This window comes from Carcharhinus amblyrhynchos, chromosome 12, assembly GCF_965287045.1.
Source record: "Carcharhinus amblyrhynchos chromosome 12, sCarAmb.v2.hapA, whole genome shotgun sequence".
Taxonomy (NCBI): domain Eukaryota; kingdom Metazoa; phylum Chordata; class Chondrichthyes; order Carcharhiniformes; family Carcharhinidae; genus Carcharhinus; species Carcharhinus amblyrhynchos.
In genome coordinates this window covers 31,032,492-31,320,849 of record NC_137335.1, presented here as the reverse complement: position 1 = coordinate 31,320,849, position 288,358 = coordinate 31,032,492, and the positions used below count along the sequence as shown (strand labels likewise).

The 288,358-nt window shown below is 44.1% G+C and overlaps 2 protein-coding genes across 4 annotated transcripts; one reads left to right on the top strand and one right to left on the bottom strand.

The window, feature by feature from the left end:
• Positions 1 to 1,036: 1,036 nt before the first annotated feature.
• On the top strand, positions 1,037 to 29,763 carry LOC145350706 (dynein light chain Tctex-type 1-like). Its single transcript, XM_080199911.1, has 5 exons — positions 1,037 to 1,108; positions 2,042 to 2,083; positions 2,173 to 2,296; positions 23,293 to 23,370; positions 29,432 to 29,763. Exons 1-5 carry the CDS (start codon positions 1,037 to 1,039, stop codon positions 29,500 to 29,502), a joined length of 387 nt encoding a protein of 128 aa, XP_080056037.1. The 3' UTR covers positions 29,503 to 29,763.
• A 17,597-nt stretch (positions 29,764 to 47,360) lies between these two features.
• tmem181 (transmembrane protein 181) lies at positions 47,361 to 262,152 on the bottom strand. 3 transcript variants are annotated; one of them, XM_080200318.1, is made up of 18 exons: positions 261,810 to 261,897; positions 228,159 to 228,210; positions 213,822 to 213,925; positions 211,218 to 211,279; positions 208,617 to 208,707; positions 197,169 to 197,290; positions 182,659 to 182,781; positions 165,696 to 165,776; positions 159,047 to 159,146; positions 157,992 to 158,122; positions 148,880 to 148,971; positions 124,287 to 124,344; positions 120,065 to 120,167; positions 114,940 to 114,991; positions 106,566 to 106,648; positions 105,840 to 105,929; positions 65,090 to 65,156; positions 47,361 to 48,521 (listed from the first exon to the last, which is right to left on the bottom strand). In XM_080200318.1, exons 1-18 carry the CDS (start codon positions 261,823 to 261,825, stop codon positions 48,443 to 48,445), a joined length of 1,506 nt encoding a protein of 501 aa, XP_080056444.1. In that variant the 5' UTR covers positions 261,826 to 261,897; the 3' UTR covers positions 47,361 to 48,442. The 3 variants fall into 3 exon arrangements, with proteins under 3 accessions (XP_080056444.1, XP_080056443.1, XP_080056445.1); XM_080200317.1 differs by lacking the exon at positions 228,159 to 228,210 and having other exon boundaries at positions 261,810 to 262,152; XM_080200319.1 differs by lacking the exons at positions 228,159 to 228,210; positions 261,810 to 261,897 and adding an exon at positions 248,716 to 248,819.
• Between the last annotated feature and the right edge of the window lie 26,206 nt (positions 262,153 to 288,358).

The window sequence follows — 288,358 nt, the reverse complement described above, 5'->3', positions numbered from 1 at the left end:
GCTCTCTTAACTACAGAGGGACTGTGACAGGTTGTTGGTGATCTGGACACACTCCTCCACAACCGTCCTCAATACCGATGCCCCACAATACACCTATTCAAGTCACCCTATTATTGCTACCAAAGTAAATAAACTCACATTTATCCACATTATACTGTATCTTCCACTTTAGCCTGCACACTTTAGATGCACACTTAGCCTACCCAAATCACACTGAAGCATCTCTGCATCCTCCCCATAGTTCACCCAACTTGTATCATCTACAAATTTGGAGATAATACATTCAGTTCCCTCTTCCAAATCATTAATATATAATGTGAACAGTTAAAGTCATAGCACTAATCTCTGCAAAACCCCAGTAGTCACTGACTGTCAGTCAGAAGAAAATCCATTTATGGCAACTCTTTGCTTCCCATCTGCTAACCTGCTTTCTATTCATCTCAAGACATTACCTGCAATCTCATGTGCTTTAACTTTACATGGTCTGTTATGTGAGACCTTGTTGAAAGCCTTCATGAAGTCTAAATAAACCATATCCACTGGTTCTTCTTGGCTAATTCTACTAGTTACATCCTCAAAAAATTCCAATAGATTCATCAAGCTTGATTTCCCTTTTGTAAATCCATGCTGAATTTCTCTAATTGTACCACTGCCTTCCAAATGCTGAGTTATGAAATGCTTGATAATGGATTCTTGCAACTTCCCCAGTATGGGCGTTAAGCTCACTGGTCTATAGTTCCCTGTTGTCTCTCTACCTCCCTGTTGTCTCTCTACCTCCCTGTTTGAATAGCGGGCTTACATTAGTTAACCTCCAATCTGTAGGAGCTATGCCAGAGTCCAAAGAAATTTGGAGTGTTCCAATGGATCTATTATTTCCAGGACCATTTCCTTAAGCCCTTAAGGAGGGCCGAATGGCCTACTTCTGCTTCTGACTTCTATGTTTCTATGTGCGTGAGATGCAGCTTGGGGAAAAGATGCAGATAGGAGGGGGCCAAAGCTCCACCTGTATGTTAAAAGGTGCATGTGAAGGGCAAAGATGCACATGTGGACAGAGATGTGCTGGGGGGACAAAGATGCACTGGGGATATATGATGCACTCGAGGGTCAAGTATGCACATAAGGGAGGGGGCAGAGATGCACTTAGGAGGCAATGTTGCACTTGGGGGGGGGGGGCGGGGGGGAGACAAAGGAGAGGTGGTTGGGGGGAGCAGGAGCCCTCGAGGTTGTTTCCCACAGTCAGCCTCAGCGTTATTTGTGTGGGGGGGGCTCCCTGGTGGAAATTGAATGCCCCCCACTGCTTGACCACCACCATTCCCCCTGCCCCAGATGTCACTCGTCAATGGGCCAAAACAAGAAGGCAGCAGGAACAAGGGCACCAGGCGTCTACCAGGCTTGCAACATCCCCCACATTCTGCTAGCAGCTCTTACCTCCTCATACCAGTTCAAGCTTGCCATGCCAGGTTGTGATTCTTAAATACCTGTTCTGATTGACACCAAAATTACGTCACACCAAAGAGGTGGGATGCAGACGTGGGCAAAGATTGCCGTGTGGATTCCGCTAATGCTTTGCAAAGGTATGTAAACAACTGGAAGATACACTTGGGTCAAAAAAACCGGCAGGGACCCTGCGAAATGGCTGATACACGCATTTCCTGGCCAGACCTGCCGGAAAAGTGGCGGGCGCAGATGGGAGAATCGCGGCCGTAGTGTTTGAGAAGGAAGCCTGAATTGGGACAACTAATGTGAGATTGTTTTTCTGGGTGTATTTGTAAGATACTGCTGTGATTGTTCTGATTTGAACCACTTTTACATGTGTTGTAAAAATGGAAAAAGCTGATAGATATACAGGACAGAATGATTTTTCCTTTGCAAGTATTCTTCATTGTAAGTTAGCAGTCCATGCCTATACACTCCATTAGCTGCCATTATATTTATTGCCTGTCTCTTAGCAAGCTTTGCTGCAGTGAATAACTTTCTTATTGTGTAATAACATTTTAATAAGATATTAAGACAAAACTAACTTGTATTTTTACCTCTCAAGTCTGCTTTTATCGTTGATGAAGTTAGTGGCATTATTAAAGAGGTAAGATGCTACGCAGAATAATTCAAATCTGTTTAAGTTCTCAACCAGTGCTTAGCTGTTGAAACTCACCAACTTTCTATTATTTGAAGTCAATTGAGACTGCAATTGGTGGAAATGCATATCAGCCTAGCAGAGTTAATCAGTGGACAACAAGTGTGGTGGAACTGTGTCTGAGTCAGCTCACTAAGCTGGGAAAACCCTTCAAGTATATTGGTAAGTGTTGTAAAAGATTGAAATGACAAAGCGAGACTGATTGAATTTAATCATATTCAGTACTGTAACCAATATGGAATGTTGCATCTCTCCACTCTAGTTTCATAACTGATTCTCATCCCTGGAACAATTCTTGTAAATCTATTCAGCACAGTCTCCAATGTGATTCACATCTTTCCGATAGCGTCGTCCCCAGAACTGTACACCATACTCCAGCTGAGATCCAATTGGTATCTTGTATAAGTTCAGCATAACTTACTTGCTCCTATGCTCTGTACTCCTATTAATAAAGCTCAGAATGCTTTATTAATTGTGCTCTTTAAAAAGTACCTGGGTGAGTACTTGACATAGCATTCAAGGCTATGGGTCAAGTGCTGGCAAATGGGATTAGGTGGGCAGTTCAGGGCATTTCATGTCTCGGTGCAGACTTGATGGGCCAATCTGTGACACTGTGATCTGTGATTCTGTGGGTTTTTTTTGGTCTGTAGTAAAGTATATAATAAGTATCAATGACCTCATACTTGGGTTTACAAGGCACCTTTTCAAAATTCACAGATGACAGAACATCGAAGTATTGTGAACTTTGAGCAAAATAGTGATAGACTTCAAGAGGACGTGGAATCACGAATCACAGAATTGTCACAGCGCAGAAGAGGCCCATTTGGCTCATTGTGTCTGCACTGGCTCTGCAAACAAACATCATGACTTAGTGCCATTCCCCTAGCTTTTCCCCATACCCCTGCACGTTGTTTCTATTCGAGTAATCATCTAGTGCCCTTTTGAATGCCTCAATTGAGCCTACCTCCACCATACTTCCAGGTAGTGCATTCCAGACCGAAACAACTCATTGTGTGAAAAAGTTTTATCTCCCATCAGATTTGGTCCTTTTGCAAATTTCTTCCCCGTTCATTCTTGATTCTTTTACAAGTGGGAACAGTTTCTCCCTATCTGCAGCCCCTTAACGATTTTGAACATCTTCATCAAATCTCCTCTTAGCTTTTTTCCTCCATGGAGAACAGTCCCAATCTCTCTAGTCTATTCTCATAGCTGATTCTCATCCCTGGAACCATTCCGGTTAATCTCTTCTGGACGCTCCAATGTGGTTCACATCTTTCCGATAGTCCAGAACTGTACACAATACTCCAGCTGAGATCTAACTGTGTCTTGTATAAGTTCAGTATAACCTCCTTGCTCTTGTGCTCTGTACTCCTATTAATAAAGCCCAGCATGCTTTATTAGCTGTGCTCTTCACCTGTCCTGCCACCTTGAAGAATCTATGCACATACACTCTGAAGTCCCACTGCTCCTGTACATCTTTAAAAATGTCATCCCCTATTGTACATTCTCTCACCATGTTCTTCTTACCAAAATGTATCACCTCACACTTCTCCATGTTGAATTTCATAAGCCACCTATCTGCCTACTCCACCAACATGGCACAGTGATGGGCAGCACAGTGCTTAGCACTGTTGCCTCATAGTGCCAGGTATCTGGGTTCAATTCCGGCCTTGGGTGACTGCATGGCATTTATACATTCTGCATGGGTTTCCTCCAGATGCTCCAGTTTCCTCCCACACTTTGAAGGTGTGTGGATTAGGCTGATTGGCCATGATAAATCGCTGCTCAATGTCAGGGGATAGGGCTTGGCTGTGGTTGTTGTCGGTGCTGGCTCAATGGGCTGAATGGTCTTCTTCTGCACTTAGGGATTCTGTGTCTACATCCTTTTGAAATTCTACACTGTTTGCTTCGCAGTTTACAGTGTTTCCAAGTTTTGTGCCACCTGCAAACTTTGAAATTGTGTCTTTTACACCAAGATTTAAATCATTAATATATATCAGGTAAAGGAAGGGTTCCGGGGAACACCACTAACCTTCCTCCACCCCAAAAAATATTCATTGACTGTTACTCTCTGCTTTATTTTTGTATCATGTTGCTACTTTCCCTTTTATTCCATGAGTGTGTTTGTGTAGGACTGTATGAAATGCCTTCTGAAGGTCCATGTAGACTTTGGAGTTGGAGAGGAGAAGAGAACAAATCAAATGGGAGCAGTCTATAGGAAACAATGTTGCTTCAGTCTGGGGAGCTGCCAAATTTAAATGAGGTTCAGCATATAAAATCACAGATGCTTCTACAACACTAGCAAAATCAGCTAGCTTGTATATGTGAATATCAAAATGAAGCCCTATTACTAATTGGCTTTAAGCAGGCTTGTAAAGGCCTGGCATTTTCATTCAACTGGCCATGTCATTGAAGTCTACTATCCAAGATTTACTGGACAGAATTTTGAGTAATGCTCAAGAGATTGCTCATCCAATCACAGGCTAGTTTTCCCAAGCATTTGCTGTTAATAAAAACTAGGAGCAGGAATAGGCCATCTGGCCCCTCGAGCCTGCTCTGCCATTCCGTAAGATCATGGCTGATTTTTTTTATGGACTCAGCTCCACTTAACCCGCCCACTCACCATAACCCTTAATTCCTTTACTGTTCAAAAAATTATCTATCCTTGCCTTAAAAACATTCAATGAGGTAGCCTCAACTGCTTCACTGGGCAGGGAATTCCACAGATTCACAAACCTTTGTGTGAAAAAGTTCCTCCTGAACTCAGTCCTAAATCTGCTTCCCTTTAGTTTGAGGATATGCCCCCATTCTAATTTCACCTGCCAGTGGAAACAGCTTCCCTGCCTCTATCTTATCTATTCCCTTCATAATCTTTTATGTTTCTATAAGATCTCCCTTCATTCTTCTGAATTCCAATGAGCATAGCCCCAGTCTACTCAGTCTCTCCTCATAAGCCAACTCTCTCAACTCCAAAATCAACCTAGTGAATCTCCTCTGCACCCCCTCCAGTACCAATATATCCTTTCTCAAGTAAGGAGACCAAAACTGTACACAGTACTCCAGGTGTGGCCTCACTAGCGTCTTATACAGCTGCAACATAATCTCACTTTTTAAACTCCATCCCTCGAGCAATGAAGGCCAAAATTCCATTTGCCTTCTTAATTACCTGCTGCACCTGCAAACCAACTCCTTGAGATTCTTGCACAAGGACACCCTGGTCCCTCTGCACAGCAACATGCTGCAATTTTTTACCATTTAAATAATAATCCATTTTGCTGTTGTTTCTACCAAAATGAATGACCTCACATTTACCAATATTGTACTCCATGTGCCAGACCTTTGACCATTCACTTAGATTACCTATATCCTTTTGCAGACTTCCAGCGTCCCCTGCACACTTTTCTCTTCCACCCATCTTAGTGTCATCTGCAAATTTTGACACACTACACTTGGTCCCCAACTTCAAATCATCTAAATCGTAAACAATTGCGGTCCCAACACTGATCCTTGAGGCACACCACTATCATTGATCGCCAACCAGAAAAACACCCACTTACCCCCACTCTTTGTTTTCTGTTAGTTAACCAATCCTCTATCCATGCTAATACATTACTTGTAACACTATGCACCTTTATCTTACTTAGAGTCTTTGGTGCGGCACCTTGTTAAATTCCTTCTGGAAATCCAGATACAACACATCCACAGGTTCCCCATTGTCCACTGCACATGTAATGTTCTCAAAGAATTCCACCAGATCAGTCAAACGTGACCTGCCCTTCGTGAACCCATGCTGTGTCTTACCAATGGACAATTTATATCTAGATGGTTTACTTCATGTCCTCAAACGTGCACCTTTACCATGGATAATCCACCTAATCTACACAACTTTAGAAACTAAGAGGCAATTCAGCATGGACAATCCACCTAACTCACATATCTTTGGACTGTGGGAGGGAACTGGAGCACTTGGAGGAAATCCATGTAGACACAGGGAGAACATGCAAACTCCACACTCAGTCATCCAAAATAGGAATTAAACACAGATCCCAGCACTCCCACCGGACTGCCCATGCAATCCGTGCAGTGCATTTAGGGTATAATGGCACATATAGAAAGTCAAAATGCAGTACAATCGAGTCAGCATCATTTTTTGAAGAGCAAATTGTGTTTGCCTAATTTGCTTGAATTCTTTGAAGATGCACAAAGCAGTGTGGATGATGGTGATCCTGTAGATGTAGTATATCTGGACTTCCAGAAGGCATTTGATAAAGCTAATACACAGGGTTAGTTCACATCAGATTGGGGATAATTTATTAGCTTGGTTAGAAGATTGGGTAACCAACAGAAAGCAGAGAGTTGGGATAAATGGGTCTTTCTTAGGTTGTCAAGGTGTACCTAGTGGATTCATCACAGAGTTTAGTCTTCGGATCCCAACGTTTTGCAATCTACGTGAATGATGTGGATGCAGGGATGGTCAGTACCATAGCCAAATTTGCAGATGATACTAATACAGGTGGGATAGGAAATTGTGATAATGAAATTAATTTATAAATGGGTATAAGAACATAAGAACATAAGAAATAGGAGCAGGAGTAGGCCAACTAGCCCTTCGAGCCTGCCCCGCCATTCAGTAAGATCATGGCTGATCTGTCTTGGCTCAGTTCCACATTCCCGCCCTCTCCCCATAACCCTTAATCCCCTCTCTTATCAAAAACCCATCAACCCGCGTCTTAAAAATATTTAGCGAGGTAGCCTCCACCACTTCAACGGGCAGAGAATTCCAGAGATTCACCACTCTTTGAGTGAAGAAGTTCCTCCTCAACTCCGTTCTAAACCGCCCCCCCTTTATCTTGAGGCTGTGCCCCCTAGTCCTACTATCCTTTCTGAGCGGGAAGAGTCTCTCCACCTCTATCCTATCCATCCCATTCATCATCTTATACGCCTCAATGAGATCTCCCCTCATTCTTCTAAACTCTAACGAGTACAAGCCTAATTTATTCAGCCTCTCCTCATAGCTCAACCCCCTCAACTCCGGCACCAGCCTAGTAAACCTCCTCTGCATTCCCTCCGAGGCCAAAAATATCCTTGCGTAAGTACGGCGCCCAAAACTGCACACAGTACTCCAGCTGTGGCCTCACCAATGCCCTATACAGCCGCAGCAAGAACTCCCTACTTTTATATTCAATCCCCCTCGCGATGAAGGCCAGCATCCCATTCGCCTTCCTGACCACCTGCTGCACCTGCAAGCTGGGTTTTTGCGACTCATGCACATGGACCCCGAGGTCCCTCTGCACCGTTGCCTTCTGCAGTTTTTCTCCACGTAAGTAATAATCCTTCCTACCATTATTCCTACCAAAGTGGACCACCTCGCACTTGCCAACATTAAATTCCATCTGCCATTTCCTGGCCCATTCGCCCAGCCTATCTAGATCAGTTTGTATAGGTTAATTCAATTGGGCAAAATTTGGCAAATGGCTTTAACGTAAGTGAATGTGAGGTTAAGCATTTTGTTGGGAAAAATACAAAGGCAAATTATTATCTAAATGGAAAGAAACTTTGGAATGCTTTGGCACAGAAGAATCTGGGTGTCCTAGTGCATAAATTGCAGAAAACTAGTATGCAGGTCATAGTATCACAGAATCCTTCCTGAAAAGGAGGCCATTCAGCCCATCGAGTCTGCACCAACCACAACAATCCCACTGAAACCCTATTCCCGTAACCCCACAATTTACCCTGCTAAGTCCCATGATACTAGAGTCAATTTAGCATGGCCAATCCACCTAACCCACACATCTTTGGGAGAAAACCGGAGCTCCTGGAGGAAACATGCAGACGTGGAAAGTGCAAACTCCACACAGACAGTGACCGAGGCCAGAATTGAACCTGGGTTTCTGGAGCTCTGAGGCAGCCCAGCAGATAATAAGGAAAGCAAATGGAACCTTGGCATTTATTACTAAAAGAATAATATAAACGTAATGATGTGTACAGTCCCCCTACTTGAGGAGCGATGTAGTTGCATTGGCAATGGCCAAGAGGAGGTTCACTAGATTACTAAATTCACTAAGGTACAAAAGTCTGAGGTCATGTACCAACCAGCGAACAGCTTTCCCTGCTGCCATCAGACTTTTGAACAGACCTACCTTATGTTAGTTGAACTTTTTCTAAACCCGAACTATGACTGCAGCACTACATTCTGCACCCTCTCCTTTTCTTTTCTATGTATGGTATGCAAGAAATAATACTTTTCACTGTATGCTAATACATGTGACAATAATAAGTCAAATCACATTGATTCCAGAGATGAGGGATTTGTCTCATGAAAAGAGATTAGGCAGTTTAGGTCTATGCGCCTGGAGTTTAGAAGCATGGGAGGAGACCTTATTGAAGTGTACAAGATGTAGACGTAGAGAGGATGTTTCCTCTTGTAAAGCAATCTAGAACAAGAGGTCATAATTTTAGGATATGGGGTAATAGATTTGAACAGAGGAGAAATTACTTCTCTCGTAGGGTCATGAGTCTGTGAAATTTGCTACCCCAGAGCATGGTGAATGCTGGGGCTCTGAGTAAATTTAAGGAGGAGGTGGGCAGATCTTTTGATTAGTAAGGGTTTGAAGGGCTATGGTGAATAGACAGAAAAGTGGAGTTGAAGCTGAGATGAGATCAGTATGATCGTATTAAATGGCGAAGCAGTCTCAAAGGACTAAATTGCCTGCTCCTCGTTCTTATGGTTATGGCACTTAAAGAATGTTTACCATTGCCTATCCACCAGCATCCATTTAAGTAACATTTGCCAATCTATCCTGGCCATCTAGCAACTCATACAATGTCGTCTCATAGAGTAATAGTCATAGAAGTTTACAGCATTGAAACAGGCCATTTGGCCCAACTTGTCCATGCCTCTAGTTCCAATTGCCTATGTTTGGCCCATGTCCCTCTATATCCATCTTACTCTTTAATTGTGTAAATGCTTTTTAAAAGACAAAATTGTACCTGCCTCTACTGCTGCCTCTGACAGCTCTCCTTTATTAAGATTCTTAGAAACTAGAAGCAGGAGTAGACCATTCAGGCCTTCAAGCTTGCTCTGCTATTCATCTTGATCATGGCTGATCATTGAATTCAACATCCTGATTTCCTGCCCCCGTTTCCCCCCAATTCCCTTGATCCCTTTAGCCCTAGGAGCTATATCTAATTTCTTCTTGAAATCAGACAAATTTTTGGCCTTAACTACATTCTGTGGTAGTGAATTCCGCATATTCACCACCCTCTAGGTGAAGAAATTTCTGTCTAACCCTGTTAGAATTTTATAAGTTTCTATGAGATCCCCTCTCTCTCCTAAATTCCAGTAAATGTAATCCTAACCAGCTTAGTCTGTCCTCATATGACAGACCTGCCAGGAATCAGCCTGGTAAACCTTTGCTGTACTCCCTCGATATCAAGAACATCATTCCTCAGATAAGGATCTGCGCACAATACTCCAGTTGCAGCCTCACCAATGCCCCATACAATTGCAGCAAAACATCTCTATCCCTATACTTAAGTATTCCTGCTAGGAAAGCCAACATACCACTTGCCTTCTTTACTGTTTACTGTACCTACGTGTTAACTTCCAGTGACTGATGCACGAGGACTCCAAGGTCTTGTTGAGTATCCACCTCTCTCAATTTACATCTATTCAAGTAATAATCTGTCTTCCTATTATTGCTACTAAAGTGGATAATCTCACATTTATTCACATTATACTGCATTTGCCATGCAGATGCCCACACATTCAGCTTGTCCAAATCACACAAGGCATCTCTGCATCCTCCTCACAGCTCACTCTCCCATCCAACTTTGCATCATCTGCAAATCTGGAGATAATACATTCAGTTCCCTCTTCCAAGTTATTAATATATAATATGAACAGTTAGGATCCTGGCACAGATCCTTGCGGAACCCCACTTGTCACTGACTACCAATCAGAAAAAGACCATTTATGCCAACTCTTTGCTTCCTATCTGCTAACCAGCTTTCTATCCGTCACAAGATATTACCTGCAATCTTATGTGCTTTTAGTCTGATATGTGAGACTTTGTCGAACACCTTCTGAAAGTCTAAACTACATCTGTTGGTTCCACCTTGTCAACTCCACTAGCTACACCCTCAAAAAATACAAATAGATTTGTCGAGCATTGTGTAAATCCATATTGACTTTGTCTGACTATGCCACTGCCATCCAAATGCTGAGTTATGAAATCCTTGATAATAGACTCTAGCAACTTCCCGAGTGCCAACGTTAGGCTGACTGGTCTATAGTTCCCTGTTTTCTCTCTACCTCCCTTTTTGAATAGCGGGCTTACGTTAGCTACCCACCAATCTGTAGGAACTATTTCAGAGCCCAAAGAATTTTGGAAAATAACCACCAATGGATCTAGAATTTCCAAGGCCACTTCGTGAAATACTCAGGGATGAAGATTATCAGGACCTGGAGATTTATAAAGAACAAAAGAACAAAGAACAAAATCAACCCGGGAAACAGGCCCTTCGGCCCAACGAGCCCGCGCTGCCATCTCAATACCACCAGTCCACCTCTCTACTCATGACCCCTATCTAATGTTTTATGGCCATACAGGTTGAGGGAAACTGATTTAGGGACAATTTATTCCTGCCAATCAGCCTAACAGCACATCTTTGGGGTGTGGGAGGAAACCGGAGCACCCAGAGAAAACCCACGCAAGCACGGGGAGAATGCGCAAACTCCCACAGACACCGGCCCAAATCCATGTGTCTGCACAGCAATCAGTGATAGTCACTGAGCTGTCGTCTTGCCCAGTATCTTGTCCAGTTTAGGCACACACTGACGACATGAAGCACTAGGCCAATCTTGAACAACCAAGAGCAGCCCCAGTACGACCCATCGTCTGTATGCCCCTCGTTGGACATGAGGTGGACCGACTTAAAACCTGTGAATGAAAGAGAAAAAAAAACATTATCATCATACTATACCCACTTACATTACCAGGGACGCCCCAATGCTAATGACCCTTATTTAAAAGGTTCTCCTATATCCACCCATCTCCAACTCAGTCATATGCCTGCCTAAGTTACTCTTAAAGGACTCTAGCATGTTTGCCTCCACCACCTTACTTGGCAGAGCATTCCATACCCCCACTACCCTCTGTGTGAAAAACCTCCCTCTAATATCTGTGTTGTACCGCTGCCCCCTCACCTTAAGTCCATGGCCCCTTGTCCTACGTGTCTCTATTATAGGAAATAGCTTAACTCTGTTTACTCTATCTATACCCTTCATAATCTTATATACCTCTATTAGATCCCCCCTCAGTCGGCGTCTTTCAAGGGAAAAGAGCCCCAATTTCTTCAATCTTTCCTCATACCCCAGTCCTTCCATACCAGGCAACATCCTGGTAAACCTCCTCTGCACTATGTCCAGAGTCTCCACGTCCTTCCGGTAGTAAGGCGACCAGAACTGTACGCAGTACTCCAAATGCGGCCGAACCAATGTTCTGTACAACTGCAACATTAGACTCCAGCTCTTATATTCTATACCCCTTCCTATAAAGGCCAACATACCATAGGCTTTCTTCACCACACTCTCCACTTGCACTGCCACCTTCAAAGACTTGTGCACTTGCACCCCCAGGTCTCGCTGCGACTCTATACTCCTTACGGGCTTACCCTTTATCACATAACTTTCCCCTACGTTATTCCGGCCAAAATGCATCACCTCACATTCATCCGGATTAAACTCCATTTGCCATGTATCTGCCCAATCAACCAGCCTATCAATATCCCGCTGTGTTGCCAGACACTGCTCCTCACTGCCTGCCAATCCAGCCATCTTGGTGTCATCAGCAAATTTGCTGATCACACCACCTACTCCCTCTTCCAAATCATTTATATACACTACAAAGAGAAGAGGTCCCAGTACCGAGCCCTGCGGCACACCACTAGTGACAGACCTCCAGCTAGAAAAAGACCCCTCCACAACTACTCTGACTCCTCTTTGCAAGCCAGTTCTCTACCCACCTAGATACCTGACCACATATCCCATGAGCTTTAATCTTCTGTACCAACCTACCATGAGGGACTTTGTCAAACGCCTTACTGAAATCCATATAGACAACATCAACGGCTCGTCCTTCATCAACCATTTTTGTCACCTCCTCAAAGAATTCTACCAGATTCGTAAGGCAAGACTTCCCCTTGACAAAGCCATGCTGCGTATCCTTAATCAGATCGCAATGCTCCAAGTGCGCATACATCCTATCCCTAAGAATCCTCTCCATCAACTTACCTACCACTGACGTTAAGCTCACTGGCCTATAGTTACCTGGGCTATCCCTCCTACCCTTTTTAAACAACGGTACCACGTTCGCTATCCTCCAGTCCTCTGGGACCTCACCTGTGTCCAAAGAAGAGACAAAGATTTGCGTCAGAGGCCCAGCAATCTCATCCCTCGCCTCTCTAAGCAGCCTAGGATAAATGCAATCAGGCCCCGGAGATTTATCGGTTTTAATGCCCTCTAAGAGCCCTAACACTTCTTTCTTCGTAATCAATAGATCTTTCAATCGGTCTACCGCTCCCTCAATGACTGTACTAGACATCAAGCCCCTCTCCTTCGTGAATACCGACGCAAAGTATTCATTTAGGATCTCCCCCATTCCCTCTGCCTCTAAGCACAATTCCCCACGTTTGTCCCTGAGAGGACCAATTTTACCCCTAGCCACCCTTTTGTTCTTAAGATAGGAGTAAAACGCCTTTGGATTCTCCTTAACCCTACCTGCCAAAGCCATAACTCCCCGTTTGAGATCTCTCCTACTATCTCTGTATTCCTCCAACGCTCTCTCCGTTCCCAGCTGCTTAGACCTGACAAACGCCTCTCGTTTCTTCCTAACCAGACCTTCTATACCTCTAGTAATCCACGGTTCCCTAATCCTACCTTTCCCATCCTTTCTCCTAACTGGCACATGCCTTTCCTGCACCTTTTGCAGTTTTTCCTTGAAAGACTCCCACATGCCTAATGTGGTCTTGCCTTCCAATAGCCTATCCCAGTCTGTATCCCTAAGCTCCTGCCTAATCCGACTGTATCTAGCCTTCCCCCAATTTAGGACCCTCCCCTTAGGACAGCTCTCATCTTTTTCCATTCGTATCCTAAAGTAGATGGAGTTGTGGTCACTATTAGCCACATGTTCCCATACCGCAACTTCAACCACCTGACCCAGCTCATTTCCCAGAACTAAATCCAGTATCGCCCCCTCTCTAGTCGGGCTATCTACATACTGTTGCAAGGATCCTTCCAGTACACATCTTACGAATTCCTCCACGTCAGACCCCCCAGCTCTAGGCACCTTCCAATCCACCCCAGGGAGATTAAAATCTCCCACTACAACAATCCTACTCTTCCTACACTTATCCAAGATGTCCCTACATAGCCCGCGGGCAGTGGAAGAGGGTATATCGGGCAGCCTATAGTACACTCCTAGCACAATAATGGCCCCCTTCCTATTCCTCAACTCCACCCACAAAGACTCAATTCCCAACCCCCGCCATGTTATCCTCCCTCTGCACCGCTGTGATCTGCTCCCTAACTAAGAGTGCCACTCCCCCTCCTCTTTTCAACCCTCCTCTATCACGCCTAAAACACTTATACCCTGGAACATTTAGCTGCCAGTCCTGCCCCTCCTCTAACCACGTCTCTGTCACTGCCACCACATCTAAATTCCTCACGAACATCAAGGCCTTAAGTTCATCCGACTTTCCCGTCACACTCCTCGCATTAAAACAGATGCACCTAAGACCCTCAGTCCCTCTCGGATCCTCCTTCTCCTGGGGGATTTCCCTATCAACTAGACTTACCCTGACCTCCAACTCACTCCCAGTGCCTGAGCTGTCTCTCTCCTCCCCACCCCCCCTCCATACTAGTTTAAACCCTGCCTAAACACTCCAGCCAACCTCCCAGCTAAAATATGTGTCCCCTTCCCATTTAAGTGTTCCCTATCCCTCTTATACAAGTGCCCTTCCTTTGCAAAGACTTCCCAATGGTCAACAAAACTAAAACCCTCTGTCCTGCACCAATCCCTCAGCCACACATTCAGCTGCAGGATTTCATTATTCTTATCCCTGCTATTGCTGGGCACTGGCAGCAGCCCAGAGATCGCCACCCTGGAGGCCCTGCACTTCAGCCTGGCTCCCAACTCCCTGAACTGCGTACGTATTTCCCCCCTACTCTTTCTTCCTATGTCCCTCTCTCCTACATGTATAATTACATCCGCTTGGGTCCCTTTGCCCTTCAAGATTCCCTCTACCCTCTCCGACACATCCTGTACCCCAGCTCCAGGGAGGCAGACCACCATCCTGGAGTCCCGCTTTTGCCCACAGAACCGCCTATCAATTCCTCTAACCATCCCGTCCCCCACCACTATCTCACATCCAGCCCCTTTTCTTCCCTCTGAGGCATTTTCCTCTTCCCCTCGTGCCCTTTCCGCCTCAGTCGGTGCCTTACCCCTGCTATCTTGAGAGACTACCCCTGGGGTAGCCTTTGGAACATTACTCCTCTTCTTTTTCCCCTTCCTAACTGTAATCCACCCATCTCCCCTCCTTGACTCTGAGATCCCCTCTTGAATCTGGTTCCTATTCATTAATGCCTCATTCTCCCTCACTAAAAATAAATCCTCCAGCCTCAACTCCAGTTGCCTAACCCGGGCCCTCAAACGCTGCAACTCCAGACATTTGGTGCAGATGTGGACTCGCCGGAGATGCTGTGTCTCCAGGAACTCCCACATATTGCACCTTACACAGCTGTCACGTCTCCCCATGGTCCCTGCCATTTATTTGACTACCCTCAGACCTATGGACACACTTTGAAAAGCTTGACCAGTAACTCACCTTGCCTAAGCCTGCCTCGCCTAAGCCCTGTGAGCCAAAGCCCTGGCAGTACTCACTCAGCACCCGCCTCACTCCAATGCCTGCTCCTGACGCTGCCCGCTATCTACTGTGGCCTTGTTTTTATACTTCCTCACTCCCTTCCCAACAGCCCTTGCGCCTAAGACCCTCTATGGAAAGCACAAAGGGAAAAAACCCACAACCCAGCAATGTAATTTAAAAAAAACACAGAACACTCGCAGTTTACACTCCCCAGCCACCAGTACACTGCTCCAGAGAACAATCCACCTTCAATCCCATCAATTTCCTCAAAACCATTTCTCTACTGAAGCTGATTTCCTTGTTTCTCTCAGCACTTCTGTGTTATTCATGTCTTCCTTTGTGAAGACTGAAGCACAGTACGCATTTAATTCCTAAGCCATTTCTTTATTCCCCATTATGAATTCTCCTGTATCTGACCGTAAGGGGCCTACATTCATTTTTGTCAATTTTTTTTCTTTACGTATCCGTAGAAACTTACAGTCTGTTTTTATGTTCTCTGCTAGCTTACTTTCATACTCCATTTTTCCCTTCTTAACCAATTCCTTTGTCATCCTTTGCTGAATTTTAAACTGCTCCCAATCCTCAGGCCTATCGCTTTTTCTTGCCAATCTGTATGCTTCTTCTTTGAATCTGATATTCTCTCCAATTTCCCTTGTAAGCCATGGTTTGGCCTCAATTCCTTTACCACTCTCGTGCCAAACAAGAGTAAACAATTTATGTAGTTCACCCATTCATTCTTTAAATGCCTGCCATTGCCTGTCCACTGTCTTTCCTTTCAAAAGAACAAAATCAGCCCGGGAAACAGGCCCTTCGGCCCAACGAGCCCGCGCCGCCACCCCAACACCACCAGTTCACCTCTCTACCCATGACCCCTTTCAGTAATGTTTCCCAATCCATCATGGTCAATTCATGCCTCACACCATCACAGTTACCGTTATTGAAATTCAGGACCTTTTCAGGAACTTGTGTTGGAACAACGAGGTCACTCTGCACCTTGATGAAAAATTCCCTCATATTATAGTCGCTCATCTCCCAACGGGTCTCGCGCAACTAAATTGCCAATTATTCTTTTCTCATTGGACAATACCATGCCTAGGATGCCCTGTTCTCTAGTCGGTTCCTTAATGTATTGGTGCAGTAAACATCCCGTATACACTCCAAGAATTCCTCCTCCAGATTATTGTGACCAATTTAATTTGCTCGGTCTATCTACGGATTAAACTTACCCAATATTACCAATGTTCCTTGATCACATGGATCTCTAATTTCCTGAGCAGGGATCCCAGAAGTGGAGATGTTAGAAAGCAGGGCCTGGGCATCCGATGTGGAGCATGAGTGTGTGAACAGGACCAACTAGTGGCTAAATAGGTGAATGACTGGGTACATGGGGGAAGAAAGGGAGGGAGAGGATGTGAAGGGTGAGATAGAGAAAGGATGAGAGGCAGGAGGGAGCGAGGGTGTGAGATTGAATTCTTTGAGGAAGTGACAAGAAGAGTTCATGAACGTTGTGTAGTGGATGTTGTATACGTGGATTTTAGCAAGGCTTTTGACAAGATCACCACATCACAAATTGGTCAAAAAAGTAAAAGTCCGTGGGATGCAGGGTAAAGTGACAAACTGGATAAAAGATGGGCTTAGTAACAAGAAACAAGAGGGAATTGTGATGGGGAGACTGGGACGGAGGAGGTTAGCTCCCAGATAGGGGAGGACTGCAGGCAGTATGAGAGGGAGGTTAGACAGGGGATGGAGAAGGGAAATGCCCAGACTGAGGGGCTGATGTGTATATATTTTAATGCAAGGAGTGTAGTGAATAAGGTAGATGAGCTTAGGGCGTGGATTGCTGCTTGGGAATGTGATGTGGTGGCCATTACGGAGACTTGGATGTCTCAGGCACAGGACTGGGTACTTCAGGTGCCAGGTTTCAGATGCTTCAGGAAGGACAGGGAGGGTGGCAGAAGAGGTGGAGGAGTGGCACTGTTGATCAGGGACAGTGTCATGGCTGCAGAGAAGGAGGATGCCGTGGAGGGACTATCTACAGAGTCTCTGTAGGTGGAAGTTAGGAAGAGCAAAGGGTCGAAAACTTTGCTGGGTGTATTCTATAGGCCGCCCAATAGTGACAGGGAAGTTGAGGTGCAGATAGGGAAACAGATTCTGGAGAGATGTATTAATAACAGAGTTGTCATGATGGGAGACTTCAATTTCCCAAACACCGACTGGAATATCCCTAGGGTAAGGGGTTTGGATGGGGAGGAGTTTGTTTGGTGTGTTCAGGAAGGTTTCCTGACACAGTATGTGGATAAGCCTACGAGGGGAGAGGCTGTACTTGACCTGGTGCTGGCGAATGAACCAGGGCAGGTGATGGATCTCTCACTAGGAGAGCATCTTGGGAATGGTGACCATAATTCTATCTCCTTCACAATTGCATTGGAACGAGATAGGATCAGGCAGGCTAGGAAGGTGTTTGTCTGGAGTAAGGGGAGATACGAAGAAGTCAGGAAGTTACTTGGACAAATAAACTGGAAGGAGGCATTCTTAGGGAAAAGTACCGAAGGAAGGTGGCAGATATTCAAGGAATGTTTGTCTGGAGCTCTGCGTGACAACGTTCCGATGAGACAAGGGGGTTTTGGTAGGTTGCGGGAACCATGGTGCACGAAGGCTGTGTTGAACCTAGTCAGGAGGAAAAGGAAGGTGTACAAAAGGTTCAGGGAACTAGGAGATGTTAAGGATCTTGAGGAGTATAAGGACTGTAGAAAGGAGCTTAAAAGGGAAATTAGGAGAGCCAGAAGGGGTCATGAGAAGACCTTGGCGGGTAGGATTAAGGAGAATCCCAAGGTCTTCTATAAATATGTGAAAGGTAAAAGGATGAGAAGAGAAGGGATAGGACCTATGAAAGGTGAAGGGGGAAAGGTCTGTGTGGAACCAGAAGAAATGGCAGAGGTGCTTAATGAGTACTTTGCCTCAGTATTCACAGTGGAAACTGATCTGGGAGATTTTGCTACGGATTTGCAGCAGATGGAAAAGATTGAGTATGTGGATATTAAGGAGGAGGATGTGTTAGAACTTTTGAATTCTAGCAAGATAGATAAGTCGCCGGGACCAGATGAGATGTACCCCAGGATACTGTGGGAGGTGAGGGAAGTGATTGCAGAGCCCCTAGCGATGATCTTTGCGTTGTCAATGGAGATGGGAGAGGTTCCGGAAGATTGGAGGATTGCGGATGTGGTTCCTATTTTCAAGAAAGGGAACAGAGATAGCCCGGCAAATTACCGACCGGTGAGTCTGACCTCAGTGGTTGGTAAGCTGATGGAGAGGCTTCTGAGGGACAAGATTTACGAGCATTTGGAGAGGTTTGACATGATCAGAAATAGTCAGCATGGATTTGTCAAGGGCAGGTCGTGCCTTACGAGCCTAGTTGAGTTCTTCAATAATGTGACTGAACACATTGACGAAGGAAGTGCAGTGGACGTGGTGTACATGGACTTCAGCAAGGCGTTTGATAAGGTCCCCCATGCAAGACTCCTTGAGAAGGTGAGAGGGCATGGGATCCAAGGGCCTTTGGCCTTGTGGATCCAGAACTGGCTTGCCTGCAGAAGGCAGAGAGTGGTTGTGGATGGGTCTTTTTCGGCATGGAGGTCAGTCACCAGTGGAGTGCCCCAGGGATCTGTTCTAGGACCCTTGCTGTTTGTCATTTTCATAAATGACCTGGATGAGGAAGTGGAGGGATGGGTAAGTAAGTTCGCTGATGACACGAAGGTCGGTGGTGTTGTGGATGGTCTGGAAGGATGTCAAAAGTTGCAGCAGGACATAAATAGGATGCAGGACTGGGCGGAGAAGTGGCAGATGGACTTCAACGCGGATAAATGCGTAGTCGTCCATTTTGGCAGAACCAACGGGATGAACGAGTACACTATCAAGGGCAGGAGTCTTAGTAGTGTTGAAGAGCAGAAGGATCTTGGGGTCCGGGTCCAGAGGACTCTTAAATTGGCCTCGCAGGTGGAGGATGTGGTCAAGAAGGCGTATGGTGTACTGGCCTTCATTAATCGAGGGATTGAGTTTAGGAATCGGGAGGTAATGCTGCAACTTTATAAGACCCTTGTCAGGCCTCATTTGGAGTACTGTGCGCAGTTCTGGTCGCCTCACTATAGGAAAGACGTAGAAGCTATTGAAAGGGTACAGAGGAGATTTACAAGGATGTTGCCTGGACTGGGAGGCATGCCTTATGAAGTTAGGTTGAGGGAGCTGGGACTCTTCTCCCTGGAGGGACGAAGGTGGAGAGACGAAGGTTGAGAGGCGACCTGATAGAAGTTTATAAAATGTTGAGAGGAATAGATAGGGTGGATTCTCAAAGGCTATTTCCCCAGGTTGAAATGGTCGCTACGAGAGGACACAGATTTAAGGTGCGGGGAGGAAAGTACAGAAGTGATGTTAGGGGTAAGTTTTTCACTCAGAGGGTGGTGAGTGAATGGAATCGGCTGCCGTCAGTGGTGGTGGAGGCGAACTCGCTGGGGTCTTTTAAAAGACTTCTGGATGAGTATATGGGGTTTAATGGGATTGGGCGTTATAGATAGGTCTATAGATTGGTAGGTGTTGATGTGATCGGCGCAACTCATGGGCCGAAGGGCCTGTTTGTGCTGTAGTGTTCTGTGTTCTATGTTCTAAACAAAGAGTCAGGGTCAAGGTCAATGGATGCCCTTGTTAATGGAAAGTTATTCCAAGTGATGCTCCACAGGGCTCGGTGTTAAGACCCTTACTGTTTATGTTATATATTAACGATTTGGATGTGAACACGGAGGGAAGATTGGGAAATTTGCAGATGACATAAAAATTGGCTGAGTAGCGTAGGAAAGCTATGATCTCCAAAACAATATAGATGGGTTGGTGGAGTGAGCGATAAAATAACAGATTTTAACATAGAAAAGTGTGAGATGATGGATTTTGGGAGGTCAAACAGTTATATGGAATACACAATAAATGGGAATATACTTGGAGGGGTAGTTGAAGTGTGAGATCTTGGCATGCAAGTGCGCAGTCCCTCAAGGCAATAGTTCAAATAAACAAGGTTGTAAAGAAGGCATATGGAATGCTGCCCTTCATTGGCAGTGGTATAAAATACAATAGAACAGTGGCACAGGTGTTAGCATTGCTGTCTCACAGCTCTAGGGACCTAGGTACAGTTCCAACCTTGGGTGACTGTGTGGAGTTTGCACATTCTCCAGAACGTGCAGGCTCTATGGAGACTGATGCCGGGAATCGAATCCAGGTCGCTGGTGCTGATGGGCAGCCGTGCTAACCGCTGTCTCACCCCCAGTTGTCCTTAGGGTGGCATAGACAAAATGGAGTAGAATGGCCTCCATCTGTGATGTAACTTCTCTATAGTTCTGTAGTGTGAGGGGGAGAGAGAGGTGTGAGGGAAAGAGAGAGTGAGGATATGAGGCAGGACATAGCGAGGGAGTGAAGTGAGAGAAAGATGGTGTGAAGAGGAGAGAGAGCGTGTATTTGAATTTGTCCATGCTGCCTTTTTTTTTAAACCCCTAAGCTAATCTGAATTGCCTGCATTTGGCCCATATTCCCTCTATACCCATCTCCACTAGTACTTCTGGCAGCTTATTCCAGACACTCACCACCCTCTGTGTGAAACAGTTGCCCCTCTGGGGCACTTTTGTATCTCTCTCCTCTCACCTTAAACCTATGTCCTCTAGTTTTAGACTCTCCTACCTTTGGGAAAAGATTTTGACTATCTACCTTATCTACGCTCCTCGTTATTTTGTAGACCTCTATAAGGTTACCCCTCAGCCTTCTACGCCCCAGAGAAAAAAGTCCCAGTCTATCCAACCTCTCCTTATAACTCAAACCATCAAGTCCCAGTAGCATCCTAGTACATCTTTTCTGCATGTTTCCTAGTTTAATAATGTCCTTTCTATAATAGGGTGAAACTGTGCATGGTATTCCAAGTGTGGCCTTACCAACTTGTACAACTTCAACAAGATGTCCCAACTTCTGTATTCAATGTTCTGACCGATGAAACCAAGCATGCCGAATGCCTTCTTCACCATTCTATCCACCTGTGACTCCATTTTCAAGGACCTATGAATATGTGCCCTTAGATCTCTTTGTTCTGTAACTCTTCCCAATGCCCTACCATTAACTGAGTAAATCCTGCCCTGGTTCAGTCTACCAAAATGCATCATCTCGCATTTGTCTAAATTAAACTCCTTCTGCCATTCGTCAGACCCAATTGATCAAGATCCCGTTGCAATCGGAGATAACTTTATTCACTGTCCACTATGCCACCAATCTTGATGTCGTCTGCAAACTTGCTAACCGTGCCTCCTATACTCTCATCCAAATCATTAATATAAATAATAAATAACAGTGGACCCATCAGTGATCCCTGAGGCACACTGCTGGTCACAGGCCTCCAGTTTGAAAAACAACCCTCCACAACCATCCTCTGGCTTCTGTCAAGAAGCCAATTTTGTATCCATTTAGATACCTCACCCTGGATCCCATGAGATTTAACCTTGTACAACAACCCACCTTGTGGTACCTTGTCAAAGGCCTTGCCAAAGTCCAAGTAGACAGCATCAACTGCACTGCCCTCAACTACTTTCTCGGTTATCCCTTCAAAAAACTCGATCAAATTTGTGAGACATGATTTTCCACTCACAGAGCCATGCTGACTGTCCCTAATCAGTCCTTGCATCTCTTAAATGCCTGTAGATCTTGTCTCTCAAAATACCTTCCAACAACTTACCACAGGCTCACTGGCTTGTAGTTCCCAGGCTTTTCCCTGCAGCCCTTTTTAAACAAAGGCACAACACTTGCCACTCTCCAATCTTCAGGCCCCTCACCTGTGATTATCGATGATTCAGATATCTCTGCTAGGGGACCTGCAATTTCCTTCTTAGCCTCCCACAATGTCCTGGGATACACTTCATCAGGTCCCAGAGATTTATCTACTTTGATGCGCTTTATGACTGAAGAAAAATCATATTGGACTCAAAATGTTACCTATTTATCAATAGATGCTGCCAAACCCGCTGCATTTTTGTTTTTATTTTAGATCTCCAGCAGCTGGAGTATTTTGTCTTGATTATAGAAGTAACCTCTGTCCAATTATTACTTATGTTTACTTCCCCCAGAAGTTAGCATTTCTGGTGCTTGGGAAAGGCAGGGTACCACTTAACAATCTCATAGGTAGGGTAAGTATTGAGACAATTCGTATAAAAATATCTTAAATATCCACTTCTAGCTGGTTGGTTTTCTTTGTTTTCTCCACTCTGCAAACATATCAGCTTGCCATGACAGTTAATCAGCATGGTGAGCCTGTAAGATTGTGGGAGATGCTAAAAAAATGATTTGTGCTGGGCTAATGGCATGGTGGGGCAGTGCCCATTAGGCAGTGCCAGCCTGGCAGTATCCCACTGTCACCTTGGCAGTGTCTGGCACCTTGACAGTGTCTGAGCACCATAAGTGTGCCAGAGGGAGTGCTGAGGGTGGGATGGGCTGAATGTGAGTGGGGCCTGCGAGGAGTGGGGCTATGCACAAAGATAGGCAGTGTCTGTCGGGGAGACTGGCAGGAGGTCTAACAGTTCACTGTCAGATTGGAGTGCCCTGCACGATGGTGCCCTAAACAGTCTGGAGCCGTCTAAATTGCCTTACTCATTAGGCTCTGCTCCCCCTTATCGGCGCAAATCTCCCAGCTGTCAGAAAAACTGAAGATTGCAGTACCGAGCTCGCCCCAAAAAACCAGTATGGAACGCTCCCGTTTTCAGACTTTTATGACACTTTGAATTTTTTTGGAAAGATTGTCTGCAGAGTTGTTTTGTGACATCAAATCTACATTGGCAATGGCTGGAACTTGGCAAAGACTGCCATATCTTGAATGGTTTTCGCACAGAACATCAATTTAACATAAAACATCTGAAGTGGGTAATATTCAATTCTAAATGAGTGACCCCTAGAATCAGAAATTATGCTACAGGTGGCTGAGGACATGTAGTCAGTTCCATGCCAATACCTCGAATGCAGACATATCCAATTATTTTCCATTATTCTTTTGCAACAGTGGTAATTTTATTGCATGCCAATATGTTGCTTTGTCATGTGTTTTATTCAGCTGTTGTAAGTGTACAATAATTGGTAACTATAGTGCTGTGCTGGGCATTCTTCAATAACATGACCAAAATGGCTACCACTGAGATGTTGACCATTTAATTTGTATTTTGTTTTAGTAACTTCTGTGATAATGCAAAAGAATGGGGCTGGTCTGCACACAGCTAGTTCCTGTTACTGGGATAACAATGCTGATGGTGAGTCTGTAAATTTGTTAGTGGAACCTGTTGCCTGATGGTCATCTTTACATTCCAGAACACCTTTTTTTGTTAAGATGCTTTGAAATGTTTTAACATAATGTGTTGTATAAATGTCAGTATTGTGTGATTCCACATTCCTTCTGTTTTTCTCATCCAACACACAGAGAAGTCAGAAAGTTAGTTTGTTGAATTGTATTTGGAACATAAGAAATGGAAAAACAAGGTTCAGTTGGGTCGCTTGAGTGTTACAAGGTAGCTATGAACAAGTTAAAGAAAGGGCTTAGGAGAGGTTGGAGGGAGCATGAGAAGTCCTTGGCGGGTCAGATAAAAGAAAACCCCAAGGCTTTTTATTCTTATGTGAGAAATAAAAGAATGACCAGGGTGAGGTTAGGGCCAGTCAAGGATAGTGGTGGGAACTTGTGCATGGAGTCAGAAGAGGTAGGTGAGGCGTTGAATGAATACTTTTCTTCAGTATTCACTAAGGAGAGGGGCATGTTTTTGAGAAGGAGTGCGTGATACAGGCTGATAGGATGGAGGAGGTAGATGTTCTGAGGGAAGATGTATTAGCAATTTTGAAAAACCTGAGAGTAGATGGGCCAGATGGGATACATCCTAGGATACTTTGGGAGGCAAGGGATGAGATTGCGGAGCCTTTAACTCCTCACCGTCCACAGGGATGGTGCCAGAGGACTGGAGAGTGGCAAATGTTGTTCCTCTTTTCAAGAAAGGAAATAGGAATGACCCTGGTAATTATAGGCCAGTTAGTCTTTCTTTGGTTGTCGGTAAGTTAATGAAAGGGTCCTGAGGGATAGGATTTATGACCATTTGGAAAGATTCAGTTTAATCCAGGATAGTCAGCACGGATTCATGAGGGGTAAGTCCTGCCTCACAAATTTGATTGAATTCTTTGAGGAGTAACTAAGTGTGTGGACAAAGATAGAGCAGTTGATGTTGCATACATGGATTTTAGTAAGGTTTTTGATAAGGTTCCCCATGGTAGGCTCATGAAGAAGATAAGGAGGTGTGGGATAGAAGGAAATTTGGCCAATTGGATAAGTAACATAGAAGACAGAGGGTGGTGGTGGAGGAAAGATTTTCAGATTGGAGGCCAGTTACCAGTGGTGTACCACAGGGGTCGGTGCTTTTTGTGATTTTTATCAGTGACTTGGAAGAAGGGGCTAAAGGGTGGATTAGTAAATTTGCTGACGACACCAAGATTGGTGGAGTAGTGGATGAGGTGGAGGGCTCTTGCGGCTGCAAAGAGATACTGATAGGATGCAGATTTGGGCCAAAAAGTGGCAGATGGGGTTTAACCCTAATAAGTGTGAGGTGATTAATTTTGGTAGGACAAACTTAAATGCAGATTACAGGGTCAACAGCAGGGTTCTGAGGAATGTGGAGGAACAGAGAGATCTTGGGGTTCATATTCGCAGATCTCTGAAGGTTGCCACTCAAATGGATGGAGCCGTGAAGAAGACTTATAGTATGTTAGTATTTATGAACAGGGGATTTGAGTTTAAGAGCCATGGGGCTATGCAGCAACTATACCGGACATTGGTGAGACCACATTTGGAATATTGTGTTCAGTTCTGGTCACCTCATTATAAGAAGGATGTGAAAACATTGGAGAGAGTGCAGAGGAGATTTACCAGGATGCTGCCTGGTTTGGAGGGTAGGTCTTATGAGGAAAGGTTGAGGGAGCTGGGGCTTTTCTCTTTGGAGCGGAGGATGAGAGGTGACTTAACAGAGGTTTATAATATAATGAGAGGGATTGATAGAGTGGACGTGCAGAGACTTTCTCCTCGGGTGGATGTAGCTGTTATTAGGGGGCATAACTATAAGTTTCATGGTGGGACATATAGGAGGGATGTCCGAGGTAGATTCTTTACTCAGTGATTAGTTGGGGTGTGGAATAGACTGCCTGCTGTGATAGTGGAGTTGGACACTTTAGAAACTTTCAAGCGGTTATTGGATAGGCACATGGAGCACTCCAGAATTATAGGGAGGGGATAGCTTGATCTTGGGATTGGACATAGCTCAGCACAACATTGAGGGCCGAAGGACCTGGACTGTGCTGCAATGTTCTATGTTTCTATGTTTGAAACAGGAGAAGGCCGTTCAGACTTGAACCTTTTCTACCATTCAATAAGACCATGAATGACCTTTATGATAGTCTAAGTTCTACTTTAGTGTTTGCCTTTTCTTGATTTAATTCAACTTTGAATCTATGACCCAGCTTCCACTGCTCGCTGGAGGAGGCAAATTTCAAATATCAGCAACCCTTCAAAGAAGAAATTCCTCCTACTCTCTGATTTTAAATGGGAGATCTCTTATTCTGAAACTCTGTGACTCCTGGTTCTAGATTCCTCCATGATGGAAAACATCCTCTCAGCATCTACCCTGTTAAGATCCCTCCAAATCTGATATATGTTTTAATTATATCACCTCTCATTCTTCTAAACTCTGAGCATGGACAAAATCACTCAACTTTTTCTCATTAAATAACCTCTTCTTCAGAGGAATAAACCTTGTGAACTACCTCTGAACTGCTCCAATGCAATCTTACTTACTTAAATAAGGAGACCATACTGAACACTGTGGTCTAGGTATGGTGTCGCCAATGCCCTGTGTGATTGTGACAAGTGTCACACAGACAGAAGGTGGGGGATCAATTTAAATTGCCCTGATTTCTCTGCTCTCTACCTATTCATAAACAGGAAGTTGCTTTTTTATAAATGGTAGCATATTTTCCCCAACCCTTAATTTTGAATGTCTAAATCTTAATGACTTGCACAACAAACTCAAGATAAAATGGAATAAAAAGGATTTGTTTATTTTTACAGACACACTCCTGCGATAGCTGTTTCATGATGTTCACCTCTTTTGCGCTTTAATGGGGAATAAGGAAAAAGGAAGAGGGTTCGGGGCACAACCACATTAAAATACAAGTTGGGGTTTTACACGTGTCCAGAATCAGAAGCCAATTGAAATGTTCCTTCCGAGGGGAGATTGGCTGATTGTAGAGTGATACGTGTTTTCAGGTCGAGACTTCATGACAGGAGAGTGAGTTAGTCTAGAGGCAGAAGTTCCAAGGTTCAATCAGGTTTGAAGTGGGTCAGAGTGTTTCTGCTGCCAGTGGCTTGATAGTAGACATCACAAGCTGCCTGGAGTTCTGTTCACATTGGAAATCAAAACAGGAACTGCCTGAGTTCAGTTCTACTGGACACTATTACAGTGCAGCCTCGATGTTGGGACTAAGGATGGCCAGAATCTTGAGGTGTTTAATTGGAGTCAGGATTCCTTTTGTTCTTGGAGACACTGATTTTGGGTTAACTAAGTGAAGCCCTCTTGTCAAAACCATTGTGTTAGAACAGTCAATACCCAGGCCATTCAGACCATTATGGGAAATTAAACCCTGTAAAGGCTTGCCTTTGTTCGAAGTTGGCTGGAGCAGGTCGTTTGTGGGGTCATTGTGCTGGAATGTATATGCTGGTCCAGGAGTGCTACATTCCACAACATTTGAAGTGTTGCCTTTGTCAACTTTGAAACTACTGGATGCCAACATGTGACCAGCTGGAAGCATTTTGTCCGCTCAGCAATTTTTCATTTTGAAAAGCACAAAAATATTCCAAAATGTTCCCAATCTTCTGGGCTGCTATTAATCTTCACAGAATTGTATATCCTTTCTTTCAACTAGATATTGTTCTTAATATTTCTCGTTAGTCACTAATGATTCTTTCTTGACAGAGTCTTTATTTCTCAATGGAATGTTTCTTTGAGTGTTAGAAATATCTCCTTAAACGTCTGGCACTGCTAATCTATCATCTTACCTTTTAAACTATTTTCCCAGTTTAAGGCAGTTTCAGTCCCAAATTTATTCATTAGAATCTCTACACCATGTAGGAGGCCATTTGGCTCATCGAGTCTACACCAATAACAATCCCACCCAGGTCTACTCCCATAACCTCACATGTTTACCCTGCTAATCTCCTGAAACTAGGGTCAATTTAGTATGGCCAGTCAACCTAACCTGCCCTTTCTCCGGGAACACCCGGAGAAAACTCGTGCAAAGGGCAGCACAGTAGCACAATAGTTAGCACTGCTGCCTCAGCCCGGGTTCGATTCCCGGCTCTGGCCACTGTCTGTGGAGTTTGCAAGTTCACCCCGTATCTGCATGAGTTTCCTCCAGGTGCTCTGGCTTCTTCCCACAGTCCAAAGATGCGTGGGTTAGATGGATTGGCCATGCTAAATTGCCCTTTTAGTATCAGGTGGCTAGGTAGGGTAAATATGTGGGATTATGGGAATAAGGCCTGGGTGCAGTTGTGGTCAGTGCAGACTCAGTGGGCCAAATGGCGGCCTCCTGCACTGTAGGATTCTAAGGAGAGGAACACATGTAGAGGTTATGGAATATTACTTATCCCTAGAACATCAGTAGTCACTATCCATATGCCTCCCCCTTCAATTCCCTCAGCCACATGCTTCCCACAATCACAGCGCCCCCCCCCCCCCAATTCCCCCAGCCACATGCTCCCCACAATCTCAGTTCCTTGCAAAATTGAGAGGCTGCAGCAGTGCAATTTGCAAGGGCTTTGTGCACATCCTTCAGATGGAAGTGACTGAGTGCACTATGACCCAGCAGCACCGTAAGACCTGAGGTCAGTGAATAGGATGGGAATAGAGGGATATGATCCCGGAAGGGTAGGGGGTTTTAGTTAAGTTGGGCAGCATGGTCGATGCAGGCTTGGAGGGCCAAAGGGCCTGTTTCTGTGCTGTAATTTGCTTTGTTCTTCTTTCTTCTTTGTTCTATGTCTGGGTCGCACCGATTCGTGATTGGTGAACACGGAGGTAAAGGAGGAAGTGCTGGTAAAGTCGGGCATCCAGCCCATTCAATTTAAGTGTATTCAAATGCGCAGTCCCAATCGTGGCCATTTTTCGCACCCGAAAACGGACGCAACTTGATGGTAAAATCGGGCCCTGTGAGTCTAACATGCAAACTCCACACAGTCAGTGACCTGAGGCCAGAATTGAACTCCAGTCCCTGGCACTATGAGGCAATGGTGCTAACCCTCCGTTGTGCAACCATGCTGCCCTATTATTATCTTCAAACTGAACTCTATTGTTCAAAGAAACTATCCTAACAAAATTCCATAAACTCACCTTCAAGTCAATTTTATTTGTCCAATCTGTATGAAGACTAAAATTATTGCACGTATATTTCTTGCAGATTACCTTTATTTCTTGATTTTTATTTTGTCCAACTGTTGGGAGGCCCATACACTATTCTTGTTAGTTACATCATTAGCTACCTTTTTCTTATCTCCATGCAAACTGATTCTAAATCTTGACCTTCCAAGCCAAGAAAATTTCTCGTCACTGAACAGATCTTATTGAAGTGTCAGATACCCTTGTATATTCAGTTCCCAGCCTTGGTCAGTTTGTAACCATGCCTGTGTAATGCTCATCATTTCATACTCATTCATCTCTATTTGTGCCATCAGTTCAGCTATCTTATTATGAATGCTACAGGACGTCTTTCAGAAACCCACTAGGAAAATGTGCAAACTCTATACAGTGTCCCAAGACCGGAATTGAACTGGGTCCCTGGCGCTGAGAGGCAACGTTGCTAACCACACTTCGCTCCCCAATCATATCCAGTTTTGTATGAAAACCTCCAGATTGGCTTTAGCATATCCAACTTGTGATAAGCTTTGATATTCTTTATTGATATTCACTTCTTTAATCATTGAAATGTGGGTTGAAGTTACAGCACTTGGAAAAGAGTTCACTGCCAAAGTGCTAATGGATGAGAATCTGACCTAATACCAATTGCTTGCCTGTAGAATATGGAAGAAGAGCAAATCCAGAATTACTTCCCAATTACATGGTAATAAGGCCAAGAGCCAAATCTAGACAGACTCCGTTCTGAGATTGCTCTTGCTGAATTAGAACGATGAAAATACAAATTCTTCTACATGTCAAATTGACAAGTATGTGCAATTTAAAATAGAACTAATGTTCCTTATGTTGAAAGGATTTTTTACACCCTTACTGCTTTCAGGAAGCTGCACTGTGAGATGGGAGAATAAGACCATGTTTTGTACAGTCAGTGTCTTTGGGCTATGCATCTGAAGGTTATACTGCTGCCAAACTTCATCCTCAACTTACATGGCCTTCAAATGGAAGATGTACTTCAAATATAACACCTGATTCCTGCCTTTTATTGTTAAATGATATCCTCAGTCAACTTAAACTAGTCTGCACATGTTCCTTTATTATCTCAGCTTCAATATTGTGAAGTTTTATGATTTTAACATAACAGCATAGATTAAACTAATGCTAAAAAAAAATGCAACTTTGACTTATTTTCATGTAAAGTTGTTTTAGTGTTGATGTTTTTAAATAAATGCAAAATGTTTAATTCACACCTGTTCTATATTATTCATGTTTTGGTACAGTTGGACTACTTGCAGTCTGGGAATGTTGAAAATTGCTTTGTTTACTAACATAGCTAAGCTTATAAATCTTTGAATATAAAATTAAAGTTAATTCTCATGTAGTTACAATACGATATGTTCTTAACAAGAGAAATTGCTCATTTAAATTAGGTGTTGGATTGAATCACGATCTGCTGGTATAATTTAAAGTCTACAAATATCTGATGGAGCAGAGTTTAATACAAAAGGCAGGATCTGGCTAAGGTAGACTGGGAACTGCTACTAGTGGGAAAATCTATAGAAGAGCAGTGAGGGGCATTCAAAAAGAAAATGAAGAGGGTACAAGCCCAACATGTTCCTTCGAGGGTGATAGGAAGGAGTTACAAGCCCCGAGAACCATGGATGACCAGAGATATTCAGGATAAGATGAGAAGGAAGTGGCTCCAGAAATAGCGGATGCATTGATAGTCATCTTCCAGGATTCTAGAGGCACTGGAACAATCCCTGCAAATGGGGGGGGGGTAGCTAATGTCACTCCAATATTCTAAAAAGGAGGCAGAGAGAAAACAGGGAATTATAGACCAGTAAGCTTAACATCAGTAGTGGGGAAAATTCTCCAATCCACTTGATAGCAGAGCATTCAGAAAGCAGTGGCAGGATCAGACAGAGTCAGCATGGATTTATGAAGGGAAAATCATGCTTGACAAATCTATTGGAAATCTTTGAAGATGTAACTAGTAGGGTTGACAAAGAGGAAACCAGTCCTTTGGGTATATTTGGACTTTCAGAACAAAGCCCTGTGTAAGAGATTATTGTGCAAGATTATAGCGCATGGGATTGGGATAAGTATATTGAGATGGATAGAAAACTGGTTGGCCATGAGGAAAAAAAGAGTAGAAATTAATGGATGCTTTTCAGATTGGCGGGCAGTAACTAGCTTGATTGAACACGAGAAGCATTTTTATTGACTTTGGAATTGGTTTCAAACTGGTCCTAACAATATTTGTGTTTTTTTTGGGAAAAAAATGATTCCTTCGCAAAGTGCTCATCTCCTTAACAAGATAGGTGTTTTCATGGATGTAGCAGTTGTTTTCAAAGTGGTTCAAACAATGTTTGACTCATTTTTGAAAAAGTATTGATTTTGAAGAAAGTGGATCTTTCTGGCCATTCAGGTCGGCAGGATTTTCTGGTTTGATTATGTACCCACGTCATGGGGTTCCCGATTGCGTCGGGTGGAGTCAATGGGAAATCCTTTTGATAGTGGTTCTAAAACATAAATGGATTTTTTTTTTGATTGGCAGTCGGTGACAAGTGGGATTCTGTGAGAAACGCAGCTCACAGTCAAACAATTTAGTCGAGTCAAGTTCCGAAGGAGCAAGATATTTTATTTAACGTTCTTGCAAGACCGGGTGTCCAATAAAATACGCACACCTTACATCGAGTTTAAGCAGGCTTTTTATACTATTTTTACAAGCATGTTAATCAATTACACAATACATTGTTCTCCCCTAATTGGTGGTCCCTATCCCATTTATGTGTTGTCATTCCCCTATTGGCTCAAGGTGCCCCTAGCCACAGGCTGTGCTGTATGTTGGCTCATGTCCCAAGCCCCTCTGCTCCCCTCTAACCATATTTTCCTGTTATTGCAAGAGTGCATATCGTAGGGTTGTTTCAATATCCTTACTTGATTAGTTCTCATGAGATTCATCCGTCTTATCAATGTTCCCTGGAGAACTGTTAACAAGTCCAGTTCAGACCGACTGTATCCAGTCTTCTGCTAACTTAATCGCTGATGTCCCTACTATCTCAGTGACCTTTATCCCCCTGTAGTTAGAAAATATATTCAGTTGCAGAAACAACACATCTTGCTTACCATTTGTTTCACAATCTGGACATTTTACATTCCTACAAGATGCAATGTACATGTCTTACTTCACACTGCACGTCAGGTGTTATCCCTACACAATAGGCAGTTTCTTCACTGTCCTTGACTATAGTTCTGTCTAGCCTCAGCAACTTTCATACCCTGTATTAGTGATTAAAACCACAGTTGTTCCCATAATGTGGGTTGGCAATACGTAGGTTTCTGTCCTGCTTAGTTTGTTCTCATGAGAAAACATTCATTCCCCCTCATCCTTGCTCCATCCTGTGTTGTTTAAACTATGTCTGTTTGCTGTTGTATAGTTACAAGATCCTAGTTCTATTTCTTCAATCATAATTTTATGTTTACCAGATTTTATATTCATCTCTAACAATTCTCCCTATTCCTTTATACTAATTTGTGGTGAACATACTTCTTTATGCTTCGAATTCTTGGAGCATTTTCTCTATTTTCCCCTCTAACCCGTCCTTTTCGTTTCCAAATTCCAATAAGTTCATCTTTTCCCCGTGGTCTACAACTGACATTTTCTTGGTTAGTGTTGTCTCTATAAGTTGCTGGGCTAGACCTCTCACACAAGGAATTATGCAACATCCTACCGTTACCAGTACTCCTGCCACAATCGCCAAGGAAGTTAATATAGACATTACCATCCCTTTCCATTTTCCAAACCATGACTCCAACCAGTTAGTGAGCATGTTGTCTGCCCCAGAATTTTCTGCTATTTCGTCTGCCAGTGTTGTTAATCCCTGTAATGCTTGTGTTATTGAGCCATCAGGAGCCGTATTATTTGGGATGAATGTACAGCACCGTCCTCCCAACACACACTTTTTTCTGCTAATATCATGTCTAACGCCATTCGATTTCCCCATGCCATTCTACTAGTGGCGTCTAGTTGCTCAGCCAATTCCTGGATAGCATCTCTGGTATAATTAATGAACCTCTGTTGGTTATAATATATATAACTTATCCAATCCACATTCTTATTAATGGTTACCCACCAAGGCAGAGACTCAAATCCAGCTGCAATCTGACTCCTAGCTTTGAATTCATCAGGGATTCCTCTGGGTACTCCTATGGGATACAGGTATATTTTCTCATCAAAAGAGGTTCCCATTACAGACCTCTTGTTTTTTTTTAATTGTCTTGGATCTTTCAAATGCCAGGGTAAATGGTATAGCCAATTGGACAATTGCACATGTACCCTTCCACTGGGGGGGGGGCAGAGTTGGTCTCAGTACCCTTCCCCCACAATACCACCATAAATCTGCCCTAGGGACATTTAGTGATGAATAGTTCCCTCCCGTCCCATCTTCCGTGATGCTTCTGGTCTCTGGGCATGATTCTAACTCCCCCACGTTATGAGTTAACCCCACCCCTTGTTGGTTCACACATGAAGTGTGATTCACAACGGCGGCGAGAAACTGAGGAGGAGTTTTCAAGTTTTTTATTTCCACGGAAGGGAACATTAGGGATAAAGATGTGCAGTTGGGGTTGCCCCATGCTTCTTTTTCTTGATTATAGGGCCAACATACATTCCATACCCCCTCCGTCGTGTCTCCATTCTAGGGGAAAGGGTACTATTTGAGCCATCGGCCTTCCGGATGCACAGGCATAGCAATTGCTTTTATTTAAACTTTTTACAGTGTATTTAACCCATTCTACCCAGGCATTAGTATCCTCATATCCAGTCTCTATTCCCAGGGTTTGTTTCAGATCTTTTACCTCTACTATTTTTACCACCCCCGGGTCGAGGTGAGAAACCCCTTCCTCTTGGGTGGGTTGTTCCAGATTTTTATCCACATTGATTCGAAAACAACACCTCAGTATACTATTTTTCCCTTCACTCTTTGATTCCGAATACCGCCTGACGTAATTGTTGGTGAAGGATTCCCCCCCCCGCCCGCCCCCGACTCCTCCTAATATCCCAGTCTCATTTATCATATAACTTTTTAACGGTTCAATCCACTTGGTTCCCTTTATCGTTATATATATAGGGTTACATTTCTTGTCCAGGCATTCTGGTCCTGGTTTCATACGTTTCTGATGCAGGGATATTATGGGAGGGCGTTCACCCTTAGGCTATTTTCCTTTCACATAATATTGTAGAGATTCGATCGAGTACTGTCATTGACTTTCCACATCCCCACAAGGCACCAGGAAACATAGGTCAGTCTCTATTACTTGTGGTGTAGGGAGATCTGGGATTGTAATTGTAAATATAGGGGTACTGCTAGCCTCCATTATTTCATCAGGGGTATCTCCATATAAGCTCGTAAAGGCTCCCTGGATTATGAGGAGAGTTAGAAATACTGACCAATCTCTTCGACCCATTTTAACTTGTCAGGGGAGAACACAGTTATAAACAATTCTCTTTCCCGCGCTTGCGTCGCTACTAATCAGTTAATTATTTAAAGTCTCTTAAACTTCAGCTTCAAAAGTTCTTTAGTAGGCTCAACAGCCCACGTTGTAGAATTGTCCGGGGGTTTTACCGGTCCCTTGATTCTCGTGTGGTGCGTCCACTCCTTCTCAGCAGTCCTGATTGCTGTCTCAGTTGTTTGGAGTGCTTGATATGGTCCTTCCCGTTCTGGTTGCAGTTTGGTTTCTTTCCATAACTTTACCAGGACCCAATCTCCCGGTTGGATCGCATGCACCGTGAAGTTGAGGGGTGGAGTTTGTGATAACAGTCCTTGTTTCCTAAAGGAGGATATAGAGGAGGACAGGCCCAGTATATATTTCTTTACAAACTGATCATTCATTTCAGGAATCGGTAATTCCCCAGCTGTCCCCATATAAGGTAATCCAAACATCATTTCGTAGGCCGATAAACCCAAATCTTTTCGGGGTGCCAATAGCACAAGAGCGCTATTGGTAAGCACTTAGTCCAGGGGAGTTTCGTTTCCAATATCAATTTAGACAAGTGTTTCTTAAGGGCTTGGTTTATACGTTCCACACGCCTGGAGGACAGTGGATGCCAGGGTGTGTGAAAATTCCATGATATTCCTAATTCTTTCATTATCCCCGAAGTACCTTTGACGTGAAATGGCTTCCTTGATCAGAATCTACATTCTCTACTAAACCATATCGAGGCACTATCTGCTCAAGTGTAACTTTAGAGACTCCTCCTAAGGTTGCTGATGCCATGGGATATGCCTCCACCCATCCAGTTAAATGGTCAACTAGGACTAAGACGTATTTTAACCTCCCTATTTTAGGCAGTTCAGTAAAATCTACCTGGATACTCTGGAATGGTCTGAGGCCTGGTTCTCTTCCTCCCAACAGGGGTTTTCGCAATGCTTTTCTATTGATCTTTTTGCATATTATGCACCCCCCCACATACCTGTTTTGCTATAGTATAGATGCCTTTGCAGCCATACTTTCTCAATATTATATCGCACATGGCTTGAGCTCCCCAGTGACTTCCCTGGTGCAGACGAGCCATAATTTCCCTCATTATCTGTTTACCATTTCTCTCTCGTCTAGTAGTACCCATTTTCCTTCCTCAGTTTCCCTAGCTCCCATCTCAGTCAGCTCCTCTTTTTCCTTTTCTGTAAAGATTGGATTCACTCCACAGGGCATGAGGGGAATAAGGGCCTGCATCCTGATTGGTTGTGGGTTTAGGGCTGCCTCTCTTGCTATTTCATCGGCTAGCCTGTCCACGGGCATCTCCTTGATCCCTTGGGATATTAAATGTCCCAAATCTAACACCTGTGTCTTTCCTATTTGGACCTTTTCCAGATTTGCCTTTAACCCTTGACCTTCCAAGTGCTTCAAGATCGAGTATAATGCTGTCTAAAGTGAAGTTCCACTTGAGTTTTAGAGGCTATCAAAATATTGTCTATATACTGTAAGATTGTACTCCCTTTTGAGAGTTCCAACTGTTCTAGAAGTTACTCATTGCTTGGTGAAATATGGCCAGGCGATGATGGAATCTAGTCCATGTATATTGCTTATCGCCTACTGTGAAGAAAAACTTATCCTGTGAGTTAAAGTTCAAGGGGATGGACGAGAACTCGTTAGCTATATCTAATACTATAAATACTTTGTGGGACAATGATAATACCAAAATTTGGCATTTGAACTCCAGGGCTGGAGTTTTCCCAGTGACACTAGGATTTGATGTCTTTCCCTGGTGTGAAGGATTTAAATTGGTCAATGGATTATTTACTGTTCCTCTCCTCGTTACCGGAGCAAGGTTACAGACCTTCTCCTCAGCATCAAAGTCACCCCCAGACGCTGTGAGTTTCATGCCAGGGTAGGGAGGTAATGTCCCCCTGCAGTAGTCTTCTAACACTTGGTTTTGTTTCTCTAGTTCCCTTACTCTGAATTCTAATTCCTTAATCTTTTTTATCCTTACTCCACTTCTTAGTGGAAGTGACTACTTGTTCAATTAGTCCAGCTAACTGATGTATTAACAGTACTGCTATTTTCTTTGTTTGGTTTCTCTTTTCTAACTCTCTACTCTGTGATTCTGATGTTTTGATTCTCTCCTTGTCGTCAGCCCATTTTTTTTTTACCCAAGACTGAGATGTGTTCAATTAATCTGGTTTAAACCTGTTTAATTAATTCAAACTAAGAGAATTCCAATTTTCTTAGTTCTGTCTTCTTTTTTTCCAATCATTTCCATTGTTGATCTAGCGGGTGAAATGGATCCCACACCTAGGTCGCTCTTATCAGAGTCCGGTGATACCTGTCAGGGGTAATCAGTGCCCTCCATACCATCACTTACACCCGTGAGCTTACACCCTTAAGCTCACACTATTAAGCCGGCTTTTCCTTCTACTCCGGCGATCACTCAGACAGATTCTTTCTTACTCACATCTGAACATCACATCCCAGGCATCCTTCTCTAGCCTTTACACCCACTTCAAACTCCTGACCTTCGCATAGGGGGGCTACCCCTCTTAACAACTGGTCTAAGGCTGGGTGTAAAGACAGATGCCTCCTTGTCTGTATGTGTTCAGCTCAGACCTCTCACACACTCTCACACTCTTTCATCACAGATGAGCACCTACTGTACTTTGATTCACTCCCTTACATCCGGAGCTCCGGTTGTGGCCATTCAACCGGACCCGTAAACAGATCCCGGGTTTCGGCACCAATTGTTGTAGGTAAAGATACCTCTGAGACTAATTGTGAGTCAAAGTACAGCAGTTTATTTAACAAAAGCCTGATTCATAAAATCCAAAATAAGACTTATTTTTATCACCTTTAAATATCCCCACTAAATTAAGACCCTTGTACATTCTTACAATTCTGGTACAATAAAACAAAACATTCCACAAGAGCACACAACTGGATGTTATCACTTGGAGCACAGATGCACGAAGAAATACTGAAAGCATTCTAATGTGCAATCTACATGATTAATTATTTCTACAGCTCTGCCTTTGTAACCAACACAGGCAAATGCAAAATCAAATCTACTGTGTGCCTAAATGGTTAACTCTCCTTACAACTTTAAGATGCAATGTAATGCCACCTTTCTCACTTGGCAGAACTCAAATCTCTGTCCGATCCCTACGTAATTTATTAAACTTGAAGCAATTCACTTTGATTGGCTATACCTATTACATCATGAGGCTCTCGATTACACAGTTACGCCCTCTCGCTCTCTGTACCATACAGAGTCAGCCTGCGTGTCTCTTTTTAACCCTTTACTGATGGGAGCTCACTGGCCTCTAATAAATTTGACCATGTTTGATTCGGGTGCCTCATGTCATGGCAAATCCCTTTCTCCCTCAAAGTCATATAGTCATGCACAATTCCAAATACATAACCACTGTTAGCGTTCTCCCCGCACCTCAGTAAAAGCCTATGTCAGGGTTACCAGTTCCGCCACTTGTGCTGACATACTTCCCTCTACTCTTCCTGCTCAGACCAATTGTAGGTCCATCCCATTCATGGTGATCCATTGATATACTTCGTGACCCATCCACAAACTCCAGTGCCTCTAGGGGCACCTCCCTTATTCTACTTTCCTCTGCTCCCTCACCTTGTACTAGGTGTTGTTGGACCTCCCCCGCAGCCACTAAATTAACATCATTGTCCGGTGGATTCTGGTTATCCACCAAAGGGGGGTAAGGTGGAGGTAAGAGGTTCAGAACGTCCCATGATGGCGGAGGGGCAGTGGGAGGATCCTTTTCTTTCTCCTTGTTTATTATATCCATAGGATATAATCGATATTCTCCTCCTCCTACCCAGCAACTTGTATAGTCAATTTCTTTCAGGGACGCCGGCTGCTTCTGTCTCACATATATGTTAAAGGTCGGGCAGACCCAATCCTCATCCGAACCGTACTTTGGCCAGAAGGCGGACAGACTTTGGATTGGTTCCTTTACCCAAACAAAACAACAATATTTAATCATAGTTTTCCTATCTTTATCCCTAGTACTAGTGTTATAATCTCAATCTTCCAACATCCGTCCCAAGGGACTTTCTGGAGGGATGTTCCCTGGGGCCCCACCCTTTCTCTGCGGATTCCCGGCACCTTTCCCGGGGGACTTCTTCCTACTACCCCCACTTCCCATGGTTTACCTACCATGACCCGGTCGCCAAGGCAATACTTAAAAGTCAATTTTCTTACCTTGGTCCATGCACAGCGTTGCCCGACCACGACGGTGCCTATTGTCTCCCCCTTACTCGTTCGGAACGACCTTCCTAGGATTCTCAACAGTCAGCTGGCAGAGAGGCCCACCGACGAATACTTGGGACCGTTCAATGAGGAACGGGACGCGTCTTCCCAGTCGGGATGTTAGGATCCCGGACGAGCCCCCAGTTGTGAGAAACGCAGCTCACAGTCAAACAATTTAGTCGAGTCAAGTTCCGAAGGAGCAAGATACTTTATTTAACGTTCTTGCAAGACCGGGTGTCCAATAAAATACGCACACCTTACATCGAGTTTAAGCAGGCTTTTTATACTATTTTTACAAGCATGTTAATCAATTACACAATACATTGTTCTCCCCTAATTGGTGGTCCCTAACCCATTTATGTGTTGTCATTCCCCTATTGGCTCAAGGTGCCCCTAGCCACAGGCTGTGCTGTATGTTGGCTCATGTCCCAAGCCCCTCTGCTCCCCTCTAACCATATATTCATCTCTAACAGTGATCTGTGCTACGACCCCAACTGTTCACCATATATATTAGTGATTTGGAAAAGGGAACTGAATGTATTAACTTGTAGATGATGCAAAGTTGGGGTGGGAGGTAACTGTGAGGAGGATGCAGAGATGCTTCAGCATTTGGACAGGTTGAACGTGTGGGTATCTGCATGATAGACGCAGTATCATGTGGATAAATATGAGATTATCCACTTTGGGAGCAATAATAGGAAGACAGACTATTACTTGAATTGGTGTAAATTGAGAGAAATAGGTACTCAATGGGATCTTGGAGTCCTCGTGCATCAGTCACTGAAAGTCAGCGCACACTGTAAAGGCAGCAAATAGTGTGTTGGCCTTCATAGTGAGGATTTGAGTATAGGAATAGGGAGGTTTTGCTGCGGTTGTATAGGGCATTGGTGAGGCCACACCTAGAGTATTGTGTGCCGTTTTAGTGTCTTTATCTGAAAAAGGATGTCCAAGCTCCAGAGAGAGTACAGCAAAGGTTTACCAGGCTGTTTTCTGGGATGGCAGGTCTGTTGTATGAGAGGAAACTGAGTTGGTCAGGATTATATTCACTGGAATTTAGAAGAGGGAGAGGAGATCTCAAAAAAACTCATAAAATCCTAACAGGGTTTGACAAGGTAGATTCAGAAATATGTCCCAATGGTGGGGTAGTCCAGAGCTAGGGGGTGATAGTTTGAAGATAAGGGGCAAACCTTTTAGAACTGAGGTGAGGAGAAAACTGAGATGAGGTGAATGTGTGGAATTCATTACCATTGTCCTTCGTCACAATGACAAAGTGCACAGAAGGGTGTGTTGTCTGCCTGGTGCTCGGGTCCAGGATGTCGCATCTGGGCTGCAGAGGAACCTGGAGTGGGAGGGTGAGGACCCGGTCGTTGTGGTACATGTGGGTGCCAACGACGTAGGCAAAATGCGAACTGAGGATTTGGGGAGGGAGTATGAAAAGCTGGGAATGGAATTAAAAAGTAGAACCGACAAGGTGGTTATCTCTGGACTACTGCCTGAATCATGTGTAGACGGGCATAGGGTTGTTAAGATTAAGGAAGTGAATGGGTGGCTCAGGGATTGGTGTGGGAGGAATGGGTTTGAATTTATGGGACATTGGCACCAGTATTGGGGTAGGTGGGACCTGTTCAGGTGGGATGGGGTTGGTCTGAACCATGCTGGGACCAGAGTCCTGGCGAATCGTGTAGATAGGACTGTGGATAGGGCTTTAAACTAATTAGGGGGGGTGGAGGGTGCGAGGGTAGGTGACATTACAGGGTCTAAAGTAAAGGAGAGGGTACAGGTACGGGAAGAGGCCAAGGGTGTCCCAATAATAAAGGGAGTAGGGTGCGTGAGTAAGGTTGGTGGCGTTCCGGCAAATAGGGTACAGGTGAAGGCTGGGATGAAGGCACTTTATCTGAATGCACGAAGCATTCGGAATAAAGTGGATGAGCTGGTGGCGCAGATCAGCACAAATGGATATGATCTGGTGGCCATTACAGAGACGTGGCTGCAGGGTGACAGGGACTGGGAGCTGAATGTATAGGGGTATCAAGTGTTTAGGAAGGATAGGCGGGAGGAAAAGGGGGGGCGTAGCTCTGCTGATTAAGGATAGCATCAGGGTGGTAGTAAGGGAAGATATTGGAGCCAAAGAGCAGAAAGGGGAATCATTGTGGGTGGAGATTAGGAACAGCAAAGGGAGGAAGACGCCGGTGGGTGTCGTCTATAGGCCCCCAAATAATGATCTGGAGGTGGGGCAGGCTATTAACGCGCAAATAAATGCGGCGTGCAGGAATGGAACGGCAATAATTATGGGGGATTTCAATCTACATATTGATTGGTCAACCCATGTTGGACGCAGTGGGCTTGAGGAAGAGTTCTTGGAATGCTGCCAGGATAGTTTCCTTGAACAGTGTGTGCTGGAGCCGACGAGGGAGCGAGCTAGCTTGGATCTGGTGTTATGTAATGAGGCAGGTAGAATTAGGGACATTGTGGTGAAGGATCCTCTTGGGAAGAGTGACCATTGTATGGTGGAGTTTCTGCTGCAGATGGAGGAGGAGAAAGTGGGTTCCCGGACACGTGTCCTTTGTTTGAGCAGAGGGGAGTACGATAGGATGAGAGAGGAATTGGCGAATGTTGATTGGGGGAGCACATTGGAAGGTAGGTCTGCTGAGGAACAGTGGAGGATCTTTAAGGAGATCTTTCTTAGTGCTCAGCAGAAATTTATTCCGATGGTTAAAAAGGATCGTGGGAGGAGAGATAATCAGCCGTGGATAAGGAAGGAGGTAAAGGAAAGTATTAAATTAAAAGCGGATGCGTTTAGAGTAGCTAAGAGTAGTGGGCGAGAAGAGGATTGGGAGAGGTTTAAAGATCAACAAAGAATGACGAAGAAGTTGATAAAGAAGGGTAGGATAAACTATGAAGCTGGGCCAGCGCTTAATATAAAAAAGGGTAATAAGAGTTTTTATAAATATATAAAAAGGAAGAGGCTGGCTAGGGTGAATGTTGGACCCTTAGAGGATGAGAGGGGGGATTTAGTGGTAGGGGATGGGGAAATGGCTGAGGCCTTGAATAACTTTTTTGTTTCGGTCTTCACGGAGGAGGACATGAATAGTTTGCCGGGTGTTAGCGATGGAAAGATGGTAGGAGTGGAGGGCCTGAATGACATTATTGTTACTAGAGAGGCAGTGCTCGACAGACTGGAGGGACTGATTGTGGACAAGTCCCCAGGACCGGATGGAATGCATCCAAGGGTTCTGAAAGAAATGGCGGAGGTGATAGTGGATGCCTTGGTGATTATTTTCCAAACGTCACTGGATTCCGGGGAAGTGCCGGAAGATTGGAAAACGGCTAATGTTACGCCGTTGTTTAAGAAGGGTGGCAGGCAAAAGGCAGGGAATTATAGGCCAGTTAGTTTAACGTCTGTTGTAGGTAAAATGTTAGAATCCGTAATCAAGGCGAAAACAGCGAGGCATCTTGAGGAGAATTGTTTGATAGAGCAGACGCAGCACGGTTTCGTTAAGGGGAAGTCGTGTCTGACAAATTTATTGGAGTTCTATGAGGATGTGTCTAGGGCGGTGGATAGAGGAGAGCCGGTGGAGGTGGTGTTTCTTGATTTTCAGAAGGCGTTTGATAAGGTGCCGCACAAGAGACTGTTACAGAAGGTTAGGGGGCATGGAGTTGGGGGTAGGGTGTTAGCGTGGATAGGGGATTGGCTGTCAAATAGGAGGCAGAGAGTGGGGGTCAATGGGTGCTATTCTGATTGGCGGTTGGTGACTAGTGGAGTGCCCCAGGGGTCGGTGCTGGGGCCTCAGCTATTTACCATTTATATAGATGATCTGGAGAAGGGAACCAAGTGTATGGTGTCGAAATTTGCTGATGACACCAAGATTGGTGGAATGGCAAATTGTGCGGAGGGTGTGGAAAGTCTGCAGAAGGATCTAGATAGGCTGGGCGAATGGGCCAGGAACTGGCAAATGGAATTTAATGTTGGCAAGTGTGAAGTTGTCCACTTTGGTAGGAATAATGGTAGGAAGGACTATTACTTACATGATGAAAAACTGCAGCATGCAATGGTGCAGAGGGACCTCGGGGTCCTTGTGCATGAGTCACAAAAACCCAGCCTGCAGGTGCAGCAGGTGGTCAGGAAGGCAAATGGGATGCTGGCCTTCATAGTGAGGGGGATTGAATGTAAAAGTAGGGAGGTCTTGCTGCAACTGTACAGGGCACTGGTGAGGCCGCAGCTGGAGTACTGTGTGCAGTTTTGGTCGCCGCACTTATGCAAGGATATTTTGGCCTTGGAGGGAGTGCAGAGGAGGTTTACTAGGCTGATACCGGAGTTGAGGGGGTTGAGCTATGAGGAGAGGCTGAATAAACTAGGCTTGTACTCGTTAGAGTTTAGAAGAATGAGGGGAGATCTCATTGAGACATATAAGATGATGAATGGGATGGATAGGATAAAGGTGGAGAGGCTCTTCCTGCTCAGAAAGGACAGTAGGACTAGAGGGCACAGCCTCAAGATAAAGGGGGGGGGGGTTGGTTTAGAACAGAGTTGAGGAGGAACTTCTTCACTCAAAGGGTGGTGAATCTCTGGAATTCTCTGCCCGTTGAAGTGGTGGAGGCTGCCTCGCTAAATATATTTAAGACGCGGGTTGATGGGTTTTTGATAAGCGAGGGGATTAAGGGTTATGGGGAGAAGACGGGAATGTGGAACTGAGCCACAACAGATCAGCCATGATCTTATTGAATGGTGGGGCAGGCTCGAAGGGCTAGATGGCCTACTCCTGCTCTTATTTCTTATGTTCTTACTTGAGGCCAAAGTGTCTGATTTCAAGAAATAAGATATAGCTCTTGAGGCTAAAGGGATCAAGGTATATAGGAAGATTCAGGATATTGAATTTGACAGAAACATAGAAAAAAGGAGCAGGAGGCCATTTGGCCCAATGAGCCTGCTTTGCTATTCATTACAACCATGACTGATCATACAACTCAGTAGCCTAATCCTGCTTTTTCCCCATAACCTTTGATCCTATTTGCCCCAAGTGCTATATCCAGCCACCTCTTCAATATATTCAATGTTTTGACGTCAACTACTTCCTGAGGTAATGAATTCCACAAGCTCAACACTCTTTTGGTGACGAAATGTCTCCTCACCTCCGTCCGACATGATCTACCCTGAATTCTCATATTGTGAGCCCTGGTTCTGGCCTCCCCCACTGGCAGGAATAGCCTCCCTGCATCTACTATGTCTAATCCTGTTAGAATGTTATAGGTCTCTGTGAGATATTTCCCCCTTCATTCGCCTAAATTCCAGCAAAAACAATCCTAACCTAGTCAAGCGCTCCTCATACATCACTCCGCCATCCCGGAAATCAGCCTGGTAAACATTCGCTTGCCATCTTTCGAGAGCAAGAGCATCCTTCCTCATAAAAGGAGACCAAAACTGCAAACAATACTCCAGACGTGGCCTCACCAAGGCCCTGTATAATTGCAACAACACATCCCTACTCCTGTACTTGAAACCTCTTGCAAATAAAGCCAACATGCCATTTGACTTCTTTACTACCTGCTGCACCTGCATGCTTACCTTCAGTGACTGGAGCACAAGGACACCCATGTCCCACTGCACACTCCCCTCTCCTAATTTACAGCCATACAGGTAATAATCTGCCTTCTTGTTTTTCCTTCCAAAGTGAATAACCTCACATTTATCCAAATTATACTGCATCTGCCATTGATTTGCCCCCTCACCCAACCTGTCCAAATGAAGGATCTCTGCATTTGCATCTGCATCACAGTTCACCCTCCCACCCAACTTGGTATCATCTACAAACTTTGTGATGTTATATCTTGTTCTCTCATCCAAATCATTTATGTTGTGAACAACTGGGGTCCCTGTGGCACCCTGCCTGCCAATTTGAAAAGGACCCATTAATTCTACTCTTTGTTTCCTCTCTGCCAACCAATTTTCTATCCATCTCAATACACTTGCCCCAATCCCCTGCGCTTTAACCTTGCATATAATCTTTGTGTGGGACCTGCTTTCTGAAAGTCCAAATATACCATATTGACTGGCTCCCCCTTGTCAACTCTACTAGCTACATCTTCAAAGAATTCCAAAAGATTTGTTAAGCATGATTTTCCCTTCATAAATCCATGCTATGTCTGATCCCACCACTGCTTTCTGAATGCTCTGCTATAAAGTCCTTGATAATGGATTTGAGAATTTTCCCCACTACCGATTTTAAGCTTACTGGTCTACAATTCCCTGTTTTCTTTCTACTCCCTTTTTGAATATTGGAGTGACATTAGCTACCCTCCAATCTGCAGGGACTGTTCCAGAGACTCTAGAATCCTGAAAGATGACCACTGATGCATCCACAATTTCTAGAGCCACTTCCTTAAGTACTCTCGATGTATCCTGGGGATTTATTCATCTTCAATCCCATCAATTTTCCCAGCACCATTTTGCTACTAATATTGATCTCCCTCAGTTTTCCCTCTTACTAAATCTTGCATTCTCCAACATTTCTGATGATCAGTCAAGATCAAGACGAATGGTGGAATAGGCTTGAAGGGCCAGATGGCTTCCTCCTGCTTCAAGTTTCTGTGACCAGAGTATCCTGTCAGCAGCCAATAATTGATTGCCTCCTGCTTTCAAGAGAAATTCCATTGTGAAGTCTGTCGACCCCATCCCAAATCTCAAAACAAGAAGCATTTTAAATGCGGGTGGTTTCAAAGTGGATGTGATATTTCACTACCCCTTGCAAAATATTAATTTGGCAGCCAAAGCGCTTATCTCAATGAGCTAAGTACTATTAATGAGGAATTACTTGTTTTCAGTGCATTGCCAAGAATATTTTACACTTGTTTCAAAACTTCTGATGGTCAAAGAGCTCAATTCAACATGAGAAGCATTTTTAGTGATTTTGGAGTTGTATTCAAATCAGTTCTAACAATCTGAGTCATTTTTGCAAAAAGATGTTTTCCTGAGAAATTCCCGACTTCAACAAAGTATTTTTATAGAATCTCGACAGTGCAGAAAGAGACCATTCAACCCATCAAGCTTGCCCAACAATAATTTTGTAACCATAGTACTTAACTCAATGAGCTTATTTTTAGCACAATTTTGAGTATATTTTACTGTTGTTAGCAAACTATTTTGCTTTATGGGTCAAAGTGCTTATGTCAACATAAGAAGCATTTTTTAGATTTTTCAGTTGTGTTCACAGTGATTTTAATATTCGAGTCTTTTTTGGAAAAACATTTGTTCCTGCCGAGTGCTTATCTCAATGAGTTAAGTAATTTAAGTAATCTTGCAATTGTTTTCAGGCTATGTTTTAACAATGTTTCTGTCATTTTGGAAAAATATTGTTTTCATGGCAAAGTGCTTATCCCAATAAGGTTATTCTGTTTCCAAAGTTGTTGTAATATTTTGTTATAGCTTGCCAAATATTAATTTTGTAGACAAAATGCTATCTCACAGAGGTATGCATTTTAAAACATTTTGCAAATGTTTTCAAAGTGGTTGTAATAAACTACCTCAAATACTAGCACCAGAAAACATTAGAAATGCTCAAAAGGTCAGGCAATATCTATGTAGACAAAGAGCTAATGGCCACATTTAGAATAAGTTGGGTTAAGGGTGCAGGCAGCCCATCTATGTGCAAAATCCTTGCTGGCTTGTGTAGGAGGCAGGCAATTTAAACCCCCACTGCACAATTTTAGTGGAGTCAGGCCCCTTCGATAAGCAGATGTGGTCCACAGCCTCTGAGAGGAGTTGCACACCATATTGCCAAGTGGGAAACCAAAAGAAAGTAATCTGCTCCTGGAATTCTTTAATGACAGGCTTCCAAATACAAAAAAACACTTTATTTCAGTTTCAATACATAGATGTTCTATTTTAAGTTATATGTGGTCTTACTACAATATATGATTTTGGGCTCTGTTCTTCAAAATAAGGGGGGCAATTCTGCCAGCCCACTGCACTACTCGAGCAGTGCAAGCGGGCTGGGGGACATTAATGGTGGCTATTTCACAGGCTTCCTGTTGGGTGTCATGTCCTCCGTGCATCTCTGGCACTAAGTTTATTCACGTAATTAGGTCCACCCCAGAAATCGGCACAGAGCTGATTACAATATGAAAATCTTCATTTCTACACCATTACCGGGCCTGGAGACCTCAGGCCCAGGCCTGCTACCATCTCCCCCCAGGGCTCATATCCCTGTAAGTGGAGGTGGGCATTCTAGTTTGCCAGCCTTGCCATCTATCTGTCTCCTTTGCAGTCTTGTGCTTGTCTTTGGAGGCAGTGGGTCTTGACTTCATCCTATCCCCGCCATAAAAATATAGCATGAGGACCATTTTAAAAGGAAACAGCTTCCTGAGCTGACATTCCACTTCCTCCCCAAAAATCCAGCCCAAAGTCATTGATCCTTCATCAGAATCAGTTCTGAAACTTTAATTCTATTTCTCTCTGAATGCTGCCTGACCTGCTGGGTACTTTCAGCATTTTCTGTTTTTATTTTAGATTTCCAGCATCTGCACTACTTTGCTTTTGTGTTGGTGTTCATTTATCATTTAAAAGTTTAAGAGTGTTGCCATATTTGTATCATAAGTGTTGCTGCTTCCAAGATACTTGATTGATTGCGAAGTGTTTTTGGATGTCCTAAAGAGGGAAAAGGTGCTTTATAAATGTAAACCTTTTCTTTCTGAGGACATAGATCAAGAATCATTAAATTCATATCATTTGCATTGCACGTCTTAATTCCCATGATTGTACTATACCAACATTAGGGGACACTCAATATCTCACATTTAAATATAATGTTGTCATCATGTTGAAATGAACTATTTTTGCTTTGTTAAGCTGGAACTTTAAATATATGAATAGGATGGGAATGGAGGGATATGGTCCCCGGAAGGATAGGGGGTTTTAGTTCAGTCGGGCAGCATTGTCGGTGCAGGCTTGGAAGGCCGGAGGGCCTGCTCCTGTGCTGTAATTTTCTTTGTTCTTTAAAGAAAACCAGCAAATGTAGTTTCCAATAGAAGCAAAAGTTTAATAAATATAGAATTAGTTAGGATAAAATATCAATAAACATTAAGATATACAGGGAGAAGAGAAACAAGGTACTCACAATTTGAATTGTCCATATTTAATTTTGTAATTTACAGTTAATATTGCAGAAAAATACTTCCCAAAGTTTAATATTAAGTACTACATCAAAACAAATAAGTCAGCCAACCTAAGGATACAGAATCTTCCCAAGATTTGTTAAGAGTCAAAAAATTACTATTATGGAGCAGCAGTTGATTTTTACTAGTGTTGTGAAAAAAACAAACCCCCAAAACCGTAATTTGCTGCAATGACATGATCAGAGCAAATGAACTTCTGCAGATTCCTTGCAGATATCAGCTCCAAAACTGTATAAATTTCATTTAACAAAGGTACAATTTACAGCCTCATTAAAAGCAGCATCAACTAAAATTGAAGTTGAAATTCCAGGCTTCAACAATCTAAAAAATGAAATCCCACTTTGTAAAGTAGAATATTTTATATTCAGATTTGCTTTTTGTACTAATGTTGATAGGAAAAAGAATTTCATCCCCTAGTCTACTGCTGAACGTATTTCCTGTAAGACTTATTTGATATTAAAAATGCAACAAATAAATTTATTCACAAGCAGCATTTTATGTTTTGCTTTAAAAACATTACACCCAAACCCTGCTGCACAGCCATGAAAATCTTGTAAGTTAGCGTCTAGCCTAAAAACACAAACATTCATGACACTATATTCGTTCACAAGGTACAAATGATTCTAGACACTTAATGGGTTGGTTTCAAATTTAAAAAAACTATACCCCCTTTAGAAAAAAAAAACTCATTTTTAACATGCACAGTTGCTCCATTGTTCACAAGTCAGAAGGCATTAAATGAAAATAGAACAGCAAGATGACACGACTGGTAAGTCAAATTTAAGTCACATTTACTTGTGAAGTCATGATGGGATGATTTTAATTCCAGGAATTGGGCTAGACAAGAGGATGATGGCATGAAAAATATTTCTAAGAAAATTCAGTTCCATTCATTTTCAGCATTCAGCATACTGTATGCATTCTTGGTAACGATTAGTCGTCTGAAGATGTACTTCAGTCACTGTCAGACTCGTCCTTATACTTAGATTTAATGGCACGGCCATTTTGTAGAGGCATTTCTTCATAATCACTCCTAGCACGGAAAAGGTTCAAAGTTATTAAAGAAATACCTGCTGCACTATTTCAATTTTCTTTTATTCATTCATAGTCAGTGGCAAGGCCAGCACTTATTGTCCTTGAGAAGGTCATGATGAGCCTCCTCTTCAATATACCAGTAATTGCTAGGCTATTTAAAATGCAGTTTATGATCAGTCGTATTGCTGTGGCTCTGGAATTACACTGGGTAAGGATAGTACATTTCCCTCCCTTAAAGATATTAGTGAGTGAACTAGATGGACTTTTTTTTTACAATTTAGTAGCTTCGTGGTCACAATTACTAATGCTTCTGTTTTAGTTTAGATTTATTTAGTTAACTGAATTTAAATTTCCCCAGCTGCTGTGGTGTGACTTTGTCTCCATTTCATAACTCCAGGCTCTGGGCGACATGGTGGCTAGCATTATTGCCTCAACACCAAGGACCGAGGTTTGATTCCACCTTGGGTGACTGTGTGTGGAGGTTGCATGTTCTACCCGTGTCTGCACAGGTTTTTGTTTCCTCCCACAGTCCAAAAATGTGCAGGTTAGGTGTATTGGCCATGCTAACTGTCCTTAGTATCCAGGAATGTGTAATTTACGTGGATTAGCCATGGTAAATGCACATGGCTTTGGGGATGGGATGAGTAAGGTGCTCTTTCGGACAGTTGATGCAGACTTAATGGACTGAATGGCTTCCTTCCATACTTTATGGATTCTATGCAGTAATATATTGACTATACTGTCATATCCTGATAAACATAGAACATAAAACAATACAGCACAGTACAGTACAGGCCTTTTGGCCCTTGATCTTGTGCTGAGCTATGTCCGAACTCAAGATCAAGCTATCCCAATCCCTTTCATTCTTATGTGCTCCATGTGCCTATCCAATAACCGCTTGAAAGTTCCACTATCACAGCAGGCAGTGCATTCCAAATACCAATCACTCTCTGAGTAAAGAATCTACCTCGGACATCCCTCCTATATCTCCCATCATGAACCTTATAGTTATGCCCCCTAATAACATCTACATCCACCTGAGGAAACAGTCTCTGAACGTCCACTCTATCTATCCCCCTCATCATCTTATAAACTCCTCTCATCCTCCTCTGCTCTAAAGAGAAAAGCCCCAGATCTCTGAACCTTTACTCATAAGGCCTACCCTCCATACCAGGGAGCATTCTGGGTAAATCTTCTCTGCACTCTCTCCAATGCTTCCACATCCTTCTTATAGTCAGGTGACCACAACAGTGCACAATATTCCAAATGTGGTCTCACCAAGGTCCGGTATAGTTGCAGCATAACCCCATGTCTCTCAAACTCAAACCCTCTGTTAATAAATGCTAACACACTATAAGCCTTCTTCATGGCTCTATCCACTTGAGTGACAACCTTCAAAGATCTGTGGACATGAACCCCAAGATCTCTCTGTTCCTCCACATTCCTCAGAACCCTGCTGTTGACCCTGTAATCAGCATTCAAGTTTGTCCTACCAAAATTAATCATATCGCACTTATCAGGATTAAACTCCATCTGCCACTTTTCAGCCCAGCTTTGCATCCTATCAATGTCTCTGTGCAGCCTACAACAGCCCTCCACCTCATCCACTACTCCACCAATCTTGGTGTCATCAGCAAATTTAGTAACCCTTCAGCCCCCTCGTCCAAGTCATTGATAAAAATCACTAATAGCAGAGGACCCAGCATGATCCCTGTGGTAGACCACTGGTCTTCAGTCTGAAAATTTTCCCTCTGTCTTCTATGAGATAGCCAGTTACTTATCCAATCAGCCAAGTTTCTTCTATCCCATACATCCGGGTCAGGTGGTTGAGGTTGCAGTAGGCGAACATGTGGCTAACAGTGACCACAAATCTGTCTACTTTAGGATAAAAATGGGTGCTGTCCGAAGGGGAGGGTGCTGAACTGGGGGAAGGTGAGCTATAGCCGGATTAGGAAGGAGCTGAAGGACACTGATTGGGAGAGGTTGTTAGCGGGTAAGTCCATGGTTGGCAAGTGGGAGGCTTTCAAGGGCAAACTGAAAAGGTTGCAGGAAAGACATGTGCCAGTAAAGAGGAAGGATGGGAAAGGCAGGATTAGAGAGCCATGGATTACAGGGGATATTGAGGACTTGGTCAGGAAGAAGAGAGAGGCATTTGTTGGGTCTAAGCACTGAGAACGGAGAGAGCGCTGGAGGAATATAGAGAGCAGGAGGGAGCTCAAAAGGGAAGTTAGAAGGGCGAAAAGGGGGCATGAAATTGCTTTGGCTGACAGGATTAAGGAAAATCCAAAGGCATTTTACTCATTAGGAACAAGAGGGTGGTTGGAGGGAAAATAGGTCCTCTTAGGGACAAAGGAGGGGAACTATGCATTGAGTCTGAGGGAATGGGGGAGGTCCTAAATGAATACGTTGCGTCGGTATTCACGAAGGAGAGGGGCTTGGTGTCTTGTAATGTCTTGGAAGGAGCTGTAGACCAATTGAAGGAAATATCCATTATGAGGGAGGAAGTGTTAGGATTTTTAGGTAGCATAAAAACTGATAAAGCTCTGGGGCCTGATGGCATTTATCCCAGGCTGCTCAGGGAGGTGAGAGATGAAATTGCTAGGCCTCTGACGCAAATCTTTGTCTCTTCTTTGGACACAGGTGAGGTCCCAGAGGACTGGAGGATAGCTAATGTGGTAGCGCTGTTTAAAAAGAGCAGTAGGGATAACCCTGGTAATTATAGGCCAGTGAGTTTGACTTCAGTGGTAGGAAAGTTGTTGGAAAAAATTCTTAGGGATAGGATGTATAAGCATTTGGAGCGTTGCGATCTGAATAGGGATACGCAGCATGGCTTTGTTCAGGGGAGGTCTTGCCTTACGAATCTGGTAGAGTTTTTTGAGGAGGTAACAAAAACAGTTGACGAAGGACAAGCCGTTGATGTCATCCATATGGATTTCAGTAAGGCGTTTGACAAAGTCCCTCATGGTAGGCTGGTAGAAAAGGTTAAGGCTCATGGGATACAGGGACAGGTATCCAAATGGATTGAAAACTGGCTAGGCAACAGGAGACAGAGAGTAGTAGTGGAAGGGTCCTTTTCTAGCTGGAGGTCTGTCACCAGTGGTGTGCCGCAGGGCTCAGTACTGGGACCTCTTCTCTTCGTAATATATATAAATGACTTGGAAGAGGGTGTACATGGTGTGATCAGCAAGTTTGCAGATGACACCAAGATGGCAGGATTGGCGGATAGCGAGGAGGAGTGTCAGGTGACACAGCAGGATATAGATAGGCTGGTATATTGGGCAGATAGATAGCAGATGGAATTTAATCCTGATAAATGCGAGGTGATGCATTTTGGAAGGAATAATGCAGGGAGGAGTTACATGATAAAGGATAGACCAATTAAGAGTATAGAAATGCAGAGGGACTTGGGAGTGCAAGTGCACAAGTCTCAGAAGGTGGAAACCCAGGTGGAGAAGGTTGTGAAGAAAGCTTACGGAATGCTAGCCTTTATAGGAAGGGGTATAGAGTATAAGAGCTGGCATCTAATGCTACAGTTGTACAGAACGTTGGTTAGACCGCATTTGGAGTACTGCGTCCAGTTCTGGTCACCTTACTACCGGAAGGACGTGGAGACCCTGGAGAGAGTGCAGAGGAGGTTTACCAGGATGCTGCCTGGTACGGAAGGACTGGGTTATGAGGAAAGATTGGGTAAACTGGGGCTCTTTTCCTTAGAAAGACGGAGATTAAGGGGGGATCTGATAGAGGTCTATAAAATAATGAAGGGTACAGATAGAGTAAACTGTGGCAGGCTTTTTCCTAGATTGGAGACAAATATCACGAGGGGTCACGAGCTAAGGGTGAGGGGGGAGAAGTATAATTTGGATACTAGAGGGAGGTTTTTCACACAGAGGATCTTGGGGGTATGGAATGCACTACCAAGTAAGGTGGTGGAGGCAGGCACGCTGGACTTGTTTAAGGTTTACTTAGATACGCACGTGAGTGAAACAGGGATAGAGGGTTATAGGACACGGTTTTAAATAAGGGTCAGAGCCTCGGGACGTTACTAGAAATCTAATGCTACATGTGTTGATGTTTTGTCTCTTTTACTCTGCAGGTGCATCGGTCCACCTTGTTGTCTAACGAGGGGCATGCACACGGTGGGTCGTGCGTGGGCTGCTCTTGGATGTTTCGAGAGTGGCCTAGTACTTCGTGTTGTTGTGTGTGCTTAAACCTGGACCAGCAGATGGGCACCACAACAGCTCAGTGACTATCACTGCTAGCTGTGCAGATACATGGATTTGGGCCAGTGTCTGTGGGAGTTTGCGCATTCTCCCTGTGGTTGTGTGGGTTTCCTCCGGGTGCTCCGGTTTCCTCCCACACCCCAAAGATGTGCTCTTAGGCTGACTGGTGTAACAAATTGTCCCCAAATTATTCTCCCCTGAATCTGGTTTCCAATGGAAGTACCATATGCATACACACGGGTTAAGGTAGGTGTAGGAAAATGCTTTGTTAAGATGGCGGCACAGGCTCGTTGGGCCGAAGGGCCTGTTTCCTGTGCTGTGTTGCTTTTTGTTCTTTGTTCTACCCTCACTTTCTTCATTAGCCTACCATGGGGAACCTTATCAAATGCCTTACTAAAAAATCCATGTATACGACATCAACTACTCTACCTTCATCTATACACTTAGTTACCTCCTCAAAGAATTCAATCAAATTTGTGAGGCAAGACTTTCCCCTCACGAATCCGTGCTAACTATCCCGGATTAAGCTGCATATTTCCAAATGGTCATAAATCCTATCCCTCAGGACCTTTTCTATTAACTTATCGACAACCAAAGTAAGACTAACTGGCCTATAATTACCAGGGTCATTCCAATTTCCTTTCTTGAAGAGAAGAACAACATTCAGCACTCTCCAGTCCTCTGGCACAATACCTGTGGACAGTGAGGACCCAAAGATCAAAGCTAAAGACTCCGCAATCTCATCTCTTGCCTCCCAAAGTATCCTAGGATATATCCCACCTGGCCCAGGGGACTTACAGAACATAGAACATAACAGCGCAGTACAGGCCCTTCAGCCCTCGATGTTGCGCCGACCAGTGGAACCAATCTAATGACCCTCTAACCTAAACTATTCCAATGTTATCCATATGCCTATCCACTGACCATCTGAACGCCCTTAAAGTTGGCAAGTCCACAACTTGCTGTTGTGTTCTTTGTTTGTTCTATTCCACACCCTTACTACCCTCTGAGTAAAGAACCTACCTTTGACATCCGTCCTATAATTATCACTCCTCAATTTAAAGCTGTGTCCCCTCGTGTTAGCCATCACCATCCGAGGAAAAAGGCTCTCACTGTCCACTCTATCTAACCCTCTGATCATCTTGTATGCCTCAATTAGGTCACCTCTTAACCTTCTTCTCTCTAACAAAAACAACCTCAAGTCCCTCAGCCTTTCCTCATAAGACCTTCCGACCATACCAGGCAACATCCTGGTAAACCTCCCTTGCACCCTTTCCAATGCTTCCAAATCTTTCTTATAATGTGGCGACCAGAACTGCATGCAATACTCCAAGTGCGGCCGCACCAGAGTTTTGTACAGTTGCAACATGATCTCATGGCTCCGAAATTCAATGTCTCTACCAATAAAAGCTAACACACTGTATGCCTTCTTAACAACCTCATCAACCTGGGTGCCAACCCTCAGGTTTTTCAAAATTACTAATACATCTTCCCTCAGAACATCTACCTCCTCCATCCTATCAGCCTGTATCACACACACATCCTCAAAAACATAGCCCCTCTCCGTGGTAAACACTGAAGAAAAGTATTCATTCAATGCCTCACCTACCTCTTTGGAATCCATGCACAAGGTCCCACTACTATCCCTGACCGGCTCCAACCTCACCCTGGTCATTCTTTTATTTCTCATACAAGAGTAAAAGCCTTGGGGTTTTCCTTTATCCAACCCGCCAAGGACTTCTCATGCCCTTCTACCTCTCCTAAGCCCTTTTCTTAACTCGTTCCTTGCTACCTTGTAACCCTCAAGCGACCCAACTAAACCTTGTTTTCTCATCCTTACGTACGCTTCCTTGTCCCTCTCGACAAGCCATTCAACCTCCTTTGTGAACCATGGTTCCCTCACACGGCCATTTCCTCCCTGCCTGACAGGGTCATACCTATCAAGGACACGCAGTATTTGTTCCTTGAACAAGCACCACTTTTCAGTTGTGCCTTTACCTGACAGTTTCTGTTCCCATCTTTTGCTCCCTAATTCTTTATTATAATGGATTATTATATGGTCTATTATAATGGATGTAATAACAGGATACTTTGTTTACTCTGGTTGATATTTTCTAAGTATCCTATTAACAGAGTAAACAAAGCCAACGTGGGCTTTTGAAAGGAAATCATGCTTGACAAACCTACTGGATTTATTTGAGGACATAACTAGAATAGACAAGGTGTATTTTGGAATTTCAGAAGGCTTTTGATAAAGTCCCAACATTAATTAATACATAATATAAAAACACATAGGATTGGGGGGTAACATTGGCATGGATTGAGAATTGGTTAGCAGACAGGACATAAGAATTGGGAATAAATAGGTCTTCTTTGAAGTGGCAGACAGTGACTTGCGGGGTCCCACAAGAATCAGTTCTTGGGCCCCAGAAATTCACAATTTCTGTCCTTGATTTGGATAAGGGAAACTGAAGTAATATTTCCAAGTTTGATGACATGAAACTTGGTGGGAATGTGGGTGATGAGGGGGAAGTTTGGTGATCAACGTGACCAAGACAAGTTGAGTTATTTTAGCCATGGTAAATGCGCAGGGCTACAGGGATAGGGTAGGGGTACGGCCTGGGTAAGATTTTTTTCAGAGAGTCAGTGCAGACTCCATGGGCAGAATGGCTGCCTTCTGCACTGTAGCAATTCTATGAATAGGCAAACATATGGCAGATGCAGTATTATGTGGATAAATGGGAAGCTATCCATTTCAGATGAAGAAACAGAAAGGCAGAGTATTATGTAAATAGTGATAGAAGGCTGTGGAGGCCAAGTCATTGAATACATATATTTCTAGACGCTAAAGGTGTTAAGGGGTATTTAGAACACAGAACATAACAGCGCAGTACAGGTCCTTCAGCCCTCGATGTTGCGCCGACCAGTGGAACCAATCTAATGGCCCTCTAACCTAAACTATTCCAATGTTATCCATATGCCTATCCACTGACCATTTGAACGCCCTTAAAGTTGACGAGTCCACAACTGCTGCAGGCAAGGCATTCCACACCCTTACTACCCTCTGAGTAAAGAACCTACCTCTGACATCCGTCCTACAATTACCACCCCTTAATTTAGAGCTACGTCCCCTCGTGTTAGCCATCACCATCCGAGGAAAAAGGCTCTCACTGTCCACCCTATCTAACCCTCTGATCATCTTGTATGCCTCAATTAGGTCACCTCTCAACCTTCTTCTTTCTATCAAAAACAGCCTCAGGTCCCTCAGCCTTTCCTCATAAGGCCTTCCCACCATACCAGGCAACATCCTGGTAAACCTCCCCTGCACCCTTTCCAATGTCTCCACATCCTTCTTATAATGCGGCGACCAGAACTGTATGCAATACTCCAAGTGCAGCCGCACCAGAGTTTTGTACAGTTGCAACATGACCTCACGGCTCCGAAATTCAATGCCTCTACCAATAAAAGCTAACACATCATACGCCTTCTTAACAACCTTATCAACCTGGGTGCCAACTTTCAGGGATCTATGCACACGTACACCAAGATCTCTCTGCTCGTATATTCTGTACTCTTACCAAAGTGAATCACCTCACACTTTTCCCCATTAAACTCCATTTGCCACCTCTCAGCCCAGCTCTGCAGCTTATCTATGTCCCTCTGCAAACTGTAACATCCATCCTCACTGTCTACAACTCCTCCGACTTTGGTGTTGTCAGCAAATTTACTAACCCATCCTTCTACACCCTCATCTAGGTCATTTATAAAAATGACAAACAGCAGTGACCCCAAAACAGATCCCTGAGGTACACCACTTGTAACTAAACTCCAGGTTGAATATTTCCCATCAACCACCACCCTCTGTCTTCTATCAGCTAGCCAATGCCTGATCCAAACCGCTAAATCACCCTCAACCCCATGCATCTGCATTTTCTGCAATAGCCTACCATGGGGAACCTTATCAAACGCTTTGCTAAATTCCACATACACCACATCAAGTGCCTTACCCTTATCCACTTCTTTGGTCACCTTTTCAAAAAACTTGATAAGGTTTGTGAGGCACGACCTACTCTTCACAAAACCATGCTGACTATCCCTAATCAATAATCAATTTATTTGGAGATTGCAGGTGTATGGTGTTGAGATGGAGAATGAGCCAGGATTGTATTGAATTGCACAGCAGGTTTGAAGGGTCCGACAGCCTATTCCTGGTCTATTATCTATATTTCTATGTCAATCATCAGAATGGCAAGGTGGCATAGTGGTTAGCACTGCTGCCTCATAGCACCAGGGACCCGGATTCGATTGCTGGCTTGTGTCACTGTCTGTGTAGAGTTTGCACATTCTCCCCCATAGGCGAGATGGGTGTTTCTGTTGCTGTCTTTTTTTCTGTTCCCTTTTTGTGTTTTGATCTCCAAAAGGTGAAATGGCAGGTTCAACTGGGAGACGATTTTACTGCATTCGGTGTCATATGTGGGAGTTTCTGGAGACAACTCGTATCCCGAAAGTCTACATCTGTGTTAAGTGTTTGGAGCTGCAGTGTCTGAGGGACCGAGTCAGGGAACTAGAGCTGTGGCTTGAGGATGTACTTTTAGTAAGGGAGAACGAAGCAACAATGGATAGGAACCATAGTCAAGTGCAGACACCAGGGCCTAAGGGGGAGGACAGGTGGGTAACCGTCAGGAAGGGGAAAAAGCAGAAGGGTCATGTTCCAAAGAGGACCCCAGTGGTAGTCTCCCGAAACATCAAGAGAAAGGCAACAAATGAGGGAGGTGATCTTCCAGAGGTAAGACAGGAGGACCAGATCGCCTTAGAGGGAAGGAAGGGGACTAGAAGTGAGATAGTGGTGGGGGATGGGAGGGTTAAAGGAATAGATAGACGGTTCTGTGGAAAAAAGCGAGACTCCAGGATGGTAGTCTGCCTCCCTGGAGCAGGGGTACATGATGTTTCAGAGAGGGTAGAAGGAATATTGAAGGACAAAGGGAATCAAGCAGATGTAATTGTGCATACAGGTGAGAAGGACATAGGAAGGAAGAGTAGGGGGGAAATACGTAGGCAGTTTAGGGAGTTGGGTGCCAGAATGAAGAGCAGGGCCTCCAGGGTGGCAATCTCTGGGCTGCTACCAGTGCCTGGTAACAGTGGGGCTAGGAATACTGAAATCCTTAAACTGAATGCGTGGCTGAAGGATTGGTGCAAGACGGAGGGTTTTACATTTGTTAATCATTGGGAAGTTTTCGTGAGAGAAGGGCACCTGTATAGGAGGGATGGGGAACGTTTAAATGGGAGGGGCACAAATATCTTAGTTGGGAGGTTAGCTGGAGCGTTTTGGCAGGGTTTAAACTAATGTGGAGGGGGGGGGGTGGGGATGAAACCAATAGCTCAGTAGGCACTGGGATTGGGAGCGAGTTGGGTGCCGGGGTAAGGTTAGACGAGAGGAAAATCATCCTGGAGGAGGACGACTCGAGTGGGCCTGGAGGTCTGGAGTGCGTCTGTTTTAACACGAGGAGCGTAACGGGTAAGACGGATGAACTTAAGGCCTTAATGTTTACAAGGAATTTAGATGTGGAAGGAATTTAGATGTGGTTGCAGTGACAGAGATGTGGTTAAAAGGGCAGGACTGGCAGCTAAATATTCCTGGGTATAAGTGTTTCAGGTGTGACAGAGTAGGGTCAAAAAGAGGTGGAGAGTGATGTTGTTAGTTAGGGAGCACATTACAGTGGTGCAGAGGGAGGATTATTTAGAGGAGTCAGGAGATGAGTCGCTGTGGGTGGAGTTCAGGAGTAGGAAGGGAGCAATCACTATGCTGGGGTTATACTATAGGCCACCCAATAGCCCGTGGGAAGTGGAAGAAAGTATATATAAGGAAATTCTGGATAGGTGCAGAAAAAATAGGGTTGTTGTAGTGGGAGACTTTAATCTCCGTGGTGTGGATTGGAAGGTGCCTAGGGCTGGGGGTCTGGACAGGGAGGAATTTGTAAAATGTGTACTAGAAGGCTCTTTGGAGCAGTATGTAGCTAGCCCAACTAGAGAGGGGGCTATATATTGGATTTAGTTCTGGGAAATGAGCCTGGTCAGGTGGTTGAGGTTTCAGTAGGGGAACATGTGGCAAATAGTGACCACAATTCTGTCTACTTCAGGATACTAATGGAAAAGGATGAGTGCTGTCCAAAGGGGAGGATGCTAAATTGGGGGAAGGCTAGCTACAGCCGGATTAGGCAGGAACTTATAGCCACTGATTAGAACATAGAACATAACAGCGCAGAACAGGCCCTTCGGCCCACGATGTTGCGCCAACCAGTTAAAAAACAATGACCCACTAACCTAAACCAATCCCTTTTCGTCCATAAACCTATCCACGGATCTCTTAAACGCCCCCAAACTAGGCACATTTACAACTGCAGCAGGCAGAGCATTCCAATCCCTCACCACCCTCTGGGTAAAGAACCTACCCCTGACATCCGTCCTATAACTACCCCCCCTTAATTTAAAGCCATGCCCCCTCGTGCTAGATTTCTCCATCAGAGGAAAAAGGCTATCACTATCCACCCTATCTAAACCTCTAATCATCTTATCTGTTTCAATAAGATCCCCTCTTAGCCGCCTTCTTTCCAGCGAAAACAACCCCAAATCCCTCAGCCTTTCCTCATAGGACCTCCCCTCCATACCAGGCAACATCCTGGTAAACCTCCTCTGCACCCTCTCCAAAGCCTCCACATCCTTCCTGTAATGTGGGGACCAGAACTGCACACAGTACTCCAAGTGCGGCCGCACCAGAGTTGTGTACAGTTGCAACATGACGCTGCGACTCCTAAATTCAATCCCCCTACCAATAAACGCCAAGACACCGTATGCCTTCTTAACAACCTTATCTACTTGATTCCCAACTTTCAGGGATCTATGTACACATACACCTAGATCCCTCTGCTCCTCCACTCTATTCAAAGTCCTCCCGTTAGCCCTATACTCGACACATCTGTTATTCCTACCAAAGTGAATTACCTCACACTTCTCCGCATTAAATTCCATCCGCCACCTCTTGGCCCAGCTCTGCAACCTGTCTAAGTCTTCCTGCAAACTATGACACCCTTCCTCACTATCTACCACACCTCCGACTTTGATTGGGAGAGGTTGTTTGAGGTTAAGTCCACGTTCGGCATGTGGGAGTCTTTTAAGGGACAATTGATAAGGTTGCAGGACAGACATGTGCCTGTTAAGAGGAAGGATGGGAAAGGTAGGATTAGAGAGCCATGGATAACTAGGGATATTGAGGACTTGGTGAGGAAGAAAAGAGATAGACTATGTTAGGTCCAAGCAACTGGGAACGGAGAGAACTTTGGAGGAAACTCAAACGGGGAGTTAGAAGGGCGAAAAGGGGGCACGAAATGCTCTTGGCAGACAGGATTAAGGAACATCCAAAGGCATTCTACTCATACGTTAGGAACAAAAGGGTGGTTAGAGAAAAAAAAAAATTGGACCTCTCAGGGACAGAGGAGGGGAACTATGCTTAGAGCCCGAGGGAATGGGAGAGATCCTGAATGAATACTTTGCGTCAGTATTCACGAAGGAGAGGGGCTTGTTGTCTGGTAGTGTTTTGGAGGGAGCTGTAGACCCGTTGGAGGAAATATCCATTACGAAGGAGGAAGCGTTAGGGTCTTTAGGTAGTATTAAAACTGATAAATCTCCGGGACCTGATGGTATTTATCCTAGGCTGCTTAGGGAGACGAGAGATGAAATTGCTGGGCCTCTGACGCAAATCTTTGTCTCTTCTTTGGACACAGGTGAGGTCCCAGAGGACAGCAAACGTGGTACTGTTGTTTAAAAAAGGTAGGAGGGATAACCCGGGTAATTATAGGCTGGTGAGCTTGACATCAGTGGTAGGGAAGTTGCTGGAGAGGATTCTTAGAGATAGGATGTATGCGCATTTACAGCATGGCAATCTGATTAGTGATAGGCAACATGGCTTTATAAAGGGGAGGTTGTGCCTTATGAACCTGGTAGAATTTTTTGAGGAGGTGACAAAAACTGTCGACGAAGGACGAGCCGTGGATGCCGTCTATATGGATTTCAGTAAGGCGTTTGACAAAGTCCCTCATGATAGGTTGGTGGAAAAGGTTAAGGCTCATGGGATACAAGGACAGGTGTCTAGATGGATTGAGAGCTGGCTTGGTAACAGGAGACAGAGAGTAGTAGTGGAAGGGTCTTTTTCCAGCTGGAGGTCTGTGACTAGCGGTTGCTAAAACCTGGTGTTGTCAGACTTTTTACTGTGTTTACGCCAGTCCAACGCCGGCATACCCACATCATGACTAGCGGTGTGAACATAGAACATAGAACCCTACAGTGCAGAAACAGGCCCTTCGGCCCATCGAGTCTGCACCGACCACAATCCCACCCAGGCCCTATCTTCTCTCCCTCCCCATATCCCTACATATTTACTCGCTAATCCCTCTAACCTACACAACCCAGGACACTAAGGGGCAATTTTAGCATGACCAATCAACCTAACCCGCGCATCTTTGGACTGTGGGAGGAAACCGGAGCACCTGGAGAAAACCCATGCAGACACAAGGAGAATGTGCAAACTCCACAGTACGAGGGGCCAGAGACTTAGGGTGAGGGGCGAGAGGTATAACACAGATATTAGAGGGAGGTTTTTCACACAGAGGGTAGTGGGGGTATGGAATGCTCTGCCAAGTAAGGTGGTGGAGGCAGGCACGCTGGAATTGTTTAAGAGTTACTTAGAGAGGCACATGAGTGGGTTGGAGATGGGAGGATATAGGAGATTGTTTTAAATAAGGTTCATTAGCATTGGGACGTCCCTGGTAATGTAAAAGGATGTGGTATGATACTAATGTTTTTCTCTTTTAATTCACAGGTTTTAAGTTGGTCCGCCTTGTTGTCCAACGAGGGGCATACACGTGATGGGTTGTACTAGGGCTGCTCTTGAATGTTCGAGAGTAGCCTAGTGCTTCATGTCGTTAGTGTGTGCTTAAACTGGACCAGATGCTGGGCAACACGTCAGCTCAGTGACTATCACTGTTTGCTGTGCAGACACATGGATTTGGGCCAGTGTCTGTGGGAGTTTGCGCATTCTCCCCATGCTTGCGTGGGTTTTCCCCGGGTGCTCCGGTTTCCTCCCACACCCCAAAGATGTGCTATTAGTCTGATTGGAGGTAATAAATTGTCCCTAAATTAGTTTCCCTCAATGTGGAATGCCATAAACAATAGATAAGGGTCATGGGTGGAGGGGGGGACTGGTAATGTTAAAATGGCGGCGCGGGCTTGTTGGGCCGAAGGGCCTGTTTCCCGGGCTGTTTTTGTTCTTTGTTCCACACAGACAGTGACCCGAGCCGGGAATTGAACCCAGGTCCCTGGAGTTGTGAAGCAGCAGTGTCGCAGGGCTCAGTACTGGGGCCTTTGCTATTTGTAATATACATAAATGACTCGGAAGAGGGAGTAACTAGTATGATCAGCAAGTTTGCAGATGACATGAAGATGGCTGGACTTGCTGGTAGTGATGAGCAGTGTCAGGCAACATAGCAGGATATAGATAGGCTGGTATATTGGGCAGCGAAACGGCAGATGGAATTTAATCCAGATAAATGCGAGGTGATGCATTTTGGAAGAAATAATGTAGGGGGGAATTATACGATAAATGGTAGGACTATTAAGAGTATAGAAACGCAGAGGGACCTAAGGGTGCAAGTACACAAGTCCTTGAAGGTGGAGAAGGTGGCAAAGAAGGCTTATGGTATGCTTGCCTTTATAGGAAGGGTTGTAGAGTATAAAGGCTGGCGTCTAATGTTGCAGTTGTATAGAACGTTGGTTAGACTGCATTTGGAGTACTGCACCCAGTTCTGGTTGCCTTACTACCGGAAGGACATGCAGAGGAGGTTTACCAGGATGCTGCCTGGTATGGATGGACTGAGCTAATGAGGAGAGATTGGGCAAACTGGGGCTGTTCTCCTTAGAAAGACGGAGAATGAGGGGAGATCTAATAGAGGTGTATAAGATTATGAAGAATATAGATAGAGTGAACAGTGGTAAGCTTTTTCCCAGATTGGATACAAAAATTACGAGGGGTCACGGGCTTAGGGTGAGAGGGGTGAGGTATAATTTGGATGTTAGAGGGAGGTTTTTCCACACAGAGGGTTGTGGGGGCCTGGAATGCACTGCCAAGTAAGGTGGAGGCAGGCACGCTAGAGTTGTTTAAGGCTTACTTACATAGGCACATCAGCGGACTAGAGATGGAGGGATACAAAGGATTGTTCTAAATAAGGATCAAGAGCCTTAGGACGTTCCTGGGAATCAATTGATTCCTGTGGATCGTCCAATATATTTTATGGCTCACTTGTCTTACGTTTGAGCTTCTGGGGATTCCGTGAATGTCTGTATAAGTTGTGCATGTTGACTGATGTCTCTTTTTAAATCCACAGGCGATTCGGTCTGCCTTGTTGTCCAACAAGGGGCATACACGCGGTGGGTCGTGCGAGAGCTGCCCTTGGGTGTTGCTTTGAGAGTTGCCTAGTGCTTCATGTCATTAGTGTATGCTTAAACTGGAGCAGCTGACAGGCAACATGACAGCTCATGAACTATCACTGTTTGCTGTGCAGATACATGGATTTGGGCCAGTGTCTGTGGGAGTTTGCACATTCTCCCTGTGCTTGCGTGGGTTTTCTCTGGGTGCTTCGGTTTCCTCCTACACCCCAAAAACATGCTCTTAGGCTGACTGGTGTTTGCAAATTGTCCCTAAATTAGGCGTTCCTCAACCTGGTTGTAATTCCTTTATTGTGGAGTCCAATAGGCGTGGTCAAAGGTCATAGGTAGAAGAGGGCACTCAATGTTAAAATAGCGGTGTGGGCTTGTTGGGCTGAAGGGCCTGTTTCCTGTGCTGTGTTGTTCTTTGTTTGTTTGTCTGCCTGAGTTTCCTCTGGGTGCTCCGGTTTTCTTCCACACTCCAAAAGGCGTGCTTGTTAGATGTATTGTCCATGCTAAATTCTCCCCTAGTGTACCCAAACAGGCGCTGGTGTGTGGCAAGTAGGGGATTTTCATAGAACCCTACAGTGCAGAAAGAGGCCCTTCAGCCCATTGAGTCTGCACAAAACACAATCCCACCCAGGCCCTACCCCCATATCCCTAAATATCCCTCTAACCTACGCATCCCTGGACACTAAGGGGCAATTCCTTAGCATGGCCAATCAACCTAACCTGCACATCTTTGGACTGTGGGAGGAAACCGGAGCACCGGGAGGAAACCCACGCAGACGCGAGGAGAATGTGCAAACTCCACAGAGTGACCCAAGCCAGGAATCGAACCCAGGACTCTGGAGCTGTGAAGCAGCACTGCTAACCACTGTGCTACCATGCCGCCCACAGTACCTTTCATAGTAACTTCGTTGCAGTGTTAATGTAAGCCTACTTGTGACTAATAAATAAATTATAAGTTGTCCCTGCCTAGCTAAGCTAGGTCTTGAATGTTTAATGTAGAACAAATGAAACACTCTTCTTTGAACTTTTAGATCATGATACATCTTACACTCCCAAAAAGTGAAGATACACAACTATTTTATTTATTATTGTCACAAGCAGGTTTACATTAGCACCGCAATTAAGGTACTGTGAAAATCTCCTAGTCGCCACACTCTGGCGCTTGCTCGGGTTAATTGTGGGAGAATTGAGCATAGCCAATGTACCTAGCCAACATGTCTTTCAGATTGTGGGAGGAAACTGGAGCACTCGGTGGAAACCGACGCAGAGAACATGCAGACTCACGGACAGACAGTGACCCAAACCAGGGATTGAACCCGGGTCCCTGACACCGTGAGGCAGCAGTGCTAACCACCATGCCACTGCGCTGCATTATTGGAAAAAAAACAAAATCAACCAATGCAGCTTTCACCTTTTCTCAGTGTAAACCCGAGAATTATGTCCAAGCAGGGGACCAGAATAGGTATGCACCAGAAATGGTGGTAATACAAACCAAAAATTGAGCATTTTCCTTTATATCTTCTAATCAATACCTTTCATTTGCTTGAGTGGTGCAGAATCAAAATACTGTTCTTTTCTTTTTCCACAAGCTAGCCCATAATCCCCAGGCCAGTTGGTCAGCATCACATTTACAAAAAAAACACCGCCTGGGAAACAGTCTCTCAGAGGCATTGTGCAATTTTTATTACAATGTTTGAGGAGGCTGAACGAGAAATTAATAATCTTACAATCAGCCATTGAAAGCTTGCAGAACTAAAATGTTACATTCCTAAAAAGGAATAAAATTTTCTGGAACAACTGATGCTTAAATTGTCAAAAATGTCCAAGTTATGATCATAAACTATGTCAGAATGTAACTCACCCATAAATCACATCATCATCAGAATCATTTAACATGGAAAAGGCTGGGTTATCCTTTAGCTGGGATTCTAAAGAGAGACAATATTAGTAAAATAACTTTCTCTACAAACGCTTATCTGAAAATAAATTTCACAGCTCTTCAATCTAGAGAGATTAGCATTTCCAATATGGTGCTTTGTGAATTTGCAGCTTCTTGCAATATTGTGACATGAAAACAGCAACATTTCCACAACATACCAGAATAACTAATGGTAACAACTGAAATAAAGTCAGATGTCTGAAACATCCATATTCCTCCTTTCGGGAGACAGTGGCATAGTGGTATTGTCGCTGGACTAGTAATCTATAGGCCCAGGGAAATGTTCTGGGAATCCCACCATGGCTGTTGGTGAAATTTCAATAAGAATCTGGAAATAAAAGTCTAATGATTGTCGTAAAAGCCCATCTGGTTCATTAATGAACTTTAAGGAAGGAAACTTTCAGCCTTACCTGGTCTGGCTTACTTGTGACTCCAGATCCAGGTTGCTCTTAATTGCCCTCAGGGATGGGCAGTAAGTGCTGGCCCAGCCAGCGATTTCAACATCCCATGATCGAACAAAAAAAAATCCAGATGGCTGCTTTGACTTTTACACCTGGTTTGATTGAAGTACTGTCTCAAATATTAGGACCAGTTGGAACTGTGCTAGGACGCCAAATGTTCACATTATATATTAACGATTTGGACAAGGGAATTAAGTGTATTATCTCCAAATTTGCAGACGATACAAAGTTGGAATGAGAGTGTGAACTGTGAAGAGGATGCAAAGATGCTTCATTGTGATTTGGACAGACTAAGTTAGTGGCCATATGCATGATAGATGCAGTATAATGTGGATAAATGTGAGATATTCACTTCAGTAGCAATTATTTGAATGTGTGTAAATTGAGAGATGGATACTCAGCAAAAGCTTGGTGTCCTTGTGCATCAGTTGCTGAAAGCAAGCAGGTAGTAAAGAAGATAAATGGTATGCTGGCCTTTTAGTGAGAGGATTTGAGTACAGGAATAGGATGTTTTACTGCAATTATTTGGGGCATTGGTGAGGTTACACCAGGAGTATTGTGTGCAGTTTTGGTATCCTTATCTGAGGAAGGATGTTCTTGCTTTAGAGGTAGTGCAATGTAGGTTTACCAGGCTGAACCTTGAGATGGCAGAACTGTCATACAAGGTGAGACTAACTTGGACAGGATTATATTCATTACAGTTCAGAAGAGTGAGGGGGGATTCTCATGGAAACATAAAATTTGAGCAGAATTAGACAGGGTAGATTCAGAAAGAATACTCCCAATGGTAGGGAAGTCCAGAACTATAGGTCATAGTTTGAGAATAAGGGGTAAACCTTTAAAGTAAGGAGAAATTTCTTCACCTAGAGAGTGGTGAATTATGGAATTCATTACCAGAGAAAGTAGGTGATACCAAAACATCGTGTGGTTTCAAAATGGAATTAGATACAATTCTTGGGCTAAAAGGATCAAGGGATATTGGGGGAAGGGTATTGAATTCGCTGATAACCGTGATTGTAATAAATGGCCTACTCCTACTTTCTATGTATATAGATAGGTATGTGTGTATGCATGTAAATATACAAGAGATGACGTACAGCAAGCTTATGTACTTAAAGATTCACTAATCTTTGATGTGTCGAGAGAAAAATTACATTTAATGCCTTTGCTCAAAGTTAGTTGCTAATTCATAAAGGGCTATTTGGTCCATTGTGCCTTTGCTCACTCTTTAAAAAAAGCTAACAGGAATAGGCCATTTACTCTCTCATAACCAAAAGAGAAAATGCTGGAAAATCTCAAAGGGTCATTTGGACTCAAAATGTCAATGTCCGCTCATTTCTCTCCTTACAGATGCTGCCAGACCTGCAGAAATTTTCCAGCATTCTCTCTTTTGGTTTCACATTCCAGCATCCGCAGTAATTTGCTTTACTTACTCTCTCACGTTTGTCTACAATCTAATGTGCTCACAGTTGATCCATGAGTTTTGGAAGAAGTTTTTCTAGTTTTATTCTTGAAAGATCTGGTTCTAATTTTTCGACTGTGTGACCTAACATGAGACCCCAACCTATGGGAACAGTTTCCCTCACTACCCAATCTGTTCTACTTAATGCCTTGAAAGTTCGATCAAATCAGTTCTTAACTTTTCAAATTCCCTGGGAAAACAATTCTAGTTTATGTAATTTCTCCTCCTAATTTATCCAGGTACAATAATTTCCTGCTAAACATCGTAGCTGTGTTCCTGAAAAGTGCAACTTTAAAGAAACAACATGAAACAAATTATATTTTCCATTAAATGTAAAACCGTGTATAAGACCTTTCTTCTCAGAAAACATTATGTTGAAATTCTGAATTCCTAAATTCAGGAATGAAATTACTTCTAGAAAATAAATTTTGAAATATAAGCAAAATATAACATTTTCTACTTAACACCACTTCACTTATTCCCTAACATTCCCACTTGTTGGATCCTTCCCTGACTCTTCTTCACTGCCTCTCTCACGAACAGCATTTATTGCTCACCCCAAGAACTTCTAACAGCCAAGCAGATGCGTTTTTGCAAGTCGACATTTGGTCATTAGACTTTCATTCCAGGTTTTTATTGAATTTGAATTTCACCATCCACCATGGGTGGGATTTGATCCTGGATCCCCGGATCATTCCCTTGGATCTCTGGATTGTCCAATGACAATATCATATATCAATGCCTCTAACTTGGATCAATCTTGAATATAATTTGAAATGTAACAAGATTTTTAAAATAACTCCAGTCCATGTACTCACTCCATTAGACAGCATTGAAAGCATAGTGCAATTTTAACTCCAATTCTAAAACTAAACTGGGCATTACTTGGTACACATGCACCTTCAGACATAAATTGCAACGAAAGAAACACTAGCAACCATTTTAGAGTGCAATTGGGCACGTGGATGCAATACCATGTAGCCTGTAATTTTTGCTTTGAACCTTGAAACCCCAGTTTGTTCATACCCACTATAATGTGATAGCTGAACTTAATGTCATCCTTGCATGTGGTGAAAGTTGACAAACAGCAGTGTTTTATTATCATGAAGGTCATATGATTGGCTACAAAACATGAAAACATAGAAAATAGGTGCATGAGTACGCCATTTGGCCATTCGAGCCTGCACCACCATTAAATATGATCATGGCCGATCATACATTTTCAGTGTCCCACTCCTGTTTTCTCTCCATAACCCTTGATCGCTTTAGCCACAAGGGCGATGTCCAGTTCCCTCTTGAACGTATCTAATGAACTGGCCCCAACAGCTTTCTGTCGTAGAGAATTCCACAGGTTCACAGCTGTTTGAGTGAAGAAGTTCTTCCTTATCTCAGTCTGAGATGGCTCACCCCTTATTCTTAGACTGTGGCCCCCTAATTTTGGACTTCCCCAACATTAGGAACATTCTTCCTGCATCAAGTCTGTCCAGTCCCATCAAGATTTTATATATTTCTATGAGATCCCCTCTCATTTAGGCCATACGGCAGGGCAAGGTTTATAATTGGGGGAGGGGTAATTATGATGCAATTAGGCAAGAATTAGGAAGCATAAGATGGAAACAGAAACTGTCAAGGAAAGGCACAAATGAAAAGTGGAGCTTGTTCAAGAAATAAATACTGTGTGTCCTTGATAGGTATGCCCCCATTAGGCAGGGAGGAAATGGCCAAGTGAGGGAACCGTGGTTCACAGAAGAGGAAAAAGGAAGCGTATGTGAGGATGAGAAAACAAGGTTCAGCTGGGTCGCTTGAGGGTTACAAGGTAGCAAGGAATGAGCTAAAAAAGGGCTTAGGAGGGGGCATGAGAAATCCTTGGTGGGTTGGATCAAGGAAAACCGCAAGGCTTTTTACTCTCAGGAGAGAAATAAAAGAATGACTAGGGTGAGGTTGGGGCCAGTCAAGGATAGTAATTATGAACTTGTGCATGGAGTCAGAAAAAAATAGGAGGCAATGAATGAATACTTTTCTTCAGTGTTTACCAAGAGAGGAGCCATGTTTTTGAGGATGAGTGTGTGATACAGGCTGAGAAGCTGGAGGAGGTAGATGTTCTGAGGGAAGGTGTATTAACAATTTTGAAAAACCTGAGGGTCGACAGGGAGGCAAGGGCCAAGATTGCAAAGCCTTTGGCTTTGATCTTTGGGTCCTCACTATCCATAGGGATAGTGCCAGAGGACTGGACAGTGGCGAACGTTGTTCCTCTTTTCAACAAAGGAAATGGGAATGACCTTGGTAATTGTAGTTAGTCTTACTTCGGTGGTCGATAAGTTAATGGAAAAGGTCTTGAGGGATAGGATTTATGACCATTTGGAAAGATGTAGCTTAATCCGGGATACTCAACACGGATTTGTAAAGGGTAAGTCTTGCCTCAAAAATCTGATAGAATTCTTTGAGGAGGTAACAAAGTGTGTAGATGAAGGTAGAGCAGTTGATGTCGTATATCTGGATTTTAGTAAGGTGTTTGATAAGGTTCTCCATGATAGGCTAATGAAGAAAGTAAGGAGGTGTGGGAGAGGGGGAAATTTGGCCGATTGGATAAGTAATTGGTTATCTCACAGAAGACAGAAGGTGGTGCTGGATGGAAAATTTTCAGACTGGAGACCAGTTATCAGTGGTGTACCACAGATATCAGTGCTGGGTCCTCTGCTATTTGTGATTTTTATCAATGACTTGGAAGAAGGGGCTGAAGGGTGGGTCAGTAAATTTACTGATGACACCAAGCTTGGTGGAATAGTGGATGAGGTGGAGGGCTGCTGTAGGCTGCAAAGAGACATTGATAGGATGCAGAGCTGGGCTGAAACGTGGCACATGGATTTACCCCTGATAAGCGCGAGATGATTCATTTTAGTAGGACAAACTTGAATGGAATTACAGGGTCAACGGCAGGGTTCTGAGGAATGTGGAGGAACAGAGACATCTTGGCGTTCACATCCATAGATCTCTGAAGGTCGCCACTCAAGTGGATAGAGCCGTGAAGAAGGCTTATAGTGTTTTTGCATTTATTAACGGGGGTTTGAGTTTAAGAGCCGTGGGGCTATACTGCAACTGCACAGGACCTTGGTGAGACCACATTTGGAATAGTGTGTGTAGTTTTGGTCACCTCACTATAAGAAGGATGTGGAAGCATTGGAGAGAGAGTGCAGAAGGGATTTACCAGGATGCTGCCTGGTTTGGAGGGTAGGTCTTATGAGGAAAGGTTGAGGGAGCTAGGGCTTTTCTCTTTAGAGCAGAGAGGATGAAAGGCAACTTAATAGAGGTTTATAAGATGATGAGGGGGATAGATAGAGTGGACGTTCAGAGACTCAGGTGGATGCAGCTGTTACTCGAGGGCATAACTATAAGGTTCATGGTGGGAGACATAGGAGGGATGTCCAAGGTAGGTTCTTTACTCAGAGTGTGACTGGGGTGTGGAATGCACTGCCTGCTGTGATAGTGGAGTTGAACACTTCAGGAACTTTCAAGCGGTTATTAGATAGGCACATGGAGCACACCAGAATGATAGGGAGTGGGACAGCTTGATCTGAGTGGCACAGTGGTTAGCACTGCTGCTTCACTGCTCCAGGGACCTGGGTTCAATTCCCATCTCAGGTCACTGTGTGTGGAGTTTGCATATTCTCCTCGTATCTGCGTGGGTTTACTCTGGGCACTCTGGTTTCCTCCCACAGTCCAAAGATGTGCAGGTTAGGTTGATTGGCCTTGCTAGAAAAATTGCCCCTTAGTGTCCTGGGATGCATAGGTTAGAGGGATTAGTGGGTAAAATATGTAGGGATATGGAGGTAGGGCCTGGGTGGGATTGTGTTTGGTGGAGACTTGATGGGCTGAAGGGCCTCTTTCTGCACTGTAGGGTTCTATGATCTATGATCTTGGTTTCGGACAAAGCTTGGCATAACATCGAGGGCCGAAGGGCCTGTACTGTGCTGTACTGTTCTATGTTCTACGTCATTCTTCTAAATTCCAGTGAGTACAAGCCCTGTCAATCCAGTCTCTCTTCATATGTCAGTTCTGCCATTCCAAGAATCAGTCTAGTGAAATGTTGCTAGATTCTCTCATTAGCAAGAACATCCTTCCTCAAACTAGGAGATCAAGACTCTAAACAATACTCGTCAAGGACCTGTATAACTGCAGCAAGACATCCGTACTTCTATACTCAAATCCTCTTGCTATGAAGGCCAGCATGCCATTAGCTTTCCTCACTGTCTGCTGTACCTGTATGCCAACCTTCAGCAATTCTTCCACCATGACACCCAGGTCATATTGCACTTCCTCTTTTCCGAAACTGTCACCATTCAGATAATAATTTTCTTTCCTGTTTTTGCCACCGAAGTGGATAGCCTCACATTTATTCACATTATATTCCATTTGCCAAGAATTTGCCCACTCAGTCAGCCTGTCCAAGTTTCTCTGCAGCCTCTTAGCACCCTCCGCACAGCACACGCTGCCACCCAGTTTAGTGTCATCTGCAAATTTGGAGATATTGCATTCAATTCCTTCGTTCAAATCATTAATATATAGTGTGAATAGCAGGGGTCCCAGCACTGAACCTTGCAGTGGCCCACTGGCCACTGCCTGCCATTCTCTGCTTTCTACCCAACCAGTTCTGTGTCCACATGAATACATTACCTGCAATACCACGAGCTTTAATTTTGCTTGCTAATCTCTTGCATGGGACCTTGTCAAAAGCCTTTTAAAAGTCCAGATACACAACTTCCATTGGTTCACCTTGTCTACTCAACTGGTCACATCCTCAAAAACATTTCAGAAGATTTGTCAAGCATGATTTCCCTTTAGTGAATCCATGCTAACTTGGATCCTGTCACCACTTTCCAAATGCTCAGTTATTGCATCCTTATTATTTGACTCCAGTATTTTCCCTGCCACCGATGTCAGGCGAATCGGTCTACAAACAGTGGTTCTCTCTCCCCCTTTTTTAAAAAGTGGGATTAAATGAGCTATTCTCCAATCCATCGGAACTCCTCCAGAGCCTACAGAATGTTGGAAAATGATCATCAATGCGTCCGCTATTTCTATGGTCATTTCCTTGAGTACTTTGGGATGCAGAACATCAGGTCCTAGGAACTTATCGGGTTTTAATCCCAGCAACTTCCCCAATTCAATTTCCTAATAAGGATTCCTTTCAGTTCCTTCTCCATGCAAGACCCTCTGTCTCCTAGCATTTTTGGAAGATTATTTGTGTCCTCCTTAGTGAAGACAGATCCAAATATTTGTTCAGCGGATCTCTTTGTTGCCCATTGTGAATTCACATGATTCTAACTGAAAAGGGACCTACATTTGTCGTCACCAATCTTTTTCTCTTCACATATCTATAGAAGCTTTTGCAGTTAGTTTTTGCGTTTCCTACAAGCCTACTCTCGTATTCTATTTTCCCTTTCCAAATGAAACCCTTTGCCCTCCTCTGCTGGATTTTAAATTTCTCCCAGTGCTCAGGTTTGCTGCTTTCTCTGGCCAATTGGATACTGGCTCAGTCATGGAAGACAGAGGGTAGCAGTGGAAGGGTGTGTTTCTGAATGAAGGGCTGTACGAGTGGTGTTCCTCAGGGATCAGTGTTGGGACCTTTGCTGTTTGTAATATACATAAATGATTTGGAGGAAAACATACCTGGATTGATTAGTAAGTTTGCAGATGACACAAAGGTTGGTGGATTTGCGGGTAGCGATGAGGAACATCAGAGGATACAGCAGGAGATAGATCAGTTGGAAACTTGGGCAGAGAGATGGCAGATGGAGTTTAATCCAAACAAATGTGAGGTAATGCATTTTGGAAGGTCTAATACAGATAGGAAATATACAGTAAATGGAAGAACCCTTAGGAGTATTGATAGGCAATGGGATCTGGGTGTACAGGTACACAGTCACTGAAAGTGGCAGTGCAAGTGGAGAAGGTAGTCAAGAAGGCATTCGGCATGCTTGGCTTCATCGCCTGGGAAGTTGTGTTTAAAAATTAGCAAGACATGTTGCAGCTTTATAGAACCTTCGTGAGGCTGCACTTGGAATATAGTGTTCAGTTCTGGTCACCACACTATCAGAAAGATATGGAGGCTTTGGAGAGGGTACAGAAAAGATTTACCAGGATATTCCCTGGTATGGAGGGCATTAGCTATGAACAAGAATGGCGGAGGTTGAGGGGGGACCTGATAGAAGTCGACATGATTATGAAGGGCATGGATAGAGTGGATAGTCAGAAGCTTTCTCCACAGGGTCGGGTCAATTGTCTGGGGGTGTAGGTTTAAGGTGTGAGGGGCAAGGTTTAAAGTAGATGTACGAGGCAAGTTTTTACAGACGGTGGTGGGTGCCTGGAACTTGCTGCTGGGAAGCGAGGTAGTGGAAGCAGATACAATAGTGAGTTTTAAGGGGCACCTAGACAAATGCATGAATAGGATGGGAATAGAGGGATATGGTCCCCGGGAGGGTAGGGGATTTTAGTTCAGTCAGGCAGCATGGTCGGTGCAGGCTTGGAGGGCTGAAGGGCCTGTTCTGGTGCTGTAATTTTAATTTAATTTATATGCCTTCTCCTTTTCTTTAAACATGATCCCTGATTTCCCTTGTTAGCTATGGATGAGCCACCTTCCCCATTTCACTCTTACGCCAGGCAGGGAGGTACGGTTGTTGAAATTCATCCATGTGTTCTTTAAATGTCTGCCATTGCTTATCCACTGTCAACCCTCAAAAATGGTACACTAGGGAGACCATGCAGATGCTACGACAACGGACGAATGAACATCGCTCGACAATCACCACGCAAGACTGTTCCCTTCCTGTTGGTGAACACTTCAGTGGTCATGGGCATTCGGCCTCCAACCTTCAGGTAAGCATTCTCCAAGGTGGCCTTCATGACACATGACAGCGCAGAGTCGCTGAGCAGAGACTGACAGCCAAGTTCCGCATACGTGAAGACGGTATCAACAGGGATCTTGGGTTCATGTCGCACTATCTGTAACCCCCATGACTTGCCTGGGTTGGCAAAACCTCACTTACTGTACTGTCTAGAGACAATACACATCTCTTTAACCTGTGCTCAGTGCTCCTTCCACTCACATTGTTAGCCACTTTAAGACTTGAATAGCAGGTTAGGTGTAAAGATTCGCATTCTAATCAGTAATCTGTAAACTGCCTGTGCTGTTATATGCTCTGTCTGAGGCCAGAACTCTTCATTCACCTGATGAAGAGGGGAACCTCGAAAGCTTGTGAGTTTACTATCAAATAAATCCGTTGGACTTAAACCTGGTGTTGTCAGACTTCTTACTGTGTTAACCCTCAAATACCCTTTGCCAACTTATCCCAGTCAATGCACGTCTCATAACATCACAGTTAGCTTTTCTCAAGTTCAGGACTCTAGTTTCAGACTTAACTGTGTCACTCTCCAACTTAATGAAGAATTCTACTATACTATAATCACTCTTCCCCTAAAGGATCTCGCACCACAAGATTGCTAATTAATCCTCTCTCATTATGCAAAACCCACTCTAGGGCATGCTTCCGAGTTGGTTGAGAAAATCATCCCTTATAAAGTTAGACAATCAATTTTGTTCTGAATTAAACCCACAAAAGAACAGTTAGCCCCTAAAAAACTACTTCAAGAAAATAGATTTACAGGGATATTTTGTCTAGATTGGAGAATTTTAGTCATGAGGAAACATGAGGGTCGTTTTCTTGTAAGGGGAGATTAAACTGATGTATATAAAATCATGAGATCCTGACTGGATAGAAAGGCCCTATTTCCCTTTTAACAGATTCATAACAAGGGGCATAGACTTGAAATAAGAAGGTTAGAAGGAATTCAAGGAACAAACTTTTTACCCAGAGGGTAGCGCAAATCTTGAATTCACAACCTGAACCTGGGCGGCATGGTAGGACAGTGGTTAGCACTGCTGCTTCACAGCAAAAAGTCTGACAACACCAGGTTTTAGTCCAACCGATTTATTTGATAATAGACTCACAAGCTCTTGGGTTCGTCCCTTCGTCAGGTGAATGGAGAGTTCTGGCCTCAGACAGAGCATATAAAGCACAGACTGTTTACAGATTACTGATTAGAATGCGAATCTTTACACCTAACCTGCTGTTCAAGACCTGAAGTGGCTGACAATGTGAGTGGAAGGAGCACTGATCACAGGTTACAGAGATGTGTATTGTCTCCAGACAGTACAGTAAGTGAGGTTTTGCAAACGCAGGCACTATCTGTGTCATGTCGCACTATCTGTAACCCTCGTGACTTGCCTGGATTTGCAAAACCTCACTTACTGTACTGTCTGGAGACAATACACATCTCTGTAACCTGTGATCAGTGCTCCTTCCACTCACATTGTCAGCCACTTCAGGTCTTGAACAGCAGGTTAGGTGTAAAGATTCGCATTCTAATCAGTAATCTGTAAACAGTCTGTGCTTTATATGCTCTGTCTGAGGCCAGAACTCTCCATTCACCTGACGAAGGGACTAACCCAAAAGCTTGTGAGTCTATTATCAAATAAATCGGTTGGACTAAAACCTGGTGTTGTCAGACTTTTTACTGTGTTTACGCCAGTCCAACACCGGCATACCCACATCATGACTACTATCGGCTTCAATTCCTGGCTCGGGTCACTATCTGTGTGGAGTTTGCACATTCTCCTCGTGTCTGTGTGGGTTTCCTCCCACAGTCCAAAGATGTGGGGTTAGGTTGATTGGCCATGTTAAAATTGCCCCTTAGTGTCCCAGGATGTGTAGGTTAGAGGGATTAGTGGGTAAAATATGCAGTGATATGGGGGTAGGGCCTGGGTGGGATTGTGGTCGGTGCAGACTTGATGGGCCAAAGGGTCTCTTTCTGCATTGCAGGGTTCTATGATTCTATGAACAGGCGGTAGAAGTTGAAATCCTCATAACATTTAAAAAGCACTTGGATTTTTGAAATGCCATAACCTACAAAGAAACAGGCCAAGAATGGGGAAGTGGGATTAGAATAGATGGCCACTTGTCAACCAACACAGGCACAATGGATCAACTGAGGCTGCAAATGTTTAAAATTCCATGACCTAGGCCTCCGCTGATACTTCCTTAGTATAGTCACATTCTTCATATAATGTGATCTGAACTGTACACAGTAGTGTAGCTGTGACCTAAGCAATTTTTTTTAAGTGTAACAGCATAACTCACATTCTATGCCTCCACTAAAAAGAAGTAGCCAATATACTTTCTGAATCACATTATCCATCTGCCCCACCATCTTAAGGGTTCTGTAGACATGCACTCAAAGGTTCCCATGTCCCTTTTTACATCTCATCATACCAATTATTCTGTATTTCCCTCCATAAGGGAGCCTGACATTTCTCAAATGAATGTGGCTGTCACTGCTGAGGCTAGCATTTGTTCTTCGTGTCTAATTGCCTTTAAGATGATGGTGGTGAGTCACCTGCTGCCACTCCTTCACTCTTTCCTCAAAAGGTACATAGAACATAGAACATTACGTACGTTCTTTCTTTTCAAATAATAATCTAATTCCCTCTTGACTGCCTCGATCGAACCTGTTTCCAGCACATATATAAGAACGTAAGAACATAAGAAATAGGAGCAGGAGTAGGCCATCTAGCCCTTCAAGCCTGCCCCGCCATTCAATAAGATCATGGCTAATCTGTCGTGGCTCAGTTCCACTTTCCCGCCCTCTCCCCATAACCCTTAATCCCCTCTCTTATCAAAAACCCATCAACCCGCGTCTTAAAAATATTTAGCGAGGCAGCCTCCACCACTTCAACGGGCAGAGAATTCCAGAGATTCACCATCCTTTGAGTGAAGAAGTTCCTCCTCAACTCCGTTCTAAACCGCCCCCCCTTTATCTTGAGGCTGTGCCCCCTAGTCCTACTATCTTTTTTGAGCGGGAAGAGTCTCTCCACCTCTATCCTATCCATCCCATTCATCATCTTATACGTCTCAATGAGATCTCCCCTCATTCTTCTAAACTCTAACGAGTACAAGCCTAGTTTATTCAGCCTCTCCTCATAGCTCAACCCCCTCAACTCCGGTATCAGCCTAGTAAACCTCCTCTGCACTCCCTCCAAGGCCAAAATATCTTTGCGCAGGTGCGGCGCCCAAAACTGCACACAGTACTCCAGCTGCGGCCTCACCAATGCCCTATACAGCTGCAGCAAGACCTCCCTACTTTTATATTCAATCCCCCTCGCTATGAAGGCCAGCATCCCATTCGCCTTCCTGACCACATGCTGCACCTGCAAGCTGGGTTTTTGCGACTCGTGCACAAGGACCCCGAGGTCCCTCTGCACCGTCGCCTGCTGCAGTTTTTCGCCACGTAAGTAATAGTTCTTCCTACCATTATTCCTACCAAAGTGGACCACCTCACACTTGCCAACATTAAATTCCATTTGCCATTTCCTGGCCCATTCGCCCAGCCTATCTAGATCCTTCTGCAGACTCTCCACACCCTCCACACAATTTGCCGTTCCCCCAATCTTGGTGTCATCAGCAAATTTCGACACCCTACACTCGGTTCCCTCCTTTACCATCTATATAAATGGTAAAAAGCTGAGGCCCCAGCACCGACCCCTGGGGCACTCCACTAGTCACCATCTGCCAATCCGAATAGCACCCGTTGACCCCCACTCTCTGCCTCCTATTTGACAACCAATCCTCTATCCACGCTAACACCCTACCCCCAACTCCATGTCCCTCGACCTTCTGCAATAACCTCTTGTGAGGTACTTTGTCAAACGCCTTCTGAAAATCCAGAAAGACCACATCCACCGGCTCTCCTCTATCCACCGCCCTAGACACATCCTCATAGAACTCCAGTAAATTTGTCAGACACGACTTCCCTTTAATGAAACCGTGCTGCGTCTGCTCTATCAAGCAATTCCCTTCAAGATGCCTCGCAATTTCATCCTTAATGACGGATTCTAACATTTTACCTACCAGAGACGTTAAACTAACCGGCCTATAATTCCCCGCCTTTTGCCTGGCACCCTTCTTAAACAATGGCGTAACATTAGCCGTTTTCCGATCCTCCCGCACTTCCCCGGAATCCAGCGACGTCTGGAAAATAACCACCAAGGCATCCACTATCACCTCCGCCATTTCTTTCAGAACCCTCGGATGCATTCCATCCGGTCCTGGGAACTTGTCCACAATCAGCCCCTCCAGTCTGTCGAGCACCGCCTCTCTAGTAACAGTAATGTCATTAAGACCCTCCAGTCCTACCACCTTTCCATCACTAACACCCGGCAAATTATTCACGTCCTCCTCCGTGAAGACAGAAACAAAAAAGTTATTCAATACCTTAGCCATATCCCCATCCCCTACCACTAGGTCCCCTTTCTCATCCTCTAAAGGACCAACGTTCACCCTAGCCAGCCTCTTCCTTTTTATATATTTATAAAAACTCTTGCTATCCTTTTTTATATTAAGCGCTAGCCCAGCTTCATAGTTTCTCCTACCCTTCTTTATCAACTTTTTTGTCAATCTTTGTTGACATTTAAACCTCTCCCAATCCTCTTCTCGCCCACTACTCTTAGCTACTCTAAATTCCTCCGCTTTTAATTTAACACTTTCCTTCACCTCCTTCGTTATCCACGGCTTATTACCTCTCCTCCTACTGTCCTTTTTGACCATCGGAATAAATTTCCGCTGAGCACCAAGAAAGATCTCCTTAAGATCCTCCACTGCTAGATATATGATGCAGTCCATTCTATTAAGAACCAGAAGAAATATATCCCAGGGCATTGTGAGAGGCTAGAAAGGAAATTGCAGGTCCGCTAGCAGTTTTTATTTGAATTGACAGCCACAGGTGAGCTGCCTGAAGATTGGAGGGTGACAAATGTTGCGCTTTGTTTAAGAAGGGCTGCATGGAAAAGCCTGGGAACTACAGGCCAGAGTGCCTAACATCTGTAGTGGGTAGGTTGTTAGAAGGTACTCTGAGAAACAGGATCTATAGGCATTTAGAGAGGCAAGGACTGATTAATGTTCATCAGCATGGCTTTGTGAGTGGAAAATCATGTCTCATGGATTTAAATGAGTTTTTTGAAGGTGTAACCAAGAAGGCAGATGAGGCCAGTGCAGTTGCCATTGTCTACATGGACTTTGGCAAGGTAGGTTGTTGCACAAAGGTTAAATCTCACATGATCCAGGGTGAGGTAGCCAATTGAACACAAAATTGGCTTGATGACAGAAGATAGAGGGCAGGTACAGTGGGTTGTTTTTCAAACTAGAGTCCTGTGATCAGCGGTGTGCCTCAGGGGTCGGTGCTGGGTTCACTGTTATTTGTCATTTATATTAATGGTTTGGATGGGAATTTAGGAGGCACAGTGAAGAAAGTTATCTAGGATTGCAACAGGATCTTGATCAATTGGGTAAGTAGCTGATGAATGGCAGATGGAGTTTAATTTAGATAAATGCAAGGTGATGCATTTTGGTAGATTGAACCAGGGCAGGGCCTAATGGTAGGGCATTGGGGAGAGTTACAGAACAAAGATCTAGGGGTACATGTTCATAGCTCCTTGAAAGTGGAGTCACAGGGGGACAGAGTGGTGAAAAAGGCATTCAGCATGCTTGGTTTCATTGGTCAGAACATTGAATAAAGGAGTTGGGATGTCTTGTTGAAGTTGTACAAGACATTGGTAAGGCCATACTTGGAATACTGTGTACAGTTCTGGTCACCCTATTATAAAAAGAATATTATTAAACTAGAAAGAGTACAGAAAAGAAGTACTAAGATGCTATCGGGACTTATTGAGTTATAAGGAGAGGCTGGATAGACTGGGACATTTTTTCTCTGGAGCGGAGGCAGCTTACGGATGATCTTATAGAGATCTATAAAATAATGAGGGGCATAGATGAGGTAGATAGACAACATCTTTTCCCAAAGGTAGGGGAATTTAAAACTAGAGGTCACAGAACAAGAACAAAGAAAAGTACAGCACAGCATCAGGCCCTTCTGCCCTCCAAGTCTGTGCCAATCATGATGCCTGCCTAAATTGAAACCTTATAGGGAGAGGATAACTTGATCTTGGGATTGGACATAGCATGGCACAATACTGAGGGCCGAAGGGCCTGTACTGTGCTGTAATGTTCTATGTATGCACTTACGGAGTCTGCATCCTTCCATTCCCATCCTAATCATGTATTCATCCAGTTGTTCCTTAAATGCCACTATCGTACCTGCTCCCACCACCTCCCTGGGCAGTGCGTTCCAGATATTCACCACCCTCTATGTAAACAACATGTCTTGCACATCTCCTCTAAACTTTTCCCCACGTACTTTAAATCTATGTCCCCTAGTACTTGACTTTTCTAACCTTAGGAAAGAACATCTGACTATCTACTCTGTCCATGCCAGTCATAACCTTGTAAGCTTCTATCAGGTCACCCCTCTACCCCTGTCATTCCAGTGAGGACAAACCACGTTCATCCAATCTCTCTTCATAGCTAATACCCTCCAGACCAAGCAACATCCTGGTAAACCTCTCTGTACCCTCTCCAAAGCATTCACATTCTTCTGGTAGTCTGGCGACCAGAATTGTACATAATATTCTAAATAAGGCCTAACTAAAGTTTGTACAACTGTAGCAAGACCTGCCAATTTTTATACTCAATGCCCCAAACGATGAAGGCAAGCATGCCATATGCCTTCTTAACTATCTTATTCACCCGCATTGCCACTTTCAGTGATCGATGGACATGAACACCCAGATCTCTCTGCCTGTCACTACTCTGAAGGGTTCTATCATTTACTGTATAATTCCTACATGCATTGGACCTTCCAAAATGCATTATCTCACATTGCCTGGATTAAACGCCATCTGCCATTTCTCCGCCCAAGTTTCCAACCAGTCTATATTTTGCTGTATCCTCTGACAATCCTCTTCACTATCCGCAATCCACCAATTTTTGTCTCATCTGTGATCTTACTAATCAGACCAGCTACATTTTCCTCCAAATTATTCATATACACTATGGATAATAATGGTCCCAGAACTGATCCCTGTGGAACAACACTAGTTACAGCCTTCCATTCAGAAAGGTGCCCCTCCACTGCTATCCTCTGTCTTCTATGGCCAAGATGTGGATATGCCGGTGTTGGACTGGGGTAAACACAGTAAAAAGTCTGACAACACCAGGTTTAAGTCCAACCGATTTATTTGATAGTAAACTCACTAGCTTTCGAGGGGTTTCCCTCCTCTCCATTCACCTGAAGAGGGAAACCCCTCAAAAGCTAGTGAGTTTACTATCAAATAAATCGGTTGGACTTAAACCTGGTGTTGTCAGACTTTTTCTATGGCCAAGCCAGCTCAGTATCCATCTTAGAACATAGAACATAGAACACTACAGCACAAACAGGCCATTTGGTCCACAAGTTGCACCGATCACATCTGTACCTACCAAGCTACAGAACTATCTGTAACTCCCAATGCCATTAGATCCCATACACTCATCCAGAAGTCTTTTAAAAGACCCCAGCGAGTTCGTCTCTATCACCACTGACGGCAGCCGGTTCCACTCACTCACCACCCTCTGAGTGAAAAGCTTTCCCCTAACATCTGCTCTGTACTTGCTTCCCAGCACCTTAAACCTGTGTCCTCTCGTAGCAACCATTTCAGCCCTGGGAAATAGCCTCCGAGAATCCACCCTCTATCTATTCTCAACATTTTATAAACCTCTATCAGGTCGCCTCTCAACCTTCATCTCTCCAGGAAGAAGAGACCTAACTCCCTCAGCCTATCTTCATAAGGCATGCCTCCCAATCCAGGCAACATCCTTGTAAATCTCCTCTGCACCCTCTCAACAGCTTCCACATCCTTCCTGTAGTGAGGCGACCAGAACTGTGCACAGTACTCCAAGTGGGGTCTGACAAGGGTCTTATAAAGTTGCAACATTACCTCTCGACTCCTAAACTCAATCCCTCGATTAATGAAGGCCAGTACACCATACGCCTTCTTGACCACATTCTCCACCTGTGAGGCCGATTTAAGTGTCCTATGGACCCGGACCCCAAGATCCTTCTGCTCTTCAACACAGCTAAGACTCCTACCCTTGATATTGTACTCCTGCATCCCATTGGTCCTGCCAAAATGGACCACTACACATTTATCCACGTTGAAGTCCATCTGCCACTTCTCCACCCAGTCTTGCATCCTATCTATGTCATGCTGCAACTTCTGACATCCCTCCAGACTGTCCACAACACCACCGACCTTCGTATCGTTGGCGAACTTACTAACCCATCCCTCCACTTCCTCATCCAGGTCATTTATGAAAATGACAAACAGCAAGGGTCCCAGAACAGATCCCTGGGGCACTCCACTGGTGACCAACCTCCACACAGAAAAAGACCCATCCACAACCACTCTCTGCCTTCTGCAGGCAAGTCAGTTCTGGATCCACAAGGCCAAAGCCCCTTGGATCCCATGCCCTCTTGAGAAGGTGAGAAGTCTTGCATGGGGGACCTTATCAAACGCCCTGCTGAAGTCCACGTAGACCACGTCCACCGCTCTTCCTTCGTCAATGTGTTCAGTCACATTTTCAAAGAACTCAACTAGGCCCGTAAGGCATGACCTGCCCTTGACAAAGCCGTGCTGACTATTCCTGATCATTCTAAACTTCTCTAAATGCTCATAAATCTTGTCCCTCAGAAGCCTCTCCATCAACTTACCAACCACTGAGGTCAGACTCACCGGTCGGTAATTTCCCGGGCTATCCCTGTTCCCCTTCTTGAAAATAGGAACCACATCTGCAATCCTCCGGAACCTCTCCCGTCTCCATTGACGATGCAAAGATCATCGCCAGGGGCTCTGCAATCACTTCCCTCACCTCCCACAGTAACCTGGGGTACATCCCATCTGGTCTCGGCAACTTATCTATCTTGATAGAATTTAAAAGTTCCGACACATCCTCTTTCTTAATATCCACGTACTCAATCTTTTCAGTCTGCCGCAAACCTGTAGTACAACCTCCCAGATCACTTTCCACCATGAATACCGAGGCAAAGTACTCATTAAGCACCTCTGCCATTTCTTCCGGTTCCACACAGACTTTTCCCCCTTCATCTTTTATAGGTCCTATCCCTTCTTTTCTCTTCCTTTTACTCTTCACATATTTGTAGAACACCTTGGGATCCTCCTTAATTTTACCCGCCAAGGCCTTCTCACGTCCCCTTCTGGCTCTCCTAATTTCCTTTTTAAGCTCCTTTCTAAGCCTTACACTCCTCTAGATCCTTAACATCTCTTAGCTCTCTGAACCTTTTATACGCCTTTCTTTTCTTCCTGACCAGGTTCACCACAACCTTCGTGCACCACAGCTCCCGTGACCTACCAAAACCTCCTTGTCTCATCGGAACGTTGTCGTGCAGAGCTCCAGTCAAACATTCCTTGAAAATCCGCCACGTTCCTTCAGTACTTTTCCCCAAGAACACCTCCTTCCAGTTTACTCATCCAATTGTCTGCCTGATGTCTTCTTATTTCCCCTTACTCCCAGACAAACACCTTCCTAGCCTGCCTGATCCTATCTCTTTCCAATGCTATCATGAAGGGGGTAGAATTGTGATCTCCATCCCCGAGATGCTCTCCCACCGCGAGATCTGTCACCTGTCCTGGTTCATTAGCCAGCACCAGGTCAAGTATAGCCTCTCCTCTCGTAGGCTTATCCACGTGTTGTGTCAGGGAACCCTCCTGAACACACCTAACAAACTCCTCCCCATCCAAACCCCTTACCCTTGGGATATTCCAATCGATGTTAGGGAAATTAAAGTCTCCCATCACGACAACTCTGTTATTACTACATCTCTCTAGGATCTGTTTCCCCATCTGCACCTCAACTTCCCTGTCACTATTGGGCAGCCTATAGAAAACACCCAACAAAGTTATCGACCCTTTGCTGTTCCTAACTTCCACCCACAGAGACTCTGTAGACAGTCCCTCCACGGCATCCACCTTCTCTGCAGCCATGACACTGTCCCTGATCAACAGTGCCACTCCGCCACCTCTTTTGCCTCCCTCCCTGAAGCATCTGAATCCCGGCACCTGAAGTACCCAGTCCTGTCCCTGAGACATCCAAGTCTCTGTAATGGCCACCACATCACATTCCCAAGCAGCAATCCACGCCCTAAGCGCATCTACTTTGTTCACTACACTCCTGGCGTTAAAATAGACACACCTCAGACCCTCGGTCTGGGCACTTCCCTTCTCCATTACCCGTCTAACCTCCCTCTCATACTGTCTACAGTCCTCCTCTACCTGGGAGCTAACCTCCTTGCTCTGTCTCCTCACCTCTATTCCCTACCCCCAACCTTTCTAGTTTAAAGCCCCCCCAGTAGCCCTAGCCAATCTTCCCACCAAGATATTGGTCCCCCTGGGATTCAAGTGCCACCTGTCTTTACTGTACACGTCACACCTGCCCCTAAAGAACATAAGAACATAAGAACATAAGAAATAGGAGCAGGAGTAGGCTATCTAGCCCTTCGAGCCTGCCCCGCCATTCAATAAGATCATGGCTGATCTGTTGTGGCTCAGTTCCACTTTCCCGCCCTCTCCCCATAACCCTTAATCCCCTCTCTTATCAAGAACCCATCAACCCGCTTCTTAAAAATATTTAGCGAGGCAGCCTCCACCACTTCAACGGGCAGAGAATTCCAGAGATTCACCACCCTTTGAGTGAAGAAGTTCCTCCTCAACTCCGTTCTAAACCGCCTCCCCTTTATCTTGAGGCTGTGCCCCCGAGTCCTACTGTCTTTTTTGAGCGGGAAGAGTCTCTCCACCTCTACCCTATCCATCCCATTCATCATCTTATACGTCTCAATGAGATCTCCCCTCATTCTTCTAAACTCTAACGAGTACAAGCCTAGTTTATTCAGCCTCTCCTCATAGCTCAACCCCCTCAACTCCGGTATCAGCCTAGTAAACCTCCTCTGCACTCCCTCCAGGGCCAAAATATCCTTGCGCAGGTGCGGCGCCCAAAACTGCACACAGTACTCCAGCTGCGGCCTCACCAATGCCCTATACAGCTGCAGCAAGACCTCCCTACTTTTATATTCAATCCCCCTCGCTATGAAGGCCCAATGAGGTCCCAATGATCCAGGAACCGGAATCCCTACCGCCTGCTCCAGTCCCTCAGCCACGCATTCACCCTCCACCTCATTCCATTCCTGCTCTCACTCTCCCGCGGCACAGGCAGCAATCCTGAGATTACTACCTTCACGTTCCTCTTTCTCAGCTATCTACCTAATTCCCTATAATCCCTTTTCATGACCCCTTCCCTCTTCCTGCCTATGTCAGCAGTACCTATATGAACCACAACCTCCGGCTCCTCACCCTCCCCTTTCAGGATGTCTGGGACACGTCCAGAGACATCCCGGATCCCAGCTCCAGGGAGGCAAACCACCATCCGCGACTCCTGTCTGCGTCCGCAAAAACGCCTGTCTGATCCCCTCACTACACAGTCCCCTACTGACGCTGCCTTGCTGCTCTTTTTCTTACTTTTTTGAAGTACTGGGTCAGGCTCAGCTCCAGAGACCTGGTCACCGCTTCCTCCCCCAAGTGAGCTCTACAACTATATTCTATACAACTGCATCATGATTGCTCTGCTTTTATGATCTATATCCCTATTGATAAAGGCAAATGAGCCATATGGATGAATGTGCCACCTGTGAATGTGGTGTATCTGGATTTCCAGAAGGTGCTGCACCAAAGACTAATACACAATATAAAGGTGCACAGTGTTTTGGGTAATGTATTAGCATGGATAGAGGATTGGTTAACTAACAGAAAGCAAAGAGTGAGGGCAAATAGATGTTTTTCTGGTTGGCAATCAGTGACTAGTGGTGTGTCTCAGGGATCAGTGTTGGGACCGCAATTGTTTACAATTTACATAGATGATTTGGAGTTCGGGACCAAGTGTAGTATGTCAAAATTCGCAGATGATATTAAGATGAGTGGAAGAGCAAAGTGTGCAGAGGACGCTGAAAGTCTGCAAAGGGAAAGAGATAATCTGAGTGGTGAGAAAACGGCAGATGGAGTAAAATGTTGGTAAATGTGAGGTCATCCATTTTGGTAAAAATAACAGCATAATGGACTATTATTTAAATGGTAAAAAGTTGCAGCATGCTGCTGAGCAGAGGGACCTGGGTGTCTTTGTGCGGGAATCTCAAGGAGTTGGTTTGCAGGTGTAGCATGTAATTAAGAAGGCAAATGGAATTTTGTCCTTCATTGCTAAAGGGATGGAGTTTAAAAACAACAAGATTATATTGCAGCTGCATAAGGTGCAGGTGAGGCCACGCCTGGAGTACTGTGTACAGTTTTGGTCTCTGGATATACTGACACTGGGGGGAGGTGCAGAGGAGATTCACTAGATTGATTCCAGAGTTGAGAGGGTTGGTTTATGAGGAGAGACTGAGTAGACTGGATCTATACTTATTGGAATTCAGAAGAATGAGGGGAGATCTTCTAGAAACATATAAGATTATGAAGGGAATAGATAAGATAGAAGCAGGGAAATTGTTTCCAGTGGCAGGTGAAACTAGAACTAGGGGGTATAGCCTCAAAATAAGGGGAAGCCCATTTAGGACTGAGTTGAGGAGGAACTTCTTCACACAAAGGGCTGTGAATCTTTGGAATTTGCTGCCCAGTGAAGCAGTTGAGACTACCTCATTGAATGTTTTTAAGGCAAGGATAGACAAATTTTTGAACAGTAAAGGAATTAAGGGTTATGGTGAGCGGGCAGATAAGTGGAGCAGAGTCCACAAGAAGATCAGCCATGATCTTATTGAATGGTGGAGCAGGCCTGAGGGGCCAGATGACCTACTCCTGCTCCTAGTTCTTATGTTCTTTATGTTCTTATATGCCTTTTTCACCACCCTATTTACCTGCCTTTCCATCTTGAACTCTATGGACAAGCACACCAAAGTCTCTTTGCTCTTCAGAACTTTCATAGTATACTTCCTTGTCAAATTACTCCTTCCAAAGTGCATCACCTCACTCTTTTCAGGTTAAATTGTATCTGTACTTATCCGCCCATTTGACTACTTTGTCTGTATCTTCCTGTAATCCAAGACACTCAACCTCACTGTTAACCACCGGGTAATCTTTGTGTCATCAGCAAACTTACTGATTCTACTCCCCCACACAGGTCATTTATATAAATAAGGGGTCGGCACGGATCCTTGTGGTACGTCACTGGCCTCCAGTCACTAAAGCAGCCATCTGTCACTACCCTCCGTCTCCTATCGCTAAGCCAGTTATGAATCCACCTTGTCAGATCACCCAGCATAATTAAGAACTCCATGCACCTCAGACATTCTCTCTTCCAGCTTCTTCCTTCGGGAAAAAAATACAGAAGTCTGAACATAGAACATAGAACATTACAGCGCAGAACAGGCCCTATACCCTCATCCAGATCATTAATAAAAATTACAAACAGCCCCAAAACAGATCCCTGAGGTACACCACTCGTAACCGAACTCCATGATGAATATTTACCATCAACCACCACCCTCTGTCTCCTATCCGCTAGCCAATTCCTGATCCAATTCCCCAGATCACCCCCAATCCCATACATCTGCATTTTCTGCAGAAGCCTACCATGGTGAACCTTATCACGTACCAACTGAATCAAGTACAGCGCCTTCCCTGCTGTAGTCAAACTTTTGAACGGGTTTACCTTACATTAAGTTGATCTTTCTCTACACTTTACCTATGACTGTAACACTACATTCTGCACTCTCTTGTTTTCTTCTCTATGAACAGTATGTTTTGTCTGTATAGCACGCAAGAAACAATACTTTTCATAGTATGTTAATACACGTGACAATAATAAATCAAACCAAATCTTTTTCTGCAACTTGCCAATTTCTTTGTCCGTAACAAATTTGAATCGAACCATGTTGTGGTCACTATCACCAAAACACTCCCCCACCTCTACATATTGACCTAAGTTTTCCTGTATACATTTTAAGAAGTTTACTCCATCTAAGCCCTTAACATAATGGCTATCCCAATTAATGTTGGGAAAGTTGAAATCATCTAAGATAATTACCTATTATTTTTACACCCCTCTGTGAATTGCGCACATATTTGTTCTTCAATTTCCTGCCAACTATCTAGGGATCTATAATAAACATCTAGCAATGTAGCTGTCCCTTTTTTATTCCTAAGCTCTACCAACAAAACTTCATTTGATGCCCCCTCCAAAAGAGCAAGAGGGTAGCCAGGGAGAGGGGTTGGCCCACTCAAGGACAATGGATAGGGTAGAGGTGGAGAGGTTCTTCCCGCTCAGAAAGGACATCAGGACTAGAGGGCACAGCCTCAAGATGGGGGGGGGGGGTGCAGTTTAGAACGGAGTTGAGGAGGAACTTCTTCACTCAAAGGGTGGTGAATCTCTGGAATTCTCTGCCCGTTGAAGTGGTGGAGGCTACCTCACTAAATATTTTTAAGACACGGGTAGATAGGTTTTTGGTAGGCAAGGGAATTAAAGGTTATGGGGAGAAAGCGGGAAAGTGGAACTGAGCCACTTCAGATCAGCCATGATCTTATTGAATGGCGGGGCAGGCTCGAAGGGCTAGATGGCCTACTCCTGCTCCTATTTCTTATGTTCTTATGTTCTAAGGACAAGGGAAGGAATCTATGCATGGAGCCAGAGGAAATGGGCGAGGTATTAAATGAATACTTTGCATCAGTGTTCACCAAAGAGAAGGACTTGATGGATGATGAGTCTGGGAAAGGATTGTAGACAGTTTGAGTCATGGTGAGATCAAAAAGGTAGTGGTATTGGGAATCTTGAGAAACATTAAGGTAGACAAGTCCCCAGGGCTGTAACAGGCATTTGGCCTCTGATATTCGGGTATGCGCTCTCCAAGGTGATCTTCACAACACGTGACAGCGCGGTCACTGAGCAGAGGCCGATAGCCAAGTTCCGAGCACATGAGGACTCAACCAGGATCTTGGGCTCACATCACACTATCTGTAATCCTCACAACTTGCCTGGGCTTGCAAAATCTCACTAACTGTCCTGGCTGGAGACAATACACATCTCTGTAACCTGTGCTTAACCCTCTCTCCATTCACATTGTCTGTATCTTTAAGACTTGATGACCTGTAGAGACTTGCATTCCAACCATTATTTTGTAAATTGATGGTGTGTCTTTATATGCCCTGTTTGTGAACTGAAATCCCACTCACCTGATGAAGGAGCAGCACTTCAAAAGCTAGTGGCTTTTACTACCAAACAAACCTGTTGGGCTTTAACCTGCTGTTGTGAGACTTCTTATTGTGTTTACCCCAGTCCAATGATGGTATCTCCACATACAGGGGAGGTCCCAGGCGATTGGAGAATAGCTAATGTTGTTCCTTTATTTAAGAAGGGTAGCAAGAATAATCCAGATAATTACAAGCCAGTGAGCCTTACATCAGTGGTAGTGAAATTACTGGAGAGGATTCTTTGAGACAGGATTTATTCCCACTTGGAAATAAGGGGACTTATTAGAGAGGTAACATGATTTTGTGAAAGGGAGGTCATGTGTCACGAACTTGATCGAGTTTTTCAAGGAACTGAAGATAATGACTTGGAAGAGGGCGTACGTGGTGTGATCAGCAAGTTTGCAGGTGACACAAAGATGGCAGGATTGGCAGACAGTGAGGAGGAGTGTCAGGCAACACAGCAGGATATAGATAGGCTGGTATATTGGGCAGATAAACAGCAGATGGAATTTAATCCTGATAAATGCGAGGTGATGCACTTTGGAAGGAATAACGTAGAGGGGAGTTACATGACAAAGGGTAGACCTATTAAGAGTATAGAAACGCAGAGGGACCTGGGAGTGCAAGTGCACAAGTCTTTGAAGGTGGCAACACAGGCGGAGAAGGTTGTGAAGAAAGCTTATGGTATGCTAGCCTTTATAGGAAGGGGTATAGAGTACAAGAGCTGGCGTCTAATGCTGCAGTTGTACAGAACGTTGGTTAGACCGCATTTGGAGTACTGCATCCAGTTCTGATCACCTTACTACTGGAAGGACGTGGAGACTCTGGAGAGAGTGCAGAGGTGGTTTACCAGGATGCTGCCTGGTATGGAAGGACTGGGTTATGAGGAAAGGTTGGGTAAATTGGGGCTGTTTTCCTTAGAAAGACGGAAATTGAGGTGTATAAGATAATGAAGGATATATTAGAGTAAACAGTGGCAGGCTTTTTCCTAGATTGGAGACAAATATCACAAGGGGCCACGGCCTTAAGGTGAGGGGGGAAGAGGTATAATTTGGATGCTAGAGGGAGGTTTTTCACACAGAGGATTGTGGGGGTATGGAATGCACTGCCAAGTAAGGTGATGGAGGCAGGCATGCTGGACTTGTTTAAGGTTTACTTAGCTAGACACATGAGCGAAATAGGGATGGAGGGTTATAGGAGACTGTTTTAAATAAGGATCAGAGCCTCAGGACATTCCTGGAAATCAACTGCTACACGTGTTGATGTTTTTCTCTTTTACTCCACAGGTGTGTTGGTCCATCTTGTTGTCTAACGAGGGGCATACACATGGTGGGTCGTGCGTGGGCTGCTCTTGGATGTTTTGAGAGTAGCCTAGTACTTCGCATCGTTAGCGTGCGCTTAAAACTGGACCAGCAGATGGGCACCATGACAGCTCAGTGACTATCACTGTTTGCTGTGCAGATACACAGATTTGGGCCAGTGTCTGTGGGAGTTTGTGCATTCTCCCTGTGGTTGCAATGGGTTTCCTCCGGGTGCTCCGGTTTCCTCCCACACCCCAATGATGTGCTCTTAGGCTGACTGGTGTAACAAATTGTCCCTAAATTACTCTCCCCTTAATCTGGTTTCCAATGAGGGTACCATAAGCATAGACATGGGTCAAGGGTGGAGGAGGAAAAGCACATTGTTAAGATGGCGGCGTGGGCTCATTGGGCTGAAGGGCCTGTTTCCCGTGCTGTGTTGTTCTTTGTTCTTTGAAAATAGGGCAGTGAATGTTGTTTACATGGACTTCAGTAAGGCTTTTGACAAGGTTCCTCATGGCAGGCTGGTGTAGAAGGTGAAGTCGCATGGGATCAGAGGTGAGCTGGCAAGGTGTATATAAAACTGGCTCAGTCAAAGAAGACAGAGGGTAGCAGTGGAAGGGTGTGTTTCTGAATGGAGGGCTATGACAAGTGGCGTTCCTCACGGATCAGTGCTGAGACCTTTGCTGTTTGTAATATATATAAATGATTTGGAGGAAAATGTAACTGGATTGATTAGTAAGTTTGCAGATGACACAAAGGTTGGTGGATTTGCGGGTAGCGATGAGGAACATCAGAGGATACAGCAGGAGATAGATCAATTGGGAACTTGAGCAGAGAGATGGCAGATGGAGTTTAATCCAAACAAATGTGAGGTCATGCATTTTGAAAGGTCTAATACAGATAGGAAATATACAGTAAACGGCAGAACCCTTAGGTGTATTGATAGGCAAAGGGATCTGGGTGTACAGATACACAGGTCACTGAAAGTGGCAATGCAGGTGGAGAAGGTAGTCAAGAAGGCATACGGCATGCTTGCCTTCATAGACTGGGGCATTGAGTTTAAAAATTGGTGTAAGTTGCAGCTTTATAGAACTTTAGTTAGGCCGTACATGGAATATAATGTTTAATTCTGGTCGCCACACTACCAGAAGGATGTGGAGGTTTTAGAGAGGGTACAGAAAAGATTTACCAGGATGTTACCTGGTATGGAGGGCATTAGCTATGAGAAAAGGTTGGAGAAAACAAACCAAGGTTTGTTCTCACTGGAACAACAGAGATTGAGGGGCAACTTGATAGAAGTCTACAAGATTATGAGAGGCATGGACAGACTGGATAGTCAGAGGCTTTTTCCCAGGGTGGAAGAGTCCATTACACAGGTTTAAGGTGTGAGGGGAAGTTTTAAATGAGATGTAACACAGAGAGTAGTGGGGCAGGTAGTGGAAGCGGATACGGTAGTGACGTTTAAAGGGCGTCTTTACAAATACATAAATAGGATTGGAAAAGAGGGATACGGTCCCCGGAAGGATAGAGGGTCTTAGTTCAATTGGGCAGCATAGCTCGGAGGGCCAAAGGGCCTGTTCCTGTGTTTAAAATTTCTTGTTCTTTGTATCATCTCTCTTTATTGCAATAACTGCCTCCTTAACTAATAATGCAATGCCTCCTCTTCTGCCTCACCTGAAGATTCTTTATCCTGGGACATCGAGCAGCCAATCCTGCCCCTCACTCAAGCACGTCTCTGTGATGGCTATTACATCATAATTACACGTGTCAATCCTTGCCCTTAACAGATCCGTTTTACCTTTAATACACCTGGCATTAAAGTAGAGGCCGTCTAGCCTCATCTTACTCCCCTGAAACTTACTACCGCTGTATTCCTTCTGACCTGATTGCTTTTTTACATTATACTGGTAACAGTCTGGATCCCCTCCCCCTGCCAAACTAATTTAAACTCCTCCCAATAGCACCAGCAAACCCACCAACAAGAATGTTAGTCTCGCTCTGGTTCAGATGTAGACCATCCTGCTTGTACAAGCCCCATCTTCCCTAAAAACGGTCCCAGTGGTTCGGCGTGGCTTTCCTCCGGGTGCTCGGTTTCCTCCCACAGTACAAAGATGTGCGGGTTAGGCTGATTGGCCATGCTAAAATTGCCCCTTAGTGTCCTGGGATGTGTAGGTTAGAGGGATTAGCGGGTAAATGTATAGGGATAGTGCCTGGGTGGGATTGTGGTTGGTGCAGACTCGATGGGTCAAAGGGCCTGTTTCTGCACTATGTTCTATGAATCTAAAACCCTCCCTCCTGCATCAACTCTTAAACCACACATTCATCTGTGCTATTCTCCCATTCTGTATTCACTAGCTTGTGGCACTGGGAGTAATCCAGAGATTACAACCCAAGAGGTCTAAGTCCATTGTCTATTGCCCAACTCCCACAGATATTAAAGGTAGAAGGGTGGTAGGAGATGAGGTCCTAAATGAGATTACTATCACTAGAGAGGTAGTGCTTGATAGACTAATGGGACTGAAGGTGGACAAGTCCCCAGGACCGGATGGAATGCATCCCAGGGTTCTGAAAGAAATGGCAGAGGTGCCTTAGTAATTATTTATCAAAATTCGCTGGACTCCGGGGAAGTGCCGGAAGATTGGAAAACAGCTAATGTTACGCCGCTGTTTAAAAAAGGTAGCAGACAAAAGGCAGGGAATTATAGGCCGGTTAGTTTAACGTCTGTAGCTGGAAAAATGCTTCATTTTGATAGATGGAAGAATCCGTCAAAGAAGAAATAGCGAGGCACCTAGAAAAGAATGGTTTGATCGAGCAGACGCAGCACGGATTCATTAAGGGGAAGTCGTGTTTGACGAATTTATTGGATTTCTATGAGGATGTGACTAGTGCGGTAGACTAAGGAGAACCGGTGGATGTGGTGTTTTTAGATTCCCAAAAGGCGTTTGATAAGGTGCCTCACAAAAGGTTGCTACAGAAGGTTAGGATGCACGGAGTTGGAGGTAAGGTGTTGGCATGGATAGAGGATTGGCTGTCTAATAGGAAGCAAAGAGTTGGTATCAATGAGTGCTAATATAATATAATATAACATAATGAGGCTAAGAGGGGATCTTATTGAAACATATAAGATGACTAGAGGTTTAGATAGGGTGGATAGTGATAGCCTTTTTCCTCGGATGGAGAAAGCTAGCACGAGGGGGCATGGCTTTAAATTAAGGGGGGGTAGTTATAGGACGGATGTCAGGGGTAGGTTCTTTACCCAGAGGGTGGTGAGGGATTGGAATGCCCTGCCTGCTGCAGTTGTAAATGCGCCTAGTTTGGGGGCGTTTAAGAGATCCGTGGATAGGTTTATGGATGAAAAGGGATTGGTTTAGGTTAGTGGGTCACTGTTTTTTAACTGGTCGGCGCAACATCGTGGGCCAAAGGGCCTGTTCTGCGCTGTAATGTTCTATGTTCTATTCTGGTTGGTGGTTGGTGACTAGTGGAGTGCCGCAGGGATCGGTGCTGGGGCCTCAACTGTTTACCATTTATATAGATGATCTGAAGGAGGGGGCTGAGTGTAGGGTGACAAAATTTGCTGATGACACGAAGGTGAGTGGAAAAGCAAATTGCATGGAGGGTGTGGAAAGTCTGCAGAGAGATCTGGATAGGCTGAGCGAGTGGGCAAGGACCTGGCAGATGGAATATAATGTTTTCAAGTGTGAGGTTGTCCACTTTGGCAGAAATAATGGTAGGAGGGATTATTATTTAAAAGGCAAAAAAGCTGCAACGTGCTACGGTGCAGAGGGACCTGGGGGTCCTTGTGCACGAACCGCAAAAACCCAGTCTGCAGGTGCAGCAGGTGATCAAGAAGGCGAATGGAATGCTGGCCTTTATAGCGAGGGGGATAGAATATAAAAGTAGGGAGGTCTTGCTGCAACTGTACAGGGTACTGGTGAGGCCGCAGCTGGAGTACTGTGTGCAGTTTTGGTCGCCGCACTTGCGGAAGGATATATTGGCCTTGGAGGGAGTGCAGAGGAGGTTCACTAGGCTGATACCAGAGATGAGGGGGTTGGTCTACGAAGGGAGACTAAATAGACTGGGTCTGTACTCGTTGGAGTTTAGAAGGATGGGCGGGGGGGAAGAGGATCTTATAGAGACGTATAAGATAATGAAGGGGATGGATAGGGTAGAGGTAGAGACATTCTTCCCACTTAGAAAGGATAGCAGGACTAAAGGACACAGCCTCAAGATAAGGTGGGGGGCAGTTTAGATCAGAGTTGAGGAGGAACTTCTTCACTCAAAGGGTGGTGAATCTCTGGAATTCTCTGCCCGTTGAAGTGGTGGAGGTTACCTCACTAAATATATTTAAGTCGCGGGTTTCTGATAGACAGGGGAATTAAGGGTTATGGGGAGAAAGTGGGAAAGTGGAACTGATCCACTTCAGATCAGCCATGATATTATTGAATGGCGGGGTAGGCTCGAAGGGCTAGATGGCCTACTCCTGCTCCTATTTCTTATGTTCTTATGAGTTGGACAATAGACTATGGAGCTAGATCTCTTGGGTTGTATGCTTGGTGCAAGACCTCATCCCTCTTTCTACCTATGTCATTGGTACCAACAAGTACCATGACCTCTGCCCCATCACCCTTATCCTTCAGGATGCCCCACAACTATTCAGCGACATCCCAGACCCTGGCACCAGAGAGGCAACACACCATCCTGGAGTCTCTTTCACTACCACAGAAGTGCTTATCTGTGTCCCTGACTATGGAGTCCCCTATGACTTTACTCTTTTGCACTCCTCCCCGCTGAACACCAGAACCAGCCATAGAATCATAGAACCCTACAGTGCAGAAAGGGGCCCTTCGGCTATCGAGTCTGCACCAAACACAATCCCAGTCAGGCCCTACCCCCATATCCCTACATATTATACCCACTAATCCCTCTAACCTTCGCATCCCTGGATACTAAGGGGTAATTTCTTAGCCTGGCCAATCAACCTAACCTGCACATCTCTGGACTGTGGGAGAAAACCGGAGTACCCGGAGGAAACCCACACAGACATGAGGAGAATGTGCAAACTCCACACAGTGACCCAAGCCGGGAATCAAACCCAGGTCCCTGGAGCTGTGAAGCAGCAGTGCTAACCACTGTGCTACCGTGCCGCCCATAACTGGCTGTTATGCACTGGCTGTTGCTGTTGTTTTCCCCGATAGGCCATCTCTCCCAACAGTATCCAAAGTGGTATACCTGTTAGAGAGGGGGACAGCCACAGGGTATTCCTGCACTGACTGCCTGCCCTTTCTGGCAGTGATTCATCCATCTGCCTGCACCTTAGGTGTGACCATGTTTCTATAACTCCTGTCCATGACGCTTTCAGCCACCTGCATGCTCTTAAGTGCATCCAACTGTTGCTCCAACCAAACTGCATAATCTGTGAAGAGCTGCCATTCGATGCACTTCCGGAAGATGTAGCCATCCAGAATGCTGGAAGCATCATGGAACTCCCACATTTGACAGAGCACTACATCCCACTGACTGAGATTTCTATTGTTAATCAATCACTTCAAAATAAATAGTTACTAAATTTAGCGCTAATTAAACCCTTCTTTCCTCATCTTCATCCAACCAATTCCAGCCCTTACTGATTTAAACTACAATATGTAGTTTCCAACCATAAAAAGTGATAAAAGTTGTACAGACTTACCAACCTGACCCGCTACTTACCAATCAGCACTCTCCCTTGTAGCCTCTGCTCCCTGTTCCCACACAACTCAAAAAGTGCTCTCAATTAGTCAAGCAGCAGTCACAGTGCAGACAGAGCAACACTTACTGATCTCTGTTTTTATAGATTTCTACTTCCAATGCCCTGGAACTGGTTTGAACCAGTTGTACAATTAATCAGCCAGAGTTTCAGCTGTGAACTGACTCAGCTGGCTCCTGTTTCAGGACCTGTTTTTGTTGATGGTGACGTTCGATCTTTGAAGCCTCTGACGACACAATAAGAAATAGCATGATCTCACTTTCACCAAGTACAGTAAATTCCTCGGTTGCTTGTGAGCTGTTCTTTAGGTCAGATGTTCTTTTGCTGTCTGTGTAACTTTGCTGGGCTCCTGTTTCAGGAATGCATTAACTAAAATGCAGCTTTAAATTTTCCAATTAAATAACTAATTAAGTTAAGCATGAAAGCAAGTTTAATGGCTACTCATCTCCTTTTAACTTACGACCTACAACTTAAACTCCCTGTTTCCACCCAACTCCAAAATCACACTCAATTAGCTAAGCAGCACTCAGTTTCAGATGTGAACTCCCTGTTTCCGCACCAAACCTTCGTCCAACACCACGCAACCTTCACCCCACACTGTAACTTCAACTGCACACTTTCCCTCATTTATCATCATAGGTTTAAGGGAAGAAATACAAAAGGTTCTAAAGGGGCATTTTTTTTCATACAGAGTGTGGTGAGTTTCTGGAATGAGTTGCTAGAGGTTGTAGTGGAGGCGGGTGAAATTTTGTCTTTTATAAAGCATTTAGATAGTTACATGGGTAAAATTGGTATAGAAAGATATGAGCCAAACGTGGGCAATTAGGACTAGCTTATTGATAAAAACTGGGCAGCATGGAAAGTTGGACTGAAGGGCTTGTTTCCATGATGTAAACCTCTATGACTCTATTCACTGGTTCAAAAGGTTTTCCTTACCATTGTGTTGGCATTGTTGGTTATAGCAATTATCCTAAATTTTTGTCCTCTGATTCTCAATCCTTCCACTAATCATAGAATCCCTACAGTGCCATTCGGCTCATCAAGTGTTATCCAGGCTTATACCATAACCCCATTTAGATGGGCAGCACGGTGACACAGTGGTTAGAACTGCTGCCTCACAGCGCCGGGGATCCAGATTCAATTCCCAGCTTGGGTCACTGTCTGTGCGGAGTCTACACATTTAGATGGGCAGCACGGTGACACAGTGGTTAGAACTGCTGCCTCACAGCGCCAGGGATCCAGATTCAATTCCCAGCTTGGGTCACTGTCTGTGCGGAGTCTACACATTCTTCCTGTTTTTGAGTGGGTTTCTTCTGGGTGATTCCGTTTCCTTCCGCAGTCCAGAAGACGTACTGGTTAGATGCACTGGCCATGCTAACTCCTCCCTCAGTACATCCGAACAGGCACTGGAGTGTGGCAACTAGGGGATTTTCACGGTAATTTCATTGCAATATTAATGTAAGCCTACTTGCGACAATAATAAACAAACTTTAAACTTACTTACCCCACAAATCCCGCTAATCTTGAGACATGAAGGGGCACATTAGCATGGACAAGCCACCTAATCTGCACATCTTTACACTGTGGGGGGAAACAGGAGTACCAGAGGAAATCCACGCCGACATGGAGAGAATATGCTAATCCCACAGAGACAGTGACCCAAGTCTGGAATTGAACCAGAGTCCTTGGCATTGTGAGGCAACAGTGCTAACCACTGTGTCACTGTAGCATGGCAACAGTCTCTGCCTCTATTATATCCAAAACCTTGTGGTTTTGAATACCTCTATCAAATAGTTTCTTGATCTTCTCTTCTCCAACCTATGCAACTGAAGTTCCTCGCCCCGGAACCATTTTCATAAATCTTTTTTGTATCCTCTCTAATTCCTTCATGTGTTTACTAAAATGTGGTGCACTACTGTTTTATAACAGTTTACCATAACAGCCATGCTTTCGTACCCTATGCCCCTACCGATGGAGCCCAGAGCTACATGCTTCATTAACTCTCCCCTCTTTGAATTTGGTAAATTGGTGCAATGCCAATAATCTCTCCCTCAATGTCAACAAAATTAAGGAGATAGTAATTGTCTTCAGGAAGCGTAGTGGAGAACATGCCCCTGACTACATCAATGGGGATGAAGTAGAAATGGTCGACAGTGTAGCCAAACAGGCCATCTAAAATGGCGTTTTGTAAAGCACTCTGGGATAACTGGGCAAGAAACTAAACCGACAGGCTGCAGTTTAAAGACAGAGACAAACAGGCTGCAACCCTGATGAGTGAATACACAGGATATGGGCCATCTCCAGGATGAAAGAGACTTTCTGGTCACACTGGGTTGTGTGCCAGACGCAAAGGCACCGTGAATCCTTATTTAGGAGGAAGGTATGTGACCTATGTGCCTACAACACATACAGGCATGGCTGCCAGGGACACACCCAGAGATCGGTGTGGTAGCACCCGATTGGACTCTTATCGATCAGGGTGATCAAGTCCTGATCGATTGATTGGCAATGGCCAAAAAAAGGGCGTGAAACCAAACGGGGCATAAAGGATGCTGCACAACCAGGAATCTCTCTCTCTCTCTCGGACCCCCACGAACAAGCTACAACGATGGAGAGCCACCACACCTGAGAAGGGAGGAAAGAAAGAAGATCAGAGCCAGGGTACCACACCAGACTAAAGGACCAGACTACGCAGACAACTACCAAGACCAGCACACAGATAAAGGCCAGTATCTGTTTGGGTATTTGTCAGTCACACACAGTTAAGTCAAGGTCTTGTATTGTACTTGAATTCTAGCATTTCTGTAAGATAACTTATTGTTGGTCGGGTGGGTGATTATTGATTGTGGGGGTTTAAATAAATATTGTTTGTACTAATAAGACGTCTACTCAAAGTTATTTGTCCACCGTATAAGGGTTAAAACAGGCTGATTTTTACAACAACAGCTTCATGTTTTTAGGCATCCAGGTCACTAACAACCTGTCCTGGTCCCCCCATGCCAATACTATAGTCAAGAAAGCCCACCGATGCCTCTACTCTCTCAGAAGACTAAGGAAATTTGGCATGTCCACTACAGCTCTCATCAACTTTTACAGATGCACCATAGAAAGTATCCTTTCTGTTGTATCACAGCTTGGTATGGCTCGTGCTCTGCCCAAAACCGCAAGAAACTACAAAAGGTCGTGAATGGTTTGCCCATCACGCAAACCAGCCTCCCATCCACTGACTCTGTCTATACTTTCCGCGGCCTTGGAAAAGCAGTCAGCATACTTAAGGACTCACGCACCCCAGACTACTCTCTTCCATCTTCTTCTGTTGGGAGAAAGACACAGAAGTCTGATGTCACGTACAAACCAACTCAAAAACAGCTTCTTCCCAGTGTAGCCAAATAGGCCATCTAAAATGGCATTTTGTAAAGCACTCTGGGACAATTGGGCAAGAAACTATACCAACAGGCTGCAGTTTAAAGACAGACAAACAGGCTGCAACCCTGATGAGTGAATACACAGGATATAGGCCATCTCCAGGATGAAAGAGACTTTCTGATCACACTGGGTTGTGTGCCAGACGTAAAGGCACCTTGAATCCTTATTTAGGAGGAAAGTATGTGACATATGTGCCTCTAACACCTACAGACATGGCCGCTGGGGACACACCCAGAGATCAGTGTTGTAGCACCTGATTGGACTCTTATCGATCAGGGTGATCAAGTCCTGATTGATTATTGGCAATGGCCAAAAAGGGGCTTGAAACAAAACGGGGTATAAAGAGTGCTGCATAACCAGGAATCTCTCTCTCTCGGACTACACGAACGAGCTGCAACAATGGTGAACATCGCCAGCAAGAGGAGAGCCACCACACCTGAGAAGGAAGGAAGGAAGACCACAGCCAGAATGCCAGACCGGACCAAAGGACCAAACTACGCAGAAAACTACCAAGACCAGCGCAGAGATAAAGGCCAATATCTGTTTGGGTACTTGTCAGTCACGCAAAGTTAAGTCAAGGTCTTGTATTGTACTCGAATTCTAGTATTTTCTGTAAGATAACTTATTGTTGGTCGGGTGGGTGATTATTGATTGTGTGGGTTTAAATAAATATTGTTTGTACTAATAAGACGTCCACTCAAAGTTATTTGTCCACCGTATAAGGGTTAAAACAGACTGATTTTTACAACACCTGTTGCCATCAGACCTTTGAATGGACAATTCTCGCACTAAGTCGATCTTTCTCTACACCCTAGATATGACTATATTCTGCACTTTCTCCTTTCCTTCTCTATAAATGGTGTGCTTTGTATAGCATACAAGAAACAAATCATTTCACTGTATATTAATACATGTCACGATGTGGAGATGCCAGCATTGGACTGGGGTAAATATAGTAAGAAGTCTCTCAACACCAGGTTAAAGTTCAACAGGTTTATTGGGTAGCAAAAGCCACCAGCTTTCGGAGCGCTGGTCCTTCGTCAGTATGTCCCTGTCAGTCCATTCCATCAACATGTATATGGCCTTTTGAAGTTCTACACTGTCCTCATGGTTCAGGGCATTTAAAACTATTAGAAGAGGTATTCATTTCTGCCCTTTGTAATCCATATTTCAGTAATAACTGTGATATTACCCCAGAAGTATTATCTGTATCCTCAGCCTATTAGACTTCTTGCATCGAAGTATATACCATTAAGTACCTTTGTGGTTTATTTCCAAACCTTTGTTTCATCTGCCTTAAATATTTACCAAATAATCTGCCTTCCATTTCCATTTTTATTTCTCTCCCTCTTAATCCACACTCAGATTCTCATACCCCGCCAAGCCTGTTTAAATTTTCCCAACAACAGAAGCAAACCTCTCGACAATATTGGTTCTGGTTCTGATGATGTGCAAGTTATTATGGTTTCTACAAGACCCACTTTTCCCGGTGCCTTATTTATTTGGCCAGGAACCTAAAGTACTGCTTCTGCACCATTATTTCTGCCATGCAATCACCTGCAGTATCCTCTTGCTTCTTTATTCACTACAGTGCCTCACACTAAGTGTAATGTAGAGGTCCTTTGAGGTTAAGAACATAAGTAGTAGGAGCAGGAGTAGGCCATCTAGCCCTTTGAGCCTGCCCTGCCATTCAATAAGATCATGGCTGATCTGAAGTGGCTCAGTTCCACTTTCCCACTTTCTCCCCATAACCCTTAATTCCCTTGCCTACCAAAAACCTATCTACCCATGTCTTAAATATATTTAGCGAGGTAGCCTCCACCACTTCAACTGGCAGAGAACTGTTCCTCCTCAACTCTGTTCTAAACTGCACCCCCCTTATCTTGAGGCTGTGCCCTGTAGTCCTGTTGTCCTCTCTGAGCGGGAAGAATCTCTCTACCTCTACCCTATCCATCCCCTTCATTATCTCATACATCTTTATAAGATCCCCCCTCATCCTTCTAAACTCCAACGAGTACAGACCCAGTCTATTTAGTCTCTCTTCATAGTCTAACCCCCTCATCTCTGGATCTACAAATCAACAGCATGGTGAGACAGCATTCAAGCCTGGAACTACAGTTGCAGAAACCCCTGATCTATTGAATCACATTATTATTTATTTTCTAACCTCCCTCTATCCTCCTGCATACCTGAGTCTTCCATGGCTCTGCCAACTGGGCACTGGCTGCTCTCCACAGAGGGACCATCATGCTCACCAGTACTAGAACTGAACACTGGTCTGTTGATCACCCAGTCCTTCTCTGTCTACACATTTTGAAGCCAGGGTGGGGGATGGATGACAACTTCTTGCAAAATGCAATCCACAGAACTCACGGATGCACTGCTGAGTCACTAGCTGCTGCTTAAGATCCAAAATTGAACCTCAAGCCCCTCCAACAGACAACACTTTCTGCACAGTGGTTATCCAGAACACGAACATGGATTACCACATTGGTGTACAACATGCATTTAACAGAAGTGAAGCCTTCTTTGGTAGATTACTATCTAAAACTACTAGAAATAAACTGAAGACTTGTTTCTGACCAGGTCCAAAAAATTCTCACCAGCATTCATCAATCAACTTCCCTTTGTGGATGTCACCTTACGTAAGAACGAGGAGCAGGAGTAGGAAATCTGGCCCCTCAAGCCTGTCCCGCTATTCAATAAGATCATGGCTGATCTTTTTGTGGACTCAGCTCCACTTACCTGCCCGCTCACCATAACCCTTAATTTCTTTACTTTCAAAATATCTATCTTTGCTTTAAAAACATTCAATGAAGTGGCCTCAACAGCTTCACTGGGCAGGAAATTCCACAGTTTCACAATCCTTTGGGAGAAGAAGTTCCTCCTCAATTCAGTCTTAAATCTACTCCCCTTATTTTGAGGCCGTGCCCCTAGTTCTAGTTTCACCCACCAGTGGACGTAATCTCCCTACTTCTATCTTATCTATCGCCTTCATAATTTTATATAAGATCTCCCCTCATTCTTCTGCATTCCAAAGAGCATAGTCCCAGTCTACTCAGTCTCTCCTCATAAGCCAACCCTCTCAACTCCAGAATTAACCTAGTGAATTTTCTCTGCACGCCCTCCAGTGCTAGTATATCCTTTCTCAATTAAGGAGATCAAAACTGTCCTGTACTGTGCCTCATCAGCACTTTATTCAGCTGCAGCATAACCTCCCTCTAGCAATGAAGGACAAAATTCCATTTGCCTTCTTAATTACCTGCTGGAAATTCAGATAAACCACATCCACAGGTTTCCCATCATCCAGCACGCTCATAATGTCCTCAAAGAATTCCAGTAAATTAGTTAAACATGATCTGCCTTTTATGAACCCATGCTGCATCTTCCTAATAGGACAATTTCAATCCAGATATCTTGCTATTTCTTCCTTGATGATAAATTCAAGATTTTCCCTACTACAGAAGTTAAGCTAACCAGCCAATAGTAACCTGCCTTTTGTCTATCTCCTTTTTTAAACAGTGACATCACATTTGCTGTTTTCCATTCTGTGGAGCCACCCCAGAATGCAGCAAATTTTGGTAAATTACCACTGGTGCATTTGCTATTTCACTCACCATCTTTTTTAGTACCCTGGGCTGCATTCCATCAGGGCCAGGAAACTTGTCTACCTTTAGTTCTATTAGTTTGACCAGCAATACCTCTTCACTGATAATGATTATTTCTAGGTCCTCACCTGTCATAGCCTCCTTGTCATCAATTTTTGGCATGTTATTTGTGGGTCTTCCACTGTGAAGACACAAATGGCCAGCATTTATTGCCCATCCTAGTTGTCCTTGAGAAGATATCACTCTCATAATCTATCTTTTCTTTATTGCTTGCTCATGGCTTTCTGCTGACCATTAAAGATTCCCCAATCCCCTAGTTTCCCACTAACCTTTGCTTGATACCCTCCTTTGTTTCCACAGACATCCATGGCTGATTATCCCTTTTTCTATAGTCCTTCCTTATCACTGGTGTATAGTTTTGCTGAGCACTCTGAAAAATCGCTTTGAAAGTCCTCCACTGTCCCACTGTCTTCCCTGGAGAGACGTAGGTTGAGAGGCAACCTGATAGAGGTTTATAAAATGTTGAGAGGAATAGATAGGGTGGATTCTCAGAGGCTATTTCCCCGGGTTGAAATGGTCGCTACGAGAGGACACAGGTTTAAGGTGCGGGGAGGAAAGTACAGAAGTGATGTTAGGGGTAAGTTTTTCACACAGAGGGTGGTGAGTGAATGGAATCGGCTGCCGTCAGTGGTGGTGGAGGCGAACTCGCTGGGGTCTTCTGGATGAGTATATGGGGTTTTATGGGATTGGGGGTTATAGATAGGAGTTGATGTGATCGGCGCAACTCGTGGGCCGAAGGGCCTGTTTGTGCTGTAGTGTTCTATGTTCTATAAAGTTTTTGCTCCCAATCTACCTTTGCCAACTCCTCTCTCATCTCATTGTAGTCTCCTTTATTTAAGCACAAGATGCTGATATTAGATTTTACCTTCTCCCGCTCCATCTGTATTTTAAATTCAACCATACTGTGATCACTCCTTCTGAGAGGATTCCTAACTGTGAGATCATTAATTATTCCTGTCTCATTACACAGGTCTAAGATAGTTTACTCCATAGTAGGTTCCATTACATACTGTTCGAGGAAACTATCACAGATACAATCTATGAACTCCTCACGGCTGCCTTGACTGACCTGGTTTGACCAATCAACATATAGTTTAAAATCCTCCATGACAATTGTTATACCATCTTTACGTGCATCAGTTATTTCTTTGTTAATTGCTCACCTCACTATGATTTTATTACCAGGTGACCTGTAGACTATACCTATCAGTGACTTCTCCTTACTATTTCTAATTTCCACCCAAATGGATTCAACGCTTTTCTCCTTAGAACTTATATCATCTTTCACTACCACCCTGATGTCATCATTAAATATTAAAGCTACAACACCTCCCTTACCTTCCTGTCTGTACTTCCAAATAGTCTGATACCCATGGATATTTAACTCCCAAAAGTGAGCATCCTGCAACTATTTCTCAGTAATGGCCATTAAATCATACTCATTTGCAATAATATTTGCTGTCAACTCATTTACTTTATTTCGAATGCTATGAACATTCAGAAAAAAGTGCCCTTATGCTAGCTTTTGTACTTTCTTTTCTAATCCTAACATCTCTATTAATAACATCTCCTGAGTACTCCTCCGTTTTAACTTTTTTCCTAACTTTTGATGTAGTTAAAACCTCCTCCTCACATGCTTTGCTTCCCATTAATTGTTATACTTCCCGTAGTTTTACTCTTTCTCCCCCCACCCCCGCCACCCAATTGCTAGTTTAAAGTCCTTGTGACTACCCTATTTATCCTTTTCTCACCTGGAGAAAACCCACACAGACACTGGATGAACATGCAACCTCCACACAGACTGTCACTCAAGGCTGTTTTTGAACCTGGGTCCCTGGCGCTGTGAGGCAGCAGTGCTAATCACAGTGCCACCATGTCCCCCACAAATACCTAACTGTAATATTATGCTGTTACCTATATATTCCCCATCAGAAAAACTGTATTTATCTACTGATAAATTATTTTAAACATCTCAATTAGTTCACTGTCTAAACTTAAAGGAAATACAAGCCAAGTTTTTTCTTACTATTAATTTCATAAGGTACACTGGTCTCTTTCCCTAAATTATAATGGTGATTACACTTCAAATGCACCGACTTCACAGTCCATTTATGTGCATTATTGAACTGTACAAAATGCAAGTGCTTTTCTTTTATTAAAGGCAGAAATTTAATCATTGTCCCAAATAGCCATTATCAATACAACGAAAGTCTGTTCATTCAACCAATCCAATCAATTGTTAATTTCAACCGAAAGATACCTATTTGCTTTTGGATTTTTTTTGGACATAATATAGCAGTTTGAAAAATTCTCAGCATCATATCTGTAACAACGTTTATTCAAAAATTAACCAAACACCAACGCACACATAAAAAGTTTCACATACCATACACAGCATTCTTCGAAGGTGAATAAACATACGCCAATGTATACAGGTAGTAGTTCAACAGGCCATAGAAAGATAAAAATTCAGCTGGTAGCCTTAGTAAAGGAAGTGAATCAAACACACTGTACTACAATATTAAAAATAATTCATTAAAATGTAAAACACACCATGTGACAATAGGCATTGACTCAACACAAGAAAACAGACAGAAGGCACTTTTAGGAACAAGGAAATATTCATAAATATATCTGAAAAGTTAAAAATGCAGCTTTCTTGACTTATCCAAAATACCAGGGGGTGGTAATTGAATTTACATACAAGTGCGTCCTGTCAAACTATCCTTCTGCAAGAGATTTCTTACAGATGGTTAATGATTTGTCTGAGCTTAGACTGACCACTGTGCCCGTACTGCACTGTCCCAACAATGACCCCCCCACACCACCCCCCCTCCTCACTCCCACCGTACATCATTGGATCCTAGTTTCCAGGTTCCACTGCAAATCTTTGTCCTTTAGGAATTTTTTCTCTGTTCAATTAAGAGCAAATAAATATAATCTTATTCCACTGACTCTTTCTAAATGGAATTACTCAAATTACATACTAAACTTGTAGAGGCTTGGTATCTTTATGCAGCCACATTAGCTAGTGTTACATCATAATCCTTTTTTTAGTGTAGTCTAAGCATTAACCACTGCCAGAAGCAAGCTGAAATACATTAAAGGATATAGTTCTGATAATGAGTTGAAAGCTCAGCTACAAAGTTATCTTGCAGCACCTTTGCTCCAAACCTCAGGTATAATATTACAATGCTGAAAAAAAAAGAGACAATCATGGCAGCCAAATCATTCAAACACATTGAAGAACACTCTTGAAATAGTTCTCCCTTTACTGCAGAAGAGATTGGCGCGTAACAGCCAGCAGCAGCAATGGACTAAAGGAGCATAAGTGTCCCTCAGAATTTTAGCCCTCAGTAAGGAGACAATGTCAGCTATCGTTGAAAAGGGCATCACTGAAGCTATGGGACTGAAACAATTGATGGTTGTAAGAAGTGGTGCAAATTTTTATTACTTTAACCATCCTTTTCTTTAATCCCTCAGTTTCTTAGTGGGGATGGGAGGAACTAATCTGTGAAGTGGGAAGAGATTTGGCGGCATGGTGGCACAGTGATTAGCTGTTGCCTCACAGAGCCAAGGATTCAATTGCTCGGGTGACTGTGTGGGGTTTGCACATTTTCCCTTTGTTAGTTCCGGGTGCTTCAGTCCAAAGATGTGCAGGTTAAGTGGATTGCTCATGGTAAACGTGTGGGCCTGGGTGAAGTACTCTGTCAGCGCAGGCTCAATGGGCCAAATGGACTCCTTCTGCACTGTAGAGTTTCTATGACTTGTCTGTTAAGATGGGGGGAATATTCATCTGTGAAGTGCGGGAGACTTGTCTGTGAAGGGGATGGAGGCTGTCGCAGTGAAGTGGGCAGAGGGTGGAAGAACTTGCCTGTGGAGGAGAGGATTTGCTTGTTATTTGGTGGGGATGAAGTAGGGTGGGAAGCGATGGTGACCTGCCAGTGAAGAGGTAGGGACTAGCCTGTGGAGCTGAGAGAGAGAGAAAAACATGCCTGTGCAGTGGGGAGGGGAATTGCCTGTGGAGAGGGAAGCAGGAGGGGATTTGTCTGTGGAGATGGGGAAGTGGGTGACTTGCATGTGAATCTAGGGGGATTTGCCTGTGGAGAGGAGGGTGGTGACATGCCAGAGCATGGGAGGGAGAATTGCCTGTGAGGGGGTGTGGTGGCGGTGGGGGCGGGGAGGAAGGAAGGAGACGTGGCTGTGAAGGGAAGTGGGGGGGACTTGCCTGTGAAGGGGGAAGTCCTGCCTGAGGATGGGAGGGAGAATTGCCTGAGAGGGGTGAAGGGTGTTGGGGGGGCTGGGGAAGAGATTTGACAGTAAAGGAGGAGAATTGAGGGGGGGGGGGAGAGAATGGGGAAGAGAGAAGCTTACAAGGTAAAGGAGACATATGAGATGGAAGGGGGGAAGAGACATAGCCATGAGGGGGGAGTGACTTGCCTGTTAAGTGGTGGAGTTAAGAGGCTTGCCCGTGAAAGAGGAGGAGGATGAGGCTTGACCGTGAAAGGGGGGGAGGATGACGCTTGCCCGCGAAAGGGGGGGAGGATGAGGCTTGCCCGCAAAAGGGAGGGGGGGAGGATGAGGCTTGCCCGCGAAAAGGGAGGAGGATGAGGCTTGACCGCGAAAGGGGGGGGGAGGATGAGGCTTGCCCACGAAAAGGGAGGAGGATGAGGCTTGACCGCGAAGGCGGGGGGAGGATGAGGCTTGACCGCGGAAGTGGGGGGGAGGATGAGGCTTGACCGTGGAAGTGGGGGGGAGGGTGAGGCTTGCCCGCGAAGGGGTGAGGGGGAGGGGGAGGCTTGCCTGCAAAGGGGGGAGGGGGAGGGTGAGGCTTGCCCACAAAGGGAGGGTGAGGCTTGCCCATGAAAAGGGGGGTGGTGAGGCTTGCCCACGAAGGGGGGAGGGGGAGGCTTGCCCGTGAAGGGGGGGAGGGGGAGGAGGCTTGCTCGCGAAGGGGGGTTGCCTGCAAGGCGGGGGAGGAGACTTACCCGAAGGTGGGGAGAGGGGAATTACATGGGGGGGAGGAGTGGGGAGGGGCGGAACTTACCTATGTAGGGGTTAGGGGACCTGCCCATGAACAGCCTCTGGTGATGATCTTTGCGTCATCGATGGAGATGGGAGAGGTTCGGAGGATTGCGGATGTGTTTCCTATATTCAAGAAAGGGAATAGGGATAGCCCAGGAAATTATCGATTGGTGAGTCTAACCTCAGTGGTTGGTAAGTTGATGGAGAAGATCCTGAGGGACACGATTTATGAACATTTAGAGAAGTTTAGTCTGATCAAAAGTCAGCACGGCTTTGTCAAAGGCAGATCATGCCTTACGAGCCTGGTTGAGTATTTTGAAGATGTGACTAAACACATTGACAAACGAAGAGCAGTAGATGTGGTTTATATGGACTTCAGAAAGGCATTTGATAAGGTCCCCCATGCAAGGCTTATTGAGAAAGTGAGGGGGGATTGGGATCCAAGGGGATGTCACTTTGTGGATCCAGAACTGACTTGCCACAGAAGGCAGAGAGTGGTTGTAGATGGATCTTTTTCTGCATGGAGGTCGGTCACCAGTGGAGTGCCCCAGGGATCTGTTCTGGGAACCATGCTGTTTGTGATTTTTATAAATGATCTGGATGAGGAAGTGGAGGGATGGGTTGATAAGTTTGCCGATGACACGAAGGTTGGAGGTGTTGTGGATGGATTGGAGGGATGTCAGAAGTTGCAGCGTGACATTGATAGGATGCAAGACTGGGTGGAGAAGTGGCAGATGGACTTCAACCCGGATAAGTGTGTGGTGGTTCATTTTGGTAGGTCAAGTGGGATGAAAGAATATAATATTAAGGGTAAGACTCTTAGCAGTGTGGAAGATCAGAAGGATCTTAGGGTCCAGATTCATAGGACTCTCAAATTGGCTTCACAGGTAGAGGATGTGGTTAAGAAGGTGTATGGTGTACTGGCCTTCATCAACCGAGGAATTGAGTTTTGGAGTCGGGAGATAATGCTGCAGCTGTATAGGACCTGGTCAGACCCCACTTGGAGTACTGTGCTTAGTTCTGGTCGCCTCATTATAGGAAGGATGTTGAAAGGGATGTTGAAAAGCCATTGAAAGGGTGCAGAGGACATTTACAAGAATGTTGCCTGGATTGGGTGGCATGCTTTATGAGGATAGGTTGAGAAAGCTTGGTCTTTTCTCCCTGCAGAGACGAAGGATGAGAGGTGACCTGATAGAGGTGTATAAGATGTTGAGAGGGTGGATTCTCAGAGGCTTTTTCCCAGGGCTGAAACTGCTGCCACAAGAGGACACAGGTTTAGGGTGCTGGGGAGTAGGTACAGAGGTGATGTTAAGGGTAAGTTTTTCACTCAGAGGGTGGTGGGTGCGTGGAATCGGCTGCCATCGGTGGTGGTGGAGGAGGCAGATTTTTAAAGAGACTTCTGGATGAGTACATGGGACTTAGTAGGATTGAGGGTTATAGGTAAGCCTAGTAGGTAGAGATATGTTCGGTGCAACTTGTGGGCCAAAGGGCCAGTTTGTGCTGTAGTTTTTCTATGTTCTACGTTCTAAGTGGGAGGGGGAGGGCACTTGCCCATGAAAAGGGGGGAGGTTTTTGGGGGGAGGGGAAGAGACTTGACAGTAAAGGGGAGAATGGGGGGAGGGAGGTGTGTCATGTAAGGGAGGATGTGGGAGATGGTGGTGGGGAAAATACAAAGCTGTGAAAGGGGAGTAACATGGCTGAAAGTCGGGGAGGGGGAGACTTGCCAATGAAGCGGGAGGTGTAAGGGATTCGCCCCTTTGAAGTGAGAAATGGGGGCGCGCCCGCAAAGCTGGGGAGCAGAGGACTCGCCCGCAAAGCGGGGGAGGAGAGGACTCGCCTGTGAGGGGGGAGGGAGCGGACTTGCCTGTGAAGGGGAGGTGGGGGAGAGGTCTTGCCTGTGAAGGAGAGGTGGGGGAGAGGTCTTGCCTGTGAAGGGGAGGTGGGGGAGAGGTCTTGCCTGTGAAGGGGAGGTGGGGGAGAGGTCTTGCCTGTGAAGGGGAGGTGGGGGAGAGGTCTTGCCTGTGAAGGGGAGGTGGGGGAGAGGTCTTGCCTGTGAAGTGGGGGGGAGGGCAAGGACCTGCCTGTGAAGCGGGTGTAGCATATGCCTGTGAAGGGGGAATGGTTTTGCCTGTGAAAGGGTTTACTTATCAAAGGCCTTACTGAAGTCCATGTAGACAACATCCACGGCCCTACCCTCATCAATCATCTTTGTCATTTCCTTGAAAAACTCGATCAAGTTCATGAGGCACAAACTCCACTTCACAATACCATGTTGCCTCTCACTAATACGTCTGTGGATGGGGGGGTGAGCTTGCCTACGAAGGGGGAGTGGGAAGTGATGTGGCTATGAAGGGGAAGGTGGCCTTGCCTGTGAATAGAGGTAAAACTTGCCTCTATAGGATGGGGAACATTTGCCTGGGAGGGGAAGAGTGCACATAATATAACTGTTAGGGATGGGGGCAGTCGGGTAGAAAAGCCCCTAATAACTCCATGATGGGAGGTGTCGCTCTGATGGTTCGGGGAGGTGGGGGGGGCCTCCTCCCTGTCTGTAGAGGTGGTGGGGGGGTTGATGACAGTGGTTAGTTTTATTTTGCAGACAGAATGCATGAGCGAGTACAGTCTCTGATTGAAGAGATACATCTTTTGGTGCTCAAAAGGCTGGATGATCTAGTCTGACAAGACGAGGAGAAGAAATCACTAGAGTGGGCTGAGGATTCAGAAATTCTTCGAAAACCAAGGGAAGTGCCTTTCAACAGTCACTCAACAGCTGGGATCCTAGCACCAATCGCTGTGGTATCACGAAGTCACTGCCTGTCATACAGAAAAAGATCTGTTTATTCCTAATAAACACTGTAATTTGATAGGGATTCAGGACTGACACATTCCTGTAAGGATGAAGAATAAGTATGGCAAGTTTTGGGAACCTTGGATAACAAGAAATATTGTGAGCCTAGTCAAAGAGAAAAAGGAAGAAATTGTCAAAGCTGGGAGGCTGGGAACACACGAAGCAAGTGTGGAATACAAGGAAAGTCGAAAGAAACTTAAGCAAGGAGTAAGGAGGGCTAAAAGGGGTCTGAGAAAAGATTGGCCAGCAGGGTTAAGGAAAATCCCAAGGGTTTTTATACATATATAAAGAACAAGAGGGTAACCAGGGAGAGGGTTGGCCTATTCAAGGACAAGGGAATCTACGTATGGAGCTAGAGGGAATGGGCAAAGTATTAAATGTGTACTTTGTGTCAATATTCACTAAACAGAAGGACTTGGCAAATGAGTCTGGGAATGGATGTATAGATAGTTTGAGACATGTTGAGCTCAAAAAGGAGGTATAATTGGGGTTCTTCAGAAACATTAAGATAGACAAGTCCCTAGGGCCTGAAGGAATATATCCCAGAATACTGAGAGAGGCAAGGGAGGAAATTGCTGGGGCCTTGAGAGAAATCTTTGTATCCTCACTGGCTACAGGGAGGTCCTATAAGATTGGAGAATAGCCAATATTGTTCCTTTGTTTAAGAGGAGTAGCAAAAATAATCCAGGTAATACAGGCCATTGAGCCTTAGATCAGTGGTAGAGAAATTATGGGAGAGGATTCTTCCAGACAGGATTTATTCCCACTTGGAAATAAGTGGACGTATTATGAGAGGCAACATGGATATGTGAAGGTTGGTTTCTCACGAACTTGATTGAGTTTTTCAAAGAAATGACAAAGATGATTGATGAGGGTAGGGCAGTGGATGTTGCCTACATGGACTTCAGTAAGGCCTTTGACAAGGTCCCTCATGGTGCAGAAGGTGAAGTCGTGTGGGATCAGAGGTGAGCTGGCAAGTTGGACCAAAACTGGCTCAGACAAAAAAACAAGAGGGTAGCAGTGGAAAGGTGCATTTCTGAATGGAAGGCTGTGACAAGTGGCGTTCCTCAGGGATCAGTGCTGGGACCTTTGCTATTATATATAAATGATTTGGAGGAAAATGTAACTGGTTTGATTAGTAAGTTTGCAGATGACACAAAGGTTGGTGGATTTGCGGATAGCGATGAGAACCATCAGAGGATACGGCAGGATATACATCGGTTGGAGACTTGGGCGGAGAGATGGCAGATGGAGTTTAATCCAGACAAATGTGAGATAATGTGAGGAAATATACAATAAATGGCAGAACCCTTAGGAGTATTGATGGGCAAAGAGATCTGGGTATACAGGTACACAGGTTACTGAAAGTGGCAATGCAGGCAGAGAAGATGGTCAAGAAGGCATATGGCATGCTTGCCTTCATCGGCCAGGGCACTGAGTTTAAAAATTGGCAATTCATGCTGCTGTTTTATAGAATCTTAGTTAGGCCACACTCGGAATATAGTGTTCAATTCTGGTCGCTATACTACCAGAAGAATGTTGAGACTTTGGAGAGGATCCAGAAAAAATTTACCAGGATGTTGTCTGGTATGACGGGCATTAGCTACGAGGAGAGACTGAAGAAACTTGGTTTGTTCTCACTGGAATGGCGGAGTTGAGGGACAACCTGATAGAAGTCTACAAGACTATGAGGGGCAGGGACAGAGTGGATAGTCAGAAGCTTTTTCCCAGGGTGGACAAGTCAACTACTAGGAAGCATAGGTGTAAGGTGCGAGGGGCAAGATTTAAAGGAGATGTACAAGGCAGGTTTTTTTTTACAGAGGGTGGTGGATGCCTGGAAGTCATTGCTGGGGTAGGCAGCGGAAGCGGATACGGTAGTGACTTTTAAGGGGCGTCTTGACAAATACATATATAGGATGGGCATAAAGGGATATGGTTTCTGGAAGGTTAGGGGGTTTTAGTTAAGTCGGGCAGCATGGTTGGTGCAGGCTTGGAGGGCCGAAGGGCCTGTTCCTTTCTTTGTAATTTTCTTTGTTCTTTAATCCTTGTTTCCTGCCTGTCTACCAGTTTTCTCTCTAGTTCAACACACTTTCCCCAGCCAATACCCTTTAACTTCACATGCTAATCTCTTATATGGGATTTTGTTTCAGGCAGTCCAAATAAACCACATTCTCTGGCTTCCTCCCATCAAGTTACATCCTTGAAGAATTCCAGTAGATTTTTCAACAATGATTTGCCTTTTGTAGATCCATGTTGAATCTGTCCGATTTTACCACTGTTTTCCAAGCACTCTGCTGCAAAAGCTTTGATAACAGAGTCCAGATTTTTGCTCACTACCAATCTCAGGATGTATGGTCTATAATTCCCCGCTTTCTCTCTACCACCCTTTTGAAATAATGGAGTTAAATCAGCTACCTTTCAAACTATAAGAACTGTTCCAGAGTCTATAGAATCTTCAAAGATGACTACTATTTCTAGGGGCACATCCATAATTAATCTGGGATGTAGATTATCAGGCCCTGGCGATTTATCAGCCTTCAATCTCATCAATTTCTCTAACAGCATGTCCCTGTTAATAGTGATTTTGTTCAGTTCCACTCTCTCGCTAAACCCTGTTCCCCAACATTTCTGTAATGTTATTTATGTCCTCCTTTGTGAAGACAGAACCAAATAATGTATTTAGTTGGTCAACCATTTCTTTGTTCCCCATTATAAATTCCCCTGTTTCTGGTTATAAGGGACCTACATTTGTTTTCATCAATCTTTTTCTCATCACATAGTTGCAGAAGCTTTTACAGTCAGTTTTTACAAAGTCTATTTTTCCCATTCTTAATCAATCCCTGGATGCTCCTTTGCTGAATTCTAAGCTGCTCCCAATCTTCACGTCTGCTGTTTTTCCTGGCAAATTTATATCCTCTCCAATTTCCCTTGTAAGCCAAGGTTTGGTTACCTTTCCCGTTTTTCTTTTGTGCCAGATAGAAATGAACAATAGTTGCAATTCATCCAATGCCATTGCATTCAATGGCAACGTTTGCCATTGCCTGTCCACCATTATCCCTTTAAGTAACATTTCCCAATCCATCACAGCCAACTCGTGCCTCATACCATCGTGGTCTCCTTTATTAAGGTTCAGGACTGGGTCTCAGAATGAATTATGTCACTCTCCAGCTTGAGGAAAAATCCTATCATATTATAGCCGTCCATTAGACAATACCCAGACTAGGAGACTTGTTCTCTAATTGGTTACTCAATATATTGGTCCAGAAAATCATTCCATATGCACGCCAGGAATTCCTCCTCCACAGTATAGTTTCTTCATGTGTTTAACTTGTGTACAGCATTGTTAATTCATAGCATAAACTGGAGCATAGTATTCCTAGAGGGCAGTGCTGGCATCAGTTCACCACTGCACATTGACTGATATTTGCATGTGCCAGCAGTTATTAATTGCAAACATGTAAGCCCTTTCCAGAGCAATTGCACCACATCACCGACGCAATTTCAAGAATTAGACAGCCATCTGAAAAATGGACCTTACATGGTCCAATACGCTCCAACAATTTCTTTATCATTTAACTGAGATACTGGCTTACTTCCATCCAGACTTCTCTCCTACCTTATTACCAGCACAATAAATGTTAGCCCTGTCAAAAATTTCAGTCGGAGATCTGAAACAAAAAGCATATATAAAGAAAATGTCACCTGAAGTATAAAGAATGAGATTTGTATTTTATTGAAAGAGAAGTGAAACTTGGAAAGATAATTTAATAAAAGACTCAATTAAGCCACAAAACTTTCATAAAAGTATTTCATTTTCTGAACTTAAGTAGAGTTAAAATATATTGAAGCCATGCTTAAAATCATCATTACATGCCATCTTAAATCAGTGACACCATACACTGTACCAGGTATTGGAGGCTCTGACAGGCTTAAAAATGGACAAATTCCCTGGCCTGGATAAATTGCATCCCAAGCTGCTATGGGAAGCGAAGCAAGAAATTGCAGGGGCTCTGAAACAAATTTTTACTTCCTCTCTATCCACGGGGGAAGGGCCAGAGGATTGGAGGATCAAAAAAGACGGTAGAGATGAACCAAGAAATTATAGACCAGTGAGTTTCACATCAGTGGAAGGAAAACTATTGGAGAAAATTATGAAGGAGAGGATTAGTATCCACTTGGAAAGGCATGGATTAATCAGGAATAGTCAGCATAGCTTTTTCAGAGGGAGTTCATGCATAATAAATTTGTTAAAATTTTTCACAAATGTGATCAAGTGTGTGGATGAGGGAAGTTCAGTTCATGTAGTTTATATGGATTATAGAAAAGCTTTTGACATATGGGAGTCTGATTGAGACGGTTAAAGCGTATGGAAGTCAGGGAAACTTGGTAAAATGAATCAGAAACCAGCTTAACAATAGGACTCAAAGGGTAGTGCTAGAAGGCTGTTCAATTGACTGGATGCCAGTGTGAAACAGTGTACCATAAGGATCAGTACTGGTGCCCTTATTGTTTGTTATATACAATATAGATGAAAATGTGCAAGGAATGATGAACAAGTTTGCAGATGACACTGCTTCAGAAGAGACAGGGAGGGAGGCAAAAGAGGTGGGGGAGTGGCACTGTTGATCAGGGATAGTGTCACGGCTGTACAGAAGCAGAACGCTGTGGAGGGACTGTCTACGGAGTCTCTGTGGGTGGAACTTCGGAACAGGAAGAGGTCAATAACTTTACTGGGTGTTTTCTACAGGCCGCCCAATAGTAACAGGGATGTTGAGGAGCAGATAGGGAAAGATCCTGGAGAGATGTAGTAATAACAGAGTTGTCATGATGGGAGACTTTAATTTCCCAAACATCGATTGGAATATTCCTAGGGTAAGGGGTTTGGATGGGGAGGAGTTTGTTAGGTGTGTTCAGGAGGATTTCCTGACACAGTATGTGTATAAGCCTACAAGACGAGAGGCTGTACTCAATCTGGTATTGGCTAATGAACCTGGACAGGCATCAGATCTCTCAGTGGGACAGCATCTTGGGGATAGTGATCATAACTCTATCTCCTTTACACTAGCATTGGAAAGAGATAGGATCAGGCAAGCTTGGAAAATGTTTATCTGGAGTAAGGGGAAATATGAAGCCATCAGGCAGGAAATTAGATGAGTAAATTGGAAGGAGGTATTCTCAGGGAAAAGTACCGAAGTAAGGTGGCAGATTTTCAAACAATGTTGGTCTGGAGTTCTGCACGACAACGTTCTGATGAGACAGGGAGGGTTTGGTAGGTTACGGGAACCGTGGTGCACGAAAGTTGTAACGAACCTAGTCAAAAAGAAAAGAAAAGCATACAGTAGGTTCAGAGAGCTAGGCGATATTAGGGATCTAGAGGAGTATACGGCTTGTAGGAAGGAACTTAAGAAGGAAATTAGGAGAGCCAGAAGGGGTCACGAGAAGGCCTTGGCAGGTAGAATTAAGTAGAACCCTAAGGCGTTCTACAAATATGTGAAGAATAAAAGGATGAGATGTGAAGGAATAGGACCTATAAAATGTGAAGGTGGGAAAGTTTGTTCAGAACTGGTAGAAATAGCAGAGGTGTTTAATGAATACTTTACCTCGGTATTCACGGTGGAAAAAGATCTGTGTGGTTGTATTGCAAGATTGCGGCGGACTGAAAAGATTGAGTATGTGGACATTAAGAAAGAGGATGTGTTGGAACTTTTGAATAGCATCAAGATAGATAAGTCGCTGGGACCGGATGGGATATACCCCAGATTACTGTGGGAGGCGAGGGAAGAGATTGCAAATCCTCTGGTGATGATCTTTACGTCATCAATGGAGTCAGCAGAGGTTCCGAAGGATTGCGTATGTGGTTCCTATATTCAAGAAAGAGAATAGGGATAGCCCAGGGAATTACCAACCGGTGAATCTAACCTCAGTGGTTGGTAAGTTGATGGAGAAGATCCTGAGGGACAGGATTTATGAACATTTAGAGAAGTTTAGTACACTCAAAAGTAGTCAGCACGGCTTTGTCAAAGGTAGATGGTGCCTTATGAGCCTGGTTGAGCTCTTTGAAAATGTGACTAAACACATTGACGAAGGAAGAGCAGTAGATGTGGTTTATATGGACTTCAGCAAGGCGTTCGATAAGGTGCCCCATGCAAAACTTCTTGAGAATGTGAGAGGGCATGGGATCCAAGGGGCTGTTGCCTTGTGGATCCAGAATTGGCTTGCCCGCAGAAGACAGAGAGTGGTGGTAAATGGGTCTTTTTCTGCATGGAGATCGGTCACCAGTGGAGTGCCTCAGGGATCTGTTCTGGGACCCTTGCTGTTTGTCGTTTTCATAAATGACCTGGATGAGGAAGTGGAGGGATGGGTTAGTAAGTCTGCCGACGACACAAAGGTTGGTGGTGTTGTGGATAGTTTGGAGTCGCAGCATCATGTTGCAACTGTAATGTTCTATGTTATAAGTCAGAAGTTGCAGCATGACATAGATAGGATGCAAGACTGGGCGGAGAACTGGCAGATGGACTTCAACCCAGATAAATGTGTAATGGTCCATTTTAGCAGGTCAAATGGGATGAAGGAGTATAATATCAAGGGTAAGACTCTTAGCAGTGTAGAGGATCAGAAGGACTTTGGAGTCTGGGTTCATAGGACTCTTAAATCGGCCTTGCAGGCAGAGGATGTGGTTAAGAAGGCGTATGGTGTACTGGCCTTCATCAATCGAGGGATTGAGTTTAGGAGTCAGGAGATAATGTTGCAGCTTTATAAGACCCTAGTCAGATCCCACTTGGGGTACTGTGCTCAGTTCTGGTTGCCTCATTATAGAAAGGATGTGGAAGCTATTGAAAGTGTGCAAAGGAGATTTACAAGGATGTTGCCTGGATTGGGTGGCATGCCTTATGAGGATAAGTTGAGGGAGATCGGTCTTTTCTCCTTGGAGAGACGAAGGGTGAGAGGTGACCTGATAGAGGTGTATAAGATGTTGAGACGTATTGATCAGGTGGATTCTCAGAGGCTTTATCCCTGGGCTGAAATGGTTGCTACGAGAGGACACAGGTTTACAGTGATGGTGAGTAGATACAGAGGAGATGTCAGGGGTAAGTTTTTCACTCAGAGGGTGGTGGGTGAGTGGAATCGGCTGCCATCGGTGGTGGTGGAGGCAAATTCGATGGGGTCTTTTAAGGATGGGTACATGGGACTTAATAGGATTGAGGGTTATAGGTAATCCTAGTAGGTAGCGATGTGATCGGCGCAACTTGTGGACCGAAGGGCTTGTTTGTGCTGTAGTTTTTCTATGTTCTAAGATTGGTTGGGTAGTTAATAGTGAAGATGGTTATAGGTTACAGGAAGATATAGATGGGTTGGCCAGATGGGCAGAGCAGTGGCAGATTAACGCTGATGCGTGCACTTCAGAAGAAGAAACAAGATGAGACAGTATTTAATGAATAGCAGGACACTGGGGAGCTCAGGGGAACAGAGGGATCTTGGAATAATTATTTACAGATTCCTAAAGGCGGCAGATCATGTGAGTGAGATAGTTAAGATGACATTGGGAACACTTGTTTTCATCAGTGTTGGTATAGAGTACATAAGAGCAAGGAGGTAATGTTGGAGCTGTACAGAGCATTGGTTAGCCCACAACTGGAGTACTGTGTGCAGTTCTGGTCATCTCACTACTGGAAAGAAACAATTGCACTAGGGTGGATACAGATGCGTGTTCACCAGGATGTTGTCAAGAATGGAGCATTTGAGTTATAAGGAAAGACTAGATGGGCTTGGATTGCTTTCTTTAGAGCAGTGAAGGCTAAGGGGGATAGGGTAAGTAGGGAGCAACTATTCCCCTTGGTTGAGGGGTCAATCATGAGGGGGCATAGTTTTAGGGTAAGGGGCAGGAGATTCAGAGGAGATTTGAGAAAAAACTTTTTCACTCAGAGTTGTGAAAATCTGGGATGCACTGCCTGGGAAGGTAATCGAGGCTGGAAACCTTACAACCTTTAAAAATATCTAGATGAGCACTTGAAATATAATCTTCAAGGATATGGGACAAGTGTAAGAAAATGGGATTAACACACCTTTAGTGGTAGATATCGTCAGTGCAGATTCAGTGGGCCGTAGGGCCTTTTCTGCACTGTTTGGCTCTGTGTCTCCATGACCAGGAAGTCTTTTGCACTCCTCCCTCTCCCAGATGTGCCAATACCTCCTCACCCTGGTGTACACTGAGAGTTGTGGAAAAGGTGTTGATGAAGTGGGAAAGGTGCAGGGAGGAGCACTACAGCATTTTCTACAAAACTTGTTGCAGTGGGACCCCCAATAACTGAGTAGTAATAATATGGTAAATGGAAGTTGTGCCGAGAATTAGAGCCACTGGTAATGGGATGAACAAAATCAGAGGATGTTACTGTCAGTAAACAGTCAAAAATTGTTTCCACTAATGTGCAAATGGAAAAGAAGGAAATATCCAATTAACTGGAGGAAAATTCAAACCAACTTCTACTTCATTGGTGTCCAAATAGCTATTGCTGAATGTACCCCATATCAGTGCCAGGATACTAAATTAGGACCACTATCTCGCCCCTGCAATTGCAGATCGGAAGACGGGGAGTACAAAGTTCAGGCCGTATAGGTTAACATGAACTTGGTTTATGTTTAACATAAAGCTGTAATAATCCCTTTTGCAACCAGGACTATTCTCAGTCATTTCAAATAAGACAATATTTTAGGAGTTTCATGCAGCATTAAATTACACGTACCAAAGTATGGCATATTTTTCAGCTCAGAGCAGGCCCTCACAATCAGGAAAACAAGGTATAATATATACAAGGAACCCACTATCAAGAAGAAAATCTTCATTCCCTATAGAACAGTAGCAAAAATGAAATGAAATGTAAAGACATTTTCTTCTTATAACAAAGCAAGTTTATATTTTTTTTAATAGAACACTTAAATCCTACAAAACACTTGCATTTATACAGTCCACAGAGATGTCCTCAGAATGTCCCAAAGCATTTGATAACCAATTATTTCCTGATTTAGACACTAATGTTAATTAGTCAACATGCCAATTGCCTAAAACACAACAAAATCTATAAACGGTAAATGAATAACTAGTTAACCTGTTTCTGATGATGATTGGACATGGAATTAGTACTAGATCCGAGCAAGCGGCATACAAATTGGTCAGAACAAACAACAGGCCTAAGGATTGGGAGCAGTTTCGAATTCAGCCAAGGGAACCAAGGGATTGATTAAGAAGGGGAAAAGAGAGTACAAGAGTAAGCTTGCTTACTATGTGGTGAGAAAAGATTTGTGAAAATTTCCCAGTTTATAACAGGGAACAAAGAAATGGCTGACCAACTAAATACATACTTTGGTTCTGTCTTCACAAAGAGGACACAAATGACATACCAGAAATACTGGAGAACACAGGAGTTATCGAAAGAGAGGAACTGAAGGAAATTATTATTGGTAGGGAAATGCCATTAGAGAAATTGATAGGATTGAACACCGCCCCCCCCCAGCCATATCCTGTGATCCCTTCATCCCAAGAGCGATATCTAACTCCTTCTTGGAAACATAGAATTATAATACAATTATTATCATCACACAAATTGGGATACAGTGAAAAATATTGTTTCTTGTGCACTATGCAGACGAAGATGCATAGGGGAGAAGGAAAGGAGAGGGTGTAGAATGCATTGTTACAGGCATTATTGTAAGGATTGGGTGTACTGTAATGAGAAAATATTCGGAAGACAGGAAACAAAGAGTAGGAATAAACATGTCTATTTCCAAATGGTAGGCAATAACTAGTGGGGTATCGTTGGGACCAGTGCTAGGACTCCAGCTATTCACAATAAATATCAATGATTTAGATGAGGGAACTAAAAGCAATTTCTCCAAATTTGCAGCTAAGTGAGTGGACAGCGGTATGATGTAGGTAAATGTGAGGTTATTCACTGAGGTAGCAAAAACAGGAAGGCAGATTATTATCTAGAATCTATGATTCTATGAGAGGGTGAAGTGGGGAAAATAAAGAAAAGGTTACCTGGCACACAAAATGGTTACCTGGCACACAAAATGGTTACCTGGGAAAGACATCAAACAGGCACGAGCTTTTAGCACAGTCACTTAAAGTTAAAACATGCAGTAACTGAAATGCTGCAGGAAGCTAGTCAGAGCTTGGGGCACTTTAAAGATAAGGGCAGACCCAGGACAAAAGAGACTGATAATAGGATCAGTCTTAGATGGGAACATAAATCAAACAACAAAAACATACAACAAAAACCAATCACTGAATGTATTGATCAAAACCAGTCATTGGTAGAGGAAATGTATCCATTCTATGAACAATGATATGTTCACTGTCCACGTCTGTACCTGTTTGACTGTAACGATGTGTTAACTATCGATCACCACGATCTGTCTACTAAACTATAACGACGTGTGAAACAGCCAATGTCTGGACTGCTTATTGTCTGAAAGGTATAAAAATGATCAACTGCCATTGTATGATTGAGAAGGTAGCTGCCAAGTACTGCAGAGTACCAGTGCTTTCTCCCGAAGCTTTGTGTCCGAAATAAAACTGTCTTATTGAACCTCCAAGTCTGGGTCCGGTGGTAAATTTCCCACAACAGAGGGGAATGTGAAATGAGATTGCGATGTTTTCGTACACTGAACGTAAGCATGCAGGTGCAGCATGCGATAAAACAAATGGTATAGAAATGGAATAGAACACAGAACTGTACAGCAGAGGAACAGTCCCTTCCGCCCACAATGTTGTGCCAAACATGACGCCAAATTAAACTAATCCCTTCTGCTGCCCTTAGACCATATTCCTCTATTCCTTGCATATTCAGCTGCTTATCTAAAAGTCCCCATCATACCTGCCTGCACCACTACTACCCCCAGCAGTACCTACCACTCTCTGTGTTAAAAAAAATTACCCCTCACATCTCCTTTGGACTTATCCTCTCTCACCTTAAGGGCATATATTTGACATTTCAACTCTGGGAAAAAGATTTTGAGTCCCAACCTTATCTATTCCTCTCATAAGTTCTATCAGGTTTCCCCTCAGCCTTCACCATTCCAGAGAAAACAACCTAGTTTGTCCAGCCTCTCCTTATAGCTCCTACTCTCTAATCCAGGCAGCATCTTGGTAAACCACTTCCGCATTCTCTCCAAAGCCTCCGCACCCTTCCTGTAATGTGGTGACTAGGATTGAATGCAATACTTTAAGTGCGGCCTAACCAAAGTTTTATAAAGCTGCAACATGATATCCTGACTCTTGTACTCAATGCCCCAACCAATAAAGGTAAGCATGATATATACTTTCTTTACCACCCTATCTACTTGTGTGGCCACTTTCAGGGAGTTATGGATTTGAAACCCAAGATCCCTCAATGCTGTCAGGGTCCTGCCATTAATTGTATACTTAGCCTAACACTTGATTTCCCAAAATGCAATACCTTACACTTCCTGGATTAAATTCCATCTGCCATTTCTCTGCCCATAGCTGATTTATATCTCGCTTTGACAACCTTCTACACTATCCACAACCATCTATCTTTGTAATGTCTGCAAACTTAATAGCCCACCCACTACATTTTCATCCAAGTCACTTATAGATATCAAAAACAGCAGAGGTCCCAGTATGGATCTTCCAGCTAGGAAAGCACCCTTCCATCACTATGCTCTGACAACTAAGGGCAAGCCAGTTCTGAATCCAAGGCCAAGTCACCATGGATCGCGTGCGTTTTAATCTTCTGGATGCGCCTACCATGAGGGACCTTGCCAAAAGGTATGTTGACTTTCTTAGCAAGAGGATGAGTACAGGAGCAGGGATATCTTGCTGCAATTATATGGGGTTTGGGTGTGGCTACACTTAGAAGATTGAGTGCAGTTTTGGTCCCCTTATCTGAGGAAGGACATTCTTGCCACAGAGGGAGTGCAGTGAATGTTTACCAGATTGATTCCTGGGATGGCGGGCTCACGTACTGAGAGAGATTGAATTAGGTAGGATTATAAAAGCTGGAGTTCAGGATAATGAGGGGGGGTTTCTTAGAAACCAATAAAGTTCTAACAGGATTAGACATGGTAGCTGCAGAAAGAATGTTCCCAATGGTGGAGGAGTCAGGAATCAGAGGTCATAATCTAAGAATAAGGAGTAAACCTTTTAGGATGAGGAGAAATGTCTTTACCCAGCTAATGGTAAGCCTGTGGAATTTGTTTCTACAGAAAGCAGTAGAGGCCAAAACACTGTTTTCAAGAAGGAAATAGATACAGCTCTTGGGGTGAAAGCATATCGGGGGCCGGGGGGGGAGGTTAGACCAAATGCAATTTGTCCAAATTCTTTCAGCAGACACTGATCAGCATAAATTGGCAGACTCATTCCCTTGTGAGTCAGTCCCATGAACTTTAAAAATTATCACCGTAATAGATCGAAGTTCACTTTCCCATACAGCAGTTTGTATGCCTATATGACCCTTTAATTGTGCACCTGAATCGGAACTCAAGCTAAAATTTCAAAGATAATTTTAATACCATGTCCAAATGCAGCTTTTTATTTGCATAGTCTATTAACTATTATAGAATCAAATTACCAGCAAACCCTTACTGTTATACGTACATCCAAAGATGTGTGGGTTAGGTTGATTGGCCATGCTAAAATTGCCCCAAGTGTCCTGAGATGTGTAGGTTAGAGGGATTAGTGGGTAAAATACGTAGGGATATGCAGGTAGGGCCTTGGTGGGATTGTGGTCAGTACAGACTCGATAGGCCGAAGGGCCTCTTTCTGCACTGTAGGGGTTTATGATTCTATGGTATTTCAGTCTGTAGCAGTCACTATAATGTAAATTAATGTAATTAATGTACACACTATAATGTAAAAACTAATTGCTGAAAAACATCTTCCATATATTCATGAAGTTTATCTGAGCTGTATTTATGAGCTATTAAGAATGGAAAACTGGTCACCTGGAAGTTGCTTGTGTCCACTCGGTATTGATATGACGGGTCACGTAACTCATTAACTCTGAAAAATTTCCAAAAAGATTTTATAATGAAAGGGAAAAGTCTCAATAGAAATTGAAATGAAACAAAAAAAAAGTCAGCATCCAATTTGGATGTGTAAGTTCGATCAGAATACTGACCGATATAATGGGCATTTCAAAAGAAATGGAGATTAATAACAATAATACGCTTGGAAATCTTTGTTAGGCATTGACATATTTCTGAAGTGAAACAATTTGTGCAATAACTTTAATGATTGGCTCCAACAATTAACTTAGAAAACGCAACGAGTCATTACAACTATAAACAACAGTGCTTTAAAAGGTCTTTCTGTGGTCAGTTCCAGGATCCAAATGATGGGACAAAGTCCAATATGTCCCAGTGAATTCCCAACTCCTTTCCAGATTGGACCTGTGGGTCACATGACTCTCCCTGAGAGGACACTTCTTAAAAGGGCTTGTCCTTAAAGGGGTTAACTACTACTTCCTTGCCCCTTTAAGTCCCTTATTACACACTGGATTAATTAAATTATACAATTGTTAAAGCTGCATGGTGACACAAAGAAACAAAGAACAAAATCACACGGTGGTGAGCACTGCTGCTTCACAGTGCCAGGGATCCGGGTTCGATTCCAGCCTTGGTGAGTGACTGTGTGGAGTTGCACATTCTCCCGTGTCTACATGGATTTCCTTCAGGTGCTCCAACAAAGGACAAAGAAAATTGCAGCACAGGAACTGGCCCTTCCGCTCTCCAAGCCTGCACCGACCATGCTGCCCGACTGAACTAAAACCCCCTACCCTTCCAGGGACCTCTATTCCCATCCTATTCATATATTTGTCAAGACGCCCCTTCGAAGTCACTACCATATCCGCTTCCATTATCTCCCCCGGCAGAGAGTTCCAAGCACCCACCATCCTCTGTGTAAAAAACTTGCCTCATACATCTCCTTTAAATCTTACCCCTTGCACTTTAAACCTATGCCCCCTAGTAGTTGACTCTTCCACCCTTGGAAAAAGCTTCTGACTATCCACTCTGTCCATACCCCTCGTAATCTTGTAGACTTCTATCAGGTTGCCCCTCAACCTCCGTCATTCCAGTGAGAACAAACCAAGTTTCTTCAACGTTTCCTCATTGCTAATCCCTCCATGCCAGGCAACATCCTGATAAATCTTTTCTGTACCCTCTCCAAAGCCTCCACATTCTTCTGGTATTGTGGCAACCAGAATTGAAGACTATATTCCAAGTGCAGCCTAACTAAGTTTCCTCCTACAATCCAAAGACGTGCAGGACAAGTGCACCGATCATGCTAAATTGCCCTGTAGTGCCCAAAGAGGTGTAAGTTAGATCAATAGACCATGGTAAATAGGCAGGGTTGGGGATAGGGCAGGTGTTGGGCCTGGGTAAGATGTTCTTTCGGAAAGTTGGTGTAGATTCGATAGATTGAATGGCCTCATTCTGCACTCTAGGGATTCTATTCTATTAGTGATAATGAATTATTTTACATTAGTCCATCAATAATTCAGAGTGTCCGGTGATGGTTTATTCCTTGTGGAGCAAAGTAACTCAGGTAACCGAGATTCTTACCGTTGCCAAATCGTAAACAACTGCAGTCCCAACACTGATCTCTGAGGCACACTACTAGTCACAGATCGTCAACCAGAAAAACACCCATTTACCCCACTCTTTGGTTAACTAACAGAAAGTGTCCTCTCAGGGAGAGTCATGTGACCCACAGTTGGCAATGGGGAACCTGTGGATGTGGTGTATCTGGATTTCCAGAAGGCATTTGACAAGGTGCCTCACCGAAGACTGCTATATAAGATAAAGGTGCATAGTGTTACAGGTAACATATTAGCATGGTAGAGGATTGCTTTCTGTTAGTTAACCAAAGAGTGGGGTAAATGGGTGTTTATCTGGTTGACAATTTGAAGCCTCAAATGCTTCACTGGGCAGGGAATTCCACAGATTCACAATCCTTTGTGTGAAGAAGTTCCTCCTCAACTCAGTCCTAAATCTGCTTCCACTTATTTTGAGGCTATGCACACTAGTTCTAGTTTCACCTGCCAGTGGAAACAACATCCCGCTTTTTATCTTATCTATTCCCTTCATTATCATATGTAGTTCTATAAGATCTCCCCTCACTCTTCCGAATTCCAATGAGTATAGCCCTGGTCTACTCAGTCTCTCCTCATAAGTCAACCCTCTCATCTCCGGAATCAACCTAGTGAATCTCCTCTGCACCCTCTCCAGTGCTAGCATATCCTTTCTCAAGTAAGGAGACCAAAACTGTACACAATACTCCAGGTGTGGCCACACCAGCAGCTTATATAGCTGCAATATAACCTCCCTGTTTTAACTTCCATCCCTCTAGCAATGAAGGACAAAATTCCATTTGCCTTCTTAATTACTTGCTGCACCTGCAAACCAACTCTTTGAGATTCTTGCACAAGGACACCCAGGTCCCTCTGCACAGCAGCGTGCTGCGATTTTTTACTATTTAAATAACAGTCCATTTTGCTGTTATTCCTACCAAAATGGATGACCTCACATTTACCAACATTGTACTCCATCTGCCAGACCATCACCCACTCACTTAGACTATTTCTATCCCTTTGCAGACTTTCAGCATCCTCTGCTCACTTTGTTCTGCCACCCATCTGACTGTCATCTGCGAATTTTGACACACTACACTTGGTCCCGAACTCCAAATCATCTATGTAAATCGTAAACAACTGCAGTCCCAACACTGATCTCTGAGGCACACTACTAGTCACAGATCGTCAACCAGAAAAACACCCATTTACCCCACTCTTTGGTTAACTAACAGAAAGCAATCCTCTACCATGCGAATACGTTACCTGTAACACTATGCACCTTTATCTTATATAGCAGTCTTCGGTGAGGCACCTGGTCAAATGCCTTCTGGAAATCCAGATACACCACATCCACAGGTTCCCCATTGCCAACTGTACATGTAATGTTCTCAAAGAATTCCACCAAATTAGTTAAACATGACCTTCCCTTCATGAACCCATGCTGTGTCTTCCCAATGGTACAATTTCTATCCAGATGTCTTGCTATTTCTTCCTTGATAATAGATTCAAGCATTTTCCCTACTACAGAAGTTAAGCTAACCGGCCTATAGTTATTCGCCTTTTGTCTACCTCCTTTTTCAAACAGTGGCGTCACATTTGCTGTTTTCCAATCAGTAGGAACAACTGCGAATCCAGGGAATTTTAGTAACTTACCACTAGTGCATTTGCTATTTCTCCCATTATCTCTTTTAGTACCTTGGGATGCATTCCATCAGGACCAGGAGGCTTATCTACCTTTAGCCCCATTAACTTGCCCAACACTACCTCTTTCATGATAATGATAATTTCTAGGTCACCACATATTCAACATGGGCAGACCCAGGTGAGTACTATGTAATTCTCTTCCTGGCCTGGAATGACCACTCACAATCCCCAGAGAATTATGCTATCGTCACAACTAAGCTCGTCTTTCCTAATTTGATACGGCATCTTTCCTCTGAAGCTCTCTCATTCTGCCATCAGATAATATCACTTGTTTCATCTTCGACAACAATGGGTTTCTGTTAGTCCAGTACTCAATCTGTTGAACAGACAGTGGCAAAATGCCCAGAAAATCTTATCTCTTCTGGTAGTGTTGGGGGGTCCACCCAGCTCTGGTGAAGGAATATGACTCAAGGCATCTGCATTGGCTTGGTGTACCCTTGGAGTAGTGCTGGATCTCCTGAAAGCATTAAGGCAAATAATTCCCTAGGACCTGATTTGATCTACACCAGGTCTTTGAAAGAGGCAACAGAGGAGATTGCTGGGGCCCTGACAAAGATTTTTGTATCCTTGCTAGCCACTGGAGAGGTCCCGGAGGACTGGCGAGTGGCTAATGTTGTTCTTCTGTTCAAGAAAGGAGAAAGGGATAATCCAGATAATTATAGACCTGGTGAGTTTCGCATCAATTTTTGTGAAACTATTGGCGAGGATTCTTAAGGGCAGGATTTATGTGCATTTGGAAAAGCATTAGGGAAAGTCAGCATTGGCTTTATGCAGGGCAGGTCATGTATTACTAACAATTAATTTTTTCGAGGAGGCAACAAAGGTGATCGATGAGGGTAGAGCAGTGGATATTATCTATATTTTAGTAAGGCTTTCGACAAGGTCCCTCATAGTAGGCTGATCCAGAAGATTAAGATGCATGGAATCCATGGTGACTTGGCCACTTGGATTCAGAATTGCCCTGTCCGTGGAAGTCAGACAGTAGTGGTGAAAAGATTTTTTTCCTGGCTGGAGGTCCGTGAGAAATGGCAACGGTGTTTGGTGAGGTGCACTTTGGGACATCAAGACTGGAATTTTACTGTCCCGCCCGCTACAGGAATCGGAATGAGTGAAGGGCTGATCATGGAAAGGTCTGCCAACTTTGGGTCCCGCCCACTTCAGGAATTGGAATGAGTGAGGGGCTGACCATGGAAAGGTCCACCGACTTTGGCTGGGATTTTACGGTTTCAGGACAAGCAAGGCTGTAAAATTCTGCCCCAAATATTAAGGGTAAGTACACAGTTAATGACATGACCCTAAACAGCACTGAGGTAGAAGGATCTTGGGGTTCATAGATCCCTGAAAGTGACCACACCAGTAGATAGCTTGGTAAAGAAGTCTTATGGCATGCTTGCCTTAGTACAAGTGTCAGGATGTCATATTTATAAAACTTTGGTTAGGCTGCACTTGAAGTATTGCGTTCAATTCTGGTTGCCACATTACAGGATGGATGTGGAGACTTTGGAGAGGGTGCAGAAGAGATTTATCAGGGTGTTGCCTGAATTTGATGGTATGAGCCAAAAGGAGAGGCTGGACAAACTAGGGTTGTTTGTCTTGAGCAGTTCAGGCTGAGGGAATACCTGACAGAAGTCCATAAAATTAGGAGAGGCACAGATAGGGTTGACAGTCAAATCTTTTTCCCAGAGTTGAAATGTCAAATACTAGGGGCATGCGCTTAAGGTGCAAGGGGGAAGTTCAAAGGAGATGTGAGAGGCAAGTTTTTTTTACACAGATAAGTACATGAATATGCCAGGAAAAGAGGATATGGACCAAGGGCAGGCAGAAGGGATTAGTTTAACTTGGCGATATATTCGACACAACATCGTGGGGGAAAACACTGTTCCTCTGTTGTATTGTTCTACGTTCCACGATGGTTTGTTGACTCCCTGTGCAAGGGTTAAGAATGTCTCAGAGTGACTAAAAGACATTCTGGAGAGGGAGAACGAACAGCCAGTGATTGTAGAATACATTGATACCAATGACACAGATACAAATACAGATTAGATCCTAAAATCCAAATACTGTAGGGAAGAGTATAAATCACCAAATAATAAGAACATGTAAAAAGAATAGAGCAATAATTATGGGTGATTTTATAGTTCATGTTGATTAACTTTATCAAGTTGGAAAGGATAACTACAACAAAGAATCTATAAAATGCACTATGGATAGTTTCCCGGAGTAATATGTCATGAAGCTAACAAGGGAAACAGGCTTTCTTAGATCTGGTAATGGTAATGAGGCAGGTTTAATAAATGACGTCAGGATAAAATATCCCCTAGGAAGTAATGATCAGAATATAACAGAATTTAATATTCAGTTTGAGACTGGGAAACTGGGGTCAGAAACAACTATGTTTAACTTAACTTAAAACAGTGAAATGAGGATACAGTTAGCTAAAGTGGATTGGGTGGATAGATTAGCAGGAAAGACAGTAAGCAAGCAGTAGCAGTCATTTAAGGAGGTAATTCATACTCCCAGCAAAAATGTATCCAAGGAGGAAAGTTTCTAGGAAAGGACTCAACCAATCAGAGCTAACCAAGGAAATTAAGGAGAGTATTAAATTGAAAGAAAAAGCATATGAGAAGGCAAAAGTCAGTGATAGCCAGAATCCAGAAAAGGAGAACTATAAAGGTAATAAAGAAAGAGGAAATTGTGGCCATGTGGCCAAAGGCCTGAACAGCCAGGCCAGAAATAGAATTGGACAATCTAAATTAAACACAGCCAACAGCTTGAGCAACTAGACCTGATGGGAATTCGGACAGGCAAAGTTTAAACACACAGAGGCATGCAAGGGCTACTCTGGACTTGTTCTGAGAGCTGAGACTGGAGGTGCTCGACCCTGACCAAATAAGGACATTGTTATATATATTTTGCAATATCAACCAGATTCACTGGCACCTCAGTTACCATATTTGGAAAGGGCTATGTGTACTTAGTGCACCTGAGGACATCTAGGGTGTTACTGGCATCTTCCTCACATGGAATAGGGAACCCCACTGGATGCCGCGACCCTACCCAGTAGCCATAGAACCTTCCACAAGGATGGAAAAGAGACACCTGGAGGTCATTCCCAACAAAGACTTGAACACCTAGAGACAGTGATGATGGAACCTCTTCCGTGCAAGTCCAATCTTCGCAACAAAGACCCTGAGTTCAGAGGCAAGTTCATCAGAATTGGTGGAGTTCAGCAAAGACAAAGAGTTGTACTCAGTGGAGCAGCCTGACCATGTTCAACTGCATGGGTAGTAGCAAAGTCTCAGATAGACAGTGTTATTTTAATGGAGTTTTGATACTGTGCTTCTTTAATAAAATTGAATTAATAGAATTGCAAATGACTCTCAACTTTTGTTCATCTCATGATTTACAGAATCTGGGTAATCGAGTTTTAGTATCAACTGGTCGAAGTGCCTAATGTTCTAGACAACAAAATAAACTGAGGGCTAACTAGTGAGGAATATAAAACTGACAATAAGAGCTTATTTAAATATATAAAAAGAAGAGAGGGGTCAAAGTGAACATAAGCACATTAGAAAATGAATCTGGGGAGCTTGTTATGGAGAACAAGGAAATGGTAGGAGTTAGGTATTTTGCATCAGTCTTTATGGTGAAAGATATTTTGAATATTCCATCAGTACTAAAGAATACAGGAGAGAAATTAAATACCATTGCATCACTGGAGAAGTGGCATCAAACAAACTAATGCGACTAAAGTAATGTAATGTAATGCAGTTTGGAAGGTATAATACAGATAGGAAATATACAGTAAATGGCAGAAGAGTATTGACAGGCAAAAGGATCTGGGTGTACAGGCACACATCACTGAAAGTGGCAATGCAGATGGAGAAGTTAGTCAAGAAGGCATACGGCATGCTTGCCTTCATCGGCCAGGGCATTGAATTTAAAAATTGGCAAGTCATGTTGCAGCTTTATAGAACCTTAGTTAGGCCACACTTGGAATATAGTGTTCAATTCTGGTCACCACACTACCAGAAGGATGTGGAGCCTTTGGAGAGGATACAGAAAAGATTTACCAGCATATTGCCTGGTATGAAGGGCATTAGCTATGAGGAGAGGTTGGAGAAACTTGGTTTGTTCTCACTGGAACGACAGAGGTTGAGGGGCAACCTGATAGAAGTCTACAAGATGATGAGGGGCACGGACAGAGTGATAGTCAGAAGCTTTTTCCCAGGGTGGAAGAGTCAATTACTAGGGGACACAGGTTTAAGGGGCAAGGTTTAAAGGAGATGTATGAGGCAGATTTTTTACACAGAGAGTAGTAGGTGCCTGGAACTCGTTGCAGGGGTAGGTAGTGGAAGCGGGAACGGTAGTGACTTTTAAGGGGTGTCTTGACAAATACATGACTGAGATAGGAACAGAGGGATATGGTCCATGAAAGGGTAGGGGGTTTTAGTTAAGTCGAGCAGCATGGTTGGTGCAGGCTTGGAGGGCCAAAGGACCTGTTCCTGTGCTGTTATTTTCTTTGTTCTTCAAAGGCAGGTAAGTCCCCTGGCCCTCCCTGATGGCTTGCATTGGAGGATCCTAAAAGAAGTAGCTACAGAGATAGTGAATGCATTGGTTGTAATTTTCCAAAAATCCTTGGATTTTGGAGAAGTCCTGATGTATTGGAAAACTGCCAATGTGACACCCCTATTCAAAATGTGTGGAAGGCAAAAAGCTCCTATAGACTGATTGGCCTGTTATCGGACAACAAATTTTATGAAATTGGGCGCACAAAATGGAAGCAAACTAAAGCTATCCTCAGAGGGAGGACTGGTGTTGTGGAACAAGGGAGAAATTGTGTATGACAACGTGAGACACAAAATCGTGCCTGTTCTGATCGATATCTCAGGGATCCAGGTGCCAGGATACTGTTCAGAACAGACACGAGATATGCACCAAATGCTGGGCAGAGAAACTACAAAGCGCGCTATCGATGCAACGGGAGCAACACACTACAGAGACAACACACACACACACACACAGAAGCAAAACGGGTATAGTCAATGACATCCTCACAGGGATAAACACCGCATCCAGCGTGGTTAACTCAATTGACATCCAGAGCCTTAATAATAAGATAGAACAGTTAAAGGGAGTGATGAAAGATATCCTGCAACGGTCACTAGCCCAACAAGACAAGCAGGCTCTTTTAGGAGAGAGGGGTGCCCATACTCAACTAGAAGGAGTCACAATATTAGAAACACACGCCCGTACCATTAACCGCCTTATAGATAGAGAGAGAGAAAACACTGCCCGGATACAACAGGGCAGTGCCATGTGTACAGTCAGTGGATGATAGGTCAATCGAGGCATAATTTGGACCAGGTACATGGGGGAGGTGCCCGATTGGATTGGCAGCACCCGGCTAGCACAACTCGCAGATCAGAAGGGGGCGCTGGATAGCCGAACCTTGAAAGGAATGACACAGGTATATCCAGTGATCCCCGACTGCGAGGTTAGCGAGAGTACGGGAGTAGGGATGGTCCTATTGATTCCAATAGTTACACCAGACTCGGGACCATTCCCTATCTTCCAGATTGAAAACATCGGTGTTGTTAGAGGCAATACCTCCCTCCGCTACCATATAACCAAAGTAACCGAAGTAACCGAAGGCACGGCCATCTCAAGGCATGGTGTGACGTTCAGTACCTCCCTCTTGGGATGCAAAGGGGAGAGATAACCATCTGCCCTCACCCACTGAGGCAAGGAGAGGCAGCGGAATGCGGGTTTAACAAAACACAGGGCTGTACCCTAGAAATTACACCCACCGATCCACACTTTGCCCGGGCAGGATATGGAGGACGAGGCAGGTATTGTGTAGCCACAACAAGAACATCCTTCGTATACAACGGGCTGGCATGCCCGATCCCCAGCCCAAACTTCTGCTTCACTCCTCGCCGACCGGTCACTATTGGCCAGGTCCACATCAATAACAACCGAAGTAGACAGACCCTGACACTTAATGCCACGGACCCATTGAGAGACGACCTCAAATATCACCGAGAGCCAGAACAGGCTCCAATCCCACACTTAGCAGAAGTACTGAGAGAGCTCCGTCTCAAAGTGGGACACTCTGTTCGATTATACCACCAGCTACAATCACATATCAAAACCCTAGAGCATGACACAGAGTCAGCCTTGCAGAGCCAGACGTGGGTTCAGAGGGTGTGGGACTGGGGTCTAAGTGTAGACATTCACCACTGGATCTGGATAATCTCGCACATACTGGTTGCCATCCAACTCATACTGGCAATATCCTGGGGGGTCATAATGTGCTATACATACCGCCAGCGCAAGAAAACCAAAACTAGGAGGGAACTAATTAGAATGATTGGCAATGTGGGACAATTAACAAATCGGGAAGACTTCTCCCGCATACACCTAATTTGACAAACCCGGGGCTCCCCTAAACTGTACGACTGCAGCGTGCAAATGCAGGGAGCACCAGACATAAAACTTGTTAAGAAAATCGGTCTGAGGGAGGCGGAACAAGCCTGCTCCTGATCGACAGGGGGGAACTGTTATCGGACAACAAATTTTATGAAATTGGGCACACAAGATGGAAGCAAACTAAAGCTATCCTCAGAGCCCTCCACTAAAATCACAAAGTAACAGACACCGATCAGTAGGCAAGAGCATGCTTTTAGAATGCAAATGAGGGCTAGCACATAAGGGAAATTGGACAGGATGGCACCTACAGGAACTAAATTAAAGAACACACCCCCACCCCATCAAAATCAGCACTTCTAAACCAGTCAAACAACCCATGGAGACATCTAAAATTAACACAGTTAAGGAAGCGTCCCTGGCCCCTCAAGATCAATAACACACCTATGGTTCAAACCCCAGAGATTCTAGACCATTGATAACCAACCAGACAAAAACGATTAACACACGCTTAAAACAATTGCTCCAACACTCGAAAACATCGAAACAGGATGGCTGAAGTCAAATAAGGTAAATAAAGGATTAGCATTTGAAACGTGAAGTTCAGGTATAACTGTAGCCCCTTGTGGGGGAGTCTTTAGAGCACTTTCGGGACAGTCCGATTGTACGTCCTGACTGTGCTTCTCCGTTGACGTAAAAAGAAAATAAAGCTGTGCTGTTATTGAATTTCACCCTGAGTCCGTAGTGGTCGTTTCGCCCACTCGCGCTAACAGGCCTAACATTTGAATGTTGGAAAATGTTGAAACAATATTAAGGACATAACTGCAGCCAATTTGGAAAATCATAATCTAATCAAGTAGAGTCAACATGACTTCATGAAAGGGAAATTGTATCTGACTAATTAGAATCACAGAGGTTTACAGACCATTCGGCCCAACTTGTCCATGCCTCCTTTGTTTTTAAACCCCTAAGCTACTCACAATTCCCTGCATTTGGCCATTATCCCCCTATACCCATCTTACCCATGTAACTGTCTAAATGCTTTTTAAAAGGCAAATTTGTATCCACATCTACTACCACCTTTGGTAGCTTGTTCCACACACTGACCACTGTGTGTGTGGAAAAATTGCCCTGCTGGACATTTGGGTATCTCTTCCCTCTCACCTTAAACCTATGCCCTCTAGTTTCAGACTCCCCTACCTTTGGGAAAAGAAATTCGGTATGTAGCTGATCTATGCCCCTCATTATTTTGTAGACCTCTGAAAGATCAGCCCTTAGCCTCCTACGCTCCAGAGAAAAAAGTCCCAGTACATCCAGCCTCTCCTTATAACTCAAACCATCAAGTCCGGTAGCATCCTAATAAATCTTTTCTACACTCTTTCTAGTCTAATAATATCCTTTCTATAATAGAGTGACCAGAACTGTACAGAGTATTCCAAGTGTGGCCTTACCAACGTCTTGTACGACTTCAACAAGACACCCCAACTCGTGTATTCAATGTTCTGGCCAATGAAACCAAGCATGCTGAATGCCTTCTTCAACCTGTGTCACCACTTTCAAGGAGTTGTTCCTTTGTTTAAGAAGGGTAGCAAGAATAATCCAGGTAATTACAGGCTGATGAACCTTACATCAGTGGTAGGGAAATTATTGGAGAGGATTCTTCGAGACAGGGTTTATTCCCACTTGGAAATAAGTGAACGTATTAGTGAGAGGCAACACAGTTTTGTGAAGGAGAGCTCACGTCTCACTAACTTGATCGAATTTTTCGAGGAAGTGACAAAGATGATTGATGAGGGTAGGGCAGTGGATGTTGTCTACATGAACTTCAGTAAGGCCTTTGACAAAATCTCTCATGGCAGACTGGTGCAGAAGGTGAGGTCGCACAGGATCAGAGGTGAGCTGGCAAGGTGGATACAAAACTGGCTCGGTCAAAGAAAACAGAGAGTAGCAATGGAAGGGTGCGTTTCTGAATGGAGGGCTGTGACAAATGGCATTCCTCAGGGATCAGTGCTGTAATATATATAAATGATTTTGAGGAAAATGTAACTGGTTTGATTAGTAAGTTTGCGGACGACACAAAGGTTGGCGGATTTGCGGATAGCGATGAGGACCATCACAGGATACAGATTAGTTAGAGACTTGGGCAGAGAAATGGCAGATGGAGTTTAATCTGGACAAATGTGAGGTAATGCATTTTGGCAGGTCTAATACAAATAGGAAATATACAGTAAATGGCCGAACCCTTAGGAGTATTGATAGGCAAAGGGATCTGGGTGTACAGGTACACATGTCACTGAAAGTGTAATGCAACCGTATGCCAAAAAGGCATACAGCGTGCTTGCCTTCATTGGCTGGGGCATTGAGTTTAAAAATTGGTGTAAAGTAGCAGCTTTATAGAACCTTAGTTAGGCCGCACTTAGAATATAGTGTTCAATTCTAGTCACCACACTACCAGAAGGATGTGGAGGCTTTGGAGAGGGTGCAGTAAAGATTTACCAAGATGTTGCCTAGTATGGAGGGCATTAGCTATGAGGAGAGGTTGGAGAAACTTGGTTTGTTCTCACTGAAACGAAGGTTGAGGGGTGACCTGATAGAAGTCTACAAGGTTATGAGAGGCGTGGATGGAATGGATAGTCAGAAGCTTTTTCCCCATGGTGGAAGAGTCAATTACTAGAGGGCACAGGTATAAAGTGCGAGGGACAAGGTTTAAAGGAGATATACAAGGCAGATTTTTTTTTTTTTTACACAGATGGTGGTGGGTGCCTGGAACTCGTTGCCAGGGAGGTGTTGGAAGTGGATACGGTAGTGACTTTTAAGGGGCATCTGGACAAATACATGAATAGGATGAGATGAGAGAGATATGGTTCCCGGAAGGGTAGGGGGTTTTACTTAAGTCAGGCAGCATGGTCAGTGCAGGCTTGGAGGACCGAGGGGCCTGTTCCTGCATAGTAATTTTCTTTGTTCTTTATTTTTTGATCGCTTTGCTCTGTAACTCTCCACTGTTGTGAAGCAGCAGTGCTAACCACTGTGCTACCGTGCTGCCCAGATATTGGCTACGCCCCTCATTATTTTATAGACCACTATAAGATCCCCCTCAGCCTCCTACGCTCCAGAGAAAAAAGTCCCAGTCTATCCAGCCTCTTCTCATAAATCAAACCAACAAGTCCCGGTAGCATCCTAGCAAACCTTTTCTGCACTCTTTCTAGTCTAATAATGCCCTTTCTATAATAGGGTGACCAGAACTGTACGCAGTATTCCAACGTCTTGTACAACTTCAGCAAGACATCTCAACTCCTGTATTCAATGTTCTGACCAATGAAACCAAGGATGCTGAATGCCTTCTTCGCCACTCTGTCCACCTGTAACTCCACTTTCAAGGAGCTATGAACATGTACCCCATGATCTCTTTGTTCTGTAACTCTCCCAATGCCCTACCACTAACTGAGTAAGTCCTGCCCTGGTTCAATCTACCAAAATGCATCACCTCGCATTTATCTAAATGAAATGTGTAGGTTAGGTGGATTAACCATGGTAAATGCATGGGGATACAGGAATAGAGTTGGAGGGGGGTTGCACAGGATTAACAATGGTAAATGCACGGGGACATGGGAATAGAGTTGGGGGGGGGGTGCGCATAGGTAAAATGCAATGTCGGAAAGTCGGTGCAGACTCGATGGCCCAGATAGTCTCCTTCTGTACTTTAGGGATTCTATGGATATTACCCCTCCCTCAGAAAAAAGAGAATTAGGTAAATCACAAGTTGCAAAAATGTGACGTACAATGCAAACATAGACATGTTCTCTATCGTAATGTTGCTCATGATGTGCATCAACAATGCCTAGAAACATATTACCCATGAAAGCCCCTGCAAAGTCCACATGAAGTCAAGACCACAGATGATCAGGCCACTCCCACAAATGCAGAGGTGTTGGCAGCAGAATCTTTTAGTTAGTCCAACACTCAGAACAGGATTTCACTCTGTTTGTCAAATCATGATCCATATTAGGCAACTAAACATATAACCTAGCTAACTTTTTATTTCGGGAGACACTTGGGTGAGCTGCATGAATTTCATCCAAAACTTGTGAATGACCAGGGGCTGGATGACCACTCCAGGCTCTCGAAAGTTACAAACATCTTGCACACTCAGCTCATCTTTCCACTTTATATATGGTCTCAATTCATCATCCCCTATAACCGTAGGCTATGCCTGCATAAAGAATCTCTTCACCTGGGATACAGCAGTGTGCTAGTCTGTCCACTGCCTTTCTGTTTAGCATTCACTAGAGAATGCAAAAGTTTCTCATAAAGTTGTCTCGAAGAAAAAATATCTTGGTTGGCAAGTTTGGTAAAGGAAGATGACTTAACATGTCTGCATTTGCATTGTCTTTCTCTGCCCAACACACTATGTTATACTGGTAGGTTTACAATGTGAGAACCAGTGATGTATCCTCACTGAGACCATGGGAGGAATGCACTTAGATTCATTGAAAAAAATGTGGTTGTACATCAGTAAATGAACGGCCATAAAGTTAATGATGAAACCTTGTCTAACCGTGAATATTCCTTCTCAGCCATTGTCAGCTTATGTGGTGCAAAACCAATGGGTTTTTCTAATCTGTCCTTCATCACATGAAAAAGAGTACTGCCCAAGTGCTATACGGTGAGGCATCATATTAGAGAATGAGTTCTCTCTCTTGATCAAAATGAAACAGCAGATTAGCTGATTGTAGCAGCGCTTTCACATACCTGAAAGCTTTCCATTGTGCTGGCCCCCACTTCGATTTTGTTTCTTTATGAAGTAGTAGATACAGTGGCACCAATACTGTTGAAAAGTCTGACAAAAACTTCCTGTAGTATTTTATCATGCCCAGAAATGATCTAAGCTCAAACAAACTTCTGGGGTTTGGAGCTTCTTTTATTGAGTTTTTTGAAGAGGTGACAAAGAAAATTGATGAGGAAAGGGCTGTGGATGTATTTTATATGGACTTTAGTAAGGTGTTTGATAAGGTCCCTCATGGCAGACTGGCACAAAACCTAAAATTACATGGGATTTGGGATGGACTGGCCAAATGGACACAGAACTTCCTTGGTTATAAAAGACAGAGTTAATTGTAGCAGATATAAATCATCTGAAGAAAAATGTGGGTGATCTGATTAGCAAGTTTGTGGATGACATGAAGATCGCTGGAATTGCTGATGGTGCCAAGGATTGTCAGATGATTCAACAGGATATAGATAGATTGGAGACTTGGACACAGAAATGGCAGATGGCATTTAATCCGGACATGGATGCATTTTGGAGGATCCAGTTTAGGTATGAAATACACTGCAAATGGCAGAATCCTTAGGAACATTAACATACAGAGGAATCTGGGTGTGAAGGTCCACAGTTCTCTCTACGTGGCAACACAGGTGGCCAAAGAGATTAAGAAGGCATATGGTATGCTTGCCTTCATCAGCCTGGCACTGAGAACAGGAGTTGGGAAATCATGTTACAACTATATAAAACCTTGGTTAGGCCACATTTGGAGTATTGCATGCAGTTCTGGTCACCACATTATCAGATGGACGTGGAAGCTTTGGAGAGAGTGAAATGGAGGTTCATCAGGGTGCTCCCTGGTCTTGACAGTGTTGGCTCTGAGTAGGGGTTGAATGAACTAGGATTGTTTTCACTTTTGTAGACTACCTGATGAAAGTCTATAAAATTATGAGAGGCATAGACAGGGTGGATAGTCAGAGGCTTTTTCCAAGGATGAAAGTGTCAATTACAAGGAGGCACAGATTCAAGGTGAGAGGGAGAAAGTTTAAGGCACATGCCCAGGGGAAGTTTTTCACGCAGAGTGGTGAGTGCCTGGAACATACTGCCAGAGGTGGTGATGGAAACAGGCACATTTAAGAGGCAACTAAGATGGGTATGTAATTAGGGAGGGAATAGAAGGATATGGTCCAAGTAAGGACAGAAGAGTTTTTCCTAGTTTATAAAGAGAACAAAGAAAATCACAGCACAGGAACAGGCCCTTTGGCCCTCCAAACCTGTACCAACAATGCTGCCCGACTTAACTCAAACACCCTATCCTTCCAGGGCCCTTCATCCCCATCCTATTCAAGTATTTGTCAAGATGCCCTTTAGAGTCACTATTGTATCTGCTTCCTCCCCTGGCAGCAAGTTCCAAGCACCCAGCACTCTCTGTGCAAAAAACTTGCCTCGTACTTCTCCTTTATATATTGCCCCTCGCGCTTTAAACCTGTGCCCCATAGTAATTGACTCTTTAGTTAGGGCATCATGATCAGCACAGGCTTGGAGGGCTGAAGGGCCTGTTCCTGTGCTGATCTTTGTACTTCTGATTTAGTCTTCCCCCAGGGACAAACCCTGTACTGTGACTTTGTGACCCAAATATTCCACATTCTGTTCCTTCTACATTTCAGGCACAGCAGCGTCTCTCAAACACTTCGAATCATAGAAGAATAATCACAGAATCCCTACAGTGCAGAAGGAGGCCATTTGGCCCATTGAGCCTGCACTGACAACAGTCCTACACAGGCCCTATCCCCATAATTAAACGTATTTACGCTGCCAGTCCCCCTGACACAAGTTTTGAAAACATTTTGCCTCCTGCAAGGATTGAAACAGATTTTCCACTCACAGCAACAGGTAAGCATCCATCTTGGAGGCCCAATTAATGATAAGTTTGAAATCTACACATATGTGCACAATACGATTACTTTTAAGAACAGGAATGGTTGGAGCTGTACAACAAGAATTGAATGAAGTCAATGATTCCAAGTCTCTTCAATTTCATAAGAACATAAGAAATAGGAGCAGGAGTAGGCCGTCTAGCCCTTCGAGCCTGCCCCGCCATTCAATAAGATCATGGCTGATCTGTCGTGGCTCAGTTCCACTTTCCCGCCCTCTCCCCATAACCCTTAATCCCCTCTCTTATCAAGAACCCATCAACCCGCTTCTTAAAAATATTTAGCGAGGCAGCCTCCACCACTTCAATGGGCAGAGAATTCCAGAGATTCACCACCCTTTGAGTGGTGAATCAACTCCGTTCTAAACCGCCTCCCCTTTATCTTGAGGCTGTGCCCCCTAGTCCTACTGTCTTTTTTCAGCGGGAAGAGTCTCTCCACCTCTATCCTATTCATCCCATTCATCATCTTATACGTCTCAACGAGATCTCCCCTCATTCTTCTAAACTCTAACGAGTACAAGCCTAGTTTATTCTGCCGCTTTGCCTTTCACATCATAGGGTGCTGTCCTGGGATTGAAAAAGCCTGAAAATCTACAAGCGACTTAACTGTAGTGGCAAACAATATACCCAGTACATCTTTGAAAATCTCAGAATATTTCTGAATGACATTCTGGATGTGCATTATCTCACTCAAGTTAAATGGAATTTTACGAAGCCAGTCACTCCTGAAGTAGGGCAAATCATAAAGATGGGTACCTGACACATAAAATGGCTGCCTGGCAGATAAAAAGGTTACCTGGGAGAGAGACATTAAGGAGGCACTGACTTTTAGCGCAGACAGCTACTTGAAATTAAAACATGCAGGAATCAGATACTCTTGGAAGCCAGTAAAGAGCCTGAGGCATTTTAAAGATAAGGATAGGCCTAGGACAATAAGGACTGATGAAGAGATTAGCCATAAATGGGAATGAGAATACATGAATGCAGGAAAACCAATTATTCTATGTACAGACCAAAACAAAGTCATTGACAATCACTGAAGGAGGAATGTAATCATTCTATGAAACAATGCGATGTTAAAAGCCAATGTCTGTATATGTCTAGCTGTAATGATGTGTTAAACTATCGATCCTGCTCTATTATAACGATGTGTTAAATGGCTAATGTCTAGACTATTCTTTGTCTGAAAAGTATAAAAATGAACCACTCCTATTGTATTATTGAGAAGGTAGTTGCCAAGTACTGCGGAGCACCAGTGCTTTCTCCCCGAAGCTTCATGTCCGAAATAAAGCCGTACTTTTGAACCTCCAGTCTGACTCTGGTGGTAATTTCCCACAACAATTGGCGTAGTCGGCTAGGATCCTATTACTGGTAAGTTTTGATCGATTGGCCGCGATCGGAAAGCTGGGATAGAGATCACTGAATCTGTGGGAGTCAGACAAGGTCAAGAATACAGTTTGAAAAGGGTTAAACTTAAGGGGTATTTGTAATAATAAGTATTGTTGTATACGGTATAGTGATAAGTGCTAACTTCTCATAGTGACAATTTCCCACAACATTCCCTAGTAGACTAGGCCCTTTCTCTTTCATGATCAAGAGCCATGCTTTTGTTTCTAGGATGTTGTATGTAATGTCTGCTTCTAATGCCCCAAGCTATAACAGAGCCTCTCTGGTGTACATTCGGAGTTGGATCTCCGCCTAAGTAAAAGCTAGAGCCTGCTTATAACACTAAGTCTTCCTACAAGTCTCCTCACTAATTACAGATGAAGAGGCTCCTGTGTCCACCTCCATCTGATTTGTTTTCCAACAACCTCCACTGCAGCTCCCGCATCCTCAATCACATAAAATGTATTGTCTGCATTACCCTGTCTGCATTGGGCTTTCCAGGTGATGTGTAGCTGACTGAGGCTTTTTCAAATTTGAACTTCCCTGCTCAGCCTTTGACTTGTTCTTTGCACTGCTGCATTTCTCAGATGAATGATCTTTTTTGTTGCACCAGTAACAAACAACATCCATAAATTTGCAATGATTTGCATAGTGTGTCCCTCCAAGCCTGTAACATTCTATTGCCTTCACCCTTTTGCTTGCAGCCTCTTTCTTGACTTAGTGCACTGCACCCGCCTGCACACTGTCATTGGCGTTTTAAATATCTTTTGCATTGCTGACAGTCATTTCCATGTCCTGAGAAATTTCTAGAGCCTTCTTGAAAGTCAATGCGGTTTCTCCCAACAAACAATGCCGAATGCTATCCTCATTAATGCAACAGACTAGTCAGTCCCAGAGCATATCCTACAACAGTATTCCAAACTCACAATGATCAGAGATCTGGCATAGTTCATCAAAGTTAGCTGCAGACTGTCCTGTCTTCCAAAAATGACTGTGTGATTTGAACCACTGGACAATCACTTAGCACTTAGAATTGTGGTGTTTCTGAATGAGTGCAACTAAATCCATAAATGAAATGACCCTCCCCTGGTTTCCATGGTGTTGCGAAATGCTTCACTAGCTTGTAAGTCTCAGGAGAAATCAGGGCTCTTTAGCCTCATCAGTAATTCCATTTGCCAAGAAAAAGTGTTCCAACCTTTCCACATATTCAGTAGTCCCCATTCTCTTCCACAAAACTGACTGATAGCCCCAAACATAGCAATGGAACTTCTTCACTCAAAGGGTGGTGAATCTCTGGAATTCTCTGCCCGTTGAAGTGGTGGAGGCTGCCTCGCTAAATATTTTTAAGACGCGGGTTGATGGGTTTTTGATAAGAGAGGGGATTAAGGGTTATGGGGAGAGGGCGGGAAGTGGAACTGAGCAGCGACAGATCAGCCATGATCTTATTGAATGGCGGGGCAGGCTCGAAGGGCTAGATGGCCTACTCCTGCTCCTATTTCTTATGTTCTAATGGTGCAGCTAACCTGTTTTTCATCAGTAAATCCATAAGCCCACTGATCAGAGCCCTTGACTGCTACTTACATTGCAAACTAGCTAGTCACTGTGCAGATCTTTGTAGTGCCTCAAATTGTTATTTTCCTTCTTTTTTGTTGTTTTCTCCTCATCAAAAAGGCATGGTAACTTGAATAGCTGAACATGCTGTGATATTCCTATTTCTTTACTTACAGAAACATCAAAATGCTGCACAGCATGAAGTCAGAACTGGAGGCAACTAGTTACACAGGTCCCTCGTGATAAGACTAGACCCATGAAAGCCCATGCTACTGATGTCATCACTCGCACATGCTCATACTTGCTAAAGACATCAGTATGTACATTCAAATATAATACTCTGTAACATAGGCTTATGGATATCGTGGCTTGTTACACAGTTGTTGATATCAAGCAAAAAAGTTTCACCAATTATCACCTTGGCTGATTTTCATCACATCAGATAATAATTTGGGCCATGGTGTTGAACATCATTGGTGCGGCTCAGGAGTCCTACTTTGGCATGGCAGTCTCTGCTGCATTTGCTGCAGAGGAAGACAGTGAGCTGAGAAGGTTCAGAATTCTCCTGTCTCTTTTTTCCAGGCCCTCATCTCAACCAGCTGAGCTTTGCATTTCTGTTAAGCTCTTCCAGCACCTTCTCCATACACTCAACTTTTAAAGGTTATGGTCATTACTAACAGTCTTGTGGCTGTCAGCATCAATGTCTACCAACTTCATAGCTCACCAGCAGACATACTTGTAGTGGAGATATGGATGCCAAGCAAGTCAGATACCAGTGACTAGCTGATAGTGTAGATGATCTTTGGGCGCACGGCTGTCATCCACCTGGTGAATTTGGCCAAGCCAGCGACATTTGTTGATGTGTTAATGGAATTAGCATGCTCCAGGATCTCTGAGGTGGTGACCCTGCCCTACCAAGAGATGCTGTGCATACTTCAGAGACAGTGAAGTACAAACCATTCAGCCTTTTCTCCTGCCTAGGGGTTTCCTGACTATAGGGGAATGCACTGAGGATGCAGGTTTGGTTGACTTTCAGTTTTGTGCTCTGAAGTCAGGTTTCTGTAAGAGAAATGCCACAACAAAGGAGAATACTACATATTCTCTGGTCTCACCAAAGGCATTTGACCAAACGAGCAGTGACATTTTATTTAAGTGCTTGAGAAAATCAGCTTCCCTCTGAAGCTACTTAGTGTGATCCTCTTCACATGACAAACTGATGGACAAGGTTAGCAATCACATGGCAACATGAGAGACCCCTAATATTTCTAGTAGGGTTGTGTTCAGGTTCCAACACTCCTTTGCATATTCTTCTCTTTGCTGTTGTCATACATCTTCAGCTCATCAACACAGCATGCCTACTTACATAACAGAAGTGATGGAATATTGCTCAGATTTGCCGCACAAAAGGTTGTTACAGGAGGTTAGGGGGCATGGAGTTGGGGGTAGGGTGTTAGCGTGGATAGGGGATTGGCTGTCAAACAGGAGGCAGAGAGTGGGGGTCAATGGGTGCTATTCGGATTGGCGGTTGGTGACTAGTGGAGTGCCCCAGGGGTCGGTGCTGGGGCCTCAGCTATTTACCATTTATATAGATGATCTGGAGGAGGGAACCGAGTGTATGGTGTCGAAATTTGCTGATGACACCAAGATTGGTGGAACAGCAAATTGTGCGGAGGGTGTGGAAAGTCTGCAGAGGGATCTAGATAGGCTGGGCGAATGGGCCAGGAACTGGCAAATGGAATTTAAATGTTGGCAAGTGTGAAGTTGTCCACTTTAGAACATAGAACATAATAGCGCAGAACAGGCCCTTCGGCCCACGATGTTGCGCCGGCCAGTTAAAAAACAATGACCCTCTAACCTAAACCAATCCCTTTTCATCCATAAACCTATCCATGGATCTCTTAAACGCCCCCAAACTAGGCGCATTTACAACTGCAGCAGGCAGGGCATTCCAATCCCTCACCACCCTCTGGGTAAAGAACTTACCCCTGACATCCGTCCTATAACTACCCCCCCTTAATTTAAAGCCATGCCCCCTCGTGCTAGCTTTCTCCAACCGAGGAAAAAGGCTATCACTATCCAGCCTATCTAAACCTCTAATCATCTTATATGTTTCAATAAGATCCCCTCTTAGCCGCCTTCTTCCCAACGAAAACAACCCCAAATCCCTCAGTCTCTCCTCATAGGACCTCCCCTCCATACCAGGCAACATCCTGGTAAACCTCCTCTGCACCCTCTCCAAAGCCTCCACATCCTTCCTATAATGTGGGGACCAGAACTGCACACAATACTCCAAGTGCAGCCGTACCAGAATTGTGTACAGTTGCAACACGACGCTGCGACTCCTAAATTCAATCCCCCTACCAATAAACGCCAAGACACCGTACGCCTTCTTAACAACCTTATCTACTTGATTCCCTACTTTCAGGGATCTATGTACACATACACCTAGATCCCTCTGTTCATCCACACTATTCAGAGTCCTCCCATTAGCCCTATACTCAACACATCTGTTATTCCTACCAAAGTGAATTACCTCACACTTCTCCACATTAAACTCCATCCGCCACCTCTCGGCCCAGCTCTGCAACCTGTCTAAGTCACCCTGCAAACTACGACACCCTTCCTCACAATCTACCACACCTCCGACTTTGATGTCATCAGCAAATTTCCTAATCCACCCAACTATACCCTCATCCATATCATTAATAAAAATTACAAACAGCAGTGGCCCCAAAACAGATCCCTGAGGCACACCACTCGTAACTGAACTCCATGACGAATATTTACCATCAACCACCACCCTGTCTCCTATCTGCTAGCTAATTCCTGATACAATTTCCTAGATTACCCTCAATCCCATACATCTGCATTTTCTGCAGAAGCCTACCATGGTGAACCTTATCAAACGCCTTACTAAAATCCATATATACCACGTCAACTGCCTTTCCCCCATCCACCTCTTTGGTCACTTTCTCAAAAAGCAAATTATTACCAAAAAGCAAATAATTACCATTATTCCTACTTTGGTAGGAATAATGGTAGGAAGGACTATTACTTACGGGGCAAAAAACTGCAGCATGCTACGGTGCAGAGGGACCTCGGGGTCCTTGTGCATGAGTCGCAAAAACCCAGCCTGCAGGTGCAGCAGGTGATCAGGAAGGCGATTGGGATGCCAGCCTTCATAGCGAGGGGGATTGAATATAAAAGTAGGGAGGTCTTGCTGCAACTGTACAGGGCACTGGTGAGGCCGCAGCTGGAGTACTGTGTGCAGTTTTGGTTGCCGCACTTACGCAAGGATATTTTGGCCTTGGAGGGAGTGCAGAGGAGGTTTACTAGGCTGATACCAGAGTTGAGGGGGTTGAACTATGAGGAGAGGCTGAATAAACTAGGCTTGTACTCGTTAGAGTTTAGAAGAATGAGGGAAGATCCCATTGAGACATATAAGATGATGAATGGGATGGGTAGGGTAGAGGTGAAGAGGCTCTTCCCGCTCAGAAAGGACAGTAGGACTAGAGGGCACAGCCTCAAGATAAGTGGGGGGGCAGTTTAGAATGGAGTTGAGGAGCAACTTCTTCACTCAAAGGGTGGTGAATCTCTGGAATTCTCTGCCCGTTGAAGTGGTGGAGGCTGCCTCGCTAAATATATTTAAGACGCGGGTAGATAGGTTTTTGATAGGCAAGGGGATTAAGGGTTATGGGGAGAAGGCGGGAAAGTGGAACTGAGCCACGACAGATCAGCCATGATCTTATTGAATGGCGGGGCAGGCTCAAAGGGCTAGATGGCCTACTCCTGCTCCTATTTCTTATGTTCTTATGTTCTTATTTGGCCACCTGAAATTCAAGATAAAAGTGCACTGCCCTTGTTACAAGAATTGATGCCAATTAAAACTGATGATGCCACGTTAGCATTCTATACTGAGGAACACCTTCAATTACAAATGGATAGACTATTTCATGCCTGTAAATAGTTTGGTTTGATAAAATGCATTAGAAAGTAAAATGTCATGGTCCAGTACCACCATCTTTCAGCACAGACAATCTGATGCTCAAGGGTGCTGATACCTTCAAATATCTACGCTGTTGATGATTTATATAAATGATTTAGGCTTAAATATAGGAGGATTGATCAGTATGATATTAAAATTGGTAGGGTGACAAATAGTGAGGAGGATAGTCTTAGATTACAGGAGGATATAGATGGGCTGGTCAGATGGGCTGATCCGTGGCAAATGGAATTCAATCCGGATAACTGTGAGGAGATGCACTTGGGCAGGACAAACAAGATAAATCAATATATGATGAACGGCAGGACCTTGGATATACGAAGAATCAGAACGACCTGGGCATGCCTGTATTTTGGTCCCTTAAGCTAGCAGGACATGTGGATAAAGTGGTTAAGAAGACCTATGGTATACTTGCCCTTATTAGTTAAGGTATAGCATTTATGAGCAGGGAGGTTATGCTGAAACTATATAAAACATTGGATAGACTGGATAGACCACAGCTAGAGTATTGTGTGCGGTGCTGGATTCCAAGGGATGTGATGGCAATGGAAAGGGTGCAGAAGAGATTTACAAGAATTTACTGGGCTGGAGAGTTTTAGCTACGAAGAGAGATTGGATAGACTGGGGTTGTTTTCCTTGGAGCAAGGAGACTGAGGGGAGCATGATTGAGATGTACAAAATTATCAGGGGCAAGATATGGGTAAACAGGAAGAAACTTCTCCCGTTGGTGGAGGGATCAATGACCAGGGTATTTAAGGTAAGATTTAGAGGGAATATAAGAAATATCTTTTTCACCCATAAGATGGTGGGAGTTTGGAACTCATTGCTTTAAGAACGGTGGAGGCAAGAACCCTCATAACATTTATGAAGTAATTAGATGTGCAATTGCGATGCCAAGGCATGCAAGGCTATGGAGTAAGTGAAGGAAAATGGAATTACAATAGTTAAATGGTTTGTCTTTGACCTGTGCAGTCAAAATGGACCAAAGGGCCTTTTTCTTTGCTGTAGACCTCCATGACTGTGATATGACTATAATTACCAGCAATCCATCACCTCATGCTGAAAATATCACAAAAGCTATTACGTTCAAGCTGGGTAACAGAGCGTGGAACTAGAATCATATAAAATGTTAATCTGCAAATTAATTTCAACAGTTTTCAGTTAAACAGTCTAAGTAAAATTGCTGCTACTTACGTCTGCCAAATTCCCAGTGTCACTGCAGCCAACCAAAGGAGGCCAACAATAAACAGTTTGGGCAAATAGAAAGTCATAAATTTCTTTTCTCCCTGAATGGGAAATAAAAATATACACAGTTGATTAGACTTGAACAAATACATAACATCAAGTGCTAGTCAGAAAGCCATTAACCTGAGTTATTTCTGGATTGTTTTGCTGCCTTCCAACCCTGTCATCATTTTCCTACACTTCAACTGACTCCCTCCTATGATAACTCTTCTGTCAGAGCATCCTCTGAGACACTACCCTCAAACAGCTTCTAAATTTCGCTCACTGTACTGGTTTCGGAATTAGTACAACAATTCATTGATGCTCCAAACTGATTCCACCCTACCTAAATCACCATTCTTCTTCCTTGGGCCTTTAACTCTGAGCCCCTTCCTATTATGTCCACCGTGGCACAGTGATTAACACAGCACCAGGGACCCAGGTACAATTCTGGCCTCAGATGACTGTGTGGAGTTTGCACATTCTCCCCATGTCTACATGGGTTTCCTCTTGGTGCTCCGGTTTCCTCCCACACTCAAAAGGTGTGCAGGTTAGGTTGGTTGGCCGTGCTAAATTGACCCATAGTGTCAGGGGGATTAGCAGAGTAAACATAAGGGGTTAAGGGCCTGGGTGGAATTGTGATTGGTGCAGATTCGGTGGGCCAAAGGCGTCCTTCTGCATTAGATTCTATGATTCTATTTCCTGTTTACCATTATGCAGTTATGAACTAATTTTTAATGAGATCCATTTAACTAAAACTTTCCAAATACCCTTGCACACACATTGGCTTTGTCGCTTTGGACCTGAGCTCATTAAACAATTTCTACTTTCTCTCTTTCTTTTTAACATTTTTCTATAGAATCCCTACAATGCAGAAGGAGCCCACTCAGCCCATCTGCACTGACTCACTGAAGGAGCATCTTATCCAGGCCCAACCCCTGTCCCATTCCTATAACCCAACACATGGCTAATATATCTAATCTACACATCTGTGGACACTAAGGCCAACTTAGCATGGCCAATTCACCTAACCTGCAGATTTTTTAACTGTGGGAGGAAACCGGAGCACCTGAAGGAAACTGACACAGACAAGAGGTGAACAGGTGGCACAGTGGAAAACAAAACTGCTCCAGGGACCCAAATTCAATTCTGGCCTTGATGATTGTTAGAAATTTTCTGATTTCTGACTAGAGTTTACATGTTCTCCCCGTGATTGCATGGGTATCCTCCAGATGCTCTGGTTTGCTTCCATAGTCCAAAGATGTGCAGGTTAAAGTGGATAAGCCACGCTAAATTGCCTCTTAGTGTTCCAAGGTGTGTAGGTTAGATGGATTAGGCATGGGAAATGTGTAGTGTTATGTGGGTAAGGCAGGTAAGAGGGTCTGCATAAAATATTCTGACAGAGAGTCAGTACAGACCCAAAGGGCTGAATGGTTTCTTCTGCAGTGTGGGGATTCTATGAACATGCAAACTCCACACAGACAGTCAGCTAAGACCAGAATCAAACCGTGGTTCCTGGCACTGTGAGGCAGCAGTGGTCACCTCTGTACTCACTTTAGATGTATCCCTCTTAGATTTTCTATTATCACGTCTCTTTTCAGTTTTGTACTCAGGTACTCGGCCTTCCCAACTGTCTTCCCCAACCCTCCAATACTCCTCCACCTTCCTGTTCTCATGCTATCAAACTAGGCTTGACTCCCTATCAGAGAAGCCTACAGTTTCTGTCTATGCCTTTATTGGCCTCCTCCCACACGCTCCTTGAGGTGCTGGAAAATTAAACAACTCACTGGAGTAGGACGTTCCACAAATATTCCTTCTCTCAATGTTGGGCAGGACATCATTGCAAAACATAAGGCTGTTATTTGCAACAATCCGCAACCAGAAGTGTCAAATGGATGATCTACCTTGTCCTCATTGGAGGTCATCAGCATCACAGATCTCCAGCCAATTCGATTCACTCCGCATGATATCAAGAAATGGTTGAAGGCACTATGTACTGCATAGGCTATGGGCCTGGATAACATTTCAGCATGAACATGATTGAGCTTGATCATGAACTTGATCGAGTTTTTTTGAGGAATTGACGAAGATGATTGATGAAGGTAGGGCAGTGGATGTTGTCTACATGGATTTCAGCAAGGCCTTTGACAAGGTCCCTCATGGCAGACTGGTGCAGGTGAGGTTGCATGGGATCAGTGGTGAGCTGGCAAGGTGGATACAAAACTGACTCGGTCAAAGAAGACAGAGGGTAGCAGTGGAAGGGTGCATTTCTGAATGGAGGGCTGTGACAAGTGGTGTTCACTGTAAGAAGTCTCACAACACCAGGTTAAAGTCCAACCAGTTTATTTGATAGTAATCCCACAAGCTTTCGGAAACGGTGTTCCTTCGTCAGGTGTGTGGAGGAACACCATTTCCAAAAGCTTGTGGGATTACTACCAAATGAACTGGTTGGACTTTAACCTGGTGTTGTGAGACTTCTTACTGTGCTGACCCCAGCCCAACGCCAGCATCTCTACATCACAACTACAAGTGGTGTTCCTCACGGATTAATGCTGGGATCTTTGCTGTTTGTAAAATATATAAATGACTTGGAGGAAAATGTAACTGGGTTGATTAGTAAATTTGCGGACGACACAAAGGTTGGTGGATTTGCGGATAGCAATGAGGACCATCACAGGATACAGCAGGATATAAATCAGTTGAAGACTTGGGCGGAGAAATGGCAGATGGAGTTTCATCCGGACAAATGTGAGGTAATGCATTTTGGAAGGTCTAATACAGATAGGAAATATACAGTAAATGGCAGAACCCTTAGGAGTATTGATAGGCAAAGGGATCTGGGTGTACAGGAACACGGGTCATTGAAAGTGGCAATGCAGGTGGAGAAGAAGGCATACGGCATGCTTGCCTTCATCGGCCAGGGCACTGAGTTTAAAAACTGGTTGCTTCATGTTGATGTTTTATAGAACCTTAGCAAGGCTGCACTTGGAATTGTTGAATTCTGGTCGCCACACTACCAGAAGGATGTGAAATCTTTGGAGAGGGTACAGAAAAGATTTACCAGGATGTATGGAGGTATGGAGGGCATTAGCTGTGAGGAGAGGTTGGAGAAACTTGGTTTATTCTCATTGGAGCGACGGAGGTTGAGGGGAGACCTGATAGAAGTCTACAAGATTATGAGAGGCATGGATAGAGTGGATAGTCAGAAGCTTTTCTCTGGGGTGGAAGAGTCAATCACTAGGGGGCATAGGTTTAAGGTGCAAACGACAAGTTTTAAAAGAGATGTACGAGGCAGATTTTTTACACAGTGGTGGGTGCCTGGAACTCGCTGCCGGAGGAAGTAGTGGAAGCAGATACAGTAGTGACTTTTAAGGGGCATCTCGAAAAGTACATGAATGAGATGGGAATAGAAGGATATGGTCCCTGAAAGCGTAGGGGGTTTTAGTTAAGTCAGGCAGTATGGTTGGTGTAGGCTTGGAGAGTCAAAAGGCCTGTTACTGTGCTGTAATTTTCTTTATTCTTTATTCATTAGTACTGAAAACCTGTGCTCCAGGACTTACCACGCCTCTGGCCAAGCTGTTTCAGTACAGCTACAACACTGGCATCTACCCAGCAATGTGGAAAATTGCCCAGGCCTGACCTGTGCACAAAAACTAGGACAAATCCAATCAGGCAAATTAACAACCCATGAGCTTACTCTTGATCATGGGATGGAATGGGGCATCAACAGTGCTATCAAGTGGTGTTTGCTTAGCAATAACTAGCTCACGGATACTCAGTTTGGGTTTCGCCAGGGCCATTCAACTCCTGAGCTCATTACAGCTTGTTTCAAATATAGACAAAAGAGCTGAACTCCAGAGATGAGGCCATTGATATCCAGGTAGCATTTGACTGAGTGTGGCATCAAGGAGCTCTAGCAAAACTGGAGTCAGTGGAAATCCAAGAGAAAAATCTCTGCTGGTTGGAGTTATACCTAGCGTAAAAAAGATGGTTGTTGTGGTTGAAGTCAGTCATCTCAGCTCCAGGAATTCCTCAGTGTAGTGTCCTAGACCCAACTATTTTCAGCTGCTTCACCAATGACATTGCTTCCATCATAAGATCAGAAGTGGGGATGTCTGCTGATCATTGTACAATGTTCAACACCATTCACAACTCCTCAGACACTGAATTAGACCATGTCAAAAAGCAGTAACACCTGGGCAATATCCAGGCTTGGGCTGATGTTGTAAGTAACATGCACATCACCCAAATGCCAGACAGTGACCATCTCCAACAAGAGAGAATCAAACCATTGCCCCATGACATTCTATGGCATTACCGTTGCTGAATCATTGTGATCAATATCTTAGCAGTTGCCACTGACCAAAAACTGAACTGGACTAGCCATATAAATACTGTGGCTACCAGGGCGAGGGCGGTTAGGGTTAGGGTTAAGGTTGCATGCAACTCACCTCCTGACTCCCAAAGCTTGTCAGGAGTGTGATGGAATACTTTCCACTTGCCTGCATGATTGCAGCTCCAACAATACTTAAGAAGCTTGGCACCATCCAGGACAAAGCATGCAATCTGCTTTACAAGCATTCATTTCCTCCACAAAAGACACACAGTGGCAGCAGTGTGTATGATTTGACAAGATGGACCGCAGAAACTCACCAAGACAACATCTCCAAAAACCATGATCACTATCATTTAGAAAGACCAGGGCAACAGAAACATTGAAATACAACCCAGAAGTGCCTCTCCAGGTTATCCACTGTCCTGACTAATATATCACCGTTCTTCACTGTTGCTGGGTAAAAATTTTGGAATTCCCTCCCCAGCAACATTGTGGGTGTACTTGCACCTCAGGGATTGCAGAAGGAGGCAGCTCACCACCAGCTTTTCAAGAGCAGCGAAGTCCAAATCTCATGAATGGGCACTGTCTCCTTATGAGCAGCAACACCACTTGCTCCACCCCACTCTCTTGTCAATCTTCTCACCCATTACACCTTAAGACGCCAATCTACTTTCTACTCAACTCAGCTCTCCCATTGCTGATCCTGCAGACTCTGGCAGATGAGCTCTCAACTCCCTCTGTGCATCTCCCTCCAGAACATCAGTTCACTTGTGAATAGAATTTTTTTTAGAATTTAGAATCCCTACAGCACAGAAGTAGGCCATTCAGCCTATTAAATCTGCACCAACCCTCCAACAGAGCATCTTATCCAGACCCTACCCCCATAACTTCACGTATTTATGCCGCTAATCCCCCTAACCTACACATCTTGGGGCACTAAGTGGCAATTTAGCATGACCATTTAACCTAACCTGCATATCTTTGGATTGTGGAAGGAAACCAGAGCACCCAGAGGGAACCCTCACAGACACGGGGACAACGTGCAAACTCCACACAGGCAGTTACCCAAGGCTAGAATTGAAGTCAGGTCCCTGGCGCTGCAAGGCAGCAGTGCTAACCACTGCGCCACCCTGCTGCCCTAATAATAATACTAATCAGCGATGATCATATTGAATGGTGGTGCAGGCTCGAAAGGCAAAACGGCCTACTCCTGCACCTATTTTCTGTTCCTATAAGCTGTTGTCATTCATGAATCTATTGTGAATGTCTGTATTGACATCATGGCCTTAATAGAAATCTGGCTGAGCATCATCACACCTTTGCATTTAATCAAGTTTTCCCAGTTAGGTAGCTCTCCACTGCAATTCTTTACAAGCCAAGACTAGCAATGGCAGAGTGGCTCTTATCACCAGATAATAAGGTTTTCCTCCTGTGAGCAACTCATTGTGTTCCATTCCTCACACCTCTTTCCAAACCATCATTTGCTACTGCCCTCCGAAGTACGATAAAAATCAAGATACCTTCTTCCCTCAGCCTCTGCACTGAGTGACTTCTTGTCCGTGGTGATTTCAACCTCCACCTAAACCCATCATGCTCTCTTTCCCATGTTTAGTGCCATCTTATCATCCCAAAATCTCTCCCTCTATGTAAATTCCTCAATTCATTTAAACTCCTAGATCTAGCCATTCTCTTGAACTTGACATCTCTTACGGTCTTATTAGTCCCATTGTATCAACTGCAAATAAGGCCATCACTGATCATTTCCTTTGTATCACTCACCGCCCATATCTCTTCCTACACTCTAGCTCGACTATATCTGTCTCTGGAAGAAACTATTACCCAATTCACTAATAATCACACTCTCAAAATCTTACCTAGCCTCTGTGCGCCACAAGATTTTATCAAACTGATGACCACATCCTTAGCTCTCTCTGCTTTTGTATCATAGTCCTAATAAAACAATCATTTCTTACCCTAACCATTCAACATGGTATGGAGCTCATCTGTACTTCCAGCACCCAAGAACGTAGCATTGATTTCCCCCCTTATTTCTCATCCACATACTGCCCTTTAGTGACCTCATTTAAAAACACAGCATTAGCTTTTACATGTATAAAGAACGAAGAACAGTACAGCATAGGAACAGGCCTTTTGACCCTGCAAGTCTGCGCTGATCGTGCTGTCCTATCTAGACCAACCGCCTGTATCCCTCCATTTCCTGTCTGTTCGTACGTCTATCAGGATAAGTCTTAAATGTCGCTAATGTGTCTGCCTCAACCGCCTCACTTAGCAGTGCATTCCAGGCCCCCACCACACTCTGTGTAAAAAAAAACTTCTCCACACACCTCCACTGAACATTTCCCTCCCCTTACGTTAAACTTGTGCCCCCTTGTAATCATCATTTCTGACCTGGGTAAAAGCTTCTAACTGTTCACTCTATTTATACCCCTCATAATTTTATAAACTACTATCAGGTCATCCCTCAGTCTCTGCCTTTCCAGGGATAACAATCGCAGTTTATTCAATCTCCCCTCATAGCTCCATGCCAGGCAACATCCTGGTAAACCTTAGAATCACAGAAAAACTACAGCACCAACAGGCCCTTCGGCCCACAAGTTGCGCCAATTTTATCTCTACCTACTGGGCTTACCTATAACCCTCAATCCTATTAAGTCCCATGTACTCATCCAGAAGTCTTTTAAAAGACCCTAACGAGTTTGCCTCCACCACCACTGACGGCAGCCGATTCCACAAGCCCACCACCCTCTGAGTGAAAAACTTGCCCCTGACATCTCCTCTGTACCTACTCCCCAGCACCTTAAACCTGTGTCCTCTTGTGGCAGCCATTTCATCCCTGGGGAAAGGCCTCTGAGAGTCCACCTGATCAATACCTCTCATCATCTTATACACCTCTATCAGGTCTCCTCTCATCCTTTGTCTCTCTAAGGAGAAAAGATCAAGCTCTCTCAACCTATCCTCATAAGACATGCCACCCAATCCTTGTAAATCTCCTCTGCACCTTTTCTGTACTCTCTCCAAAGCTTCCACATCCTTCTGGTAGTGTCATAACCAGAATTGGACACAGTATTCCAAATGTGACCTAACCAAATTTTATATAACTAACATAATTTGCCAACTTTTATACTCAATGCCCTATTTGATGAAGGCAAGCATGGCATATGCTTTCTTCACCGCCTTTTCTACCTATGCTGCTACTTTTAAGGATCTGTGGATCTGCGGATCTGCGTACCCAGATCTCGCTCTGTGTCTACGCTCCTGATAGTTTTGCCATTAATTTTATAGCTCCCACCTGAATTGGATCCACCAAAATGTATCACCTCGCATTTGTCTGGATTAAATTCCAGTTGCCATTTCTCCGTCCAATTTTCCAGCCTATCTGTAATCCTGCTATATCAGCTGACAATCTTCATCACTATCCACAACTCCAGCCATCTTAGTGTCATCCGCAAACTTGCTAATCAGACCAGCAACATTTTCTTTCAGGTTATTTGTATATATATTATGAACAGCAGAAGTCCCAGCACTGATCCCTGCAGAACACCACAAGTTACAGACCTCCATTCAGAAAATACTCTTCTATCACTACCCTCTGTCTTCTATGGCCAAGCCAGTTTTGAATCACCCCTGATCCCGTGCGATTTAATCATTTGCGCTCGCCTGCCATGGGACACCTTGTCAAATGCTTTACTGAAGTTCATGTAGACACCTTCTTCATCAATCATTTTTGTCACTTCCTCAAAAAACTCAATTAAATTGGTGAGACATGACCTCTCTCGTACAAAACCATGTTGTGTGTCGCTAATAATGTGGGCTGATGATATTTAATAGCTATACCTTACCACAACTTCTCTCAACTCTTTCAGTGTTGCAAAATAATAAGACTGTTTATCAGACAATCAGTGCCTCATGAGATGTTTCTTCCAATTAAATATTGGAAAGTTTGAAAGCAAGGTTTTTGGTTCCCAACCCAAACTTTGTTCCCTACTTACTGACTCCAGCCCAGTCCCTGTCAACAGTCTGAAATTAGATTTGTTTGCAACCTAGGTGCCACATTTGACCTTGAGTGAGTCTTCAATCTTATTTGAATACCATTATTAAGACAGTCTATTTCTATCTGTTGGTGGCCACACCTTTAGTTGCATAGGCCTTAAAGCTCTAATTCCCTCCCTGCACCTCTCAAACTCGTTTGCCTCCTTTAAAATCTATCACTTTCACCTGATGTTTGCTCATCTAACCCTAATATCAATTTTAGTGGCTAGCTGTCATACATTATTATTGCTATTTATAGTAGTTGGGCCCATAAATCAGAGGGGATCTAAAAAACATTTTTTTCACTCAGAGGGTAGTGGGTATCTGGATGGCACTGCCTAGGAAGGTAATAGAGGTCGGAAACCTGACAACTTTTGTAAAGTGTTTGGATGAGCATTTGAAACATCATAACATTCAAGAATATGGGACAAGTCCTGGAAAATGGGATTAGTGCAACCTTAGTGGTAGTCACTGTCAGTGTAGGCTCAACGGGCCGAAGGGCCTTCTCTGTACTGTACAACTCTATGACTATGACTTGGTGGGGAAAAGTGGGCTAGTGAAGTACAGATGTATTGGGACTATTGGGGCCAGAGAAAGATGACTGAGTGGTAGGGAATGGAAGAAAGAGGTGCTTGGGAAGAGAGGTGTTTGCTTGGTAGGCAACAAATTCTGCAAAGCTCCACTGCAATTCTTTACCTGCACACGAAATCCATGGTAAACACAGAGCCAAAACAGCAACAATGCACACAGAAAGACCGCTTGGAATAGGTCGTCAAGCATTCCTGGAAACCAGCTATTTACAAGAAATGAGAGTGGGAAGAATGGATCTAAAAAAAAGGAAACAGTATAAATGCATCAAACACTTTATATAAACACTGCACTTGAACTTTAAAGCACCATGGCAACATATGCTGCCAAATAAAATGGGTACCTAGCTAGTGAATATGTGGTGTTGGGATTCTACTGTTTTCAAGTACATCAAACAGTTCAAGGAGCATTATTCACTGGGATCCCTTTAGATTCCCAATCTCCTGAAAAGACTGGCTGCACAACACATGTAGTATTTTTTGATCTATCTGTAAGAATGTCTGCAGGTAGTAATTCTTGATCTCACATTGAAAGTTGTACCATTTCTGCATTGCGCTTGCAGGCATGATTGCCTAATTTAAATGAGAGCATATGTCAGGTTTATATATTTTTAAAGCAAGGGAGTTAAGAAGATTGCTCAAATTATTTGATGAATGCCAGTGCAATTTAAAGGAAGAAGAATGGTTTAGTGAACACTTAGGGAAGGCCGAGGCAAATAAATAAACTTCTACTGTAAATAATGCCTCACTCTAAAATAAGTTGTCTCTATTATCTCCCTTGGTCAGCTACTGAATTGAACAAGAAGGGTATTTGATCACAATAGTTGTCAAGACATAAAATAGAAAGTAAAGAGAGATTATATTCAAAGAATGAAAAAGAATTTGCCGAAGATAAAATGGCTAACATAAACCAAGTGAAAAAGTTGTATGTGAACTCAGAATAAGAATAAATCTGTTAAAAACTCAGACCTTCACAAGTATTGATCTGAACTTGAATAAAAGGCAGAAAGGACAGTATGTGTAAAACAACAGCCATTGCTTCATAAGATAACTGGCACAATGAACAAATAACAGCCTTGCTAATATAAAGAGAAAACATTTCAATTTAGAAAACAAAATGTCCCATGCCAAGAAGTGCAACATCTAAAAAGTGCTGACACGTACCATTATAAAGCAGTAACAAAGGCAGTAGAATGGACATCCACTTCTGTTCAATTGCCCAATCTTTCATTGAAAACTTCCTCAAAGAGTGAGCAAACAAGCACTGTGGAAGCAGAAAAAAAAATCTTCGGATACAATAACATTTCAATCAGTCACAAACTGAGGAACAAAATATCACTGTCAGAAAACAAAATTATTCAAGTTTTAATTCTAACACCAATTTTACTCTTCGCCATTCGTCATTTACCAATGGATCTCCTATGGTGTTGTTCACAGTTGACAAGGATGTGTGGAGGGTCTGTATGGTGCAGCAAGTAGACTTCTTAAAAATACTAGGCAAGTTGAGGTGGACAAGTCAGAAGTCAGGTTGCCAAGAAAGCTTCTGCTAAGTGGAGTGTCAGGGTGAGTGACAAGAGTCCAAGCACTCTAGGAAGTTGGTAATCCTGGCAGCAAAAACAGATCAAGCAAGACAACTGTTTTTCTGAAATTAATTGCTGGAAATGGCTGTTCAATGTTGATCATATTGTTATACAGTTATACAGACTAATGAGCAATGCTACTGGAACCTTCTAATTATACAACATTAAAATCACACAGACACAACATTTTGAATGATGAGCTGATGTCCCATGGCATTATAACCTGATAGTCAAGTACTGGAGTACTTTCATTATTTCTGGATATAGAACACAGCAGGGAATAGAGTCCAGGATTTTTAAATTAGGAGGGAAGTGAAGGCATTAGAGAGGGTGCAGAAAAGATTCACGAGAATGGTGTCAGGTATAGGGAACTTAAGTTACGCAAAAGAATGTAAAAGTTGGAACTGTTCTTCTTGGGGAAAAGAAGTTCGAGAGGAACTTTATTTGAGATATTCAAAATTTTGAGAAGTCTGGAGGACCGGATAATCAGGGAGAAACTGTTCCCACTGGTAAAAGGATTGAGAACCAGAAAGTATAGATTTAAGATTAAAAGAATTGGCAAGAGAAGCAATGGTGACATGAAGAAAAACGTTTTAATGCATTTGGAAGTCTAGATACACAACATCCACTGGTCCACCGTATAGTTAGGACTTGGAATGCATTGCCTGAGATTGTAATGGAGGCAGGAGTTTTCAAAAGGGTATTAATTATCAGAAAAGAAAAGAAATGCAAAGCTTCAGGAAAAAGACAGGGGAATGGAACTAGGTGAATTGATCCAAAGGTCACCGCAGACTTGGCTAGGCCTTCCAGAGACTTGGAAGAGCTTCAAAGGATTGGTGGGTAGCTAATGTAACCCCACTTTTTAAAATAGGAGGGATAGAGAAAACGGGGAATTATAGACCAGTTAGCCTGACATTGGTGGTAGGGAAAATGCTGGAGTCAATTATTAAGGACATAATAACTGAATACTTGGAAAACAGTGAAAGGATCAGTCCGAATCACCATGGATTCTCTGAAAAAAACATGTCTGAAAAACACCTGGAAATTTTTGAGGATGTAACTTGTAGAATGGATAAGGGTAAACCAGTGGATGTTGTGTATCAGGCCTTTCAAAAGGCTTTTCACAAGATCTCAGGGTTAGTCAGCAAAATTAAAGCTCATGGTATTGGAGGTAATATATTCAGGTGGATACAGAACTGGTTGGCAGACAGAAAGCAGGGAGTGGGAATAAATGCATCCTTTTCAGAGTGGCAGGCAGTGGCTGGATTCAGTGCTGGGGCCCCAGCTTTTTGCACTATATATTAATGATTTGAACAAAGGAATTGAATGCAGTATCTCCAAATTTGCAGATGACACTAAGCAGTGTGTGCTGTGAGGAGGATGCTAAGAAGTTGCAGAGAAACTTGGACAGGCTGGCTGAGTGGGCAAATACTTGGCAAATGCAATATAATGTGGATAAATGTGAAGCTATCCTTAAGGGGTGGCAAAAACAGGAAAGAAGATTATTATCTAATTGGTGGCAGTTTAGGAAAAGGGAAAGTGCAGTATGACTTGGGTGTCATGATGGAACAGTTGCAGGTACAGCAGGCAGTGAGGAAAGCTAATGGCATGCTGGCCTTCATAGCAAGAGGATTTGAGTATAGAAGTACGGATGTCTTGCTGCAGTTATACAAGGCCTTGGTGAGGCCACACCTTGAGCATTGTGCGCAGTTTTGGTCTCCTAGTCTGAGGAAGGATGTTCTTACAAATGAGGGAGTCCAGCGAAGGTCCACCAGACTGATTCCTGGAATGGCAGGACTGACATATGAAGAAAAACTAGATCAACTGGGCTTGTACTCACTGGAATTTAGAAGAATAAGAGGGGACCTTGTAGAAACATATAAAACACTGATGGGACTAGAGAGGCTAGTTGCGGGAAGAACATTCCTGATGTTCGGGAAATCCAGGACAAGAGGGTCACAGTCTAAGAATAAGGGGTAAATCATTCAAGGTTGAGATGAGGAAGAACTTCTTCACTCAGAGTTGTGAACCTTTGGAATTCTTTACTACAGAAAGCTGTTGGGGCCAGTTCATTAGAAATGTTCAAGAGGGAGCTGGACATGGCCCTTGAAACTAAAGGGATCAAGGGGTATGGAGAGAAAACGTGAGTGGGATACTGAAAGTGCAAGATCAGCCATGATCATATTGAATGCTGGTCCGAAAGGCCAAACGGCCTACTCCTGCATCGATTTTCAATGTTTCTTAAATGGCCTTCTTCTGATTCCATGAAGAGTTTAGGGACGTTGTGAGAAATAGAGTTTACCTGTATAAATAGTGCTAGTGCAAACAGAAGTGGCAGTTATTCTGAGGGAATTATTTTCATCTGATATTCAATTAGAAGACCATATCCAGAAGAAAATTTATCTTTGCACCTGCTTTTGTAAATAATTAACAACTTGACTGATCATTCCCTTTGTGATGATAAGTTCATCCTCTGTTCATAACTTTACTGAACTCAGAAGTGTCAGCCTAACACTATATTATGGAAGTTGAGCAACCTGCAATGACATTTTGGGAGGTATAATCTGATCGTGTGACATGAATACTTGTAGTATCTAAGGGTGGAATTTTCTCATATTTTTGCAGTGTGGGAGTGGGTCGGTAAAAAGGCATGGAAGCCACTGGCGCCAATGGTGGCTTCCTCCACCGTATTGCTAGATACATTGAAAAAATATTTCAAGGACTGGGTCGCAAGACATAATGCTGACAGAGCCCACTCCGTCAGTAACATGGGTTCTAAAAGGCAAGGATGTTCCAATACAAAAAATTAAAAATAATAAGGCATAAAGGCCTAATTTTGAGAGTTAAATGTATTCTAATTGGGATCTCAATGTTGAACCTTGGAATTCTCATTACCGCACTGGCAGGAGGATGGGGGATATAGTTGCTACAGGAAATCACACTGCTGTAAATATGTTTTGGGATTCTCGTGGGATTTTCTGCTTGTGTAGTCAATCTCGCCTGCTGAAAACTGGAGTAGATAATTTGCACAATTCCAAGGCCTATTGGCTATAAAGGAGCATTCACACAGCTCAAAGCAGGTTGTAATCTGGTTGCAAAATTCTTGCAACATTCCATACCATTCTTCAAGGGGAAAAAGGAATGTGAAGATAGAAAACAAAACAATTTCTAGAGTGAGGATGGGTGTTCTCTCAGAAGAGCATTGGAATAGTTGATACAAAAGCAAGATGCTGTGGATGTTAGATATTTAAAATAAAATTAGAAAAAGCCAGAGACAAGTGTTGAAATTGCAGGGCCCCTGGCAGATATACTTAAAATGTCAGTATCCACGGGTGAGGTGCCGGATAATTGGAGGATAGCACATGTTGTTCCATTGTTTACAAAAGGCTCAAAAAGTAATCCGGGAAATTATAGGCTGGTAAGCTTGACGTCAGTGGTAGGTAAATTATAGGAAGGTGTACTAAGAGATAGGATCTACAAATACTTGGATAGACAGGAACTTATTAGGGAGAGTCAATATGGCTTTGTGTGTGGTAGGTCATATTTGACCAATCTATTAGAGTTTTTCAAGGAAGTTACCAGGAAAGTGGATGAAGGGAAAACAGTGGATGTTGTCTACATGGACTTCAGTAAGGCCTTTGACAAGGTCCCACATGGGAGGTTAGTTAGGAAGGTTCAGTTGCTAGGTATACATGGAGAATGAGTAAATTTGATTAGACATTGGCTCAATGGAAGAAGCCAGAGAGTGATAATGGCGGATTGCTTCTCTGAGTGGAGGCCTGTGACTAGTGATGTGCCACAGGGATCAGTGCTGGGTCCATCGTTGTTTGTCATCTATATCAATGATCTGGATGATAATGTGGTAAATTGGATCAGCAAATTTGCTGATGATACAAAGATTGCAGGTGTAGTGGACAGTGAAGAAGGTTTTCAAAGATTGCAGAGGGATTTGAACCAGCTAGAAAAATGGCAAATGGAGCTTAATGCAGACAAGTGTGAGGTATTGCACTTTGGAAGGACAAACCAAGGTAGAACATACAAGGTAAATGATAGGACACTGAAGAGTGTTGTAGAACAAAGGGATCTGGAAATACAGATACATAATTTCCTAAAAGTGGCATCACAAGTAGATAGGGTCGTAAAGAGTGCTTTTGGAACATTGGCCTTTATAAATCAAAGTATTGAGTACAAGAGTTGGAATGTTATGGTGAGGTTCTATAAGACATTGGTGAGGCTGAATTTAGAGTATTGTGTGCAGTTTTGGTCACCGAATTACAGGAAGAATATTAATAACGTTGAAAGAGTACAGAGAACATTTACAACGATGTTGCCAGGACTTGAGAAACTGAGTTACAGAGAAAGGTTGAATAGGTTAGGACTTTATTCCCTGGAGTGTAGAAGAATGAGGGGAGATTTGATAAAGGTGTATAAAATTATGATGGGTACAGGTAGAGTGAATGCAAGCAGGCTTTTTTCACTGAAGTTAGGGGAGAAAAAAACTAGAGGACATAGGTTAAATGTGAAAGGGGGAAAAGTTTAAAGGGAATATTAGGGAGGTGTTTCTTCACACAGAGCGTGGTGGGAATGTGGGAATGAGCTGCCAGATGAAGTGGTGAAAACGAGCTCACTTTTAACATTTAAGAAAAACTTGGACAGGTACATGGATGAGAGGGGTGTGGAGGGATATGGTCCAGTTGCAGGTCAGTGGGATTAGGCAGAAAAATGGTTTGGCACAGCCAAGAAGGGCCAAAAGACCTGTTTCTGTGCTGTGGTGTTCTTTGGTTCTATGGTGCCTCACCTGCTAGTATTTACAGCATTTTCTGTTTTTATTGGAATAATTGAGGCAAGAGGCAACAAAGGCATACAAAAGATGTTCATATGAACTAAAGTGGGGCAACATCACATCCCATGAATCAATAAAAATCAGCAAAAAAATTAAACTGATCCAAAATTGACTTTATTCCACACAAGCCTTTTCAGTCAGCACTACAACTAACAATACATTATCCTTTAATTCAGTTCACATCATAAAAATATGTAACATACAACATATGTTATTGTCCCCCATGCAAGGCTTATTGAGAAAGTGAGGAGGCATGGGATCCAAGGGGACGTTGCTTTGTGGATCCAGAACTGGCTTGCCCACAGAAGGCAGAGAGTGGTGGTAGATGGGTCTTTTTCTGCATGGAGGTCGGTCACCAGTGGAGTGCCCCAGGGATCCGTACAGGGACCCTTGCTATTTGTGATTTTTATAAATGACCTGGATGAGGAAGCGGAGGGATGGGTTGGTAAGTATGCCGATGACATGAAGGTTGGAGGTGTTGTGGATAGTCTGGAGGGATGTCAGAAGTTGCAGCGTGACACAGATAGGATGCAAGACTGGGCGGAGAAGTGGCAGATGGACTTCAACCCGGATAAGTGTGCGGTGGTTCATTTTGGCAGGTCAAATGGGATGAAGGAATATAATATTAAGGGTAAGACTCCTGGCAGTGTGGAAGATCAGAAAGATCTTGGGGTCCGGGTTCACAGGACTCTCAAATCGGCTTCGCAGGTGGAGGATGTGATTAAGAAGGTGTATGGCTTACTTGCCTTCATCAATTGAGGAACTGAGTTGAGGAGTCAGGAGATAATGCTGCAGCTTTATAAGACCCTGGTCAGACCCCACTTGGGGGACTGTGCTCAGTTCTGGTCACCTCATTACAGGAAGGATGTGGAAGCCATTGAAAGGGTGCAGAGGAGATCTACAAGAATGTTCCCTGGTTTGGATGGCATGCCTTATGAGGATAGGTTGAGAGAGCTCGGTCTTTTCTCCTTGGAGAGACGAAGGAGGAAAGGGGACCTGATAGAGGTGTAGAAGATGTTGAGGGGTATTGATCGGGTGGATTCTCAGAGGCTTTTCCCCAGGGCTGAAATGGCTGCCATAAGAGGACACAGGTTTAGGGTGCTGGGGAGTAGGTACAGAGGAGATGTCAGGGGTAAGTTTTTCACTCAGAGGGTGGTGGGTTCATGGAATCGGCTGCCGGCGGTGGTGGTGGAGGCAGATTCGATAGGGTCTTTTAAGAGACTTCTGGATGAGTTCATGGGACTTAGTAGTTATAGGTTGGCCAAAGGGCCTGTTTGTGCTGTAGTTTTGTGCCTACATTTTGATATAAAGGACTTTGAGCACCAGCATTCTTAACATCAAGACATCGTGTATCAGGAGACTAATAATTAGTAGCACAGGCTATACTTACTGTGACCATGAAGGTGAAAACTACAAAGATGAACCTGAACCAGATTTCCACTTGTGAAAACGAGGCATTATACATCTTCAGCTGTCAAAAGAAAATTTAACACTGACATTACAGAGAAAACATATTTTAAATCTGACTTGCTTTCAAAGCTTTAATTAAATGTTATGAAACTATCAAGACATTTTTAGGTGGAAAAAGCTTTTAATATCATTTTCTATAGTTTATATATACAATCCATACAGCGCAGAACGGGGCCATTCAGCCCATCGAGTCTCACCCAGGCCCTATCTCCATAATTTCACTTACCTACCCTGCTAATCCCCCGATCCAGTAAGAAGCCTCACAACACCAGGTTAAAGTCCAAAGGTTTATTTGATAGCACAAGCTTTCGGAGCACTGCTCCTTTATCAGGTGAAGAGTTGGAGTTCACAAACAGAGCATATATAGACACAGACTCAATTACAAGATATTGGTTAGAATGCAAGTTTTTACAGGTTCAATCCTTCTGACACGAAGGGTGAATTTAGCATGGCCAATCCACCTAACCTGCATGTCTTTGGACTGTGGGAGGAAACCAGAGCATCCAAAGGAAACCCATATAGACACAGGGAGAATGTGCAAACTCCACACAGACAGTGACCTGAGGCCAGAATGGAACCCAGGACTCTGACGCTCTGAGGCAGCAGTGCTAACCACTGTACCACCCACATACTAGATATTTGATAAAGCCACTAAATCAAAATCCAATCCAAATTTCAATAAGCCTACAGCGCTGTTACGATTGTCACTAATCCACACATGCAAAAGTGATCATGTATACATACTGCTGGTGCAGGACATTGGCTGTCTATTTGAGCATTGGGAAATCAATAATGATTTGAAGACAAGGTTCAAAAACATTTTAATGCATGACAAAGATGCAACCTCATTGAAATTCAGCATGGATTTTTCATAGCACAAAAGGTGAGTAATATGTTGTAGTTACCCAATAACAATGCAGCAAACAAGATTGAGGATTCCAACTTGAGCAGAACATCAATCTCAAGTTGATCTTTATCAAGGTGCTGTACCCTCAGCTTCAAATTTTATAAACATCAAAGTAGCAAAGTTCCCTATTCTAATCATACCCTAATAATATAAATGTAGGTTTTTACTTTCTTTAAGCTTAAAAATAGCCCATGGATTTGCATTGTATATAGAGATGATGAAATGGTTAAGTCGTTCATTCCCTGATGCTTCAGGGTTTAATAGGCTGGCTGATGCATAAGGTTAAATCTCATGGGATCCAGGGTGAGGTATCTATCTAAATGGATACAAAATTGGCTTCTTGACAGAAGCCAGAGGGTGGTTGTAGAGAGCTGTTTTTCAAACTGGAAACCTGTGACCAGCGGAGTGCCTCAGGGATCAGTACTAGCTCTACTGTTATTTGTCATTTATATTAATGATTTGGGTGAGCATATAGAAGGTTAGTAAGTTTGCAGATGACACTAAAATTGGTGGCAATCGTGACGAGTGAAGAAAGTTATCTCCAATTGCAACAGGATCTTGATCAATTGGGCCAGAGGGCCAACAAATGGCAGATGGAGTTTAATTTAGACAAATGCAAGGTGATGCATTTTGGTAGACTGAACCAGGGCAGGACTTACTCAGTTAATGTTAGGACATGGGGAGAGTTACAGAACAAAGAGATCTAGGGGTACATGTTCATAGTTCCTTGAAAGTGGAGTCACAGGTGGACAGAGCGGTGAAGAAGTCATTCAGCATGCTTGATTTCATCGGTCAGAGCACTAAATACAGGAGTTGGAATGTCTTGTTAAAGTTGTACAAGACATTGGTAAGGCCACGCTTGGAATACTGTGTATAGTTCTGGTCACCCTGTTATAGAAAGGATATTATTAAACTAGAAAGAGTGCAGAAAAGATTTACCAGAATGCTACCAGGACTTGATGGTTTGGGTTATAAAAGGAGAGGCTGGATAGACAGGATTTTTTTCTCTGGAGCATAGGAGGTTGAGAGGTGATCTTATAGAGGTCTATAAAATAACGAGGGGCATAGATCAACGAGATAGTCACTATCATTTCCCAAAAGTAGGGGAGTCTAAAACTAGAGGGCATAGTTTAAGGTGAGAAGGGAGAGATACAAAAGTGTCCAGAGGGGCAATTTTTTCACACAGAGAACACAGAACATAGGACACTACAGAGCAGTACAGGTCCTTCAGCCCTCGATGTTGCGCCGACCAGTGGAACGAATCTAATGACCCTCTAACCTAAACTATTTTCATGTTATCTATATGTCTATCCACTGACCATTTGAACGCCCTTAAAGATGGCAAGTCCACAACTGCTGCAGGCAGGGCATTCCACACCCTTACTACCCTCTGAGTAAAGAACCTACCTCTGACATCCGTCCCATAATTACCACCCCTCAATTTAAAGCTATGTCCCCTCATGTTAGCCATCACCATCCGAGGAAAAAGGCTCTCACCGTCCACCTTGTCTAACCCTCTGATCATCTTGTATGCCTCAATTAGGTCACCTCTTAACCTCTCTAACCTCTTAACCTTCTTCCTCTCTTATGAGGAAAGGCTGAGGGACTTGAGGTTATTTTCGTTAGAGAAAAGAAGGTTAAGAGGTGACCTAACTGGATGGAGGGTTATAGGAGACGGTTTCAAATAAGGGTCAGAGCCTTGGGATGTTACTGGAAATCTAATACTACTTGTGTTGATGTTTTGTCTCTTTTACTCCGCAGGTGTGTCGGTCCACCTTGTTGTCTAACGAGGGGCATGCACACGGTGGGTCGTGCGTGGGCTGCTCTTGGATGTTTCGAGAGCGGCCTAGTACTTTTGTGTCGTTGTGTGTGCTTAAAACTGGACCAGCAGATGGGCACCACAACAGCTCAGTGACTATCACTGCTAGCTGTGCAGATACATGGATTTGGGCCAGTGTCTGTGGGAGTTTGCGCATTCTCCCTGTGGTTGTGTGGGTTTCCTCCGGGTGCTCCAGTTTCCTCCCACACCCCAAAGATGTGCTCTTAGGCTGATTGGTGTAACAAATTATTCTCCCCTGAATCTGGTTTCCAATGGGGGTACCATACGCATACACGCAGGTCAAGGTAGGTGTAGGAAAATGCTTTGTTAAGATGGTGGCGCGGGCTCGTTGGACCGAAGGACCTGTTTCCCGTGCTGTGTTGTTCTTTGTCTTCTGCTGAAAGTGTGGGATGTGTGATTTATGCCAGTTACCTTCCTCATGTCCTTACATTGTGAAATGAGATAGCCCATAGTCTTCAGATGTAGGAAAAATCTCTCAGTCAAGATAGTGTCTTCTGACAAGTGGAAACATTGTAGGAATGAAGGGAAAAGAACAAGAAAGGAAGGAGGACTCAGGAAACCCAACTACGAAAAATGGTGCACTCCAAAGATTGAACTGCGGAACTTAAATCTTTAACTCAGAGGTATTCCTCAACAGAATGAAAGAGTTAAGTGTATCTCGGAAGTTCAAAGCCAGAATCAATTTGGCTAGAGCCAAGGAATAAAAAGGGTGCAATTAGACTGCTGTGTAGTCTACAGACCACCATCTAGGGAGAAGTATGTAGAAGAACAAATCTGCAGAGGCATTACAGAGAGACGCAAACATTATAGAATAGTTATGATGGGGGATTTCAATTATGATGTAGAGATGCCAGCGTTGGCTGGGGTAAACACAGTAAGAAGTCTCACAACACCAGGTTAAAGTCCAACCAGTTTAATTGATAGTAATCCCACAAGCTTTGGGAAACGCTGTGCCTTCGACAGGTGTGTGACCTCCACATCCTTCCGGTAGTGTGGCGACCAGAATTGGACGCTATATTCCAAATGCGGCCTAAGGTTCTATAAAGCTCCAACATGACTTGCCAATTTTTAAACTCAATGCCCTGGCCTATGAAGGCAAGCATGCCATATGCCTTCTTGACGACCTTTTCCACCAGCACTGCCACTTTCAGTGATCTGTGTCCTGTACACTCAGGTCTCTTTGCCTATCAATACTCTTCTGCCATTTACTGTATATTTCCTATCTGTATTAGACTTTCCAAAATGCATTACCTCACATTTGTCCGGATTAAACTCCATCTCCCATCTCTCTGCCGAAGTCTCCAACTGATCTATATCCTGCTGTACCTCTGATGATCCTCATCGTTATCCGCAAATCCACCAACCTTTGCATTGTCCACAAACTTACTAATCAAACCAGTTACATTTTCCTCTAATTCATTTATATATATCACAAATAGCAAAGGTCCCAGCACTGATCCCTGAGGCACGCCACTTGTCACAGCCCTCCATTCAGAAATGCACCCTTCCACTGCTACCCTCTGTCTTCTTTGACTTTGGCAGTTCACCTCTGATCCCATGCGACTTCACCTTCTGCACCAGTCTACCACGATGGACCTTGTCAAAGGCCTTACTGTAGACAACATCCACTGCCCTATCCTCATCAATCATCTTTGTCACTTCCTCAAAAAACTCAATCAAGTTTGTGAGACACAACCTCCCATTCACAAAACCATACTGCCTCTCACTAATACATCCACTTATTTCCAAATGTGAATAAATCCTATCTAGAAGAATCCTCTGCAATGATTTCCCTATCACTGATGTAAGGCTCACCAGCCTGTAATTATCTGGATTATTCTTGCTACCCTTCTTAAACAAAGGAACAACATTGGCTATTCTCCAATCCTCTGGGACCTCCCCTGTAGCCAGTGAAGATACAAAGATTTCTCTCAAGGCCCCAGCAATTTACTCTCTTGCCTCTCTCAGTATTCTGGGGTATATCCCATCAGGCCCTGGGGACTTGTCTATCTTAATGCTCTTCAAGAACCCCAATACCATCTCCTTTTTGATCTCAACATGGCTCAAAACTATCTACACATCCTTTCCCAGACTCATCATCCACCAATACTAACGCAAAGTACTCATTTAATACCTCACCCATTTCTTCTGGCTCCACACACAGATTCCCTCCCTTGTCCTTGAGTGGGCCAGCCCTCTCCCTGCCTACCCTCTTGCTTGTTTAGGATGATAATAGAAAAGGAAAATGGGCAATCCATAATTTGTTCCTTATCTTAATTTAAAACCATTAGACCACAAGATACCAGAGCAGAATTAGGCTTGTCAACCCATTGAATCTGGTCCGCCATTCAATCATGGCTGATATGTTTCTCAGTCCCTTTCTCCCACTTTATCCCTGTTACCTTTGATCCCTTTACTAATCAAGAATCTATCTTTGTCTTAAATGCACTCAATGACCTGGCTTCCACAGCCTTCTCTGGCAATGAATTCTATAGATTCACCATCCATGGCTGAAGAAATTCCTCCTCATCTCTGTTCTAAAGGGGGTCATCCTTTTACTCTGAGGCTATGGGTCGGGTCCTAGTTTCTCCTACCAATGGAAACATCTTTCCATGTCCATGCTATCCAGCCCTTTCATTATTCTGTAAGCTTCAACAAGATCACCATCATCCTTCTATTTTCATTAAGTACAGACTCAGGGTCCTCAGTTACCCCTCATATGTCAAACCTTTCATTCCTGGGATCATTCTCGTGAACTTCTTCTGGACCCTCTCCAAGACCAACCAGCACATCCTTCCTTTGATACGGGGCCCAAAATTGCTCACAATATTCTAAGTATGGTCTCACCAGAGCCCTATAAAGTCTCAGCACCACATTCCTATTTTTGTATTCTAATCCTCACAAAATGAATGCTGACATTATATTTGCTTTCCTAACTATCAAGTCAGCCTGCAAATTAACCTTAAGGGAATCCTGAACTAAGACTCCCAAGTCCCTTTGCGCTTCTTCTGATTTCTGAATTCTCTCACTATTTAGAAAATAGTCTATGTCGCTATTCTTTCTACCGAAGTGCATAACCTCAAGCTTCCCCACGTTGTATTCCACCTGACACTTCTTTGCCTACTCTCCTAACCTGTCCACGTCCTTCTGCAGGCTCTCTGCTTCTTCAATACTACCTGTCCCTCTGTCTTTGTATCATCTGCAAACTTAGCCACAAGGTCCTCAGTTCCTTCATCCAGATCATTTATGTATAGAGTGAAATGTTGCGGTCCCAACATTGACCCTTGTGGAACTCCACTAGTCACCAGCTGCCATCCAGAAAAGAACCCTTTTAGCCCCACTCTTTGCCTTCTACCAGTCAGGAAATCTTCTATCCATGCAAGTACCTTGCCTCTAACACCATGGGGTCTTGCCTTACTCAACAGCACATTGTCAAAGGCCTTCTGGAAATCAAAGCAGATAACATCCACTGACTCTCCCTTGTCTAACCAGCTCCTCACCTCCTCAAATAATTCTAACAAATTTGTTGTCAGGCGTGACCTCTCCTTGATGAAACCATGCTGACTTTGCCCTATTTTATGCACTTCCAAGTATTCCAAAATTTCATCCTTAGTAGTGGACTCTAAAATCTTACCAAAGACTGAGGTCAGACCAGTTTGTAATTTCCGGTCTTTTGCCTCCCTCCCTTCTTAAACATTAGCAAATTTCCAGTTCGCTGGGACCCCCCCAATTCCAGTGATTCTCGAAAGATCACCACTAATGCCTCCAATATATATCTTCAGCTATCTCCTTTAGAACTCTGGCGTGTAGTCCACCTGGTCCAGATGATTTATCCACCTCGTCCAGATGATTTATCCACCTCAGGCCTTTCAGCTTCCTTAGCATCTTTTCCTTTATAATGGCCACCATACCCACCTAGGCTTCCTGACTCTCATGAATTTTTGGTATGTAACTGATGTCTTCCACTTTGAAGACTGATGCAAATTACCTATTCAGTTCCTCCACCATTTCTTTGTTCCCATTACTGCTTCTTCAGTGTTATTTTCCAGCGGTCCAATGTCAACTCTCTCCTCTCTCTTACCCTTTATATATCTAAAAAAACTTTTACAATCTTCATTTAAATTCCTCACTAGCTTATCCTCACATTTCAGCTTCTTCCTCTTACTTATTTTTTAGTTGTCCTCTGTTGGTCTTTAAAGGCTTCCCAATCCCCTGGCTTCCCACTAATCTTTGCTAGGTTGTGTGTTTTTATGCTGTCGTTGACATCCCTCATCAGTCATGGTTGCCATGGAAACCATGGATGAACAGAGATATCCACTGCTTGCTGAAGTCTAGGTCTTTATTTTCTTTTTCTCTTCATTCATTTTTGCTGGTTGTAATTTTCATAAATAACCTGGATGAGGAAGTAGAGGGATGGGATGGTAAGTTTGCTGACAACACAAAGGTTGGCGGTGTTGTAGATAATTTGGAGGGATGTCAGAAGTTGTAGCATGACATAGATAGGATGCAAGGCTGGAGGGAGAAGTGGCATAAGAACATAAGAACATAAGAAATAGGAGCAGGAGTAGGCCATCTAGCCCTTCGAGCCTGCCCCGCCATTCAATAAGATCATGGCTGATCTGTTGTGGCTCAGTTCCACTTTCCCGCCCTCTCCCCATAACCCGTAATCCCCTCTCTTATCAAGAACCCATCAACCCGCTTCTTAAAAATATTTAGCGAGGCAGCCTCCACCACTTCAACGGGCAGGATGGACTTCAACCCGGATAAATGTTTAATGGTCAATTTTGGCAGGTCAAATGGGATGAAGGAGTATAATATCAAGGGTAAGATTCTTAGCAGTGTAGAGGATCAGAAAAACCTTGGGGTCCGGGTCCATAGGACTCTTAAATCATCCTCACAGGTAGAGGATGTAGTTAAGAAGGCGTATGGTGTACTGGCCTTCATCAATCGAGGGACTGAGGTTCGGAGTCAGGAGATAACGTTGCAGCTTTATAAGACCCTAGTCAGACCCCTCTTGGAGTACTGTGCTCAGTTCTGGTTGCCTCGTTACAGGAAGGATGTGGAAGCTATTGAAAGGGTGCAGAGGAGATTTACAAGGATGTTGCCTGGATTGAGTGGCATGCCTTATGAGGATAGGTTGAGGGAGCTCGGTCTTTTCTCCTTAGACGAAGGATGAGAGGTGACCTGATAGAAGTGTATAAGACGTTGAGAGATATAGATTGGGTGGATTCTCAGAGGCTTTTTCCAAGGGCTGGAATGGTTGCTACGAGAGGACACAGGTATAAGGCACTGGGGAGTAGGTATAGAGGAGATGTCAGGGGTAAGTTTTTCACTCAGAGGGTGGTGGGTGAGTGGAATCGACTGCCGGTGGTGGTGGAGGCAAATTCGATAGGGTCTTTCAAGAGACTTCTGGGTGAGTATGTGAAACTTAATAGAACTGAGAGTTATAGGTATGGATATCATCGGCACAACTTGTGGGCCAAAGGTCCTGTTTGTGCTGTAGTTTTTCAATGTTCTATGTCTGAGGCATTCAAGTCAGGTGACCCTGACTTGAACTCCTCATGGGATGTTAGGGAACTTGGGGAAGTAAATAGCGATGTCTCGAGGAGTGTACATATTACAGAGAAACAGGTGCTGGAAGTCTTAAAGCGCATCAAGTAAATCCCTGGGATCTGATGAAGTGTATCCCAGGACACTGTGGGAGGCTAGGGAGGAAATTGCAGGTCCCCTAGCCAAGATATCTGAACCATCAATAGTCCCGGGTGAAGTGCCTGAAGGTTGGAGAGTGGCAAATGTTGCGCCTTTGTTTAAAAAGGGCTGCAGGGAAAAGCCTGGAAACTACAGGCCAGTGAGCCTCACATCTGTGGTGGTAAGTTGTTGGAAGATATTTTGAGACAGAATCTATAGGCATTTAAACAGGCAAGGACTGATTAGGGACAGTCAGCATGGCTTTGTGAGCGGAAAATCATGTCTCACAAATTTGATTGAGTTTTTTGAAGGCAGATGAGGGCAGTGCAGTTGATGTTGTCTACATGGACTTTAGCAAGGCCTTTGACAAGGTACCACAAGTTAGTTGTTGCATAAGGTTAAATCTCACGGGATCCAGGGTGAGATATCTATATGGATACAAAATTGGCTTCTTGACAGAATGTGGACATGCTGGCTCACCTGATGAAGGGGCAGTGCTCTGAAAGCCTGTGGCTTATGCTACCAAATAAACCTGTTGGACTTTAACCTGGTGTTGTGAGACTTCTTACTGTCTTGACAAAAGCCAAAGGGTAGTTGTAGAGGGTTGTTTTTCAAACTGGAGGCCTGTAACCAGTGGTGTGCCTCAGGGATCAGTGCTGGCTCCACTGTTATCACTTATATTAATGATTTGGATGAGAACATAGGAGGCACGGTTAGTAAGTTTGCAAATGACACCAAGACTGGTGACATAGTGGACAGTGAAGAAAGTTATCTCCAATTGCATCAGGATCTTGATCAATTGGGCCAGTAGGCTGGCAAATGGCAGATGGAGTTTAATTTAGATAAATGCGAGGTGATGCATTTTGGCAGACCGAACCAGGACAGGACTTACTCAGTTAATGGCAGAGCACTGGGAAGAGATACAGAACAAAGAGGTCTAGGAGTACATGTTCATACTCATTGAAAGTGGAGTCACAGGTGGACAGAGTGGTGAAGAAGACATTCAGCATGCTTGGTTTCATTGGTCAGAACATTGAATACAGGAGTTGGGATGTCACGTTGAAGTTGTATGAGACATTGGTCGGGCCACATTTGGAATACTGTGTACAGTTCTGATCCATTATAGAAAGGATACTATCAAATTAGAAAGAGTGCAGAAAAGATTTACTAGGATGCCACCGGGACTTGATGGTTTAAGTTATAAGGAAAGGCTGAATATACTGGGACTTTTTTCTCTGGAGCATAGAAGGCTGAGGGGTGATCTTATAGAGGTCTATAAAATAATGAGGGGCATAGATCAGCTTGATAGTCAATACCTTTTCCCAAAGGTAAAGAATCTAAAACTGGAGGGCATAGGTGTAAAGTGAGAGGGCAATTTTTTCACACAAATGGTGGTGAGTGTCTGGAACAAGCTGCCAGAGGTAATAATAGAGGCGGGTATAATTTTGTCTTTTACAAAGCACTTAGACAGTTACATGGGTAAAACGGGCATAGAGGGATATGGGCCAAATTCGGCCAATTGGGATTAGCTTAGGGGTTTAAAAAAAAGAGCAGCATAGACAAGTTGAGCCAAAGGCCCTGTTTCCAAGCTGTAAACCTCTATGACTCTATGATCCTGACCTACACAAGAAAGCCAGATATGATCTAAGGAGATGCATCAAAGATGCCAAAAGACACTACCAGACCAGTCGACTATAGCAAGGTCTACAGGACATAACAGGCTACAAGCTGAAGGCATTTAAAAATCACCGGCACCAATGCACGCCTCCCTGATGAGCCCAGTGCATCCTATTCCAGTTTTGAGCAAGACGTCAGCGAGAGAACGCCCTCCACCTTGGAAGCCTAGAATGAACTTGTATCCGAGGTCACCATTGCAGATGTCAGAACAGCCTTTCTTGAAGCTCAATCCACAGAAAGCAACTGGCCCAGTTGGCGTACCCGGACGAGGACTCAGATCCTGTGCCGATCAGCTGGTAGGGGTATTTGCAGGCATCTTCAGCCACTCTTTACAACAATCTGTGGTCCCTATCTGCTTCAAGAAGGCAACCATCATCCCAGTATCAACAAAAAGCATGCCTTAATGTGTGTTGTCTGTGGCACTGATATCCATCATTATGAAGTGCTTTGAAAGGTTAGTCATGGCATAAATCAATTCTGGCCTCCCAGATTGCCAGGATCCACTACAATTCGCTTACTGCCGCAACAGTTCCACAGCAGATTACGTCAGAGTCCTATATATCAACTACAGCTCAGCTTTCAAAACCATTATTCCTATGAAACTCATCTCCAAACTCCGTGGCCTGGGTCTTGGCTCCTCCCTCTACAACTGGATCTTGAAATTCCTAAAATTTAAAATTCCTAACCCACAGACTGTAATCAGTAAGGATACGGAACAACAACACCTCCACGATCACCCTCAATGCAGGTGCCCCGCAAGGCTATGTCCTCAGCCCCTTACGATACTCTTTATACATCTATGACTATGTGGCCAAATTCACCTTCAACTCGATTTTTAAGTTTGCTGATGACATCACCATAGTGCATCAGATCTCAAACAATGACGAGACAGTGTATAGGAAGAAATGGAGAATTTGCTGAACTGATGCAATGACAATAATTTCTCCCTCAATGTCAACAAAATGAAGGAGATAGTTATCAACTTCAGGAAGCATAGTGAAGGGCATGTCCTTGTTTACATTAACAGGGGTGAAGTAGAAATGGTTGAGAACTTCAAGTCTTTAGGTGTCCAGATCACCAACAACCTGTCGTGGTCACCCACTAGGTTAAGAAAGCCTATCGACACCTCTACTATCTCAGAAGATAAAGGAAATTTGGTATGTCCGCTACAACTCTCATCACCTTTTACAGATGCACCATAGGAAGCATTCTTTCTGGTTGTATCTCAACTTGGTATGGCTCCTGCTCTATCTAAGACTACAAGAAATTTCAAAGAGACGTGAACAAAGCCTAGTCCATCACTCAAACCAGCCTCCCATCCACTAACACTGTTTACACTTCCTGCTGCCTTGGAAAAGCAGCCAGCATAATTAAGGATCCCACGCACCCCAGACATATTCTCTTCCACCTTTTTCGGTCGGGAAAAAGACACAGAAGTCTGAGGTCATATACCAGTCAACTCAAGAACAGCTTCTTCCCTGCTGCCCTCAGAGTTTTGAATGGACCTACCTCGCACTAAGTTGATCTTTCTCCACATCCTAAGCTATGACTGTAACAGTACATTCCGCACTCTCCTTTCTTTCTCTGTGAACAGTATGCTTTGTCTGTATAGTGCGTGAGAAACAACACACTTCACTGTATACCAATACATAAGAACATAAGAAATAGGAGCAGGAGCAGGAGTAGGCCATCTGGCCCTTCGAGCCTGCCCCGCCATTCAATAAGATCATGGCTGATCTGTCGTGGCTCAGTTCCACATTCCCGCCGTCTCCCTATAACCCTTAATCCCCTCTCTTCTCAAAAACCCATCAATCCGCGTCTTAAAAATATTTAGCGAGGTAGGCTCCACCACTTCAACGGGCAGAGAATTCCAGAGATTCACCACCCTTTGAGTGAAGAAGTTCTTCCTCAACTCCGTTCTAAACCACCCCCCCTTTATCTTGAGGCTGTGCCCCCTAGTCCTACTGTCCTTTCTGAGCGGGAAGAGTCTCTCCACCTCTATCCTATCCATCCCATTCATCATCTTATACGTCTCAATGAGATCTCCCCTCATTCTTCTAAACTCTAACGAGTACAAGCCTAGTTTATTCAGCCTCTCCTCATAGCTCAACCCCCTCAACTCCGGCATCAGCCTAGTAAATCTCCTCTGCACTCCCTCCAAGGCCAAAATATCCTTGCGTAAATACGGCGACCAAAACTGCACACAGTACTCCAGCTGCGGCCTCACCAATGCCCTATACAGCTGCAGCAAGACCTCCCTACTTTTATATTCAATCCCCCTCGCTATGTAGGCCAGCATCCCATTCGCCTTCCTGACCACCTGCTGCACCTGCAAGCTGGGTTTTTGCAACTCATGCACAAGGACCCCGAGGTCCCTCTGCACCGTCGGCTGCTGCAGTTTTTCTCCACGTAAGTAATAATCCTTCCTACCATTATTCCTACCAAAGTGGATCACCTCGCACTTGCCAACATTAAATTCCATTTGCCAGTTCCTGGCCCATTCACCCAGCCTATCTAGATCCTTCTGCAGACTCTCCACACCCTCCACACAATTTTCCTTTCCACCAATCTTGGTGTCATCAGCAAATTTCGACACCATACACTCGGTTCCCTCCTCCAGATCATCTATATGAATGGTAAATAGCTGAGGCCCCAGCACCGACCCCTGGGGCACTCCACTAGTCACCAACCGCCAATCCGAATAGCACCCATTGACCCCCACTCTCTGTCTCCTATTTGACAACCAATCCTCTATCCACGCTAACACCCTACCCCCAACTCCATGTCCCCTGACCTTCTGCAATAACCTCTTGTGAGGTACCTTGTCAAACGCCTTCTGAAAATCAAGAAAGACCACATCCACCGGCTCTCCTCTATCCACCGCCCTAGACACATCCTCATAGAACTCCAGTAAATTTGTCAGACACGACTTCCCCTTAACGAAACCGTGCTACGTCTGCTCTATCAAGCAATTCCCCTCAAGATGCCTCGCTATTTCCTCCTTGATGACGGATTCTAACATTTTACCTACAACAGACGTTAAACTAACCGGCCTATAATTCCCCGCCTTTTGCCTGGCACCCTTAAACAACGGCGTAACATTAGCCGCTTTCCAATCTTCCGGCACTTCCCCGGAATCCAGCGACGTCTGGAAAATAACGTGATAATAATAAATAAAATCAAATCTCAGAATCCCTACAGCACAGAAGGAAGTCTTTCGGCCCATTGAGTCTGCACTGACCACAGTGCCACTGGCCCGATTCCCATAACCCCACATATTTACCCCCTGCCAATCCCCTGACACTAAGGGTCAATTTAGCATGGCAATCAACCTAACCCGCACATCTATGGACTGTGGGAGGAAACCGGAGCAGCTGGAGGAAACCCATGCAGACACAGGGAGAATATGCAAATTCCACACAGACAGACCCAAGGCCGGAATTGAACCCAGGTCCCTGGCACTGTAAGGCAGCAGTGCTAACCACTGTGTCACCGTGCTGGCCCTATCTGCGACAAGGAGAGAATGAGCAGAGGATGAGATTCTCATTCTCTTACATGCTCTTCTTCCTGGCGATGAAATTTTGCTGTCTCCTGAATTACTCCTAGAAACTCCTGCCATTGCTGTTCCACCATCTTTCCTGCTAGGTTCCTCTCCCAATTAACTGTGGCTATCTCCTCCCTTATGCTTCTGTAGTTGCCTCTACTCAACCGTAATGCTGTAACATCTGATTCCAGCTTCCCCCTCTCAAACTGTAGGGTGAATTCTATCATATTATGATCATTGCTTCCCAAGGGTTTCTTCATCTTAAGCTCCCTTATCAAGGCTACCTCATTACACATCACCAAATCCAGAACTGCCTGCTGCTTCAAAAAGCCATCTCATAAATATGCCACAAATTCCTTTTCTTGGGATCCACTACCAACCTGATTTTCCCAGTCCACCTGCATAATGCTGGTTAGGTACACTGACAATGCTAAATTCTCCTTCAGTGTACCCAAACAGGCTCCCAAAGTATGGCAATGAGGGAATTGTTACAGTAACTGCATTGCAGTGTTAATGTAAGCCTACTTGTGACATTAATAAAAACTTAAAATTTTAAAAAGTCCCCCCATGATCATAGAATCATAGAAACCCCACAGTACAGAAACAGTCCATTCAGCCTATCGAGTCTGCACCAACCACAATCCCACCCAGGCCCCACCCCCGTATCCCTACATATTTACTCACTAATCCCTCTAACCTATGCATCCCAGGACACTAAGGGCAATTTTTTTTAGCATGGCCAATCAACCTAACCCGCACATCTTTGGACTGTGAGAGGAAACCCACGCAGACATGAGGAGAATGTGCAAACTCCACACGTGATGTGGAGGTGCCGGCATTGGACTGGGGTGAACACAATAAGAAGTCTGACAACACCAGGTTTAAGTCCAATCGATTTATTTGATAGTAAACTCACAAGCTTTCGAGGTTTCCCTCTTCGTCAGGTGAATGGAGAGCTCTGGCCTCAGACAGTGCATACAACAGCACAGACAGTTTACAGATTACTGATTAGAATGCAAATCTTTACATCTGACCTGCTATTCAAGTCTTAAAGTGGCTAACAATGTGAGTGGAAGGAGCACCGAGTACAGGTTAAAGAGATGTGTATTGTCTCCAGGCAGTACAGAAGTGAGGTTTTTGCCAACCCAGGCAAGTCATGGGGGTTACATATAGTGCAACATGAACCCAAGATCCCTGTTGAGACCGTCCTCATGTGTGCTGAACTTGGCAATCAGTCTCTGCTCAGCGATTGGGCAGGACGAAAAAATTGGCAGAAAAAACTGTAGTTGAACAATGGGCTACCTTCAAAAAAGATACGGTCTGGGCATAGTCAAGTATATTCTCTTCAAAGGGAATATTTGGGCAAACAAATCCAGCGCTGCCTGGATGAAAAATAGATAGAAATATGGCCTCTGACCTTCGGGTAAGCGTTCTCCAAGGCGGCCTTCACGACACACGACAGCGCAGAGTCGCTGAGCAGAGACTGATAGCCAAGCTCCGCACACATGAGGACGGTCTCAACAGGGATCTTGGGTTCATGTCGCACTATATGTAACCCCCATGACTTGCCTGGGTTTGCAAAACCTCACTTACGGTACTGTCTGGAGACAACACACATCTCTATAACCTGTGCTCAGTGCTCCTTCCACTCACATTGTTAGCCACTTTAAGACTTGAATAGCAGGTCAGATGTAAAGATTTGCATTCTAATCAGTAATCTGTGAACTGTCCGTGCTGTTGTATGCACTGTCTGAGGCCAGAGCTCTCCATTCACCTGATGAAGAGGGAAACCTCGAAAGCTTGTGAGTTTACTATCAAATAAATCGGTTGGACTTAAACCTGGTGTTGTCAGACTTCTTACTGTGCAAACTCCACACAATGACCCAAGCTGGAAATCGAACCCAGGTCCCTGGAGCTGTGAAGCAGCAGTGCTAACCACTGTGCTACCGTGAAGCCCACAACTGTAACCTTGCCTTTCTTGCACATTTTTATCTCTTGGTGTATCTTGGCATCTTACCTGGGTGGAACGGTGACACATTAGCACTGCTGCCTCATAGCTCCGGGGACAAGGGTTCGATTCCTGCCTTGGGTCACTGTCTGTGTGGAGTTTACATGTTCCCCCCATGTCTGCGTGGGTTTTCTCCAGGGTGTTCCAGTTTTCTCCCAGTCTAAAGCTGTGTAAGTTAGGTTGATTGGCCATGCTAAATTGCCTATAGTGTCCCGGGATGTGTAGGTTAGCGGGGTAAATGTGTGGGCATAGGACGTGGGGTGGGATTGTTGTCGGTGCAGACTCAATGGACTGTATGGCCTCCTTCTGCATTGTCAATGATCATGTTCCACATCCTGACTCCAGTTCGGAGGCTTGTACGTAACTCTCATTATGATATATTTTTACCTTTGCAGTTGCTCAACTCTACCCACACTGTTTCTACATCTTCTGACCCTACATCATTTCTTGCTATCAATTTCATTTCATTTCTTACTAACAAGGCAACCCTACCCCTTCTTTCTACCTGCCTGTCTTTTTGATAGGATGTGTTTCCTTATATATTTAGTTCCTAGACTTGATCCCCTTGCAGCCACATCTCGGTAATGCCCACAACATCGTTCCCATCAATTTCAACCTGCGCTTCCAGCTCATTTATCTTTTTTCATATACTGCGCACATTCAAATATAACACTCTCAATCCTGCATTAACGGCCTCCCTTCTCATTGTTGTCCATTTATTTGCTGTGCCTGAAATTAGATTCCTAATGCTCTATCTGATTATTTTTCTGGGGGCTTTAATGACATCTCTTAATATTTCTATTTATTTTTCATCCAGGCAGCTCTGGATTTGTTTGCCCAAATATTCCCTTTGAAGAGAATATACTTGACTACGCCCAGACCATATCTTTTTTGAAGGTAGCCCATTGTTCGGCTACAGTTTTTCCTGCCAATTTTTTCTTCCTGCCCAATTGGCCCAGTTACTCAGCAGAATTCACATTCCTAACCTCTGACCTGTTTTTGTGGACACAATATTTATATGGCTGTCGAGTTTAGTTGACAGGGTACGCAACCCTTCTCCATCCCACTCCCAACCTTAGATGTTAATAGTGGGGATCCAGCAAGTGTAATGTCATTGAACGTCAAGACAAAATGGTTAGATTCTTACTTGTGCGGCACGCATGTTATTTTGCAATTTTAGTTCTGGAATAATCAAGCACTTAAATGGATGCATACTTACAGTGAAATTCACATTCTTTATTGAAAACTGAGGATTTTCTAAATTGTAGAAGGTGACAGTGATCATGTATTCTGTGTAGTTCAGGTAACCGAGGTGTAGCACAATTATTTCATCACAGAGCCACTTAAAACAAAATGTAGAAATGCATATTAGTCAAGCTTCAACAATGAATTAAAACATTCTGGTGACCATGTAATTTCGTTGAATGTAGCTGGCTAATTACGGTCACCAATTATATATCTCTGAAAGGTTTTGTGCATATACACATTTCTCGCAGCCAAGCTTTTTGGCCAAACTCATAAGAACATAAGAAATAGGAGCAGGAGTAGGCCATCTAGCCCTTTGAGCCTGCCCCGCCATTCAATAAGATCATGGCTGATCTGTCGTGGCTCAGTTCCACATTCCCGCCCTCTCCCCATAACCCTTAATCCCCTTGCTTATCAAAAACCCATCAACCCGTGTCTTAAAAATATTTAGCAAGGCAGCCTCCACCACTTCAACAGGCAGAGAATTCCAGAGATTCACCACCCTTTGAGTGAAGAAGTTCCTCCTCAACTCCGTTCTAAACCGCACCCCCTTTATCTTGAGACTGTGCCCCCTAGTCCTACTGTCCTTTCTGAGCGGGAAGAGCCTCTCCACCTCTATCCTATCCATCCCATTCATCATCTTATACGTCTCAATGAGATCTCCCCTCATTCTTCTAAACTCTAACGAGTACAAACCTAGTTTATTCAGCCTCTCCTCATAGCTCAACCCCCTCAACTCCGGCATCAGCCTAGTAAACCTCCTCTGCACTCCCTCCAAGGCCAAAATATCCTTGCGTAAATACGGCGACCAAAACTGCACACAGTACTCCAGCTGCGGCCTCACCAATGCCCTATACAGCTGCAGCAAGACCTCCCTACTTTTATATTCAATCCCCTTCGCTATGAAGGCCAGCATCCCATTAGCCTTCCTGACCACCTGCTGCACCTGCAGGCTGGGCTTTTGCGACTCATGCACAAGGACCCCGAGGTCCTTCTGCACCGTCGCCTGCTGCAGTTTTTTGCCCCGTAAGTAATAGTCCTTCCTACCATTATTCCTACCAAAGTGGACCACTTCGCACTTGCCAACATTAAGTTCCATTTGCCATTTCCTGGCCCATTCACCCAGCCTATCTAGATCCTTCTGCAGACTCTCCACACCCTCCGCGCAATTTTCCTTTCCACCAATCTTGGTGTCATCAGCAAATTTCGACACCATACACTCGGTTCCCTCCTCCAGATCATCTATATAAATGGTAAACAGCTGAGGCCCCAGCACCGACCCCTGGGCACTCCACTAGTCACCACCCGCCAATCCGAATAGCACCCATTAACCCCCACTCTCTGTCTCCTATTTGACAACCAATCCTCTATCCACGCTAACACCCTACCCCCAACTCCATGCCCCCTTACCTTCTGCAATAACCTCTTGTGAGGTACCTTGTCAAACGCCTTCTGAAAATCAAGAAAGACCACATCCACCGGCTTTCCTCTATCCACCGCCCTAGACACATCCTCATAGAACTCCAGTAAATTTGTCAGACACGACTTCCCCTTAACGAAACCTTGCATACCAAGATATAATATTAAAGCTTCCTGTATAAGTATTTAAAACTCTATTGCAATGCAGTTGCAAAGTCTGGATTAGTAGATAGTTCCACGACAAAAGTAAAACATTGCGGAAGTGAAAATCGGAAATAAAACACAAAATGGAAGAAATATTCCGATCAAGCAACACCTGTGGAAAGAAAAGCAGTCAAACTTCCAGGTAGATTTCTTCCAGTACTGGAAAATGCTGAAGAAGTAACACATTTTAAACAATATGGAAGGAAAGGAAAGGTGGTGGGGAAGAGGAGGATCTCAAAGTCTTAGTGCTCTACGAGAAGGTGGCTATTCAGTCCACTGAGGCCATGCCAGCTCTCTATAAAGCAAACTAGAACGTTCCATATGCCCACTCTGTCCTAAGTTAGTTCCCTCAAGTGTCATCAGTCAAAGAAGAATAGATCTTAGAATCCCTATAGGGAAAGAGTTAATTGAGTCTGCACCGACAACAATCCTACCCAGCCCCTATCCCCATCACCCCACATATTTACCCTTCTAATCTCCCTGACATTGAACATGACCTATCAACCTAACCCACACATCTTTGGACTGTTGGATTGGAGCAACTAGAAAAAACCCACATAAACAAAGGAAGAAAGTGCAAATGCCCAAATTGAACTCAGGTCCTTGGCACGGTGAGGGAGCTATGCTAACCACTGTGCCACAGTGCCGTCCAACCAATTTCCTTTTTAAACCATTCATATCTCTACTTCCGCCCCACTGGATGTGTTTCCAGCTCATTGTGACTCACTACGTAAAAAGTTCTTCCTCACAACCCGTGCATTTCTTGCCCAAAATCTTAAATCTGTGCCCGAGTCCCTAATGGGAACAGCTTTTCTTTGTCTACCTTCTCAAAGTCTGTCATAACTTCTATACCTCTATGAAATCTCATCTCAATCAGATTTGCTTCAAGCAGAATAATGCCAATTTTCCCAACCTAATCTTGTAGGTAAAATCCTTCCTCACTGGAACCAATCTAGTGAATGCTCTCTACACTCATATCCTTCATAGTGTGTTTTGCGGCAATGAAGATGGTCCGCCCTAGGCCAGCAGCTGGATCTTTTGATCGGGTTGCTGTCAATGGTGTTTCTGTTCTATGCACCCTTGATGATCCAGCCTGCAAGAATGGTTGGAAAATGCAGACCCTAAAGTGCACTGACCTGAACTGGACACAGATCTTTCAAGTTTGCAGGACATATCAAATGAGCAGTTAGAAAATAAATTGAAATCCTGGGTTCATAAATATAAAAGTATGGAAGCAATGTTGTACCTATATAAAGCTCTGGCTGTGTCACAAGCAGAATATTGTATGTACGTGTATGTACACCCATTGGTCCCTGCATGCTCTTTAGAACTGTACCATTAAGTCATTACTGCCTATTCCAATCCTTCCCGCCAAAATGGATCGCCTTGCATTTCTCTGTGATAAATTACATCTGCCACTTATCTACCAGTTCTGCTAACCTATGTCCTGTTGCAATTAATTGGTATCATCTTCACTATCTGCTACAATTCCAAGTTTGGTATCACTGGCAAATTTTGAAAATTGACCCTTTACTCCAATATAAACACTGTTAAATTGTATTTAGGGAAAAATGAGTCTGAAGCTAGCCTATCCTTAAAGCAGATTTATTTCCAAGAGAACAAACCCAGTTCCTCTTCCTCTTAGTATTCCAGCTGTCCCTATTCATAGTCTTCTGAGTTCCCTATTTATAGGTGGACTAATATCTATCACCTGTTTAATATTGCAATTGCCATTTGCTAGTTTCCTTAGGTGAATTAAAAAACTGTTGCCTTTGAAATTTTTCATACAATCATAGAATCCTAACAGTACAGAAGGAAGCCATTTGGACCATCAAGTCTGCACTGATCACAATACCACTAAGGCCTTTTCCTGCAATCCCACCAATTTACCCTGATAATCCCCTGTCACAACGGTCAAATTAGCATGGCCAATCAACCTAACTCACACGTCTTTGGATTGTGGGAGGAAACCAGATCACCTGGACAAAACCCACACGGACACAGGACGAATGTGCAAACTCCATGCAGACAATGACCCGAGGCCAGAATTAAAGCTAGGACCCTGGCGTGTGAGGCAGCAGTGCTAATCATTGTACCACCATACCGTCCACAATGGTACTTTTCACTCTCCAAAACATAGCTTTTATATCAAAAAATTTGCACTCCCAGGAATACGCTGCTAAATAAGCTAACAAAATTTTTAAGATTTTTTTCCTGCAGTCCCTGACATCTTGACCACCAAATCTTTCACAAAAACTATGAGCTACTCTTCTAGCATTAGCTTTTCAATATACCATCAGGAAGCACGTTTTCTGTGCATGTCCACCTATAAGGCTGACTGTCCACTGTCTAGTATTTCAGTATACATTGAATTCTTTCTAACACTTCTAGTTTCACATCCTTTATCCACTGGTCTCCCATTTTTTTGGCAACTACTAAAATGTCTCAATAACAGGGGCTTCTACTCCTAATAGCAATTCTAGCCTGTTCTGTCTTGTCTACCAAACTTCTTTCCTCAGAAGTTAACAAGACTATTTTGACTCTCTGATGAAAAATGTCTGGCCTCCTTTACGGCAGGCAGTAAAGGCCTGACTGAATAAAGTGCAGATTCAGTTTTCCTGAACATTCTGTCATTTCCCATGTCTGGTTTCAGCTGTGTTCCTTTCATTGTTTAATAAAGATATTTTGCTAGAGACCACATCAGTACTGATAAGGAGACAAATCCCAGCTTTTAATCCACAGGTGATTCGGTCCGCCTTGTTGTCCAACAAGGGGCTTACACATGGTGGGTAGTGCGAGGGCTGCTCTTGGATGTTGCTTCGAGAGTTGCCTAGTGCTTCATGTCATTAGTGTACGCTAAAACTGGACCAGCTGACGGGCAACATGACAGCTCAGTGACTATCACTGTTTGCTGTGCAGATACATGGATTTGGGCCAGTGTCTGTGGGAGTTTGCACATTCTCCCCGTGTTTGCGTGGGTTTTCTCCGAGTGCTCCGGTTTCCTCCCACACCCCAAAAACGTGCTCTTAGGCTGACTGGTGTTAACAAGTTGTCCCTAAATTAGTCTTCCCTCAATCTGGTTATGGTTCCTTTATTGTGGGGTCCAAAAGATGTAGACAAAGGTCATAGGGAGAAGAGGGCACTCACAATGTTAAAATGGCGGCGCGGGCTCATCAGGCCGAAGGGCCTGTTTCCCGTGCTGTGTTGTTCTTCGTTCTATTTTGCATAGGAGGTTCAGCTTTATGGTAGATGTGTTATCATCCCCAAAACTGAAGAAGGGAGAGCTTCCAGACATCTTAACCTTCCTCCAATCTGCCTTGTCAAGAGGCTCCAGGTAGCAGTTAAGCCAGCGCACCCCACATTGTGGAAGTGCAACTGCTATTTAAAACTGTGCAGGTGAATGAATCTGTCTTCACAGGATTCAAACTCCCATTGACCAACTTCATAGAAGTCACTCATCATCATTTTCAATTTCAGAAATATCTGTGCTACTTCAAACATAGGATTCTTTTATTGTGGGCAATTCGCTGTATAATGATACTTAGAACACACCTTGCATGAAACAATAAAGGAGAGTGCATGATGCAGGTCAGGCAAATAGGTCAAGAGAAGAAGTAAAAAGGTAAATAAGACTGGCAAAGAAAACATATGAAAATAGAACCATAGTCAACATAAAGGATAACCCCAAATTCTTCTACAGGCGTTTAAATACCAGTGGGAAACAAGAGGGGGACCGGGTTCTTTGATTTGATTTATTATTATCATGTGTATTAGCATACAGTAAAAAGTATTGTTTCTTGCATGCTGTACACACAAAGATACCATTCATAGAGAAGGAAAGGGAGAGTCCAGGATGTGGTGCTACAGTCATAGCTAGGGTGTAGAGAAAGGGCAACTTAAGTGCAAGGTAGATCCATTCAAAAGTCTGATAGCAGCAGGGAAGAAGCAGTTCTCCAGTCGTTAGGTACATGACCTCAGACTTTTGTATCTTTTTCCTAAAGGAAGAAGGTGGAAGAAAGAGTGTCTGGGGTGCATGAGGTCCGTAATTATGCTGGCTGCTTTGCCGAGGCAGTGGGAAGTGTAGACAGAGAGAACAATGGGAAACTGGTTTGCATGATGGATTGGGCTACATTCACGACCTTTTGTAGTTTCTTGCGGTCTTGGCAGAGCAGGAATTACACCAAGCTGCGATACAACCAGAAAGAATGCTTCCTATGACACATCTGTAAAAGTTGGTGAGAGTCATAGCGGACATGCCAAATGTCCTTAGTCTTCTGAGACAGTAGTGGGTCAGATCCCAAACAATGACAAGACAGGGTACAGGAATGAGATAGAGAATCTGGTGAACTGGTGCGGCGACAATAATCTCTCCCTCAATGTCAACAGAATGAAGGAGATCGTCATTGACTTCAGGAAGCGTCGAGGAGAATATGCCCCTGTCTACATCAATGGGGATAAAGTAGAAAGGATCAAGAGCTTCAAGTTGGTAGTGTTGCCAGCAAACTTGAAAATCGAGTTGGGGGGAAATATTGGGCCACACAGCCATACATGTATAAGGATTGTAGTAGGGGGCTGAGAACACAGCCTTGTGGGGCACCTGTGTTGAGGATGATCGTGGAAGAGGTATTATTGCCTATCCTTACTGACTGTGGTCTGTGAGTTATGAAATTCAGGATCCAGTCACAGAGGGAGGAGCCCAGGCCCAGGCCATGAAGTTTGGAGGTGAGTTTCGTAGGAATAATGGTGTTGAAGGAAAAACTATAGTCAATAGGAATCTGACATAGGTATCTTTGTTATCTAGGTATTCCAGCGTTGAATGCCGGGCCAGGGAGATGGCATCTGCTGCAGACCTGCTGCAGCAGTAGGGTCCTATTAGGTAAGAAGTTCTTACAGGTGCAGAACAAGGCTACAATACTGAATGAGTTCTTTGTATTGGTGTTCACTAAGAAACAGAAATCTGACAATATATTATTCAAATGGAAAAAATACAAAAAAGATTTACAAGGATGTTACCAGCACCGGAAGATTTGAATTATAAGGAGAGGCTAGATAGGTTGAGACTTTTTTCCCTGAAGCATAGGAAGATGAGGGGTGGATTATAGAGGTTTATAAAATTATGACAGGCGTTGGTAAAGTGAATAGCCATGGTCTTTTCCCCAGGGCAAGGGAGTCCAAAACAAGAGGTTTAAGGTGAGAGGGAAAAGATTTGAAAAGGGATTTAAGGGGAAACCTTTTTACACAGAGGTGGTGTATATATGGAATGAGCTGCCGGAAGAAATGGTAGAGATGGGTTCAATTACAATATTTTAAAGACAATTTGTTGTGAAGTTGAGTTTGTGAAGTGTTGTCCCTTTAGAAGCTGGTTTTGTGTCAGTGCTTGGATGTTTAAAATGCAGGTGCCTACAGGGTACACAAATTGCAATATTTGTGATCAGGACCAAGCATCAGGATTGCCTTGGTAAAAGATTTGCAGGTTTTTGAATTTTGTCAGCCTATCAATTTAAAGCAGGCACTCAGCTATCAGGAACCAATCAAATTTGAATTTACTGTTGTTGACGTCAGATTAATCTTAGAGTAGGAAAATTGATAGGTCATCACAGTTAGAGTAAAGAGGAACTCAACTGACTGCCTGCAGTTCCACTGAAATGCTGCCACCTCAACACCTACAGAGCAGCAACTCCATGCCAGCTAAAAAGCCGCTCTTAAGTGAACTCTCCATCCATCTAACAAAAGGGTACCAAATCAGAAAGGGCTTACAGATAGCGGAATCATAGAGTCATAGAGGTTTACAGCATGGAAACAGGCCCTTTGGCCCAACTTGTCCATGCTGCCCATTTTTTTAAACCCCCAAGTTAATCCCAATTGCCTGTATTTGGCCAATATTCCCCTATACCCACCATATTTGTGTAACTATCTAAATGTTTATTAAAAGACAAAATTGTACCAGTCTCTCCTACTACCTCTGGCAGCTTGTTCCAGACACCACCCTCTGTGTGAAAAAAATTGCCCCTCTGGACACTTCTGTATCACTCCCCTCTCACCTTTAACCTATGCCCTCTAGTTTCGGACTCCCCTACCTTTGGGAAAAGATATTGACTATCTAGCTGATCTGTGCCCCTCATTATTTTATAGGCCTCTATAAGATCACCCCTCAGTCTCCTATGCTCCAGAGGAAAAATGTCCCAGTCTATCCAGCCTCTCCTTAAAACTCAATCCATCAAGTCCTGATAGCATCCTAGTAAATCTTTTCTGCACTCTTTCTAGTTTAATAATATCCTTTCTATAAATAGGGTGACCAGAATTACACACGGTATTCCAAGTGTGGCCTTACTAATATCTTGTACAACTTCAACAAGACATTCCAACTCCTGTATTCAGTGTTCTGACTGATGAAACCAAGCATGCCGAATGTCTTCTTCACCACTCTGTCCACCTGTGACTCCACTTTCAACGAGTATGAACATGTACCCCTCGATCTCTTTGTTCTATAACTCTCCCCAGCGCCCTACCATTAACTGAGTAAGTCGTAACCTGATTCAATCTACCAAAATGCATTTATCTAAATTAAATTCCACCTACCATTCGTCAGCCCATTGGCTCAATTGGTCAAGATCCTATTGCAATTGGAGATAACTTTCTTCACTGTCCACTATGCCACCAATCTTAGTGTCACCTGCAAACTTACTAACCATGCACCCTATATTTCCATCCAAATCACCAGAACTCCAAAGGTTTTTCCAAAGCTATAAAACTTTTTGTACATCTCTTTAAGAGTGACTAATTTGTCATTATTTCTTTGGTAATGAATGGATCTTGTACTTATTTGAACAGCATTCCAGTGGAACCTTACTTTAATTGATATACTAATTGTTTACTTAAAGTTAGCAGTTGGTTAAATAAATAACATTTTAATTATTCACTTAAAGTGAGTGTCAGGTATTTCCATCAATAAACCTTTAAATGTTAATGAAGAGCAGTTAACACCTTCCCAAACACTTAACAGATTACGAAGTGAGATATTCTTTTTTGGGGGATTTGGCGTGACTTCTCAAAAAGGATCAACCTCTGCATCGCAACAAATTGGACAGGTACATAGATAGGAAAGGTTTAGAGGAATATGGGCCAAATCTAGGCAAATGGACTAGTTCAGCTTAGGAAAACTGATCAGGACGAGTTGGACCAAAGAGCATGGACCAAGTGCAGTATATCTCCACGACTCTATAACCAGGTGTAAGGACAGTCCTACCAACCACAGGCCAGTTATTAAAAAAAAATCAATTGTGGGGCAGGTTTTGGAATCCATAATCAGGGAAAAAGTGAACAGGCATATAGAAAAGTTTGTGGCTCATGCCAAAATTGGGAGAGCTGTCCCCCAGCCTGACATTGCTTACGAAGTATGATTCCACGAATGTGACTTTGTCCTGGTCACCGCTATCACCGTCACTGGGTATGTACTGTTCAACTGATAAAACAAACCCACCAGCAGTGGCAGCACAATGAGATATAGTTGTTTAGAAGGCAGAAGACTACAGCACCTAATTGAAAGATTAGGTACTTCTCCTCCATAAAAGGTAAGTACATCAGATGCTGGAAATTTAAAATAAAAACAGGAAAGGCTAGAAATACTCATCCAGGTCTGACAGCATCTGTGCAGAGAGAACAAAAGATTTTTACTCCCTGGTGAGGTGCACAGAGATGGGACAATTCCAAGTTCCACAAATCCGATCTTTAAAAATATCTAAGGGACACAACTGGGGACGCTCATTCTCACTGGTCAAGACGGATTCCGCGATCAACAGTCGTTCAAATCGGCCTCTACCTTCAGCCAAATGGTGTATGGTGTCGGACATACCTTCAGACTCCTTGCACAAGACTTTGGTTGAATCTTTATCTTGATCCCTTTCATCTCAGAGTGTCCCATTGAGTACATCTCTATATCTCTCCAAGACATCCTGTAAACTTGTTCTTGAATTCTCCAGCCTATTTACCACGCTCCAGTTTAATTTTGATTTCTGCAGCCAGGAGCGTCCAAACAAGCTACGCATGAGCTCTTTGCAGGAGTGCATGAGAGCAAGGGTGCCAGCTCACCTTGAGCATGAATGGGTTCGCCATTGTTATACCTTTCACGTTTTATATAGCATATTTAAGCGCTTCTTTAATATATTACTTACATGTACATGACACTAGAGATCTTAAAAAGAATGGTAAAATTATGAAGGTGCTCTTAGCAGCAATAACGAAGGTGGCTTTTTAAGATCCATCCCATCAATGGGATCAAGGATGTCAGCTGATTTGTAATGCTTTGAAGAACTTCTTCCTTCTCTGCTATACCACAAAGATTCCAAAACTCTTTCCCTGACCATCCAAGCTTGATTTTAAGGGAGATTCAACAATCAGACTCCACTAACAGACACTGGGTAGCAGATGCATCTCAAGTAGGAGTGCAAGACATTTTTCTGCACTGCACTGTCACACACTGGCCAAGGTTTATGCATCACAAATTGAGAGGCCGTGCATTTTGCAGATAATAATTGTCTGTCTGCTGTACCCACTAATTCTGCTGCATTTGCATTCCAGAAGTCATAGAAAGTGCTTTGTGCGGTAAACAGAACTATATTGAGGCCAGGAATGCCACAGTCACAGACATTCATGTAAGGATGTCAGATTGAGAATGACCTATCACCATGCATGCTTGCAAAATGAGGCCCATGATTATGATAGTAGGGGTTTCAACCATGTGAAGTTCGATTCATTGATATTCACTTTCGCCCTTGCAGGAAATGGGTAGTACCTAGAGGAAATGTGGAGTCAATGTTCAAGGTTCTGTAGATGTATGTATGTCACCAGAAACTGGCTAATGGCAACAAAGATATCAGAGGACCTTAGGAGAATCTATTTTGTATAAGAACCCAACTGACGACAATTCCCTCTGCATATATTCAGCCCTGGCTACAAAACCATGCCTCCCAGCTACTCTGCCATTGGTGGCAGAATGGAACAGGTGATAACCAGCAAAAGGTCATCCCAATGACAGCTTGTGGGGCTGCAACTTTCAGCATTATAGAAAATCTGACATATCTGGCAGCAGCAAATTCAAAGACTTTTAATAGTAGATGCATCACAGATTGAGAGGCCATGTATTTTGCAGATAATAATTGTTTGCCTGCTATACCGACTAGTTTGGCAGCAAACTATTATATTCCTAAACCATCCATTACACTTCAACGTATAGGTTCAGCATAACAAGCAGACTTTCTGGGGAACCGACGGGGGAATTTCTAACACAATTGCATAAATGGGTGGAACACTGCAAGTACAGCTCAGCATTACTTGAAATATTGAGACTGTTTAGTATGTGGCGTAAATGATTTGCAACCCAAAGGAGAACCCAAACCCTAACAAAGCCAAACCTAGACCAAAAAAAAGTCAAAGAACTTGTCTCATGAAAGCATGGAAAAAGGAGCCCAAGAGCTGTAAGGACCAATAGACATTGCTCTATGACTATCCCAAACATGAGCAATTGGGACTAGCTGGGAGGGCGCCATGGTCGACATGGACTGGTTGGAACGAAGGGCTTATTTCCACGCTGTATTGCTCTATGACTCTATAGCACCATCCTCAGGCCTGGATGACCCTCATGCCACAGAACCAGGTCACCAGCAGAATAGATTTGTGACCCCCAACGAGGAAGAGCAAACAAGCAAGGAAGTCAGAATATCCCGGCATCAGACAAGGAGTTCCACAATTTAACAAATGACCAGCAGATCAACATTGAACGTTGATTGGAGCCCACCCCAAGCCAGGGTACTGAAACAAAGAGCCTGTATCGCCCAGATCGAAGGGTGAAGCCATTCAAAATAGGGCTTGTCAGATAAGTCACTGAAAAAGAGGAAATAGTACAATTAAATTGCATCACCACACCCAAAGTGGCCCCTATACAGATCCAGCTCCAAGTAAATGGACACCCATTAAACATAGAGGTGGATACAGGTGCAGTGATATCCAGCATAGGGGAACATTAATTTAAGCGATTACAATTGGACAATTTATCACTTAATCTGTGAGATATGAGGCAAGATTGGCAACGCATACAGGAGAACAATTATGCATAATCGGGACAACTGTAACTCCAGTCACATACGGGCAACAGAAAGCCCCGCTCTCATTGACAGTAATGCAAGGACCAGTGCCCAGCTCTTTGGGAAGTTACAAAAATTTGCCTGAATTGACAGCAAATTTTCAAGGTGGGTACTGGTGAGGTATGAGGTAATAGGAATGTACCCTGAAGTTTTCCAAGCAGGCCTCGGAAAGATAAAAGGAGCCAAGGCAACGATTTACACAGACCCAGAAGTAAGCAAAAGTAAGCAAAAATAACTTCGTACAGTACCCCCACATCTGGCCTGAAGATCTCCAATCTTTTCAGTTGGATCTGCTGGAGCCAATCTCTTTCCGTAAGGCTGGGTCTATGCCCCCATACAACAATCAGAGGGAGACAAGCTGATTGTAGCCCATAAATTACTGGGGCCATTATTAGAATCATAGAATCCCTACAGTACAGAAAGAGGCCTTCGGCTCATCGACTCTGCACCAACCACAATCCCACCCAGGCCCTACCCCAATATCCCTACATATTTACCCAGTAATCCCTCTAACCTACGCATCTCAGGCCACTAAGGGCAATTTTAGCATGGTCAATCAACCTAACCCGCACATCTTTGGATTGTGGGAGGAAACCGGAGCACCAGGAGGAAACCCACGCAGACACGAGGAGAATGTGCAAACTCCATGCAGACAGTAACCCAAGCCGGGTATCGAACCCAGGTCCCTGGAGATGTGAAGCAGCAATGCTAACCACTATGCTACTGTGCCACCTTGTGCCTTTTATTTGCAAAGATTCCCCTTGTAGGTGATCAGTCCGGCCTTTGAATTTTCCAACCTCAGGAATTGGATGCCCAAATGTTAAGTTATGAACAGAGGTTGGATAGGCTTGGGTTGTTTTCATTGGAGCAGAGAAGACTGAGGGGTGACCTGATTGAGATGTTCAAAATTATGATGGGCATGGACAGGGGGGGATAGGAAGCAGCTGTTCCCCTTAGTTGAAGGGTCAGTTACGAGGGGACAGAAGCTAAAAATGAGGGAAGGGAGGTTGGCGGGGCGGGATCTGAGGAATAACTTTTTTATTCAGGAAATGGAATGCACTGCCTGGGAGAGTGATGGAGGCAGGATACCTCACATCCTTTAAAAAGTACCTGGATGAGTACTTGTTTATTAATTTATCACATGTAGGCTTACATTAACATTGCAATGAAGTTACTGTGAAAATCCCCTAGTCACCACACTTCAGCGCCTATTCGGGTACACCAAGGTAGAATTTAGCAAGGTCAATGCACCTAACCAGCACATCTTTCAGACAGTGGGGGGAAACTGGAGCACCCAGAGGAAATCCACGCAGACAAGGGGAGAACATACAGACACCGCAGACAGTGACCCAAGCCAGGAACTGAAGCTGGTTCCCTGGCACTGTGAGGCAGCAGTGCTAACCACTGTGCCACTATACTGCCAAATTCCTGAAGGCAAAAGAAACTGCACAGAAAAAAGTTAAGTGATGCTGGTTGGACAAATCTATCAAAGAGCTGGCACAAACAAAGAGCAAATGGCTTCCTGTTGTGCTGTTATGATTCTACAGGTGGCAAGCTGTAGACGCTGCAGGACCACTTGAACAAGTCATCAACCAGAACATGGCTAATTTCCAAAACTGACAGCACAGAACATCTGATGCTGTCTTTGAATTCCACAACAGGATAATTTCCTGTTCAATAAACTCAGTAATCAAGGTCAGTGATGTGAGTTATCTTTTAAATGAAATGACGGATCTGAACAGTAGAAAAAGCTGCACGTGTATACGTTTTAAATAGATTTTATTTACTTCAGATGCGGGTTAGGTGGATTGGCCATGCTAAATTGTACCTTAAGTGACTGCGGGGGGCTAGCTAGGGTAAATGTATGGGGTTATGGGGATAGGGCCTGAGTGGGATTGTGGTTGGTGCAGACTCGATGGGCCAAATAACCTCTTCTGCGCTGTGGGATTCTATGATTCTAAATAAAAGGCCCAGTCAAAAACCAGTAATATGACTGTTCCTAAAAATCGAACTGAGTTATTTTTAAACTTAAAGTTCAAAGGATAGTTTATTAGAATATCAGAGGAATATACAATGGTCAGAAAAGCAGAGGGTGCAAAAGAGACAGGGCTGAAGGAGACTGCAGTTATGCAATGGAGCAAATTAATTGAACTATTTGTAGGCAAGGTTAACGGATTAAATCAGGGATGTCTCCATCAGTCCTGACCCTCTACTAATCAATGTGGGGTAATTTCCAACAGAACCACACCAGTACCTGCATCAGGCACCTCCAGCAGTAAACGTTGGTTAAAGTTACCTCTGCTTTCTCCAATCCCAATAATGCAAAAATAGTAAAGCAAAATACTACTGATGCTGGAAATTGGGAAAACAAAACAGAATGTGGGAAATACTCAGTAGATCTGGCAGAGAGAATCATTCCTGATGCTTTAGGTTGATGAACTTTCATCAGAACCAGTGAAGTGAAAATATACCTTATAAACCAAAGTGAATGTTTTAGTTTGACAACTGTGTTGAAACTGATAACACCAGACCTTTACAGAGAGACTTTCATTCCATTAGCCAAGATTGGATTCAAAAGCTGTGCCAAGGAAGAAATTACACTGTTAGTTCAGTGAGCTATTCAATTCCCACTATGACTTACATTTTTAGAAATATGAGAAGGCGCATAAAATTAAAAAAGTATTATACATCACAGTTCCAAGTAATAGTTACAAAAACTTACATTCATACAGTGAAGTGATCGGGTGTGATTGTGAGCATCAACTCTGATGTTTGGCACACTGGTGTCTTGCATGACTCCATTTATTGCAACCATCATTGAAATCTTTTTTGTGAATTCCACACCTGAAGAAAATCAAAATGTAATTCAATAGACACCCTTACTGTTCATACATTATTCCAAAAAATATAATCCGCATCCAGTTTTAAAATTAACTATGCACGAATCAGCCATGTCCCTGAATACCTCACAAATTGCCACTGCGAATGGTGAATTATCTGAGTCCAACGAGCTGGGTATAGTATTTACAAATATTATTGGTAATGGGCAATTGGCATTCTTATCAAATCCACAGTTGAATCCATGCATGGGTCATAACCATCCTTACAACATGGATGGGATTTTTCATGTGCATTTCGCAGATTTCAGTTTATGAGTTGACTAGCCTTCAGCTTCTCAGAATGCAAAAGCTTATACACATCTTCAAAATTTCAAACATTTTCCCCCAGCACAAGAGGTTGGTAAATAAAATTAGAATACACAGGATTGGGAGTAATATACTGGCATGGATTGAGGATTTGTTAATGGACAGAAAACGGAGAGGAGAAATAACAGGTCATTCTCAGATTGGCAAGTACTCCAAGGATCAGTATATGGGCCCCAGCTATTCACAAATCGACATGGGGGCTGCGCAGGAGGGCGGGCGGCCGACACAGGGGCCACACAGGAGGGGCGATAAAGGAGGGGGAGACATGGGGGCCACAAAGGAGGGAGATGCTGTTCAGTAAATGAAACGTGCCTTCTGCTTCTTCAAAACTACCTTTATTTATCTGAATCAACTCCAAGTGCCATTCACCCCAATTCCCAGTGCCACTTGTAACCTCTTTATATGTCAGTGGCTTCTACTGGATAATTGACATCTTATTAGGACTTAATTGGAAGGTCTGTTAACCCATTCCTAACAACATGGGGGTGTAAAAGTTGGAGGGAACATCAGAAAATATGAATTAGGGGCACATGGCAGCAAATTCAGCCCTTCATCCTGCTCTGCCATTCAATCAGATAATGGCTGATCTCTTCCTGGTCTCAAGTCCACCACCCCACCTGCTCCTCATACCCCCTTATTGAATTTGCCCTCTTTTCTGCCTGCTGTACCTGCGTACTTACTTTCAGCAACTAATGCACGAGGACTCCAAGGTTTCACTGAATATTCACATCTCTCAATTTACATCCATTCAAGCAATAATGTCTTCCTATTATTAGAGAGATATGGTCTGAGTAAGGGCAAAGGATTTATTTTTGTTTAGTTAGGCCATCATGATCGGCATGGGCTTAGAGGACCAAAGGACTGTTACTTTGTTCTAGATGTGGTCTCGCTAACAACCTATACAATTGCAACAACACTTCTCTACTTTTATACTCCAGAGCCTTTGCAATAAATGCCAACATCCCATTTGCCTTTATTGTTCCATGCTGCATCTGCATGCCGACTTTCTATGAGTCAGGAACATAGACACCCAGATCCCTCTGCCCAGACGCATTTGGAATCTGCTTTCCATTTGGGTAATAATTTACCTTTCTACTTTCTTGCCAAAATGGAAAACCTCACACTTATCCACATTAAACTCTGGTGCAAAAGGTGAAGTCGCATGGGATCGGAGGTAAGCTGGCAAGGTGGATGCAAAACTGGCTCTGTCAAAGAAGACAGAGGGTAGCAGTGGAAGGGCGCATTTCTGAATGGAGGGCTGTGACAAGTGATGTTCCTCAGGGATCAGTGCTGGGACCTTTGCTGTTTGTAATATATATAAATGATTTGGAGGAAAATGTAACTGGATTGGTTAGAAGTTTGCAGATGACACAAAGGTTGGTGGATTTGCGGAAAGCGATGAGGACCATCAGAGGATACAGCAGGATGTAGATCAGTTGGAGACTTGGACAGAGAGATGGCAGACGGAATTTAATCTGGACAAATGTGAGGCAATGCATTTTGGAAGGTCTAATACAGATAGGAAATATACAGTAAATGGCAGAGCCCTTAGGAGTATTGATAGGCAAAGGGATCTGGGTGTACAGGTACACAAGTCACTGAAAGTGGCAATGCAGATGGAGAAGGTAGTCAAGAAGGCATACGGCATGCTTGCCTTCAGTGGCCAAAGCATTGAGGTTAAAAATTGGCAGGTCATGTTGCAGCTGTGATAGGTATGTCCCTGTCAGGCAAGGAGGAATTGGTAGGGCTAGGGAACCGTGGTGCACTAAAAAAGTTGATTCGTTGGTTAAAAAGAAAAAGGAGGCTTATGTTCGGATGAGACTTGAGGGCTCGGGTAGTGCACTAGAAAACTTTAGATTGGCTAGGAGGGAGTTGAAGAGTGAGTTAAGAAGGGCTAAAAGAGGACATGGGAAGACTTTGGCTGACAGGATTAAGGAGAATCCTAAGGCGTTCTATAGGTATGTCAAGAACAGAAGGTTGGTTAGGGCAAGATTAGGGCCAGTTATAGACAGCAGAGGGAAGTTATGTGTGGAACCGGAAGAGATTGGAGAGGCATTGAACCAATATTTCTCTTCGGTGTTCACGCAGGGGGACAAGAATATAGCTGAGGAGGACACAGGGTTGCAGGGGAGTAGAATAGACAGTATTACAGTTGATAAGGAGGATGTGCTGGATATTCTTGAGGGATTGAAGATGGATAAGTCCCCTGGTCCGGATGGGATTTACCCTAGGATTCTCTGGGAGGCAAGAGAAGTGATTGCAGAGCCTCTGGCTCTGATCTTCAGGTCGTCGTTGGCCTCTGGTATAGTACCGGAAGATTGGAGGTTAGCGAATGTTGTCCCATTGTTTAAGAAGGGGAACAGAGACTTCCCTGGGAATTATAGACCGGTGAGTCTCACTTCTGTTGTGGGCAAGGTTTTAGAAAAAATTATTAGGGATAGGATTTATAGTTATTTGGAGAGCAATGAATTGATTGGAGATAGTCAGCATGGTTTTGTAGCGGGTAGGTCGTGCCTTACTAACCTTATTGAGTTTTTTGAAAAAGTGACCAAAGAGGTGGATGGGGGTAAGGCAGTTGACGTGGTATATATGGATTTTAGTAAGGCGTTTGATAACGTTCACCATGGTAGGCTTCTGCAGAAAATGCAGATGTATGGGATTAAGGGTAATCTAGGAAATTGGATCAGGAATTGGCTAGCAGATAGGAGACAGAGGGTGGTGGTTGATGGTAAATATTCGTCATGGAGTTCGGTTACGAGTGGTGTGCCTCAGGGATCTGTTTTGGGGCCACTGCTGTTTGTAATTTTTATTAATGATCTGGATGAGGGTATAGTTGGGTGGATTACTAAATTTGCTGATGACACCAAAGTCGGAGGTGTGGTAGATTGTGAGGAAGGGTGTCATAGTTTGCAGGAAGACTTGGACAGGTTGCAGAGCTGGGCCGAGAGGTGGCGGATGGAGTTTAATGTGGAGAAATGTGAGGTAATTCACTTTGGTAGGAATAACAGATGTGTCGAGTATAGGGCTAACGGGAGGACTTTGAATAGTGTGGATGAACAGAGGGATCTAGGTGTATGTGTACATAGATCCCTGAAAGTAGGGAATCAAGTAGATAGAGTTGTTAAGAAGGCATACGGTGTCTTGGCGTTTATTGGTAGGGGGATTGAATTTAGGAGTCGCAGCGTCATGTTGCAACTGTACACAACTCTGGTGCGGCCGCACTTGGAGTACTGTGTGCAGTTCTGGTCCCCACATTACAGGAAGGATGTGGAGGCTTTGGAGAGGGTGCAGAGGAGGTTTACCAGGATGTTGCCTGGTTTGGAGGGGAGGTCCTATGAGGAGAGACTGAGGGATTTGGGGTTGTTTTCGCTGGAAAGAAGGCAGCTAAGAGGGGATCTTATTGAAACATATAAGATGATTAGAGGTTTAGATAGGGTGGATAGTGATAGCCTTTTTCCTCGGATGGAGAAAGCTAGCACGAGGGGGCATGGCTTTAAATTAAGGGGGGGTAGTTATAGGACGGATGTCAGGGGTAGGTTCTTTACCCAGAGGGTGGTGAGGGATTGGAATGCCCTGCCTGCTGCGGTTGTAAATGCGCCTAGTTTGGGGGCGTTTAAGAGATCCGTGGATAGGTTTATGGACGAAAAGGGATTGGTTTAGGATAGAGGGTCATTTTTTTTTTAAACTGGTCGGCGCAACATCGTGGGCCAAAGGGCCTGTTTTGCGCTGTAATGTTCTATGTTCTTTGTTTATAGAACCTTAGTTAGGCTGCACTTGGAATATAGTGTTCAGCTCTGATCGCCACACAACCAGAAGGATGTAGAGGCTTTGGAGAGGGCACAGAAAGATTTACCGGGATGTTGCCTGGTATGGAGGGCATTAGCTATGAGGAGAGGCTGGAGAAATTTGGTGTGTTCTCACTGGAGCAACGGAGGTTGAGGGGAGACCTGATAGAAGTCTACAAGATTATGAGAGATACAGGCCGAGTGGATAGTAAGAAGCTTTTTCCCAGGGTGGCAGAGTCAATTACTACAGGGCACAGGTTTATGGTGCAAGGGCCAAGGTTTAAAGGAGATGTGCAAGGCAGATTTTTTACACAGAGAGTACTGGGTGCCTGGAACTCGTTGCCGGGAGAGGTAGTGGAAGCGGATAAGGTAGTGACTTTTAAAGAGCGTCTTGACAAATACATGAATAGGATGGGAATAGAAGGATATGGTCCCCCGAAGAGTAGGGGGTTTTAGTTAAGTTGAGCAGCATGGTCAGTGCAGGCTTGGAGGGCCAAAAGACCTGATCCTGTGCTGTAATTTCCTTTGCTCCTTGTTCTAAACTCTACCTGCCAATTTTTTGGCCCAAACTCTAAAATCTTTATATCCTTTTCACTGCCTGCTTTCCCACCTATTTTAGTTTCATCTGCAAATTTTGTTATTCTATACTCCGTCCCTGCTTCCAGATCATTCATACAGATTATAAACAGTTGAGGTCTGAGGACTGACTCCTGCAGCACCCCACTAGTTACATTTCGTCAGCCAGAGAAGCACCCGTTTATTCCGGCCCTCTCCTTTCTGTCAATCAGCCAATTCTCAATCCGATGCAAATAAGGGGGGGACATGGGGGTGCAAGCCAGAGGGGACATGCGGGTGCAAACGGCGGGGGCGAGTGTGGTGGAAAGGAAGGGGGAGATGGGGCAAAGGGAGGGGGGAGATAGGGGTAAAAAGATGGGGGAAATGGGGGCGTTAGTTATTTCTACCCAGATTGATTCAACATGTTGGTCAATGTCATTTCCTAATACAGCCTTATGTATCAAGGGGTGGGGTGGGGAAGGGGCCAGGGCAGCAGCACGAGGGAGGGAGTGGAGTCACCTGATGAAGGGGCAGTGCTCCAAAAGCTTGTGGCTTGTGCTACCAAATAGACCTGTTGGGCTTTTACCTGGTGTTGTGAGACTTCTTACTGTGCTTACTCTTGACCAATGCCAGCATTTCCACATCATGGCTACATTTACACTGCAATGAAGTTACTGTGAAAATCTCCTAGTCACCACATTTTGGTGTCTTTTGGGTGCACTGCAGGAGAATTTTAGCATGGTCAATGCACTTAACCAGCATGTCTTTTGGACTGTGGGAGGAAACCGGAGCACCTGGAAGAAACCCATGCAGGACATGGGGAGAAATTACAGATGCCGCACAGATAGTGACCCAAGCCGGGAATCGACCCAGGTCCCTGGCACTGTGAAGCAGCAGTGCTAACCACTGTATCAACAATAATATCATCCAGGGTTCTTTACAGAACAGTCACCATAACATGACAGAATTCTACTTTCGGATGGAAAGTGAAGAAGTCCAATCTGAAACTAGGGTCCTAAATCTAAACACAAGAACCTATGAAGGTATCAGCCATGAGTTGGCTATGATAGATTGGGGAACTCATTATTAAGAATGACAGTGGATAGGCAATGGCTAATATTTGAGAAACAAATTCGTTGCAATAGTTATACATTCCTTTCTGGTGCAAAAAAAAGAGAAAAGCATCCAAAGGGAAGTCATTTAAAGTTGCCAGAAAAAGAAGCAAGCCTGATGATTGGGAGAAGTTTGGAATTCAACAATGGAGGGGCGTGAAATTGATTAAGAGGGAAAATAGGTTATGTGAGTAAAGTTGCAAGGAACATAAAAGTTACTACAGTTACTAAATAGAAAAAGATTAATGAAGGCAAATGTAAGTCCCTAATAGTCCAAAACGGGAGAATTTATATTAACAAGGAAATGGCAGAGCAATTAAACAACTTTAGATCTGCCTTCATGGAGGAAGATACAAATAGTTTCCCAGGAATGCAGGGAGCCAAGGATCTAGTCAGGAGATGGAATTGAAGGAAATTAATATTGCCATTAAAAAAATGCTGGAAAACTCGATGGGACTGAAAGCCGATAAATCTGCAGGCTTAACAATCTACATCCTAGGATACTAAAGGAAGTAGTATGGAAACAGTGGATGCATTGGTTGTCATGTTCTAAAATTCTATAGATTCTGCAATAGTCTTGGCAGACTGGAGAGTGACAAATATTACCCTGCTATTTAAAAAGGTGGGAGGAAGAAAACAGGAGTTGCAGACTACAGACTTTAATGTCAGTGGAGGGGAAAATGCTAAAAGATGTGACAACCCTCACTTTGAAAATATCAATGGCAGTTGGGAAAATCTGCATGGATTTATGAAAGGGAAATGATGTTTGACAAACCTACTGGAGTTTTTTTGAGGATGTAACTAACAGAATAGATAAGGAAAGAAAACAGTGGACATTGTGTAATTAGATTTTCACAAAGCTTTTGATGAAGTCTCACATAAGGGGGGAGGTGTTATAAAGCAAAGATTGATTCTCCCCTCTGAGAACTAGCACAGAAACATCCAACGAGGAGTACCATGCCTTATAATCTGCAAAAAGTGGTATGACCTGCGTTTCAGCAAATTGTCATTGTCAAATACAAAATAAATCCCTGACACTCATCCTAAAATCAACACGTAACTATTTATTTATTTAACTAACAATGAACAAATTAACTAAATTAACAAATCAAATAAATCCCTTCTATTAACTATTCCCAAATAAAACAAGGTTTTAGTGGTATGTTGTTTCAATAAATACAATTCTCATTCATTAACAAAAGTAGAATTTAGTCACTTTCTAAATTACAGCCAGGTTTTGTCTCTTCCGGAATATTCTGGGCTTTCTCTGTTGATTCTTCTATCTGGAGCTTCTTTCTTCTTTAATACCTTTGCTATCTAGATGGTGCTTTCTCTAAGACATAGATGAAGCTACAAGAGTCTCTCTCTCTCTGAGAGCTATGAGCTGTTATCTCCGGGAGGTGGCAGTTGCTCTCTCTTCTTAATCCCACTTTCCCCTTCTTTTACATCCGTCGTGACATGTCAATATTTCCCACAATAGGATTCAAAACCATCAGATTTAAATTGAATAGATTCTTGGCATCTAGGTGCCTGGTTCCAATTGATTGGCTAAGTTCAAAAGCGTGTTGTCTTCGTAAAAATGGCTGCATGGCCTTTTGATTAAGTGTTTCAATTTGGGGCTCCCTATGTACCTGCATTTTTACTGCACTAAGCACAGAAAAAGCACCACCTTTTAAAGAGACCATGCGATGCTTTCTCCCTAGCATTTTACAAATGCCAATCTACAATTACTCTATCCATCTTTGCAACAGAGGCTACTGTGCTAAGTTAAAGCACATGGGATTGGGGGTAAAATACTGACATGGATGGAGAACTGGTTAGCTGACAGGGTACAGAGAGTAAGATTAAATTGGTCTTTTTTGAAGTGCAAGGTGGCGATTAGTGGGAATCCACAGGGTTCGATGCTTGGGCCCCAGCTATTCACAATACGTACCAATGATTTGGATGTCGGAACCAAATGTAAAATTTCCAACTTTTCTGATCATATGAAACTTGATGGGAATGCAAATGGTGAAGAGGGTGTTAAGAGGCTTCAAGGTAATTTATACAAGCTGCATGGGTGGGCAAATACATGACAGATGCAGTATAACTAGCAGGGCTAACTATAACTAACTACTTTTCTTTGTTCTTTACACAGACCAGTGAGGGCAGAAGGTTTTTTTTAAAGTTAGAGCATCACAACACCACAGGTTTGGAGGACCAACGGGCCTGTTTCTATGCTGCACTTTTCTTTGTTCTTTATAACATTGGATGAATGTAAAGTTATCCTCTTCGGATAGAGAAACAGAATGGCAGAGTATTATTGAATTTGGCATAGCTTGGAAAATGATGGGGCATAAAGGGACTTGGGTGCCCTTGTACATCAGTCACTGAAAGCATGTTTGCAGGTATAGCAAGCTGATAAGAAACAAATGGTATATTGGCCTTCATTGCAAGAGGACTTGAGTACAGTAGCATGGATTTCTTACTGCAACTGTATAGAGCTCATTGATTCCTGGAATGGCAGGTTTGTAATTGGAGGAGCAATTGGGTCGAGTGGGCCTGTATTTGCTGGAGTTTAGAAGAATGAGCAGGATCTCATTGAACCATATTTCCTCAGACTGTGCATCTAGTACATGGGTCTGTAAATTCTAAGGATACAGGGCAAACCATTTAGAACTGAGATGAGGAGAAGCTTCTTCACACAGAGGTTGGTAAACATGTGGAATTTTCGACCACAGAAGTCTGTGGAGGCTAAGTCACTGAATACAATTAATAAAAAGTTACATCTTTAGACTCTAAAGGTGTCAAGGTTTGTGCGAAGAATGCAGGAGTATGGTGTTGAGGATCAGTCATGATCATACTGAATGGTAATGCAGGCTTGTAGGGCGGAATGGCCTATTTTTGTTAATAGGTATTAAAGGAATGTGGGGAATAGATGCGTTTCTGGTGTTGGATCACAGATCAGCCATGATCTTACTGAACACAAGATATTATTCCTAGTCCTGTTCCTATGCCCCTACTAGGAGATTAGGATTTTTATCTTTAATCTGTTCATTATAATTCTTTGATCCATCAGAGGTGTCCAATCTGGGGAATTAACATAGCTGTAAATTCAGAATTTAAAAAGTGAGACTAAAGAAAAACTGAAAGCTAAGCATAACGGACACACAAAGTGGGTTGGCTTTTGGCAACAAATTTTTAATTTCTGCACCCCTTCCATAACTGTGTGCACCAGTATTGTGGAAACTCTACCTGCAGAGAGCAGCAGTTGCATAGAGCTTACAGCAGGATCACAGCCCATGACTTTTCAACTTCATTTTGATTAGTCGTAATTCACAGATTGCACACTTACAATTACACCCAATCAGAATGATGAATCAGTCCTAAAGCACCTTGTCCATAATTTCCATTTTCTCCTTTCAAAGTGTTCAGCATGAAGAAAGTTAAGGTGAGCCCTCCTGCCCATCTCAAAATCTACACTGCAGTTTAAATTTTGAGATCTGAGACTGGATGGCAGTCAGTCATTTTCACCTTTCAAACTACGTATTCTTAGAGGTTTACAACATGAAAATGGGCCCTTCAGCCCAACTTGTCCACACCACCCTTTTTTTTTAAAACCACTAAACTAGTGCCAATTGCCCGCATTTGGCCCATTCCCTCTATGCCCATCTCACCTGTCTAACTATCTAAATGCTTTTTAAAATTCAGAATTGTACCCACTTCTACTGCTACCTCTGACAGCTCATTCCAGACACTCACACCCTCTCTGTGAAAAAATTGCCCCTCTGGACCCTTTTGTATCTCTCCCCTCTCACCTTACACCTATGCACTCTAGTTTCAGACTTTGGAAAAAGATGTTGACTATCTAGCTAATCTATGCCCCTTATTATTTTATAGAACTCTATAAGATCACCCCTAAGCCTTCTATGCTCCAGGGAAAAAAGTCCCAGTCTATCCAGCCTCTCCTCATAATTCAAACCATCAAGTCACAGTAGCATCCTAGTAAATCATTTCCACACTCTTTCTAGTTTAATAATATCCTTTCTATAATAGGGTGACCAGAACTGTACACAATATTCCAAGTGTGGCCTTAGCAATGTCTTGTACAACTTCAACAAGATGCCCCAACTCCTGTATTCAACGTTCTGACCAATGAAACCAAGTATGCCCAGTGCCTTCTTCACCACTCTGTCCACCTGTCACTCCACTTTCACAGTAAAAAGTCTGACAACACCAGGTTTTAGTCCAACCGATTTATTTGATAGTAAACTCACAAGCTTTCAGGTTAGCCCCTTCGTCAGGTGAATGGAGAGTTCTGGCCTCAGACAGAGCATATGAAGCACAGACAGTTTAGAGATTACTGATTAGAATGCGAATCTTTACACCTAACCTGCTGTTCAAGTCCTGAAGTGGCTGACAATGTGCGTGGAAGGAGCACTGATCACAGGTTAAAGAGATGTGTATTGTCTCCAGACAGTACAGTAAGTGAGGTTTTGCAAACCCAGGCAAGTCACGTGAAGAAAGTTAAGGTTAAGGTGAGCCCTCCTGCCCATCTCAAAATCTACACTGCAGTTTAAATTTTGAGATCTGAGACTGGATGGCAGTCAGTCATTTTCACCTTTCAAACTACATATTTGAGACTTGACTTGCCTGGGTTTGCAAAACCTCACTTACTGTACTGTCTGGAGACAATACACATCTCTTTAACCTGTGATCAGTGCTCTTTCCACACACATTGTCAGCCACTTCAGGACTTGAACAGCAGGTTAGGTGTAAAGATTCGCATTCTAATCAGTAATCTCTAAACTGTCTGTGCTTCATATGCTCTGTCTGAGGCCAGAACTCTCCACTCACCTGACGAAGGGGCTAACCCGAAAGTTTGTGAGTTTACTATCAAATAAATCGGTTGGACTAAAACCTGGTGTTGTCAGACTTTTTACTGTGTTTACTCCAGTTCAACGCCGGCATATCCACATCATGACTCCACTTTCAAGCAGCTATGAACCTGTACTCCCAATCTCTTTGTTCTATAACTCTCCCCAACGCCCTACCATTTGGTACATTGAACCCAGCCCTGGTTCAACCTACCAAAATGCATCAACTCGCATTTATCTGAATTAAACTTCATCTGCCATTCGTCAGCCCTCTGGCCCAATTGATCAAGATCCCATTGCAATCCTAGATAACTTTCTTCACTATCCACTATGCCACCAATCCTGCAAACTTATTAACCATGCCTCCAAAATTCTCATCCAAATCATTAATATAAATGACAAATAACAGTGGACTCAGCACCGATCCCTGAGGCACACCACTGGTTCCAGGCCTCCAGTTTGAAAAACAATGCTCTACAACCATCTCCTATCTTCTGTCATCAATTTTGTATCCATTTAGCTACCTCACCCTGGATCCTGTGAGATTTAACCTTGTGCAACAACCTACCATGCAGTATTTTATCAAAGGCCTTGCTAAAATAACTTGTAAAATGAAATGAAGTAAAATAACTTGCCCCTTGCTTGGATAACCATACCTGCGGACTTGTTTAGTTCAAAGCGGCACATTAACCAGAGTTCTTGATTGTACGTGGATAACCCAGGTGTTTGCAACTTTAAAGGGACAGTCTGGTGACAAAAGAAAAAATAATTAAATGTTGACCTCTGATGATTACTTGGTGGTATTAGTATGTACCAATTAACTGCAATTCAATTCCATATGGGATTCGGACAGTCAGTTTAAATGAATCCTAGAATCCAAAATTTACCTTCTTGTCACCCAGACTGACAATGAATACTAAAAAATGGCTTGGGTTCAGCTCTAGATTGTGCTTCATGCCAGTTTCCTGAAGCCTAGTTATTTGAAATATGTTTTTATTCCTTTGTACATAAATGCATGTATTCAATCTCAGAATCACAGAACTGTTGTAGCTCAAGAAGCCATTTGGCCCATCATGGGTGCACCAGCTCCCAAAATAAGCATTATGATTTAGTGCCATTCCCATCTTCTCCCTGTACCCCTGCACAGTGTTTCTATTCAAATACTCATCCAATGAGAACAACTAATGTGGTTCCACAGTTTAAGAAGGACTGAGGAGATAAGCTAGGAAACTACAGACCAGTGAGCCTCATATCAGTCGTAGGGAAAATAATGGAAAAAATTCTGAAGGATAGAATCTAGTTGTGAAGTTGAGTTTTTAAAGAAATAAATAATGCTTATAAAGATAGAAAAGAACTATAAAAAATGTTAGAAGGAAAGAAAACAGTGCGGTCCCTTTAAAAGCTCTTTTTGAGTTCTATGCTAAAATGTAGAGTGTACACAAACTGCAGGTTGCAACATTTGTTTGAAAAGGACCAAAAGCATCAGGGTTGCCTTCGTAACCGGCTCTGCAGGTTTTTGCATTTTTGTTAGCCTATGAGTTTAGAGAAGACACAGCTATTAAGACCCTATCAGATTTGAATTTGATAGTGTTGACAACCTCAGACCAATCGTGGCATAAGAAAACTATGAGGTCATAGCAAGTAGAAAGGCAAAAGCAACAGCCATTTCAACAGAAAACATCCTGGAAGAACATCGCCAGAGGCCAGGGCAGCCAGTCAAACAAGCCAGCATTCATTTCTAGAGCATCACACCATTCTGCCAGTTTAAATATCTCTTAAGAAAATTATCCAGCTATCTCACAGAAGGATACTGAATCAGAAAAACTTACAGGCAGCAGACAACTACCGAAGAACTCCAAAAACCTCCGAATGCTATCAGAGCTGGGTATATATTATTTTTGATTTATTTTGTTTCTATTATTATGGTTTTGATAATGAATGTTCCTTGCATTTTAGTTGAAACGGACTTTAATATATTACTCGTTTAGTTAAAGTTCCTGGTTGTTTAAATAAAATACATTAATTATTAAATTAAAGCAAGTGTCAGGGCTTTATATTAATGAATCTCTAACCGTTAATTAAGAACAGATAACAACTTCCCAAATAATTACAGCAGATTACAACGCGAAGTTAGGGAGATTAACCTCTGCGTCGTAACAATTTCCATTTGGAGAGGCAAAGTTTGATCACGGATCGTCAGCGTGGTTTTGTTAGAGGAAGGTCAGGCCAAACAAATTTGATTAAACTCTTTGAAGAGGTGACAGGTGTGTAGATGGGGGTTGTGCAGTTGATGCAGTTTATATGGATTTTAGTAAAGCCCTTGACAGGGTTCTTCATAGGAGAATTATAAAGAAGGCAAATGCACATGGTATACATGGTAATGCGATAAAGTGGATTCAACAGGCAGCACAGTGGTTAGTGCTGCTGCTTCACGGTGCCAGGCACCCAGGTTTGATTCCCGGCTTGGGTCACTGTTTTTGCAAAGTCTACACATTCTCTCTGTGTCTGCGTGGTGCTCCAGTTCCTCTCTCAGTCTGAGAGAGATGCTGGGTAGGTGCATTGGCCATGCTAAATTCTCCCTCACTCTACCTGAACAGGTGTCAACGTGTGGCAGCTAGGAGATTTTCACAGTAACTTCATTGCGGTGTTAATGTAAGTCTATGTGTGACATTAATAAATAAACTTTGAACTTTAAACTGGAGGAGACAGAGGGTGATGACAGAAGAACAAAGAACAATACAGCACAGGAACAGGCCTTTGGCCCACCAAGCCTGCGCTGACCATGTTGTCTAATCTAGACTGACCACCTGTATTCCTCTATTCCCTGCCTGTTCATGTGTCTATCTAGATAAGCCTTAAATGTCGCTAACATGTCTGTCTCAATCACCTCACTTGGCAGTGGCCCACCACCCTCTGTGTAAAAAATTTGCCCCACACATCTCAACAGAACCTTTCTCCCCTTACCTTGAACTTGTTCCCCCTTGTAATTGCCATTTCAGCCCTGGGAGAAAGCTTCCAACCAGAACTTTTACCATGATGTAACATGGAATCGCCTGGTGCAGGTTTTATGTTGCATCACTGACAGTATCCAATTTTTTGGGTTATAATTTGTTTTATGATCACTAAACCAAGACCCCAAAATAGTAACCCTGGCAACAACAAGCAAACAGGAGCAAAGGATACAGAACAGTGAAAGCTAGTTAGCAGATTCCCAAATCCTGTATGAAACAAATAAACGCTTCACAGCACACACTCACCAGACTATCTTTGATTTTGGGTGAACTTGGCAGCAATGCTCTGGATGTGATAATTTCTGGACCTACAATCAGAAGGAATAGATCATGAGAAACAAAATTACAACTATCTCAGGTGGGATGGTGAAGAGATAGGGAGGAATGACGAGCAATGAGGGAGATCAGTGCAACTCTTGCCACCTGCCTCAATTTTAAGAGACATTAGAGAATATTCTATGTTAATTTCTCTCTTATTTTGCATGGAAAATTTGCATTCTAGCCAGTTTCTCTACCCAATTAGTGCTCATAATGGTGATCCAATGCAGGAAATATTGCTGAAAATAAGAAACACTCTGTTGGAAGCTTTTTGTCTTGAACTCATCAGGATAGATGCAAGAAAACCAAATTTCAAAGTGGGATAAAACATTTATACTTCTTTCATCGGCGCTGATGAGTGCAAGATGAAAATGCTCTGTGACCAGAGAATGACAACAGCAACAGTGGCAATATTAGCTGTAAGGGCAATTGTGACAATGAAAGTCAAATGCGGAGCAGTAGTGTCACCTGTGAGGGTGGCTGTGAGGGGAAGGCAATGTTGTCTGTGGAGTGAGGGTGATGCCTCTGAGGAAAGGAAAAGAGTGATACCTGTGAAGAAGAGATGATGGCTGTGAGAGAAGGGGGAGCCTTTGAGGAGCAGGAGCGGCACCTGCGAGGAGAGGGCAGGGGGGCTAGACCGGCCGACAGGGGAGGCGGCACCAGCAAAGGGAGGATGGTGGGGCCAGTGGTGGAGGAGGGAAGGGCAGTGGTGGGGGTGTGGCAAGTCAGGCAGACAGATAGGGCAGGGTGGCTAGCGGGGGTGGCGGGGCGGTGGGGGGGGGGGCACGTCAGGCCAGGCTGGGATGGCCTTCAGCATAGCTTTCAGCACCCTCATCATAAGTGCCATAGCTTCCTGTGGCTTCCCGCCAAAGTTGGTTGACCCCACGTAACTGTATATTTTTTCAGCCCTTTCTATAGCCTGAGCAATCTTGTCAAGTTAATTTCTGCCTCTGCTGTGATGTTATTCACACTGCAAACGAACCTATTTCTTAACATCTTGTGTGTTGATCGAAATTCACATTGTTCAGCTAATTGCCTTAATTGTGCCATAAGTGTTGCTAACATTTCCCTTGGGTTTCTCATTATAGAATTAAGTTTACATCACTGCATTATCACTGATGGATTTTAGATGATCATGCTCTTTGACCAGTTCAACTAACTGCTCAAACATTCCTGTATCTGGGGCCTCTGGAGAAGTCAAACTTCAAATTAGGTGATAAGTCTAAGTCCCACAGGCCGTTAGAGGACTACCTTCTGCTTTTCCTCTGTCCCAATTTCATTGGCCCTAAAAATTAAATCGGAGATGCCCCATATATTGGATCCACTGCTCTATTTCAGGGTCAAACGGTTCCAACTTTCCAACTAAAGACATATTGGCACTCAAGTTATTGCAGTATTATTTCTTAACAGAGTTACAATTCAAGGTCTGTTCTTCCAACGTGTAGCAGATGACAGAAAAAAGCTTTGCTTTACGTCATGGCCAAATGTAATAACTGCAAGAAATTGACTAACAAAAGATAAATGACCAGGTGATTTATTTGGGAAAAGCAACTACATACACAGGACAGCAAGAAAGCTTGTGAACTCAGTGACTCCCCGACTCCAACAGTCAATTTCAACTGTCAAACAATTGCCTCTCTGTGGATTGGGTCATGCAAACTCCAATAAATTTGACACCACTCTCCGCACAAAAAGGTACACATCATCACAGGTTACAAAACCTTTAGAAATTTTATGACATTGAAAGGAATAAATAATTTGAGAGCATTTTGCAACTGAATTGAATTCAGCTGTGTTCATTTTTGTTTCTATTTAATTTTATTTTTCAATAATTTAGATTTATACTACATGGTTTGTTTGAATGTTAATGATCTCCCAGTTGAAGGGTTCAAAAATTTATAGTGGTAATCCAATGTTTTTAAACCGTGTGAATCTTAATAGTTAAAAAAATTCAGTTCATCGTGTGTCTATGCCTGATCATATAGATTTTGAAGAGGATCATATTGGACTTGAAATGTTTACACTGTTTCTCTCTCCACTGCCAGACCTGCTGAGTATTTCCAGTACTTCCTGCCTTTATGCCGGATTACACATCTTGGTTTTCAGAAAATTTGGGGTTTCTTTTGGATGTACAAGAAATATTTTCTGGATTGTACCCAAAATGCACACAATACACACACACAAATGTGAGCTTGCACTATGGCTGAAGTTGTTGACAGAGACAATGTCAGGTAATTTGCAGACTGACACAAAAAGAAAATGACATGAAAGCTACCAGATTGTTGTAAAAACACAAAGTGGTCATTGTTCACTCAATTCTTTCAGGGCAATTATGGATAGACATAAAGAAAATGTTCAATGTCACCACATGTTTCAAAATCAAATTTCAGAAACGATCTATCACTACGTGCAGAAAAATGATCACATCTCGGAAGGCAAAATCCCTTTTCATAAAGATATGATTTGAGCTTTGTTAACAATTAGTGTCTTGATATGGTGTATAAAATTCAAGTTCCGTACTTTTGTACTTACCAGCTATTCCAATTAAAACTATCAGCCCAAAACAGATGAAGAATACGACAAACACCAAAACAAAATGCCTCTTTGAGAGCGTATATAATCGCATTGGTGCTATCCTGCGAAGAACAGATCAACAAAACGTCAATGTAAAAAAGAAACAAAATATCTATAATCATTGGACTAAAGTTACATTCAATACAATCTTCTCAGGTTACATCATACGCTGTCATATATGCCACCAAATTCTAGACCCATTCATAGAAACTAGGAACGGGAATATGCCATTCGGCCCTTTGAGCCTGCTTTGCTGTCATTCAATACGATCGTGGCTTATCTGCTATCTCAACACCAGATTCTCGTTTTCTCCCCTGATGCCATGAAAAGCAAAAACATTATTTAGCTTTTTTTTCAATACATTCAGTGACTTGGCCTCCACAGCCTTCTGCGGCAGAGAATTCTGCAGGTTCACTCCCAAAGAACAAAGCACAAAAAAAATTACAGCACAGGAATAGGCCCTTCTGCCCTCCAAGCCTGCACTAACCGTGCTGCCCGACTGAACTAAAACCCCTCTATTCTTCCAGGGACTGTATCCCTCTATTCCTATCCTATTCATGTAGGATCTTTGTCACGATGCCCCTTAAAAGTCACTGTCATATCTGCTTCCACGACCTCCCCTGGCAGCGAGTTCCAGGCACCCACCATACCCTTTGAATGAAGAGATTTTTCCTCATCTCAGTCCTAAATTGTCTACCCCATATCCTGAGACTGTGTCCCCAGGTTCTAGACTCACCAACCAGGGAAAAATGTTCTCCTGCATCTCATCAATCAAGCCTGTTAGAATTTTATATATTTGATTCAGTCTTCCAGGTTCTAGTGAATACAGGCCCAGTGGAACCAATCTCTCCTCATAAGACAGACCCGCCAACCCCAATACCAGTTCAGTAAACCTCTGCTACACTTCCTCTAAGGCAAATACACCCTTTCTCAGGTAGGAAGGAAAAAAACTGCAAGCAATACTCCAGGTGTGGTCTGGCAACCACAATTTCAAATTCTCCTGCAATGAACATGAGAACACAAGAACAAGGAGAGGAGTGGGCAATTTAGCCCCTTCAGCCTGCTCCACCATTCAATACGATCATGGCTGATCTCATCTCAGCCTCAACTCCTACCCGTTCACCATAGTTCTTCAACTAATTAAAAATTCATCCACTATTTCCAAAAATATACTTAATCTCCCGGCATCCATAATGCTCTGAGGTATTTAATTCCACAAACTCACAACCCTTAAGAGAAGTAATTTGCTTTAAATCTACCACCCATTATCCTAAAACTATGACCAGTTGTTCTAGATTGTCCGTCAAGAGGAAATATCCTCTCCACGTCTACTTTGTCAATTCCTCTCATCCTGCACACCTCAATTAGATACAAAGAATAAAAACAAAGAACCAAGAAAATTACAGCACAGGAACAGGCCCTTCAGGCCTCCAAGCCTACACCAACCATGCTGCCTGACTTAACTAAAACCCCCTACCCTTCCAAGGACCACATCCTTCCATTCCCATCCTATTCATGTATTTGTCAAGACGCCCCTTAAAAGTCACGATTGTATCTGCTTTCACTGCCTCCACCAGCAGTGAGTTCCAGGCACCCACCACCCTCTGTGTAAAAAAACCTGCCTCGTACATCTCCTTTAAACCTTGCCCCTCGACCCCTAGTAATTGATTCTTCCACCTGGGAAAAAGTTTCCGGCTATCTATTCTGTTCATGCCTCTTATAATCCTGTAGACTTCTATCAGGTCGCTTCTCAACCTCTGTTGTTCCTTGTCTCATTCTTCTGAACTCCAAGCAGTAAAGGCCTAAATTGCCCAATCTCTCTTCGAAAGACAAATCCCTCATCTCTTGAAGCAATCTAGTCAACCTCCTCTGAACCACCTCCAATGCAACTACATTTCTCCTCAATTAAGGGGACAAATACTGTACGTAATATTCCAAATGCAGTCTCACTAATGCTCTGGACAGTGGTCACACACTTCACTACATTTATTTTCTATACTTTTAGCAATAAATACCAAGATTTCATTTGCCACCTTTATCACCTGCTGGACCTGTATACTAGCTTTCTGTGATTGATGCACGAGGACACCCAGATCCCTCTGCACCAAAGCATTCCATAGTTTCTCTCCATTTAGATAATAATTTGTCGTTGTGTTTTCCCTACCAAAATGGATAACCTCATACTTTCCACATTAAACTCTATCTGCCAACTTTTGCCCTATTCACTTAACCTATTCACAACATTTGTAAATTTCTATTTCATTACTGCAACTTTCTATCCCACCTATTTTAGTGTCATCTGTAAATTTGGCTATGGTACCTACTATCCCCACGTCCAAGTCATTCATATAGATGGTAAATAGTTGAGGCCCAATGACCAAACCCTGGAGTGACCTACTAGGTGCATGTCACCAACCAGAATGAGACCCATTTATTCCAGCTCTCTGCTTTTTATTGGTTGGCTAATCCACTATCTAAACTATTAAATTTCCCCTAATCCCATGTAAACCAACATTGTATGACACCTTATCTAATGCCTTGGACTTCCAGACATACTACATCCACCAGACCCCCATTATCCATCTCACCTGTTACATCTTCAAAAAACTTGAGCATATTAGTCAAACATGATTTACCCTTCATAAAACCAAACTGACTCTGAAATACATTTTGACTTTCTAAGTATCCTGTTATTACTTCAGTTGTAATGGATTTTAAGAATTTCCCAACAACAGATGTTAAACTAATTGGCCTATAGTTTCCTATATTTTGCTCCCTCCCTTTCTGAATTAGCGTTTTTCCAATTCACTGGAACCTTTCCTGCATCTAAGGAATTTCAGAATATTGAAACCAACAGATCCACTATTTCCAATGCCATTTCCTTTAAGCCCTAGGATGTAGGCCATCAGGATCTGGGGACTTGGCCGCCTACAATCCCGACAGTGCGCTAAGTAGTTTTTTTCCTCCTCCCTCTCTATAACCTCTGCATTTTCTATTACTATTGGGATGGTACTCATGTTCTCCACCATGCAAACTGAGGCAAAATATTGATTTAGTGTCTCAGCCATTTCTGCACTCCCCACTATTAACCCCCCAGCCTCATCTTCCAAGAGGACAATATTCACTTCAGCTACTCTCTTCCTCCTCATATACTTACAGAAGGTTTTGCTGTCTGTTTTAATCCCACTCAGGCCATATTTCCGCTCCCCTCGTATTTACCCTGCTAATCCTCCTGATACTAGAGTTAATTTAGCGTAGCTTATCGTCCTAATCTGCACATCTTTGGACTGTGGGAACACCCAGAAGAAACCCATGCAGACACAGGGAGAACGTGCAAACTCCACACAGGCAACAAGCTTTGTAAGTAGAACTTAAGAATATAAAGGGGGCAGCCACATTGCTGGGAGTGTTTATAGGCCCCCACCTAAAAAGAGCTGACGTTTCGAGTCCCGACTACCTTTTGTCAAAGCATCTTCTGGACTCAAAACGTCAGCTCTTTCCTCTCCTTACAGATGCTGCTAGGCCTGCTGAGATTTTCCAGCATTTTCTCTTTTGGTTTCAGATTCCAGCATCCACAGTAATTTACTTTTATCCAGAAGTCATGATGGAGGACAAAGATCAGTTGGAGACTTGAGCGGAGAGGTGGCAGATGGAACAGGATATAGATCAGTTGGAGACTTGAGCGGAGAGGTGGCAGATGGAACTTAATCTGGACAAATGTGAGGTAACGCATTTTGGAAAGTCTAATCCAAATAGGAAATATACAGCAAATGGCAGAACCCTTAGGAGTATTGATAGGCAAAGGGACTGAGTGTGTAGGTACACAGGTCACTGAAAGTGGCAATGCAAGTGGAGAAGGTAGTCAAGAAGACATATGGCATGCTTGTCTACATCGGCCAGGGCAACCAGTTTAAAAATTGACAAGTCATCTTGCGAACCTTAGTTAGGCCGCACTTGGAATATAGAGTTCAATTCTGGTTGCCACACTAACAGAAGGATGTGGAGGCTTTGGAGAGGGTACAGAAAAGATTTACCAGGATGTTGCCTGGTATGGAGAACATCAGCTATGAGAAGAGGTTGGAGAAACTAGATTTGTTCTCACTGGAACAATGGAGGTTGAGGGGTGACCTGATAGAAGTCTACAAGATTGTGAGAGGCATGGACAGAGTGGATAGTCAGAAGCTTTTTCCCAGAGTGGAAGAGTCAATTACTAGGGGGCATAGGTTTAAGGTGCGGGAGGCAAAGTTGAAAGGAGATGTACGAGGCAGATTTTTTGTTTACATAGAGGGTGGATGCCTGGAACTCGTTGCCAGGGAAGGTAGTGGAGGTGGATACAATAGTGACTTTTAAGTGGCATCTTGACAAATACATGAATAGGATAGGAATAGAGGGATATGATCCCCAGAAGGGAAGAGGGTTTTAGTTAAGTCAGGTAACTAATTCAGTGCAAGTTTGGAGGGCTGAAGGGCTTGTTCCTGTGCTGTAATTTTCTTTGTTCTCTTTGAGTTGTATAGAATTTTGGTGAGGCCACAGCTGGAGTACTGTGTGCAGTTCTGGTGGTCACATCATAGAAAGGATGTGAATGCAATGGAGGGGATACAGAGGAGGTTTGCCAGGATGCTGCCTGGGATGGAACATTTAAATTATAAAAGTTGGATAGGCTTGGGTTGTTTTCAATGGTCCAGAGAAGGCTGAGGAGTGGCCTAATTTAGGTGTTCAAAATTATGAGGGAGCAGCTGCTCCCCTTAGTTGAAGGGTCAACTATGAGAGGACACAAGTTAAAAGTGGGAAGTTAAGGGGGGATTTGAAGAAAAACGTTTTTACTAAGGAGGATGATGATGGTCTGGAATGTACTGAGCGGGTGGTGGAGGCAGGATGTCTCACATCCTTTAAAAAGTACCTGGATGAGTACTTGGCATGCCATAACATTAAAGGCTATGGGCCAAATGCTGGCAAGAGGGATTAGATAGGCAGATCAGGATATTTCTTCAGCGGTGCAGAAGCAATGGCCAGAGAGCCCCTTCTGCACTGTATTCTGTGACTCTGAGATCCCTACGGTTCCAGTTTGTTATAGACAAGTAGAAAAAATTCCTCAAAAAATTCAATCAAATTTGTGAGGCAGGATTTACCCCTCACAAAACCATGCTGACAATCCCGGACAAAGCTGCATTTTTCCAAATGGTCATAAATCCTATCCCTCAGGGCCCCTTCCATTAACTTACCAACCACTTAAGTAAGACTAATTGACCTATAATTACCGAAGTCATTCCTATTTCCTTTAGGACCATAGAACATTATAGCAAAGAAACAGGCCTTTTGGCCCTTCTTGGCTGTGCCAAACCATTTTTCTGCCTAGTCCCACTGACCTGAACCTGGATCATATCCCTCCACACCCCTCTCATCCATGTACCTGTCCAAGTTTTTCTTAAATGTTAAAAGTGAGCCCACTTCCACCACTTCATCTGGCAGCTCATTCCACACTCCCACCACTCTCTGTGTGAAGCCCCCCCGGCCATATTCCCTTTAAACTTTTCCCCCTTCACTCTTAACCCATGTCCTCTAGTTTTCTTCTCCCCTAGCCTCAGTGGAAAAATCCTGCTTGCATTCACTCTACCTATACCCATCATAATTTTATATACCTCTATCAAATCTCCCCTCATTCTTCTATGCTCCAGGGAATAAAGTCTTAACCCATTCAATCTTTCTCTGTAACTCAGTTTCTCAAGTCCTGGCAACATCCTTGTAAACCTTCTCTGCATTCTTTCAAACTTATTAATATCCCTTCCTGTAATCAGGTGACCAAATCTGCACACAATACTCTAAATTCGGCTCATCAATGTCTTATAGAACCTCACCATAACATTCCAACTCTTATACTCAATACTTTGATTTATAAAGGCCAATGTTCCAAAAGCACTCTTTACAACCCTATCTGTGACGCCACTTTTAGGGAATTATATATCTGTATTACCAGGTCCCACTGTTCTACTGCACTCTTCAGCGTCCTACCATTTACCATGTATGCTCTACCTTGGTTTGTCCTTCCAAAGTGCAATACCTCACACTTGTCTGCATTAAACTCCATCTGCCATTTTTCAGCCCATTTTTTAGCTGGTCCAAATCCCTCTGCCATCTTTGAAAACCTTCCTCACTGTCCACTACACCTGCAATCCTTGTATCATCAGCAAATTTGCTGATCCAATTTACCACATTATCATCCAGATCATTGATATGGATGACAAACAACAATGGACCCAGCACTGATCCCTGTGGCACACCACTAGTCACAGGCCTCCACTCGGAGAAGCAATCCTCCAATACCACTCTCTGGCTTCTTCCATTGAGCCAATGTTTAATCCAATTTACTACCTCTCCATGCATACCTAGCGATTGAACCTTCCTAACTAACTTAGTTAGGAAGGACCTTGTCAAAGGCCTTACTGAAGTCCATGTAGACAACATCCACTGCCTTCCCTTCATCCACTTTCCTGGTAAATGTATATAAATGATCTGGAGGAAAATGTAACTGGTTCGATTAGTAAGTTTGCGGTCAACACAAAGATTGGTGGATTTGCGGATCGCAAGGAGGATCATCAGGGGATACAGCAGGTTATAGATCAGTTGGAGACTTGGGTGGAGAGATGGCAGATGGAGTTTAATCCGGACAAATGTGAGGTAATGCAGTTTGGGAGGTTTAATACAGATAGGAAATATACAGTAAATGTCAGAACCCTTAAGAGTATTGATAGGCAAAGAGATCTGGGTATACAGGCACAGAGGTCACTGAAAGTGGCAATGCAGGTGAAGAAGGTAGTGAAGAAGGCATAAGGCATGCTTGCCTTCATCGGCGTGCCTTCATCGGCCAGGGCACTGAGTTTAAAAATTGGCAAGTCACATTGCAGTTTTATAGAACCTAAGTTAGGCCACACTTGGAATATATTGTTTAATTCTGCTCGCCACACTATCAGAAGGATGTGGAGGCAGTATAGAAAAGATTTACCAGGATGTTGCCTGGCATGGAAGGCATTAGCTATGAGGAGAGGTTGGAGAAACTTGGTTTGTTCTCACTGGAACAATGGAGTTTGAGGGGAGACTTGATAGAAGTCTACAAGAGGCATGGACAGAGTGGATAGTCAGAAACTTTTTCCCAGGATGTAAGAGTCAATTACTGGAGGACACAGGTGTAAGGTGCGAGAGGTAAGGTTTAAAGGAAATGTACGAGGCTGATTTTTAGACAAAGTAATGGATGCCTGGAACCTGTTGCCGGGGAGGTAGTGGAAGCAGATATGGTACTGACTTTTAAGGGGCGCCTCAACAAATACATGAATAGGATGGGAATAGAGGGATATGGTCCCTGAAAGGGTAGGGGGCTTTAGTTAAGTCGGGCAGCATGGTCGGTGCAGGCTTGGAGGGCCGAAGGGCCTGTTCCTGTGCTGTAATTTTCTTTGCTCTTTGTTCTCCTCCTAATTGGACTGCTTCCAAGCTTGCTAAGGTTCAGGGAGGGGGTGGCAGATGCTCTGAGGATGATTTTCCAATTGCACTTGGCAACATTCTTGTAAACCTCCTCTGCATTCCAGAACTGCATGCAATATTCAGTTGTGGCCTCACTAGTATTTGATACGATTCCATCATTATATCCTTACATTTCATATTCATACTTTCACATTCATGTGCCAATGAAAGACAGCACTTCACATGCCTACTTTACAACCTTGTCAACTTGAACTGCTGCTCTTAGGGACCTGTGTACTTGTACGCCAAGCTCTCTCACATCATGTACCCTTCTTCGTATTTGCCCATTTATTATATATCCCTGCAGCTGTTTGACCTCCTAAATACTCACACTTCGTATGTTAAAATCCATCTCTCACTTTATCGCCTACTCCACCAACCCATCGATAAATTCTACATTACCCGCTACATGGCTAATCTTTGTGTCATCTGCAAATTTTCCCAATCATAGCCCCTCCCCACAACCACATTCACATCCAAATCGTTGATATAAAGATCAAAACATTAATAACAGTACAACACAGGAATAAGCCTTTTGGCCCTCCAAGCTTGCACTGATCATGTTGTCCTAACTCGACCAATCACTTGTATCCTTCTATTCCTAGTCTATGTGTCTATCCAGATAAGTTTTAAATGTCACTAACGAATCTCCTCAACCACCTTATTTGGCAGTGCATTCCAGGCCACACCATTCTGTATAAAAAAAAACTTCCCCCACAGAACTCCATTGAACCTTCCCCCCACCCGCGTACTTTGAATTTGTGTCCCTCGTAGCTGTCATTTCTGCCCCGGGAAAAAGCTTCTAACTGTTCACCCTATATGTACCTCTCATAACTTTATAAACTTCTATCAGGTCGCTCCTCAGCCTCCATCTTTCCAGGGAGAATAATGGATTGTGTTTATTCAATCTCTCCTCATAACTAATACACTCCATACCAGACAACATCCTGATAAACCATTTCTGTACTCTCTCCAAAGCCTTCACGTCCTTCTGGTAGTGTAGTGACCAGAACTGAACAGTCTTCCAATCGTGGCCTCACCAACATTTCATACAACTGTATAACTTTTATACTCATTGCCCTGTCCCATAAAGGCAAGCATGCCATATGCTTTCTTCACCACCTTTTCCACCTGTGCTGCCATTTTTAAGGATCTGTGGACCTGCACACTCAGATATCTCTGTGTCTATGCTCCTGATGGTTCTGTCATTTATTTTATAGCTCCCACCTGAATTGGATTTACCAAAATGCATCACCTCACATTTGTCCAAATTAAATTCCATCTGCCAATTCCATTTCCACCCAATTTTCCAGCCTATTTATATCTTGCTGTATTCTCTGACAATCTTCATCACTATCCGCAACTCCACCAATCTTAGTATCATCCGCAAACTTGCTAATCAGAGCAGCTATGTTTTCTTCAAGTCATTTACATATATTACAAACAGCAAAGGTCCCAGCACTAATCCCTGTGGAACACCACGAGTTACAGACCTCCAAACAGAAAAATACCCTTCCACCTCTACTCTACCTTCTGTGGCCAAGCCAGTTCTGATTCCATCTAGCCAGTTCAGCCCTGATCCCGTGTGATTTAGTCTTTTGCACCAGCCTGCCACGAGGTACCTTGTCAAATGCTTTAAAATGCTTTACGAAAGTCCGTGTAGACAACATCCACGGTCCTTCCCTCATCAATCATTTTTGTCATCTCCTCAAAAAACTCAATTAACTTAGTGAGATATGACCTGCCTCATTCAAAACTATGCTGTCTCTTGCTGTCAAGACCATTCAGTTCAAATGCATATTGGTGGCAGCATGATGGCACAGTGGTTAGCACTGCAGCCTCACAGCACCAGCAACTCAGGTTCAATTCCTGGCTTGGGTCACTGTTTACGTGGAGTTTGCACATTCTCCCCGTGTCTGTGTGCTCCGAGTGCTCTGGTTTCCTCCCACAGTATGGAAGACGTGCTCTGAGCCGAACGGGTGCTGGAATGTGGCAACTAGGGAAATTTCACAGAAACTTCATTCCAGTGTTAATGTAAGCCTACTTGTGACTAATAAATAAACTTTAACTTAACTTTAGATCCTATCTCTAAGAATCTTCTCCAACAATTTCACTATCACTGAAATCAAGCTCACTAGCCTATAATTATCCAGGTTATCTCTGCTACCCTTCTTAAATAATGGAACAACATTGGCAATCCTCCAAACCTCTGGGACCTCACCAGTGGCCAACAAGGAAACAAAGATTTCTATTCGAGGCCCAGCAATTTTACTTCTCGTCTCCCTCAGTAATCTGGGAAAGATGCCATCTGGCTCCGGGTATTTGTCTACCTTAGTGCTTTTCATTCATCTAACACTTCCTCCCTCTTAATGATGACTTGTTCTAAAGGGTTTACAAGCCCCTCCAAGACACCATTAATTGATGTGTCCCTCTCCTTTGTGAATACCGATGCATTAAGGACCTTATCCACTTCCTTTGGTTCTATGCATAATTTCCCTCCTTTGCCCTCGAGTGGACTAACTCTTTCTCTAGCTACCCTCTTGTTCCTAATAGATGTATAAAATGCCTCGGGATTCTCCTTAATCCTGTCTGCCAAGGACGTTTCTTTTTGCTCTCCAACTCCCTGGAAAGTAAAAAAATTAACATTTATTTATCAGTGACAAGTAAGGCTTACTTGTACACTGCAATGAAGTTACTGTGAAATTGTTTGAGCACTTTTCTACTTTACCTATATTCTTCAAATGCTTCGTCTGTTTTTAGTTGCCTAGACCTCATGTATGCATCCTTTTTCTTTTGACTCGCAACTTCTCTGGTCAGAATTCCAGTATCCTGCCTTTCTATCTTTCATTTTCATTGGCACATGCCTGTCCTGCACTCAGATCAACTGCTCCTTAAAAGACTCCCAGATGCCAAATGTGGATTTATCCTCAAACAGCGGCGCCCAAACAACATTCTCCAAATCCTGCCTCATCTGGTTGTAGTTAGCCTTCCCCCAATTTAGCACATTAACCCTAGGACAACATTTATCCTTTTCCAGTATCAGTATCCAAAGTTTACGGAATTGTGATCAGTTTGCCATATGCTGCCCCACTACAACTTTGATGACCTGGGCGGGTTCATTTCCTAGTATTAGGTCCAGTATAACCTCCTTTCTAGTCCATCTATCCATGTATCATTCCAAAAAAACCTTCCTGGACACCATACTTTTTGGGCACCGTACTTACGCAAGGATATTTTGGCCTTGGAGGGAGTGCAGAGGAGGTTTACTAGGCTGATACCGGAGTTGAGGGGGTTGAGCTATGAGGAGAGGCTGAATAAATTAGGCTTGTACTCGTTAGAGTTTAGAAGAATGAGGGGAGATCTCATTGAGACGTATAAGATGATGAATGGGATGGATAGGATAGAGGTGGAGAGACTCTTCCCGCTCAGAAAGGATAGTAGGACTAGGGGGCACAGCCTCAAGATAAAGGGGGGTGCGGTTTAGAACGGAGTTGAGGAGGAACTTCTTCACTCAAAGGGTGGTGAATCTCTGGAATTCTCTGCCCGTTGAAGTGGTGGAGGCTACCTCGCTAAATATTTTTAAGACGCGGGTTGATGGGTTTTTGATCAGAGAGGGGATTAAGGGTTATGGGGAGAGGGTGGGAATGTGGAACTGAGCCACGACAGATCAGCCATGATCTTATTGAATGGCGGGGCAGGCTCAAAGGGCTAGATGGCCTACTCCTGCTCCTATTTCTTATGTTCTTACGACACACTTAACAAATTCCTCACCATCCAGACCCTAGCCCTAAGGGATTCCAGTCAATATGAGGAAAATTAAAGTTTCCCACTACAACAACCCTAATACTTCTACATCTGTCCACAATCTGCTTACATATATTGAATATATATATATTATGCTTATATATATATTGAATAGAGTGGAGGAGCAGAGGGATCTAGGTGTATGTGTACATAGATCCCTGAAAGTTGGGAATCAAGTAGATAAGGTTGTTAAGAAGGCGTACGGTGTCTTGGCGTTTATTGGTAGGGGGATTGAATTTAGGAGTCGCAGCGTCATGTTGCAACTGTACACAACTCTGGTGCGGCCGCACTTAGAGTACTGTGTGCAGTTCTGGTCCCCACATTACAGGAAGGATGTGGAGGCTTTGGAGAGGGTGCAGAAGAGGTTTACCAGGATGTTGCCTGGTGTGCAGGGGAGGTCCTATGAGGAGAGACTGAGGGATTTGGGGTTGTTTTCACTGGAAAGAAGGCGGCTAAGAGGGGATCTTATAGAAACATATAAGATGATTAGAGGTTTAGATAGGGTGGATGGTGATAGCCTGTTTCCTCGGATGGAGAAAGCTAGCACGAGGGGGCATGGCTTTAAATTAAGGGGGGGTAGTTATAGGACGGATGTCAGGGGCAGGTTCTTTACCCAGAGGGTGGTGAGGGACTGGAATGCCCTGCCTGCTGCAGTTGTAATGCGCCTAGTTTGGGGGCGTTTAAGAGATTGGTGGATAGGTTTATGGACGAAAAGGGATTGGTTTAGATTAGTGGGTCAATGTTTTTTTTAAAAAATAAGACTGGTCGGCGCAACATTGTGGGCCGAAGGGCCTGTTCCGCGCTGTAATGTTCTATGTTCTATATCCATTCTTCAACTTCCTGTGGGCTGTTAGGAGACCTGTAGTACAGTCCCATCATAGTGACTGCCCCCTTGCTGTTTCTGAGTTCTACCCACAGTGTTTCATTACATGATTTTTCCAAAGTGTCCTTCCTCTGTAGAGTTGTAATATGTTCCCTAACCAGTATTGCAACTCCCCCACCATCTCACCTAAAACACTTATATCCTGGAATATTTAGCTGTTAGTCCCGTCCCTCTTTTAACCAAATCTCCATTATTGCAACCACATCCAAGTTCTGCACAAGAATCAAGGCTCTAAGTTCATGTCTTACATGTTACACTTTTTGCATTGAAGCAGATGCACTCCAGACCTCTGGGCCCACTGAGTTCGACCTTCCCCAGCCTGCTCTTCCTCTTCGGCAACCTGGCCTTGGTACCATGGTCATCCCCAGTTTCTAAACTTGCTGGCCTAGTCTTCTGATTCCCACCCTCCTGCCACATTAGTTTAAACCCACCCATAGAACATAGAATATTACAGCACAGTACAGGCCCTTCGACCCTCAATGTTGTGCCGAGCTATGTCCAATCCCAAGATCAAGCTATCCCACTCCCTATCATTCTGGTGTGCTCCATGTGCCTATCCAATAACCGTTTGAAAGCTTCTAAAGTGTCCGACTCCACTATCACATCAGGCAGTCTATTTCACACCCCAACCACTCTCTGAGTGAAGAATCTACCTCGGACATCCCTCCTATATCTCTCACCATGAAACTTATAGTTATGCCCCCTAGTAACAGCTACATCCACCCGAGAAAATAGTCTCTGCACATCCACTCTATCAATCCCTCTCGTTATCTTATAAACCTCTGTTAAGTCACCTCTTATCCTACTCCACTCCAAAGAGAAAAGCCCCAGCTCCCTCAACCTTTCCTCATAAGACCTACCCTCCAAACCAGGGAGCATCCTGGTAAATCTCCTCTGCATTCTCTCCAATGCTTCTACATCCTTCTTATAGTGAGGTGACCAGAACTGAACACAATGTTCCAAATGTGGTCTCACCAAGGTCCTGTATAGTTGCAGCATAACCCCATGGCTCTTAAACTCAAACCCCTGTTAATAAACGCCAACACACTATAAGCCTTCTTCACGGCTCTATCCACTTGAGTGGCAACCTTCAGAGATATGTGGATATGAACCCCAAGATCTCTCTGTTCCTCCACATTCCTCAGAAACTATACTAACAAACCTCCCAGCCAGGATATTGGTTCCCTCCAGTTCAGGTGCAACCTGTCTTTATTGTATAAGTTCATGTTATACAGCCTCAACACGAACCCCTGTGGAACACCACTTGAAACAACTTTCCACTTGCAAGGGCATCCAGTGATCATTCCCCTTTGTTTTCTGTTACTAAGTCAACTTTTGATCCAATTTGCCACATTACCCATGAGCATCTTATGGGCTTTTAGATTTTTAACCAATCTGCCATGTGGGATCATATCAAACACTTGCTAAAAATCCACGAATACAACATCCATTGCACTACCATCATCAGTCCTCCTTGTTATTTCCTCAAATAATTCAACCAAGCTTAAGAGGCAATACTTCCTTTAACAGATCCATATTGAACATTCCTGAAAGTCCATGCCTTTCTATGTGACAGTTAATCCTCTCTCTTAGGATTGATTCTACTAATTTGCCCACCACTGATGCAAGACTAACTGATGTATAATTATTTGGCATTTCCTTCAATTCCTTTTTAAACAATGGAACTACGTTTGTACTTCCCCTGTATCTTGTGATGATTGGAAAATCATCCTCAGAGCATCTGCAATCTCCTTCCTGAACTTCAGCAACCTCAGAAACAATCCATCTGACCTTTGTGACTTATCAAGGATTCTAGCCCTTCGAATATTTTCTCTTTTTATGATTATCCCATCCAATATTTCACAGTGTTCCCACTGGATTACTGAATCTGCATCATCCCTTTCCTTTATAAACATGAAGACAAAATATTTATTTAAAACCCTTCCCACAAATTCCATTCTTCATCTCTAATAGGTCCCAGTTTTTCCTTAATTTATCTTTTATTAATATACTGATAGAACATTAAAAAAAATGATAAAAACCAGGTGAATTTATTGCACATGGGCTAGTCCCAGGCCGAGTGTGAAAAGGCTTACCTAGAGACGCAGCTTGCGGTCAGCAACCTTGAGGTAGCCCAAAAAGCTGCAGCTGAATCATTAGAAAAATACACAAATTTACAGGTCACACTCAAAATCCTGCACCAAGCAGGTAAAGAAAACAGAAACATAGAAACACAGAAAAACTACAGCACAATACAGGCCCTTCGGCCCACAAAGTTATGCCAAACATGTCCCTACCTTAGAGATTACTAGGCTTACCTATAACCCTCTGTCTCACTAAGTTCCACGTACTTATCTAAAAGTCTCTTAAAAGATCATATCGAATTTGCCTCCACCACCGTTGCCGGCAGCCCATTCCACGCACCCACCACTTTCCGAGTGAAAAATTTATCTCTGACATCTCCTCCGTACCTACTCTCCAGCACCTTAAACCCTTGTCCTCTTGTGGCAACCATTTCAGCCCTGGGAAAAAGCCTCTGACTATCCACTCGATCAATACCTCTCAACATCTTTTCCACCTCTATCGTCACCCCTCATCCCTCCAAGGAGAAAAGGCCGAGCTCCCTCAACCTATCCTCATAAGGCAAGCAACCCAATCCAGGCAACATCCTTGTAAATCTCCTCTGCACCCGTTCTATGGCTTCCACATCCTTCCTGTAATGAGGCAACCAGAACTGAGCACAGTACTCCAAGTGGGGTCTGACCAGGGTCCTATATAGCTGCAACGTTATCTCTCGACTCCTAAACTCAATTCCTCGATTGACGAAGGCCACTATACCATACGCTTTCTTAACCACAGCTTCAACCTGAGCAGCTGCTTTGAGTGTCCTAGGAACTTGGACCCCAAGATCCTTCTGATCTTCCACACTGCCAAGAGTCCTACCATTAATATTATATTCTGCCATCCTATTCTGCCAAAAGGAACCAATTCTCACTTAGAACATAGAACATTACAGCGCAGTACAGGCCCTTCAGCCCTCGAAGCTGCGCCGACCAGTGGAACCAATCTAATGACCCTCTAACCTAAACTATTCCAATGTTATCCATATGCCTATCCACTGACCGTTTGAACGCCCTTAAAGTTGGCAAGTCCACAACTGCTGCAGGCAGGGCATTCCACGACCACCTTACTATCCTCTAAGAAAAGAACCTACCTCTGACATCCGTCCTATAATTACCACCCCTTAATTTAAAGCTATGTCCCCTTGAGTTAGCCATCACCATCCGAGGTAAAAGGCTCTCACTGTCCACCCTATCCAATCCTTTGATCATCTTGTATGCCTCAATCAGGTCACCTCATAACCTTCTTCTCTCCAATGAAAATAACCTCAAGTCATAAGAACATAAGAAATAGGAGCAGGAGTAGGCCATCTAGCCCTTCGAGCCTGCCCCGCCATTCAATAAGATCATGGCTGATCTGAAGTGGCTCAGTTCCACTTTCCCGCTTTCTCCCCATAACCCTTAATTCCCTTGCCTACCAAAAACCTATCTACCTGTGTCTTAAATATATTTAGCGAGGTAGCCTCCACCACTTCAACGGGCAGAGAATTCCAGAGATTCACCACCCTTTGAGTGAAGAAGTTCCTCCTCAACTCCGTTCTAAATTGCCCCCCCCCCCCGCCTTATTTTGAGGCTCTGTCCTCTAGTCCTGCTGTCCTTTCTGAGCGGGAAGAATCTCTCTACCTCTACCCTATCCATCCCCTTCATTATCTTATACGTCTCTATAAGATCCCCCCTCATCCTTCTAAACTCCAACGAGTACAAACCCACTTGCAAGGCTATTCAGCCTCTCTTCATAGTCCCTCAGCATCTCCTCATAAGACCTTCCCACCATACCAGGCAACATCCTGGTAAACCTCCTCTGCTCCCTTTCCAATGCCTCCACATCCTTCTTATAATGCGGCGACCAGAACTGTACGCAATACTCCAGGTGCGGCTGCACCAGAGTTTTGTACAGTTGTAACATGACCTCACGGCTCCGAAATTCAATCCCTCTACCAATAAAAGCTAACACACCGTACGCCTTCTGAACAACCTTATCAACCCGGGTGCCAACTTTCAGGGAGCTATGCACATGTACCCCGAGGGTACATTATCTGGGTTGAACTCCATCTGCCACTTCTCCACCCATTCTTGCTTCCTATCAATGTCTCGCTGCAACTTCTGACATCCCTCCATGCTATCCACAACACCTCCAACCTTTGAGTCATCAGCAAACTTACCAACCCATCCCTCCACTTCCTCATCCAAGTCATTTATAAAAATCACAAAGAGTAAGGGTCCCAGAACAGATCCCTGAGGCACTCCACTGGTGACAGACCTCCATGCAGAAAAAGACCCATCTATAATCACTCTTAGCCTTCTGTGGGCAAGCCAATTCTGGATCCACAAAGCAATGTCCCCCTGGATCCCATGCCCCCTCACTTTCTCAATAAGCCTTGCAGGGGGCACCTTATCAAATGCCTTGCTGAAGTCCATATATACTACATCTACTTCATCAACGTGTTTAGTCACATCTTCAAAAAATTCAATCAGGCTCGTAAGGCATGATACACTGTCTGCTTTGACAAAGCCATGCTGACTAATCTTAATCATATTATACCTCTCCAAATGTTCATAAATCCTGCCTCTCAGGATCTTCTCCATCAGTTTACCAACCACTGAGGTTAAATTCACTGGTCTATAATTTCCAGAGCTCTCTCTAATCCTTTTTTGAAAAAAGGAACGACATCTGCAATCCTCCAATCCTCCGAAACCTCTCCTGTCTCCATTGATGATGCAACGATCATTGCCAGAGCTCAGCAATCTCCTCCCTCACCTCCCACAGTAGCCTGGGGTACATCCCATCCAATCCCGGTGACTTATCTAACTTGATGCTTTTCAAAAGCTCCAACACATCCTCTTTCTTAATATCAACATGCTCAAGCTTTTCAGTCTGCTGCAAGTTTGCACTACAACCAACTTCCTTTTCCATACTGAATACTGAAATGAAGTATTCATTAAGTATCTCTGCTATTTCTTCCGGTTCCATACAAACATTCCCACCGTCACACTTGATAGTTCTTATTCTTTTACATCTTATCCTCTTGCTCTTCATATACTTGTAGGATGCCTTGGGGTTTTCCTTAATCCTGCCTGCCAAGGCCTTCTCATGACCCCTTCTGGCTCTCCTAATTTCCTTCTTAAGATCCTTCCTATCAGCCGTATACTCTTCTAGGTCTCTAACATTACCTAGCTCTCTGAACCTTTTGTAAGCTTTTCTTTTCTTTTTGACTAGATTTGTTACAGCCTTTGTACACCACGGTTCCTGTAACCTACCATAACTTCCCTGTCTCATTGGAACATTGCTATGCAGAACTCCAGACAAATATTCCCTGAAAATTTGCCACATTTCTTCCGTACATTTCCCTAAGAAAACCTCTTTTCAATTTAAGCCTCCAATTTCCTGCCTGATAGCCTCATAGTTCCCTTACTCCAATTAAACACTTTTCTAACTTGTCTGATCCTATCTCTCTCCAATGCCACTGTAAAGGAGATAGAATTATGATCATCTCCAAAATGCTCTTCCCACTGAGAGATCTGACACCTGACAAGGTTTATTTCCCAATACCAAATCAAGTACAGCCTCTCTTCTTGTAGGCTTATCCGCATACTGTGTCAAGAAACCCTCCTGAACACACCTAACAAACTCCTCCCCATCTAAATCTCTTACCCTAGGGAGATTCCAATCTTTATTTGGGAAAGTCAAATCTCCCATCACGACAACTCTGTTATTATTACACCTTTCCAGGATCTGCTTCTCAATCTGCTCCTCAACATCTCTGTTACCATTGGGCGGCCTATAGAAAACGCACAAAGTTATTGACCCCTTCCTGTTCCTAACCTCCACCCACAGAGACTCTGTAGACAATCCCTCCATGGCGTCCATCTTTTCTGCAGCTGTGACACTCTGATCAACAGTGCCACTCCCCCACCTCTTTTGCCTCCCTCCCTGTCCATGCTGTGGACCATTCCAAACGCCAGCATGAAAGGACAGCTTTCAGCACAGAAAGGAATGAAACATACTTGGGACAATAGAGTCAAAAGGGGAAAACGATTATGGAGTAGAGGGGGGAGGGAAAGTAGAGGAACAGGCTCTCAGATACACTGAGCATGGCGATGACTGGGAACCCCCCCCCCACCTTCCCAGGGGAATCAGAGTCCTCCACACCCCAGCGTCTTACCCTGCTCCAATGAACCCTCTGACAACAAGCCGCCAGGAAAGTCAAAATATTGAAAATTCAATCATTTACAAAACTTCGTCCACGATAACATTTGACTGAGACAACAAAAAAGGCCCACACATTTGAGCCCTCTGATATCCCGAAGCATGGTACATTGGGGAAACTATGCAGACGCTACGACAACGGATGAATGAACACCGCTCAACAATCACCAGGCAAGACTGTTCACTTCCTGTCGGCGAACACTTCAGCGGTCACGCGCATTCGGCCTCTGATCTTCGGGTAAGCGTTCTCCAAGGCAGCCTTCATAACACGTGACAGCGCAGAGTCGTTGAGCAGAGACTGATAGCCAAATTCCGCACACACGAGGACGGCCTCAACCGGGATCTTGGGTTCATGTTACACTATGTGTAATCCCCATGACTTGCCTGAACGTGCAACATCTCACTTACTGTCCTGTCTGGAGACAAATCACATCTCTTTAACCTCTGCTTAATGCTATCTCCACTCACATTGTCTGCACCTTTAAGACTTGAATAGCAGATTAGCTGTAAAGACTCGCATTGTAATCAGTATTCTGTAAACTGTGTGCACCTTTATATGCCCTGTTTCTGATCAGAACTTTCCACTCAGCTGATGAAGGAACAGCATTCCAAAAGCTTGTGGGTTTACTATCAAATAAAGTTGTTGGACTTTAATCTGGTGTTGTGAGACTTCTTACTGTGGTTACCCCAGTTCAACGCCGGCATCTCCACACTATTCAGATAACAATCGGTCTTCCCATTTTTGCTCCCAAAGTGGATAACCTCACATTTATCCAAATTACACTGCATCTGGGAATTTTCACAATAACTTCATTACAATATAAACCTACTTGTGACATTAAGAAATAAATTTCAAATCATTTGTCCACATTTCACTGAAGAATCTCTGCATCCTCCTTACAGCTCACCCTCCTACCCATCTTTGTGTCATCTGCATTTTTGAGGACATTACATTTAGTTCCCTCATTTAAATCATTAATATATATTGTGAATAGCTGGAGTCCCAGCACTGATCGTAGCAGCCCACTGCCACTGCCTGCCATTTGGAAAAAGAGCCATTTAATCCTATTCTTGTTTTCTGTCCACCAATCAGTATTCTAGTCATCGTAATACACTGCCCCCAATACAGTACTTTTCATGAGATGTGGGTGGTGCTAACAAGGCCAGCATTTGCTGCCCATCTCTAATTGCCCATAAATTGAGTGACTTGCTCAGCCATTCAGAAGATAGTTGAGAGTATTTTTTGCTGTGGATCTGGAGTCACGGGCCAGACTAGAGAAGTATAGCAATTTCCTTCCGTAAATGATGTTAGTGAATGAGATGGTTTTTTTTTAAAACAATAATCGATGATAGTTTCATGGTCATTTATATTCCAGATTAACTGAAGTTAAATTCCACCAGCTGCCATGGTGGGATTTTAACCCATGTATAAGAACATAAGAACATAAGAAACAGGAGCAGGAGTAGGCCATCTAGCCCTTCGAGCCTGCCCCGCCATTCAATAAGATCATGGCTGATCTATCCAAGACTATTAGCCTAAGTCTCTGAATTACTAGACCAGTGACATTACCACTATGCCATTAACAAGCCCAGTCAACTGTGAACATCCCACTTCAAATCTTATGATGGAGAGTTCTTTGATGAAGCAGCTGAAGATGGTTGGGCCTAGGTACTCCTGCAGCATTGTCCCAGGGTTGAAATGACAGATAACTACAACCATCTTCCTTTTGCAAGATATGACTCCGACCAGTGGAGAGTTTATCATCTAATTTCCGTTGCCTTTAGTTTTGCCAGGGCTCTTTGGTGCTGCACTTGGTCAAATGTGGCCTTATGTCAAAGGCAGTCACTCTCACCTCATCTCTGCAGTCTTCTTCAGACTCTTCTGTCCATGTATAACAAGGCTGTAATAAGGTTAAGAGTGACCAAACACAAACTGACCATCAGTGAGCAGTTTATCACTGTGTAAATACTGCTTAATGGTACTATCAACAACACTTTCTATCACTGTGCTGATGATCGAGAGTGGACTTATGGGGTAGTCATGGGCCAGGTATGGTTTAACCTGTTTTTTGTGAACAATACATACCTGGCCTGGGACATAGATAAGTTGCAGAGCTGGGCCAAGAGGTGGCAAATGGAGTTTAATATGGAAAAGTGCGAGGTGATTCACTTTGGTAAGAGTAACAGGAGTACAGAATATAGGGCTAATGGAAGGACTCTTAGTAGTGTTGACGAGCAGAGAGATCTCGGGGTACATGTGCATAGCTCCCTGAAAGTTGGCACCCAGGTTGATAAGGTTGTTAAGAAGGCGTACGGTGTGTTAGCTTTTATTGGTAGAGGGATTGAATTTCGGAGCCGTGAGGTCATGTTACAACTGTACAAAACTCTGGTGCGGCCACACTTGGAGTACTGCGTACAGTTCTGGTCGCCGCATTGTAAGAAAGATGTGGAGGCATTGGAAAGGGTGCAGAGGAGGTTTACCAGTTGCCTGGTATGGTGGGAAGGTCTTATGAGGAAAGGCTGAGGAACTTGAGGTTATTTTCATTAGAGAGAAGGTTACGAGGTGACTTAATTGAGGCATACAAGATGATCAGAGGATTGGATAGGGTGGACAGTGAGAGCCTTTTTCCTTGGATGATGATGGCTAACACAAGGGGACATAGCTTTAAATTAAGGGGTGGTAGTTATAGGACGGATGTCAGAGGTAGGTTCTTTACTCAGAGGGTAGTAAGGTCGTGGAATGCCCTGCCTGCAGCAGTTGTGGACTCGCCAACTTTAAGGGCATTCAAATGGTCAGTGGATAGGCATATGGATAACATTGGAATAGTTTAGGTTAGAGGGTCATTAGATTCGTTCCACTGGTCGGCGCAACATCGAGGGCCGAAGGGCCTGTACTGTGCTGTAATGTTCTATGTTTATTTTCCACACTGCCAGGCAATTGCCAATGTTGTAGATTAACTAAGTTCTGGAGTTCAAGTCTTTGGTACTGTTGCTGAATATTGTCAGGGTCTATAGCCTCTGCAGTACACAGTACCTTCAGCCATGGTTTAATATATAATCCTACAGTGCAGAAGGAGACTATTAGGCCCGTCAAATCTGCACCAACCATAATCTCACATAGGCCCTATCCTCATAATTCCATGCATTTACCCTAGCTAGTTCCCCTAAGAGGCAATTTAGCATGGCCAATCCACCTAACCTGCACACCTTTGGACTGAGAGGAGAAACCGGAGCACCCGCAGGAAACACACGCAGACCTGGGGAGAATGTGCAAACTCCACACAGACAGTGACCCAAGCCAATAATTGAACCCGGGTCCCTGGCACTGTGAAGCAGCAATGCTAACCACTGTGCCACCCATATCACTTTACCGTGCTGCTGCCAATTCACTTCACTCCATATCACAAGGAGTGAAGTGAATTGGCTGAAGACTGACATCTGTGATGCTGGGGACCTCAGAAGGAGGAAGAGATGGGTCAGACACCCAGCACTTCTGGCTACAGATGGCTACAAATGCGTTAGCCTTGTCTATAACACTAATGTGCTGGGTGCCTCCATTATTGAGGTTAGGGATCTTTGTGGGGCCTCCTTCTTCTTAGTTAATTGTCCAAAATTATTGATGACTGGATGTATGGGTTTTTGATAAGAGAGGGGATTAAGGGTTATGGGGAGAGGGCGGGAAGGTGGAACTGAGCCACGACAGATCAGCCATGATCTTATTGAATGGCGGGGCAGGCTCGAAGGGCTAGATGGCCTACTCCTGCTCCTATTTCTTATGTTCTTATGTTCTTTTGTGACAGGACTGCAGAGCTTAGATCTGACCCATTAGTTGAGGATTCTGTTAGCTTCATCTACTGCGTCTTCAAGAGTCTTGTATCTTCACCAGATTAATACCTCATTTTTAGATATGTTTGGAACTGCTCCTCCCCTCTTCACTGAACCAAGGATGATCTCACAGCTTGACAGTAAGAATAGAATGGGAGATATGCCAGGCTGTGAGACTACTGATTGTGGTTGTATACAAATTTGGCAGCTAACAGCGCTTCATGGACGCCCAGTTTTAAGTTGCTAGATCTGTTCAAAACCTATCCCATTTAGGGACACGTTTGGCACAACTTTGTGGGCCGAAGGGCCTGTATTGTAGTTTTTCTGTGTTTCTATGTTTCTATCCCATTTAGCATTCATATTTGTAGGGATAAACATTAGAAATAAGGTACAAATCATTTAATTTAATGTTTCTGTGCTGGCATGGAAGCTGTGATTAGTTTTCAGACTGAGCAAACAATGTTTGTCTGTGTGGGGGTTTCATTTCAATTTCCAACATTGTATAGAACGTTGGTTAGGCCGCACTTAAGAGTACTGCGTCCAGTTCTGGTCGCCTTACTACCAGAAGGACGTGGAGACTCTGGAGAGAGTGCAGAAGAGGTTCACCAGGATGTCGCCTGGTATGGAAGGACTGGGGTATGAGGAAAGATTGAATAAATTGGGGCTCTCTTCCCTTGAAAGACGCCGACTGAGGGGAGATCTAATAGAGGTATATAAGATTATGAAGGGTATAGATAGAGTAAACAGAGGTAAGCTATTTCCTACGGTGGAGACACACAGGACAAGGGGCCATGGGCTTAAGGTGAGGGGGGAGAGGTATAACACAGATATTAGAGGGAGGTTTTTCACACAGAGGGTAGTGGGGGTATGGAATGATCTGCCAAGTAAGGTGGTGGAGGCAAACACCCTAGAGTTGTTTAGGAGTGGGTTGGAGATGGGTGGATATAGGAGATTGTTTTAAACAAGGGTCATTAGCATTGGGGCGTCCCTGGTAAGGTAAATGGATAGGGTACAATAATAATGTTTTTTTTCTCTTTTTCATTCACAGATTTTAAGTCGGTCCACCTTGTGTCCAACGAGGGGCATACACACGATGAGTTGTACTTGGGCTGCTCTTGGTTGTTCGAGATTGGCCTAGTGCTTCATGTCGTTAGTGTGTGCTTAAACTGGGCCAGATACTGGGCAAGACGACAGGTCAGTGACTATCACTGATTGCTGTGCAGACACATGGATTTGGGCCGGTGTCTGTGGGAGTTTGCGCATTCTCCCCGTGCTTGCGTGGGTTTTCTCCGGGTGCTCCAGTTTCCTCCCACACCCCAAAGATGTGCTATTAGGCTGATTGGCAGTAATAAATTGTCCCTAAATTAGTTTCCCTCAATGTGGATGGCCACAAAACATTAGATAAGGGTCATGGGTGGAGGGGGGGACTGGTGGTGTTAAGATGGCGGCGCGGGCTCGTTGGGCCGAAGGGCCTGTTTCTTGGGATGTTTTTGTTCTTTGTTCAACCAAGACTCTAGCGTGTTTTTAGAGTTTCAGAAAGCTCACTTCCGATAATTACCAAGCAACCTATCGGAGAAGTAGAAAGCTCCCTTTTGTGCAGAAATCTGCAGCAAAACTAGTCAGTTGAGCTGAATACTGGAAGAGAGAGAGGATGCTTCACTCAGATCTGCTTGATGCTGAGAATTGTAATGGTGATGATTTTGGATCATCTAAAACTCAGTCATCCAAGACTACTGGAGAACAGATGTCTGTTCAAACAATGAGGAAAAGTCAGGAAAGATTCGAGATCAACTAGAAAAAGGTTTTCTAAAAGTAACTTCAGTAATTGTTTTATTATTGTCTGTGAACAAATAGCAAATTAGTGACTGAGACCTAAAAGTGATCTCATGGAAGGGACAAAGAGTTGGTTTGAAATCCCAGCAATGAGTCTTTGCCAAAGGTGAAGTGGAAGCCAATTGGGTCTTTGGAAAACACAAAGTAAATTTTAAAATGCTTAAGGTCTATACTTAAATACTTAAGGTCTATTTCTAGAAGTGGAATTTAGACCCTCTCATATGACAATCACCTGGGGGGATTCTGAGGAGAAATCCACAAATACTGATTTTGTGTGCTGATGAGATTATTGTGACTTCAATTGTATTTCATTATCTATAGTAACCTAAAGCCTGTCTGTAAGTGTTAAGCTAAAACAGAAGATGTTCTGCAGGAGGAGGCCATTTGGCCCTTCAAGCCTGCTCCACCATTTATTAGAACATAGAACATTACAGCGCAGAACAGGCCCTTCGGCCCACGATGTTGCGCCGACCAGTTAAAAAACAATGACCCACTAATCTAAACCAATCCCTTTTCGTCCATAAACCTATCCATGGATCTCTTAAACGCCCCCAAACTAGGCGCATTTACAACTGCAGCAGGCAGGGCATTCCAATCCCTCACCACCCGCTGGGTAAAGAACCTACCCCTGACATCCGTCCTATAACTACCCCCCCTTAATTTAAAGCCATGCCTCCTCGTGCTAGCTTTCTCCATCCGAGGAAAAAGGCTATCACTATCCACCCTATCTAAACCTCTAATCATTTTATATGTTTCAATAAGATCCCCTCTTAGCCGCCTTCTTTCTAGCGAAAACAACCCCAAATCCCTCAGTCTCTCCTCATAGGACCTCCCCTCCATACCAGGCAACATCCTGGTAAACCTCCTCTGCACCCTCTCCAAAGCCTCCACATCCTTCCTGTAATGTGGGGACCAGAACTGCACACAGTACTCCAAGGCAGTTGACGTGGTATATATGGATTTTAGTAAGGCGTTAGTAACCCCCATCCACCTCTTTGGTCACTTTCTCAAAAAACTCAATAAGGTTAGTAATATCATTAGGCTCATAAACCTAATCTTGCTTTCTCCCCTTAACCTTTGATCCCATTCGCCCAAGTGCTTTCCAGCCACCACTTGAATACATTCAATGTTTTGGCATCAATGACTTCCTGTGGTAATGAATTCCACAGGCTCACCACTCCTTGGGTGAAGAAATATCTCCTCACCTCTGTCCTAAATGGTCTAACCTGAATCCTCAGACTGTGGCCCCTGGTTCTAGACTCCCCCACCATTGGGAATACCCTCCCCGCATCTAGCCTGTCTAGTCCTGTTACAATTTTATAAGTCTCTATGAGATGACCCCTCATTCGTTTGAGCTCCAGGAAAACAATCCTCTCCTCATACATCAGTCCTGCCATCCCTGGGATAAGCCTGGTAAACCTTCACTGCACTCCCTTGAGAGCAGGAACATCCTTCCTCAGAAAAGGAGAGCAAAACTGCACACAATACTCTAGGTGTGGCCTCACCAAGGCCCTGAATAATTGCAACAACACATCCCTGCTCCTGTACTCAAAACCTCTCGCAATGAAGGCCAACATGCCATTTGCCTTCTTTACTCTCTGCTGCACCTGTATGCTTACCTTCAGTGATTAGTGCACAAGGTCACCCAGGTCCTGCTGCACACTCCCCTCTCCCAACTTACAGCCATCAGGTAATAATCTGCCTTCTCGTTTTTGTTTCCAAAGTGAATAACCTCACATTTATCCAAATTATACTGCATCTGCCATTCATTTGCCCACTCACCCAACCTGTCCAAATCATGCTGAAGGATCTCTGCATTCGTCACAGTTCACCCTCCCATCCAACTTGGTATCATCTACAAACTTTGAAATGTTACATTTTGTTCCCTCATCCAAATCATTTATATTGTGAATGGCTGGGGTCCTAGCACCGAACCTTGTGGCACCCCACTAGTTACTGCCTGCCAATTTGAAAAGCACCCATTAATCCCTACTCTATGTTTCCTTTTGCTCAGATGAGGAGGATCGTGACAGATACCTCCAGACACTGAAAGATGCCCTCATAAGAACAGGAAATAGCGCTCGACTCATCAATCGACAGTTCCGATGCGCCACAGCAAAAAACCACACCGACCTCCTCAGAAGACAAACACAGGACACGGTGGACAGAGTACCCCTCGTCGTCCAGTACTTCCCTGGAGCGGAGAAGCTACATATCATCGATGAAGACGAACTTGTCGCCAGGGCCATCCCCACACCCCCACTTCTTGCCTTCAGACAACCACGCAACCTCAAAACAGACCATTGTTCGCAGCAAACAACCCAGCCTTCAGGAGAACAGTGACCACAATACCACACAACCCTGCCACAGCAACCTCCACAAGACATGCCAGATCATCGACATGGATGACATCATCACACGTGAGAATACCATCCACCAGGTATACGGTACATACTCTTGCAACTCGGCCAACGTTGTCTACCTAATATGTTGCAAGAAAGAATATCCCGAAGCATGGTACATTGGGGAGACCATGCAGACGCTATGACAACAGATGAATGAACATCGCTCAACAATCACCAGGCAAGACTGTTCCCTTCCTATTGGCGAACACTTCAGTGGTCACGGGCATTCGGCCTCTGACCTTCAGGTAAGCATTCTCCAAGGTAGCCACCACATAAGAACATAAGAAATAGGAGCAGGAGTAGGCCATCTAGCTCTTTGAGCCTGCCCCGCCATTCAATAAGATCATGGCTGATCTGTCGTGGCTCAGTTCCACATTCCCGCCCTCTCCCCATAACCCTTAATCCCCTCACTTATCAAAAACCCATCAACCCGCGTCTTAAAAATATTTAGCGAGGCAGCCTCCACCACTTCAACGGGCAGAGAATTCCAGAGATTCACCACCCTTTGAGTGAAGAAGTTCCTCCTCAACTCCGTTCTAAACCGCCCCCCCCTTTATCTTGAGGCTGTGCCCCCAGTCATAAGAACATAAGAAATAGGAGCAGGAGTAGGCCATCTGGCCCTTCGAGCCTGCCCCGCCATTCAATAAGATCATGGCTGATCTGTCGTGGCTCAGTTCCACTTTCCCGCCCTCTCCCCATAACCCTTAATCCCCTCTCTTATCAAAAACCCATCAACCCGCTTCTTAAAAATATTTAGCGAGGCAGCCTCCACCACTTCAACGGGCAGAGAATTCCAGAGATTCACCACCCTTTGAGTGAAGAAGTTCCTCCTCAACTCCGTTCTGAACTGCCCCCCCTTTATCTTGAGGCTGTGCCCCCTAGTCCTACTGTCTTTTTTGAGCGGGAAGAGTCTTTCCACCTCTATCCTATCCATCCCATTCATCATCTTATACGTCTCAATGAGATCTCCCCTCATTCTTCTGAACTCTAACGAGTACAAGCCTAGTTTATTCAGCCTCTCCTCATAGCTCAACCCCCTCAACTCCGGTATCAGCCTAGTAAACCTCCTCTGCACTCCCTCCAAGGCCAAAATATCCTTGCGCAGGTGCGGCGCCCAAAACTGCACACAGTACTCCAGCTGCGGCCTCACCAATGCCCTATACAGCTGCAGCAAGACCTCCCTACTTTTATATTCAATCCCCCTCGCTATGAAGGCCAGCATCCCATTCGCCTTCCTGACCACCTGCTGCACCTGCAGGCTGGGTTTTTGCGACTCATGCACAAGGACCCCGAGGTCCCTCTGTCCTTTTTCTGAGCACGACATACAACAGCGCAGAGTCGCTCAGCAGAGACTGATAGCCAAGTTCCACACACGAGGACGGTCTGAACAGGGATCTTGGGTTCACGTCGCACTGTCTGTAACCCCCATGACTTGCCTGGGTTTGTAAAACCTCACTTACTATACTGTCTGGAGACAATACACATCTCTTTAACCTATGCCCAGTGCTCCTTCCATTCACATTGTTAGCCACATTAAGACTTGAATAGCAGGTTAGGTGTAAAGATTCACATTCTAATCAGTAATCTGTAAACTGTCTGTGCTTTATATGCTCTGTCTGAGGCTAGAACTCTTCATTCACCTGACGAAAAGGGGAACTTCGAAAGCTTGTGAGTTTACTATCAGATAAATCGGTTGGACTTAAACCTGGTGTTGTCAGACTTCTTACTGTGTTTACCCCAGTCCAACGCCGGCATCTCCACATCATTCCTCTCTGCCAAGCAGTTTTCTACCCATCTCAATACACTTCCCCCAATCCCACGTGCTTTAATCTTGCAAGATAAGCTTTTGTGCAGGACTTTATCAAACACTTTCTGAAAGTTTCTCCAGGATCAAGAGTGAGCTATCTAAATGGATATAAAATTGGCTTCTAGGCAAAAACACAGTAAAAAGTCTGACAACACCAGGTTTTAGTCCAACCGATTTATTTGATAATATACTCGCAAGCTTTCGGGTTAGCCCCTTCGTCAGGTGAATGGAGAGTTCTGGCCTCAGACAGAGCATATAAAGCACAGACAGTTTAGAGATTACTGATTAGAATGCGAATCCTTACACCTAACGTGCTGTTCAAGACCTGAAGTGGCTGATAATGTGAGTGGAAGGAGCACTGATCACAGTTTAAAGAGATGTGTATTGTCTCCAGACAGTACAGTAAGTGAGGTTTTGCAAACCCAGGCAAGTCACGGGGGTTACAGATAGTGCGACATGAACCCAAGATCCCTGTTGAGACCATCCTCATGTGCGCGGAACTTGGCTATCAGTCTCTGTTCAGCGACTCTGCGCTGTCGTGTGTCGTGAAGGCCGCCTTGGAGAATGCTTACCCGAAGGTCAGAGGCTGAATGCCCGTGACCACTGAAGTGTTCGCCAACAGGAAGGGAACAGTCTTGCCTGGTGACTGTCGAGCGATGTTCATTCATCCGTTGTCGTAGCGTCTGCATGGTCTCCCCAATGTACCATGCTTCAGGACATCCTTTCTTGCAACGTATCAGGTAGACAATGTTGGCCGAGTTGCAAGAGTATTTACCATGTACCTGGTGGACGGTATTCTCACGTGTGATGATGGTATCCATGTCGATGATCTGGCATGTCTTGCAGAGGTTGCTGTGGCAGGGTTGTGTGGTATTGTGGTCACTGTTCTCCTGAAGGTTTAGGTGTAAGGATTCGCATTCTAATCAGTAATCTCTAAACTGTCTGTGCTTTATATGCTCTGTCTGAGGCCAGAACTCTCCATTCACCTGACGAAGGGGCTAACCCGAAAGCTTGCGAGTATATTATCAAATAAATAGGTTGGACTAAAACCTGGTGTTGTCAGACTTTTTACTGTGTTTACGCCAGTCCAACGCCGGCATATCCACTTCTAGGCAAAAGCCAGAGGGTGGTTGTAGAGGGTTGCTTTTCAAATTGGAGGCCTTACACCAGCAGTGTGCCTCAGGGATCAGTGCTGGGTCCACTGTTATTTGTCATTTATATTAATGATTTGGATGAGAATATAGGAGGCATCATTAGTAAGTTTGCAGATGACACCATGATTGATGGCATAGCGGACACCGAAGAAAGTTATCTCCGATTGCAGCAGGATTTTGGTCAATTGGGCCAGTGAGCTGCTGAATATCAGATGGGGTTTAATTTAGACAAATGTGAGGTGATGCATTTTGGTGGATTGAACCAGGGCAGGACTTGCTCAGTTAATGGTAGGGCGTTGGGGAGAGTTACAGAACGAACAGATCTAGGGGCACATGTTCATAGCTCTTTGAAAGTGGAGTCACAGTTGAACTGAGTGGTGAAGAAGGCGTTCGGCATGCTTAGTTTCATTGGCCAGAACACTGAATACAGGAGTTGGGATGTCTTGTTGAAGTTGTGCAAGACATTGATAAGGCCACATTTGGAATACTGTGTACAGTTCTGTCATCCTATTAAAGAAAGAATATTATTAAACTAGAAAGAGTGCAGAGAAGATCACTAGGATTCTCCCAGGACTTGATGATTTGAGTTATAAGGAGAGGCTGGATAGACTGGGGCTTTTTTTTGCTGGAGTGTAGATGGTTGATGGATGATCTTATAGAGGACTACAAAATAATGAGGGGCACAGATCAGCAAGATAGTCAATATCTTTTCCCAAAGATAGGGGAGTCTAAAACTAGACGGCATAAGTTTAAGGTGAGAAAGGAGAGATACAAAAGTGTCCAGAGGGGCAATTTTTTCACAGGGGCTCACGAGTGTCTGGAACAAGGTGCCAGAGATAATAGTGGAGGCAGGTATAATTTTGTCTTTTAAAAAGCATTTGGACAGTTACATGGGTAAAATGGGTATAGAGGGATATGTGCCAAATGCGGGCAATTGGGATTAATTTAGGGGTTTAAAAAAAAAGGCAGCATGGACAAGTTGTGCCAAAGGGCCTGTTTCCATGCTATAAAACTCTAACTCTAAATCCAAATATACCACATCTACTGGTTCCCTCGTCAACTCTTCTAGTCACATCTACAAATATTTCCAACAGATTTACGAAGCATGATTTCCCGTTCATAAATCCATGAGTCTGTCTGATTCTGCAGCTGCTTTCCAAATGTTCTGCTATAAAGTCCTTAACAATGGATTCAACGATTTTCCTACTACTGATGTTAAGCTTATTTCCTCTTTTCTCTCTCAGTCCTTTTTGAATACTGAAGTAACATTAGCCTCCAATCTGCAGGAACTGTTCCAGAATCTACAGAATCCTGGAAGATGACCACCAATGAATCCACTAATTCCTTTCACTTCCTTAAGTAGTCTGGGATGTAGATTATCAGGCCCTGGGGATGTATCTGCCTTCAATCCCATCAATTTTCCCAGCACCATTTCTCTACTAATATTGATATCCCTCAGTTCTTCCTCTCACTAAATCTTACATTCTCCAACATTTCTGGCATTTGATTTGTGTTCTCTTTTGTAAAGACAGAATCAAAGTATGGTTAGTTAAGTTTACAGATGACACCAAGATTGGTGGCACAGTGGACAGTGAAGAAAGTTATCTCCGATTGCAACAGGATCTTGATCAATTGGGCCAGTGAGCTGCCGAATGGCAGATGGAGCTTAATTTAGATAAATGTGAGGTGATGCATTTTGGTGGATTGAACCAGGGCAGGGCTTAGTCAGTTAATAGTAGGGTGTTGGGGAGAGTTACAGACCAAACAGATCTAGGGGTATATGTTCATAGCTCTTTGAAAATAGAGTCACAGGTGGAGTGAGTGGTGAAGAAGGCATTCAGTTCCTTGACTATTTCTTTGTCCCCTATTATACATTCCTCCTTTCTGTCTGTAGGGAACCTACAGTTGTCTTCACCAACCTCCTTCTCTTCACATATCTATAGAAACTCTTAGGGTGTCAGTCTTTATGTTCCCTGCAAGCTTACTTTCCCCTTTTTAATCAATCCCTTGACCCTTCTTTGCTGAATTCTAAACTGCTCTCATCCTCAGACCTATTATTTTTCTTAGCTAATCTGTATGCTTCTTCTTTAGATCGTATACTCTCTCTAATTTCCTTCATAAGCCATGCCCTCTTACCCATTTTTCTTTTCTGCCAGACAGGAATAAACAGTTGCTGAATAGAGTATTAAAATCAATTTTTTTAATGTTTTATACATGTTTTGTTAAAAACTAATTAGCAGTCCTCTTATTCTTTGTTTCCTCCACATTTGGTAAAATCAAAATTCAAAAACTTATAATCTTTTGAGCTCAGATTCCATTCTGGGATCCTCCCATCCAGTTATGACACCGACTGGGATCATAGCACACACTTTAATTTGCACTTCCTTCTTATTCCTTGTGATAAATGCTACAATTTTTCATTCTGATCCAAAGAAATATAGTTGCTTGCCTTGTTTTTTCAGATCCTAGATGCTTCTTTTCCCTCACTGTGTCATTAGCAGCCCAAACCTACAGTGACTTGCCATGTAAGATTTTTAAATCTAATTCTTTCCTGCCTAAAATCTTCTAGAAACCAACTATCCAAGATTTCTCAGCCATGAAGCAAACATACCATAAACATCAACAGTCAAGTTCATTGTTAGCTAAAAAAACTACATTTTTCCCCAAGCTCAGATGAGAAACACAACACTCAGTTATCACATAGTTCAATATCATGTTCTCCACCAGCTACTGAACGTTATTGACATTATTGTTACTAGAGAGGCAGTGCTCGACAGACTGGAGGGACTGATTGTGGACAAGTCCCCAGGACTGGATGGAATGCATCCAAGGGTTCTGAAAGAAATGGCAGAGGTGATAGTGGATGCCTTGGTGATTATTTTCCAAACGTCGCTGGATTCCGGGGAAGTGCCGGAAGATTGGAAAACGGATAATGTTACGCCATTGTTTAAGAAGTGTGGCAGGCAAAAGGCAGGGAATTATAGGCCGGTTAGTTTAACGTCTGTTGTAGGTAAAATGTTAGAATCCGTGATCAAGGAGAAAATAGCGAGGCATCTTGAGGAGAATTGTTTGATAGAGCAGACGCAGCACAGTTTCGTTAAGGGAAAGTCGTGTCTGACAAATTTATTGGAGTTCTATGAGGATGTGTCTAGGGCGGTGGATAGAGGAGGGCCGGTGGATGTGGTGTTTCTTGATTTTCAGAAGGCGTTTGATAAGGTGCCACACAAGAGGTTATTACAGAAGGTAAGGGGGCATGGAGTTGGGGGTAGGGTGTTAGCGTGGATAGGGGATTGGCTGTCAAATAGGAGGCAGAGAGTGGGGGTCAATGGGTGCTATTCGGATTGGCAGTTGGTGACTAGTGGAGTGCCCCAGGGGTCGGTGCTGGGGCCTCAGCTATTTACCATTTATATAGATGAACTGGAGGAGGGATCCGAGTGTATGGTGTCGAAATTTGCTGATGACACCAAGATTGGTGGAACGGCAAATTGTGCGGAGGGTGTGGAGTCTGCAGAAGGATCTAGATAGGCTGGGCGAATGGGCCAGGAACTGGCAAATGGAATTTAATGTTGGCAAATGTGAAGTTGTTCACTTTGGTAGGAAGGACTATTACTTACATGGCGAAAAACTGCAGCATGCAACGGTGCAGAGGGACCTCGGGGTCCTTGTGCATGAGTTGCAAAAACCCAGCCTGCAGGTGCAGCAGGTGGTCAGGAAGGCAAATGGGATGCTGGCCTTCATAGCGAGGGGGATTGAATATAAAAGTAGGGAAGTCCTGCCGCAGCTGGAGTACTGTGTGCAGTTTTGGTTGCCGCACTTACGCAAGGATATTTTGGCCTTGGAGGGAGTGCAGAGGAGGTTTATTAGGCTGATACCGGCGTTGAGGGGGTTGAACTATGAGGAGAGGCTGAATAAACTAGGCTTGTACTCGTTAGAGTTTAGAAGAATAAGGGGAGATAGCATTGAGACATACAAGATGATGAATGGGATGGATAGGATAGAGGTGGAGAGGCTCTTGCCGCTCAGAAAGGACAGTAGGACTAGAGGGCACAGCCTCAAGATAAAGGGGGGGGGGGGGGGGGGGTTTAGAACAGAGTTAAGGAGGAACTTCTTCACTCAAAGGGTGGTGAATCTCTGGAATTCTCTGCCCGTTGAAGTGGTGGAGGCTGCCTCACTAAATATATTTAAGATGCGGGTTGATACGTTTTTGATAGGCAAGGGGATTAATGGTTATGGGGAGAGGGCGGGAATGTGGAACTGAGACACGACAGATCAGCCATGATCTTATTGAATGGCGGGGCAGGCTTGAGGGGCTAGATGGCCTACTCCTGCTCCTATTTCTTATGTTCTTATGTTTCAATAACATTACTGATACAAGATTGGTACAGGAATAAGAAAAATATTGACTACCCCTTTTAAGATTGTAGCAAATATGTACAAAACTTCTTCTGAACTAACAATCTGGTAATTAATATTCCGTGTCCCCAAAATACCAGTCACCTCTAAAAAGCTGCAAAGTCTAAGGAATGATCAAAGTTAAAAGCTTGATTCCAACAGAAGGCTAGGAAGCATTTTGGCAGGAAATTTCACGAAAGCATTTGATTTGCAGTTCTTACCAGTACAGATTAAAATAGTTTAATTTTTGCTGAAGTTTTATTTCACCGATAACTCACTTATCATGCACCTTTTCGATTAGCTTACCAAAATTTTACTACTCCACGGATGTGGTAGCTCCTCCCACTATCCAGCTGTTTATTGGGCAGTGAAAGCTACAAACGTTTTAACGAGAGACCGAAATTTCACAAACGGAGATAAATACTGAACAGTATTTATGTCCCCATTGGGAAACATGACAACTGGATCTTCGAATGTTCCTACTCTTGTCAGAAACTGAATTATTACGGTTTTCACCTCTACAATTCCACCCTGAGATTCAGTTCGTGCGTGACGTAGAACTTCCGCATATCAATCGTAAATTTAGTTTTTAATTAGTTAATGATCCTTGTCCTATTCCAGAAGTTGAATATTCTGCATTTAGCTTTTTCATACAACATGTTATCTTAGAACCAAACCTAACGCATTTTTCCAGGCTGCAAAACTGGGAGCGCCAACTGATTGAATTTCCACCGTTGCCTTCCCGCCCCCCTCAGGTCCGCTCTCTGCCCGGCGGTGTAGGCCCCAGCCACCGGCTCCCTGGTGAACCGGGAACCGCTGTTACTACTCCGGGAGCTGGAGTGGGAACAGCAGCTGGGAACCGTCTCACTCCCCTTGTCCCAAAACATGAAAGCCAGACTTTTGAACTTACAACTCCATAATCCCGAATACACTCTGCTTGTTTCTTCCTGTCACTCAATCCTTACATGGCCATCACACAACCGCCGGCCGGCCGCACGCACAGCCACACGTCAGGCGCAAGCGCTCAAAGTCCTGGCTCAAGGCTGCCATGGTGCCAATGGAGTGAGAAGTCTCACAACACCAGGTTAAAGTCCAACAGATTTATTTGGTAGCAAAAGCCACTAGCTTACAGAGCGCTGTCCCTTCGTCAGGTAAGTGGGAGCTCTGTTCACAAACAGGGCACAAAGGAGACACAAACTCAATTTACAAAATAATAGAGGACATACAACATTACAGCGCAGTACAGGCCCTTCAGCCCTCGATGTTGCGCCAACCAGTGGAACCAATCTAATGACCCTCTAACCTAAACTATTCCAATGTTATCCATACGCCTATCCAATGACCATTTGAATGCCCTTATAGTTGGCGAGTCTACAACTGCTGCAGGCAGGCCATTCCACGCCCTTACTACCCTCTGAGTAAAGAACCTACCTCTGACATCCGTCCTATAATTATCACCCCTCAATTTAAAGCTATGTCCCCTTGTGTTAGCCATCACCATCCAAGGAAAAAGGCTCTCACTGGCCACCCTATCTAACCCTCTGAGCATCTTCCTCATGCCTCAATCAGGTCACCTCTTAACCTCCTTCTCTCTAACAAAAACAACTTCAAGTCCCTCAGCCTCTCCTCATAAGACCTTCCCACCATACCAGGCAACATCTTGGTAAACCCCCTCTGCACCCTTTCCAATGCTTCCACATCTTTCTTATAATGCAACGACCAGAACTGTACGCAATACTCCAAGTGCGACCGCACCAGAGTTTTGTACAGTTGCAACATGATCTCATGTTGACATGAAGGGGCAATTTGGTCTTGCCAATCCACCTCTCGTACACATCTTGGGACACTAAGGGCAATTTAGCTTGGCCAATCCACTTAATCGACACATCTTGGGACAGTCAGAGGCAATTTAGCCTGGCCAATACACCTAACCTGCACATCTTGGGATTCAAAGGTGCAATTTAGCATCGCCAATCCACGTAAACTTCTTGGGAAAGAGGGGCAGTTTAGCATGGTCAATCCACTTCTCAAACACACCTTGGAACATTAAGGGGCAATTTAGCATGGCCAATCCACCACTCATACACATCTTGGGACACCAAGGAGCAATTTAGCATGGCCAATAAATGGAACCTATACATCTTCAGACACTATGGGGACATTAACATGTCCAATTCTCCTCTCATCCACATCTTGGGCTGCTAAAGTTAATTTAGCATGTTCAATCCACATCTGGCACACATCTTGGGTCATGAAGCGGCAATTTACCATGGCCAATCTACATCTCGTGCACATCTTGGAACACAAAGGGGCAATTCAGTGTGGCCAATCCATCTCTTGTCTACATCTTGGGACACTAAGGTGCAATCCAGCATAGCCAATCCACCCAAACCACACACCCTGAGACTCCAAGTGGCCATTTGCATGGCCAATCCACACAACCCACATATCCCGGGACACCAAGAGGCAACTTGGCACGGCCAAACAAATGAACCCACACATCTCCTGACACAAGGACATTCAGCATGGCCAATCCACCCAACCCACACATCCTGGGACACCAAGAGGACCCCAACACGTCCAACCCTCCTCCCAGCCACATCCTAGGGCGCCAGAGGAACACTAGCCTGGTCAACCCACATCTCGCGAACATCGCGGGACACAAAGTGGCAATTCAGCATGGCCAGTCCACCTCCCGTACACATCCTGGGACACGAATGGGAATTTAGCATGGCCAGTTCAGCACTCCAAACATCTTGGGCACTAAGGGACAATCTAGCATGGCCAACCCAACCCTCGTACACATCTTGGGACACCAAGGGCAACCTAGCCTGGCCTACACACCTCCTGTACACACCCTGGGACACCAAGGGGCAATCCAGCATGGCCAATCCACATAACCTACACATCTTGGACGAGTAAGGGGCAGTTTAGCATGGCCAATTCACCTAACCACACACCCTGGGACACTAAGGGGAAACCTAGCATGGCCAATCCACCCAAGCTACACATCTTGGGACACTAAGGGGATCTTAACATGTCTAATTCTCCTCTCATTCACATCTTAGGACGCCAAAGGAAACTTAGCATGGCCAATCCACCACTTGTGCACATCTTGGGACGTGAAGGGCCAATTTAGCATGCAAATCCACCTCTCGCACACATCGCTGGACACCAAGGGGCGACTCAGCACGTCCAATCCCTCCAACCGACACCTCCTGGGACACCAAGGGCAACCCACCAAACCCACACATTTGTGAACACCAAGGGGCAACCCAGTGTGGCCAGTCCACACCCTGCACACATCCCGGGACACCAAGGGGAACCCTAGCATGGCCAATCCACCTCCCGTACACATCCCGGGACACCAAGGGGCAATCCAGCCCGGCCCACGCACCCCCTGCACACATATCGGCACACCAAGTGGCAATTTATCATTGCCAATCCACCCAACCCACACACCTGGGACACCAAGGGGCAACACAGCACGGCCAATCCACCCAACCCACACACCCTGGAACACCAAGGGACAATTTAGAATGGCCAATCCATCCATTCTACACATCCTGGGACACGAAGGGCCACTTTAGCATGGCAAATAAACCGAACCTACACATCTTTGGACACGAAGGGCATTTAGCATTGCCAATCCAGCCAACTGACACATCTTGGGACACTAAGAATGGGATTCTATCATGTCCAATTTTCCTATCATCTACATCTTGGGATGCTAAAATTAAGTTAGCATGGCCAATCCACAGCTCGCACATACCCTGGGACACAAAGCGGCAATCCAGCACGGCCAATCCACCCAACCTACACACCCGGGACACCAAGGGACAACCTAGCAAGGCCAATCCACCCAATCCACCCATCCCAGGACAGTAAGGGGCACTCCAGCATGACAAATCCACCCAATTAACACATCTTCAGACAGCAAGGGCCATTTTTATTGGCCCACTACAACCATCAGTTGGAACACCAGCTGGGAGGTCATATAGCAAACACAGAGGCCATGAGTAGCCACATCAGTGATGGTACCACAAGTAGAAGAGACGGTAATGACCATGAATGTTCTAGATATCCGACCTGTGCCCGCAGACGACATAGAACTTTGGATGCAAAAGACCCAGGTCCTCTCAAAAGGTAAACAATTAGTGCTGATGGGAGAAATGGAAAGACCAGTACAGTCCCAATTCCACCCTTATTGGGGCAGAAGAGAGCAGCTCACTGTAAAAGGCGCAATACTGCTCTGGATGACACATTTCATTGTTCCATGCCAGGGCTGCTGCTCCATACTGTTTGAGCTAAATCACAGGCGTGTCCAGAATGAAGATGCTGGCCAGGAGTTATGTGTCTGTGTGTGTGTGTTTGTGCGTATCTGTGTGTGCCCATTTAATAAGTCATTCTAATTGAATATTTTGTGGGGTGTTTTACTTGCAATTTGTTGTGTTTGAATTCAGATTATCTGTAAAAGTTACTATGGCCGTTTAAGGCAATGTCTTCTGTGGTCATTTTAGATAATATTTGCTGTGCTAATTTAAATGAAAATATAATTTTTATTTGTCCTATTGAAGTCATCACGTGATCATTAATCATATTTTCTGTGTCCATGTTAATAGATATTTTGATGGATTTCTGCATGTTTTCTCTTTTACTGTTTTAAATAATGTATTAGATCTCAGTGCCACTGATATTTGCAAAGTCCAGATGTAGAGATAATTTCTGCCTCAATTTAATTTGTTTTTTCATGGTCATTTGAAACGATGACTGCTGTGACAATGTTAACAATATGTCCAGTGTCCAGTTTTAATGTTGCTTCATGTAACTGTTTAAAAATATGTTTGTTGTGTCTGCTCAACTGTTGTTTTGTCATTTTCTGGATATTTTGGTGGATTTCTGCTCGTTTTCTTTTTTGCCATTTTGAATAATTGTGTACACCTCGATCAGGTCACCCCTCAGTCTTCCCTGCTCCAACGGAAACAACCCAAGTCTATCCAACCTCTCCTCATGGCTGAAATACTCCATTCCAGGCAGCATCCTGGTGAATCTCCTCTGTACCCCCTCCAGTGCAATCACATCTTCCCGATAATGTGGCGACTAGAACTGCACACAGTATTCTAGCTGTGGCCTCACCAAAGTTCTGTATAACTCCAAAATGACTTCCCTGCTTTTCAAAGTTATGCCACAATTGATAACCTCCTCTGTAAATTTAGAATCCCTACAGTGCTGAAGGAGGCCATTCAGCCCATTATGCCTGCACCGACAACAATGCCACCCAGGCCCCACCCCCGTAACCCCCGAAACCCCACACATCCACCCTGCCACCCCCCCGACACTAAGGGATAATTTACCACGGCGAGCCAACCCAAACTGCGCATCCCCAGACCCCGGGAGGAAACCAGATCACATACTGGTTGGAATGTGAGTCTTCACAGATAATCAAGTCTTAAAAGGTACAGATAACGAGTGGAGAGAGCATTAAGCACAGGTTAAAGAGATGTGTATTGTCTCCAGACAGGACAATTAGTGAGATTTTGCAAGCCCAAGCTTGCAAAAGGCTTACAGACAGTGTGACATGAACCCAAGATCCTAGTTGAGGCCATCCTCGTGTGGAGAACTTGACTATCAGTCCCTGCTCAGCGACTCTGCGTTGTCATGTGTCGTGAAGGCTGCCTTGGAGAATGCTTACCCGAAGATCAGAGGCCGAATGCCCATGACCACTGAAGTTGAACAGGAAGAGAACACTCTTGCCTGGTGATTGTCAAGTGGTGTTCATTCATCCGTTGTTGTGGCATCTGCATGGTCTCTCCAATGTACCATGCCTGGGGACATCCTTTCCTGCAGCATATCAGGTAGACAATGTTGGCCGAGCTGCAAAAGTATGTACCGTGTACCTGGTGGATAGTGTTCTCATGCGAGATGATGGCATCCATGTCGATGATCCAATACATCTTGCAGAGGTTGTTGTGGCAGGGTTGTGTGATGTCGTGGTCACTGTTCTCCTGAAGGCTGGGTAGTTTGCTGTGGACAATGGTCTGTTTGAGGTTGTGCGGTTGTTTGAAGGCAAGAAGTGAGGGTGTGGGAATGGTCTTGGAGAGATGTTCATCTTCATCAATGATATGTTGAAGGCTCCGGAGAAGATGTTGTAGCTGCTCTGGCATACGACAGAAGGTGCACAGTACTTACTCTTGCAACTCAGTCCATGCTGTCTACCTGATACGCTGCAGGAAAGGATGTCCCCAGGCATGGTACATTGGGGAAACCTTGCAGATGCTGCAACATCAGATGAATGAACATCGCTCGACAATCACTAGGCAAGAGTGTTCTCTTTCTGTTGAGGATTACTTCAGCGGTCATGGGGCATTTGGCCTCTGATCTTCAGGTAAGCATTCTCCAAGTTGGTCTTGACGACACACAATACAGGGTCACTGAGCAGACACTGATAGCCAAGTTCCGCACACATGAGGACGGCCTCAACCGGGATCTTGGGTTCATGTCACACCATCTGTAAGCCCCACGACTTGCCTGGGCTTGCAAAATCTCACTAACTGTCCTGTCTGGAGACAATACACATCTCTTTAACCTGTGCTTAACGCTCTCTCTGCTCACATTGTCTGTACCTTTATGACTTGATTACCTGTATAGACTCACATTCCAACCATTACTTTGTAAATTGAGTTTGTGTCTTCATTGGCCTGTTTGTGAACAGAACTCCCACTTACCTGACGAAGGAGCAGCACTCTGAAAGCTAGTGGCTTTTGCTACCAAATAAACCTGTTGGACTTTAACGTGGTGTTCTGGGACTTCTTACTGTGTTTATCCCAGTCCAACACGGGCAGCTCCACATCATTGTGTCAATGGCCAGTGTGCAGAAGCAGTTTGCTGCAGCTAGTGCTTGTCAGGAGAATATTACACAATGTATTTCCCTTAAAATTAGTGATATTCCTGCTCCTAATAAACAATAATAAATCACAGAAAATTATCGTACAGAGAAAGCCCATGAACATCGTTCAACTGGATCTGACACCTCGCCAACAAAAGTGCAGTCTGTGATGGGGAGTGATCCTATCTTAGAGACATCCTCCCCGGAATGTCTCCAAAGAACTGTGTTGAAACCTTCACTCTTAGAACAGAATCCCTACAGTGCAGAAGGACGCCATGCAGCCCATTGAAACTGAATATTGTCCAACAAAGTATCTGACCCTGTCACACATCCATAATGTGGAGATGCCAGCGTTGGACTGGGGTTAACACAGTAAGAAGTCTGACAACACCAGGTTTAAGTCCAACGGATTTATTTGATAGTAAACTCACAAGGTTTCAAGGTTTCCCTCTTTGTCAGGTGAATGGAGAGTTCTGGCCTCAGACAGAGCATATAAAGCACAGACAGTTTACAGATTACTGATTAGAATGCAAATCTTTACACCTAACCTGCTATTCAAGTCTTAAAGTGGCTAACAATGTGAGTGGAAGGAGCACTGAGCACAGGTTAAAGAGATGTGTATTGTCTCCAGACAGTACAGTAAGTGAGGTTTTGCAAACCCAGGCAAGTCATGGGGGTTACAGATAGTGCAACATGAACCCAAGATCCCTGTTGAGACCGTCCTCATGTGTGCGGAACTTGGCTATCAGTCTCTGCTCAGCGACTCTGCGCTGTCGTGTCGTGAAGCTTGCTGCAGCTGTATAGGGCATTGGTGAGGCCGCAGCTGGAGTACTGTGTGCAGTTTTGGGCGCCGCACCTGCGCAAGGATATTTTGGCCCTGGAGGGAGTGCAGAGGAGGTTTACTAGGCTGATACCGGAGTTGAGGGGGTTGAGCTATGAGGAGAGGCTGAATAAACTAGGCTTGTACTCGTTAGAGTTTAGAAGAATGAGGGGAGATCTCATTGAGACGTATAAGATGATGAATGGGATGGATAGGATAGAGGTGGAAAGACTCTTCCCGCTCAAAAAAGACAGTAGGACTAGGGGGCACAGCCTCAAGATAAAGGGGGGGCGGTTCAGAACGGAGTTGAGGAGGAACTTCTTCACTCAAAGGGTGGTGAATCTCTGGAATTCTCTGCCCGTTGAAGTGGTGGAGGCTGCCTCGCTAAATATTTTTAAGAAGCGGGTTGATGGGTTTTTGATAAGAGAGGGGATTAAGGGTTATGGGGAGAGGGCGGGAAAGTGGAACTGAGCCACGACAGATCAGCCATGATCTTATTGAATGGCGGGGCAGGCTCGAAGGGCCAGATGGCCTACTCCTGCTCCTATTTCTTATGTTCTTATGTTCTTATGAAGGCCGCCTTGGAGAATGCTTACCCGAAGGTCAGAGGCCGAATGCCCGTGACCGCTGAAGTGTTCGCCAACAGGAAGGGAACAGTCTTGCCTGGTGACTGTCAAGCGATGTTCATTCATCCGTTGTCATAGCGTCTGCATGGTCTCCCCAATGTACCATGCTTCGGGACAGCCTTTCTTGCAACATATTAGGTAGACAATCCATAATCCCAGGCATTTCCTCCAGCAATAGCTCCAAGGGAACCTATCACTGAGATTTTGGTTTGATTGTGGAAATTGGCTGAGCATTGCAACTTCAGATCACCTCTTAATGAAATGTGAGACAGACTGGTATGTGGCATAAATGACCTAAGTACCCAAAAGAAGCAGTTGGCAGAACCAATTTGGATTTTAGATAAAACCATTGAAATCACCTCATCAGTTGAGAATACAGAAAAAGGGGCTCAGTTACTAAAGACCGTGTAAAACTCTCCTGACAAGCAAATGTGATGCCACTGTTTAAAGAAGGAGGTAGACAAAAGGCAGGTAACTATAGGCTGGTTAGCTTAACTCCTGTAGTAGGGAAAATGCTTAACCCTATTATCAAGGAAGAAATAGTGAGATATCTGGATGTAAATTGTCCCATTGGTAAGACGCAGCACGGGTTCATGAAGGGCAGGTCATGTTTAACTAATTTGGTGGAATTCTTTGAGAACATGACATGTGCAGTGGACAATGGGGAAAATGTGGATGTGGTGTATCTGGAATTCCAGAAGGCATTTGACAAGGTGTTGCACCAAAGACTGCTACATAAGACAAAGGTGCACATTATTACAGGTAATGTATTAGCATGGATAAAGGATTGGTTAACTAACAGAAAGCAAAGAGTGGGGGTAAATGGGTGTTTTTCTGGTTGGCGGTCAGTGACTAGTGGTGTGCCTCAGGGACTAGTGTTGGGACCGCAATTGTTTAGAATTTACATAGATGATTTGGAGTTGGAAACCAAGTGTAGTGGATGGTGTACCAGGTACACAGCACATACTCTCGCAATTAGGCCAACGTTGTCTACCTAATACACTGCAGGAAAGCATGTCCCGAAGCATGGTACATTGGGGAGACCATGCAGATGCTACGACAATGGATGAATGAACATCACTCGACGATCACCAGGCAAGACTGTTCCCTTCCTGTTGGCGAACACTCGAGCGATCACGGGCATTCAGCCTCTGATCTTCAGGTAAGCGTTCTCCTAGGCAACCTTCACGACACACGACAGCGCAGAATCACTGAGCAGAGACTGATAGCCAAGTTCCACACATGAGGACAGCCTCAACCGGATCTTGGGTTCCTGTCGCACTATCTGTATCCTCCATGACTTGCCTGAACTTGCAACATCTCACTTACTGTCGTGTCTGGAGTCAATACACATCTCTTTAACCTATGCCTAATGCTATCTCCACTCACATTGTCTGCAACTTTAAGACTTGAGTAGCAGGTTAGCTGGAAAGACTCACGTTCTAATCAGTATTCTGTAAACTGTGTGTGCCTTTATCTGCCCTTCTCTGATCAGAACCTTCCATACATTTGACGAAGGAACAGCATTTCCAAAAGCTTGTGGGTTTACTATCAAATAAACTGGTTGGACTTTAACCTGGTGTTGTGAGACTTCTTACTGTGTTTACCCCAGTTCAACGCCGGCATCTCTACATCCAGTCTCAGACAGCCATGGCTAAGGGGTGCAGAATGTGGCTCAATCTCAGGGGGCATTTGCTACAGCCACTGAGAGTAGCCCCAGACTCAAGTGGCCATCGCAGAGGGATTGACCACCATGTGTAGGATGCAGGTGGTCTCCAGGACTGGCAGTGCCAGGTGACGCTGGAGTTTCTAGAGCTCACTACAGAAGCACCACCGTCCCATGGAGTGACCCAGGAACCCACAAAAACCCCAAGGGAAGAGGAAGGGCTCGAGCCTATGCCAGGGCCTTCCAGCCAGAAGACTGTGGCTGTGGCTACACCTTCTGACTCCCCCCTTGTGACACTGGTAAATCTCAGGGACCTAATGTGGAGGGTGTCATGGAAACATCCCAGGCAAAGCCCTCAAGGTCCAGGGCCTCCAGAGGATGCCCACCATGTGCATCACAGGTAACGGGGCGAGGTAGGCAGGTGGCCCCCTCCACCTCTAATGTGGGGAGCCACTGAGAAGTTCGGTAGGCCACATAAGATTAGGAAGTTGTAGCTGCACTGAGATGGCATTGGTAAAGGGTTGCACTAGTTACAAAGATATTTAAGCACCTTAATGTTTTCTGTTCACAAGTTTTTATGTTAGAATGTCTGATTTGAACACCTTTATTGCAACTAAATGTTTTTCGACCATCCACCTGTGTGACTAATTTGTCACAGATTTGTCTCAAATAAGAATCCTCTTCCATTGATGATCACCGGAACGATGCTTCATTGCTGTGTCACTGAGGAAAGGAAGGCATTGGTTCCCCAGATCCCAAGAGTAATTCCCTCCCGTTTCCCTCTCCATCCATCCCAGGGCCCTGTCATTTCAGATCCCTTACCCACTACACAGACATAGACCTAGGTGCCAGCGTATATGTGGAGCTCACATAGGAGACAGAGCAGTTTGCACCAGGGCATCATCATAATGATGCTTTGCGAGTCGTCATCACCCTCCTGCCTGCCAAAAAATTTGCCAACACAGAGTACCCGGGCCCACCACTCTGGTGTGAAAATGTTGCAACAGATGGAAGGAATTTTGGGGGAGGGGGAATGGAACCCACAGACACAAAACCCTAGTGGCTGAACCGCCTAGTGATCAGGGCCTCCTTTGCTGCCCTCGCATGCCTCATTTGAGCTGCCAGCCCTCCAGCGCCTGGTTGGCGTTCCTCGGCATGTTCTTCTTCTTCTTCTTCCTCTTCTCCCTCCCCCTGCTGGTCATCTTCCCTAGTGATGCCCAGCTGGTCAGCCTCCACATCCTCCTCTTCCTCCTCCAATACATCACCTCTCTGTAGAGGTGGCATTTTGAGGTGCCCAATGCACCTCTCCCTTATCACGTGCACGGCTACATGGCCCTCATTATAGCAGGTCTCCACCTCAGTAACAGGCTCCGCACCGGCATCATCAGCCATGTCCGAAGTGGGAAACCCATATCAAGCAGGAGCCATTCCCATAGCCTCCGCTCCTCCTCAAACGCCTCCGGATTGTCCAAGCTCCTGACAATGAAGCTGTTATGCACGCTACCTGGATGTCTTGAGCAGACACGTTCATCTTATGGTCGCACACTACTTGAACATTCAGGAAGTGGAACGCCTTTCTGTTGATGAATCTCCGCGGATTCTGTAGGGGGAGGGTCCTTGAGAGCAACATGTGTGCAGTCAATGGCCCCCTGTACGGTAGGCATCCCCACAATGGCTGTGAACCCTGCAGTCCAGGCTTTCTGATGGGCCTGGGCCAGGTTAAATTTGTTGTACTGACCAGCTGGGAATACAGGGCTTCTGTGACCTGCTTGACACAGGTGTGAACAGCTGATTGGGGGGTGCCACAGACATCTCTGGTAGGAGTCTGGACAGAGCCAGTCGCATAAAAGTTCAGAGCGGCCATTAATTTGACAGCACTGAGAGTGGGTGCCTCCCCATCTCTAGGTGCCAGGTCCTGCAACAGGTTGCATAGCTGTTGCACCTTCGGAGACGGAGATGTCAGCGGTGCACAGTGTCCGACATCTGTTCAAAAGACACGTACACGAAACTGCCAGGGTCTCTGCTCCCTCCTTCTCCTGCACCCCTTTCTGGATGAATGGTGGCCACCTCCTGCCTCTGGTAATTGTCTCACTTTATTCGTGCAAGTGGTAAGGCCCGGGCCTCCTGTGCCCACAATTCTTCCTCCATGTCCCCCTCCTCAGCTCCAGCAGCAACCAAAAGAACAGCAAGATTGATTGGTTGCATCGCATAAGCCATCTCGACACTCTGAAGGGGGGGGAGGGAACAGGGGGAGAGGAGAGCAGAAACACATGTAGAGATTAAGGAATGCTGCATGCCCCTAGAACATCAACAGTCACTGTCCATACCCCCAATTCCCCCAGCCACATGCTCCCCATAATCACAGCCCTCCCCAATTCCCCTGGCCACTTGCCCTCCACAATCACAGCCCCCTTCCAATTCCTCCAGCCACATGTTCCCCACAATCACAGCCCCCCATTCCTCCAGCCACATGTTCCCCACAATCATGGCTCCCCATTCTTCCAGCCACATGTTCCCCATAATCACAGCCCCCCCAATTGCCCCAGCCATATGCTCCCCAAAATTACAGTTCCTTGTAAAGTTGAGAAGCTGCAGCAGTGCAATTTGCAAGAACTTTGTGCACATCTTTTAGCTGGGAGTGAGCTGAGTGCACTGGGATCCAGCAACACCGCAAGACCCGAGGTCAGTGCTGAGACCTGGGTCTGAGCTGCAAATTGGACATTGGAGACCCAGCAGAGCAAGAGCCCCTCACCCCCACACACTCTCAGAGCCACCACCAACTCAAGAAAGAAAATGGCCACAACGAAAGGATACCTATGAGCAGCAGAGAGCCAACAGACACTACGCACTTACCTCCTCGCTAATGGAGCGCCCGAAGCAGACTTCTGTTGAGCATGTCTGATTCGCACCAATTCGGGATTGGGTAAAGGGGGAAATGCGAGTAAAATTGGATGTGCAGCCCATTAATTCAATTTAAATGCATTCAAATGGCCATTGTGCCAATTTGGGTGTGGACCCGATCGCATCAATTTTCGGGCCTCGGTAAGGGGGGAACCAGCGTAGAGGCGGCATAGATCATGCTACTCACTTCATGCCTGACTTGACCAATTTATCACGCCTGAAAACGGGCGCAATTTGATGGTAAAATCGGGCCTAATATATTGGAGTAACAATTTCGATTTTAACAAGACCACTTGTGACGTTCCTCCAATTTTTTCTCCTCAGTCCGCATTTTAAAATATGACTCATTCGCACCTCTATAAAACGTATAATGTATGAATGTATGAAACTGCATGAATTACTCACTTGCTGACACTTCAAAGATTTTGAGTATATGTTCGTTTTTCACCGTTTAAACATTTGCTAAACGTATACTAAATGTATTACGTCCACCATTTCATGAATAATTCATAACCCCCGCCATTTTCTCAGTTCTGTAACCATCAGCAACTGAGTTATTGAAACATATCTCCTGACATTTGGTAATAAGGTATTATGGGATTGCTGTTCCCCCTCCGCGGGTACAAGACCGCATTGAGAACAGCGCACCTGCCTAAGGGAAGCAATGGGTGGGTTAAGATTGAATTTTGCTTGGCCTTTTACACGTCTTGAATACATTTGCAACCTACTGTTCTGGTTGCTATAGATTCCAACAGGAAGCAAGAATTAGTGATCGGCTTCGTCGACAAATCGTAACACATTTCTCTTACAATAAACAATTCAGTAGCCCTTTATTTCAATGTAATGCAATCCAATGTGGATGGAAACTACTGCGATTTACCTCTAAATGAGCATCAAATTGAGAGACATGTTGCCGATCTCTCAAGATGGAATATTAAGAAGTGAAATTAAAATAAACATCACATTAGGAAATATTTTCTTGTAATAGTCAATATTGATTTACAATGTATCAAAAATTAATTGCATTCATTGAAAACTAATTTCATAATTCTCCGGTTAAAAATCTATTGTATAACTAAACTGGTAAGGAGGGGAGATCTCCTACCTATAATACCGATCATCTTTGTCGGGAATCAGATCTTCCTTTAAATCCATGCAAGCTCGTTTCACCTTCTTACAAAAATATTTCAGTTCGGTATACAGAGGATTTTCAAAGGAAGGGTATTCTGAATCCATGGCTTGCTGCTGCTCTCGGACGGCAGCAGATCTCTTTCGGTGAAGAATATTTCCGCAGACAATGGAGAACCATCAGATCCCGCGAATTATCTTTGTTATGTCAGTAAATATATTTTTCAATATGCGATGAAACAAATCAGCTGCCCCTTTGTTCGGGAATGATAATTTGTCTGTAAAACACACAGTGCCATCTATGCATCAGTGGGATTCTGGCTGCAAAACCAGCAGCACAGAAATCTACACAGTCAGTGGACACGTTAACCCTCTCCAACCATCTCTATCTCAATCTCAGCCGGTCCAAAAACATCACGTCAACACACTATAAAAGGGAAAGCATTTAAACTGCACATAGGACTCATGAACACCATCGAGATAAGTTTGACTGTCCCCACCTGCATCACAAATGTCAGGCTCACTAAAATGAATCTGAAATGATGCCACATCTGAAGCCAACATTCCATGTGTGAAGCTGATTATTTTACATGTTCAGAGGTGTGAGTTGCTGGCTAAGCAGCACGTGTTTCCCATCTCTATTTAATCTTGAGAAAACGGTGAGCTGCCTTCTTGAACAGCTGTAGTCCCTATAGTTTAAGTAAAAACAGTTCTTCTGGGGAGGGAGTTCAGGATTTTGACCCAGACAGTGAAGGGGCAGTGATACACTTCTAAGATAGTGAATGACTGGGAGGGGAACTTGTAAGTGATGGAGTTCCCAGGTATCTGCTGCCCTAGTCCTTCTAAATGATAGCAGTCATGTGTTTGGAACCTGATGTCTAAGGAGCCTAGTGAGTTCCTGCAGTGCAACGCCGTTGTTTAAGAAGGGTGGCAGGCAAAAGGCAGGGAATTATAGGCCGGTTAGTTTAACGTCTGTTGTAGGTAAAATGTTAGAATCCATCATCAATGAGGAAATAGCAAGGCATCTTCAGGGGAATTGCTTGATAGAGCAGACGCAGCACGGTTTCGTTAAGGGGAAGTCGTGTCTGACAAATTTATTGGAGTTCTACGAGGATGTGTCTAGGGCGGTAGATAGAGGAGAGCCGGTGGATGTGGTCTTTCTTGATTTTCAGAAGGCGTTTGACAAGGTACCTCACAAGAGGTTATTCTAGAAGGTAAGGGGGCATGGAGTTGGGGGTAGGGTGTTAGCGTGGATAGAGGATTGGTTGTCAAATAGGAGGCAGAGAGTGGGGGTCAATGGGTGCTATTCGGATTGGCGGTTGGTGACTAGTGGAGTGCCCCAGGGGTCGGTGCTGGGGCCTCAGCTATTTACCATTTATATAGATGATCTGGAGGAGGGAACCGAGTGAATAGTGTCGAAATTTGCTGATGACACCAAGATTGGTGGAACGGCAAATTGCGCGGAGGGTGTGGAGAGTCTGCAGAAGGATCTAGGTAGGCTGGGCGAATGGGCCAAGAACTGGCAAATGGAATTTAATGTTGGCAAGTGCGAGGTGGTCCACTTTGGTAGGAATAATGGTAGGAAAGAGTATTACTTACGTGGTGAAAAACTGCAGCAGGCAACGGTGCAGAGGGACCTCGGGGTCCTTGTGCATGAGTCGCAAAAACCCAGCCTGCAGGTGCAGCAGGTGGTCAGGAAGGCTAATGGGATGCTGGCCTTCATCGCGAGGGGGATTGAATATAAAAGTAGGGAGGTCTTGCTGCAGCTGTATAGGGCATTGGTGAGGCCGCAGCTGGAGTACTGTGTGCAGTTTTGGTCGCCGCACTTACGCAAGGATATTTTGGCCTTGGAGGGAGTGCAGAGGAGGTTTACTAGGCTGATACTGGAGTTGAGGGGGTTGAACTATGAGGAGAGGCTGAATAAACTAGGCTTGTACTCGTTAGAGTTTAGAAGAATGAGGGGAGATCTCATTGAGACGTATAAGATGATGAATGGGATGGATAGGATAGAGGTGGAGAGACTCTTCCTGCTCAGAAAGGACAGTAGGACTAGGGGGCATAGCCTCAAGATAAAGGGGGGGCGGTTTAGAACGGAGTTGAGGAGGAACTTCTTCACTCAAAGGGGGGTGAATCTCCGGAATTCTCTGCCCGTTGAAGTGGTGGAGGCTGCCTCGCTAAATATTTTTAAGACGCGGGTTGATGGGTTTTTGATAAGCGAGGGGATTAGGGGTTATGGGGAGAGGGCAGGAATGTGGAACTGAGCCACGACAGATCAGCCATGATCTTATTGAATGGCGGGGCAGGCTCGAAGGGCTAGATGGCCTACTCCTGCTCCTATTTCTTATGTTCTTATGTTCTTATCTTGTAGATGGTACTCATTGCTGCCACTGCCTAGTTAGTGGAGGAAATGGATGTTTGTGGAAAGTTTCTAATCAAGTAGGCTGCTTTGTCCTGGGTGGTATAGAGTTTCTTGAGTGTTATTGGAGCTGCACTCATCCAGGTTAGTGGAGAGTATTCCATCACACTCCTGACTTATGCATTGTAGATGGTGGACAGGCTTTGGGTAGTGAGAAGGTGAGTTACTTGCCACGGGATTCTTAGCCTCTAACCTGTTCTTGCAGCTGTAGTATGTAGTGTGGCTTGTCCCATTCAAATTCTGGTCAATGGTAAGCCCCAAGTTGTTGACAGCAGGGATTTCAGCAATAGTAATGTTATTGAATGTCAAAGAATGATGGTTAGATTCTGTCTGGTGGAGATGGTCATTGCCTGGCATTTGTGTGATGTAAATGTTACTTGCCATGCCCTTGACCTTCTAGGCAGTGGTTACTGTTATAAAGTGGAGGTTGATCCCCTCCCTCTGAGAACTAACACCAAAACACTCAAAGAGGAGTATCTTGCCTTATAATCTGCAAAAGAAGTGTGTGAAGTGGTTCAGCAACTTTAGTGGTTAAATAAATCCCTGACACTCACTATAAAATTAATATGTAACAATTTATTTATCAGTCTCTCTCGGGAACTCTAGCAGCAGGAGCAACCAGGAATTGTGGGAGAAGAGTCTGGAGGGTGGAGCCTAGCGACAGGTAAGTGTATTTTCAGCAGCACCAAGAAAACCTTATGCTGACGTCAGATTTTCAAAAAAGAGATAGGATCCTGATTGGTTCTTTATAAATCAGGTGACTCGTGTCCTTAACCTGTTCATTCCCAGGTTCACAGGAGAGAATCTGAGCTATATTTTGTAAGGTAAGAGTTTTTTTACAGTTACTAGAAGATAGCAAGCTAGACTTAATATTTTTACCAACCTAAGTAATCAGGAGACACATTAATTTTAGGGGGTCTATTCGTGAGAGCAGCAGCAGTATTTTTTTTCTTTTAAGTGCCTGCCTAGTATTTAGTTTTTTAAAATCTAACAACCAATAGAAGGAGGGAGATGTCAATTGGCTATTCCTGCACAACGTGGAGTACCGTAGACATTTCAAGTGTTCCTGAGGATTGCATCTGTGGGAAATGCATCCAGTTGTAGATGCTCATCGAACACATGGATCGATTAGAGCAGCAGCTGGAGGCACTGAAGGGCATACAATTAGCTGAAATTGTTACTGACAATAGCTACAGAGATATGGTCACACCCAAGGTGTAGGATGATAAATGGGTGACCCCAGGTGAGGTAGGTAGTTAGTGAAGGGGTTCCCTATGGTTGTCCTCCTATCTAACAAGTATGCTGTTTTGGATACTGATGGGGACATCAACAGCAGCGGCCAGAGCGAAGGCACCACAGCTAGTCCTGCTGTACAGACCATGGGTACAAAGCATAGCAAAGCAATGGTGGTCGGGGATTCAATAGTTAGGGGCACAAATAGGTGCTTCCATAGATGTGAAAGAGACTCTGGGATTGTAGTTTGCCCCCTGGTGCCAGACTCCCAGATGTCACTGAGCAGGTGCAAAGCATCCTGAAATGGAAGGGAAATCAGACAGATGTCATTGTCCACATTGGCACAAATGACATAGGTAGAAGGAGTAGCCAGGTCCTGCAACAACAATTTAAGGAGTTAGGCAGAAGATTGAAAAGAAGGATCTCTAGGGTAGTAATCTCAGGAATACTCCCCATGCCACATACTAGTGAGGTTAGGAACAGAAAGATAGTGCAGCTGAACATGTGGCTAAAGAACTGACGCAGGAGGGAGGGTTTCAGTTTTTTGGATTATTGAGGTGCCTTCCAGGGAATATTGGGCCTGTAGAAGAAGGCTCGATTGCACCTGAACTGGAGGGGCACCGATATGCTGGCTGGGAAGTTTGTTAGTATGGTTCGGGTAGGTTTAAACTAATGTGGCAGGGGAGTGGGGGATCAGAACAGTAGGTCAGCAAGTGGAAAGATTGGGGATGAGCATAGTGGACCAAGTACTAGGGAATGAGCTTGGCCAGGTCATCAAAGTCGCAATGGGGAAACATGTGGCAAACAGTGATCACAATTCCGTAAGCTTTCAGGAATTGATGGAAAAGGACAAGTGTCCGAGGGTTAAGGTGCTAAATTGGTGGACGGCTAACTACAACCAAATTAGGCAGGACTTGGAGGCTATTGTTTGGGAGAGGCTGTTTGAAGTTAAATCCACATTTGGCATGTGGGGAGACTTTTAAGGAGCAGTTGATCTGAGTGCAGGACAGGCATGAGCCTATGAAAAGGAAGGACAGGAAAAGCAGGATACAGGACCTGTGGATGATCAGGGAAATTGTGAGTCTAGTCAAAAAGAAAATGAAGTCTAGACAATTAAAGCAGATGAAACATTTGAAGAATACAGGGAAAGTAGCGGAGAGCTCAAACAGAAAGTTGGGAGGGCAAGAAGGGGTCACGAAATGTCCTTGGCAGACAGAATTGAGGAGAATCCCAAGGCATTTTATACATATATTAAGAACAAGAAGGTAGCTGGAGAAAGAGTTGGTCCACTCAAGGACAAAGGAGGGAAATTATGTGTAGAACTAATGGAAGTGGGTGAGATCCTTAATGAATACTTCACATCGGTTTTCACAAAGGAGAGGGACACATTGATTAATGGTGTCTTAGATGGGTGTGTAAACTCTTTAGAACAAGTCATCATTATGAGGGAAGAAGTGTTAGGTGAATTAAAAAGCATTAAGTAGACAAATCCCCAGGGCCAGGTGGCATCTATCCCAGATTACTGAGGGAGGCAAGAGGTGAAATTGCCGGACCTCTGACAAAAATCTTTGTTTCTCTGTTGGCCACTGGTGAGGTACCAGAGGATTGGAGGACTGCCAATGTTGTTCCATTATTTAAGAAGGGTAGCAAGGATAACCCAGGTAATTATAAGCCAGTGAGCTTGACGTCAGTGATAGCGAAACTGTTGGAGAAGATTCTTAGGAATAGGATCTATACACATTTGGAACTGAATGGTCTTGTTAGCGACATACAGGTTTTGAACATAAGAACATAAGAAATAGGAGCAGGAGTAGGCCATCTAGCTCTTCGAGCCTGCCCCGCCATTCATTAAGATCATGGCTGATCTGTCGTGGCTCAGTTCCACATTCCCGCCCTCTCCCCACAACCCTTAATCCCCTCTCTTATCAAAAACCCATCAACCCGCATCTTAAAAATATTTAGCGAGGCAGCCTCCACCACTTCAACGGGCAGAGAATTCCAGAGATTCACCACCCTTTGAGTGAAGAAGTTCCTCCTCAACTCCGTTCTAAACCGCCCCCCCTTTATCTTGAGGCTGTGCCCCCTAGTCCTACTGTCCTTTCTGAGCGGGAAGAGTCTCTCCACCTCTATCCTATCCATCCCATTCATCATCTTATACGTCTCAATGAGATCTCCCCTCATTCTTCTAAACTCTAACGAGTACAAGCCTAGTTTATTCAGCCTCTCCTCATAGCTCAACCCCCTCAACTCCGGTATCAGCCTAGTAAACCTCCTCTGCACTCCCTCCAAGGCCAAAATATCCTTGCGTAAGTGCGGCGACCAAAACTGCACACAGTACTCCAGCTGCGGCCTCACCAATGCCCTATACAGCTGCAGCAAGACCTCCCTACTTTTATATTCAATCCCCCTCGCTATGAAGGCCAGCATCCCATTTGCCTTCCTGACCACCTGCTGCACCTGCAGGCTGGGTTCCCACCTTTGTAGGTGGGAGGTCATGTCTCACTAATTTAGTTGAGTTTTTGGAGGAGATGACAAAAATGATTGATGAAGGAAGGGCTATGGATGTTGTCTACATGGACTTTAGTAAGGCATTTGACAAGGTCCCTCATGGCAGGCTGGTGCAAAAGATTAAATTTCATGGGATCAGTGGTGAATAAGCTTAATAGATTCAGAATTGGCTTGGCCATAGAAGACCAAGAGTCGTGGTGGAAGGGTGTTTTCTGAATGGAGGTTCGTAACGAATGGCATTCCTCAGGGGTCAGTGTTGGGACCTCTGCTGTTTGTAATATATATAAATGACTTGGAAGAAAACTTGCTGGTCTGATTAGCAGGTTTGCGAATGATACTAAGATTGGTGGAGCTGTGGATAGTGATGAAGACTGTCAGAGAATACAGCAGGATATAGATAGACTGGAAAATTAGATGGAGAAATGGTTTATGGAATTTAATCTAGATAAATGCGAGGTGATGCATTTTGGTAGATCCAGTTCAGGTAGGAGCTACAAAATAAATGACAGAACAATCAGGAACATAGACACACAGAGAGATCTGGGCATGCAGGTCCACAGATCCTTAAAAGTGGCAGCACAGGTAGAAAAGGTGGCGAAGAAAGCAGATAGCATGCTTGCCTTCATCAGATGGGGCACTGAGTGTAAAAGTTGACATATTATGTTACGGTTGCATAAAACGTTGGTTAGGCCACATTTGGAATACTATGTCCAATTCTGGTCACTAGAAGGATGTGGAGGTTTTGGAGAGAGTGCAGAAAATGCTTACCAGGATGTTGCCTATTATGGAGGGTATTAGCTATGAGAAGAGATTGAATAAACTGAGATTGTTCTCCCTGGAAAGATGGAGGCTGAGGGGCAACGTAATAGAAGTTTATAAAATTATGAAAGGTATAGATAGTGTGAACAGTTGGAAGCTTTTCCCCAGGGCAGAAATGACAACTACAAGGGGGCACAAGTTCAAGAAAAGGGGGAAAGGTTCAGTGGAGATGTGTGGGGGAAGCTTTTTACACAGATGGTGGGGGGGCCTGGAATGCACTACCAAATGAGGTGGTTGAGGCAGTTACATTAGCCGCATTTAAGACTTATCTTGATAGGCATATGAACAATTGAGGGATATAAGTGTTTGGTCTAGATAGGTAAATGTGATCGGCACAGGCCTGGAGGACCAAAAGATCTGTTCCTGTGATGTACTGTTGTTTGCTCTTTGTTTCAACTAACAGTGGATAAATAAACTAAACTATTAACAAACACTTCTATTAACTATTCCTGAATAAAACAAGATTCTAATGGTATGCTATTCCAATAAATACAATTCCCATACATTAACAAAAATATAATTTAGTCACGCTTTAAATTATAACCAGGTTTTGTGTCTTCTGAAATATTCTGGGCCTTCTCTGTTGATTCTTCTGTCTGGAATTTCTCTTTTCCTTCTTTTGTACTTTTGCTATGTAGATGGTGCTTCCTCTAAGACATGTATGAACCTATGAAAGCCAAGTCTCTCTCTCTCTCTCTCTGAGAACTGTGAGCTGTTATCTCTGGCCAGTGGCATTTGCTCCCTCTTTTTGTCCCACTTTCACCTTCTTTTATACCTGTGATGACATATCAATATTTCTACAATAAGATTAGTGCTAGGTTGTCAAAACCATCAGATTTAAATTTAATAGGTTCTTATATCTAAGTGCCTGATTCAAATTGATTGACTAAATCCAAAAGCCTGTTGTCTTAAACTGCTGCTTAGCCTTTCAGTACAAATGTTGGGCTCTACCTTTTAAAGGGACCATGCAATGCTTTCTCCCTAGCATTTTACAACTTTACAAACACCAATCTACAATTACTCTACCCAACTTCGTAACAGTCATGGTGATGGTGAAGGACAATTCAGTATATGAATCATTAAACACACATAGTTTATATAGAAATTATCCCTTGTTCCAAAATATATCTATTCCTGAACTCCTTCAGACTCTCCCCTTTGCAAACAACAAATACCAGGGGGACTAATATCTTGGCGGGAAGACTGGCTAAGGCTACCGGGGGGACTTTAAACTAGAAAGGATGGGGGGAGGGAACTGTGATGGGGAAACTGGGACGGAGGAGGTTCGCTCCCAGGTAGGGGAGGACCGCAGGCAGTATGGGAGGGAGGTTAGACAGGCGATGGAGATGGAAAATGCCCAGACTGAGGGGCTGAAGTGTATATATTTTAATGCAAGGAGTGTAGTGAATAAGGTAGATGAGCTTAGGGCGTGGATTGCTGTTTGGGATTGTGATGTGGTGGCCATTACGGAGACTTGGATGTCTCAGGGACAGGACTGGGTACTTCAGGTGCCAGGCTTCAAGTGCTTCAGGAAGGACAGGGAGGGTGGCAGAAGGGGTGGTGGAGTGGCACTGTTGATCAGGGACAGTGTCATGGCTGCAGAGAAAGAGGATGTCGTGGAGGGACTGTCTACAGAATCTCTGTGGGTGGAAGTTACAAACAGCAAAGGGTCGAAAACTTTGCTGGGTGTATTCTATAGGCCGCCCAATAGTGACAGGGAAGTTGAAGTGCAAATAGGAAAACAGATTCTGGAGAGATGTTTTAACAACAGAGTTGTCGTGATGGGAGACTTCAATTTCCCAAACATCGACTGGAATATCCCTAGGGTAAGGGGTTTGGATGGGGAGGAGTTTGTTAGCTGTGTTCAGGAAGGTTTCCTGACACAGTATGTGGATAAGCCTACGAGGGGAGAGGCTGTACTTGACCTGGTACTGGCGAATGAACCAGGGCAGGTGATGGATCTTTCGGTAGGAGAGCATCTTGGAAATGGTGACCATAATTCTATCTCCTTCACAATTGCGTTGGAACGAGATAGGATCAGGCAGGCTAGGAAGGTGTTTGTCTGGGGTAAGGGGAGATACAAAGAAGTCAGGAAGTTACTTGGACAAATAAACTGGAAGGAGGCATTCTTAGGGAAAAGTACCGAAGGAAGGTGGCAGATATTCAAGGAATGTGTGTCTGGAGCTCTGAATGACAACGTTCCGATGAGACAAGGGGGTTTTGGTAGGTCGAGGGAACCGTGGTGCACAAAGGCTGTGTTGAACCTAGTCAGGAGGAAAAGGAAGGTGTACAAGAGGTTCAGGGAATTAGGAGAGGTTAAAGATCTTGAGGAGTATAAGGACTGTAGGAAGGAACTTAAAAGGGAAATTAGGAGAGCCAGAAGGGGTCATGAGAAGACTTTGGCGGGTAAGATTAAGGAGAATCCCAAAGCCTTCTATAAATATGTGAAAGGTAAAAGGATAAGAAGAGAAGGGATAGGACCTATAAAAGGTGAGGGGGGAAAGGTTTGTGTGGAACCAGAAGAAATGGCAGAGGTGCTTAACGAGTACTTCGCCTCAGTATTCACAGTGGAAGCCGATCTGGGAGATTTTGTTCTGGATTTCCAGCAGATGGAAAGGATTGAGTACGTGAATATTAAGGAGGAGGATGTGTTGGAACTTTTGAATTCCATCAAGGTAGATAAGTCGCCGGGACCAGATGGGATGTACCCCAGGATACTGTGGGAGGCGAGGGAAGAGATTGCAGAGCCCCTGGCGATGATCTTTGCGTCGTCAATGGAGACAGGAGAGGTTCCGGAGGATTGGAGGATTGCGGATGTAGTTCCTATTTTCAAGAAAGGGAACAGAGATAGCCCGGGAAATTACCGACCGGTGAGTCTAACCTCAGTGGTTGGTAAGCTGATGGAGAGGCTTCTGAGGGACAAGATTTACGAACATTTGGAGAGGTTTGACATGATCAGGAATAGTCAGCATGGATTTGTCAAGGGCAGGTCGTGCCTTACAAGCCTAGTTGAGTTCTTCGATAATGTGACTGAACACATTGACGAAGGAAGTGCCATGGACGTAGTGTACATGGACTTCAGCAAGGCGTTTGTTAAGGTCCCCCATGCAAGACTTCTTGAGAAGGTGAGAGGCCATGGGATCCAAGGGCCTTTGGCCTTGTGGATCCAGAACTGGCTTGCCTGCAGAAGGCAGAGAGTGGTTGTGGATGGGGCTTTTTCTGAATGGAGGTCAGTCACCAGCGGAGTGCCTCAAGGATCTGTTCTGGGACCCTTGTTGTTTGTCATTTTCATAAATGACCTGGATGAGGAAGTGGAGGGATGGGTAAGTAAGTTCGCTGATGACACGAAGGTTGGTCGTGTTGTGGATGGTCTGGAAGGATGGCAAAAGCTGCAGCAGGACATAGATAGGATGCAGGACTGGGCGGAGAAGTGGCAGATGGACTTCAATGGAGATAAATGTGTAGTCGTCCATTTTGGCAGAACCAACGGGATGAACGAGTACACTATCAAGGGCAGAAGTCTGAGTAGTGTTGAAGAGCAGAAGGATCTTGGGGTCCGGGTCCACAGGACTCTTAAATCGGCCTCGCAGGTGGAGGAGGTGGTCAAGAAGGCGTATGGTGTACTGGCCTTCATTAATCGAGGGATTGAGTTTAGGAGTCGGGAGGTAATGCTGCAACTCTATAAGACCCTTGTCAGGCCTCATTTAGAGTATTGTGCGCAGTTCTGGTCGCCTCACTATAGGAAAGATGTAGAAGCTATTGAAAGGGTACAGAGGAGATTTACAAGGATGTTGCCTGGACTGGGAGGCATGCCTTATGAAGTTAGGTTGAGGGAGCTGGGACTCTTTTCCCTGGAGAGACGAAGGTTGAGAGGCGACCTGATAGAAGTTTACAAAATGTTGAGAGGAATAGATAGGGTGGACTCTCAGAGGCTATTTCCCCAGGTTGAAATGGTTGCTACGAGAGGACACAGATTTAAGGTGCGGGGAGGGAGGTTCAGAAGTGATGTTAGGGGTAAGTTTTTCACTCAGAGGGTGGTGAGTGAATGGAATCGGCTGCCGTCAGTGGTGGTGGAGGCGAACTCGCTGGGGTCTTTTAAAAGACTTCTGGATGAGTATATGGGGTTTAATGAGATTGAGGGTTATAGATAGGTCTGTAGGTTGGTAGGTGTTGATGTGATCGGCACAACTCGTGGGCCGAAGGGCCTGTTTGTGCTGTAGTGTTCCATGTTCTATGTTCTAACATCCAAATTAGATAAATCTATAAGCCAAATCCAGCTCACAGTTACCACACAATAAAAGGCTGAGTACTGGATCTGCAAAACTTGTTTTCCTGGTTCAGCAAAGATATTTAAACTGCCTTTACAAAACTCAGTCCAGGCTAGGAGGCTGGACCCACATCTAAGTCTTCGAGCCAATTCAGTGCGGAAATCTTTGTAAAAGTTTACAAGTTTTGGATTGGCCTCTCAGGCTATTAAATGTAAACTTGCCTCTCGACTGCGAGATATAAACTGCCTGCTTCTGAGGGTGCTGGCAATTATACCATTTTACCTCTTTGATTTTTCCTTCTGTATATTTGTGTGTCTGCATTTCTCAAATTTTGTAGCTCAGGAGATTAGCTTGTGTGTATCTCCACTGATCTCTCAGTCATCTAGGTAAACTGTTTCCTACTAATAGGGTGATTTACACCTGGTTCTATCAAAATGCCTGCTAATTTCATTACTGGGCAAAGCATGGTGGCACATTGGTTAGCACTGCTGTTTCGCAATGCCTGAGATTCTGGTTAAATTCCCAGCTTGGGTCACTGTCTGTGTGGAGTCTGTACGTTCTCTCCATGTCTGCATGAGTTTCCTCCCGGTACACTGGTTTCCCCCCATAGTCCAAAAGACAAGGTGGTTAGGTGCATTGGCCAAGCTAAATTGTCTCTCAATGTACCAGAATGGCAACTAGGGGATTTTCACAGTAACTTCACTGCAGTGTTAATATAAGCCTACTTGTGACACAACTGAATAAACTAAAACACATCTTTTCAATGCCTGCTACTGCTGTCACTAGGCAGATTTTGAACTGTTGATGGGCAAATCACATCTTATCAGGCTCTGTTAAGCTCTTGTTACTGCTGTTACTGGCAGATCCATGACAGATACCAGTCAATTGGGTTGCTTTATCCTCGATGGTGTTCTTGAGCTTATTGAGTGTTTTGGAGCTGCACACATCCAGGTGTTATTGTTATGACCACATGAGGAGGAGTAAAAATGACTCACCATTTTATCATTGTATGTCTGACAATAATAGGATTTGTTTTGTGAATTTAGAGAGGATACGCTTTGCCAATACTGGGAGTCCCACTATGTATGCTTTTAGATTACAAAAAATTAGTTAAATAGATTCTTTAGGTTAAATGAAAAACAGAGTAGGTTTATTGAAACTATTTTCTGAATTTAAAAAAGCTTAGTAAATCGCAACCATGCAAATTCCCCAGGCTCACACATACCAGTACAGATGCCAGAAGGCTTAAGGATTGTTTCAGTTTGTGATGAACAAAGCACAAAGAACAAAACAGCCCGGGAAACAGGCCCTTCAGCCCAACAAGCCCACGCCGCCATTTTAACATTATGAGTCCCCCCTCGACCCATGACCCTCGTCTATGCTTATGGCATTCCACATTGAGGGAAGACTAATTTAGGGACAATTTGTTACACCAATCAGCCTAATACCACATCTCTGGGGCGTGGGAGGAAACCAGAGCACCCAGAGAAAACCCACGCAAACATGGGGAGAATGCGCAAACTCCCACAGACACTGGCCCAAATCCATGTATCTGCACAGCAAACAGTGATAGTCACTGAGCTGTCGTGTTGCCCAGCATCTGGTCCAGTTTAAGCATACACTAACGACGTGAAGATGAAACAAAGGGGTATGTGGTTAGCTGTAGTTCAGTTGGTCTCAATACAATGATTTCACATTGCAGTCATTTTGTTCAGTTGTCTTCCTGGGTATATTTACATGGTGCAGATTTCTACATTTTATTCCCACAGATCTTGGTTTGCAGTGGATTTCTCTTCTCAGGATTCTTACTTTGCAAATCTAGCAAATCTGGTCACAATACTTTTACGAGAGAGGATAGAAAAAACACCTCTTGCAGCCTATTTTCAGTACAACATCCTGACTTCTGATCTCTCATCTTGACAACATTCTCTTAAAATACCCTTCTGGCTGTATCTTCCAGAAAAATTCAATGAATTCACATCTGCCGCAGTCATTGTTTTGGAACAACTAATTGCATTTTCATGTTTCATAGAACATAGAACATAGAACACTACAGCACAAACAGGCCCTTCGGCCCACAAGTTGCGCCGATCACATCATCACCTACCAACCTACAGACCTATCTATAACCCTCAATCTCATTAAACCCCATATACTCATCCAGGAGTCTTTTAAAAGACCCCAGCGAGTTCGCCTCCACCACCACTGACGGCAGCCGATTCCATTCACTCACCACCCTCTGAGTGAAAAACTTACCCCTAACATCACTTCTGAACCTCCCTCCCCGCACCTTAAATCTGTGTCCTCTCGTAGCGACCATTTCAACCTGGGGAAATACCCTCTGAGAGTCCACCCTATCCATTCCTCTCAACATTTTGTAAACTTCTATCAGGTCGCCTCTCAACCTTCGTCTCTCCAGGGAAAAGAGTCCCAGCTCCCTCAACCTAACTTCATAAGGCATGCCTCCCAGTCCAGGCAACATCCTTGTAAATCTCCTCTGTACCCTTTCAATAGCTTCTACATCTTTCCTATAGTGAGGCGACCAGAACTGCACACAATACTCTAAATGAGGCCTGACAAGGGTCTTATAAAGTTGCAGCATTACCTCCCGACTCCTAAACTCAATCCCTCGATTAATGAAGGCCAGTACACCATACGCCTTCTTGACCACCTCCTCCACCTGCGAGGCCGATTTAAGAGTCCTGTGGACCCGGACCCCAAGATCCTTCTGCTCCTCAACACTACTCAGACTTCTGCCCTTGATAGTGTACTCGTTCATCCCGTTGGTTCTGCCAAAATGGACGACTACACATTTATCCGCGTTGAAGTCCATCTGCCACTTCTCCGCCCAGTCCTGCATCCTATCTATGTCCTGCTGCAACTTTTGCCATCCTTCCAGATCATCCACAACACCACCGACCTTCGTGTCATCAGCGAACTTACTTACCCATCCCTCCACTTCCTCATCCAGGTCATTTATGAAAATGACAAACAACAAGGGTCCCAGAACAGATCCTTGAGGCACTCCGCTGGTGACTGACCTCCATTCAGAAAAAGCCCCATCCACAACCACTCTCTGCCTTCTACAGGCAAGCCAGTTCTGGATCCACAAGGCCAAAGGCCCTTGGATCCCATGGCCTCTCACCTTCTCAAGAAGTCTTGCATGGGGGACCTTATCAAACGCCTTGCTGAAGTCCATGTACACTACGTCCACGGCACTTCCTTCGTCAATGTGTTCAGTCACATTATCGAAGAACTCAACTAGGCTTGTAAGGCACGACCTGCCCTTGACAAATCCATGCTGACTATTCCTGATCATGTCAAACCTCTCCAAATGTTCGTAAATCTTGTCCCTCAGAAGCCTCTCCATCAGCTTACCAACCACTGAGGTTAGACTCACCGGTCGGTAATTTCCCGGGCTATCTCTGTTCCCTTTCTTGAAAATGGGAACTACATCCGCAATCCTCCAATCCTCCGGAACCTCTCCCGTCTCCATTGACGACGCAAAGATCATCGCCAGGGGCTCTGCAATCTCTTCCCTCGCCTCCCACAGTATCCTGGGGTACATCCCATCTGGTCCCGGCGACTTATCTACCTTGATAGAATTCAAAAGTTCCAACACATCCTCCTCCTTAATATTCACGTACTCAATCCTTTCCATCTGCTGCAAATCCATAACAAAATCTCCCAGATCGGCTTCCACTGTGAATACTGAGGCGAAGTACTCGTTAAGCACCTCCGCCATTTCTTCTGGTTCCACACAAACCTTTCCCCCCCTCACCTTTTATAGGTCCTATCCCTTCTCTTCTTATCCTTTTACCTTTCACATATTTATAGAAGGCCTTGGGATTCTCCTTAATCTTACCCGCCAAGGTCTTCTCATGACCCCTTCTGGCTCTCCTAATTTCCCTTTTAAGTTCCTTCCTACAGTCCTTATACTCCTCAAGATCTTTAACATCTCCTAATTCCCTGAACCTCTTGTACACCTTCCTTTTCTTCCTGACTAGGTTCAACACTTCCTTTGTGCACCACGGTTCCCTCGACCCACCAAAACCCCCTCGTCTCATCGGAACGTTGTCATTCAGAGCTCCAGACACACATTCCTTGAATATCTGCCACCTTCCTTCGGTACTTTTCCCTAAGAACGCCTCCTTCCAGTTTATTTGTCCAAGTAACTTCCTGACTTCTTCGTATCTCCCCTTACCCCAGACAAACACCTTCCTAGCCTGCCTGATCCTATCTCGTTCCAACGCAATTGTGAAGGAGATAGAATTATGGTCACCATTTCCAAGATGCTCACCTACCGAAAGATCCATCACCTGCCCTGGTTCATTCGCCAGTACCAGGTCAAGTACAGCCTCTCCCCTCGTAGGCTTGTCCACATACTGCGTCAGGAAACCTTCCTGAACACACCTAACAAACCCTTCCCCATCTATACCCCTTACCCTAGGGATATTCCAGTCGATGTTTGGGAAATTGAAGTCTCCCATCGTGACAACTCTGTTATTAAAACATCTCTCCAGAATCTGTTTCCCTATTTGCACTTCAACTTTCCTGTCACTATTGGGCGGCCTATAGAATACACCCAGCAAAGTTTTTGACCCTTTGCTGTTCCTAACTTCCACCCACAGAGATTCTGTAGACAATCCCTCCACGACATCCTCTTTCTCTGTAGCCACGACACTATCCCTGATCAACAGTGCCACTCCACCACCCCTTCTGCCACCCTCCCTGTCCTTCCTGAAGCACCTGAAGCCTGGCACCTGAAGTGCCCAGTCCTGTCCCTGAGACATCCAAGTCTCCGTAATGGCCACCACATCACAATCCCAAACAGCAATCCACGCCCTAAGCTCATCTACCTTATTCACTATACTCCTTGCATTAAAATATATACACTTCAGCCCCTCAGTCTGGGCATTTCCCATCTCATCTTAGAAACCTTTGAAAAGTTTCAGGATGGTGTAAGACCAACGGGAATTGGAGTATTTCACACTCCCCAGAGGGAAAATAACTGTTTGTTATTTTCCATCTCACCTAGTGAAATGCAATTTTGTAGATTGTCACCACCTAGCAGTCTCCATTGACTTAAAAGAATTTCAGTTTATTTTTAAAAGGTCAGCCAGAAACAATAAACATTAGACATTTTACTGTCCTGCCCACCACAAGAATTGGAACGGGCAAGGGTTAGACCATGGAAATAGCTGTTGACCTCGGGTGAGGTTTTATGGTTTCAGGACAAGCTAAGCCACATATCCTGCCCTGCATCTTCAAAAAAGCACGTAGAATCTTTACACTGCAGAAGGACGGCATTTGGTCCACTGAGTCAGCACTGGGTCTCTAAAAGAGCATTGTACCTGGACCCACACCTGTGCCTGAACGTTGCATGTTCTTCCTTTTCAGATCACAATCCAATTCCCTTTGAGCCCTTCAATCGAAACTGCTTTACCCACCCTCTCAGGAAGATCATTCCAGACTCCAAACACCTTCTGGATGAAAATACTTCTCATCACATCACTTTTAATCCTTTTGACAATTATTTTCAACCTATGCCCTCTAGTTCGAGATGCTGTCTTAAGATTCTCACCCTATCCATACCCCTCATAGCTCTTGCATAGCTCTAGCAAGTCCCCTTCTTCTCTCCAAGATAAACAGTCTCAATCTCTCCACTCTATCCTCATTGCTACAGTTCTTTACCTCTGGAATGATTTTTGTGAATTTCCAATGTCTCCCCATCCTTCCTCAAATATGATGGCCAGAATTAGATGCAGTACACCAGATGAGGCCTAACTACTATGATATACATGCTCTGCGTGATCTCTTTACTCTTTTACTCCATGCTCCTGTTAATAAAGCCTAAAATACTATATACTTAATTATGTCTCAGCATGCTCTTCTATCTCCAATGACTAATATACATACAAACCCCCACACTTCTTTACTTTATATTGACTCTCTACATTCTTCCTGCCAAAATTAATCACCTCACAATTCTCTGCATTAAATTTCATCTGTCATTTGTCTGACAACACGCCAACATGTCTATCTCCTTTTGAAGTTAAAGCCTATCTTCATCACAGTTGACAATGTTTCCAATCTTCGTATTCTCTGCAAATTTTGAAATCATGCCCTGCATATGACAGTCTAGGTCATTAATGTGCATCAAGACAAGCAAGAGTCCTAACACTGACCCCTGCGCAACTTCATTATAAACATCCTTCAATTGGAAAAACAACTACTTATCACTACACTCTGTTTCCTATCACTCTGCTGATTTCTTATTCAAGTGCTCATTTTCCACTTTTTTCCATGAACTTGAATTTTGCTCACAAGTCTGTTTGTGTGGCACTGTATCAAATGCCTTTTGAAAATCAATTTACTTCATATCAAAAATGTCTTCAAAAAACTCCAGCAAGTTAGTTAAACATGATTTTCCCTTAATGAATCGATGCTGGCTTTTTTAAAAATTATCCTGCACTTGTCTAAGTGACTTAATTTTGTCCCAAACTATAGTTTCCAGAAGTTTCCTTACCATTGAAGTCAAACTGACTGGTTTTGTTGTTGCTGGCTTTATGCTTAAAGCTTTCCTGAATAAGGATGTAATATTTGCAATTCTCCATTCCTATAGAATGGAGAATTCCTATATGTTTAAGAATGGCTAGAAGGCTATCATTAGATGCCTCTGCAATTCCACTCTCACTTCTCTCGGCATCCTTGGATGTATCTTGATTGATTCTGGTACCTTTCAATTTTAAATAAAGATAGTCTTTCTAATACTGTCCCCATCCCAATTATAAATTTTTCTGGTGTATCAGTTACCTCCTTTCTCATCTCAGCTTGGATAGCATTTTCTTCCTTTGTAAAAACAGAAGCACAGTACTTTGGTTGGTGCAATATCAAGGGCCGAAGGGCCTGTACTGCTCAGTAATGTTCTCCATCACACTTTTATTCCTATTTTTATTTCTACTTAGAGAAAACCATGGGCTTCCCTTTTATATTAGCTGCTGGTCTCTTTTCATGCTCTCTTCTTGTTATTTTTATTAGTTTCTTTCTTTCACTTTCCCACCGATCCTTCTATATTCAGCCTGATTCTCCATTGTATTTTCTACCCGACATTTCTTATATATGCACTTTTTCCTTTTTTTTTCAAGAAATTTTATCAGAAGTTTTTCATTTTACATTTGCTACAAAATGCAACAAATCCCCAAAATTTAGTACAGTACAGAGTGACCATTATTCCACATAGACATAAAGAAAAGACAAATGAATATTCATACAAATGATTCCAATTATCAACCTTTGCAATCGTTGCAGTTGGCATTGCCTCTTGTATGATAGAATCATAGAATTCTACTGTACAGAAGGAGGCCATTCACAATTCCAACCAGGCCCTCGCCCCATAACTCCATGTATTTACCCTAGCTAGTCCCCTGGTAAAGAGCAATTTAGCATGGCCAATCAACCTAATCCACACATCTTTGGACTGTGGGAGAAAACCAGAGTGCCCGGAGGAACCCAAGTAGATATGAGGAGAATGTGCAAATTCCACACAGTGACCCAAGCTGGGAATCGAACCTAGGTCCATGGTGCTGTGAGGCAGTAGTGCTAACCACTGTACACAAGGTTACAAACTAGTGTGGGAGATCTCAGGATAACAGGATACAATTATGAACACATAGTCACATGGTGCACATCCTCCTCCACGGGATAAGAGAGACAGAACTATATAATATACAGGATCCTTTGTGGGATAGAATACAACCAACCACAGCCTATATCAACATCCCAGGTACACCAAGCAATGAAAAGATAACCCAGGAAAAGGGAACCTCAGGATAGTGCCGTCAGTACAGGATGTGGATGTCAGTGTATGCTCTCATTCATAGGAACCAGTAACTCAAAGATTCATACACCTCACTTAGGCTCACAACATTACAAACCTCCAGCCATATCAGAGGCACCAATTTGGGCTCCCCATCACCGCAACTTGAAACCAAAAATGTGCAGGTGAGAATCATAGAATCCCTACAATGCAGAAGGAGGCCATTTAGCCTATTGAGTCTGCAGCGACAACAATTCTGCCCAGACGCTATTCCCATCATAAGAACATAAGAACATAAGAAATAGCAGCAGGAGTAGGCCATCTAGCCCTTCGAGCCTGCCCCGCCATTCAATAAGATCATGGCTGATCTGTCGTGGCTCAGTTCCACATTCCCGCCCTCTCCCCATAACCCTTAATCCCCTCTCTTATCAAAAACCCATCAACCCGCATCTTAAAAATATTTAGCGAGGTCTAATCCCCTGACACTAGGGTCAATTTAGCGTGGCAGTCAACCTAACCTGCACTTCTTTGAACTGTGAGTGGAAACCCAGAGGAAACTGACGCTGACATGGGAGACTGTGCAATCTCTACACAGACAGTGAGTGATCCAAGGCCGAATTCAACCTGGGTCCCTGGCGCTGTGAAGCAGCAGTGCTAACCACTGTGGTGCCCCTTGGGACACTAAGTAGAGTCATAGTCACAGAGGTTTACAACATGGAAACAGACCCATCAGCCCAACTTTCCATGCCGCTCTTTTTTTAACCACTAAGCTAGTCCCAGTTGCCCACATTTGGCCCATATCCTTCTATATCCATTCTACCCATGTAACTATCTAAATGCTTTTTAAAAGACAAAATTGTCCCAGCTACTACTTCTGGCAGCTTGTTCCATACACTCACTATCTCTGGACCCTTTTGATCTCTCCCCTCTCACCTTAAATCAATGCCCTCTAGTGTTAGACTCCCCCACCTTTGGGAAAAAATGTTGACGATCTAACTGATCAATGCCCCTCATTATTTTATAGACCTCTACAAAATCACCCCTAAGTCTCCTACATTCCAGGGTAAGAAGTCCCAGTCTGTCTAGCCTCTCTGGAGTTCCCTTCAGGACTGTTCGCTCTCCCCTGAGACTTGATTCCAGTAGGGAATTTTCCTCACCTACATTGAGGACTAATAAGACCATACCAACTAACTCTATACCAACCACCTACCTGCCACCCTATTGTGGTGCTGCTCATCAAAAAACAAAGTGAAGGATACTAGAAGTTATTCTCCCTCAGTGTAAATGCAAGGATTACAGCACTTAAAAGAAAAAACAAATCAGGTAAATACCACACAGCCTCATGTCATACACCAATTCAATATATTCCCCAATGGAAAGAAGGAGACCCACAAACAATTAAACTACAGTCTCCTTCGTTCCACCATCAAAGAAGGCCAGTGGATGAATACCATCAAAAAAAAAGACAATCTGATTTTTGCATTATAACAGGACAACAAGCAACAAACGCTTTTAGGCTCATATATCATTCACCTTTGTCAGGATAAAAGACAGAAGCACAGAATCAGAATGAAAATCCCAAGGGAACAAAGTTCAGGATTAATGATGATCTGCAGGACAATATAATCATGCATGGAGCTTGAAAAGGCCAAAACCATGACAGGACCATTGAACAACATTCAGGATACATCCAAAGTTTCACCAAAACCTCTGCACCTCTGTCATGTCTTAGCTCAAAGCCCCATTAAAGAAAAGCCTAGCCTAGTGGTAAGGACCTGACTCATCTGGCTGCCTCCATCCCTTCTGGATGAATACCGATGACAAGATAATGTAAGGCCAGTGGTTGGAGTCTTTGATCCATACTTCAAAGACCAGATACAATGTGCTTCTTTAAACTTGAGATGCCCAACCTTCAAATCAGGATTGTGAAAGCATGACAGCCAATTCTCAGATTCAGCCGGAATTCATCCCAGCACCCCTCAGGAGACTAAACGCATGGATATTCTTTCTCTGGCCCCATCTCCTGAGTCAGCCAAGATGTATGACACACCAAGCAGCAGGATTTCCAAGCACTGAAGGTGAGCCTTCACCAAGGGAGCTGCCCTCTCTGTTGACAGGATTTTCCTCGCCACTTCTCCATTCTCTAGGATATCTCGCAGTTCGTCAAAATGAGCACCAAAAATCTGTGCCAGGGAGCCGAGACCATCGTCCACATCTTCAGTCATAATTGCAGCCATCATCTCAATGCCAACAGCATCACTGAAGCATACGCCTGTTCACCAGCAAAACTGCCACTACAAACTGAGCTCCACCTTAGCTATCTCCAACCACCTCGATCAGACAAGGATTTTCTAGACTTAACTTGGCTCCTCTTCGCATAAAGGCATGATCTTCCAGAATCATAGCACAGATTATACACATCAAGATTGGATAATTATGGGTTGTGCATCAGGATAAAAAGTGGATTATAAGATGGCTGGAGGGCCTTTTTCTGTGTTGTAGACCTCTAGAGCTCTGTGAATAGCAGCCACTCCTGCACTTGCAGGCATGACCCCCACTTCTTCCTTTTCATCTTCACCTCTATCTTTCTTATCATCCAGGACACTCTGGATTTATTTCTCTTACCTTTCCCCTTCAAGAGAATATACATTAACATTGCCTGCAATACTATCTCTTTGAAGGTGACCTATTATTCAGCCATTGTTTTTTCTGCCCACATTGATTCCAACTCACTCGACTCAAATGCATTCTCATTCTATTGAAATTGGCTTTCTCCCAGTTAATTATCCCTGCTCTGGATTGTCCCTTATCCTTTTCCATGGCCAACCTAAATCTTATGATACAATGGTCACTATCCCTAAATGCCCTCCCACTGATATTTGATCCAATTGACCAACTCATTCCTCAGAACCAGGTCCAACAATGTGTGCCTCTCTTGTTGGATCAGAATCATATTACTGCAGAAATTAATCTTGAACACACTCCAGGAATTCTCGTTCTTCTTGTCCTTTTGCACTATTCCTATTCCAGCCTGTATTTGGTTTATTGAAGTCCCCCAGTATAATTACTCTATAATTCTTGCACTTCTCTGTAGTTTGTTTACATATTTGTTTCTCTACATCCCTTCCAATTGTTGGTGATCTGTATACTACACCAATCAATGTCATTGAATCTTTTCATTCCTTACCCTTAGCCAGAAAAATTCTGTCCCCCCTCCCCGCCACCCTGGAGCATCCTCTGTCTCTGATATTGTAATGCTACCTTTAAGCAATGCTCTCACTCATCCACTTTTTCTTCCTTTCCTCTCTTTCCTAAACACTTTGCTCCCAGGAATATTAAATGCCTGGTCTTGCTCTTCTTTGAGCCAGGTCTTTGTTATAGCAACAATATTTTAATTCAATTTGTCAACCTCTGCCATAGTTCATCAACTGAAAATGCTGGAAAATGTCAGCAAGTCTGAAATCTGCGGAGAACAAATAGAGTTAAATTTACTGGGTGATCCTTTATCAGAGAGGATCATCTGATGAAAGGTCATCTAGACTGATAACATTAATAGAACATAGAACACGACAGCACAAGCAGGCCCTTCGGCCCACAAGTTGCGCTGATCATGTCCATACCTACCAGGCCATAGAACTATCTGTAACTCCCAATCCCATTAAACCCCATGTACTCATCCAGAAGTCTTTTAAAAGACCCCAGCGAGCTCGCCTCTACCACCACCGACAGCAGCCGATTCCACTCACTCACCACCCACTGAGTGAAAAACTTACCCCTAACATCTCCTCTGTACCTGCTCCCCAGCACCTTAAACCTGTGTCCTCTTGTAGCGACCGTTTCAGCCCTGGGAAATAGCCTCCAAGAATCCACCTATCTATCCCTCTCAACATTTTATAAACCTCTATCAGGTTGCCTCTCAACCTTCGTCTCTCCAGGGAGAAGAGTCCCAGCTCCCTCAACCTATCTCCATAAGGCATGTCTCCCAATCCAGTCTTCCTCTGCACCCTCTCTATAGCTTCCACATCCTTCCTGTAGTGAGGCGACCAGAACTGCACACAGTACTCCAAGTGGGGTCTGACAAGGGTCTTGTAAAGTTGCAGCATTACCTCCCGACTCCTAAACTCAATCCCTTGATTAATGAAGGCGAGCACACCATACGCCTTCTTGACCACATCCTCCACCTGCAAGGCCGATTTAAGAGTCCTATGGACCTGGACCCCAATGTCCTTCTGCTCCTCAACACTGCTAACACTGTAATCCTACCCTTGATATTGTACTCCTTCATCCCATTGGACCTGCCAAAATGGACCACTACACACTTATCTGTGTTGAAGTCCATCTGCCACTTCTCTGCCCAGTCTTGCATCCTATCTATGTCACGCTGCAACTTCTGACATCCCTCCAGACTGTCCACAATACCACCAACCTTCTTGTCGTCGGCGAACTTACTAACCCATCCCTCCACTTCCTCATCCAGGTCATTTATGAAAATGACAAACAGCAAGGGTCCTAGAACAGATCCCTGGGGCACTCCACTGGTGACCAACCTCCATGCAGAAAAAGACCCATCCACAACCACTCTCTGCCTTCCGCAGGCAAGCCAGTTCTGGATCCATAAGGCCAAAGCCCCTTGGATCCCATGCCCTCTCACCTTCCCAAGAAGTCTTGCATGGGGGACCTTATCAAACGCCTTGCTGAAGTCCATGTAAACCACATCCACTGCTCTTCCTTCGTCAATGTGTTCAGTCACATTTTCAAAGAACTCAACTAGGCTCGTAAGGCACGACCTGCCCTTGACAAAGCCGTGCTGACTATTTCTGATCATACTAAACTTCTCTAAATGCTCATAAATCCTGACCCTGAGAATCCTTTCCATCAACTTACCAACCACTGAGGTCAGACTCACTGGTCGGTAATTGCCCAGGCTATCCCTGTTCCCTTTCTTGAAAATAGGAACCACATCCGCAATCCTCCAATCCTCCAGAACCTCTCCCGTCTCCATCGACGATGCAAAGATCATCGCCAGGGACTCTGCAATCTCTTCCCTCACCCCCCACAGTAACCTGGGGTACATCCCATCCGGTCCTGGTGACTTATCTATCTTGATAGAATTTAAAAGTGCCAACACATAACTTTGTTATCTCCCCAAAGATGCTATCAGACCTGCTATCAGATTTACCACCATTGTTTGTTTTTGTTTCAGATTCAGCATCCGCAGGAATCTGCTTTTATATTACCATAGTTCATCAATTTTATTGACCACATTCTGTGTATTTGCATCCATGGACTTTAATTTTTTTCTTTATCTATTTTTTACTATCCCTTTGCTCTGTCCCCATCTAATAGTTAATATTGCCTACTTTAATTCTATCAAACTGTCTAAGTATTCAATTTCCCTTGATACTGCTCTCTCGTATATTTTCCTTTTCAGTTAATACTCAGTTTTTCTCTCCTCCACTCTGAGGGTTGATTTTTTTTCTTCCATTTTTGTCAGGTATGGTTGGTGATGGGAATGGAAAATCTTATGAAAGGTCCAAATTGTATTTCATACCAATATAAATGTGATTGTCCCCTCCCACCACCAGTGATGTATCATGTTTCTTGACATTGAATGTTGGAAACATTATTTGAATACAATAACAATTATCAGGCTTCATCATCAATTCACACTGGCATGAGACCAGAGCAGCGTGAAACCCAACTGGTCTCCCAAGGTACAAATCTGGGGAGCAGACCTCCCAAAGGAACAAGGTGTGTGCATTGCTCAGGGGAGAGAGCATTAAGCCCAGTTACTGATCCCTGGTGCAGAAGGTTGAGGGGAGGGGGTGGTTCTAAGTGAACTCTTGAATACCTCAATTTTTGAGGCACTAAGTTGCTGGCAGGGCAGGCTCAATCAGAGCCAGCCTCTTTAAGTTTTTTTACACTAAGTCCTCATCAAACTAAATGATTAATTGGCAAGTTTGAATAACCTGACACATGGACCAAGGTTAGGAGTACTTTTAGTGGGCACAGGGGCACACTGTTCAAGCAGCTTCCAACTGCTTTATGTTGTTATATTTGGAAAGCTTAAAAGGAAAGGAAGACCTTTCATCTCTCTCCTATTCTCTTTCTCTCACTCTTTCTGTGTTTCTTCTCATTCTCTTTCTGTTCTCTCTTCGTCACTCTTTCCATTTTTCTTTCTTCCCTTCTCCTAGCTTGGAATTCTAGCGCGAGTAATTTCTGTTTTAGATGTAGCTTTGCTAAAGTTATTTTGTCTGTTTGAATTTCTTCATGTTCATAATCAAAGGTCAGAATCTTTCCAAAAAAATTCTAAGTGTCATAACAGCAAGAAAATGGGAATATTTAATGCAATGAAGGAGCCTCCAAGTGATTCATGCCAGCAAGATGGTTCCAGGTATCTGACTTGTCCAAGGTGGCAGCAGCTGTACGCTGTTAAACAGGGCCTATATTTAGGTGTTAGTGATACATACACAGTCAGTCACACCAGGAAGATGGCACCATGTAGAGCAGTTCCACAGTTCTTAGAGAGGAAGCAGGACAGCAGCTGGATGCAGTGGAGGAGAGGAGATCAATATTCTACCCCAGAGATGTGTCTTGCTTTTAACTGGACACAGCCAGTTTTCAAAAATACAAATTGTACAGAGAAATACAAAATCCTTGATGCATCACTCAATCCATATACATATTTGTTCGGTTTCCACAACTGTTCCTGTGTATTACCTACCCTTTTAGATGGCTTCAAAACACTTTTCTTTAAAATGTTATTGTTTTGATGTCTATCGACTTACATTCCCAATTATTAGATGCAAGGATAGCAAAAAAATTTTAATGTCACTTTCCCTGCTGTGGGCGAATCAGCCCAATGTCTCTCCCCTCCAAGTGTTCCTCATACCTATGGGCTACTAATCTGGCCTTTGCTTTACGAGTCCCATCTTGCAAAACTTTCTCTGTGCAAACTCACCGATGGGACGGAGCAGGCTGCCTTTCATCTAGTATCTCAGTGTACACCCCAAACTCTTTCTCACTGTTCAATTCGCTCTGTTCAGCCTCTCTTATTTCCATAAGCTCCATTTTATTTTGCAGCCACCGAAACTTCCCTAACATGGGGCTTCTACTCCTGTTTGTCACAGGTTTGATTTCTAGCCTTCCTCGTAGAGTCATAGAGGTTTACAGTATGGACTGTCTACTTTAGGATACTAATGGAAAAAGATGAGTGCTGTCCTAAGGGGATGGTGCTAAATTTGGGGAAGACTAGATACTGCCAGATTAGGCAGGAGTTTAGGGATACAGACTGGGATAGGCTGTTGGAGGGCAAGTCCACGTTAGGCATGTGGGAGTCTTTCAAGGGAAAACTGAAATGGGTGCAGGAAAGGCATATGCCGGTTAAGAGGAAGGATGGGAAAGGTAGGATTAGAGAGCCATGGATTACTAGAGATATTGAGGACTTGGTCAGGAAGAAACGA

Excerpts from the sequence above, each read along its gene's own strand:
- LOC145350706 (XM_080199911.1), top strand. The coding sequence starts at position 1,037 with ATGCACATGTGGACAGAGATGTGCTGGGGGGACAAAGATGCACTGGGG. Across the intron at positions 2,084-2,172 it reads TTAGTGGCATTATTAAAGAG|TCAATTGAGACTGCAATTGG; the intron begins GTAAGATGCTAC and ends TATTATTTGAAG. Across the intron at positions 23,371-29,431 it reads CTGGGATAACAATGCTGATG|GAAGCTGCACTGTGAGATGG; the intron begins GTGAGTCTGTAA and ends TACTGCTTTCAG.
- tmem181 (XM_080200317.1), bottom strand. The coding sequence starts at position 261,940 with ATGGATTCAGAATACCCTTCCTTTGAAAATCCTCTGTATACCGAACTG. Across the intron at positions 211,280-213,821 it reads AGTTTTAATTGGAATAGCTG|GTCCAGAAATTATCACATCC; the intron begins GTAAGTACAAAA and ends TTCTGATTGTAG. Across the intron at positions 124,345-148,879 it reads ACACTGGGAATTTGGCAGAC|AGTTAATGAGTTACGTGACC; the intron begins GTAAGTAGCAGC and ends GAAATTTTTCAG.